The sequence below is a fragment of the Scardinius erythrophthalmus genome (genome assembly GCF_964197995.2).
Source record: "Scardinius erythrophthalmus genome assembly, chromosome: 11".
Taxonomy (NCBI): domain Eukaryota; kingdom Metazoa; phylum Chordata; class Actinopteri; order Cypriniformes; family Leuciscidae; genus Scardinius; species Scardinius erythrophthalmus.
Genome location: NC_138231.1, coordinates 12,261,569 through 12,505,361, shown reverse-complemented (window position 1 = coordinate 12,505,361; position 243,793 = coordinate 12,261,569). Strand labels below are relative to the sequence as shown.

The following is a 243,793-nucleotide window of genomic DNA, read 5'->3' as shown; positions in this document are numbered from 1 at the left end:
TGCCTTATAATAAAATTGTGTTACTGACTTAAGTTTTGTAACATCTAGGTAAAAGTAGCCTATATGCACAGTGAAACATTAATAATTTTCAAACTGAACACTACGCAACACATATCTGATATACTTATTTTTATGATTATGATATATGATTAATTTTTACAGTATTATAACACTTTTTTAAATCATTTAAATTAAGTTGACAAAAACAGGTAGGTAAGGCAAACTTTGTTTCGCTAATTTAGTAAAGAGTTGTTAACACGAATTCAAAAAGCTGCTTTGTTTGAAAATTGACCTCTCTGCGACATCGCTAGACTACATTATTGACAATCAGAGAAAGCGTATTTTTTTGCCCGCGAAATTTCGCAAATGTGACCGCGCCTTTACATTACAATTGACAGGCTTATTGGCCTAATACGAATTGGTCTAGTTGACATTTGTGTATTCTTGTGATCATCATTTTTAAAAACGGACCCCACTGAAAGCCATTAGTCACACATAGCATAATTAACACATGCTAAATATAAACCACAAGGAATGTGTGGATGTCGAAGACTTTGACATTTACTAACTTGCTAATGCCATTTTCAATCATTGTTCTATTCGAGTTCGGTCAGAATTTACACCACACACACACACACACACACACACACACACACACCACAGAGCAGTGGACAAACACGAGATGGGTTGGTGTGGTGATGAACACAGACCGACGCTGGCTGACTCTGAGTCTGAGCTCTATTGTATCTCTGTAGCGTAGCGTCACATCACCTCGAGCGCTGCGCGTGGACTGTCCTCGCTGCAGTAATCGCTGCGCCTCTCCTTTCACCCCAAAGAAACCTCACCGCAGCTGTCAGCAGATTAGTGAGCACTTCCATCGCGTTTACCTTTTACAGTCGCCCGAAGCAGGAATCGTCAGACCTTCTTTGGCTCTCCTTTTCGGTAAGCCCAGCTATGACTATTGTTTTCGCCGGAATAAGCAACCTTTAGAAAGTCGTTATGGATTGACGTGACGATTGTTGAGCTGGCTCATTAAGGCTATCTGCAGCATTGCAATGCATTGATTCATCACAGAGGATGTAATGTGCATGATTAAGATATTTCAGAACACTTTTGCATAACTCCTCACCCTGGTAAACCACTTTCTTATATGTTATAGGCTATAGCAAAATGTATATGCATCAGTGTCTGTTGATTTTACAAATGCCATGAGTTAAAACAACTAAAGGGGATCCAGAGGACACAGTAGTAAAGTTGAGGTAAAAAATGTAAGCTTGCTATGTCAAATAAAATGGAAACTGGTTGACAATGGCCCCAGGTGTACATGTCTGAGACAGCTGTGTGTCATAGCTACACTGTCATACTAGGGCTCTGTGAGAAATGTATTTGTCTGCACAGGTTGGTGAATATCATTTGTTTTGCATGCATTTTGACAGATTATCATCAGAACTCTGCCTGTATTGCATAAAATGTTTCTTCTGGACAGTTAAAGAAAACCCCAAAGCCAACCAAGCATTACAATTCTGAAAATTAATTTTAAATAAATGTTTGATGTCATATGGGGCAGTTTATCCTTTTGGTAATCATACTTGTCCTATACTTGTCCTATACTATTTGTTCTACAATATCTAGTTTTTTTTTTAATGATGGATTCACATGGACATGACTTAGATTTAATTCCAAATTTTGATAATGAAATTCCAACAAGATTACTTTAGAATTTTAGGACTAGGGGGATATCATAATACTGTGTTGTTGCTTTTTTTATACATCAGATAAAAAAAAAAAAAAACGAATAAAAAAAACTAATACAGTTTCTTATACACGGCAGGATCAATGCAGCTATAATGTACAAGGCCGATAAGAGCACAGTGACATTTTAAGCATGTATTTCCTATAATCGGCTACCCACAATCTTACAGCCTCAAGGTGATGCTGTGAAATAATGAAATAAAGTAAATACTTGTTATATAATGTGTCTTTCCAAATAAGCTGGATGTGCCAAATCACTTGGCTAGCTAAATTCACATGTGACATAATCTGTCAGGCTTGTGTGGATGTGAACACTGTTGTGATGAGTCGACTCAGGGTTTAAAACGCCTTTTGATCTCTGGACAGGGCTCAGTTTGCATAGTCATCATAATGCCTGCTAGTCAGTTCTTAGGTGACACGAATGCTTGTACAACATAACACAGCATCGTTGTGTTGATCATTCATAAAACAGCCTTTTCTGTGGTACAAACATAAGATGAGCTCAACATAGCACTATTTTAAATCAGAATATGGCGTGTGTTCTACCTTGTTGCTACTACTTTGAATACACCACTGCTAGTCCGTGTGTACTCCAAAGATCAGTTTAATCTATCTGCATTACAGCAGTGTCGCGTGAAAAGGCAAAATCATTTTAAAAGATTGATTCAACCTGTGCGTTGTAGTCACAGGGGACAGAGTATTCTCTCTGGTCTCCTGTTGCAGCAGAAATAGCACTGATGCAGCCTAAATGGAAAATGGAGTGGACTATTGCTTTGTAGATAGACAGGCTCTTCGGTTCCTTTTATAGCCTGCAGTGGCCAATTCTTTTCAACAGCATCAGTAGGTAGATCAGTGCTTCATGTACAGATGGACCTTATTGTTCAGACTTACACTTCCCTTTTTTAATTCACATAGAATGATGCAACAAGTAGCAATATCTCATTTTTGTATGATCTTATCATTTATACTGGGCAAATGAAATGCTAAAAGTTCAACATAGGTCTTTAAAGCTTCTGGAACTGAAACGAGTCTTAGTTTTGACACTGCACAAGGACAATTTCTACAACCCTGAAGACAAAAGATTCTCATGCATGCTCATAAAACATTCGTTAGAGCGCTCTTAAAACGATTTAACAGTAGGAATTGGAAATTATTACTGCATTTGCAATTTCTAGCTATTTTTGATCATTGTGCCACATGGAAACACCCCTCTGGAGAGTTTATGGGAAGTAACCTCCAATTTGGACACCTTTGACTGGTGGGTGTCTAAATTTAAAGGATAGTTCACTTCACCCATGAAGAATATTCATTTAGTCACCCTCATGTTGTTCCAGACCTGTATCACTTTCTTTCTTTGGTGTAGAAGATATTTAAAAGAATGTTAGTAATCAAACAGTTCCATTGTATGGTCAAAAAACACACAAAATATCGTCTTAAATGTTCCACAGCAAAGAGAGAAAGTTATAGGGTTGGAACGACATGAGGTTGAGTAAATGATGACAGAATTGTGGTGACCAGCGGCTGTAAAACTCCAAAAAGGACAAACCCAAATGATAGATTTGTGTGCGACTGAAATTACAGAAGAAAGTCATATGGTGTTCACATGACATCAGGGTGAGTAAATGATGATTGAATTTTCATTTGCAAGCAAGCTATTCCATACTTAATTGGCAGAAATATTGTAAATCTTTGAATTGAGGAGAACAAATGTTTTTTTTGCCATTCCTATTGACCAATTACTGGATCCTTTGAACCTTCAATTTTGCGGCTTGACAGAAATCATGTAAATCTTTGACAATGATGGGATCATCTCGAGGAGGATTCAATTAGGAACGATGCTGATCATCTAATTAGTTTGAAATCATAAATCACACTCACAAAGAGGGAACGAGCGATACGACGATGCATTATCGCTGATTCATAGTCAGTTTTGATGCAGCTGTTTTTAGCACTCTTGAATCTGCTATGCTGTGCTTTTTCTCATGGGTGGATCCCTCATTAAGAATGGTATTCCCCAAGGAAACAGGGCTTCAAATGCACTCTGCAGATCAGGGAGGGTTACGCTCCTGCCATTAAAAGCTAACGACTCACAATCTGATGCTGTGCATGGGTTGGTGGCCTCGTTTTCACCATGGATAAAATGTAGTTTTGTAGTATTTTCTACATCCATGTCTTTAGAGAACAATCAAGATTTATGTCCTTTACTCAGCCATTTGCTTGAAAATAAAATGCTGTTGTGTGGGAAACTAAATTAGCGCTCATTATCGTCAGCATCGCTGCTCGTTTGTCAGTCTCAGACTGAAAATTAATTTTAATGAACTTTGAAGTGCAATGTTCTCATCTAGTATTGACGTGAGCCTCGATGAGTGTGATGAGAGCTCATCTCTATGATTTAGTAGTGGTGAACAAATTAAAAAGCGTCAGAATTACTCTGAATTTCATGCTGCCCTGCTTCTGTCTATCTCCGTCTCCTCTCTGTGTTTTCGTCGTATCCAATATTAATGTAGCAGAAGGAATCGGCTTTTTAGATTTGCAAAAAAAAAAAAAAAAAAGTAAATGTCACATTGAAGCTTAGGAAGTGATGACCTTTTGGTAATTATGCGATTGATGCTTTGTTTAATTATCTCATTTCCCTGACAGTTACGCACACATCTAGCCATCTAGGGTGAAAAGGGCTATACGGGCTGCTCTTACAAGCAAATGTGGGCAGAATAAAACACTATACATCCTCTAAAGGCACAGACAAATTGATAAAAATTATAATTATAAGCTGAAATAAGGGATTTCGGTAACACTTTAGTTTAGGGTCCAATTCTCAATATTTAGTTGCTTATTAGCATGCATATTACTAGGATATTGGCTGTTTATTAGAACTTATAAAGCACATATTAATGCCTTATTCTGCATGACCATATTATACATTCCTTAATCCTGCCCAATACCTAAACTGAACAACAACCTTACTAACTATTAATAAGCAGTAATTATGAGTTTATTGAGGCAAAAGTTGTAGTTAATTAGTTAACAGTGAGATTTTGACCCTAATCTAAAGTGTGACTGGGATTTCTCTCGGTCACACTTTAGATGCTCTCATCCTTAGTGTGATATTATGCACTGACACAGTCTATTCTGGAACGTTTTCTAGGTTCTTTCTCACTTTCCCTAATTTGTTTAGAGTATGGACACCTTCACATTATGGGACGTCATCACCATGTTTTGACAAGATCTTTCAAGGAAAAAAATCTGTAACAAGCATTTTCACTGGTGGTCTCAGACGTTTGGTCAGAGTGTGTTTGTCCCATTGATCTAAGCCTACTTTAAATGTATTCAGCCAGCATGAAATTATATAATCCACAATGAATCACTCAAGCCATCATATTTATTCAACTGCACGGCTTGCTTAGTCTTATTTTAGCCATGATATTAATTATGAAATGAGTATTTCCACCCATGTACATTTAGTATATTAGTGTGTGTGCGCTTAGCAAAATGACTTAATATCCCATTCAATTTGTATAGTCTCTCTCATCTACCATTCCAGCCGTATCCGACTCTATTCCATGCCATGCGCGAGAGACCATGAATTTTCTTGGCAATGTGTTTTCCGGGGTAGGTTGCCAGGTCTTTCCCCAACTCTCCCCATTACATGGCTTTGGATTCACACACATGCATTCACACCTACGGCAATTTTGGCATGTCCAATCCAACCAGATCACCCGGAGGAAACCCACGCAGAAAGGGCTTGAACCGGGGACCTTCTTGCTGTGACCCAGTGAGCCACCGTGCCGCCCTAGTTTGTACTTATATATATTGTTCCAAAGCAGTTTTTTTTAATGAATTGTGCTTTACCCCAGTGAGCAAGCCAAAGGCAACAATGGCAAGGAAAGACCCCATATGTTTGAAATGAAGAAGAAACCTTGGGAAGATCCAGACTCCTCTAGAAAATGCCACCTCCTTGAGCTGGCACTTATTTAAACAATTTTATGTTCCATTCTATAGACGTGCCTTTTAGGTTAGATTTTAATGGGGATTATGAATATGATATTTTGTAAGGTTTTAAACATTCTGTCTTTCTATTTCAAATAAACGCTGTTATTTTGCAATATATATTCATCACAGAATCCTGAAAACAGTACCACTGTACTACACAAAAATATTAAGCAGCACAACTGTTTTCAACATTGATAATAATAAGAAATGTTTCTTGAGCACCAAATCAGCATATTAGAATGATTTCTGAAGGATCATGTGACACTGAAAATGCAGCTTTGCCATAACAGGAATAAATTACATTATAAAATATATTAAATTAGAAAAAAATGATAATAGTATCTACCAGTATTACTGTTTTATTTGATGAAATAAATGCAGCTTTGAAGAGACTCCTTTCATTTTACCAATCCCAACATTTTGAACGATAGTATATGTGAGGGACGTAAATGGCCTATAGTTTATGCAGTTAAAATGAATTACAGCACAAAGTGAGATCACAGCTGTTTTATTTTTCTGTTCATTGCAGACGCCATGGGGAAACAGAACAGCAAGCTGACCCCTGAGGTAATGGAGGACCTGGTGAAGAACACAGAATTTAATGAACACGAACTCAAACAGTGGTACAAAGGCTTCCTGAAGGATTGCCCAACTGGCCGACTCAACCTGGATGAGTTCCAGCAGCTGTATGTTAAGGTAGAGACCCTAGTTGCTCTGTGATACATTTCTCTATGTGCCAGCTTTTTGTTGGTCTTGCTCCAGACTGAAGAGTCATTGAGAAGTGCATCAGATGCGCCATGTGATTTACAAGCGAGTGGAAGAGCCCTCTGAGTCATTCAGTTGGATAGTCTGATGTATAACTGGCACCAAACTCAATTCAGATCTCTTGGGCTATGCTAGCTGGCTATTCATATGGCTGGCTTCTTTATGGCGTGTCAAGCACAAATAGTTGTTGTTGTGGCATGTTTTAGTAGTTTAGTCATTTAGATTTATGAGGTTATATATTTCAGTTTTGACTTTTTCAAGGAAACATTTTGCTGCACATAACACAATGTCTGCTGAGTTTACCTACTGTACAACCTTGCTACTCCAATTATAACATGACACTCCCTGCTGCTTAATATGAATATGAATATGAATTATGTAAAGACATTATGCAAGATCATTTACATCATTTACTAACAACCAGAGTAAATAACCTCAGGTCTCACGGCTCTGCTCAGAAACCACAATGCTTTGAATGGCTTGAAATGAAAAGAAAGAATGGAAACCTGCTGTAGGCCAAGCCTTTTAGTGATCAGGGATAGCGGTTTTCCGCAAAAGGATATCAATAAGGTTCAGGTTTTATTAAAATCCGAGGGAGAGGAAATGGATGACCTCGCTTTAGCAGGGCGCTGAGTTCCTGCGGACTGAGTGATTGTGTGTGTGTGTGTGTGTGTGGTAGGTTCAGGTATACCCTAAGTTATGGGGCACAATGTCCCCACTAAGATGGCATATCCGAAATCCTTGTCCTTGTGGGGCCATTTTTTGGTCCCCATGAGGAAAACAGCTTATAAATCATACAAAAATCTTTTTATTTAAAATAATTGCTGTTCTTTTCTACTCACCAAAAAAATCCTGAAAAAAGTATCACAAAAATATTAAGCAGCACAGCTGTTTTCAACACTGATGATAATAAGAAATGTTTCTTGAGCATAAGAGACTTCTTTCATCAGAATTTTTTAATCATTACATTTCTATACTGTATTACCATCAATTCAATTATGATAAAGAACAATAACATGATATATATATATATATATATATATATATATATATATATATATACTGTATATATATATATATATATATATATATATATATGTATATGTATACATACATGTATGTATATGTTGCTTATTGTTGTGAATATGAATTTCTTAAAGTATAATATAACTGTTTTTTATGTACATGGATTTATATGGATTACCAGCATGAACCTATAACTGTGCGTGCTAGGCGAATGTTTTCAGATATTTTATTTAGAATGAATACTACTTTCTGACAAGAGTTTTTCCTTACCACTCATTAGGTTTAAGCTATTTAAATTTTCTCTCTCTGTACTAATATCATTTTTCTATAGATGTAGAGGCAATAATCTGAGCTCCTCGATATGGTATAGAGCCAATAATATATGTCCAGAAATGAGCATGCTATGTGTAGACCAAGCTTAGGAGGTTGCTGGCATTTTCTTCTGTTCAGTTTTTGTGGAAGCCATATGGTTGCTAAATTTAGCATCTTTTTTCAATGATTCATGCTTTTTCAATAATAAAATTGTTGCCAGACTAGACTGGGGATGAGATGAGTCCTACGGAAAAACTAACCATTCTCTGAACTCACTCTGTTATCTGCAGACATTTGATACAGTTTTTAATATTCTTTGGGGTTAGATGGAGTAGATTGCGTAAGTCCAACTATTGTTAACTAGTGCAGCCTAAACAAATAGACGTGCAAGACTGATTATGAACTGGAATAAAATGATGTGGTCATATCTATTGCTACGGGTGAAAGTATAGAAAACCACCCACCAGTTGCTGGTAAAACAACCATCAAAGGTTGTCCCGATATAGGAGTGACACGATATATGAACATCATCTACTAAACAAACTTTATCATTGTGCCTTTTGTGTTTATAAGACTCTCTGGAGTACTTGATTCTGATTGGACAATAGTTGTATTGAGTGGTAAGAAGGAAGAACCAGTATGAGACACAAAGAGCTGAATGAGAGGAAGCTCAATTGCAAATAATAATAATAATATATACACTAAAAAATACACATTAAAAAGTTTGGGGTCAGTAAAAATATTTGTACTATTTAAAATAACTGTTTTTATTATAATTTAATAATTATAATTTAGATGCAGCAGACCTATTTTGATTTCAGAGATTGTATGATAATTATAGATAATTTATGTATTTATAATTATAAATATTTTCATGTTAACACATCATTATTTCATATCCATATATTTACTTATTCAGTAAGTACCTATGAAATAATGGGATAGTGAGTCAGCCAGTCATTATTGCAAAATAATCAATTTAAGGGTGATTTTAAGACCCCTCCAACTTGCTTCAGGGTTTATCGGTTGACTACACAGTTCTACTGGGTTTGTACATTATTCCTTAAGTGTAACAACCTAAATAATGGAATGAACATGGAGTCAGGAAAATGGCTGGCTGGCTATTTAAAGAGACAATATGCGGCAAAGTTCCCATTTCTATTTATAGCATTTTACTCAATACCTCTGTGGATATCTTTTCATACTAGTGCCACACTAACTACAGTACATGGGAAATGATTAACCTTGCGGCTAAACGTTGTGCAACGCCTCTGTGATTAATCTGCCAATAGTATCCAGAGGTGATGGCATGGTGTCAGTAGTGATCCCTTTGTTTCCTGGGGTTTGATTGTTTGCTGCGGTTTCAGATGTTAATACTATGACAACAGTGATGAGGTGCAGTGTAATGGACTTTAGGTTTGTTTCGTGCTAAATGAAGCACTTGAAATGGCGCGTGTTCAGATCTAATTGGCAGTTGAAAAGATGAGATACGGAGTGATGTGGTGGTTGGTTGGATACCAAAAATTTGACAGTAAATCTTTTGAATAGATGGGGGATGGGGGCGCAAGGGACATTAGCTGTTCCAGAGGATTCCAACGTGCTCCTTTTTGACACCAGTTTGTTACATCACCCTAAGCAGACAGCTCAGACCTCAATTGTGTGGCCAAACGGAGGGCTGAGGTGGATCGAACATCGGCCTAGATCTGATCTCACAGCACATGAATGTGGAATGACAGGATGACGTCTGGTTTGCGGCCCTGGTGTGGCATGCATAAACAATAATGTGGCTAGACATCTTAACGTTAAAAACTGGGCAAACATGAAGATTTCTTTCTTTTATTTGATGGATGAAAATGTGAAGGTTTTTCATCACATGAATGTGTTCATCTTTTTTTTGTTACTTTTAATTCAAACTTTTACAGTTAACAATGGTTAACATGAACTAACAATGAAAAATACTTCTAAAGCACAGTTAATAGTTAATATGTACATTTCAACATTGAATCAAAATTGGATTTTTTTTAATGGACCATGAACTAACAGTGAACAGTTGTATTTTCTATTAGCTAACAGTAACAAAGATTGTTGCATTAACAAATGGTGCCTTATTGTAAAGTGTTCCCAGATTTTTTTTCTTCTTAAAGAAGTGGGTTGAATTTATTGATTTATTTAAATTCATTTTAATTATTATTGTAATTAATTTTAAAATGCTAACAATTATTACTTAAAATTAATTGTAATTAGTTTAACAACAACAAAACTGCTCGTTATGACATTTTATGGGGATTTTTAAGTTGCTTTATGGTTGTCTGTCATTGTCCCTTTCCATAGATCGAACACATGAAAACAAACACCGTCTGAGACAAGCAGGCACATCACTGAAGTTGACTCCAGTTGTAGTCACTACCAGCAGATTTTCTAAAATTAGTGAATGATCGTATACACTTTCATTTTCCCATGCTGAGCATGAAAAACATGCATAGGCTGTCTGAACCTGTTTTTCTTTGCAGTTGTTTTATATGTACAAAGAGACCAGAAAGATCAAAGCTGGCGTCGGGAGTTTCTAGTGTTTAATTTATAAGACAATGAAGACATCACTTTAAATAGGATGTTACTTTAACTGTGTCATGGGAATTTTCTATTCCTTCTTGTGATTAATTAGATTATCTGTCAAATATAGACACATACTGAGTACAGATAATTCATTCATGAGATCGAGGCTAACACACCAGAACCAAGAGGAAATTTGGCTTTTTTTATCATGGCATCATGCATCATGTGGACTGATTCATTGTTTTTGCTTCAAAAATCAGATTGCATACAGAAACAAATTGAAACCATCCAAAAGGATCCTATATGTCACAGTTGAGATTTGGCAGGTGAGGCTGAACAGCAGGTCATGTGTGTTTAAGTACAGTAGCAGACGGGTTGAATCGTCCCTTGTGTCGAGATGCAGTAATGAATGACCTACGTTCTCTGGATTTATTGAAGTATCCATTTTGTCTAATGATAGCTTTGTGGAGAAGATGGAGGATCTTGGTGTCACACAAGGTTGTCTTTGTGAAGGAGACAAATTGCCTCCCTGCGATCAATAGGACGCCATCTTATTCCCCATCCACTGATCTTGTAAGATGACCTATCAGAGATAACAAGCCTTTTAGTATAAAATTCCATTTTTAATATTTCTAGAATCATTATAAGAAATCCTTGTTTTTGATAAGACATTTCATTCAGTCTATCAGTTCATTTGCATTTATTCACATTTATGCATTTAATAATGATAATAATCATAATAATGCCTTTTTTAAAAACTATTTAAGTGTTTTGGAATTACACTATCAAACGAATATTTGATAGTCTCACAAAGCAGTGCATGACTCACACATGAAAAAGCAATTGTAAGCTTTAATATTAGTGGATTGGTTTAGCTTTGTTTTAGATAATGACAGTGTACCTAATTCAATATAAATGGTCTCAATGATGCTCTTGACTCATTGGCTGCGTCCGAAAACTTAGGCAACTGACTTGTTGCCTCACTGCCCTATCGTCTACACACAAAGGTTCCTCAAGATTTTGGACAGACTTCTGAGGCAGCGTAACGGTGTAATGATCGACACTACAGCAAAACAGAACAAGCTTAAGTGATAACTAAGCAAATATTCCATTATTTCAATAGTAATTTCTCATTAGAAATGACATGAGAAGTGGAAAACATTGGTCAAAAACATACATTTACACACAAACTGACCACCAATCGCAACTTTCAGACGGCATCTTTTTTTTTTTAGTTACAGAATGGGAAGCACAGGATTGTGAGATATCGAAGGCAGCAAAGGATCCATGCTGCCTTCAAAAATCCATCAGATGAAGGTATCTCCGGAGACAGGAAGGGAAGTGAAGCTAACATTGGATTTGGATGTCAGGATGCTAAAACCAACAATGTTTTGATGGCTCCACAGTGTAAACAGCTTCGTTTAGGAGTCTTCTAGTTTGGTTGTGTTGTGTCAATCATTTTCATTGTGCAGCCTGAGGTGTACTATGTAAAAAATCAAATGTATGACCTATTATGGGAATTTAAATTAATTTAATTTTTATTTAGTTTAATTTAATTTAATTTTATTTATTTATTTATTTTTTCGGGGGGGGGGGGGGCAGGGGCTGGGACAAACAAACACACATTGTATCTATTGGAGGAACTGAAAGGCTAGCATATGTGTTTGTGTGTACCGCAGCCTTGCCCCATGTGACTTCCTGTGACGTGCGAGGGCTGGGTGGAAAATGCTCTGATGGGTCTCTTGATTAGCTCTGGGTCACTACACCAGCCCGGTGTTTCACTTCCCAATGTCACCTCAAGGTCTCCCGCCAGCAGAGAACTGTGCTTGCCTGTGGTTTATGGTCAATCGGGACGGGTATGCGTTATACATCATTCAGAGGAGGGCTTTTGATTAGCCGGACACTTGAAGGGGGCTTGTACCACCCTGTTTATCTGCATGATTCCTATTTTATTTTATCCGACATATTCACCTGGGGTTAAGTGCCTTGCTTAGGGGCACAGTGGCTCTCTCCAGTTCAAAGGTCACTCCCACTGGGGTCAGAACGTACAACCTTTGGATTACCAGCCCAGACCTTTAACCACTCCACTGCAACCACTCTGTAAAGAGCAGAGTTAAATAGGTGTGCAACAGAATATAGAAAAAATATAGTGACAATATGTATCATGTATAGTTCACCAAAAAATGAAAGTTTAAAGTTCAAATTTTGCATCAGATATGGTAGTGGCATGTCAAATATGATAAACCCAGAAGGTCACACATTTGAGCTTCCATATTTGTTAATTATTATAAATAATTTAAAAATAAAATCGATTTTTAAATAATATAAAGTATTTAAAACTTTTTTTTAAATATATGTGCATGCATATTTGTCTAACATTATTCTGTATTTTTAGCTAAGGAAATTATTAATTATTTCTGTTCTGGCGTCACCATTGTTCTGTGCTTAGGGGAGAAGGAGCCAAACCTATTCAAGTCCATTCCTGATGCAGTACCAAATTTAGCATTTTAATGAATGGTACTTTTTGTTAACTGTTTATCATATGTCTTTGATTCTATTTTGGCTTGGTTTAAAGTAACGTGAGATTAATATCGTGTATTGAACCGAATCATGGCACTATTGTTACACCCCTAATAAATAGTCAACACAATGTAAGGAAGCAACAACTCAAATAGTATTAGCAGTATGAATTAGCTTGATTGTTTTCTTGATTTTATTTGTGAATGTTCACTAAAGCCCAACTGTTATGGGCTATGTGGGCCATTGATTCAACTCTCATTACAAATGCCAACCTAATCGAGTCCTCAGTTTTAAATTAAGTTTGATTGCACTGAAAAGAAAAGCAGTTCTCTGAAATGTCAGCAAATCTGTCATTTGCAGAAAATTAAGGAAATTGCATTGCTGCTGCACTGCATCCTTATGAAAATAAATAAATGGTTTGTTTTTTCTTTCCATTCAGAATCTGATTCGAAGTGAACGGTTAGGAATAAAAAGTGTTTACATAATGCTATTGGGGGCTGTTGTAGTAATGGAAGGGTTGTGATAGCCAAGCTCAATTATCCCTTGGGCACATTGCCCATATAATTCAATCAGTAGTGCAGAGGGGAGAGTGATTATCCATGACCCGTGTTAGTGAAGTCAGCTCTGTTTGTGGCGCTAACCCTCCTTCTTAGGACATTACCTTAACCTAGTCCTGCTCCTTTGAGACCTTATTATCTTGTTGAAATGCATTGCACTTCAGAGGCCTAAGAGCTATCTGTAGCCGGTTTGATACACTGTATCATACAAATGGGAAGAATGTATTAGACTGAGAGGTTTGTTTGGACTGGCTACAGCAAGCAGCTAATGTATATAATCAAATGTTGTAGCTTGCAAAACTCACTTATAATGATGGAATTTGTTGTGCTTTTTGAATCTTTTGCATCCTGAAAGTAAAGCAAAACCGCTGAGGTGAATTTTTTTTTCTACAACTGTTTTGTCATTTGGTGCATTTTCTTTCTGTACTCTTAATACTATAAAAAAAGGTTAGGGGAAAATCAGTGACATTTTTCAGCAAGGACACCTTAAATTGATCAAAATTGACACTGTATAATGTTACAAAATTTCAAATAAATGCTGTTCTTTTGATCTATTCATCGAAGAAGCCTCTAAAATAAGTATCCGAGTTTCCACATACATTTTAAGCAGCACAGCTGTTTTAAAGATTGATAATAATAAGAAATCTTTCTCGAGCACCAAATCAGCATATTAGAATGATTCATTGCACTCTCTCTAACTGGCAGCCTAATTATGCAGGGTTTCCTTAAGACTTAATAGTCGACTAGTCGTTCAGGCAACCCTATATTGTTTCTTTGGAGTTGACAGTGGATCTTTTGGCCAATTCTCATAGTTGCACCACTTGCACACATCAAGCACACTAATCACATCAAGCATTACAGTGCAGCTGCAACAAACTGAGAAAATCCAGATCTGTAATATGAGATGGCATGACATGACATTGCAACCTCCTCAGGCAATTCAAACATTGCTTTGAGAACCAAATGGAAAACTTTATAGACTGCAAAGAAAAAAAAGATAAGTCCTTTTAGGAGAAATGCAAACTGTTTATTTGATCATTTGCATGAAATATCCCTATGTAACTTATGTGCATTATTTCCTGGAAATGGCTAATTAGACATTTATTGCCAAAGCATGTCATTACTACTCAATCATTCATAGTGATTAGCAATTCAATAGGTATACAGTTGATCTGAAGAGCTTGAATTTGATTTGTTTTTATAGCTCCAACTCAAGTGTAAAAGCTGCCCAAACCCAGAACAACATGCCACCATCAGTTTACATAATGCATATCTGAGCTTAGCGATGCTCATTATCATGCTAATTTCACTGTCTTTTGCTGAATCAGAGAGTTCTTTAATTTCACTGATTTTCTCCACAGGAGGATGACATCATGTCGTTGTGGCATTCACCTTCTGAACGCTTTCCTTGGCCTGTCATGAAGTAACTTGTGTATGTTGGGAGGAAAGGCAAGGTTGCATAAATTATAGGACATTGTTTATTCATGATTCATGCGCTTGAAGAGAAGCACTTTGAAGAAAAAGGCTTTTAAAATGTTCTCGTATAGAGGAGTGGATGAGAACCAGTGATGTGTAATTCATTTTTTCTTGGTACATTTTTGTGTTGTGAAGTACAATATTCTGTGACAAAGTGGATCATTTTTAATCTTAAAAGGATAAGTGGGTTATTTTCTGTTAAAAAGGTAAGTTTTTGTTTTTGTTCTTTCATATTTTCAGTGATGATACTTGAAAAAGGATACATTTAGAGACAAAACTTAGAGTATTTGCTGACAGCATGCTGTTTTTAGTGTGCTGTTATCACAGTAATGTTTTATGATTTTTTTCTATTTAATTTGTGTAATTACTGACAACAATAAATAAGCCATTCTTAAGCTGACTTTGTCCTGAAGAAAACACTGTGGTGCTTTCAAAACGTTACGTCCTGACATCAACCAACGACGTGATGACATGACAAGTGACAATGACTTGAGTTTGGGCCTGGACTACCAGTCAATTCAACCCAAGACAGGCGGGACAATTCGACAGGAGGTAGTAGATGTGTTTTTGAAAAGCATTATTTTTACAGTACCTTTATTTGCACAGAAATTACATACTTCACCTGTAAAGACTAGATCATACTGACAACACAATGCCAACAAACCTCTGTTAATATTGTTAACTAAAACTATTAACAAATGTTTTTGTTGATTGAAAAAGCAGAAATAAACTAAGATATGAATATTATATGAAAAACCTAAACTTGAAAAACTGAAAAATTAGAAATTTTACCTTGACAACTAACTAAAGTAAAATAAGTTTAAAGTCCCCATGAAATCAAAATTGACCCTATTTACTTTGTTAGCGCATATTACTAGTCTTGTGGTGAACAATTAATCCGTGTAAGTAATTTTTTTTTTACCATGGTAATCTTTAATCAAAAACTGAAAAGTTACTTCCGGGTCTGGAATGGCGTCTTTTTCTGATGACGTAGGTTTGACGGCTTGGTTTGAAAACGCTTAACCACTCCCCTCAAACCGTTAGTCTGCTATGAGCAGAGATGGAGAGGAGGAGTTAAGTAAAACCCTGCCCTCTGTTCAATATTCCGTTTCACTTGGAAATACGTCATTACACTGGAGAAAAGTCGTTTGCAGCTTCCGGTTCACAGGGACTTTAAGTGCTAAAATGACTAAAATAATAAAAATGACAAAAGCACATAAAACTGAACAAAAATGAAAACTGAACAAATAAAAACTTTATAAATAATAATATAATTATCACAGTGTGGTTATCTCAGGCACAGACTGAAGACTCCGATTAAAGATGCAAACTCAAACTTTCATAATAACTCTCTGGAACAAGCTGACGGGCAGGGAAAACACACATTAAGGAAACGGAGACTGGACAGAGCAAGGGTGCATCCTAAATAGCAAACAGAAACGAGATAATTAATCAGACACAGCTGGGACAAATGAACTCATAATGACAGTAACCATAGAAACAAAGGAGTGGCGGTAAACAGAACAAATGAACACAGAAACTTATCAAAGATACAAACAGAAAGTTCAAACATGGACTGAAACATGACAATAATAGTATAAATGAATAATACTAACATTAGGGCCAGATTTACTAAACAGGGCAAATTAGTGTGAGAGCGCAAAATCTAAAAAATCCACCAAGAGCAGCGTAAATTAGCGTCTGGTTTTTTGGGCGGTAAATAATGTCGCAAATACCAGTAAATTGACGAGCACAAACCTCAGTCAATCACCTTGCGTGATTCAGTTAAATGCATATGCAATAAGTTCAGCCGCAAAAACAACCCTGTCTACGCATTTTTAGCACGATTTTTTCCACTGCTTGTCTTGGTAAATCCTGACAGTAGTTTTTATATGCCAAAAGAGGGTTTGCGCTGGCGCAAGCTGTTAGTAAATCTGGCCCATAGTGTTTTTTGTATTTAAAGGGTTAAGTTTTGTTTTTTATCATGGCACTGTTACCCTCTGCTGGTAAATGCCTTAATTACACCACTTGGGAAAAAGGCATTTCAAAATTAGATTAGCATTCTGATTAAATACAATTTTTACAAGCAGTATAATCAATATTTCATTATAATATAGTAGATGTTTTACCAGTGTCTAATTCCTTTTTATAGGGCTCTTATAACTGATTTATAGTGACCATCTCAGGATAGTCACTAGTAAAGGGTTTGAGACAGTGCACATTGCAGGTATGTATAAAAGGAATTCTGATGAAGAATTAATCAGTTTAAATAAATAGAAGAACTCATTGGTTATCATGACGTACTCAAAATGAGTGCTGCCACTATCTTACAGCTTTTTCTTATAGTAGGCGTCTGATTATGTTGACCCGTGTTTAGGTACTGTATGTACTGTATGTGTGTTTTGTTGATAGATATGGCAGTCTTCCAGCAGAGGCATTACCATCCACCCAGTTAGTATTATCACCACTGAGGTCAGACCTGCTGTAGAAGCCACTTCATTTGAACTGCACGCTGAGCCCTCAACAGCTGTCTCTCCTTTGCTCACTGTGGAGGTTTATATGTGTGATGACAGTGATGGCAGCTGCCATGGTGACTTAGATGATGTAGGAATGTGCTTTTTGTGCATGTCTGATGGCAAGTATGAGAATCTGAATCTGTATTTCTTGCCGAGAACATTTATACCCTGTAGTGCTGTCTTCTGGTCCTGTAACTCAACTGTGTAGCAATGCCACGCTCGCGGGGAACACACTGATAAAGTCAAGAGAAGAGTCATGATAGTTGAAGTAGTCAGTTAGTGAGGTTGATCAGTCAAAGATATTAAAATAGAAGAAAATGGCCAATACCGATAAGTCATCAATTTTTTTTTTTTATGACTAACAATCAATAAATGGTAGGTAATAAAATTGATACAATTATGTTTAAAAAATTTATACAATTTTGTATAAAAAAAAATTCATCTAAAGAAAAAAAACTATGTATATCTCTGTGTGTGTGTGTATATATATATATATATATATATATATATTGTATATATAATTATACAGTAATTATACAATAAAAATATAGTTAAAAAGACTAATTCAGTATCATTGAATATAATCTTTATGGGATTTCTTTAGATTAGTCAAAAAGTTTAAACAGATTTTGATAACAATATTGAATTATTACTGTTTTTAAAAATGAAAAAAATGAAAAACTCCTGAATGTTTTATAAAAGCATCTGTCAAATGAAGTTTATTAGACAAAAGAAACATGGTAAATAATGCTTTATTCATTCCACTGTTGTTTTCACCATCCTGGATGTTCAGGCATTCAATTCCTCTGTGCACATTTAATAGGTTCAGGTACTCCGATATGCTGCCCCTCGAGGAAATATCCATGACTTTCGCACCGTTAAATGGCCTGCATTAGGAGCAGCGTGACAGGGATGGTGTAGACTGTCTCAGACGTGGCTAAGGTTGGCATCAGTTTGTGCTCTGATTACACAGGCTTTTAGTGGCTGGACTCTGCAGGGGTTTCTGTGGTCGTGCAGTTCGCCTCACACCCTTCATCAGTTTAATTCAACAGCTGTGTAAAGGCAGACTGTCTCTCTCACCCTTGTATTCTCACCAGGAGTCTTTCTCACCTTCTCACTCATTTGCATTTATTTAGTTAGCAGATCCATTTATCCAAAGCGACTAACACAATTTCTTTTCTACAAAGACAGTCAACCTTGAGAAGTTTGGGGTTAATTGTCTTACTCAAGATTTGCTTAGTTGGGGACACTTAATATTCAACAATATTATTGATCTGACTGTACCTTGACACTGTTGTATGAGAACTGTATTTTTTTGCAGAACTGCTTAATAGATAAATTAACTCTTTTGATAATTCATGATCTTTACAACGGAACTGAATCAACACTGAACTGACAACTGCCGAAATGCATCATTTTCCTGTTATCGCTGTAAAGCTGCTTTGAAACAATCTGTATTGTATAAAGCGCTTTATAAATAAAGGTGACTTGACTTGACTTATGGATACAGTGGTGGTAGCTAATGAATCATTTCAAACCCACAATGTTTTAGTTACCAGCCCAGATCTTTAACCACTAAGACACCCTTCTCCTCTGCAGTTTTGAAAGTTTATTCTCCTACCGTTGTTGTTATTATAAAAAGGTCCTTCAGAGTTTTAAATTATGCATATGTATCCATACATTAGAGGGATAGTTCTCCCAAATATGAAGATTTGATCATCAATTACTCCTCATGTCATTCTAGCCCCATAATTAATTATTTCTTCTGTGAAACACAGAAGGAGATGTTAGGAACATTTCTGAGCTGCTATGTTCTGGACAGCAAAAGTAGATGGATATTAATACTGTCATGCTCAAAGTGTTCACTAACGTTCCTATGTTTGGGTTGGTAAGATTTTCTGATGTTTTTGAAAGAGGTCTCCTATGCTCACCAAAGCAGCATTTATGTGATCAAAAATACAGTAAAAATTGTGAAATATCACAATTTAAAATAACTTATTCATATATTTTACAATGTAATGTGCAATGTAACTCCTGTGCAAAGCTGAATTTTTACCAGCTATTAGTCTAGTCTTAAATCATTTTAATATTTTGATCTGGTGCTCAAGGAACATTTCCTAATATTAACAATACAAATGGTCAAACGGCTGAGCTGCTTAATTTATTTTTGGATTATTTGAGTTTAAAATAAATAAATAAAAATATTTAAAATAATCTTTTGTAACATTATAACCTTCTTTACTGACACTTTTTATCAACTTAAAGCACCCTTGCTGAATAAAAATATAAATTTCTTACAAAAAAAAAGTCTTACTGCCCTCAAACTTTTAAATAGTACGTGTATATTACACACAAATTGTATTTTCTTTTCTTTTATGGTCCATTTTGCAACTTGGCAACTAGATTACCATCCACTTTCCTTATATGGAAAAAAAAAAAAGCAGATCGGACAGCCTGTTGAAAATTTCCTTTTGTTTCACAGAAGAAATAAAATAATACAGCCAAGGACATTAGAGCGAGTAAATAATGGCAGAATTGTCATTTTAGTTTCCTTTAACACAACCAATCTACTGTAAAAAGACATTATAAAAACACAAATAAGCTGGTATATTATTCTGCATTGTCTTGCATATGGCAAATAATCTCCTTTATGTACTCATCAGAGAATACTTGGAACCTGATCAGGTGACATTCTCATGTGATAACAACACATCCCCTGACAGATCTTATATACATGTGGAGATCTATTTCTACATTCGGATTGTGCTTGGATCCAAAACTAAGTGAAAAGAAGAATATTAATGTGATGTGAAATTCGAGACTTTCACACAGCCTTGCCCTAGATAGTTATTAAAAAAACTCTCTTTACATAACAAAACATTTCATAACCTGCCAGATTCGCACGGAAAAACGTATGTAGGGGGTCGCGCAGCCCAGCAGCAGCTCTCCAGTTCTTCATGACTTGCACTTTGTTTGTTTTCTTTTGCTCTCCTCTACTTTGGTGAAGGGCAAGGCCATATGGAGCAGAAGGGCCAGCCCCATGAGAGAATCATTTTGCATGTGTGCAGGGTACATCACAGTGTGCATTACTTCCTGTCTCAGCTCTCTCTTCTCCACCCAGTGCCAGTCTGGCAGGGGCTTATGACCAGACCTGTACTTTCCCAGAGGCCTTCTGCTTTCTGGAGGAGTTTGACTCTGTAAACTCTTTGATATATGTGAGCATGCTGTGTTGGATCACTTGATTTTTCTTTCTTTCTGATGAAATCAAAGACCACTGCGGTTTGTGTGTTGGTGTCTTGTGTTCATGTATATGTGCAGTGCAAAGTGTATTAGGACTGTCACTTTTTATTCGATATTCGAATATGCATTCGAACATGACGTGAAATATCCGTAATCGAACAATTCGGTTTTTAAAGTTTTTTATTTTACTGTTTGCCATCTCATCCAGTAGTAGGCCCATGACCAAATCAAGCGAATAATAGCCGCCCTGTTTTGAAAATGGAAGATAACGCACAGAACGGCCAGCCTGAGAGGACAATTACGACCCCAACTCACCTAAAAAGTAGTGTCTGGAAATATTTTTGGTTCTACACCGTAGATGGTAAAGTAACCGTTAAAGATAGGTAAGGGTAGATAGGTAGATAAGGTAGATAAAGATAAAATAGTTCTTGTCAGTGCTTAAATATTTGGGTCAGTGTTTTTTATTAAAAAAATTATTATTTATATTTTAAAGACATTATTTTGTGTATTTATTAAGCCTCATGAGGACCATTGGCTGCTCCCCACAATATAGGCAATTTCAAGTTTTGCTGTTGCGGTCACATTTGGTACACAATCACACACTCTTTTCTCCCATTTGGTGCAAACTATGAGAATCTCATTTCCCAGTCTTTGAGCATGGCATCTGTTCCTAAGTGCTCAGAATTTATTATTAGCTTAGTTCAGCCCTGCCATCACACTCCAGTGATTCCATCGTTTAATATTTAGCAGGCAAATAACTCAAATGTGAGGTTAGGTAACATTTAAAAACATTTACACTGGCTTCTCAAATATGGAGTGATACACTTGCAATTCTCAGCTATTGCATTTGCTCAAAAAAGACCTTAATGTATTTGCATTTCCCTTTCGGGTTAGAAAACATCATATATTTGTTGTCAGTGGAGCCTATAAATCTTCACTTTATATGAGTGTCTTCATCTTGGCGCCAGCATGAAAACCCTTTATCTCCCCCTGTTGCTCATTAGATTGCAAATCAGTGGTGTTTTGGGCACTATAGGTGACAAATAGTGCTTTGGCTGGGACTGCATTGGGAACGCGTGAATGTAATTTCTGCCCTCAGTCACTGAGAGGGTAACAATATTAGAAGGGGAATGATGCCCTTCTTCAAAGAGAAGATGTGTGCTGCTCTTGTACCGACTGCACAGCTCACTTCCGCATTGCAGCCCTCTTCTGCAATGAGGCAGGCACTGCGCTGGGTGTTGATGTTAACACACATACTGTACACATACACTCACCCACCTACCACTAAGATCTCCTGCGTACATAGTGCTATCTGTGAAGTTCCTATTGTTTCAGCTTGATGCAACAAAATTACAGTTTAAGTCCCGCAGCACTAAAATGAAGCAGTTTTTTAATAGAAAATATAAAGATGAGCATTTCTGACCAACAGAAATAACAGTATTGTGGTCATTCCTGTGATTCAGTACCTTTTTCAACTGCTTTTTAAAAAATGAAATTACTTCTGTAATTAAAGGATGTACGCTACCATTAATAAATGTGTGGTCGGAAGGATCTTTTAATGTTTTTGAAAGAAGTATCTTATGCTCACCAAGGCTGCATTTATTTGGTCGAAAATACAGAAAAAGATTTTGTAAAATTGTATTCAGTTTAAAATATCTGTTTTCTATTTGAATATATTTTTAAAAATGTAATTTTTTTCAGTCATGACAGCTTAATTTTTGCATGATTCTTCAGAAATCATTCTAATATGCTGATTTGGTGCTCAAGAAACATTTCTTATTATATTACCAATGTTGCAGTTGTGCTGCTTAATATTTTTGTGGAAACCATGATACATGGTTTTTTTTTTTCAGGATTCTTTGATGAATAAAAAAACTGCATTCATTTTTATAGCATTGTAAATGTCCTTACTGTCACTTCAGATCAATTTAATGTGGTCTTGCTGCATAAAAAAATTCAATAAAAATAACCAATCCCAAATAAGACTTTCAGGAATATGCTTTTGATTTTAATCTTTTGTCTTTAATGATCAGGCTTTTGTTATTTTAAAGGCATTTTTCAAAAGACTATCAAGATAGAAAATTAATTTTAGGACAGATAAAAACAAACAAACAAACTTAGATTACCAATTAAAACAGTATTGATTAGAAATTGATTCATTGTATTGTCTTTCCTCTTTTGCAGTTTTTTCCTTATGGTGATGCCTCAAAGTTTGCTCAGCACGCTTTCAGAACCTTCGACAAGAATGGAGACGGCACCATCGACTTCAGAGAGTTCATCTGTGCCCTGTCCATCACATCACGAGGCAGCTTCGAACAGAAACTCAACTGGGCCTTTAACATGTACGACCTGGATGGAGACGGCAAAATTACACGAGTTGAGATGCTTGAGATCATTGAGGTACTCGATTCAGTCTGTTCTTCTGTTTACTTGCGTAAAGCAATGAAAGTTAATCAAAACTAAATTAAAATTAAAGCCACATAAGAAAAGCTGTTTTATTTTATATCAGTGATTGTGAACCCCAAGGCCACAACTCTCCAGAACATTTTTTAAAGGCCCACTGACTTTTACAATTTTCATGCTTTACTGAATAACATAAATATGTTTTACTCACAATTTCTATCGAATAAAATATTTTAGAGCTTGGCATAACTAGAAAAATTCATGTATTATAAAAGATATTTATAAAAATGTATTAAAACATTTAGATAATTTACATGATTTTTCCAAGTCTAGAAATGGACCATGAGAATGGATTTCACACTTTTAAAATTAGGCTACCTCATATTATCCAGGTTTTTCAAGACTGTGGGAACTTTGGTTACTCAAAGAACATTTGTTGAGGGGGTGAATTAAAATAAATGTCTTGATTTTAAATTGTTTCGGTATATTTTAATGCTAATATTTTTTCTTAGAAACCATTGTTCTGTCTATTAATTCCAAGCTCTGAAATATTTTAGGGATGCATGATATATCGGCCACCATATCGGTAGCGGCTGATATATGTTCATTTTTAATGTTATCGATATCTGCCCGATAAGAAAATATGGCTAATATATTAAAGCTGATAAATAATGGATTATGTCCATCAGCTGAGACACTTCAGATGTGCACTGTTCACCATGATGGTTTTAAATTGCTTGAAATATGACTGGAATCACTTCAAAAAAGGAAATACAGTTAAGTGCAACATGTGCAACACAAGTATGTAATATAGACTACATATAATTGTAATGAGAACATTTGAATTGTGTGCTTGGGACATGGCTTTTAATGGTGGTGATACTTTTGTATTTGTAATCAGGTTTCTCGGCCAATATATTGGTTATCGGCTTTCAAATATAAAGAATTATTGGGCAAAAAGTTTATATCGGTGCATCCCTAAAAAAGTTTTTAGGGAAGAAATTGTTGGTAAAAATATTTCTTAAATTCTTATCCTTAATCCTTATCCAGAGAATCATAAACAACTGGAAAATACATGGGGCTTTCAAATATTGTTGTGGACAATGGGCTAGGAGTCAAAACGTTTGAGGACCACTGTTCTATGTGGAGTGAGTCGCCCCCTCATGGTCAGAGAGAGAGAGTGGACAGGAAATGGAGGGGGATTGACTGACTTTCCAAAAGATTTGAATCTAAATTGTTCTGCTTTTCTCATTTCAAGGCAATCTACAAGATGGTGGGGACTGTTATCATGATGAAGATGAACGAGGACGGCCTGACGCCCGAGCAACGGGTCGACAAAATCTTCAGTAAGATGGATAAGAACAACGACGACCAGATCTCATTGGAAGAGTTTAAAGAAGCAGCAAAGGGTGACCCCTCCATTGTATTACTGCTGCAGTGTGACCTGCAAAAATGAGCGTCTCGGAAAAGAGCCAGGGACTGCACAAATGATTAATGTTCCATTCAGTTTGCAGCTATTTCCACTGATAAAAAAAGTTGCTTGGACTACCTTTCAATGAATCCGCTTCCTGTGTTTGAAACACTTGTGTGCATGAGAATGTTCTTTGCTAACGAATTTCACATACGCACCCACACAAACACCTTTGCTCACACACATACAGAACATGCCATGCATACACACATACATGCACAAATAGAATTATATGAATATTAATACACATACATATTAAGTTGTCAAAATTAACTGCCAATATGTGAAGAGTGTGCAAAGTACCTTCTGAATCCACTGGAGCTTGCGCATCATTGATGTGCTGTGTTAAATCGAGCTACTATTTATTGTACTGATGCTAGCTATGTGTACCATATACTGCGTAATGTCAACCAAACTGATTCTTATGGTAATCGTAACTATTCCGGATTTACCCACTCGTCTGGATGGACAAAAAGATAAGCTCATGTCCATCGAACTTTTCCTCTCAAATGTGCTTGTACTGTTGGTGAATATAAATGTAGTTTCTTTGCATGCCATTAGGTTTGCCTTAAGAATACTTCCCTCATTTGCATCCTGCATAAAGAATGATAACAAGCCTTATTTAAAAGAAAAAACAGCTATTGACATTTGAGTTGTGCAATAGAATTAGATGGATAATTCATTGGTTTTGCAAAGATCTTCAAATGTGGTGCACTAGATGGGAAAATGCTAGTACACTACACCTTCTATGTCTAGCATGTACATCACATATGAGGGGGTTAAATGGGACCGAATGTAATCAGTGAGAACAATTCCACCTCTGAGACCATGCATTCATTCTCATGGTCGAAATATTATGCCATTAAAAAATATCCCCATATTAAACTTACAAGCCGTGCATTTTCAGAATGCACTTCAGAATGTGATCAAATGAAATAAATTGCATATCAGTGTGCAGATTAATGTGGGGCCCAGGCATGGAATGAATTTGTGAAGATCATTTTGAGTTGTGTCATTAGTTTTAAAGATGATTTTGCCTCAAACATGTATCTGTTGGAACTCCCAACTCGTTCTTGACAGCTGAAACCGTCCAAGACTGTATTTAATCATACTTTTTACACGCTGCTCTTAAAGGAGAACTCTAACTGAGGGGTTTAAAGGTCAACCCTAATGTTATTACTTTTTAAATCCAGGCATTTGCACCAACTGCACAATTTGAGCACTGACTCGATTTCTAAATACGCACATTTCTGTGCTCCATTTGAAAGTACATTCTGCCAGTGTCAAGAGCTTTACACAAGCATAACCTTTGTCATTGTAATGTTTACCTACGTAGGCACCGCACCAAATTCATGCAATGGCAAACTTTTCCAATTTAAAAGTTATTTTGTACATGTAGCATGTATTGTGCCCCTGACGCCATGGCTGCACTAACTCCTTGTGTTGTGGTTTAAACTAATAAAAGAGTATATGGGATATTTTCTCAATGTCTGGGTTTGATTTGAAAGGAGTTTGGTTGTCAATATGTAGATACTGAAATGTATTACCTCACCTGCACTCACCATATAATTTGTTAAAGGAATAGATTGTTGAGGGATAGATTAGATCCTCAAGTTGTTCCAAACCTGTATGACTTTCTGTCTTTTGCTGAAAACAAAAGAATATATTTTGAAGAATGTTGGGAACTAAACAAGCCCAGGGGTCCCATTGACTTCCATAGTATGGAGAAAAATAATTCAATGGAAGGGGCCGTAAATGGGGCCATCAACTATTTGGTTACCAACCATCTTCAAAATATCTTCTTGTTTGTGTGTTCAGCAGAAGAAAGAACTTAGCACAGGTTTGGAACAACTTGAGGGTGAGTAAATAACTGTGAACTATCCCTTTAATCAGCACAAATCGGGACAGATTTGGAGTCACTTTTGAATACACTTGTGCTGTAATTTAAAGGAAAACATCCATGAAACGCTATCATTTTAATTAGAGAAAGTACAAAATCAAGAAACACCTGGGATAGTTGTCAGTTTTTCATGTCAGAAGTTCCTGTGGAGTGTGGACATAGCATCAATCACAACCAATAAGTGAAATTATTATTTTGATATAAGAAAAAATGAATTCAATTTCAAGAAGTTTATTATTTCACCCATTACATGATGGGGGCATGGAAATTCCTGCATAACAGAAATGGCCCAAAGCATTCTGGACCGCAAATCCAGTAAACTGTGATAACAGAAGAGGCCCGTTAGATGGCAGCAGAGTCTTGAATTCTAAATAGTATAGGCAAACAAAAGGTATAGGCTATAGCCTATGTAAATAATGAATAATTGCAAATATATACTTAAATGAAACTATTACTTAAAACAGGCCAAGGCTATAACTAAATAAGATAAAATAGATAACAAAAAATAAAGTAAAATATTACACCTCGACAAAATATACTGCATTCTTTAACAAAATAAATGAATTTATGAAGATTTAATAGCTTGGATATATAGCCTATTGCTCAATATCTTTTTCAAAGACAGTTAAAGGGCTTTTGATGACTGAATTTACTACAATGAATGTGATTAGTTAAGGAACAATAAACGATAATTAAGTAGCCTAGTAGTTTATGTTTTGTTTTGTTTTGTTCACGTTATAGAAACCAAACCAAACAAATAGACCAAAATATGTGTAATAGATAAAAAAGTGCCGTTTCACAAAACGAGGAACTGGTATCTAATAATATTATAATAAAGTTATAATATAAAGTTATATTATAATTAAGTAGAATCGCAGTTTGACGTCACCTCAAAGGAACCTGGCCGCAGCCTTCCCGGAAGAACGTCATCACACTGCGCGATCAAGCTAACATAGCAAAGTGCGCAGCTACTTAGCTTGTGCTAGCTGTTACAGATTATAGAATAGTTGAGGCTTTTTCTCGCAAAGTTTGAGTTTTTGTTTCCTTTAAACAGACCCAACCATGGCGATGCAAGCAGCTAAACGAGCGAATGTAAGTCCAGCTTTGGTTCAGATGATCGTTATGTTGATAGGTTGGCCCTCAAATGGCCAATCCGCACTTTTAAGATGGATGTTTATTGTTGTTTTCCTGGTATAAAAATGATCAGTTACCTCTAAGACAAACAAGTAAGCGCTATTGCTAGTGGTATGATACAATATATATTCCCTGCTTTTGTATTTATACATGTGGACATATTATTTAGGACTCGAATTCCCTCTTAAATGTGGTTAAAATATGTATCATGTTACGTCCATGTGGGAATTCATAAATTCAGTTTCACACTTAAATGTCATTCCAAGCACTTGAGGGTGTTCAAGTTCTTTAAATGGTGGCGTGGTTTGTGTTTTAATGATAAGAAACAATTATTTTCAATTTATGTATATCTCAATCTTCCTCTTTGCTGCTATGTTTCAGATTCGTTTACCTCCAGAGGTGAACAGGATATTGTATATACGTAACCTTCCGTACAAGATCACTGCAGAGGAGATGTATGACATCTTTGGAAAGTACGGGCCAATTCGTCAAATCAGAGTGTGAGTATCATTTTATTTCTTACATTAGCATACCAATATGCTTGACAGACACCTACTTACAACTACTGATTGTGTTTCATTAATCACGTTTATATTTGTAAGTGCATCAAGAAACTGATTGTTCTTTTGTTCTTTCAGTGGGAACACACCAGAAACGAGAGGAACAGCCTATGTTGTATATGAAGATATCTTTGATGCCAAAAATGCCTGTGATCACCTTTCTGGATTCAACGTCTGCAACAGATACTTAGTTGTATTGTACTATAATGCAAACAGGGTGAGTTTAACTGTTTTTGTCTTTGATTCAATCACAGTGCTGGGTAGATTACTTACAAATTGTATTCCATTACTGAATACAAATGACATGATATAAATTGTAGTTAGTCACGAAATTTACATGTAAATTACATTTCAATTTTTTTTAGGTAATATATTCTTGATTACTTTTGACCTATCTTGTTTATGACAATTCAAATAGTATAACCTTGTAGCCTATTGGTAATTTCAAAGGCAAAGATAAATTATTCTATTTTGTTGATTTCAACAATATGAAGTGCATTACACATTACGACAGGGTTTCCCTAACTAGCATTTCATTTGAGAAGGAACTGCAGGGCATTCATAAATTTATGAAAAGCTTAATTAAATCATAAAAAATATGAATTATAAGAAATTATCTAAAGAAAACAATTCAAATAAAATACTAACTAAAAACTAGGGCTGTAATCAGCCAAAGAAAATCTTGGCCGACTAAAGTCCTGAAATTTTCGACTAAAAATGACGTTAGGAAAAAAAAACGTTACATTAATTAGCTGCGCACTGTGCACAGTACTTGGTAGCCTTGTTGTCCGCCTAAATGAATTATAAATAAACATAAAAAACTAGTAGGCTATTTGCAGTATATTAAATCGTTTTTGACCTAATTATTTTGCACTGAAATGAGTCTGACACACGAGTCTGTCGGCTCTGACAGCGTTGCATCACGTGCATCTGCGCGCAATATCAGAGCCTATGATTTCCGAAAATAGTACTATGTTGTCAACTAGTGATATCATCATCACAAGTACTTTTGAGGAATATGCAACATAATTTAGACAATTGTTTTTGTCATATGTATTATAATAACTGACAGACACTATAATTTCATTGCAGCTCGCACAGAGCGAGGCTGAACATAGGAGCTCAGCTTCGCGGCTTAGACACGAATAGACTATTAACTTAAAGCTTTTACTCTTAAACACAAAAGGCACGTCTACTATAATAAAAAAAGAATGTTTCTTAAACAAACCAGACCAAGTAATAATATTCAGTAAACCTTCTAGTAGCCTACTTTCTTCAATCTGTCTCTCTTCTCCAGTGGGTTGGGCTAATCCAAAAGAAGTGAAAACAAGGGGGGTGTTCTGAAGACAGACTGTTATCTGTGTAACAGGGGTGCTCTGAAAACACCCCCATTAGTACTTAGTGCTTTCCACATGATGAAATGAACGCGGCAAAACCATAGACTGTAAAAAAAATAGGTAAAAACTGATGAAATAAACGTGGCAAAACTAATGAAATGAACGCGGCAAAAAAATCGGCCAATCAGAATTTTGGTCGAGCAAGAACGTATCGACCAAATAATCGACTAATCGACTGGGAGATTACAGCCCTACGAAAAAAAAAAAAAAAACCATTGTATTATTTTATGCTGTGCGGCCTCTCAATTTTCCAATTAATACGTATTATAATCTAATTTGATTTTTGGAATCTGATTACATAATCTAGAAGATTACATATAATCAGTTACTACCCAACTCTTATACACAACTTGATGGTGTGAATTTCAAAAAGGTTTTCATGTTTCAATAATTGTTAAATTAGTTGTTCACCAATGAGGATACATAAATGACAATTAAGATCGTCGTTTCTGTTTCAAACACTGTTATCTTTCTTCTGGGGAACACAACACAAAGATGGATATTATGCAGAATGTTCTTTCCATAAGATTAACTATTGTCCAACGATTCATTTTTGGATGAACCTTTGACATAGCAATGAGAATGTGGTGATAAGTTGTTACCTTTGTTTCCCCTCCCCCCAAGGCTTTCCAAAAAATGGACACAAAGAAAAAGGAGGAGCAGCTGAAACTTCTCAAAGAGAAGTACGGGATAAACACAGACCCGCCGAAATAGTCAACATAGTTTTTTTTTTTCCTGTTATTGTTGGTTTTCCCACCTTGCATCCATCTCCTTCTCCCTTCACCCCATTAAGTTTTTTTAATGTCAGTTGAACAGTGTTCATTACTTGGCCTGTAGTCTTGTTATATATATTGACCCCATTTCTTTTTCTGTGAGTTATGATAATATCGAATAAATTGGCATTTATTCATCAGCATTTGTTTTATTAAATGACTGATTTCCTTTTTTAATAACTGTCTGGTGTCTTATTTGCACATTTTTATTAAACTAGTTTCACAGTTCCAGAGTTTAAAATCTAGTGTTTACAAATTAAAATGAATATAATGACTTGATTGATGAACTCTTGAATTCACATTTCTCTGATTAATAATAAAATATTGCATATAACAACATGTATATTACTTTTATTTGAAGATAATGCTTGTCATTGATATAAATAAATATTCAAATAATATAATTGCATATATGGCATTGGTTATGCAGTAACAAAGTTGCTTTAGAGATGAGATTGAGTAAAAAAAAAAAAACATTTTTGCTGCCTTAATGCAGCCCCCTATTTTTTGTCTTAAAATATTTTGTATACTATATTGTAATGTGTCTGAAATTAACCAATCTATCTTTTTAGTGATCCAGTATTATTATTCAATATATTGCGTTGGATTATTATTGGACTATTTTTGCTTCCGTTTTTAATGCACTTCCGTCTGACCATAAATGAGCCAATCAGCTGAACGCGCGATAACGAGGCGCGAAAGCGACAGTCGTGTCTAGTTACGTATCCTAATTTCTCCGTTTGAACATCGTTTGTAGAAATAGTACGCTTACCCTGATTTTTGTAGAACTGATTCTTAGTTGTTCGCTATAACTAATATAAGTTACACGTGGTGAAAATCAATTTTTCGGTTTGTGTGCCTTGACAATTGAATCCGCCTCGACGGTTGACAAGAAGCCAAGATGTCGTCGGTCATCGGTGAAGTAAAAGCGGAATCTACCCTAAAGTGGTGAGTGTTCGTAATAAGTGTTCGTTTTGTGTTGGCTATATCTATTAAATGTTTGCTAATCAAAATGAGCGACATTTGTCGAGATTGTTTTGTCGCATTTTAGTCATTCGCACAACGTTGGGGAAAATCATAACTCTGGATGGGTTAAACTTATTGAGTTTATTTAATCTAACTTTAATTCACTTGTGGTGGGAGAGAGTTAAGTAAGTCATACATTTGAATGTAAAAGTCTTGCTTTTTATTATGCTAGATGCGGAATCCAGTTACTCGTTTGCCAGTTGAAAAAAAAAAAAAAATTCACGTTCTCTCTTGCAGACCCGACGCTTTATTGACGCTACCGTATCTATAGCGATTAAAAGTAATGATTATCAATTGATTAATGATCCTATATAGAATGCCAGTTCGTTTTGTTTTAGCAGCTAACTTGTTTATTTCTTGTGTTGGTAATCAGAGGCTGCACCTGTTACAATCTCTCAGATCTCACCTGTGAGAGGTCAGCTGATATAGACTCCTTCCAAAAGCACATTTTCTAATTTCCTCGTGTTACTTTACTTTTATACTGTTAATGTCAAATTGTTGTAGTTTCCAGCTGGTGTCTTGAGCTAAACTGAGGGGTTAATGCGGAAGGTTATGCATTGTCTCATTTGTCAAGTGTGTTCCGTAAAAAAAAAAAATACAGTATGAAGTGTTCTTAAGATTAAACATCAGCTAAAGGCTTCTTCCAACCTTGTATTTTAATATCACACTGTCTTGTGCCCTGTCCCCCCACAGCTGTAATTTTATATAACCTTGAGAATCAGTTATCAAAAACCTTTACCTAGTAAACTGCTTGGCCTATTCTATGAACAGAAATTAAACGGCCAATTTGAATTACTGTGCTGCTGCCAGACTAAACCATTGTAAAATGTACAGTGTTCAGATGGCCTCATATCAACTAGGCTAAATGTAACGGTCCTATTCAGGGCTCCAGTCCAGACTAACATTTGAGAGCAGTGGCAACAGCGCTTTTAAAGGGACAATAAGTAACTTTTTAGGTATTTTATTATCTAAAATCAATATTTTTATTCATAAATATGTCCTCAATGGTGTCCAAATACCTCTGCCAATGATCTGACTTATCCTCGTAAACGAAGAATTTATTATCTTTATATACATGGGACGGGTAGGTCCACGGAGGCTTCCATGTAGTTCCGCCATCTTGAAAAACTATAATAGCAGAGAGGGACAAAAAGTACTAGGCCAACGCGTTTCCACAACGCGTTTTCGTTCAGAGCCCCCGTCAAGTGACTGAAACCAGCAGAAACGGAGCAGAGCAGTGAGAGGCGCTTTTGTCACTGCCCCGGCAAGTTTAAAAGGCTGCACTTCACGATTAAGTCAAAGGATAACGAGTCCTCTTAGTCGAAAAACTCCACAATAAGACCGTAAAGGGAAACGTGATCGGAGATTACAAAAACAAGGGTTATTAGCTATAATGTCGGGATAGCTAATGCAGGAGAAAGCTTTCAAAAGAGACGCTGAAGTTGCCTGCTTTCTTCTCGACAGGTAAGTCAATGTTAAGGTCTTAATTACAGGCTTTTTATTTTTTTATTAGCCTATATAGACCAGCGTTTCCCAGCGGGAAACTGTGTAAAAAAAAAAAAAAAATCTTTACCATCAATCTCGGATCGTCGGAAGTCTCTAATAACAACAAATAATGCGCACAAATTTATAATACAAATGCAAATCATAAGTTTTTGGCGTTGAATTGCGGAGGTTGCGCTTGCATGTGATTTTATTCCCGTGCCTCATTCCCAGTGCGTCCACATAAAGCTGCCTATTTTTCATTGATGCGCTTACAGTCAAATACACACGAATTGTCACAACGTCCGTCTTGCCGCGTATTCACATAAACACATCGGTTGTGCTGCTGTCAACGCAACGCGTGCGATTAATATTTTTCAGTTTAACACGTTAAAAATATTTAACGCAATTAAAGCAGCATTTTTTTCTGTCATCCTTTGGCTAGTGTTACATTATATAATCACGTTCTTCTTCATGCAAATGCTTCTAACCATGCAAGCGAGAAAATACAAAAGAGAATGCGCTGTCCTGTGATGCTGACACGACGCGCGCCAGACTCGACTTCTCTTTCGAGCTTTCGCTTTGAGTATCCTCATGAGAGCAGTCTTAAATTAGTTAAATAAAGTCTTAAATGAACGTTAAGAGTTGTGAGAAAATGGGACGCGTGTGGGATCCACATGTGACAGTGCAGCAGTGACATCAGAATCAAATAACACTTCATTCATAAAAAGATGCCATTAAACAATTATTTGAAATATACTGTCTTTATGATGTTTCTACATTAATTTGGAGATTTACTGTGAAATTATTAGGCTACATAAAATATAGTAAAAACAAGCTATCTTGTGCAATTATAACAAAATTATATATTATATAAAATTAAAAATGTTTAATTCATTCATTCATTTGTAACATGCATGAACGAAGAAAAAAAAAGGAACAGGAAGAAGAAAATCTTATGGTACTGGTAGCCTACCTGTCATTTATTTGTGCACATCAAAAATAATAATAAAAAACAAAACCAGCACATTTCAAAGTATAGTATCAAAGTAGTATCGTGACAACACTAGTGTGGGGTGCCACACATTTTTTTTAAATTTCAAAGGGTGCCTTGACTGAAAAAAGGTTGGGAAACACTGATATAGACAGTAGAACATAGTTAAAAGTTAAACAGGCTCTTTGATGAATAGCAGCTATTGAGTAAAGTAGAGAAGGTCCTATAAACAAGGTTGTAAGTTTTGTTTGTTCAAAACTGTAACATTCGTTTGTTCGTTGTGTCAAGTTGTAGTTTGTTTGAAATAACAAACCAGTTCACCAGAAGGAAAACTCGACGAGGTGCTATTAGAAGACATCCTGTCAAAGCTTTTTGGTACATATCGCTTACCGTAGATGCAACGCGCATTTGAAAACGCGAGGCGCTGGAGAGCAAAATTAGTTTGATTGCAAAATACAAATTCACCACTAGATGGGAGTAATTCTTACTTACTGCCCCTTTAAGTTCTACAGATGGTGGCACCAGCACCTGATTTGTTGGCGTTGAAGGGAACATTTATCTTAGTTAATTTAATCATACAATTGCTATTGTTTTGCGTTGTTTTAAAAAGTGCAGTTACTAATAATAATACATGTTTGTTTATTGGAAATTTAACAGTGAAGCACTGAGCTTGATTTGATATGCAGATAAAATTAACTTTTATTAACATCAATAATGCAAAAACCTAATTTTATAGGGAACATTTTTAATATTCTACTCTTTTATAGTATCATACTGAACTGACTGACAGCTTCAGTGATTTATAAAAGGAGCACACCGTACTTGCTTACTGTGTAATTCAGTCAATTTGAAGAAGTTTTTGCTTTTCATGAGCATTTCTATGGCTCAAAGTGAATACGTGCTCCTCTGCCACCATCTACTGGTTATTATAGTGGTAATTTCATGTTGTTGTTTTTTTAAATAAAAGTGCTTGTTTGCCACAAAATGGCCTACACTAGGAATGAATCAGCCGTTTGAACGAATCAATTGAATTTATTCAGTCATAAAGGCGGTGGCTGAATCCGAAATCGCCCCCTATACCCTCAAATAGGGTTTTATTTGAGGGGACCGCAGTTTGTATTTGTTTCCGAAACCATAGTGGACGTTATTGAGTGCACTTATTTAATCCCACATTGCACTACAATAACGACTTTACAACCGATGTATGCTCAACGGCTGTCCGAATTCACTCACTCCTTTTCGTTCACTCCTTCAAGTGAACAGTATTAGTGGACTAACGTGAGTTTAAAGGGTAACTAAACCGTAAACCAACTTTTTTTAGTTAATGATCTGTAAGAATGGGGTTTTATTAGTGCTGTTCATTGATTCAAGTAACTTTTTTCACATTTGGGTATAAAGTGTTTTAATTCTACAATATATGGTGTAAAAACGTCTGTGTGCTGCCCTCTTCAGGTTGAACGGTGGCTACTGCAGTTGAACTTTCCTATTGGATGTTTGCAGTACTACGTGACGTAAGCAGGCTCACCACGCCCTCCCTTGGTACGAGCTCACCACGCCCTCCCTTGGTACGAGCTCACCACGCCCTCCCTTGGTACGAGCTCACCACGCATAGTATTGCATCAGTTAGGATAGCTTCAAGTTAGCGTAGATTTATCTGTATTTAGTACAGTGATCGGGAGGGTATGTAGGTGTAATGTTGCTGGTTGCAACAGCACTGCTGGACTGCATAGCTTTCCAGCAGACTTGGAAATTAGGCACCAGTGGAGCTAAAGTGTGCAACCTGCATTTTACGCGGGATTGCTTCTCCAATGCAATAGACAGTCCCTTCAGTTTTTCGCGATTCCGCGATAGGGATGGCTCGATACCATAATTTTGGTTTCGGTACGGTACCAGAACCTAATACCTCGGTATCGATACTAAATCGATACCACAGGTGACAAATAACCAGCCTCAAAATTTAAGTGAATTGAAACAATTTTATTAAAAAACACTGCTTGAAACTCTGCAGTACTGAATGTGCAAACAAAAAGTATCAAAATGTTTAAATAAATAAATAAAAAACAGTCAGGGAACTTACAGTAGATTAAATTTTGATTTTGAAAAAAAAGAAAGAAAGAAACTGAAATGATACAATTAAAATAGGTTAATATCTATAATAATTGATTAATATAGAATAATAGTAGAATAATGAAATGACTCATTTTTAGCTGTCATGCATTAACAGAGAATTATCAACATTTATAGCATTTATTCATCTTGGTTTGATTACTGTTTGGTTTGTGTTTGGGTTCATATTAGTTTAATGCATTGCATATAACGTAATGTTAACATGCTAAACATGTATTAGTATATTTAAATAATAATTACTGATTGATCTAGATTAATAAATGCTATAATACGGTTAGGTCAGGTTACCTAATGAATGTTGACAAAATAGCTTAAATGTAAAGTGTTACTCTAACATTCATATTAGTAATATCCATATTACTACTATTACTCTAGATTCCTTAGATTCCTCTAGGGGTCGCATTCGCCACAGCAGCAGTGATATGCCATTCATTTTACTATCACTAATACTAAAATTAATATCACTAATCTCTTTATTCATTCAAATTCAATTAATATATGATTGTTTGAAAGTGCAAAAATTATGAGACCTAAACTTCATTGGTTCTAGCGTGTCATGCAAGCACATTTGAGCTTTCGTGTTTACCGTGTCATATTTAATTGATAAGCTTTTATGTATGTGCGCTATGAATAAAAGTCTAAATTAAAACAGTTGAATGATGGACTCACTTGTCGATCTCTGAACTCTTTGAACAAGTCAGGATGATCAAGTAACAAGTGCTCAACGTTAGCCAGATTTGATGTGTTGCCTCCCGTCGCAAATTTAAAGCAGTGTTTGTAGAGTGGTGCATTGAGGTCTGTTGCTTCACCTTTCTCATTACTTTTGTAGGCAAAGTAATGCTATATTTCACTCCTACTGCTCTCTTTTTTTTATTAATTTCGGGCGTGTAGAATGAGCTTCATCTGTTTGATCCATCGTGTTCCTCCGTTGTCACCGTTTGCCGGTTGTGCGTGACCCGCGTCAGTTTGGGTAGCGCACTGCCGCCTAGCGGTGAACTTCGAAACAGCAGCGCATTAAATACCGAATTGAGCAAAATTATGATATTGTACCGTTTGAAATATAATATATACCGGTATTTTTGCAGTACCGGTATACCGCGCATCCCTATTCCGCGATCGCTGAATACAACGCAAAATCAACAAAATGTCGCATTTTTTTGCAATCCTGCATAATTCCTAAATTAACCGCAAAATAATCATAAAAATGAAAAAGACCTCACAAAACATTAAATTATAATCACCCAGTTGAAATATCTCTAGTTTAATTAAAGTTTCAATGCATTTTTAAGTGGAGATGTTGCGGGAAAAGGGGAAACTCCTTTTCCTCGATTTGCTGAAGCCTATAATGTAAAACGCATTTTGCAGCTGCACAGCTAGCACAGTGAGTGTCTGGCTCACTCATTGGCTGTGCTGCGGCAACTGCACATCCAATGGCGCAGGCGCCTCTGACGTGTGCGCCAATGATCTAGCATCACGCCATTACACGTCAGAGCCCGCCAAGGGGGCGAGGCCTAGCCTATATTAGTCCAAAAACGCCGTTTTAGCAAGTTTAATGACTGAAGCGACAACTTGCCAGGTTAGTGCGGCGGCGGCCAGCTACGCAATACTCTTTCCCTACTCTCAGGGAACCGAGGTTACGATAGTAACCGAGTAGTTCCCTTTCGAACGGTCACTTCGTATTGCGTAGCTATACGCAGTGGGGACGCCATGCAAAACGCCGTACTATAAGTAACTGGTTGCCTTCTGCAGCTCAGGACCCCTCAACTCAGGATTTACACACAGTTCTACAGTATAAATTACTACTCCTGCTGTTAATATTTACATAGGTCAGGTAGAAAAATTGCCCATAGGTTGTTTTAAAAGTTAATTTGATGAGAATTTGATTAGACCAAAATAAACAAGCTTTATGCATTTTGTTTGTGATTTGTGTCATGTATGACTATTGTGCATCTGACATAATACTATCATGGTAAATGTGATGTCCTAATTATAAAATATAAAAATCGCATTCTGGGGCCGTATTCACAAAGAATTTTAAGGCTAAAAGTAGCTCCTAACTGGCGAATTTAGGAGCAACTCCTAAAAATAATGGGCGTGTCACTCGTAACTTTAGGACTCCTAATTTTTTTCACTAAGAGTAATTCACGAAGCATTTTAGCCCTAAAAGTAGCACCTAAGTCTGGGACAGCTTAAAAGAAGTCGAGAGGACTCCTAACTCACTAAGACCTATTCACAAACCGCTTTTTGTGGCATTTCACGTTGCGATGTTTTGAAATGCGTAGCGGCGGCTACAGGAGCGTCCAATCACGAGGGAAAAATTCTGCATTGTAGGCATAACTAGGGATGCAATAACGCCACCAACAACAACCAAAACTAGGCTACTCATTGCATGTAAACTAATTGTAACGTTTCATTGTGAATCAAATTAAAATGTTCTTCTCTTTGCAAACGTAGGCAGAGACATATAGTGACAGATTAATTCAATAATGTTGCAAAGATATTGCATCAATCCATATGTTTCATTAGGCTACTAGGCTATTTGTTTTGCCTTACTCTTTATTCATTTAGGCTATTTATTCAGTTATTCATCATCTTCCGTCCTTCGCACTACTTGTGTAGCGCACGCATTCTCAGACCTGTCACCTGTCACTCATCATCGTAGGGGAGGTGTTTGGAATCATTCCCGCGTTACAATCATCAGCCAATCAAGGTGGTCACTTCAGTCAGGCTCGTGCATGAGTAATGACGTCATCCATAGCAACGAAGACTCACTCTTAGTTTAGGAGTTGTCATTTTTCTTTACTAAGAGTAGGTCTGAAAGGCGTTGTGAATAACTTTTAAGAGAAAACTCCTAGCTAAAATCTTTTAGTGCGATTTAGGAGTACTCCTAGTGGTAAGATAAAATGCTTTGTGAATACGGCCCCTGATCGCTAGTCATTTTGATCGCAAAAATCGCACAAAAAAATCGCAAAATCCTGGAGGGACTGAATGGAGGTGGAAATGGGCTTCTCCACACAGCTCGCGCTGTAAAGCGACGCAGTGCCAAACGCTGCTCCTCCTGCATGGACTCCACCACCGCAGCGGTGTCTTGATGTGAGTGATCATATATATTTTAATCACAATTTATGGTTAGGCTTAAGTTAATCCTCTGGGGTCGACAAACGCGTCGGCGCATTTTGCTGATTTTTTTTTTTCACATAGCGGCAAAATATGAATATGCCACATCTACTGCAGTCAGATTCACCCGTGTTCACTCTGAAGGAATCACTAACATGGCTGGGCACTTGTAATGACACATCAAGGATGTTAAGAGGCTAAAAGCAGGTTTAAAACTTGCCCCATTGAAGTCAACAGGGTGCAAATTTTAAAAAGAGGATAACACGGTGTAGGCAACACCGATTTTTGTCGTTGTTCTCTGTACTGACAGCACTCCAAATTTACAAAAAAAATGAGCTCAATGTTATAATTGACCGGAGTTCTCCTTTAAGACCGCAGTTTGAGCCAGCGGCTCGAATTGATATGGCTCTGGCCCTGTGTCTACAAACAATTCACCCTCCTCCACTTCAGTTGAAGGTGGGGGAGAAAAGTCTGCGAGTTCAAATGACAGCTCTGTTGCAAATAGGGCTGCACGATTTATCGAAAAAAAATCACGATCTCGATTCAGACATAAATGCGATCTCATTTCTTAATGATGGCGATTCACTTCCGGGTATTTCCCTGCATTCAGATCACGCTGCATTCACGCGTTATTGGTCACTCACACAATAACAAAATAGGGTTGTGATGGCTGACCGACGATTCGTGTACACTAACGTTAGTGGTTGGGAACGGAACCTATGGCTCGCGAGCCATACCTGGCTCTTTGGCAAAAAACATGTGGCTCGCACGCTCTCTCACCCTTTACCAACAAACTAAAAAAAATAAATTAAGACACATCAACAAAGATCGGCTCTCTGCAGAAAAAGCAGCCAATTACAATTCCCTTGTTGTACAGCCTACCGAAGTTAATGAAAAGTGTATGATAATAATAATAATATTCAAGTTGTAGGCCTACCGGCAAAAGTGCGTGTTCAGTGCTGTTCGCGAGTGTCACGAGTCACCACAGCAATCAACTAACCGTTTGCGTTTCTGTGGTAAATTGTAAGCTTGGTTAGGGTAACGGCGAAAACCATTTTAGAACAGCAGCGAAAATGTAAAAGTAGGCTATAAACTTTAATATATCCTTATTGAAACGGGTGCTTTGCTGTGCTTTTACTTTCACTTTTGCCGCAGAGACTCTTATGTCCTATAAATGTGTCGTATTTTGATAATCCGCGCAGATTTCAGTTGATGATCCTGTTTAAAGTTATTAAAAACAAAACGTGAATGAATGAGAAAGAAAAGAGCAGGGTGTGCTTTATATTGAAATGAAATATTAAAAGCGCGATAAGTCGCGAAAGAGAACTGGATGCTGTGCGCGCGCTCCGAGCGCAACACGGACAAGCAGTCTCTGGTTGCGCGCCTAAACGGCCAAATAAACAGAAATATTTCAAAATGCCAAGTCGAGTATTCCCGTAAACACAGTAGATGTAAGTACTAGGGCTGACTTCTAATAGTCGAGGATTCGACGATTCGATTCGGAGAGGTCTGATTCGACTATGAACCTCATAGTCGAATACATGGGCGTCAGTTTGGTTTGAAATGTGCTGGGGACAGAGACGCATTCGCATTTTCAGAAGGGCTGGGTACCATTTTTATTTTATTTTTTCAGGTCATGTTTTGAAAGACGATGTCCTGTAGCTTACTAATGTAAATAGATAAAAATGTATTCAAAAATCTACTTCACATTTTCAGCAGGGCTGCGGAGCGGCTGTGAGTTGACTCCACACGGTTCTCATGTGCGTTAAAAGCTTTACATGGTTTAATGTACCTAAACAATGATTACCAAATTCCCCTCTCATGTTGCTCCACATAACCACTTAAAATGATAAAAAAAATCGAACCCAGAGTCCAATTATTATGGACGTTATCTGATATTAAGCGTTTCGGCTTCACATTTTCAGCAGGGCTGCGGAGCGGCTGTGAGTTGACTCCACACGGTTCTCATGTGCGTTAAAAAGCTGACTCCACACGGTTCTCATGTGCGTTAAAAAGCTTTACGATGTTTAATGTACCTTAACAACGATTACCAAATTTCCCTCTCATATTGCTCCTCATAACCACTGAAAATGGTCAAAAAAATCGAACCCAGAGTCCAGTTATTATGGACGTTATCTGATATTAAGCGTTTCTGCTTCACATTTTCAGCAGGGCAGCGGAGCGGCTGTGAGTTGACTCCACGCGGTTCTCATGGGCGTGAAAAAGCTTTACGTGGTTTAATGTACCTAAACAACCATCACCAAATTTCTCTCTCATATTGCTCCTCATGTTTATGAAATGTTATGATATATGTGTGATATATATGTGTTTTTTAGCTCTTTTGTTTGAAATGGAAAAAATCGAGCTGCTATCTAAAAAAAAAAAGAAAAAAAAAGGTTCAACTATCAGTCGACTACGGCAAAATCTAACGAATCAGATTCGACTATGAAAATCCTTAGTCGAAAACAGCCCTAGTAAGTACTATGTACATTCTGTGCCAAATGGAGCAAAATTCACAGGTTCTATTTAGTTATTTTTATTTATTATTGTATGTTAATGTTCTCTTATGTTCAACAACATAAAGCTTAAATTATTCACTTTAAGGGGTCTAAAATAAAGAAAAGAGACAATTTTTTGTTACTCCTGCACTTTATTATACTGAATGTCCTGTTTTTTTTTGTTGTTGTTGTTGTTTTGTACTTAAGTGCAATACATTTTGGTTGAAAAAATGAGAATCGTGCAAGAGAATCGTGATCTCAATTCCCATGGAGAAAAATCGTGATTCACATTTTAGCAAGAATCGTGCAGCCCTAGTTGCAAAGCTACTTGCGTCACTCCATTTTAGAGTCTGACAGCAGCTGTCAGTCAATTCGTCACTGCGGGTCTCAGGTGCAACTTTTTGTTGCCAAAATATTTTTTAGTAATTTTGTGAATTACACTGCGCAAACCAAAAGTAATAGTACCCACCGAATGAAGAAGGGTTGGCTCTCCACAGAACATAAAATATTCATTTTATGTTATTTTTCGTTTTCACATTTATGAGGAAAAAACAATGTTACGGACGTGACAGTTCTCCGTTACGGACGTGACCGCTCTGAAAGTGGCACTAAAATACTGCTTTAAAACGTTCACAGTAGAGATGCACCGATTACAATTTTCTGGGCCGATTCCGATTTCCGTTTTTTTACATTAAGTTTGACCTGCCGATACCGATTTTAGCCGATTCCGATTTCATTTTTTCTAACCACTTTACAGCACACACAAATATTTATTTTATATCATTTCTATAATAAAACATTTTACAATTTGCATAGTTCACACACATCTAAAGTGCAGTGTTGTGGAAGAACCATTTCCTTTTCACATTCAATATCCAATAATTTTATATATATGTATTTAGCAAACGAAACGTCTGTATGAAAACAGGGAATGGCAATAAAATAATATATAAATAAAAAACAAAATAAATATAGCCTTGCAGTATTAAGATATTTCTCAAAGCACACACACACACACAGGCCCATTGCAATCACTTGTACAAACTGAATAATAAAACAAGTTTAAATGGGTACATTTTCTATAAATATTAGTCTTTGTTTTCTTTTCTGACATAGCCTACTCCAGTTCTTGTTAAAACACGCAAATTCTGTGCATTTTGGGCACTTTTTTTGTGAAACCCTATAAGGCTATTTTCCATCAAAAGTGTGCTTTCCCTTTAATTGAGCGCGAGCAGTGCAGCAAATAGACTCGGCGCCGAAACACGCGCTTCACTGCTCGCGACACTCCTGCTTGAGACGCTCACGCAGTGCTCCCGCTCCCGTTGTGAATGCACTCAATGATTAACATGCACGGCGAAAACGGCACTTGCGGTCTGAACGGACGTAATTCACGAGGTTTTCTACATGTGCTCCATGTGCACGTGTGATGCTGATGTTGCGCGATGTTAATCATGCGGCGCCCGAGTGCATTTGACCGGCATAAAATCGGCATTTGTCAGACTGACTGACCGGCCGGTCGCCGGTTACGGCCGATCACGTGAAAATCAGCCAATTCCGGTCACCAGCCGATCAATCGGTGCATCTCTAGTTCACAGAGACCTCAAACAGGCATTTAAAACACCAAATATTAAGGATTGGCATTATAAGCAAAAATATTCGATGTTTGTTCGAAAATCGTACCTCTCCCCCAACATGCTCACCGGTAGAACGCCGTTCACCCAAATCCCGCTCCAACATTACATTTGAGTAGACATTTAGTCTCATATTAATGTTTAAATAAAATAATTGTATTGTTTTATTTCATATGTTGATTATATGAAAGGATAACAGCATGAGTAAGATCATAAGATGCGCAATATATCGGATACAGTATATCAGTGGGCAGACATGATTTTGACCAATTCTTTCGTTTTTTTTTTGTTTTGTTTTTTTTTTGTAGAAAGAAAGCCTTTCTTTAATGTGAAATTCGTTAATTAATAATTTCGTTACAATTATAAATTGTATCTTAATTTTAATCAATGTTTCATCAACCAATTGCCTGGATGGATTTAATAAATAAGAAGCAAATAGGCTATAGCAGACAATATTATCAGGACACAGAGGCGCCGTCGCGTGAAGTGGAGCACGCCTCATAAATGAACCGAAACTCCGCGTATAAGGTAGGCTACTTGCCTCACATCAGGGCCTGAATTTCATTTTGGAAAATGGGGGGGAAATCCCCCCTTAGGTGATTCTTATGGGGGGGAATTTTTAATTTGAGGGGGGAGTTTAGACTTTTTTTTAAATTACATTTATCTCGCCTAAATGTATGCTTAGCCTACTCATTGCATTTTTACAATGGGGTCATTTTGTTCTTAAGAATTTACACAACTCAAGGAAGCTTGATTTCAATCTTTGAATTAAATTGAAAAAAGTAGCACAAATAAATACAATAGAATAAAGATATCAATAAAGAGAAATAAAGAGAAAAGTTTTTGCTTAGGTCTAAAACTAGTAGGCTATTCAGAAATACTACAGAGACTGAATAAAGTAGCCTAATCAAATGTAAAATAACACTGGGTAGTATTTTAGTCCTGACTAAATTAAATTCATAGGCTATTAATCCTGATTCCTTAAAATGAAAGCTATGTTTTGTTGTTTTGACAAACAAATTAATGACAGACACATATGGCTGCTGTCCCTTTAAGAGCTAGTGCACGGATCCTGTTTTCATTATACGGTCACGTGCGATTTATGCTTATTTAAGACATAACCGACTGTGTTTAGATTAGAGGATACTCTCCAAGACCGAAATTGACATCATTTTCTTATGTTTTTGACTGTTAAAGCGATTTATAATCCACGAAAAATAACTTTTGTTACCCGCGAGCTGTTTGTGAGGCTGCTTTACTCTATGTATGTGTGCAGAGAAAAAAGCATCTCTCAGACAGCGCGCAAGTACCGAAGAGTTTAAAATCGCGTGACTGTTTAAACTGGTGAGACTTGAAAAGACGTGCAAATGGTAAACTTTAGTTACTCGTGATGCAATGCTGGCCCGATCGACTCCCGAAACGCGAGAGTGTATTTCCGCCGCCTGCTGCGCGCTTAACGATTGCATTGTGCAACCCATTTTGAGAGACGCGAGATAGAAGACGCAGCGCCGCTGAATCACTCACGCTGTTTGTGAAATTGCGTCTCGCAGACAGTTTTAAAATGACTGATTTGATTTTCCATCTGCGTGGATTAATTTACTAATACAACCTGAACCTACATGCTAAAGTGAATCAATGTTTGCGGGAATTTCCCGCATTATAAATGGGAGACCTGCGGGAATGATAAAAAATATGCGCAATACCCGCAATCCCGCACCGAAATTCAAGCCCTGCACATACCTGAGAAATATATCTATAGGACGTCTGAAATGTCTACTTTTAAACTACTTTTAAGTTGTGAGTCAAAATGATTGCAATATCACTATTATTTTGTCAGCTTGATCGCGGGATTATGATGAATTCACGTTTTAACCAAGAGGGAAAAACGCGACATCCCGAAGGAAGTGTCATATGGCTATAAGACACATGCTCTTCTTTAAGTTGTACTGTATCATATAATACCTTCTGATATTCATATTTCGTCCTGTAACTGGCAGAGGAAGAGAAGATCCGTTCATGTGCGCTTTATCCGCCGCGCACTGAGGCGCTATATACAGTAATATACCACGCCGTATTAAAGAGCGGCCTCTATTTTTTACATTTTGTTATAAAATAGGGATGCCCTGATCCGATATTCAGTATCGGTATCGACTCCAATACTGCCATTTTGGCCGGATCGGGTATCGATCAGTTGAAGCCGATCCAAATCCGATATTGTGCGTATTACTATTCTGTCATTGTTAGGCCCCACAAAAGGCACAAATGTATAATAAAGCACTATAAAGTTCTCGTGCACTATATTAGAAGTGTTCAGAAGCCATTTAATAGTCTAATATGAGATAGAAATGAATATTTAAGTCGTTAAATTCAAGTTCACGTAAACTCTTTCCTCCGCTGCAGCTGTCAATCATTCTCCAGCATTCAAACAGCGCGTTCGGTTACATCAGTCTACGCGATGAAACTCTCAACAAGATGATTCAATGTTAATATTATTGTACTTGATCTGTAGATAAAGTTCTATGGTTTCACATAAAATGACTTTATCTTGCTGGTCTGTATTGCTGTACCTTAATCATGTTACTTTCTACCGGGTGTCTGTTGGATCTCAATGGAGTAGACTAGAGCACTATGACTGTTCTTCACGCGCACAGTAACTGAAATTTAAAACTGTTAAAAGAAAAGGCTGAATAAACTATTGCAAAGATAGATACTGTATAATACACTACGCATCAATATGTATTTCCTCAGTGGTGCTTTGAACTGTGTTTAATGTGGACTCTGCGCGCTGTGACTCGTGTTGCTTCGAGCGCATCATTCTGCACACGGGTTGTGCATAAGCGCTTTGTGCCGCACTGTATTGGAGCCTTTCGTATTATAATACTTTTGCGCAATGAAAGATTATTAATAGACTTTCTTGTTCTGCCCTATCCTTTATGTTGCTGCTTCAGCTGCGCTATAAAAAAAATAATTCTTAATTTTATAGTAGGCTAGCCTACATTTTTAAAATCTTTTTGATCTTGTTTTTCATGAATGTATTTTACAACAATACAAATTGCAATGTCTAAAAGTTTACCAGATTTATTACTACACTTGTGATTTTTCTAGAATAAATTTTACTGATGAATTATCCACTAATCTAGTTTATAATAGCATGTTTGTCATAGATTATGATCATACATTTTTATTTGTTTTTCTTTATAACTAAGTTGTCTAGTCTGTATTAAGTAGATTGTGTTTAACACAAAATAGTGATTATCAGTTCAACACACAGTTACAGAAATTCTACTTGATTTAAAAAAAAAACTGCACTGGTATCGGATCGGTATTGGTATCGGTCGATACTCATAATTTTTGGTATCGGATCGGATCGGTTCTGAAAAAACTGGTACCGGAGCATCCCTATTATAAAATAGACTGAATTTGAAAGTTGAGACATTTTTTCATATTAAAACTAACAAAGCACAAATGTTATTGCGATTATTGGATATGCACTGAATATATGGTAAGCCTGAAACCGATCACAATTGCATATGATTTGATGTGAAGCGTCCGTAACGGTCACGTCCGTAACGCATTATTATGGTTGTTCAGAGCAAAGTAGTGTAAACATAGTTTAGCTTTGCATATAAAGTTTCAAGTTATTTGCATTTATAATTGTTATATTATATAAACTTAATCTTTAAAACGTTACGGACGTGACAGAGCACTGAAGCGTCGAGACCTCTTTATTAAAGCCCTTACAAATTCAACAGGCAGTGCTGTTATGACCAAATTAGTATATTTATTTCTCAGGCATGCCTCCATCTTTCAGCAGTATGCTTTATGTTCAAATTAAGTTTTTAAAAGAGGGGTCTTTGATACCTCTTTTGAAAGCATGAAATATGGCTGGTTGAAATTAAAATTTTAGCATTGTTGCTCACCTCATATGTGGTGGAAAAACAAGGCAATTTTCTTAAAATTTCTGATACAGCACATTAATACAGTATATTACAGACCTAAAAGGACAACTTAAAAGGGGTTTTGATCTTTCGGTAAAAACTTTATTTTTTCATGGTAAGGTTGACCTTTGCGTGGAATTGCCCTAGATTTTCTTTACATTTTTTTTATAAATACGCTACAGTGGCTTCTGGAGTCGTTTTTGTGAGAATTTTACTACCGCATCTGAAAATGGGCGTGACGTAGCACGAGGGAGAGCGGTCGATTCAAACAACAGGGAAAAATGGATCGCAATGACATTTCGGACGCTGAGGAAATTGTTGGCGCACCACAGCCATACAATTATGAGCCTGCTAGGCTGCCAAGAGAGCAGGGACAGGCCAGGATTAATGTTAGACAGAACATATTGGAACTTACAATAACAGAAACTAAGCTTTGATCAGGCGTTTGTCATTAGGGCTGGGTAAAAAATATCGATTTCTCGATTTTAATCGATTCTCATTTTTATGAAACAATATCGATTCTTAAATCCCAAGAATCGATTAGTCATCCTGTTTTCAGTTGATGAATGAATGGATCATTGTTGCGCACATCCCATCCAATAAATCGCAATAATCTTTGTGCTTTGTTATTATTGATATGAAACAAAGTCTCAGATTTCAAATTACGTCCATTTTCTTACGAAATTCAAAAACATAATTACCGTTTTGGCGCTGTGGCGTGAGATCGCTCCGACGCAGCTCAGCTCAAGAGAAGCAACGGAAGTAACTCTTCCGCCTTAATAATACCAGTTACAGCGCGAAATAAACATGAATGAGCATCTGAAAGTGTGTTAAAAGATAGAGTACAACTTATCGAAGTCCGTATCATGTCTCATGGAATCGCTCAATCAGTGTTTCAACCGTGCAAAGACGTTAGTAAACAATGTCATGTAACGTCACATTTACCTCAGAAAATACATCCAGTGACCATAAACTCGTTAGTCAGCTAGAAAAGTTAACTCTAGAGAGGACTGAGGAGCATTTGGTTAAATATATGCACCATATTATATATTCATTATAATTTAATGTTCTTCAATATTTAATGCATGTTTGAATAAATCTGGAAAGTTTTTTATGACAGCCATCATTTAAAATTTTATAGAATTTCATATAACTTTATTATTATAAAAATAAATAAGTGTATTTTAAGTGTTTGTATACATCAGTTAATTTTTACCTTCAATATTATAGTAGGCTAATGAAGCCTATAGGCTACAACTGACTCCCATGGTTTACAGCATTAAGAGATTTGTTTTCCTTGAGAAAATTTGCAATGTATTGTACCTGATATCCAAAATAATCGATATTGAATCGAATCGAATCGTAATCGAATTGCAAGCTTGTGAATCGAAATCGAATCGAATTGTGAAATTTGTGCCAATACCCAGCCCTATTTGTCATGCTCATTAATATCCGCCTAGACTAACGTTACGTGATATAACTTAGCGGTTTCTCATCGAGAGACAGAGAGATATTTATTCCTGATAAATTTTTCGTTCCATAGGTGCTTGTGTGGGAAATGCGAGGCAATGTTTACAGCTGAGGAAAGTCAGTGTTGCAGGGAGGTGGATGCATACTGGGCCTTAGTGGAAAATGCCAAACTTCCATGGTTGCAGTTAGTGTTACTACAGTAAAGCCATGATGAATGTTGCAGATCTGTGGACACTGGATAGTTTGTTCATTCATTGCACAATGTTTATTCCTGGTTTCCACGTCAGCGCTGTTCGATCCGTTAATAACGTAGAAATGTGAATATTTCTCACTAGATCTCGCAGCGATGTTATTACTTCAGTGGCGAATTCAAATGCTTTATTTACTGGATCTCGCAGTTACAGCGTTGCTTGATCAGGCTCGCGCTGCACTGGTCCAAACTGATAAACGGTCCACACAAACACAATAACGAGTAGCTCAGAAATCCCGTCTCTTCACCTGCACAAACCGCACCCAGGCACGAAAGATAGCACCGTCCTTTTTCTTGTTAGGAAACCGGTGGACTCGATGTCCTGATAGGCTGGAGTTTTTGCAAGCTCCACAAACACAAAAATTTACCATGGCGATGATAAATTGAAATACAAAAACTACTGAAAACTGACTCACGACCGCTCTTACTGAATACCAACCTACTCTGCACTGAGCTGCGGCAGAGCACAGCACACATCTCCCTCTTGTGACGTAAAATGACGCGATGTTGAAAAAAAGCGGTTTGTATGAGCAGTCAAAGAAACGCTCACTTTATCTACTAAATTGGTGTCTTTATGTCGTTTTAAAACATTTTAAATCCTGAATAAGATCAATAAAGGGCTCGACATTAAGGCTTGTCCGCTTGTCCGGGACAAGTGGATTTTTTTGTAGGACAAGAGGAAGAGAAAATTAGTTGTCCCACTGGACAAGTTAAATTTCAAACAAAATAAAATGCCATGCTACTTCACGTTATGTGCCACTCATTACGTCTATAATTTTACAGATTTAATTTTACCGATTTGAGACGTCGCATAACTGCCAGATTCAAACTGTGCTTTCGCGCGTTGGCTGGCGCTGAGCCAGAGTAGGACGCGTTCAGTGCTGTCATATATCACAACTAAGCAGTGTTTTTAACCTCATAATGTTTATTTTAGGTTTCAGATATTTAAATACACATAAGCACGAGGAAAACAATACATTTGGAGTTTGTAAAATACACACTGATGACTGTGGAAGCAGCAATAACAATCTATTCAAACATAATTTGCCGACATGTGTTATTCATATCAGACAAACATAGTGGAAGTAACTATAAAGTTTACTCTATTCTTCTCAGTTCACTGGCCACGTTCTTGCATTTATTTTGGGAGAAACTGATGAATTCACGTGCTGTAAATCCGACTGACAGGACAACATTGTGGCGCCCATCTCATGTTATAGATCAAGATTATTTATAAAGGTTTTTAAACAACCAAACACACTCACTTACACGTATTTGAGAATCGGAATATCAGATAGGCTGATTGATGACATGGTAAGCAAGTTTGTGAATATTTTGAATAAAAAGGAAAAGCGAAATAAAAGCGACACATCTGTCATACAGTATTATTGTGGCTGCGGTGTATCGCGTGACGCGTCGCCAGTGAAACATTAAAGGGAACGTTCGCCTTGGAAAAACTCACTCTGGGGGGTGGGGGTGTCAGTTATAATATTTTAAACTTACGTGTGAAAGGGTTAAAGAAAAGATCAAAAATAAATATTTGTGTGTGCTGTAAAGTGGTGAGAAAAAAAAATCGGAATCGGCAGGTCAAACTCAATGAAAAACCGGAATCGGCCTAGAAAATTGTAATCGGTGCATCTCTATGTCTACAAAATTATTTTAGATATAGTATACAGTAAGTCTAGCTAGCTTGTCTAGCTAGCTTGCAAATACTGAGGATACCTACAAGAGTCACCACTTCCTCTGGTGATACACTGCACACCAGCGAGGAAAGTATTACTTTGTATTATGGAGTCTGGAGATCTGGAGTCTGGAGATCCTGATTTCTTGTTGAAGGGGAACTCTGTTCTTGGGACACGTTCCTTTCTACTGTTTCAACTGAATTTTATTAATATTGATAGTGTTTGGATGCTTTCAATGGTTTGTTCGAATTCTGCATTAGCAAAACACACACACACAAAAAAAATCTTTACCCGGACAAGTGACTTTTGTGCATGGACAAGTAAAACATAAATTTACTTGTCCGAAGGACAAGTGCCTCAAAAAGTTAAAGGGGGGGTGAAATGCTCATTTTCACTCAATCTCCTGTTAATCTTGAGTACCTATAGAGTAATATTGCATCCTTCACAGGGCTTGACATTCGGTACCGAGTTCGATACTTTTTAGGTACCGACCGAATTGCCTCGATACTATCGAGTATCGAAAAATGACTTGTTTTTCGGTACCAGATTTCGATACCTAAGGGGTTAACTTGTCAACGTCAGTGCTCAAACAAATACATATGAAATGCACAACGACATGCCTAAAGTCGCTCACACACATACACGCAAACTCTACACACACGAGACGCGCGGAACTCTCCGCACACATAGCCTACTCATATGAGGCGCGCACACACAAACTGTCCACGCACATTCTCATATGAGACGCGAGCACACACACACACACACACACACACACACACACACACACACACACACACACACACACACACACACAAACTCGCGCACATACTCAATGAGACGCGAGCACACACACTCACAATACCCTAAAGATGTGGAAAAGTCGATCAAAAGTGTGGCTACATTTCTCCAGGCTCGATGCCAACAGCGCGCGATGCAGTATTTGCGGTAAAATAATTGCTGCAAAGACCGGTACCGCGACAGATATGATGAAGACCTTGACAGAGCACGGAGTAAACATAAGAGCAGAAAGTTGCTCCGTCTTTGACTGGTAAATGAAGAGATACCTTGTTGATCACTCTGACAGTGCTTATATAGCAATTTAGGCTACTGAATGTACAATGCCGTTCAAAAATGTGTTGGTCAGATTTTTTTTCAGTAAGGATGCATTAAAGTGATCAAAAATGACCTTAAAACGTGTAATGTTACAAAAGATTTCTATTTCAAATAAATGCTGTTCTTTTGAAATTTTTATTCATCAAAGAATCATGAAAAAATGTATCATAATTTCCAAAAACTGTTTTCATATTTCTGAAGGATCATGTGACACTGAAGTAATGATTTTGAAAATTCAAAGTTGACAACACATGAATAAATTACATTTTGAAATATATTCAAATAAGATTTTAAATTGGAATACTATTCCACAATATTACGAGTTTTACTGTATTTTTGATCAAACAAATTCAGCTTTGGTGAGCATGAGCTCTTTATAAAACAATATTTTGTTCCTTATGTACATGTATAAGGAATATTTTGTTCCTTTGTGCTTTTTTTTGTTCCTTTGTGCACTGACTAAGGAGCATGAGTCAAACTGAAAAAAATAAAACCAAAGTTTTTCTGAGGTAATGTGTTATGTAATCTTGTTAAAATGGATTTCATAAAATTGGTATCGAAAAAAGTATCGTTCAGGAACCGGTATCAAAATCAAGGTATCGGTATTGGTATCGAAATTTTTTTAACGATACCCAGCCCTACTTGACATTAACTTTTTGAGGCACTTGTCCTTCGGACAAGTAAATTTATATTTTACTTGTCTATGCACAAAAGTCACTTGTCCGGGTAAAGATTTATAATTTTATCATTTTTTTTTTTTTTTTTTGTGTTTTGCTAATGCAGAATTCGAACAAACCATTGAAAGCATCCAAACACTACCAATATTAATAAAATTCAGTTGAAACAGTAGAAAGGAACGTGTCCCAAGAACAAAGTTCCCCTTCAACAATAAGTAAGGATCCCCAGACTCCAGATCTCCAGACTCCATAATACAAAGTAATACTTTGCACGCTGGTGTGCAGTGTATCACCAGAGGAAGTGGTGACTCTTGTAGGTATCCTCAGTATTTGCAAGCTAGCTAGACTTACTGTATACTATATCTAAAATAATTTTGTTGACATAAGAGATAGAGATGCACCGATTACAATTTTCTAGGCCGATTCTGATTTTTCATTGAGTTTGACCTGCCGATTCCGATTTTTTTCTAACCACTTTACAGCACACACAAATATTTATTTTTGATCTTTTTTTTAACCCTTTCACGCATAAGTTTAAAATATTCTAGCTGACACCCCCACCCCCAGAGTGAGTTTTTTCAAGGCGAACGTTCCCTTTAATGTTTCCATGATGACGCGTCACGCGATACACCGCAGCCACAATAATACTGTATGACAGATGTGTCACTTTTATTTCGCTTTTTCTTTTTTATTCAAAATATTCACAAACTTGCTTACCATGTAATCAACATGCCTGTCTGATATTCCGATTCTCAAATACGTGTGAGTGTGTTTGGTCGTTTAAAAACCTTTATAAATAATCTTGATCTATATGAGATGGGCGCCGCAATGTTGTCCTGTCAGTCGGATTTACAGCACGTGAATTCATCAGTTTCTCCCAAAATAAATGCAAGAACGTGGCCAGTGAACTGAGAAGAATAGAGTAAACTTTATAGTTACTTCCACTATGTTTGTCTGATATGAATAACACATGTCGGCAAATTATATTTGAATAGATTATTGCTGCTTCCACAGACATCAGTGTGTATTTTACAAACTCCAAATGTATTGTTTTACTCGTGCTTATGTGTATTTAAATATCTGAAACCAAAAATAAACATGAGGTTGAAAACACTGCGTAGTTGTGATATATGACAGCGCTGAACGCGTCCGACTCTGGCTCAGCGCCAGCCAACACGCGAAAGCACAGTTTGAATCTGGCAGTTCTGCGACGTCTCAAATCGGTAAAATTAAATCGGTAAAATTATAGACGTAATGAGTGGCACATAACGTGAAGTAACATGGCATTTTATTTTGTTTGAAATTTAACTTGTCCAGTGGGACAACTAATTTTCTCTTCCACTTGTCCTACAAAAAAATCCACTTGTCCCGGACAAGCGGACAAGCCTTAATGTCGAGCCCTGCTTCATATCTCCAAAAAGTCTTTTGTTTTATTATATTTTTAATTGAAAGATAGGCTGTACCGAGTCTTTCCGGAAAAAACCGAGCGGCTGGCGGCGGGCCGTGTGGGCGAAGCTTAGCTGTGCTTACCCGCCTAGCTAACAACACACAGAGACATTTGTTCAACAGTTTTACTCACCGTCCGGTTCCAACGCACGACCGCGAACCTTTATCATTGCGACTGCTCGATCCTTAAGCATTAGACGATCTGCAAATCCGTCGATCTGGGCTTTGTTTATAAAACAATCATCGTCGAAATGCAGGGAACAACAGTCTTACACAACTCCGTTTATGCTCAGGAAAACAAACTCCATCCACGGGTTCCTTAACGCTGGGTTCTTTGGGAATCTGTGCAGGGTTGTCTTGCCCTGGCAACCAAAAACACACTTCTTTGGTGACATTGACTTCCCAAAAGCCGGGCAGGGTGCTTTGATGGGCGAACTGCTTTCACTCTCTTGCTCTGGTTTATGAGTGCGCGCGCGCCCGCGATCTTACCGGAGAAGTGCCCTTAGGACCCATATAAGGAAATTCCGCTCTATCTTACGTAAGACAGAGCCATACTCGAAAAAAACTTTCCGAAACTTGTGACAAACCGGAAGGAGTATTTTTGGAACAAAAATACTCCTTCAAACGTACAACTTAGTTTTTGAAACTTTGTCCATGTTTAGCATGGGAATCCAACTCTTTACCAGTGTAAAAAACTCAGTATGCATGAAATAGCATTTCACCCCCCCTTTAATGTCAAGCCCTGTGTACATATTGTGAATGAATTTAATTAACTTAGTTAGGCTACCTCGCTTTCCTAGTAAGGGTCTGAGAAAATGATTCATAAATCAACCTGTCAGTTGACCCTGTTTACTTTCTTGACTGACAGACAAAAATGAAAAGCCTATATCAGTCAAAGCTCAGGGGAGCTTTAGGAGGGGCAAAAAAACAGACTGTCTGGTCTTTAGACAGAGCAAGAGAAAAACAGAGAAAATGAGTGTGATGCTGATGAGGAGAGAAAAATAATCAGCTGCGTGACATTGTTTTAAAGCTATTGTTATCCAAATTTTTTTTTGGCCTTCAAAACATCTTAAAATGCACATATGTAGATCAGAGAAATCAAAATTGTCTCGGGGGTGCTCCCGAACCCCTCTAACTAGCCTACATCACATTCGGGACCTCAGTGTAGGGATGCGCGGTATACCGGTACTGCAAAAATACCGGTATATATTATATTTCAAACGGTACAATATCATAATTTTGCTCAATTCGGTATTTAATGCGCTGCTGTTTCGAAGTTCACCGCTAGGCGGCAGTGCGCTACCCAAACTGACGCGGGTCACGCACAACCGGCAAACGGTGACAACGGAGGAACACGATGGATCAAACAGATGAAGCTCATTCTACACGCCCGAAATTAATAAAAAAAAGAGAGCAGTAGGAGTGAAATATAGCATTACTTTGCCTACAAAAGTAATGAGAAAGGTGAAGCAACAGACCTCAATGCACCGCTCTACAAACACTGCTTTAAATTTGCGACGGGAGGCAACACATCAAATCTGGCTAACGTTGAGCACTTGTTACTTGATCATCCTGACTTGTTCAAAGAGTTCAGAGATCGACAAGTGAGTCCATCATTCAACTGTTTTAATTTAGACTTTTATTCATAGCGCACATACATAAAAGCTTATCAATTAAATATGACACGGTAAACACGAAAGCTCAAATGTGCTTGCATGACACGCTAGAACCAATGAAGTTTAGGTCTCATAATTTTTGCACTTTCAAACAATCATATATTAATTGAATTTGAATGAATAAAGAGATTAGTGATATTAATTTTAGTATTAGTGATAGTAAAATGAATGGCATATCACTGCTGCTGTGGCGAATGCGACCCCTAGAGGAATCTAAGGAATCTAGAGTAATAGTAGTAATATGGATATTACTAATATGAATGTTAGAGTAACACTTTACATTTAAGCTATTTTGTCAACATTCATTAGGTAACCTGACCTAACCGTATTATAGCATTTATTAATCTAGATCAATCAGTAATTATTATTTAAATATACTAATACATGTTTAGCATGTTAACATTACGTTATATGCAATGCATTAAACTAATATGAACCCAAACACAAACCAAACAGTAATCAAACCAAGATGAATAAATGCTATAAATGTTGATAATTCTCTGTTAATGCATGACAGCTAAAAATGAGTCATTTCATTATTCTATTATTATTCTATATTAATCAATTATTATAGATATTAACCTATTTTAATTGTATCTTTTCAGGTTTCTTTCTTTCTTTTTTTTCAAAATCAAAATTTAATCTACTGTAAGTTCCCTGACTGTTTTTTATTTATTTATTTATTTTAACATTTTGATACTTTTTGTTTGCACATTCAGTACTGCAGAGTTTCAAGCAGTGTTTTTTAATAAAATTGTTTCAATTCACTTAAATTTTGAGGCTGGTTATTTGTCACCTGTGGTATCGATTTAGTATCGATACCGAGGTATTAGGTTCTGGTACCGTACCGAAACCAAAATTATGGTATCGAGCCATCCCTACCTCAGTGATGATAAAACCCTGCCATCTGCATGTTAATGAAACTAGTTAATAGTGAATTTGTGTTTTGAAAAAGTTTTTGATTAATGTTTTGACTCCTAACCAATTTTCTACATTAAAAATTGTCTTTTTATTTGGGCTAGTAAAATTCATTTCGGGCTACCAAAATCTGAAAAGTGCCTGCCCGATGGGTTACCAGTAGGCATGTGCCGGTATCAAATTTTCATGCTGCGATTAATTGATTGAGCTTTTATCACGGTATACGGTATTATCACGATATTTTAATTGCTCAAGAGAAACAGATGGATTGGGGGGGATGTAGAAAAAAAAACAACTTGCATCACAATAGGTGTAATTGTGATTGTCAAAACATTTGCTAACTGAACAGAATTTTACACAATTTTCACGATTTCAATTTAATTCTTGGGATTTGATTTCAATCTTGATTCAATATTGACTCTTTGGATAAATATTAGGTAGGCTACAGTAGATAGCCTACATGTTAATTTTTCTCAAGAAAAAAATATATCTCACATAATGCTGTAAACATACAGAGATCCCTATCAGCTGGTATTATTAAAGGTTAAAAATCAACAAATTAAATTAAATATAATTTGGTTTTCATTATAATAACAATTATGACACAAGAAAAAATATAATACAAATGTAATATCAGGGTTTTTCCTGGCTGAAAATGAGGCGGAGGTGGCAAAATCCGATAGCTCGGTACCTCTAGGGGGGTCCGGGGGCATGCCCCCCCGTAAGAAAATTTTGTACATTTTAAAGATAAATGCATTAATCTGGTGCACTTTGAGTCTGGTTACTAACCTGACTTAAATAATGCAAAAATTAAGAAATCTTTTCAAAACTTAACAGCTAACTAAGAAAATTACCTTTCATGTAGTGTGCCTTTTTATGTATAATGACCACTAGAAGGTGCAAAAAAACCCCCACTTTTTACAAGCATGTATTTCTTTCTTTTTTTTGGTATTTTAATAATCAGATAATTCGATTTTATTTACAGTTCATAGGGGGCCATATTAACAACATTGTGGTTGAATAACAATCATTTGCTTTCATTTACACATTTTCACAACCAGAAAAATGTGTCTCTTTCAGGTTTTTCAAACATTGCATTATCAACTACACAGTGCACAACCAGAAGCAGAACATTTCAGCCTCCGATTTTTCATTTTATAAAACCTCTTCATGCATTCTTTGTAGTCCAAGGCCTCCTGATCTGGTCCATCAATGGCAACTTTGCAACACACATCCAAGTGCCTCTTCTTTAGTCTGTTGCGCAATGGTGTCTTAACCTTAAGAAAAAAAAATATTAGAACATTAAGAAACTTAGCATTTAGATTGAGACAGGATTTGTGATTTGTCATACATAGCATTTTGTGAGACTGTTTGGTGGACGTTATCAAATTGTTTTACATCTTAAGATGCATTTATTAATCTGGTGCATTTTGAGAGAGTTCAAAATTAAGAGCCCCATCCCATGTTCAGTGTGCAAATTAAACAAAGAAAAGTGCATTGACTTGTACCTGAACTTTAAAGGAAACTAAACACTCTTTTTAGTTATGATTTAGTGCTTTAGTCTACATTACCTTCACACTGGTGTTTTAGGAAGCTAAACAAATAGAAAATAATAATACTAATTGAATATTATTATTCCTATGACAATAATAGCCACATTTCCATTCCTGTGAATAGATAGACATTCTGAAACCATGGAGTCACAGATTATATCAGTGTTTATATATTACAATTTTGAGTGCAGAAAATAGCCTCTCCACGTCCGCAGTCTGGACAGGGGCTGTGAGGGCAATTGCAGCTGCAAGGCTCAGGGTGGGATACAGCTCAGAGGATTCTGGAGATACAAGCCACAGAAGCACCTCCTCCAGGGATTTGGTCTGTAGTAGAGCAAAGTAAGAAAAAAAATACAATTATTCTTTAAAACTGTTTTGGTGTTGGTGGTGCAGTTAGCAATTAGTATAGTACCTTCAGATCAGGACTTCTCACTCTCAGTCTGTAGGAGTCCCACTCAGACATAAGATCAGACTCCCTCAGTCTTGGGAACTGCTCTGCCATTGTCCTCATCTCAACATCCCCATAGTCTGCAGAGTTTGTCAAAATCTGTCTGGGAGAGAACACACTGAATGCAGACAAACTGCTGGTGTTTGGGAATCGGCTCTCAATGTTCTCAACCAGTGCAGTCAAAAATGGCTCCATCACCTGTAGAAGATTTGAACAAATATCAATAAAACAGTTCTTGAGTACACATACATTAATTCGTACAGTATGTCATACACTATAATACTTACAGTGTTTTTGAATCTCTCCCATACATCATCTTTGAAATATGCTGGGATCTCATCCTGCAGAGGCTTCAGACCAGCATCTGATTGGAGCCATGCCTGCCAGCGGTCCTTGACTGTGCTGGTCTCTTTCAGCTGTGTCAGGGATGTCTTCAGCACTGTGACCTAAGGTCAAACATGACAGCTTAGCTAGGAACACCATGCAATTGTCTAAAAAGGCCAGAAAAGACTGGTATTGATTGCATACCTCCTCCCCCACCTGGGAGAAAAAAAGGTTTCTCTTTTGGAAAACCAAAAACTGCCGGTGGATCTTCTCATGGACAAGTTGCATTAGGCAAAGAGCAGGGGGAAAGAATGCATCCTTTACGAAGGAATACAATCCTTGCGCTGTTGGCTCATTTCGGGCTTGGAGCGAGAGGTCTGCAATGAGAGCAGGGAGAATCCGACGCATGACGTCTGTTGCTTCCTTATTTGACTCCCACCTGGTAGTGTTTCCTCCCTACAAAATTCATTGATGAGCTTAATAAATGACAGAAAAGCAAATCTGTGAATAATCTAATACTGAATACTGCTAACCTGCAGTTTGATTTGTGGGAGTTCAAAAAGCCTCTCCATTTCCTTAAGACTGCTGATCCTGTTGCTGGAGGCCTGGTAGAACCAGAAGATCGTTCCAACAGTCCTAGCATATTTGACGAGGTATGGGTGTCCCCTCTGTCCCTTAATGCAGTCTGACACAGCCAGATTCAGGCGATGTGCCACACAGTGCACAGTTATCAGGCCAGGGAAAGAGTCCTGTAGCCTTTTACCGACTCCAGTTTTTTTCCCTAAAAGAATAAAAAATTATCAATTTAACAATCTCATCAAATACCTAAATTAAAGGTAAAAGCAAAAGAGACAACTCACCAATCATTACTGCAGCTCCGTCACTGGCGAAAGAGGCTAACTTGTTGGTTGGCAGCACCTTGTCATCTCTGATGACTCTTACTATAGTGTCATACAAAGCTGCAGCATCCCTGGAAGACACTTCAACCAAATGCAGAACTTTGGTTTTAACTACAGTGTTTCCCACTTTGTCCGGTCCCAAAAAACTATATGAAAAATATATTTTCAGTCCAAGTAATTTTAATTAGAATATACACATCAGTTTTATTTAATTGTATGAAGTAATCTCACCTCACAACAAGACCCAATTGTTTAGTGACAGAGATGTCAGTGGTCTCATCAACCATTAATCCCCACACTGGAGATTTGGACAACTCTGCCACCAGCTGTTCATCTAAAATCTGGCCGATGATTTCCACCATTTCGTCAATTATATGGCTGCTCGTATATTTGGTGTTGGAACTGACCTAGGAAAAGAAAAGTAATAAAGCTGATCTACTTGGTAGTGCGATTATGCGGAAATGTTCAATTTACAATCATAAGTAAATGGCTGCAATATTTACATTCAAACCATCAAAATAAGCACAGCCCAATCGCTTGCACAAGGAAATAATGGGCTCATAACTGGTGTGGTGAGGCCACTTTTGCTTGAGGCATTCATATACTATTTTGAAGCAGCCTTCAAGAGCCCTGTGGTCCATGTCCATTTGTGCAGCTATGGCACGCTGCAGTGTTTTCCCTAAAGACAAAATATATATATTTTTAAAAACAACTTTTATATATGAATTTTTGTAATTAAAGGCTTTTGTAAAAGTGTTACCTTCTTTAATGCATTTTTCTTTTTCTTCTGCTGCTTTATGGATAGCTGTAATCTCATGTCGTTTTAATGTATCCAGCCTGTAGTTTGTAGAAGGCTGTCTCACAAAGCCAGTAGCAAGCTGCATCGTGGGGGCACAATGCTTTTGACATAGATAGCATGTCATGCCCTCCTTACTATGTCTCAGCCAGGTAAAATTGTTAAGCCACTGAGAGTCAAAGCCACTGGCTCTGTGTTTTTTTGAAAATCTGAGATGGTAAAAAGTCATGTCAAACGTCAATTTTACGTTAATGCACTCCTTATGACCTGATAACTGAATACCCTCTCCTTACTTGTGTAGTGCACTCTGACACTGATCCTCTCCCTCGCTGGTCATTTTCACTACTTGAGGTTGTGCATTACTTTCAGACCTGATAAATGTACTGCATTTCATCAGTAACATGAGTTATTACTTTGTAACTGCTTGTAATTCTCAGATTGTGTCTGCACTTTCACCTGCACTCATTGTTATCCTCCTCGCGAACTCGCTTAAAGTAATCACTGATTCTACCAGAAGCCATATCTGCAAAGCTGAAAACATTAAACTAATGGGTTGTAGCATTAATTTAGGGAACCTTTTTTAAGAAATTTAACATACTTGGATGGAAATTAAACAATTTACCTGAATGTTCCCCAATTCATAAAAAGACAATGCTCTTTAACATTCACTATTTATTTTTTATTTTTTGTAAACTGCCTCTACTATCAGTAACTGTAATGTGATTACTGATGAAATTATACTATAATTTTTAAATGTTCATTGATGAAATAAAGCAAAAATAGTCTAAATTGACTATTGTGCCTAAAAATTCCACAAAAGTGGGTCTCGGAGTGTGCAGTCAAAGAAACAACAACAAATTCTGTTTTGCTGACACGAGACTTTTATTTTGAAAGATGTGCGTAAAAAAGCGGTTAACTTTTCTGTCAGAGGCAACTCTTTTGGAGTCGACTCCCCAGAGAAAAAACACTTAACTTTACCTGATTCATCTACTGTCAGATGAGATGTGGTCAGGCTATGTCAGTGTCATTATTCTAATGTTATTTTCGTAACTTATTTCGAAATAAAGTTTCTTCACCTCAGAAAAATGAACTTGAACCTGTCCTGTCAGATGTTAACGTTACTGGGCTGGTAACATCTGACAAGTCCTGTAGCCTAAATCACTTGAATGTAAATATAATTGTAAAAACTACGATTACACAACTGAAATTAGTAAGCCATGAAATTACAAAACAGTACTAGTAAATTACGTGACTGCTACTTCAAAAGTTAGGCTGCTTGTGATAGCTTATTTTATAAAAACGGCAGAAGAATTTCGGGCTATTGCCTAAGTCAGGCTGGCTCTATCTATGGATATATTTTAAGTAACCTAACTAAGTGGTTTAAGAGCTTAACAAAAACACTATCGGTACCTGGCTGTGAAAGTGAAGGCACTTCGATGCTGCAGAGAAGGTGCTTCTTGACTTTCGTGCGTCTGTGGTTGTGATAACTGACAGGTGATGTTGAAAAGGGGGAGGGGCAGGGGCTCGTGCGCTTTCGCAGAAATGTACATTGCTCCGTTTGAGACAAGCACGTTTAAGTGCTTAAAGCCCTGCATTTCAGCCCGAGCCCGACGGGCCCCGACTTATTTACGCCCCTAGGGCTGGGCTTCGGGCCAATTTTCACGTCATAATTCACATGCGGGCCGGGCCTCGGGCTTTTTTGGGTTATCCTTCTTTTTATATTTTTAGACATTAACTAAAAAAAAAATATGAGAAGTTGACGACGACGATAGAAAAACAAACATAGAAAGACATTTCATAACCTCATAACTTTCATAATCTTATAATTACACAGTGACATATATGACTGACATGACAGTCTCATGCACGCACGCACACACAGAAGGTTTCCCGTCAGCGCGACCCACGATTCAACTCATGTCATGTGCAAATAATGGAGAATATTAAGAGAAAAATCGCCGACGGCCAACTTAAAACGCAGCGGGAAGAGTGATAGAAGAGAGGAGGACTGGGTTAAAACCTTACACTGTGGATGCTATTCTTTTTCTCCACGATGCTCTGTAAGAGACTGCTCTAACTTTTCGTTTGATTGGACTTTATTTTCGTTTAACTGTTGGAAACTACTGATGCTTTTCGTTTGATTGGACTTTATTTTCGTTTAACTGTTGGGAACCACTGGAAAAAAGAATGGCCATGTTCTGTGGTGCATTTTTGAGGTAAGATAACCTGCAAGTTAGTTTTTAATTTATTTAATTTAATTTGTTTAGATAGGCTATTGCTCCTTTCGTTTGCGAGCGCTGGTTCGAACAGCCTGAGCCTGCCTCAGTATTACAAAAAACGTTGTTTTACTCACTGTGGTTTAATAAATAATCATTTGTTAAATTAACTGTCTGTGTGATATGCTTGAAGTGTTTTATAGCCTATCTATGGATTATAGCCAAGTAAAGTAGCCTATTAGCGTTGATTTGAGAGGCTAAATTGATCAAACATGTTTTAGGCTACTCGCTGTCGGTTCGGCTGCTTGGTCGTCATTTAAAAAAAAAAAATGCTCCAAACATTTGTCTAAATTAACTTGATAAAGAAATGAAAAGACACATAACTAACAAAACTGGCCTATTTTAATGCCTGCAAATAGGGAAGGCTGCCGCTGTGTAATAATAATTTAAAAAAACGGACTCGAGTCGGACTCGGGCTGATAGCCTATTCTGATGAGCTGTCGGACACGCGTCGGGCTTGTGCCTGAGCGTCTCGGGCCAGGGCCGGGCTCGTGCTTATTCTGATGCAGTCGAAATGCGCAGAACGGTTTGAGAATGGACACCGGCCGTGAACCCGCTGCGGAACCGTGTCGGTGGAAAAGAGGTATCTAATCATGTGATTCCGTCTTGAGTTTTTGCCGACAGACGGAGGCGGCACGCAATTTGACGGAGGCGGCCGCCTCATAATTCTCTATGCAGGAAAAACCCTGAATATAGTGCACATATTTAGCAAAATACTCCTCTCTATAGCTATTTTTTCTAGTCAACTAACGTGTTGGTCATTAAATGGCTTTCCTGAGGTAAATGTAACGTTCTGTGACATAATTGTTCACCTGCAGTTTTATTGACCTCTTTCCGTGGTTGAAAAACACTGATTGATCGATATTATGTATGAGGCATAAATACCTTTTAAGTATTTAAGTTAAGGTAAGTTGTACTGTATCTTTAAATAAAAAGTAACAGATGATCGGTTTACTTCATAGACGTTTGTTTGAACTGAGGCGCTACAGCGATCGGTCACGTCACATTTACAAGCGCCAAAACGGTATTTATTGTCTGAATTTTGTAATGAAATGGACAGAACATGAGAGCTGAGAATTGTTTTGATATCAAAAGTAACCTGCTCTGTCTAGTCTGTCGGGTGTCAGTGTCCTCTTTGCTCCGCGATGTTTCTCTGCGTGAGAAAATGGATGTGTGGCGCGAGAGCGTGTGAAAAGTGACGATTGCGTGAGTCTCACGCTGAAGAGTAGAGTTGAAAGCTCTGCTTTTAGAAGGGATAAATCGACGGCAGCGTTCCTCCTTCCGCCATGCTTCTTCTCCATGTGAGGATTGTTTACATTAGACTAGAGTGCGCACTGCACCGCATGCACACAGTGCTTCTACATGTGGGGATTGTTTACATCAGAGTGCGCACGTGTTTCGCGCAGCATATACGCAGTGTTTGTTTAAGCGGTTGATGGAAAATAAGCTAATGCGCGTTCTATAAATCTAAATTCTGATCTATTATTTTTTACGGTATTTTGAAAAGCCCGCGATAACAATATCGTGCATATTTATTACCGCGATTTATCGCATTACCGAATACCGGCACATGTCTAGTTACCAGTGATTTTGAAATTTTGCGAGCCCTGCATTGTGCAAGTTTACTACAACAATAGAGAAAAATGCGATATGCGATAAAATGCAACTCTAGCCATTTCTTCGCTGATTTTCACTTTTGTTGTTGCGTGTTTTCTCAACGAGCTCCCCCTACAGCTGTGGGCCGTATATTTCACAACACTGTAGTAAAAAAATCTCACTTGCGGCACCCTCCTCCCCCATTCTAGCGCTGCTCATGCAGGGTTTTTCCTGCATAGAGAATTATGAGGCGGCCGCCTCCGTCAAATTTCGTGCTGCCTTCGGCTCTCGACAAAACTCGGACAGACAGTCAGGGTCAGATACACTTTTTCCACCGTGACAGTTCTGTTGCGGTTTGTGTCCATTCTCAAACCGCATAGTGCTGCGCGGATCGCGGATAATCCGCGGGTCGGGCGGGCCAAGTAATAAAAACATTCCGTTCCAATTAATCGAGGGTGGATGACAGATAAATCATTATACTGAGTTGAGTTTAATGAAGACACGGAAATCTCATCACGGTAAAACGCAATGAACGTGTGTCACGCTTTTATTTTCGTTTTCAACAATGTAATTCTCTTCAGGGAAAACCAATCAAGGAAAACATATCAGGACTCGACAATGACGCTTGTCCGGGACACGTGTTTTTTTTTTGTTTTTGTTTTTTTTTTGAAGGGAAAAGTGAGAGAGAATTGTAACCCATCCGGACAAATGCCCTGATTAAAATAATTTTTAATATAAAAATAAAAAATAACTAGGGAATCACCGAATACGTGAGGATTATTCTGTTTTATTGGTGATTGATAGCCTATAGCTGATAATAATATAGGCCTACCTAATGTATTGACGGTAACAAAGTTGCGCTGTTGAGGCTCGCGCAGTTATTTATAACATATTATAGTTAAGAAACAATATAGCCTAGGCCACACACGACCAGAGTGATGTTTTCCTGAATGCCATCAAGATTGAAACTGAGACTGATTTCATAAGTTCAATAAACAAATAGTTAAAGTTAAGTCACTTACATTTTAGACGCAATGACTGTTTTTGTTCTGTTTCAGCAGCGAAAATAGTTCCAAACAAAGATCACCACAGAATCATCGCATCTCAGAGCAACACTCAGCCGTGTTTTCAAACAGTGATGTAATGAAACATTGACAATTTAAGTTTGAAGGGAGTAAAGCCTCTGTTTAGGCTATTAAGGAAATGTAATTTTGCCAAAAGAAGAACTTTTATTTTAAATAAATGTTAATTTTTAATCAGCCAACTTCAGTGTGATATGTTACCATATTATCATGCTTAACACTGAGAATTTGAATAATTGTAATGTGATGATCAGATGCAGATATATAAATCAAAGAATATGGGCGAATATGGGTTAATATTTTTAACAGTGGATTCGGGTGACTCAAAGTGCACCAGATTAATGAATTTATCTTTAAAATGTACAAAATTTTCTGACGGGGGTGGATGCCCCCGGACCCCCCTAGAGGTACCAGGGTCCACCCACTACAATAATATGGGAAACACATTAGGCTACATGATGATCTATGAAAAATACAAATTTAATTACCTTATTATTAGAATACATTATTAGGATTTTACCACCTCCGCCTCATTTTGAGCCAGGAAAAACCCTGTCATGTGCATTTGTTATTATGGGAGCTGGCCAACTTTATCGTGTGGAGCTATGTCTACCGAGGTTGGTAATACATCATACTAGTGTTGTCACGGTATCAAATTTTCAGTATTCGGTACCAATACCAGTGAAAATCCACGGTTCTCGGTACCAATTTTGGTACCAAAGCTTAATTTAGATTAAATTTACATAATTATATTAAAAGTGTATATCACAGTTACAAAGATGGAAACTGTAGTATTAAAAACACTTTACAATAAGATTCCATTTGTTAGATAACATTAGATAAAATGACCTAACAATAAACAATAGTTATATACTGGACGGACTGATATTAATGACGGCTTTTTATTTCTCATCTCCATAAATATATCTAGTAGTAAAGCTAATGCAAGGGCTAGAAATCAATTAATTCTTTGCTAATACTTCCTTGTCGTCATGTAGAGCACAGTTCGCACAAACGTTTGTTCTCCCGTGGCGTCTGTCGTTGCTATGCATCCATGAACGCCCATGGAAAAACGAGCGCACCGCTTCTATTATGAGCGCGCTCGCCGTGCGCCATTTGAAATAACGTATCTGCACGCGCAAAAACATCAGCACCACATCAGCAGCACCGCCGATCGCCATCAGCGCTTTTATGAAGAGGACGCAACTGCACGCGCTTCTGGCATGCACGCGCATCAAGTACCGGGTTTGAGAAAACCTGGTACCGTGACGTTTAAAAAAAATTTAGTACCGAAGTACCGGGTCTTTTGACAACACTACATCATACATAGTATCATATGGCGTGTGTGTTTGTTGAATTGCCGTAAAGCAGTTTGTGTTTCTCGCTCGTTCTCGCTTCTCACGAGACTTCCTATTTCCAACTTACCGGGACGTTAGTCCCCATGTTGCAAGGTTGGTTTTCCGCCGGGGAACGCTTGGGGGTGCGGGGAAAGTCACCATTCTCACCAGAACAGGTTATTTAACCATCCAAATGATTTCTAAACGGATTTAAGTTGAAATAGTTGCCAAGTTCCCCTTTAAATAATGCAATATTCGATATGCGATACGATAATGCTTAAAGTGTGTAAAAGGAACTTAAATTATCTTTAAAATATATTTAAGATTATGTAACCTACATATGTGTTTCACATTCTTTTTGTGACAAGAAAACATCCCTAAAACTTCTGAAAGTGAACAGCAGTGTTTTGCTGTAGCATAAGAAGTAAGAGTTATTTTAACATCAGTGTAAACCACGGGGTTTAGGGTTTCAGGTGGGGGGCCTACATTAGGTTTATTTAACAACAGAAACTGAATAATCAAATGTAAAAATAAAACACTGCTTAGTTTTCACTGTATGAATGAATTAAATTTAAAACTGTACCGGTGCCTGAACCGATACTTTATAAGTATCGTTTTGGCACCAGTATTGAAATAAAACCAAACGATACCCAACCCTAGTTAGGAGTGGGGTTAAAGTTAAGACTTAAGTTAGGATTTCTTTGTCAAGTTAGAATGCTTCTGTAATACCCTTTTCCTATCCGTAGTTAAGATGAGATTATGCATTTAAGAAATGTCATTCTGTAATAGCCTTTCTCCTAAATGAAGTCCTAACTGAAATGGCCATGGTTACCAAACAGATAAGAAAGGATTCTAAAGTTAGGATCTTTCTGTAATACGCCCCCAGAATTTCACCTCTGATGGGATGTCTTTTTGTTTTGTTTTTTTGTTAAGTATGAGCCTTGGTTATGGACTAGTAATACATTTCACTTTTCCCCTCTCTTTCTAGATACACCTAAATACCAGAGTGAGTGAGTCACGAAGGAAATCACAATGTGTTCTATACCGGGGCTCCCATCAACAGGTTCAAATGTACCTGTACTTATTACCAGAGTTAATCTGAATCCATCATGTGTTCTTGTAGAGTTTTGGGGAAATTTTGACCAAGACCGGAAATTTGCTTATCAGCAGCTGAAAAAGGAGATACAATACCCCAGAGAGAGTTTCTGTGAATCAGATGGAAACCCTGGTGACTTGTGCCTTGTACAAGTGTATGAAACATGGTATAGAGCCCGTATAGTTTCCAGAGACACTGAAGAGTACAGCGTGTTTTTAATCGATGAAGGCAGAACACTATGTGCCACTGTTAACACTCTTGCATGGGGAAAAAGTGACTTTTTCTATCTTCCCCCTGAAGTTGAATTCTGTGTTCTTGCCAATGTGTTACCACTGTCTCCTGAAAATAAATGGTCAGCGATGGCCTTCGAGTTCATGAAGACCTTCTGTGGTCGAAGAGTCAATGCTTCGGTTCAAGATGTTCTTGTGCCTCATCGAACATTCCTACTTGACATTCCTTGTCTGTCCAGACAGATGTTTGAAATGGGCTTTGCAAAGAAATTGTACAGTGATCGGTTCAAGGAGTTTGTTGCAAGATCTTTACAGACCAACAATGGAACTGGAGAACCTCAGAGAATTTCTTCCATTAGGCCAAAACCAGTTGAGAGTATTGAGCAAATGGAGAAGCAGCAGGCCTACATGTACCCAGAGCTACAAACTGATACTGTTGAGACTGTCATGGTCACAGAAGTAACAAGTCCATTTCGAATATTCTGTCAGCTTAAGGTTTTCTCTCAGGAGCTGAAAAAGTTAACCGAACAGATAACTCAGCATTATGAGGGAAGAGTTGGCAGAAATTTTGCTAGACCTGAAAATTTGGGCAGCCCGTGTGCATCAAGAGGAAGTGACGGCAAGTGGTATCGTTCAGTGCTGCAGCAGGTCATGTCTGCCAACAATGTGGTTGAGGTTTTGCAGGTGGATTATGGCAAGAAACAATTTGTACAAGTTGAGAATGTCAGGCATCTTGCCTCTGAATTCTTCAGGATGCCTGTCGTAACGTACGTGTGCTCCCTTCATGGAATAGTCGATAGAGGTGTTGGTTGGACAGCTTCACAAATTGATTATCTGAAATCGCTCCTGCTCAACCGCACAGTGATTGCCAAGTTTCAGTATCAAAGCCTTTCTGAAGGTGTTCACTATGTCTCGCTTTATGGAGAGGAGAACACAAACATCAACAAATTGTTTGAACTGAAACAGAAATGTTCACTGGACTCTGAAATGACTCTTGCAGATTTTGCTGTTCAGAAAAGCCCATCATCTCAAAAGCGCAAGATTTTGGAGACAACAGAGATCTCACACATTGACGAAACCTACTCTGACCTTAAAGGGAACAAACCAGTCTTTTTCACAGAAAGTCTCACACCTAACACTTCACATCTGGCTGTTGTGCAGCACGTTGACAACCCTGGAAAGTTTTGGGTTCAAACTCAGAGTCACGCTGATGAATTCGACCAGTTAATGAATGACCTTGGAAATCTGTACATTAATCCAACAAGCGCTGAAGGATTGATAAGAAAGCCTGTTGTTGGTCTCCTCTGTGCAGCTAAAGCCCAAGATGGTGTGTTCTATAGAGCAGCTGTCTATAAGGTAATTGACAAGAAAGCAGAAGTTTACTTCCTTGACTATGGCAACACAGAACTTGTTGATTGTTTCAACCTCCGACAGTTGCCTCTGAGATTCCAGCAGCTGCCAGCTGTGGCGGTAAAGTGCTCCCTCTATGGCATTAAATCGAGACTGAAACACTGGGATGAGAGAGCTACGTTGTTCTTTTCAAAACTTGTCGAAGACAAAAAACTTGATTTGCACGTACAAGACAAGCATCAAGACACTCACTTGGTTCAATTAGTGGACCCGAGTTTAGATGGAGAAAATGATGTGAATAAATTGTTGTGCAATGCAAATTTTGCAGAAAGTGAAAAGAGCATTGTGGATAATTCTGTTGTAAGATCTTGTGGTTTAAAAACCACACACACCTCTGGCATATTCTTGACAGGCACTCGACCTCAGACGCCTTCCAGTTCTTCTGCCGTGGCGGAAAGTGCATCGGTTTTCAAGGAATACTTGTTTCCAATTGGAAGTTCACTGGAGGTAGCCGTATCCTACATTGAGAGTCCAAATGACTTCTGGTGCCAAAAAGCCCGAAATGCTGCATGCTTAGAAGTGCTAATGCAAGATATTCAGCGTTTCTATGCTCACAGTGAATTTCAGCCACCTTTGGAAGCAGCTTGTGTTGCTCGTCATCCTGAAACTGGGATATGGTACAGAGCCTTGGTCATTCAAAAACACCAAACGCCTCATGTTGAGGTCTTGTTCGTTGACTATGGGCAGACAAAGAAAGTTGCTATTGAAGATCTTCGAAAGATCAGTCCAGCATTTTTGAAGATGAAAGGACAAGCCTTTCGATGTAGTTTATATAATTTGATCCACCCCGTTTCCCACTCAGCTATAGACTGGAGCCCTGAAGCCACATTACAGTTTCGAGAGTTTGTTGATACTGCAGCATCCATGAACGTGCCTTTGAAATGCACCATTTTTGCTGTAATGTATGATTCCCAGAAAGTTGTGTTCAATGTGGTGGACTTGGAGACCCCATTCCAAAGCATTTGCAATCTCCTTGTCCAGAGGCGCCTAGCTGATCGTGCACCCTCTAAGAGAGTGCCTCTCCCACCCTTTCGCCTGGACACCTACTATTATTCCACACACGGAGTCAAGACTGGATGTGAAGAGGAAGTGAGTGTCACCTGTGTGAAAAGTGTCACTCAGTTCTTTTGCCATCTCGCCAGGAATTCAGATGAGATTGAGAAACTTGCAGACAAGGTCAATTACCTATGCCGTCAGCTAGAGGTAACCAAGTGTCCTCAGACTTTTGGAACTGTTTGCTTTGCAAAATACACAGATGGACTTTGGTACAGAGGCCAGATAAAGTCTTCAAAACCGTCAGTGGTGGTCAATTTTGTGGATTATGGCGACACATTGGAAGTTGATAAATCAGACTTGCTGCCAGTTCCAATTGAAGCAGGAGAGATTATGTCCGTCCCAGTGCAAGCAATTGAATGTGGGCTGTCAGATATGCCAGAAAATGTGCCATGTGCAGTGGAAAATTGGTTTCAGAATTTTGCGGACAGTCATTGTTTCACTGCTTTGATTGTGGCAAAAGAACCTGGAGGAAAGCTTATGGTGGAACTTTATGAGGGAAAAACTCAAGTGAATGCTCTGATCAGACAGAAGTTTCACAATGAAATCCATAGAGTTGAACCAAGCCCACTTAAAGGATATAGTTCAAAGAACCAAAGTGCACAAGTTCAGGCAGAGAGCCTTGGAAAGGAAAGTTCCAGAGGTCTTAAGAGAGATACCACAGATCAAGTTCAACAATCCCGGGAAAGTCACGCAGCGCAACGAGGAAACGTTGAATCAAAACAGCCACGAAGCAAGTGGGGATTCCATACAGATGGTAGACCGGATCCAACAAGAGATTTTGGGACAATCCATAATTCTCAGAAGCAAAATGAACCACAAAGAAAGTCCAATGGTAGAAGTGATGTACGTCACCCATGTACATCTGACAAAACTGATGGTGTTAAACCAAAGTCCCAGGCTCTTCTCAGAGAATCGGCGCTCCCAGTGAAAATAATAAAACCTGGTCTAGAAGCTGAGGTATTCATCTCTCATTGCAATAGCCCTTGTAGCTTCTTTGTTCAGTTTGCAGCAGATGAGGATGACATTTACTCACTTGTAGAGAAGTTGAATGCTGACCAGTCAAGGAGCGCAAACATTGAATCTAATGAGATTCGTGAGGGAAACATGGTCTGTGCAATGTTTCCAGATGATAACTCTTGGTACCGTGCAGCAGTACGAAAAAACATTGATGACAAAATTGACGTTGAATTTGTCGACTTTGGAAACACGGCTGTGATTTCTGCCTCAAAAATATGTCGTCTTGATCAATCATTTGCTTCGTTTCCTAGGTACAGCATCCACTGTTCTGTACATAAACTAAATGTTGACAGCGTGGACCAAGAAATTGCACCCAACTTCAAACAAGTAATTGATCAGAACATTGAAAAGGTCATGTGCACGTTCGTTAAAATGTCAGGGACCGTGTGGGAAGTGAAACTCAATGTTAATGGTGTAGTGCTGGGATCCACCTGCAGGCATGAAGTTGCACCAGCAGCTGAGCTTTTGACTACAGGTGTCAAGCATCAGATGTCTGATATCAAGGTCTGTACCCTTTATAAGGACCCTGACATATCAGCTGGTCAAATGATCAATGGATACCCCTCATTTATCAAGGGTCCTCAGCTCTTCTGGTGCCAATATGTGGAAATGGACAAACTTCAAGAGATTTCAGATGCTTTACAGATTGCTGGTAATGCATCAGATACAACTTTGAGTGAGGACTCTGTGCCAGCTGGAAGTGCTTGCATTGCTCTTTTCAATGAAGACAATTTGTGGTATCGAGCTAAAGTGACATCTAGGGACCTTGACACACTCTCCATTACCTTCGTAGACTATGGAAATGAATCAAAAGTCAACATGGGTGATGTCAAAGCACTTCCACCCGAGCTATCAGATGTGCCCCCTCAGGCATTTAACTGCCAGCTTGAAGGTTTTGATCTTTCCAAGGGTTTCTGGGATAAGGCGGCAGAAGATGCTTTTTTTGATCTAGTTAATGACAAGCTTTTAAATATCACTGTTGAGAAAATGGGGGACTCTGAAACGCCACACTTCGTCAAGCTGGATTGTAGTGGTGTTTTCATCAATGATGCTATGAGAAGCTATTGGAAAAGTCAAAGTCCTGAAACTCCATCAGATGAACTCTTAAGTGGAGCAGAACTGGTGTCTGCCAGTGACTCTGTGGCTGCTGAAGTTAATATTGACTCTGAAGTTACCCTTGATGCAGACACTGAGCTTGTTGACGACAAAACGTGCACTTCAGTTCTTGAAATGCAACTTTCTGAACAAGAGCAGCTTGATTTACTGAGAAATACAGAAGCTGGAAATGAAGCTCAAGATGGCCCACTTGAGATGACTGCTGAAAATGTTGCCTCATCTGATACTTGCAGTATAGTGCCCTCTGAAACACAAAGCATCCTGGATACCACATGCATCACAGAAGATGAACCAGTTTCAGGTTTCACAAGTCCATCTGACACAACAAACCAGCATGCCTTTGCTAAAGAGACAGATGTTGACCCAACACCTTTTCCTGTAGTTTTGCCACAGCAATCTGAGGGAGCAACATCTAGTATTTCCTCAGAGAATATAGAAAGCTTCTTGATGAATAACACTGATTCTCAATTATGCATTGTTGAGGAACCAGATTCACCATCATATGAGATCATTCAGTCAGGTAAGTCTGCATTTGACACATTTTGTAATACAACTTTTAAAGATAGTGTTCACGTTATACAATGAGTTCTTCCTCCTTTAATTCTTTATTTTATTTAAATATAGGCCTAATTATAATAATATATATATATATTTTTTTAAGACTTGGGCTATTTGAGGCGATCGACAGAGAAGAAGCCTGTTGGGTCAGATTGTGTGATCTGGTCTCATGTAAGGAGGAATTGGTGCACAGCACGAATTTTAAAGGTTTCTGAAGATGCTGCATTAGTGAGTGTATCTTTCTCTTGGAATTCACAAATGTTTGTTTAAAGAGCTGCCCTTGTTATTTTTCTGGTAAAGAAACTTGTACTTTTTGTCTTGTCTGACTTCAAATTCATCTTCAGGTTATTTTTTTCTGTGTATTTTTCAGGTTTTGCTTGTGGAGCATGATTCTGAGGTGGTCGTAGATCCACTCAACATCTTTGAAATTCTGCCAGAGAAGCCATTGCAGGTGTGGAACGCTAGAATCTACTTGTGCATTTGTGTGTAAAAAATTAGAAAGCATTATTTACTCATCCAGTGTTTTAATTGCAGACTTCAAGCATTGAAGCTGCAGTTCCAAGTGGTATGTATTATATCTATATCTATTATGTATTATATATTTTAACGGAAAAAATTAGAGGGCACAATACTCATTGTTCTCCACCAATGCCGTAAAAGGTGACAGCATTTTTTCCCTCTCTCTATCTCTTCATTTGAATTAAATAGTAACTATTCAAGATGTAACCAAGGGAACATGTACCTCATTGAAGAACAGTGCTTCAAAGGTAAATATACGTTTAATCGTGGTAAGTAGAATGTTTACAGCGGTTGGGAATAGCTTACATGTAGAAACCAATTGTTTCTCTGTATACATCAGGACGAAGATGCAGAATATGGAACTACAGTCGCTTTGGAGTCTGAAGAACCAAATGGTATGAGTTTATATACCTATTTAAAGAATTATTGCATCACATACCACTAAGGAAATGAAGAAAGCGCTATATACTTGCATTACTATTTTATACTATGGTGTAAATCATAAATGCAAAATTAAGTTCAAAATAGCATTTTTAATTATGTCCAGATGAAGAGGAAACGCTCATTGACCAAATGGATCCAGGCGATGAACTTGCAGACCAGGTACAGTGTGGTGCTGTTTTACCAATCAAATGCAATTGAGTGACAGTAATCAGATAGCTTGAAGAGTCTCAACATGTTCATGTAAATAAATGCAGCCTCAAGACAAGGGGTGTGTGTCCTGCTCCATTGTTTCGGTTGAAGATTCTGAGGGTAAGTGAGCTTGCTTGATAGGCCTATTTATTAAAGTATTGGTACTTCAGTTATTACATAGTGCATAGTACACTTATTCTATGAATGTTCTATAGTTTGTATAATGTCTGTATGCATAAAATAATTCTTAAAGGGTTTGTTCACCCAAATATGAAAATTGTCATTTACTCACCCACATGTTGTTCCAAACCCATAAGACTTTTGTCCGTCTTCAGAACACAAATGAAGATATTTTGAATGAAATCTGAGAGATTTCTGTTCTCTCCATTGACAGCTACCCAACTACCACTTTGACGCTTCAAAAAGTTCATAAAGCGATCATAAAACTAATCCATATGAACTGAGCAGTTTAGCCCAACTTTTCTGCAGAGATGATCACTTTATATGATGAACATAATGAATTTAGGCTTTTATCCACTGAAGGCCAACCAGGCTCAAACTTGCTGCGAAACACGAGAATGAGCCTCGTTAGTTCCGTTTATCATAACTGATGTGTGCGTTGATTGTTCATTTGTGAATAAATGCCTAAATTGAAACTGTTCATCATATGATGCTATCGTGTCACTTCAGAAAATTTGGACAAACTGCTCAATTTGTATGAATTAGTTTTATGATCTCTTTGAACTTTTTGATGTGTCAAAGTGGTAGTTGCGTAGCTGTTAATGGAGAGAAAGAAAGCTCTCAGATTTCATCATTAAGATCTTCATTTGTGTTCCAAAGATGAACGAGATCTTATGGGTTTGGAACGACATGAGGGTGAGTAAATGATGACAGAATTTTTGGGTGAACTATCCCTTTAAATCTATTAAATCTGCATTTGAATAAAAATGAATATCTTTATATTGTAAGACAATGAAATATGAAGTCATTGTGAAAAGTTTTGATGTGAGTATCTTAGATCTGAATGCATTTAAAGGCTGAATTTCTTGTTTGTGTTTAGTTGAAGATGCATTGGGGGAAGGTGCACTTGTTCAAGTACTGAGTGTAAGTACACATACTAAGAACACATTCTGTCATTAATTACTCACCCTCATGTCGTTCCAAACCCCGTAAGACCTTCGTTCATCTTTGTAAAACAAATTAAGATCTTATTGATGAAATCCAAGAGGTTTCTGAACGTTCTGAGGTTTCATAGACCGCAACGGGATTGCAAATTTCAAGGCCCAGAAAGGTAGTAAAGAAATTGTTAAAAATAGTCCATGTGACTACATGGATTCATTTTGTGCACAAAAATAACGACTTTATTTAACAGTTTCTTCTCTTCTGTGTCAGATCTCATATGCTATTTGTGGTGTAACTGCAGTGTGACATGCGTCTGATGCTGATGCTGGCCAATAGTGAGCCGGCGTTCTGACGTAGAACCCGGAAGCGCTGTACTGTTTAATACGCAAATAGCATAGGAGATCTGACACCGCCGAGAAGAAATTGTTGAATCAATTCATTATTTTTGTTTGTTTTTTTGCACTCAAGTATTCTCGTCGCTCCATAATATTAGGGTTGAACCCCTTTAGTCACATGGACTATTTTAACGATGTCTTTACTAATATGCAATGACGTTGCTGTCTATGGAGGATATCAAAAATATCTTCATTTGTGTTACGAAGATGAACGAAGGTCTTGTGGGTTTGGACCGACATGAGGGTGAGTAATAAATGACAGAATTTTCATTTTTGTTCTGTTAATGTTCTGTTAATTTACTCGCCCTCAGGCCTTCCAAGATGTAGGTGACATTTTTTCTTTCAGTATAACAGTAAAGATTTTTACCTGAAACCGTGGTCCTTCATATAATATAAAAGTCGACGGCTACCATCACTTTGATAGTGAAAAAAACAAAAACAAAACATATATACCAGCAAAACAAAATTATTGCTGGTGGCTCCTGACAATACATTTAGGTCTTATGAAGAGAAACGATTGGTCTGTGCAAGAAACTGAAAATTATTTACAACATTATTACCTGTAATCCACAGCTTCGGCAAACCTTCTTGAGCGTGTTTACGGCAGTCTGGAGCCTGAGCTTCCTGTCACATAATGACAATCTGTCTATACAACATGCGTCAACAATGATTTTGCTCTCATGCCTACGTCATTATGCGGCCTCGTTTACACTGTCAGTGAAATGTGACCCAATTCCGATTTTTTGCTCATATGTGACACAGATCTGATGTGTTCTATGACAGTGTAAACAGGAAAAAAAACCGCATGCATTCGGATATTTCGAGATCGGTTTCAGGCCTCATTCATATGTGGAAATAAATCGGATATGTGCCAATGCGATTTTCTGAGGCATTAGGCAACGTCTCCGCGGCTTAATGAGAAGAGAAACCCCAACGTGCATCTGCAAAGGAACGGATGGCCCGACGAAACGTTGTGTTGTCGTAGGAGAGGAATGTGGACAAACATTGACACTACATATTGTACACAACAAAATTTCAGACCGACCGCTCCTTGTTAAAGGGATACTCCACTTTTTTTGGAAATAGGCTCATTTTACAACTCCCCCAGAGTTAAACAGTTGAGTTTTACCGTTTTTGAATCCATTCAGCCGATCTCCGGTTCTGGCGGTACCACTTTTAGCATAGCTTAGCATACATCATTGAAGTGGACAAGACCATTAGCATTTCTCTCAAAAAAATGACCAAAGAGTTTTGATATTTTTCCTATTTAAAACTTGACTCTTCTGTAGTTACATCGTGCACTAAAGACTGACGGAAAATGAAAAGTTGTGATTTTCTAGGCTGATATGGCTAGGAACTATACTCTCATTCCTGCGTAATAATCAAGAAACTTTACTGCCGTACCATGAGTGCAGCAGGCGTAATATGACATGACACAGCGCCTGAAAATAGGCTACCTTCCGTCAACATTACCAACGTGACAACCTGCTTGCACAGGGAGCGTTGGAAGTTACCTAGCTGGGGACTATTTTCAGGCGTCACAGTTGAAAGAACGTGTAAATGGATGGTCAGAAAAATCGGATAAATGTAACAAATCAGAATTGGGCATCAAGACCTGCAGTGTAAACGAGGCCTATGCGACAGGTATCTTACGATCCAAACTGGATTACAGATAATGTTGTAAATGTTCAGTTTCTTGCACAGACCGATCGTTTTGCTTCATAAAACCATAATTTATCAGCAGGAGCCACGGGTATTTTCTTTTGCGTGTATAGGTTTTTTTGGACTATCAAAGTGACGGTAGCCATTGACTTGCATTATATGAATCACTAAGGACCACGGTTTCAGGTAAAAAATCTTCTTTACTGGTCTACTGAAGAAAAAGTCACCTACATCTGGGATGGCCTGAGGGTGAGTAAATTAACAGCAAATGTTAATTTTTTTTTGGTGTTTTATCCCTTTAAATATATTTGTACTCCAGCTTGAACTGGATCGCTCCCAAGATGACTTGAATACTTCAGCTGGAGAGCAAAGAGGTTACCCTTCATACTTCATATAAAACATACTTTAGTTTTATGTTTTGGTGTTTATAAATCTGCATGGAAGAGTAGTTGACTGTTCCATTTTTTTTAATGTGACTTTAGAAGACTGTGCCAAGATGAGTACCGGAGTGGATTTACTGATGGATTTTCTTGATGTTGCTCCCCATGATAAGGTGTTTTGCTTTTTCTCACGTTTGTCTTTTTAAAGACCTACACCACTCAGTGGCTGAAAGTATTTTCCTCTCATATCATGTTTTTGCAGGTACAGGATGCATGCGAGACTGAGCATGAAACAAATACCTTACCTGAGGCGTTTAATGGTATGTCATGTTGGAATTCCATATTCAATTAAAAATAGTTTAATGTAAAGCGCTTCTATTTTAACAATAGAATGGATGTGTAGCATTCTAACAGAAACCATGGATTTTATTTTTTAGTAGATGTTACTGGAGATCTTATTGTTCTGACCAGTGATGATGGAGCAGAATCTGACACAGCATCTGATGGCACGGTATTATAAGCTTACAGTTAATTCTTGAGCCACAAACATATGTTTTATTTTTTTATTTTATTAATATCTCCTTTACTTTGAATACTGCAGCTTCAGGGAGATGTGATGGTCACGGAAATCGATCCTGATGCTGAAGAATCTTCATGTTAGTAATTTAAGTATACATTTAAATGGAAGTGTCCTAAATAGTCCTAATGCTTTTCTTTGAAGTAATGAGACTGAACCGGTTGAACTGAACTGATGGTCGTTTGCTTCACAGGCTTACAAGAGAAGTCAAATACATCTGATTGCACCAACTCAGAGGATCCACAAGTCACTCATCTGACCCTGAGAGTTGAGGACGCATCTGACGATGATGTCATTTTTGTTGGTGTTTTGCAAGAATCCCATGCAGAAGTATGTGAGCCGGAGAGTGAAAAAGAAAAACGTGACTAATGTAAACTTTGATGTCCCTAAAAATAGTTGATTTTGTTTGTGCATGGTTTTTCCATTTTGTTTATTACATTTAAATTTGTATTAAGTGGGGTTGTCTACTTGTTACCATAAACCGTATAGTAGCAACAGTAAGCACTGCTGCTTGTTCATAGAGTTGAGCTGGAGTTTTCACCTTCCAGTACTGTTCACCGATTTCACTTTGCAGATATGAAGGCTGTTTTGTTTTTCCATTTATTACACAGCCTTTCATTGTGTTCCTTAATGGATTTCTAAAACTGTTTCTAAATTATACTTTGTACAAGGATTTTGTTATTTGTTCAGATGCTCTTAAAAGTTTACACTTGTGGTGAAAAAGCAATTTGCTGCATTTTGTGGTAACTGGTTGAAATTTTCTTTAATAAATATACTCCCTTTGTGTGCAGCACTAATACGAACATATCTTAACAGTTATTATTCAGACTTTTTGTATAAAAAAAAAAAAATTGACATGCCAAAGGTAAGATATGTTTAATAAACAAAATCACAAATATATAAGAAAAAATTGTGCAATTTTTTTGTGGCTGTACTGGAATCCAGCGAGAAATATTGAAATCTTACATAATAGCTTTTAAAAAATGTCAGAGTACCAGAGAGTAGTGTAAAAATTGATTTCAATAATTTACAAATCAGGAAATCACAGGTTTGTTACAGATCCAGAGATGATTGTAGACTCTCTAATAAGGTTATTTTCTACAGTGTTAAAATTGTTCTCAATATAGGGCAACGTATAAACACTATGCTGAATACATTTCACAGTATGGTATTTATATTTGTAAATGGTTGTCTGCTAATGGCCTCCTTGTAATGTCAGAATCCACTGAAAAACATTTAATTGATATAAAAACCTCTGCTCTACATGGCTGTAAGAACAATAAGGCACGTAACAGAATGGTGTTAAAAAATCTATTGCACTGTTTTGCAATGTAGCTGGTAGAAATCCTGTAATTTGTAGGTTTACCGTTTAAAAAAATACTAAATGTAATTTACATAAGATCACTGTCTAATCCATAGTGCAAATTCAATCGTACACCGCATTCAATATTAAAGTCTCTTATGAAATTTCCAAAATAGATAGGCCCTTTCTCATGTAACCTTCTGACTCAGTTTCATGTGAATTTGCATTTACATTTGCATTGCACATTACAAAATCATTGTACTGATTAAACATTTCATGTTACTCGATTACATAGATGATTGTGGTATAACAATATTGGTTCCTTGAATCAAGTTGTCATCTTTTCCATCAATTAAAGGATCCCACTTATTGAAGTCTCTGTCCAGATCTGGAAAATAAAGTTAAAAATTAAATATTGCAAACAAGTTCACAGTATTCTGTACACTAAGCATGGGGCGAAAAATGCTCAAAAAGGCTGAAATGATTTGATCAAAAATAGTCATTATGAAATACTATTGAAAAAAATTAATTACCTTTTTCAAATAGTGTAAAATGTTATTTATACCTGCGACGTCTTTTTAATGACAATTTAATCCATCCATACATTTTTTTTTTTTTAATCTTACCCCAAACTTCTAAACGGTAGTGTATTACAAACGATTTAACGGAATAGCAAGAGCTGAAACACTCTGAACCATTCATACTAAAAAAGGTAAATTAACTCACTTAAGTGCCTCTGAAGAAAAGCCAAAGTTGCTTTGTTGGAAAGATCCATGGCTATATATGGATCAATCTCTCCTTTCAGCTTCAGGAGCCTTCCAATCCAGTTCCCAGTAAGAAATGTGAAATCTGGGAAGCTCTGATGGACTGTCCCCCTGCCAAAACATTGTAAAGCACAATTAAACGAAGCAAAAAAATATTTTGTGGAGGGGAATGAAAAAAAGAATTACTGACTTGATGGTTATCATTTTTCTGGGAATCATGGCAGAGTCCAGCTTCTTCATACGAATGATATTCCCAATCCACTGGAATTTTTCAGAGTTGATAAAAAAGATTGGCTGCTTCACTCCTGGGAAGATCTCCTCATCCAAGGGAAACATCCAGGAGTCCAGTGCCACGCCACACCTAAGAAGCAACATTGATGCAAGGATGAACATTTTGTTTTTCAATCTCTCTTCACAAGCTACTAGCACTATTAACATGTTCCTATAATTAGATGTTTAGCAAGTAAATATGTCTTTCATGGCTAATAAGTGTAATTTCTTCCTGAAAAATCACCTCTGTATTTAATGCAAATAATGTTTTCATTAACTTTTTTTGGTACATGATTCTCTCTATAAGGCTATTTAGAGTGATAACAAGGTTTCAAGTAGTGGGGGAGGCTTTTTTTCTAAAAAAAAAAAAACAGGAAACTTGCAGAAGTTTTCAAACATCAGAGTGGAGGATAAAATAAAGGCCAACCGCACTGACTGAAAGCATCGTTTCTCAAACAGTCTGCTAAATATGCTAATAATCTACCCACAAGATCTTGTAACACAAATTATGTCACGATACGTATTGGACATGCTAGACAGCACAAACCGTACTTGAATTTGACATCCTTGCACAAACATTCGATCACCGTCGCGCCTCCGAAGGAATGCCCCATAACTGCTATTCTACACAAGTCCATGGAATTCTGTAATGCAGAAAAGCTCATTACCACCAGCTCTCCATCACTTATTTACAGTACAATAATAAATAAAGTCTTACGGAATATGATCAAGCAGTTTATTTTTTCTTTGTTCTCACAAGTTTAAACTCATTGTAATATTCACCTCCAATGTTGACAAATCAAAGTTGGACTGTAAGATGTTCTCGACAGACTTTCCTGAATTGATGTCAAAGAGAATATTTAAGGCTTTGATGCATTCATCTGCTCTTTGCTTTACCTGAAACATAAAGGACATTTGATTAATTTACATGGAACACAGACAGTTTCATCAATTGTGCACTAGCCAGGACCACAATACATTTCAGTAATTATTTACAAACAAGTACAATTGTCACTAATACTACTATTATTGATGGGTTTTCAGTGCAAAACAACACAAAAATCGAATATTTTGAGAAAGGCGGCAGCAAATTCAGTCATTTACGGCTACAAATATCAGACTAGGACTGATTAGAATAGGAAGAATATGTTTGAGATATCTGATGAGTATTGAGATTTTCCTCACTTGCTTGTTTCTTAGAGGAAACTCATGCTCCCCTGGTTTCAACGGCCTGTAGTACATCCAAACCTCCTCCAGATTATCAGACACAGGCTTGGCAATGTCACATGACGGATGCCTTTTTGTTCCCGGCTCAGCGTGTTCTCTGAAGTAAAATGATGCAGAGGCAGATTCATCCCTGAAATTGAAAAGATATTTTAGTGAAAGTAAAACACACCAGGACAAAGACAACACATGATAAAATGGTCTGTCACTAGCTCATTTTCAGTCTTTTCAGGCTTCATTTAATAAAATATTAATTTTATAACCATAAGTAGCAAAATCTAATTTCTAGTTAATAGTGAGGCTCAACACACTTCATACTCTTTATAGATAAATGTTTCCTAAAACTGCAATACTACAAAGCATTTCCATTGTTCCATTTTGACTTAATAGTTTACACTACTTTTACACTAGTTTAAATTCCGATCCCAGTTCCATAACCTGAAAGGTCGTGTGACCGTCGCTGCTGTTAGTCCTGTGTTATGTGTCAGTCCACCAGTAAACACTGTTAAAAATGTGATGACCTAGTTTATACTATTGTTTGCACACTCCTCACACACTTTGACTATAACAACATACAAAACCTTTCAGGGCAAGGAACATTTCTGAACCATAATTGTGACCATGTCAGTTTGTGGTTAGCGGATATCTCTTATCTCAACATACTGGTCCGATGGAAAGCAAAAAAGCTTTTACAGCTAATAACTGAAAGCAAGCACCTGTGCTCCACGGCTGCAACAATGAAGCCCTGCGACGCCAGTTCAACACATATGGCTGAATACAATGTCCTGAACATACAACACACAAAAACACAGTGGGAATGTAAAATACTGCATCATTGTTCAGGTTTTTGTGCCTAAATTGTCAAACCAACCAAACCTGAAAGCTCCCAGTCCATGAGAAAAGATAATGACGGGATATTTCCCATCCGGTTTAAATGATGCACTCCAGGCTGCTGGGATTTTACAAGACCCTAATGTGAACAAACATACATAAATGGCCATAGCATGACAACAGTGGCAACCAATGTTTTAACCACATATCAAAGTGCCAGGAAGTGGCATGGTGAGCTGCCAGTGTGTCACGACACAAACTACATTTTCAAAAGCCCCAGCACCGAATAGCCCACACAAAAAAAATTTTTTTACCAAAGAGGTAGTTGAAAATTCTTTCACTCAGTGCTCTGTTTATCTTCATAAAGTCTGCGAGGCCGTTGAAATACTCTCTGCACGGGACCCAGTCTGGCAGCTGAGGATTCTCGGATGCTTGGCACGGATAGTAGAGTCTCAAGAACGTATCCTTGAAAAAATATATAGGCTATGTATTAATCTGATAATGACACACATACAATCATGAACACACAATTCAAGTACACACTTACATGTACTGTGTGGCCCACCATCAGGTCTGTGCATCCCACTTGGTGGGGTCCTTTTCCTGGCGGGATACTCATAGTATTGTTGTGGCAATTTGAATTACCCATTGCGAAAACAAGCAACCAGTTCACCTTTGGCATAAACTTTAAACCTGAAAAACAAGAACCACATGTCACAAGTTTTCATGTCACAAGTTTTCAAACAAGCTTACTGACTCACTCAGGTCACACTGTTCTTGGTTCTTTTAGCTAACTCAGTGCTTGTTGTGAATAACCACTTTTTGGTTTATTAGTCACATGGATACTGTCTTTTAGAGAAGTAACTTTACTCTTAGATCATGCGAGTTCACTGTGGTTGTCAGTGTAATAGTTACTACCCGCAGTCCCGCACAATAGCAGCTTACAGAAATAAAAAGAAAAGCAGTTAAAGCAATGGTCTGACTATTAAAGAAATATGTTTTTTTATATATATATCAGTGACGCAATAGGAAGTGGCTGTAAAAACAGCGAAACCAGTGACACAACCAGCTTGTTTACAGTTAGCATACTAGCCATTGCGAAGTGCCGAACCACTTTTAAATCTCATTTGTAATGACTTACCCGCCGTTGACTTTGACCATTCATATATCTTCTTGGCCAGAGTCAGTTGAACAAGTCTGCCGACAAAATACATCGACATTAGCAGGGCTAACTTACATTAAGCGTCAGCTGAAGACCAACAGGCGAAGCCTCATCCTGACCGCGACTCGACACGTCTGTAAATTGAGTCACAGATCAGGCTGTTTTTGGATCAGTTTGTGAAAGTGTTTTTGAACAAATCTGTTCAGTGAATGATTCGTCGAGAAAACGATTCGCACTAAAAATGAAATGCCTGCGTGTCTGCCCTCAAAGACGGACTATCGCGTAAGCCAATAGCATTCGAGTGCGGGTTGTGACGCAGCATATCATTGGTTGGACTTATTAAACGAACACGCCCCCTTCACTGAACAAATCTGTTCAGTTCAGAAATTAAGAATCTTTCAGAGTCTGAACAAGATTCGGACCGGCGAAACAGCTGGTTTGAAAAAAAAAAAAAAAACGCAATAAACTGGGAAATCCAGTCAATAAACAAATGAGTCACTTTTCCAGGAATGGGGATCTGTTGGGACTGGCAGAGTCAGACTGAACCAAAGCAAGCATGTTCGTTCAGTTCAGCATGCGAGTCAGTTTCATGTTAAACGATGAAAGAAATTAAGCCGAAGATTTATGAATGTGTACATGCTGTTAGTAGATTTGTAGACAAATAAAAATAATAATAAAGGACTTGTTTTAGTTGTTAACGACTCGGTGTTTTGGAATTAATTAGTTCAGTGAGCTGAACTGGCACGGAGCGAGCGGAGTGGAGAGCGTTGAGCTTCACGCTCGCGCAGTGCATTTTGGGATTGACAGCGGACCGGAGAAGGCGTTTAGAGCGTCAAAAGGTTGGGCAGTTCACTATGGAATTCCAAAGCTGCCAATATTAAAAATAAATAAATATACAAATAAATGTAAAAAAGAATAAATAAATATATAAATAAATATAGAAAAGCAAAAAAACGAAAATAAATAATTATTTATACATTTATTTCCTTATTTATGTATATATTAATTTTTTTCCATGTTTATTTATTTATTCTTTTATTTATTTATACATTTATTCATTTCTACATTTATTTATTTTTACATTTATTTATTTCTACATTTATTTATTTATTCATTTATTTCTTCCAACATTTCTTCCTGCGTAGGGTAATGAGGAGGGCGTGGCTTACCTCAGACATAGCAATCGAGCTCAGAGTAAGCGAAGGCAAAGGGTTGAGGCCACAGTGACACCCTGTGGCGAAATACAATAGCTCACTGAAATTAGACAGGCTCTGTTGACATTGAAGGGGTTCTCCGGCCATGTCCGGAATAAAGAGTAGCCTATCCATATCACACAATAAGATTTAGGATTTTGACCATATACCTCGCAGTCACAGACCGTATCAATGTCAGTGAGCTATACTTATTGTATTTCGCCACAGGGTGTCACTGTGGCCTCAACCCTTCGCCTTCGCTTACTCTGAGCTCGATTGCTATGTCTGAGGTAAACCACGCCCTCCTCATTACCCTACGCAGGAAGAAATGTAGGAAGAAATAAATGAATAAATAAATAAATGTAGAAATACATAAATGTATAAATAAATAAATGTAAAAAATAAATAAATGTATAAATAAATACATGTATAAATGAATACATGTATAAATAAATAAAAGAATAAATGAATAAATATGGAAAAAAATAAATATATACATAAATAAGGAAATAAATGTATAAATAATTATTTATTTTCGTTTTTTTGCTTTTCTATGTATATTTATTTATATATTTATTTATTTATTTATTCTTTTTTACATTTATTTGTATATTTATTTATGTATTTATTTATTTTTAATATTGGCAGCTTTGGAATTCCATAGTTTATGCAAACTTTATGCAAATAACAAGCGAAAAACGCAGTCGGCAGCCAATTGCTGTGGTGTTCGGGATGTGACGTGTGATGTGATGTGATCTTGAGAGCTTAAAATATGCAAATTGTGCTGGAGTTTACGCTGGATTTATTACGTAAATAATTTTGTTTACAAAATAGTTGTTATACATATGTTAAATATTTCAGTTGTGGTGTGTTCATGGTGATTAGGCTATATACTGGCTGCATGGGTTTATAAAAGTTTGTAAAATTGGCAGGATATCTTTGCTTGGGGCATTTGAAAAAAAAAAATCTTGTCTATTTCCGAATGTAATCGCGTGCATCTCTGATGATTATACTGTGTGTGTTAAAAAACAACAACAAAAAAAAAAAAACGATTAAACACTCGCAACAGACACCCCAAAGCGTTATAGCGTGCCGCTGTAGTGGACACGCAGACTTTGAATCCAAGTTCTTCATACTCCATGTATGAAACTAATTAGTCTGTACATCACATTTTTCTTAAATTAATTTAAATACTCCTATTTTGCTTTTAACTGTGTTGTCTTGCCAACGTTTAACACAGGTTTAGCATTGATTTCCACCTTGAGTCATATTCTGCACTTTATAAATAGCCCAGTTGTTTTTTGTTTTCATTCAGTGCATATTAATTAAAACATTTACTAGGATAAGGATTGTTTTGTGCAGTTATTAAACATGTTGGGCTTTATGGGAGACACGTGTCCTTTGGGTTATCACAAATCTACTGTCAGTAATGAGACTTCAAATCCATTGTTCCAATAAACATGGTCAAAGGCTAAAGTTCTCTTTATATAATTTAAGCGATGGCAATATCTCCTACCTCACATACTGTCAGTAAGAATGCTTTTACAGGGGCTGCTCATCTTTACAGTGCTGGCTGTAGCACTTCATGCTGTGAGTGATTTTCTGTATTTATAATTTACACTTTATAATATTATACTTTAACAGGCTTTGGTCCCTATTGCATATGCACTTATCTGGACATCTACAGTGATTGCTATCTCTAAATGCATTGGGATTAACCATATTCCTGCCATGACTTTCAGATTCCAGTTTCGACTCGTATTCATGGTAAGATTAATGATTTTAATTAATTACTGTAAGTTCTAATTTTTTTTTTATTTCATTCATCTAAATAAATGTATAACACTATATTTATTACAGAGGTTGAAGATGAACCAAATTTCAACCCTTTCATCAACCTTGGTAAATTGTTTTATGCATTCTATTACAAAACACTGAGGCAACAAAGTTCCTTTTAATGCTACTGTATATTCAAAGAAATACTTTGAGTTTGATTCCTTTGCAAAATATTACTAAACAATTTTTTTAACTTGTTTGTCAGGAGCAAAAACCCGACTGATTGAGGGAGACATAGCCCTACCTGTAAGAGCGCAACCATGTCATAATTCAGTTTTGTTGCACTGCTGAAATCTTCTTAATAATATCTATCACTATGTATTGTTGATTTAAAAAACTGTCTATTAAAACCCACATCCCTTCACAGCCTGGTCGAGTTGGTCTTATTAACACAACATACAGATGGAAGTTCCCTATTCCATACATTCTATCTGACAGCCTGGGTAAGTGATATTTACTTGTTTTCCAAATCGTTCAAAAACAAAAAATGACTTATTTGTGTTTTTATAATACTGATTTTCTTCATGGATAAATTCTCCCCATTTTACACAGACCTTAATGCAAAAGGTGCGGTCCATCAGGCATTTGAAATGTACCGTCTAAAGTCATGTGTTGATTTCAAACCCTATGAGGGAGAGAAGACGTTTATCAAATTTGAGAAAAGAGATGGGTATGTGTGCAGCCAAACATTTTTCTGTTATAACATCAGCATATTTATGTTGAGCACATCCACACAGAATTTTACCACAAATTCAGTTAATCTGGGCCTGATAAGAAGTGTGTATATGATAATAATAAGCTCTGCTAAATAAACAAATTATCAAACCATTGTAGCATTCTAATGATGGTGTTTAGCAAATGGGATTCCACCATGAGACAACGCTTATCGTATATTATAAAACAAAGGAAATTACACTAACAGGACTTGTAATTGCGGTAGGTGCTGGTCCTATGTTGGAGATCTACAGAACGGGCAGGTGCTTTCTCTGGGGTCGGGCTGTGACCATAAGGCTGTGATTGAGCATGAACTTCTGCATGCCCTGGGCTTTTACCATACGCAGTCTCGCCAGGATCGAGATGACTATGTGAAGATCTGGCTAGATCAGGTCACTGAAGGTTAGTTCATTTGTTTTGCATGTAGTAGTTCCTGTGTAGTTCAATATTCATTATTTACTCTTACAATTTTGCATGTGGCTTTTATTTATAATAACATAATGTTTTTGTTTCTAGGCATGGAGCATAATTTCAACAAATATGATGACAGTTTTGTCACAGATCTAAATACACCATATGACTACGAGTCTGTCATGCATTATCGTCCATTTGCTTTCAACAAAGACCCCAGTATTCCTACCATCACAACCAACATCCCAGAGTTCTTCAACATCATAGGGCAATACCTGGACTTTAGTGAGATGGATGTTGTCAGACTGAATCGAATGTACAACTGCTGTAGGTTATTATAAATAATATAGAAGCATTTATGCATATATCCATATCTATCTAAATATATATACTGTATATATAATTTTTTTTTCAGCCTCTTCTCTTACCCTCCTGGACCAGTGCGCTTTTGAAAACATAAACATTTGTGGGATGGTACAGAGTTTGACTGACGATGCTGATTGGGTCCATCTTAAGAGTTCTCCTGGCTCCGAGGATCATACTCTCAGTGGACTATGCAGAGGTTACAAATCTCCATTTTCTGAAATATACATTTTCCATTTTGGCTGCCGTTTGGCCAATTTAAATAACGTTTTATATTTATTTTTAGATTTAGGATATACTATGCACTTTGACACCTCGACTGGAAATGAAGAACAATCCGCTCTCCTTGAGTCCCGCATCCTATATCCTAAGAGGAAGCTGCAGTGCCTGCAGTTTTTCTACAAAATGACAGGGAGTGTAAAGGACAGGCTAGTGATTTGGGCCAAGATGGATGATGGAACAGGAACCGTGCGAAAATTAAAGAAACTGCATACAATCTGGGGTAATTGTTTTCCTTTTTGAACTACTAGTAGCTTAGACTCTTAAAAATAAAGTAAGAACCACTGGAAACATTCCATTCCACAAAAGAGCACTTAGAAAAAATGGTTCTTTTAAGAACTGTTCACTGAAAGACTTGTAGGTGTAAATTGCAGGAAAGCTTTAAAGGGTAAGTTCGGTATTTTACACTTAAAGCCCTGTTTAAAGATCGTTTCTGATGAAATAGAACGGTTAAGATTAAAATTTGGACACATGCTGCTGTCCCGAGAATTTTAGGTTTCTTTCGCTTTCCCCAAAACCTCTAGAATGGGTGTATAGGTGCACTGGAACAATACTTCATAAAACGCATTAAACTTTCGTTTACAAAGACCTGAAACTCACCGAGTGGTTAGGGGTGTTCACTGATATGCTCACACAAAAATCGCTGCAAAAGATGCTTTCCTCCAACAGGTGTTTTACCATTCGTTGTAAAACTGTGGACCTATTTTTCCAAACGTCTCACACCCGTAGATTCTTCCATTGAGAGCTTGAATAATAGACACTCCAGCCCAGTTGGTGGCGATAATGCACCTTTGCCAATTGCAAGCAAACCACTGGCATTTCATTGAGTACACAGAAGAAGCAGAAGAAGAAGCGGCGGAGTAATACTCTGGTAATACCGTACCTCACACAGCACATTCAATACAAGTCAATGGAGTTGGACAAAAACTATGATAAAACCTGTTGGAAAGCATCTTTTGCAGCGATTTTTGTGTGAGCATATCAGTGAACACCCCTGACCACTCGGTGAGTTTCAGGTCTTTGTAAACGAAAGTTTAATGCGTTTTATGAAGGATTGTTCCAGTGCACCTATACACCCATTCTAGAGGTTTTGGGGAAAGCGAAATAAACCTAAAATTCTCGGGACAGCAGCATGTTTCCAAATCTTAATCTTAACCGTTCTATTTAATCAGAAACGATCTGTAAACAGGGCTTTAAGTGTAAAATACCGAACTTGTCCTTTAAGATATTATACATGATTGTAAAATAATTTTAAATCAACATTTCATGTCCACATATTCATGTATTAATTTAGTGAGTGACTGTATAATAATCAGAATAATGTACGTAATCATTATCCCTTAAATGATCCCTTATGTAATCCTTTATCATAAAATGAATGTGGCGTTAACAAAAGGCTTGTCTTACCCAGCTGACGAAGACGAAACATGGAAGATTGCTCATGTGCCATTGCAGATAGGAGCAAAATTCCGCTATGCATTCCAGGCAGTGAGAGGAGACCCTGCCAGTGCCAGCTCTGGAGGAGGCATATTCATCGATGACATCAGCCTGACTGAGACGCACTGCCCAGCCGCTGTCTGGCGCATCCAGAACTTCTCGAGCATCCTGAAAACAGCCGACTACAACACCGTGCTGAACAGCCCTCGTTTCTACAGTCCTGAGGGTTACGGTTATGGGATTCAAGTACGCCCAATCTCTAGCTACTCCGATTACACAGGCAACTACACTGGTTTGTACTTCCATCTGGCCAGTGGTGACAATGACATTGTGATGCAGTGGCCTGCTGTGAACCGCCAGGCCACCATAGTGGTGATGGACCAGGATCCAGACATTAAGCTGAGGATGTCCTCTGCTCGTAGCCTCACCACTGACCTGGCCACAGGTATGTGGTGATGGCTTCTTTTGTGATATATATATATGTGAATATATATGTGATATAACATGTTCTTTTTGTTTTGCTGTTCTTTAGTCAATGGAAACCAACTGATATGGGACAATCCAAGAAAGTTTGGGACCTTTGACCCAAACTGCCAGTGTTATCGAGGAGAGTCAGTGGGATGGAGGACTTTCATAAAACACTACGACTTGCGCAGACGGAATTACCTGAAAAATGATGACCTCATCATCTTTGTTGACTTTGAGGGTACATTTACACTGAGTAACACATTCTGTCTTAGAAATTAATTGTGTTACTGTCTAATAGTTTGGTTTTGTGTGTCTCTTTACAGACTTAACAAGCCTGATAAATAGTGAAGTTCCGGTTGCACCAAAGGTTTGAGGCTGATAAGTGTGTAAGTGAGCTCAGTTACCATAAATACAGCAGTTCTATTCTTTCAGAACAAAAGGACTTGCAATAAGCTTTAGTTTACACTTTATTTCGATAGCCCTCTTTATAACTTCTACTAACTATAAATAACTTTGCAACTACATGTCAACTAACTCTCATTAATTTGCAACTATACGTCAACACCAACAACAACAAAAATGAATTAGAGTAAAGTAGACTTTTAGGTCATGGTTAGTAGAAAAGGTTGAAATGTACTTGCAAAGTAACTTATAGTCAGTAGAATGTCTGTTGGGAGAGCATCAAAATAAAGTGTATTCAGCCGATATTAAGCAGACAATCTGTTAATACTCTAATAACTAGTTGACATGTAGTTGCAATGTATTATTCAGTAAAATAATGTGGACTATCGAAATAAAGTGTTACCACTCAAGTGTTATTGGTTTAACTACCTCTGCTTTTGATCTACCAATAACTAATTAATAAATAATCAGTTGTTTGATAAATGACATACAGTATGATATGTTTGTGAAATTGTATGAGATAATTTACTTTTTTATCTCTTTGAAACAGGTGCCTGTCTGAAGAGGGAAAGCTGTGTGCATTGTGGAGAATGTCATCTAACACATCTTAAAACGGAATTTGATTACTACAAAAAATGTGTTTGATATACTCACTCTGTACTCTAACTTTTTAAACATTCCCAATAAAGTTTGAAATGAAACTCTTTTACCAAACGTCATATTAATGGAGTCAATAATTGTGAATATTTTACACATTGCACTGGCATCTGAAGTGATACACCTGCATGCAGTTGAAACCTTGTTAGTTTTCTGTGTGCACTTTACTGTTAAAATGTAATATCTTTATCTTATCTGAAATCTGATATGACTATGTTGCAGTGCCGAGGTTATACTCATCTCCATATCTTGGCCTGCAGTAAACCTTTAACTCTATTCGTCTTATCTTTTGTTTTGCGTTTGCAGATCAGATATCAAAAAGTCCTTTTACAAATAAGCTTTTGTACTTTAAAGTCACCAATGAAATCAAAATAGTCAATTCTTCTTTTTTAATGGAATGTTACAGTATTTATTATAAATGATTCATCCGTGCACACTATTATTATTTTTAAATTCAAGTGCCCTCGTAATCTTTAATAAAAACTTCCCCTCCCACTTGCAATGACTTCTCTTCTCTTCTCTTCTCTTCTCTTCTCTTCTCTTCTCTTCTCTTCTCTTCTCTTCTCTTCTCTTCTCTTCTCTTCTCTTCTCTTCTCTTCTCTTCTCTTCTCTTCTCTGATGATGTGTTTAATGGAGCCAGGACAACCTATCACTCACATGATCAAACAACAACAATAGCAAACCACAATGTTCCAATTCACTCAGATATACATCGCAATAGAGAAGAAAAGCCTATCACAACTTCTGTTCCTTGCTGACTTTTTTATGCAAAAAAATGGGTTACCAAATATTAATTTAAATTCAGGAACATGTTGTTATGGCTTTAGTTACTTAGTTGTATGATTTTCTACTACATTTCAAGCATAATCAATCCGTGTTTTTAAGATTTCAGTTTTTAGTTTAGCCCATTAATTACAACATTGCTGCTAAAAAATAATCGAAATAAGTCTGAATCACATTTTTCTTTGCTCATCAGATGTTATGAGCGACACAATGTAAATATATCTATTTTGACAGATTTAATTCCTGATACTGTTATCATAAAGAAGGATAAAGATAAAAAAAGATAAAAAAGATAAAGAAGAAAGAGATAAAGATAGATATAGAAGAGCTGATGCATGCAGTAAACAGACACTCCACAGTACACATGACAGGCCACTAACTAACTGGTCCATCCACGTGTGTTACTTCACCTGGTAATTGTCTGTGCTTCTCAGATCAAAGTTCTACTCCAACTCTGACTTTATTGGTATATTTGTAAGTGCGCTAAACCCTGTTGTCGTCTCCTGGAGTTAACATGGACTCTGTGTGGAGAATCATTCTCTTCATAGTACTTCTCATGTTCAAGGTATTTTAAACTTTATTATTATTCATTTTTAAATGTAAAAACCTCTTGACATTTTTAGTTATTGTAAAGCAAACACATCCAATGAAAATGTATTAATCTAATCTATAATCAATCTATCTTGCAGGTGCATGCTATTCCAACACAATATGGTACAGTATTTTAAACATTTTAAAGATCATGTTCAATTTGAATTTTTATCTTCATAGAGCTTCTTACACGTTTGTATGCTTTATTAAATATTAGGCAAGGATGCAGATGCAGGTGAATTACGGGAGGACATTCTTGAAATCAATTTAGGTCAGTAAAAATTAATTTGTAGAAAAGCAAACAGTTTGCCATACAAGTATAAGTGTTTTACATGCAATACAATCTTATTATACATATATTTGTCAGTTTGTCAAGAGAATGTTTTTTTTCTTAAAGGATCTGAATTTATCCATTTAATTGAAACATTTCAGATTCCCAGAGAGATTTGTTTGAAGGAGATATTGCTGGAGATGTAAGTCAAACCAAACCAAATGTCCTTTGTCCAAATCTCTACTGCCTTCTGTTTTTATTTTTTTCATATTTTCTATTCAATATTTTAATTCCTAAAATGAACTCTTATCTTAGCCACGAAGAAATGCAATATTGGATGAAAAAGCAAGATGGGAGTTCCCCATTCCATACATACTCACAGATAGTTTGGGTGAGGTTATTTATTATTTTAAAATGCAAAATCAACAAACTGATTCCAGGATGAGAATATTCATATAGCTTCACTTGTTTAGATCTTAATGCAAAAGGAGTGATCCTTCAAGCATTTGAAATGTATCGTCTTAAGTCTTGCGTGGACTTTAAGCCCTATGAAGGAGAGAGCACCTATATTTCTTTCACAAAGCTGGATGGGTATGTAAAAATCAACCTGGTCTGCTTTTCCCAAAAGCATCGTAAGCCTGCTTATGCAGTTTTGTTTTTGTCATTGTTACAGATGTTGGTCATTTGTGGGAGATTTAAAGACAGGGCAGAACGTCTCCATAGGGGACAGATGTGACACCAAGGCCATTGTAGAGCATGAAATTCTCCATGCATTGGGTTTCTACCACGAACAGTCTCGCTCTGACAGAGATGACAGAGCCGGATTAACGCAAAGGCAAACTAGGCACGTGCCTAGGGCCCGATTGGCGGGATGGGGCCCAGACAGAGGGACAAAAAAAAAAAAATAATAATAATAAAAAAAAATAAATAAATGTACAAATGTCCTATCTACAATTTATTTCAAAATTTATTAATTAACTAAAAATAGTGACGATGTTTATCTTAACCATAGACTGTTACATTACGTCACATTAACGCCAGCCCATGACTGTACAAAAGTCTACATAGGCACGCAAAGAAGCACAGCTCGTAATGCAGGTCATCGATTTTGGAGTGATTGCAATGTATTTTAAATATAAACGTGTGGGCTACTGTAGATCAGCGTCATTTCTGGAAAAATCATTCACCGCTTTGTTAGTCTACGAGTTTAAAAGAGCGCGAGCGTCATTAACGTGCCCAGACGCGACGCTTTGAATTTGCGCGTACAATGAATAACATCGCGTTGGGAGCTGACTAGTAAAAAAGCTACAAAAGTAAAAGATAAGACGTTTGTATTCAAAGTTAAAAAACCAACACACTGCAACATTTTTAAATGTTTCAAATAAAGGATCTCATATCTATGGGTCTATCTTCTATATTCTGCTGATGATTAGATAATACCCTGACATCATAGCCTATACGAATATTAGTTTAGATTTTTTTCCCTGCTCAGTAGCGATCGTATCTTTCTCTTCCACTTGATTTGTGTATAGCATATTTAAGGTAGCAATGCAATATCTGCCCATAACGCAGCTATGAAAACAATTATAAAAGCACGTTTATGTTCATCTACTGAAGTGGTATTCTGGAACTGTGAATAAACTGAATACACCAGCAAAATAACAACAAGAACAATAACATCTTCATTAAACAAAAAAGAGATTACCTTAGATAAAGTTTGATGTAGTAGGCTACCAGTAAAAAGTCTGGACCCATTACTATTTTTATTGTTTTTGAAAGAAGTTTCTTATTATGCTCTACAACCCAGCAAACATTGGTCCGACGGCAACGTCGTGTCCCTGGCCAAAAATAGTCGCGGTAGGACGGCATAAATCGGTAAAAATATGTAACACAGAACATTTCCTAAAAATGCATTCAGATACATGTGTGCATGTCTACAGTTATCTGAGGTTGCATGTATAATTGTTATTTTGACTTTTAGCTACGTGTAGTTCAATATATACCATGTTGTGTTTCGGGTGAGAGAGGACGTCACCATGGCGACGTCTTTTACACGTGCATTTATAGTCCATCATGACCCTCTATGAAATCAATTGTGATAAAGCTGTGCTTAATCCTTGCGTGGTTAATACTGCAATAATTAATTAAATTTTTTATTAAATTAAAGTTTTAATAAGTTGTGTGAATACGTCCACTGACGTCCTTTACACGTCTATAGTATCGGGTGAGAGGACGTCACCTGGCGACGTCTTTTACACGTGCATTTATAGTCCATCATGACCCTCATGGAATCCTTGTGAAATATGCAAAAGCTGTGCTTAATCCTTGCATGGTTAATACTGCAAAAATTCATTTAATTGCCCAAGTAGTTTTTAAGAGGTTGTGAAGACGTCCACTGACGTCCTTTACACGTCAAGGCTGTGAATACACGTCCACTGACGTCCTTTACACATCTAGTCAAGCAAGACAGAAAAAAAAACCCCAGGAATATCTTTATGAAATACACGAATTGAATACAAAGTAAATATATTTACTTTATCTTGTTTAAATAAATTATAATCACACAGTTCCCAGTGTGGTTAAGTGAATGCAAAGCCTCTGCATTTTAGTCATTATTTCAACCTGTAGCCTACCTGATACGTTGTGTGTTTTTTTTTTTTTATGGAATGTATGCATGTAAAACAGAAATATATCTGGTCACCATTTATGTCTGAGTTGGATGTAATTGCCAAAACTGTGCTGCCAAGATGTAACAAAAGATCTCCCGACATTACCAAATCCCGCGATAGGTTAGATTATCTCACGAGATGTTAACGCGTTTTCCCCATAGACTCACTCCGGAACACTGAAGTTTGAACAACCACGAAGAGAGGAGGAATTGAGGCCCATATTATTAAAAATCTACTGTTGGGTACGTACATTTTGTATTATTAGATTCACGTGCTAGAGTTTTACTTGTTTGACATGAATGAACCGAAAGAAATGATGCCCCACATTGTCAACTGAAATTGGCTAACTGAGTTTGGCTAAAATTAGCTAGTAGGCTAAAAGTTGCTTTGAACTTATACAACGGTATACCATAGTATAAAGTATGTTTAATGATACAGTCAAAGTTATTACTGTAAATTATTAATGTAGCCTTTTGAGAGTTTCTTTCAGAAAGTAAATTATCTGAAGTAGAATGAAATGTTTAGCTGGATGTATGTTTTCAGTAACTGCTTTAAAAATTTTGTAATTTTAGAATTGCTAAACATGTCTATTCAGGGGACATCACAGCCCACCTGTCTTTACCAGAAATGTCCTGTTCACTTTCTCACTGTTACACACCTAGTTAAGGGTCTTTCTCAAGGGCACCACAGTGGTATTGAAGAGGCAGGGGACAAATGCTGTTTTGAATTTAGCTGAAGACCATACAAATATTTTGAAAATAAGTGCATGTCATTTACCTCAAATTTTTAATTTTCATTTATTTTAAAAAAGAAATATATTTTCTTCCCTTAGATGCTGTGAAGAGGTGGAGCCCACATGCTACAGACACTGAAATTGATGCAGCAATGGCAGAACACCTGAAACACGCTCCAGGAAGAGCTGGGGGTGGTGGATACAAAAAATGAGCCAAACAATGTGTTTAAGGGATAGTTCACCCAAAAATGAAAATTGTCATCATTTACTCAACCTCATGTTTCAAACCTGTATACCTTTCTATGCTAAACACAAAGATGTTTAAAAGAATGTTTGTAACCAAGCAGATGTCGCTTCCCATTAATAATCATTTTTTCTCCAACAATGGTAGTCAGTGGATGCTCTATTTGCTTGGTTACAAACATTCTTCAAAATATCTTCTTTTGTGTTCAGCAGAAGAAAGAAACTCATACAGGTTTGGAATTTGGTGAGTAAATTACATAATTTTCATTTTTGGGTGAACTATCTTTATATAATAATTCAGTATTTTGCAATTGGTATTTTAGTTTGGTTAACAAATCGAGAGCTTAGAATTATAAGGTTCTATCTCCGTTTATTGTAGTTTATTGAGCATCAAAGTTTTTAAACTCGGTTTATGTTTTGTGAGATGGAACCTTTTATTTTATTAATAACTACTAACAATTTTTTTTTTTTTTTACAAAAATAACACCACACAGGCATTAATAAACACCTAATGGATCAGATTGTCAAAAACTCAATTTCAACCAAAAGTGGAGATAGAACCTTAAAATTCTAAGCTCACGAAATGTTAAACATTGAAAAAAATAAAGAGAAATTTTGGCTGTTCAATATCAATAAAATGTTGTGCTTAATCAGAACATGCTTCTTTTTTGCTTATGTCCACAAATAATGTGTTATTATTTTTGATGTACACGTGATTAAAACGTTTTATTGACGTTCAGGTCTGACTGGACCAATTTTGGACCTTTTTAGAACCTTTGTCAAGATGTGTAGGCTAAACCTCAAGACTTGATTGTCTTTCACGATGTTACACAATAGGTGTGTGATTATTTTATATGCAGGCTTATATATACACTTAAATTATGCAGCAACACATTTAAACACATATGACGACGCATTTAGACGTCCAGGGACGCGCAGAAGAGACGTGGAATTCACGGCCAGAAAAGACGTCGGTTCAACTTCCATTTTGGAACTATTTCTCAACCATGACGGGACGTCTCGGACGGACGTCTTTTCAACGGTCATTAAACGTCCAAATGTTTGCTGGGAAGCCTGCATTTATTTGATCAAAAATACAGAAAAAAAAACAGGAATATTCAGCGAGGATGTGTTAAATATATAAAAGTGATAGTGAAGACTTTTTTAAAACAACTTTTTAATAATCAAAAAATCCTGAAAAAAAGTATCACATGTTATAAAATAAATATTAAGCACCATTTCTAACATTTGATAATAAATCAGAATATTATAAAGTTTTCTGGAGGATCACGTGACACTAAATTCAGCTTTGCATCACAGAAATATATTTTAAAGTATAGTAAAATAGAAAACCATTATTTTAAATTGTAATAATATTTCACTATATTATTTTTCTGTATTTTTGATAAAATAAAATCCAGGCTTGATGAGCATAAGAGACTTCTTTCAAAAACATTAAAAATAGTAATTTGTCCAAACTTATGTACTGTGTAAGTAAAAATATACTAAATTTAAAATGAAATGTTGTATAAATAAAAAAGTTAGGAATCATATTTGTTTCAAGTGTTTTTTATTGGGGGTGGGGGGCCTCCAACATGAATTTTGCCTAGGGCCTCCAAATGTCTAGAACCGGCCCTGGGTGGGATCAAATCATTCCAGGTTATTTGCATTTATTTTTATTATAAAAGTGCATCATGAATCTCTCTTTTAGTTTCGTGCAAATTTGTGTTTTGCATTGCAAAAATGGGGAAGGAAGGGACAAATGTAATGCCTCTTTCCTTTTGTCATCCACATTTGTGCAGGAAAGGAGCACAATTTCAATAAGTATGAGGATGATTTTATAACCGATTTGAACACGCCCTATGATTATGAGTCCATCATGCACTACAGGCCTCTGTCTTTCAACAACAACCCTGATATTCCCACCATAACCACTACCATCCCTGCCTTCAATAACGTAATAGGACAGCGCTTAGATTTCAGTGCTCTTGATCTGGAAAGACTGAATCGCATGTATGAATGCAGTAAGTTCTGATATTCAACAACTACCTCAGGTTCTTACAAACAATGCTTGACATATTTTGTGCTTGAAAAAAACATTCCATACTTGCAGTGTTGCCATATCAACTTGGTTTCTTTCAGCTGCAACCCACACTCTCCTGGATCAATGTGCCTTTGAGCAGATCAACATTTGTGGAATGATTCAGTATGATGAAGATGATGCTGATTGGGTCCAGACTTTGAGCTCTACAGATGTAAAGGACCACACACTTGCAGGAAACTGCAGAGGTAATTTCAGCTGAACACTTTTGTTTATAGAATAAAGCATCGTCAGGGCTCAACAATAATTTAATATATATACAGTATATATATATAAAAAAACCTTACATGATGCGAAATCGAACTTTTTGAAATAATTTTCTTAACATTTAAAGTGAGATGATGTGAAGGTCAAGTATGGTAATCCATACTCTGAATTTAACCCTTCCAAGTTAGTATACACACATTAGGAGCAGGGAGCTCCTAATGCGGTGCCCAGGGAGCAATTGGGGGTTAGGTGCCTTGCTCAAGGGAACCTCACTCATTTTCTGCCGGTATGAAGAATCAAACCCACAACCTTTGGGTTACCAGTCTGACTCTCTATCCATTAGGCCATGACTGCCCCAAATTTAATGTAATTTTGTCATTTTAATAAATTCTCTTCTATATTCGTAACCTAGTTAGAATTTCCTTATTTGACAACAATATTCAATATATTATATATAGCCATTGAATGCCATTTTGCATATGTTTTATTTTTATAAGATGCAGGCTATTTTATGAAGTTTGACACCGCTAACAAGGCTATGGGACACAGTGCTTTGTTGGAGTCACGGATTCTTTACCCCAAGAGAAACCAGCAGTGCCTTGAGTTCTTCTACAAGATGACTGGAAACTCTGGTGACCAGCTCATCATTTGGGTCAAAAGGGATGATGGAACTGGCACTGTTCACAAAGTCAAAAAAGTTCACACAATCACAGGTCAGTTACGGCCAAATGTTACTGTATATGCAATATATATATATATATATATATATAACACTTTTGTTTTTGCCCCCATTTTTTTTGCTGCACATTTTAGAGTGGCCTTTTATTGTGGCCAGTCTAAGGCACACCTGTGCAATAAACATACTGTCTAATCAACATCTTGATATGCCACACCTGTGAGGTGGATGGATTATCTCGGCAAAGGAGAAGTGCTCACTAACACAGATTTAGACAGATTTGTGAACAAATATTTGAGAGAAATAGGCCTTTTGTGTACATAGAAAAAGTCTTAGATCTTTTTGAGTTCAGCTCATGAAAATTGGGGGCAAAAACAAAAGTGTTGCATTTATAATTTCGTTCAGTATATATATAGCAAATCTCAACTGTCTGATTAATTTTTTATTTAGGAGCAAAATATAACTATATTAATGCCCAGCTCTAAACTGCTAAAAGCAACCGTAGAGCATGAAGATATTAAGATATTATAAACATTGACATCATGTTTTTCTATAAAGCTGCTTTGTGCAAACAACTGAACTCAGTTGACTCAAATTGACTGACAATTATCTCTTCTGATAGCCTACTATGATTATGTATTAGATGAACTGAATACTGTGCACATCTTTGATTTCTTTAGGGGATGGGGATGAGTCATGGAAGATTGCACACGTCACTCTAAATGTTGAGGAAAAGTTCCGGTACTTCTTCCAGGGTATTGTTGGCTCCGACAAAACATCAGGAGGGATCTTTATAGATGACATTACTCTGACTGAGACATCATGCCCAAATGCTATCTGGAGGATTCAGAACTTCACCAGCCTCCTTAATACTATCCCACAGGGTGACAGAGTTCAGAGTGTTCGTTTTTACAACTCTGAGGGTTACGCTTATGGAATTAATGTGTATCCAAATGGCAGGAATAACTCTGCTGAAGAGTTTGTTGGGATCACTTTTCACCTCTTCGCTGGTGAGAATGATGCAGTATTAGAATGGCCTGCAGCGAATCGGCAGGTCACTATTACGGCTATGGATCAAAATCCAGACACACGACTTCAAATGTCTAACAGCAGAAGCTTCACCACTGGTGCGTCTGTCTGTCTATAGACAGGATCTATCTATCTATCTATCTATCTATCTATCTATTGACCCCCATTAATCACTCACTTAGATGCTGACATGCGGTGGAGTAAACCATCTACGTCTGGAGAATGGGACGAAAACTGTTTTTGTTTCAGAGGTCCAGAGTTTGGTTGGGCCACTTTCATCTCACACGATCAGCTCCGTAGGCGGGACTTCCTCAAGAACGATGACCTGATCATCACTGTTAATTTCGATGGTAATTTTGATCATGCAGAGCTGTTCCACCCATCACTATAATTAGTGTGTTTACAGCTATTGGGATAATTATGTTAATTGTTAAAAGTGTGTTTTACTTTAACAACCAGATTTGGCACATCTTGTAAAATCTGAAGTTCCAACCAAGCTCCAACTCTCAAGCAACCCCCAGCCTGCAGAAGAAAGCTCTGAGAGCCTGAAAGTCCGGGTGCAACGAGCGATCAGCGACCCGTGTCAGCCAAACCCCTGCCGTAATGGAGGAGCTTGTGTCATACATCAGGGGAGAGCAACATGCAGGTTAGTGAACCTCAGCGTTTTTAATTATAAAACCACAGTTTGTTGTTTGAGACTGAAAAAATGATTGTGTTTGCGTGGCTTATATGGTGACAGACAGTTATATGTCTTCTGCAGGTGTGTCTCTGGACAAGCCATTGCGTACACAGGAGACACTTGTGAGAAACAGCACTTTGATGGAGGAATTCTGGGAGTTTTGATCGGTGGTGCTGCAGGAACTGTAGCTCTTACTGTTGCCATTATAGCGGTGATCTACAGGCAGAACTAAACCTATTTCATCATATATTTGACATCTGAATAACCACTCTGTGATAAGCAAAGTATTTTATTGATGAACCATCTTACAATAGTATGCCCAAGATCTTTTATTCATAATAAAACTTGTGTTATTAACAATCTCATCTCTCTTTTTTTCCATATCCCTTTACATGAAAAAAGTAAATCGGTCTAACAAGAGAAAAACCAAAAAGCTCAAGAAGAGTGCATAGATGTGTTCAATTATCATTGGTTCATCAGATATTTTGTCAAAATTACTAAATAGCAGAAAATTATGTCATAGTTCCATATATTTGGCAAAATAGAAGCAGAGCTAAAACTAATTAGATTACAACCAAGGTAAGTGACCACATTTTACATTGCATTTAAAGAGATAGACATTTTCATAGGACGATTGTTCATAAAGACAACAACAATCTGGGTATCACTACATATATACAGCAGCACTTTATATTGTTCTTTAAAAAACACAAACACAAACATCTATTATATTTTTTGATAATTCTCTTGGTTTGTTCCTAAGTTTATGCAGTAAGTAAAAAGAGACGACCACAGCCTATACTTTGTTTCAAAGATGTTAAGTCTTTACAAAAAGTCCTTTTAGGTCTTCACCAAACAGTTGTGCTTCTGCTCCTCTTTTTGTTTCTGCTGTGGGTTCAGAGGTGGATCAATGTCCTATAATGTTTTACATGCTCCTTCTGCAATACAAATCAGAAACAGAAATTTTATTAAATAAAATTTTGTCTTCAAGTCATTTAGCTGCCTTTGAATTGATGAACGTATTGTTATTTTCCTATAAAGCTGTTTTAAAACAATCTGTATAAAAAGCTACCTATATAAATAAAAGCGATTTGACTTAAATCTTTCTCACATAATAATTCCTGGTTGTCAATCAAACAAGGGAATTAAGCTGTATCAAAAACTTACCTTGTGTGCATTTTTTGAATGGATCATTTATTTTGCGACAGATGTTGCTGTTCCTTGTTCTTTTCCAGATTTCTGGGGGTGGAGGGGGGGGGGGGGGTGTTATAATGTTATATTTCATAATGTTATTTAAATATTATTTAATATTTAATAATTGAATCATATTTAAAATAGTATTATTTTATTTTAACATTACATTTTGCACTTATTATTTGTATTATAATTTTTCACTCAAATTTATTTTTTCTCCTAACTTTGCTGTGGCATGGCATTGCATGGGTTCCCCAGAACTTACCCCCAGAACTATTTTTAATATTTCATCTCGGACCTGTAGAAAAAAAAGAAAAACAGGTAAGTGTCCTGTGGTCCTAACTGTACTAAATATCTTCAATGTCAATAAAATGCATACCCTTTTTTCTGCAAAACATCCTGTCAACAAGATGAAGAAGCCCTAGAAGGTATAAATGACACAGAGGCATAAGGTATAAATGATTCAATATATATGTCATACTATTTAAAGTGTTATAATTTCCGTTTTAGAGATGGGAATACCTGCAGGGAGTTGACTATGGTGAACGAGTAATGCACTACGTATGTAATAAACTGTGTAAAGTCATCCATCAGAAACACAAAAAGCCCCAGAATCCAAGTCCCACCAAAAATAGGTGTGAGAAAGATAATCACTTTGATTATGCTTTTTGCTGCATCTTTGTCCCCCTTTTTGTTGGTCTCGGCTCCAGACGGCTTTAAAACCGTCACAATGACCACCACCATGGAAGCCATGTTCACCAGCACGATGGTCCCAACTGGAAAGAGAAATGCGTGGATGGATCCTTGCATGGCTGACTGATAGGTAAGCCAGCATGTTTTCGAGCTGTAATACGGGATGTCAGTTGCTTGATCGTAGTACACGTATGTAACCGCCACAGTCACTGTTGGACAAACATAGCCAATGGTGAATCCGAGGATCATATACATCTTTTTCCCAATGTGGCTGAAGACGAAAATGAGCTGGTGGACCAACATAACACTCAGACACAGCATCCAAAAGAACATCGCCAGGAAGAAGTAATGCTTCATCACCACCGAAACAAGGCACAAGGTTTCATTTAGGATTGATGGGAAAGAGGAAGCTAAGAAGCTACAGTCGGCCAAAAGCAGACACAGTGCGATGTTGAGGAGAGAAGTGTGCCGGAAGTGAGAGAGACTGGATTTAACAACGGCGCTCCAGACCAAACACTCGATGATGATATAGACGATGAGAGAGCATATGGAGATTCCCAGTCCGATGTACGTGAGCTGATCTAGAAAAGGCATGCTTACTGCATGCTTGGACATGAGCATGGAGAAGGAGGTGAGATGGTTGCATTCACAGTAGGCGGTGTTCCCGGGACCTTGAACATAATTGCAACCTTCGTCTGACCATCTCTCCTCCGAGACGTTCCAAAACACGCATTGCATCGTGGCACTGCTGCCCTCATCATTTGGAAAAGCCAGTCTGATGTTCACCGAAGGCTGAGTGTTGTTCTCAACTGTGCTGGATACGACTATGCTAGGAAACAATGAGTCCTCATAACCCAATTTTGGCAAGCGGTTGGCCAAGCTCTGTAATCCTACTGTTTTCACCATATCTGCTGTTGCGTTCAACTCAACTTCCACGTTGAAAACGGTTTTGTTGCAAGTGGTGCCGCTTCGGCAGATCTGAAGCTGGATGTTTGAGGAGTTGTAGCCCTCACTGGCGTTTATTCTGATACTTTTTACAAGGCCTTCAACGGATGACAGATATTGTGAGGCCAGTGAACTGCTCTCTTCCTCTTCTCCCCCATTCCAGGTTACGTTCAACAAGCTGCTGGCTGATTCAATGAAATCCTACAAAGAGAACAAATTTTCTACTGAAACAGCAAATTTCTCAAAGCAACACATTTTCACTCCCAGCCTGTCACACATTGACGCTTGGTCAGGACCCTTCAGCGTAATTTTTTAACGCACAGGGTAGCCCTTTAGCGTAATTTTTTGACGTGCAGGGTAACGTTATTCCATTGCTTTCAATGAGTAATCTTTGGCATCATACACAGATGCGTTGGGCATGGAATGTTAGTGTCATGATGAATTGGGTTATAATTTTGCCATTATGACATGTTGGAGTGTGATTCTCAATTTAATCAGCCAGCATAATTTATTTACATTTATTTATTTATTTTATTTACACTATTTAGACAAGTTTGAACACGTAACCAAACCAAACCCCACACCTAAACCTACTCATTTGTATATTATATGATATAAAACACAGGCAGATACGACAATAGGCACAATTTATTCAAAAAGTACAAATATTCCAAGTGTTCCGAGGGCAAACGATTGATTTGTGTGATGAAAAGACTCAAAAGCGATCACCGTCTCCATCCCCCGTAGATCATGCCATAGATTTTACAAATGCAAAGAACTATGTGTCTTGATCTGACGCATAAGGCAAACATAAGGGTTGTGATCCCTGTGCATTAAAAAGTTATGCAGAGGGGTTCTGACCAAGCATCAATATGTGACGAAGTGGGTGTGAGAACGTGTTATTCAAAGTACACAAACATTTTGATAATGTTACAGTCTGAGTTACATTTCAGACTTTAACGTGATCAGAACCTGAAGATGTAGCTCTCAATATGGGTACCTCAAATTTTCTAAATGTTATATTATACTGAATATATGTAATGAAGAATTCAAGTAATATTTTTTTAAAAAAAGATCTAATTTGTTATATTTATTTTTTATATTCATTGATAATTAAGTAGGCTAAGCAATAAAAAGACACGAGAGGCTGTGCTGTATCGTTCGCGGAGTGCCTGCAACCCTTTCAGCCCTAACTTATTCACGATACAGCACTAGCCTTGAGTACCTTATTGCTTTATAAAATGGTTACCACACAATGCAAATATTAAAGGCAAAAAATATGTATCAATGCAACTTTCAGGAAGTAAAATCACTAAAAGCCTTCCTTCCGCTGGAAAAAATAGTCCCAGTGATCCCAGTGATACAATAGTCCTAGTGATACATAGAAACATTGGGTGAAGCGGTCATAGCCGTGTTTTATCATTTATCAGAATCAAGGACTGGAACTAACTGTTTTATAATAACTAATAATTTGTATTATTTGAATTAATTATATAATACAATTATTTAATATGTGAGCTGTCAAAAGGGAGTGAAATAGTTGAAATGCTTACTCCAAGAAGGTTATCGCCTAGTGGCATGTTTACTGATGCCTGTTTCATAGTTTGGAAAACAGTAACTGCAGTTTTGACATCACCAAAACTGTTCTCGTCATCTTCGGATGTGTTGTTTTTCAAACTCTGAAAGATTAAATGAGCGCCCTCTTGTGTTGCTCCAAGTCCCTTTTCAAAATCCTGGAGTGACATAAAAATTAGACATTTTCACATTAAAGACATACTTCACATGCCATAGTTGTGTCAGGTCACTCAGAATCAGTCAGGTCTATATATTTGCATACCTTTGCTTGCAAAGCTACATTATTCAGGACTGCTTTAACACAGAGAGAGACTTCTTCACCCCATTGTTTCCCATTGCATTTGCGTTTCATTGTGCCCTGTCTCCCTGATGCAATACAGTCTATAACAGCTGTTTCATTATTCTTTGTTTTTGGCCATGTTCTCTCTTCAATTGTTTCCTCTGCACAAAACAGGTCACTGGCTACAAAAACAAACAAACAGACAAAAATAAATAAATACAAACATTAGTTTTTTTTTTGTTTTTTTTTTACATTACCAGTCTTTTGTAGAATGGCATAATTTTGCATTAGAATATGACTTTCAGTACTTACGGTAAATGATTGGTACTTTTATTGAGCGATTTCGCAGCTGATTCAAAGTGTTCTCAAAAGTGCAAGAGGCCTCAAGTGAACTTGGTTTGCCTTCTGCCAGACAATTAACAGTGAAGTCTGCTGTATACTTGATTATACCACTGAGCGCTGTAAAACATGGGTAACATTTTTTACATGTGTTCGCAGGTTATGGATAATTTAAATTAACAGTGAACAAATGTATGTGGACACGCCCAAGTTTATGGCATGCCCAACTCAGGAACTTGGGTATCAAAATGATCCCTGATCTTCCCAGTGGTAAATACGACTCGAGAGGGTGTTGTCCAATTTTTATCTAGGAAACTCGTATTTGCGATAACTCTGATAACACGTGAAGGAAGCATAAAACCATATCTAGTGGCGAATCATCTGAATTTGGAAATGTTTTGAAACCAACGTTTGAACAGTATGATATAGTGAATCCTCATTGGCGGAAATCACGTGACTTGGCGAGTTCGACACAAGCTCCGAACTAAAGAAAATTTTTGTAAATGTTTTGAAGCTTCGAGCAGTAGTGTTTTGAAAGCGCCCATCACTAATAATATTGACACAATATTCGTGTTGTTGCTTTGATGATTATTTTGTCCATTGGAGGCCTAGTGGACGATTTTATTCATAGGGGAAATTTTAAGATAGCATAGGTAGAATTATGTAGGCCTGTGTGGACACACTCCATAATTTATGGAATTCATTCAATTTGATGATTGTAAATGTAGTTCACATTTGATTGTTCAAGTTTGACAACCATAAAGTGTCCAAATCCTAGTTTTTTTTTGGTAAAGTAGCCTATATTTTTTATATTATATCATTTGAAACCAATGTCTTTTTGATATGTTTTTCTAGAAAAAATATGCTTGTGCTGTCATGTTTTATAATAAATAAATGTAAATATCCCTTAGTTTAATATTTTGTCATCTAATGCAAAGACATTCATTTATTTAAAAGCATTTCACGAGTTCACACTTAAATATAATTAAATAGACTAAAAAGGTTATGCGTATTTGGTGTGTTGTCCAAGGGGACAACACGCCAAAGAGCTCCGAGCTCGATATTTGGCCTGAACCCAGAGTACTCCCCATCCCAGGTTGGGATAGGATTTTAGAAGTGAGGAGATGGGCTGGTGGAGGGATGCTGGAAAACTGTCGTAGAACAAAGGTATGTCTGTTGTATATATATATATACAGTATGTATATATACACATGTATCTACCTCCTGATGGTAATTGAGTGGACTGGATGAGCTCCTCCTATGTTAATTAGGTTAATTATCTGAAAGTGCTCCTCCCGAACTTTGTTAATAAAACATCATTATACATACGTCTAAATACAGGGCCACTGCAAGCCAGATTTTGATCGCTTGCACTTCACAAATGATGAGCTAAGACACATTTCAACAAAGCTTGACCTGGAACATGTTTACATTTGTGCTACTTGGTAAATTGCTTGATTTTAAAACCTGTCAAATATATTTTATAGAATAACTATAAACTTTATGTGATTTGAAGCTTCAGTTGATTATTTGCTCTATGAAAGATAAAAGTCAGCTTCATGTGCCATCAAACAGAAGATTTATATATAATATATTACAAATTGATCATTTATTTACAGCTTTACCTTGTTTATTTGGTGCACTTTTTTCAATACTTCCGAGTTTTACCCGGGATATGTAGGTTTCAGTACTGCTGTCGATGGAACATGAGATGGTCACTTTGGCGGATGATGCTTCAGAGCAATCTGCAGTTTGTGGATTGCTTGTCACATTAATGTTTTCTGGCAGCAGTGCAATTTGAATAGGTGCCATGGCCATGTGAGCTATGTTACCACTGACAAAAAGGCAGCTGTATGTTCCTGGAATATCAAAAAATGACAAAAGTCACAATAATGTAAATTGTTGTCCCTGTTTCACTCATGATTGCATTGAACAACACACCTGACCAGAATTCACTTGTCTTCAGAAGTGTGACTGATGATGTTTCTGTACATGTATCTGACAGCATTATTTCACTCCCTGGTCCCAGAGTCAATGGCACTTCTTCACCTCTTGACATCTGCCACACACAGTTGCTCATAGCCTCTATACTGGTACAGTTCAGCTGTTGTCTTGAATCATAACACACTTTTCCTGTAGGTGCCTCTATGAATACCATTCCTGTAAATTATAATCAAATACTGTGATGGTGAAAAGATTGGTAGGAATGCATAGATAGAACAAGCGATGAAAATATTGGTGTGGTTGCAGTGTTTTACCTAGAGACTTAACATTGAGACTGTACATGGTTGGATCCGTCAATATTGTATCAATTATGCTTTGAACTTTGGAGGTGACAAACACAGAGCTGAGAGACACTGTGAAATTGTGAGCGTATGTAAATGACCCTGTGAGACTGTGACAAAAGAGCGGAAACAGTTTCTTGGTTACAAAAACTATTGCAAGCTAGTTGTTATCAAATGAAGAAATGAAAATAACAGAGTATTTCAAGTGGTTATTATTACTTGATTTACTTCAAATAATAAAATAAAAATGTAACATTAAATACAAATTATGAGAAAAATATCTCACAGGCTGCCTTGCATGGTCAACGAGTTGAAGGCATTTAGCACATTAAACGCATTCAGCAGCTGAAAAGCAAATGGGTTAGAATGATGAGCAAGAGATTTGTCATAATTGAATAAATAGCTACTCTGCATTCGGGTTTCAAAATCTTTTCAGTAAAGACATATACAAGAGATATATTGCTTTAGCTCTCTGGAATATTTGATTCTGTCAAGTTCATGGCGCCATCCAGCGGTAGATACTTCCAAATACTCGTCCGTGCCAACGCTCTATAGCAGTCAGCTCATCACTAGCTACGTTTACATGGACACAATCGGAATGAAATCAATCCGATTGATGAATCCGAACAAGGTGTTTACATGAATGATAAATAAAGTAATCGGGTTGATGTGCGCGTTTATATGTCACAAGTTTCAAATCGGATCTGATGTTTTGACATGCGCACACTGCACGAATATACAGACTTTCCCGCAAAAATATTCTCATTTATTGGTTCTTTATTTGTTTTAAACAGCAGACGTAATATTAATTCGTCTCTGGTCATAATTTAGAGCATATTAACCGTTTTGCCGTGCTGCTTATTGATCATGCAGTAAAAATGCCCCTCCCCGCAGCCAAAACCAGTCGTCTGTGGATGAGAATCCAAAACAAGCACTGGTGGGACGTTGTCCTGCTTCACTTCACAGACGCGCGAGTGAAATTAGGATTTTAGAATGACGGGAAACTTATTAATATGACACTTTATTCAACAGGAAGAACAGCTCGTTCCGCGCGTCATACGTCATTACGCTATTTAACGTCATCGCACATGCGCAGTCCTTTTAGTTTCGGTTTTCAATCCGATCAAGTGTTTACATGTTCTCTCGATCGGATTACAAAAGGGATAAACCACCCCTTTCAATCGGATCGAAATTTCATTCGGATCGAGCTCAATCGGATCGATTAAGGTGTTTACATGAGGTTTTTTTAGTCCGATTGAGCCATCAGTCCGATTATAAGTGTCCATGTAAACGCAGCTAATGAAACCCGCCCTACTCCTGCTCTGTTTCATTCAAATTCTGTCTGGTGCTTCCCTGTGTCTCGGTAATCGACTGTATTGTAAATGCCATCAGAAAACGTCAGTTAATAAGTTATAATATTTGGTGACTGGAGAAACGAAGCGTTCCAAACTCTGAATTAAAAGCGCTTAAATATCTTCCGTTTTTAATTGAAAATAGTGTCGTGTAAACAGTTAGCCTAGAAATCGAGACGCACTCTAGCAGCAGCAAATGTAATTTGCAGCCAAGGTCGTCTAGCAACTCTATGTTGGTTTGCGAGCTGGAAAAAACAAACTCTAGTTATGCCAATCACATCGAGTTGGTGGGCGGGCTTAACATAATGACGGCAGAGTTGCGACGGTTCCGCGTGAATTCCCTGCTACTTGAAAACAAAGAAGATGGGTCTTTCGAATCGGCTTTGGCTGCGACTCTGGAAGACTTGGAGTTAAGTTTTTCTTTGAGAAAAGAACAAAGAACGGCACTGAAGTCATTCTTAAAAAAGGAAGATGTGTTCGGAGTTTTGCCGACCGGATACGGCAAAAGTTAAATCTATCAACTAGCTCTGCTGGTGGGAAAACGCTCTGGTTGGTTGTTGCGCTATCCTATAGCATGCAGATGGAATTTGATAGACAACCGTTTATCTCGCCCCTTGGATTGAGCCCTCCCAATGTGTTCCCAGACCTGTTCGACTTCATGCAGCTCTGCGCAGACCGATCGGTGGCTGACTTGAAGCAGTGCATGCCGATTAGAAATTTTGTCCGACTTGATCCAGCGCCGACGCCACGTGACTGTGACGTATGCCATCAAAGTACCGTGAGAGCGATTCGAGAGTAGCCGGAGAACTCAGCCAACGAAGCTTCTCAAGAGCGGCTGCACGAGCTCTGATGATGACACAGCTGTTCCACGATTGGCCGGATTCACAGCATGACAACGATCACGTGTGTTTCGTGTTTATTCGAACACCTTTAGTTCCTCTAAAGCTCACAAATCTGTTTTTTTTTTTATAACAGTAAACACTCTTTTCATGTAGTTGCAGTGTTATATTGTCATGTTTATCAAATTAAAATGATTAAAAAATGTAGACTCCACTTCATTGATAGTAGCTTATTTATACTTATAACAGACGCCGTATGAAGCAGTACATAAAGTATTGAATGAAAATGTCTCTGAAACATCTGTTATTATTTGGCAAATATTGCATCTATTTTACTTCAGCTGTGGTAAAGTATGCAAACACCACGTGAGCGACCAGAAAGTGTCCGACTTTAGGTCTCCGTTTTCAGCTCCTCCCCGCCTGCACACGGCTACTCTCGCCGATCGGATACATCCTTGATGTGGGTCTGGCGGCTTGTAAGGCTAGTAAACAGCCCCTAGTGTACTAATTGAATCAAAATGAATCACTCAAAACAACACATGCTGGCACATGCACCTGATGTTCAAAACTGTGTACAAATGCAACGAAAACTCAGGCCAAACATGTATAATGGCATCTTTCACAAACCAACTGCAAATGTTGTCATGAATAAGTGTCTGAAATGTAACCTACAAATAAAAATGCTGCATTTATGCCATGTGAATAAAGAAGCTTTCGATTCGCTCTCTCGCGATACATTGATGTCATGCACCGATTTGAACGACGGGAGCTGCTGCGTGCAGGCGGGGAGGAGCTGAAAAAAGTCGGACACTTTCTGCTTCTCGTAGTGACGATGTTTGCACAGCTGAAGTGAAATAAATGCAATATTTATTATTTGCCAAATACACTGATGTTTCAGAGACATTTTCATTCAATACTTTGTACTGTTTAATACAGTGTCTGTTTATACAAGAATAAAGTTCATCATATAGCCTACTACTACCAATGAAATGAGGTCTATGTTATTTTTTTCTCCGTTTTATTTTGATAAGCATGACACAATATAAAATCGCGACTAGCCTACATGAAAAGAGATTAGCCTACTGTTATAAAAAACAGATTTGTGAGCATTACTGGAACTGAGGCCCTGTTTACACCTGGTATATGCGTTTTGGTCGATCGGATCACAAGTAGGCCTAGACAAAGGAGACATTCCCGTTTACACCTGGTGTTTTAATCAGTCTCATTTTTCCACTTTCAAACACTTCTGTCCTGATTTCTTCGAGGGGATTGTCTATGGGTGGGTAAATGTATGGATTTCTTCCGAATTTTTAGCGCAATTTTCCACCGGACAAAATTGCGATTGTTAACTCATGATTTCTGTTCTGTCTGTGCGCACCAATCTTGCACAGCACTTCTATATACTCCTCAACCAGACCACCTAGAGACTTCGGGTTTTCGGCATTATGTTAAGGAAGGTCTAATCTCGGGAACGCACAAAAAAAAAATCCAGGAAAAGATTTACTATCTCTTAGTGTTGTGATCCCATGACGTGAGAAAATTGCGCTAAAACACTCACTGAGTTTTTATTACTTGTTTGATCTAATGGACAAAATAAGCGTGCGCAATTTGCATATGAACTTTCCCAGAGACGACTAAAAAACATCCTGAGAGCAGCATCTTTGTTTCTGCCTAACAAGCCTACCATCTGCAGAGGTCAGGTGTTACAATGGCTACGTGGTACAAGTCGTAGCTCTCAGAAAATTACGAGGTTACACTTTGTAGTTGCAAGTTATACAAGCACATGAAGGCTTTTTACAGTTCAGAATTGTTACGGTCGGTATTTTCGACATGGCATAAACTCACCTAAATACCATTTAAAATGATGTTTCTGAAAAATCTGAATTTTTTTTGTGCAAACAAAATTTTTAACAAAATAGTTAAATTAGAAGCAATTAAATATTATTCTCCTTTTTGTAATGTTCATGCATAAGTTAAATCGTTAAAATTCATAAAGTTAGTTAAAAAGGAACCTACAAGAACAGTTAAAACCATTAATGTCTGTTTCTTTGGGCCGCTATATGTAAGCAGACCGCCATATTGCAATGGTCAAAGCCAGTTTTTGACCGTTCAAAATCTAGTTGACTTAGTTTAACCGTATTTACGCATGTATGAATAGACTACAATAGACTTCAGCAGATGATTTTCATAGGATTTAATTGATCATTAATGTTAGATTATTCTGCATTTGCTAAAAATATTGGTTACCATAGTTTAAAAACCCTGTAAAATTTGGGTTAATAGAAATAAAACACAAACTAACACATTCTCATCTGTGAAAGGTTATCCCATTTCTTCAGGAATTTAAATCTCTGCGTTTTTTACAAGCAGAGTCTGCGTAATGTTGTGGCATCTTTGAAAACGCATTGATTTTTTACTGCGAATAATGACAGGATCTGAAATGTTGACCGTTCCAAGATGGCGGACGTGTCAACGTGTCTGGAGCGGTCGAATGTGGAACCTACTTTAATGCTGCTTTCATGTCCTATCGAAAATGGTCCCCTCCACCATGTTTAAAGTTTATGGCACGCCCAACTAAGGAACTTGGGTATCAAAATGATCCCAGAGCTTCCCAGTGGTAAATAGGATTTGAGAGATTGTTCATGTCCAATTTTTATCTAGAAAACTCATATTTATGATAACTCTGATAGCACGTGAAGGAAGCATAAAACCATATATAGTGGCGAATCAACCGAATTTGGAAATGTTTTGAAACCAACGTTCGAACAGTATGATATAAGCCTCATTTGCTGAAATCACGTGACTTGGCGAGTTCGATACAAGCTCCGAACCAAAGAAAAGATTTGTAAACGTTTCGAAGCTTCAATTAGTGTTTGAAAGCGCCCATCACTAATAATATTGACACAATATTCATGTTGTTGTACTCGTTACGTTTTATTTTATTCATAGCGGTAGAATTATAACCTAAAACAATTTCACTAATTTCATCTCAAACCAACATTAGAGTAGCCATGTAATCACAGTCAGTGGATCGGACATTACCGCAAAATAAATCCAAATACGTTGGCGTCCTGATCGCCCTGTGGGGCTCTATAAGGACTGTCTGTTCGTTATCCTTTACATATTTAATATAATACTATTAATTTCTGCAGCTGCTTACATATGCTTTTCAGAAAAAGTAATCAATTATTAAATGAGCAGATGGATACGTACCATGGTTTGGACTGTTGAGGAGCTACCAGTGAGCATGCCAATGAGTGAAACTATAAGGATCACAGCAGTGACACAATCATAAATGTTGTTCGGAGGTGCAGTCGTGCAAATTATGAATGGTCTAACTGACTTTAACTCAAATGACAACTTACCATTCACTTTGGGCAGACACAGAGGCGTGACGTATGATATATTTGCCTCACATTTATCCACGTTGCAGCATTTATTTACAGAGTCACACACAAAATTGCTCCAAACATAGTCTGGTCCACACCAGCATGTTGTATTTTGGCCAATTATCTCACACTCTACAACACATTATCACATAATGACTTTACAGCGTATTTATTCTGTTTTTAAATGTAATCTGGCAGGCTGGTTTAATGATACTGAACATTTCACATAGACTTTATTAAAACTGAATACAATCAACATCAGAAAAAGAAAAAAAAACCTGGTACATTCTCTTACCTGCTGCAATTTCAGCATTTGTGATAGTTACCCCTGTTGTATCTAGAGAGGTTCCTATAAGTCCAGGCAGATGGTCTGCAACATTTAAGGTTTTATTGCCCTCAATCATGACTTCTGCCCAATGGGTCACATCTATGGACCCTGAAAACATAAAATGCAAAATTATAAATTTGCTACATATTTTATTTGTGTTTGATGTAACTTTATAGTTTGTGGATTTTAAAACAACTTTTTAAATTATTATTAATGTGGAAAGGGCTGTGTCTGGTGAAATTAAAACTTACCCACATGTGAAGTCTGTTGGGTAACAGAAGAAGAAGATAGTCAGTAATTTTGTTCTGCTTCTGCTTTTTTTTAGTAAACAAATTATCATGATGCGTGATGACAAGAACGGGATTCTTATGTGTTAGAAAATATTATATAGCATAGACAATTTATTTAAATAAATTAGCAGTTTGTAGATGATGACTACAAAATTAATTTAATGCCATGATCATCAGTCAGTTTAACGGAAATATGAATGTCGAGGGTGGTTATACAGTATGTGGCATTCAGGCGATTACTATTTGTTTTACTTAGGATAAAATCTGTTATCTTGTATATTTCCTTTATGAATTTACCTGGCTAAAAATGAACAGTGCAGCAAAAAGCAGCATTCCTGCACCAGACAGTGTCTTGATCCTATTAGGGAGATTGCATTGAATTCTTTAATGACAGTCAAAATGTATGCCTACCTCTAAAAGAAACTTAAGTGAAAACTTTCCCTGAAATTGTTTGCACAAATATCTATTATTCAAATTCTAACTATATATAGCACTATAAACTGTCCAAGTCATCTCTCACTTAATAAACATCATCAAAACAACAAAACTGCAAAAAACCTCAACAAAGCTATTTGCTGCCTTTCAGAACACCAGCCAAATACATTCACAAGTGACATTTCCTTTCAATAATTGTCACAGAAGCTGAACAATGAAGATAAAAAACACACAAGGATTAAAATTATTTGGTGAACTGATTATTCTATGAACATCGAAATTATAGTTTATATGGTAAGATGAGAGTATGTATATTGTGAGATAGATTTTTTTTTTTACACCATACCTTTAATAATTGTATTTAGATGCTGTACCTTTATAATAGACAAAATAATATATGGACATACAAACCAAAAATAAATAAATACTGACCTTACAGTCTGCATTTTCAAAAAGAGAGGATCAGCAAGTTTTAAGCAATGCTATCTGTCTTAATAACATGTTCCCTGTGAAGAACCAGTTTCTTGAGTGAAATGGGGTGCTGAATGAGAATTAGGGAAAGTTGACAAATGCAGTGGGTGTGGTGAAAACTAATTTACAAAGCTCTCTCTCACATTTGCATTTTACATTCTCCAAGTCCATAGGCCACCTGGATAAGTTAGCACACCATAGTCATAGACTTTCCATTGAGATTTGGCTAACAAATGTAGCTCAGAACTGCATGCCTGCCTTGTCCTACAATGTTTGGTTAGATTGTCATTTGTGGCTGATTTAGATAAATCATTTTCATGTTTAAACCTGCAGTACTTTTAGAAATAAGATGTTTAGAAAGAAAGTCTGCTGTTTCTGAATGTTGAATACCAGGTGGGAGGTGTATACAATTGTTCCATTTCAGGCTTTCAAATTGTGTGGAACATATAGACACAATTCAAATGAACTTTTTTGTTTATTGGAAATATACTAAAAAGTGCCCACTTCGGCACATTGTAAGTAAAAGTAAAACCCTGAATTTTGATAAATTCCAATCTGAAAAATTATCTTTGCACTCAGCTTAAAGGGAAATTGTATATTATCATATGTTAACACTAATATAAAAATATTGTGTATTTTATCTTATTTGTTGTTTGAAACCCCGTGATATGGTTATGTTTCCCCGTTATTCTGACCAGTATCACATCCAGCTCATATAACCCACACATGACTATGGTAATATGTGGTAACACACAGTGACCATGTTTATTTAGCCTGAGGTGAAATCATTGAGCCTCATCATTTGGCTGTTGTGGAGAACATGAATCTGGACTGTTGTGTAATGTTATGAAAGGCAATTAAAAATTATTATAAGTGAATTAAAAGCATAATAATAAACATGTACCACTATTAATGTGTAAATTTTCAACACAACTATATAAATTTAGTTAAAAATGTAATAAAAGTTGAGGTTTTAATAGATTTATTGTTAGGGAACACACTTGCAAATTAGTGTCTTGTTTTCTTCATAAGTATTTGCTTGTTAAATAAGCATCCATGGAAATGTATCTGTTTTGCATGCTCATTCAAAATGAGGAAACAAGCAGGTTTAATTCCATTGAAGAAACCAGGTAAAATCATTCATATTTTCCCTTTAATTTTCTATTCCTGTTCTATTTATAATGTTGAAAGGCAATGTAGCATTCTATTTTAAAGTCGCAACAGTCTAAGGTGACAAAGCTAAATGAGAATATCTGCTTATATGAACACTTCATTTATTCATTTTTAACACAAGTCTCTTTTCTGTTTTAACTCTCAGCTTTTACCATAGTAATAGCTTGTACCTTAAAGAATAAGAACAATGCTTGTACAGAAGTCAACTTTAGCTCTCAGCTTATGAGGGGGAGTGTTTTGAAAAGAAGTCATTAGGTGCATCACAGCCACAGTATAAACGAACTGGCAGCACCACAATTTACATCCTTACAAGTGTATTAAGACCACATGCTGAAACCTACATTGAAGTCAAACCAGAGGCTAATCCAGCAATGATCATCTTCTAAATGTGTTAACACATACATGAAAGGCACATAGCAGACATATGCAATGTGTCTATTGAATATGAATATGTGTGGCCATATTCAAATTAAAATCTGCTGTGGATTGGTGCTTATTACAACAGAGATTGTCAAGGAAGTAGACTAATTAACCAATAGTAACGCCTAGGTTACGACTGTAACCTCGGTTCCCTGAAGAGGGAACGAGCGTTGCGTCGAGATTGACGCTATGGGGAACGCTTTGCGTGATGATGTCTTGAAGCATGTAAAATCAGTCCAATGGTGTGGCGGAACATCAGATGCGGGTGACGTCACGAACCAGGAAGCTATAAAGCCTGCTCATAAACAGAGAGCGTCAGCTTCGTACAGTCTGAAGTAGTCGCTGACAGGCATGAAGGAGATATGGCAAGGTGACCCAATGCTCGTTCCCTCTTCAGGGAACCGAGGTTACAGTCGTAACCTAGGCGTTCCCTTTCAAGGGAACTCGCGTTGCATTGAGATTGACACTATGGGGAACGTCTATACCAACGCCACCATAGCTACAAATGTCTGTCCAGTGTGAAATCGAGCGAGCAGCACTAGGACGACAGCACCTGAGACCCTGGTGTAGAGTCCAAGTCCAGAGAGTAAAATCTGATGAAAGTGTGCGGTGAGGACCAGCCTGCCGTATCACAGACGTCTTAAAGGGAAACTCCTGATATAAGGGCCTTGGAGGCCGCCAATCTCCTTGTAGAGTGAGACCGGACAGCCATAGGGGAAGGCTGTCCGGCCGACTCATAAGCAAGTGAAATAGCCTCAACCACCCACTTGCTCATTCTTTGCTTAGATGCAGGGGACTCCTTATTTGGGGACCCAAAACACACAAACAGTTGACCTTAAGGATATAGCCTGGTTTAGGATGAAGGAATGCTTTAACCATTCCAGGTGCAAACTCCAAGCACGAGGGAGCAACCGACAATGCTTGTAGATCCCCTATTCTCTTGAGAGAAGAAATGGCGATGAGGAAAAGACCCTTTAAAGTCAGGAATTTGATAGGAACCTCCTCTATCAGCTCGAAAGGGCATCTCGATGCCGAACCGCCAACTGATGCGACTGAGCTAGAATCAACCAACCGTCGATGTAGTTGATGTAGTATAATGCGAATACCCTGAAGGCGCAGGGGGCGCCAGAGCTGCATCCACACATTTGGTGAAAGTGTGGGGTGATAAAGCTAGGCCGAATGGAAGAACTCGATATTGGTAAGCTTTGCCCCCGAAAGCAAACCTCAGGAACTTCCTGTGACATGGACGGATGGAAATATGGAAATATACGTCCTTGAGATCTATCGTGACAAACCAGTCCTCGGACCTGATCTGTGGCACGATCTGTCTCAATGTTAACATTTTGAACTTGAGTTGCATGACGGACTCGTTTAGAACTCGAAGATCTAGAATGGGACGCAATCCCCCGTCCTTTTTTGGAACTATGAAGTACCGGCTGTAAAACCTGGTTTCCCTGTTGGAGGGAGGTACATATTCTATGGCCCCTTTCTCTTACAGAGTGTTTACTTCTTGTTCCATAACCAGAACCTGCTCGGGGTCCACCTGTCACAGTGTCTGGTTTGTTCCCTGGGTAACCACTAGAGGTCCTTTTCCCCCATGGTGTCATTCACTCATAACTACATTTCCCATCATCCTGTTCTGTCACTCATTGATCATTGCACACAGCTGTTTCCTGTCACCTTATTAGTATCTGTGTGTGTATATATACCCTGTCTGTTCAGTCTTTGTCATGGAGTCCTTGTTTAATGTCACTACACTTCTGGAAGTCTGTTTTGGCCCGTTTCTTGTTTGTTTCTTGTTTTTCGGATTGACTTGTTTGGATTTTGACCCTTGCCTGGACTGGATTGTGAGAATAGATTACCCTATTAAATACTGCTTTTGGATCTACCCGTTGGTGTGTGTGTATCGTGACACCACCACTGTGGGTAGGACCCCCATAAACCGAGGTGGGCGAGATCCAAACTGTATTTGATACCCTTTTTCTACGGTCTGCAGGACCCAATGAGAAACATTTGGCAGTAGCTTCCACGCTCTCGAGACTGGTTTCTGGATTTTGTTGTTGTTGAGTAGTCGGTCCGTCGCCCTGTAACGGTAGACCGGCAGGGAATGACTGAACGGACTGCTCTGGAACCCTCCTCAGAGGGGACAGGCATCCCGAGGCCAGTACGTTTCCGGGTGGTTCTTGAGATATGTGCTCGCCGGAGACCGCTGCGCCCTGAAGCACCGGAGGTGGCAGGGTTGGCAGAACGGTCCCCTGAGGGCACCGTAAAAAGAGGTGTTGACCGCTCTGCTTCGGGGGGGACTGCCCTCACTGTCCTGAGCCCTCGGGCGTCAGGACATTTTCCCCACAGCCTCCTTGACAATAATAACGGTCCTCAGATCCGTTTTACACCTCGAAGGCTGTGGTTGAGAGCGCCCTCTGTGTCCCCCTGATTTCTGTGGGGGAACACGGGAAGAAACGCTCTGCTTCTGAGTGGCACAGTGCGAAGAGCTAATTTTTGAGGTTTGAGGCTGTTCCCGCTCAACAGCCTCGGGATGAGAGCGACGGGGAAGGAGTTTTTGAAAGGCAACTGCTTGTTTAGATGCCTCTTGAAATTTCTCAACGGCAGAATTAACGGCGTTGCCGAAGAGGCCAGTGGTAGAAATAGGGGCATCCATAAGAAAATTCTTCTCCTTTTCTTTGATATTGCTGAGGTTGAGCCACAGATGCCTCTCAGTGGCCACCAGGGCTGCCATAGAACGGCCGGTGGATTTTGCCATCTCCTTGGTGGCCCTGAGAGACAGGTCTGTGGCTCTACGTAGTTCGCACACTACCTCAGGTCCAATATCCCCGCCCTCATCTAAATCTCCCAGCAATTCTGCCTAGTAAGCCTGCAGTATGTAAACATGCTGCAGCCTGGCCAGCGGCAGAATAAGCTTTGCCCACCAGAGATGACATAACTCTACCAGAACCTTTAGGGAAGATGCCGTCGCTAGAGAGAGATAGCTTGCAAGCGTCTCCCCATCTCCCCATAACCGTGCTCTCTATAGTTCGATATAGATGAGTAGTTTGATGTTTGAGAACTAAACACTCTATACAAAACTGGTTTCTCCCACGATCTCGACACCTCGGTGTGGAGATCGGGGAAAAATGGTAGGCTCCGCCGTTGAGGCTGTGATCTAGACGGCAGGAAGCGTTCGTCGAGCTTGCTTTTCGAATGAACATCCTACTTATCAGCTGGCCACTCAATGCTTAGTCTTTCGACTGCTCTAGTCACTACCTCTAAGAGCTCTTCAAAAGCATGAGACTGAGGTGGCAAATCCTCAGTTTCAGCATTAATACTGACCTCAGAACTGGATAGTTGCAATATTGGTGCCTCCATTGGGGCGGAAGGAACCGCAGCGATTTGCGAACTCCAAGTCTGCGATCGGCGCTGTGCTTCGGCAGCAGCGGGACCAGAGCCCTGGGGAATGCGAGCCTGAGCGCCCTCGCGAAAGAACGCCAGGCGGGATCGGAGCGTACGCAATGGAAACACGTCACAATGCTGACAGCCAACACCCTCGAGTGCTGACTGGGCATGCTCCTCACCCAAACTAGCAACACAAAGAATGTGAGTGTCCCCACCCGCTATATAACGCGGGCAGGGGTGCACACACAATCTAAACTGCTGCTTGCTCGCCATAATGCTTTATATATATATATAGATATGATATAAAGACAAACAACACCAAATAATGGGACAGTTTCACAGAGAGCGCTACTGAAGACACAGAAGCTGACGCTCTCTGTTTTTGAGCAGGCTTTATAGCTTCCTGGTTCGTGACGTCACCCGCATCTGACGTTCCGCCACACCATTGGACTGATTTTACATGTGCTTCAAGACATCATCACGCAAAGCGTTCCCCATAGCGTCAATCTCGACGCAACGCGAGTTCCCTTGAAAGGGAACCAATATAAGCACTTATTCACAATTCTGTATTCTAAATTTTTATAATTTCATGGAATTCCTCACTCTAGGAAAAGTATATATTGAATTTTCACAGGTGCTTTACCGGTATCTTTTCCAGTTTTTTTTCTTTTTCTTACAGTGTTTGACCTTCTGGACCTTCCTATGATCCACAGGTACAATAAAAATATTTCTTACACCTTGTCTACACCAAGCCTGTCCACCACTGCTTAAAGCTGTCTAGTTAAAGGACCTTCACATTTTGTTTCACAAAATAAATTGTGCACAGTTGACAAATTGTTGTCCATTGTAGTCCCAATATATTTGTCTGTACTTCCATGATTGTGTAACTGTTCTATTATGATAATGAGGTTGATCTTTAGCAGTAGGAAAGAGGTTGTACAGGCCCAAATGTTAAACTCAAATGACTGTAAAAATGAATAAGAAGACATAGTGACATACTAAGAGGATGCAAAATAAAATAAATTTGGAAAAATATCTATTTTTACCAAGAATTCTGCAGCTATGAATTTGAATAAAAGTCATTATTTCAAGACTATTAAATGGGGAAATCACATCATCACACCATTAATTGATATCCTTCCTCCATTATGCTCATATACAGTACCCTACCCTGCCTGCCTTTGAGGGGCACCTCAAGCCTATGAGGGGAAAAGGCTGTAGCTTGTCCAATGTTGCCACCCTGCGTGCATATCCTTACTGCCAGGCTTAAGAAAACAACTACAAAGTAAATGTTAAATAAATTGGCATTTCATTATTGGTGAAGCTGTAAAATGCAAAGGTTTATTAATAAATGCAATGACATCAACTGTAGAGCAAATCTCTAGAGTCTAGACCCATCCAATCACACCATTATAATAAATATCAAATCTGTACATTTCTTCAATGCAGTCTACCTATATATTTTATACTAGTTTTCAAGCGTTTTTGGAAAAGCTGTTTCATGGTTAATAAAGTAGACTATAGTTAATAGTTGATTATGCATTCATAAAAGTATTTTATAAAACGGATAGTTCCGAGTCTTTGATTCTGATTGGTTGAGTCGTGTTCGAAGCCGTTGTAAATGGCTCAACAAACATAAACCTGTGACCGCATTACATTTGTATTACTGCACAACTGCCATTTGTGATTCTTTGTTGCTGCATATGTTGCTTGGCAACCTCTTTGGAACTACATTGCTTGGCGGAGGAATAAATGTGTTATAACGTTATATTTTTTGTTGCTGGTATTTATTTTATGAATAAAATAAATATTAAAATGAATTTTTTTATGGAGTAACCGTTTTATGGAGTAACTAACATCGTGCCTAACAACGCCTAATAACGCCCCTTAGTTGTTCTAAATTCACTGTAAATCACGGCTTCGCGGGGCTTATTGCTCATGAGTTCTGGGCAAAAATGCATCGTTGAGGTATTTTTTCACTTCCACTGTGGCATCAGCTGTAGCATTGTGTATCATCTGGGTTTCATGGATACGATTATCAAAAAGTTCCCATAAACTGTCCTGTGTTTCTACTGGTGTTGATGTTGATGATGATGATGGGCCTGATGTTGACATTTGTTAGCCTGACTACGTCAGACTTCGTTCCGCTCAATTTCCTTTCGCTTCTGTACTCAGTCTGAGATAGCGACCGTTTTCCCCGTTTTCCTCCGGCCTGAAAACAGCCGGCCAATCAACGAACAGAGGGCGGGCTGAGAGCCGTGACGTAGACGCTGATTGTACCGTGGATGCATAGATTTACTTCACATAATCTGCAAAAGTCGTTCACAGCCATGTTCACTCCGGTATTTCGCTCGATGGTTTGTTTTCGCATCATACATGTGTTTACAGTGGAAGTTAGATGCGGCTGAGCATGCGCATAACACACGCCATAACCAAAAGTTATGTGATAGGCTTACGGGTAACCAATGATTTTAAACTTCAGACAAGTTGTTCAGGACACATTTCTAGCATAGCCCTCCTCTGAGAAAACCTAGTGATACGTTTTTTTCAATTTCATCTGAAATGAGCAGTGTTGGGGGTAACACATTACAAGTAACATGCATAACGCATTCAGATTACTTTTTTGATGTTACAAGTAAAGTAATGTGTTACAAGTAACATGCATTATTTAATCAGATTTTTTTAATGCTACGAATAATGTATTACAAGTAACATGCATTACCTAATCAGATTACTTTTGATCTAACAAATAATTAATTACAAGTAATGTGCATTACGTAATGAGATTACTTTTTGATCTAACAAGTAATTAATTACAAATAATGTGCATTACGTAATCAGATTACTTTTTGATGTTACGAGTAAAGAAACACATTACAAGTAACATGCATTACGTAATCAGATTTTTTAAAATGTTACAAGTAATGTATTACAAGTAACATGCATTACACAGTCAATTACTTTTTGATCTAACAAGTAAAGTAATTAATTACAAGTAATGTGCATTACGTAATCAGATTACTTTTTGATGTTACAAGTAAAGAAACGCATTACAAGTAACATGCATTACACAATCAGATTACTTTTTGATCTAACAAGTAAAGTAATTAATTACAATAACGTGCATTACGAAATCAGATTACTTTTTGATCTAACAAGTAATGCATTACAAGTCACATACATTATGTAATCATAACTTTTTTTGATGTCAATGTAAATTACATTTATTTACAGTCAAAAAAGTCACTGCCGATTAAGTATTTTCAAAAACAATATTCACAGTATAAGTATGAATTGTAGCCACTATAGTGGACAGATGATTAATCAGATTTTTCTCCCAATCTAAAATTAAAACTTGGAAAATTTAACTGTGATAGGACTCATTAGATATTGCTTGATGCTGCAATATTTTTTTTTTACCGTCTCCTAGGATAGAAGGAATGGGTGGATATTCCGGAGCAATTTGGCATTTCTGATAGCCTGGATGCCAGCTGAACTTATGTTCAGCGTAATGAGGAGCTTACGGGGACGTGAACGGCACCTTTTACTGCCAGAAACCGTTCCGGTGGCTCCTCCTCCCTCACCACCCTTGATGGCGGGGCAGCTAAGGGATACACGCGTATCCCGCCAGTGGAACGGGCCGTTGCCATACAACTGTGCCCTAACTCCACTTGGCGTGGAGAACCGTGTCTTCCTTCCCGGGCCTGTAAGTACTCGTTGTATCTAACCGGCAAGGCTTACAAGGCCTGTGGGGAAGCTGCCTCTGCCGTGCACGCCATGGCGTTGCTGCAGGTTCATCAGGCCAAGGCACTGAAGAACCTGCACGAGGGTGGTCACGATCCCCAATTTTCTTCAGGAACTTCGCATCGCGACGGACCTCGCGCTTCGTGCGACAAAGGTGACCGCGCGGTCGGTGGTTCGTGCGATGACCACCTTGGTGGTCCAGGAACGCCATCTCTGGCTGTGTCTAGCCGACATGAGGGAGACCGACGAGCTCCGGTTCCTTAACTCCCCCGTGTCCCAGACCGGCCTCTTCGGCGACACGGTGCAGAACTTCGCCCAGCAGTTCTCGGCTGTACAAAAGCAGACTGATGCCATCAGACATATCCTGCCGCGGTGGCCAGCTGCTGCCCCCACCCCACCACCTGCGGCTCCTCAGTCTGCTCGTCGCCGAGGGCAGCCTCCTGCCTCTGCCACTGCTCCCGCGCCGCAGCAGCAGCCTCCATCTAAACGGCGCCGTGGAGCCAGTCGCAGGCGGGCCGCCCCAGAGATGGCAGGGACTGCTCTCCAGGAGACGATGACTGCATCGCTCCATCCCCCGGAAGAGGGCCGGGTGGAAAATCCTTGTTTTCCTTTTGTTTTTGTTCCGCCGCTGGTACCCAAATTTTCAATAAAAGAGCAGTTTCTCCCTCTTCGGACCCAGAAAGCAGTAGGAGGAGAGAATCCTCACCACTCTCATCCGCCTCTTCTATCGCCAGCAGGCAGCAGTGTGCAGTTCGAGAACGCAACCAAGCCGCCTCCTGCACCTCCGGCCTTGTGGAACCAGGTAAGTGTTGCACTCCGCTACGGGCCGCCTCCCAGAGAGAGCCTCCCGAGCCGAGCCCCTGTGTTCCACCTCGCTGCCCCACTCCGGGTATGCCTACGGTCCCCTTGGTCCCGCTTGTACGGTCTCTGCGAGCCTGGCTAGCGCTCCCCAGTCCGTCTCGCTGGTTCATTCGGACCATCAGGCTCATCATAGGTACTAAACCTATGCGCGTGAACTCGGCAATCGACTACTTTGGACTTCAACCGAAAAACAGGATGTAAACAGGTATTTGCGCTGGCTTAAATAACATCATTTTTATACATTTCTTTCACATCTACTGCAGTCAGATTCACTCGTGTTCACTCTGAAGGAATCACTCACATTTTCTGTGCACTTGTAATGACACATCAAGGATGTTAAGAGGCTAAAAGCAGGTTTAGTACTTGCCCCACTGAAGTCAACAGGGTGCAAATTTTAAAAATAGAATAACTCGGTGTAGGCAACACCGATTTTTGTCGTTGTTCTCTGTAATGACAGCACTCCAAATATACAAAAAAATGAGCTCAATGTTAAAATTGACCGGAGTTCTCCTTTAACCGGAAGTTCTATTGTGCACGTAGGGTATTATTGTCATCCAACATTTGCCTTGCATTTCAGGATGAAAAGACAAACATTTCAGGTGAAAGATAACCCAGCAAACACATTTACGTTGTGGCAACGTCTCTGGCACGTTGTATTTCTGCTATGGCAACGTCGCTGTCTACGTGCTCGCAACATTGTAACAACGTAGAATTGTAAGACGTGACAGGGCTGTAGCAACGTTGCTGCGCGACATTCAGCAACTGAGAGACGACATTCTGACAATATTTTTATATGGTGTATTTTGTTAGATAATTATACTTTTTATCGTTTATTGTTTATCTATATTATTATTTAATGGGGCTATCAACACCTGCAAGTGTAGCCTACACTTTGAAGAGTAAAAATGACAGAAGGTTTCGTTAATTCAACTTTATTAAAACTGCATATAATCAAATTGCACTTCCAAAAGTCATACATTTGTGAAAAAAAAAAGAAATAAAGGAATATACAAATTTATTTTAAGTATAATAAATAAAACATAAAAAGAAAAGGCAGATCAGAACATTTAAAGAACAAAACCGGGTCTGTATGGCGGACAGTAGCCGAAAGCAGGTGTCACCGGGGAAACATCCACAAATTCAGAGGAGCAAAGTAACGAATGAGACTACATAGCGGAAAAATCAAACGAAAAACTAAACAGTGCGAGCGATGCTACATTAATCACATTATAATTAAAGTTGTAGGTTGTGTTTGATAGCTGAGGTAGGATAAACGCAATACTCACGTATCCTTGCTCGATGATGAATGAGAACACAATGAGCCCAACAACAGGTGGTTGGAATTTAAAAGGCTGATTTTCGCGCTTCAGGGCAGTGACGAGTAGGGGAGAGCGGGGCACAAAGTAACGCTTTTTGACTTTCTCAGTTTGTGTAAATCTACTTATAGTTCAGAGTATTTATTTTTTCCCACATTCATTTCCCACATGTCTACTACAATTATGTGTTTTTGTTTTATCAATACAGTGTATACTTTTTTCTTGATATACCCCGAAAGAATGGAAGTGAAATGTGACAACATGCCCCATAGGTGGGGTACATTGTAACATGTGCAGGGGCACATTGTAACATGACCATATGACAGCTTAAAATGTTATCTGATCTAATAAAAAAATATACAAAACAATCTAAAATATTTTCTAAATAAAATACAATTAAAAAAAATTTTCATAAAAAATAATGGCAATTTTTAATAATTAAATATAAACTCATTTTTGAGTTTTGACTACGAACACATGAAAACACAGCTATACAACATAGTTCAAAACAAATAAATAATTAGTAATTTCTGAACATTGACTCTCAGTCTTTATTCACCTTTTTCTCACGTTTTCTCAATAAAATTAATAAAAGTATAGAATATAATAGCATATTTCTAATAGGGGCACATTGTAACGCAGTGTTACAACATGTCCCCGCCTGCACAACTGGGATTTAAACCCTGCTAGTGTCTTCTGCTAGTTAGCGGAGCATTAAATAACTATCTCAACTGTTAAATAACATCTTGGAGATTAAAATAATATCAGATTTGTCTTATTTAAAATAAACACAAAAAATAGAGATGAAAAATTAACTTAAGTGAGAAATTTACTTTTGCTATGGTTTAATAAATGTCTATGAATATCTTCCAAAATAGAAATAATTTTGGCGGATTTTTTTTTTCTATGTAGTGTTGATATGGCAACTAGTAAATACACAAAGTTCCGTCATCCAAGCATGTGCGGAAGTATTTAAAACAAGCGTGTTACAACTAACCCCGCGTTAGGTTGTGCCCCGCGCTCCCCTACATTATGTAGTCCAGTGGTTGTCAAGACAGCGTTGGTACAACCTTAAGCAATGGCCCTGAACGGTGGTTTAATACCAACATTGTGACAACGCTGTAACAACCTTCACCACACAACGTAGTTATAGCAACCTTTTGGCCATGTTGTTAAAACGTTGTTAGAAGGTTGGCTACGTTGTGCCAACGTTCTGTGTTTGCTGGGAATCCACTTCTTACCTCAGAGACTGTGTTATGATCTATATGACCTTATTATTTTTATTGTGAGTATTAGGCCTCTTATTATTGCTGATCACTGTTGATCTGCTATATTTTTACTATAAAACTCTTACGACAAACATGTCTTCTAATATCTTCAATTATTGTGTATACCAAGCTGCAGCGGACACATTTGTAAAGGACTTTACTTGGACCCATTGTGCGAGCTGTCTCTTTAATACCGCATGGCTTACATGTTGCTGCTGATTGGGCTGACATTTTTGTCACACCCACCAAACAAAAGAAAACTAAAACTCTGTTGCACACCGTTTCCAGGAAACATGTCGTTCAACCCAGAAACCGAAGCAAACATTGCGCACCGGTTTGAGCTTGAAAGTGCCCCAGTTCTTTGTCAGTTCAACATTGCATTTAGTTCGTTGTTCGGTTCATGTTCCCGAGATTCTGTTTTGTGAAGTTGAGTTTGTTTTTGAATAAAGCTGCTGCACTTAGATCCTGTTTCGTCTCTGCCGTAACCACCTTGTAACAATATTAGTGCTGTCAATCAATTAAAAATGTACTTGATTAATCACAAATTCTTTCTGTGATTTAATCACGATTTAAAACACTTAAGTTTTTAATATGTTTTATAATGTTGTAAATTCACAGTTAATCTTTAATGGCACATTTTCATGAATGAAGGCCAGTATCATTGATACTAATACAGCCACTGATTATTGAGAGCTCAAGAGCTCAAATTGAACTGGAATACTCTAGTGAAAAAAAGCATACTTTATTGTACTTGAAATATATTCCCTTTTTCAATAGTACATTGCAAATACACTTAGCATATTTTTTTTTTCACCAGGGTATCTTGTTCTTCACAGTATTTTTGGAATGTTTTATATAAAATTTTATTTAATTAACTTTAAGTAAGTATAAACAATCAATACATTTTATAAACAAAATATGAAACACTCACCACTGACTGAATTTGTGTAGCATAGCATTTGTACTTATAATTGAGGTCTTTGAGACTGGTAAAATGTTTCCTCTATTGTCATTGACATTTTAACAGTAAACAAGTTTAAACAAGACAAAAGAAAAATCCACCTTTACAGATCGCAATTGGTAGCTAGCACTTCAAAGTTAATACCAAATCAAAACTAGTTAGGACATTATTTGTAATTGAAATGGTTTAATGACAATATATTGTTATGGTTACACTTAAAATAGTTACAAAATAGATATATGAGATGATAAAAACTTTTAAAATACCATTAATTGTAACCATGCAGCATATGTGTAAAATGTTACCAGAGAGAGAGAGAGAGAGAGACAAAGAAAAGAGGAGGAAAAGTAAGAGTCCCCCAAGAAAGGGACCCAGAGGAATAGAAGAGACTGGAGAATCAAAAGAGACAGAGCAACAGTTCCTTCCTTGACCATGTGACTGTAACCCAAATGTGAGACGTTCAAACTGACCAATCAGATATTTACAACTTCCCCCATGGACATTTCTTAGATCAGATGTACTTTTGGACTACAGGCCTTGAGCACTATCAGCACCTCTGCCTTTAGGAATCCAAATGGTAAAAAATAGGGGGGTTGAAACAGTAAAAGCAAATGCCTTTGTTCATTTTCAAATATCTTTGATTATTTTCAATCTTACATAGTCCATCACAAAATCTTTGATTCTTTTATTGAACATAATGCAAAACATTTATTAACACACTTTGATGGTGATGATGGACATTCAACTCGTGGCTCCGTGTGTGTAGCTAAAAACTGAATGCTTTCCCTTCACCTGTTTAAAAACCCTCTGTGCACATACTGTCCCCACCTGGTGACAGCCCGAAATACATTTACATTAACACTGGCTCCTACACACAGGCCCCATAATTGTTGGTGTGTAACTATAATTATCTCTTAAATTATTCAAAGGAGCCAGAAAGGGTGCATGTGCATTTCTTCTTTTAAGATCATTCCTTTGTGTCTTTAAACAACGGGCAGATTTAGGAAATAGGTCTATTCAGTAATCCTGTTTTTGTCTTCAATCTTACAGATCGAACAATTCCCTTTTGTCAGGATATGTCTGAGTGTTTTTGCCTAATGACCCTAGTAGGGATAGCTGCAGGCTGGAGCAATGGGCTTGCCATAAGGTAGGAAAGGGATGGGGCGTGCCAAAAGGGATGGGGCGTGCCAAAAGGGATGGGGTGTGCCATAAGGTCTTTACAATTGGATGCGAAAGCTTCCTGTTCCGCATAAAAGCGAGACATAAACTTAATCACCTTTGGCCAACAAATAATTCTATAAGACCAAATACTTTTCTTTCACTGTAAAAATAGCGATAATGATATTGAGAATATTACATTCAGAAGTACGTTACCTTCGAAACTTCTGTATGGTGCGGGTTACATGACGTCATCACCACCGCAACTTTTTTTTTAGGGCTTATAATGGATCAATCATTAAAATCAATAATTAAAAAACGAATTAAACTAGATGTACCGCATGGCGGTACAAAATATGACCGCCGCTCAGGCCTGCACTGGCTTTCCACAAAAATAAATGACGTGGAGCAATTTGGCTGTATTGCATGTTTATGTATATACCTAAAAAAAGTAGTAGTATGTGCATGTCTGTCTGTGTGTGTGTGTATGTGTGTGTGTTTGTGTATGTCTGTGTGTGTGTATGTATGCGTGCGTACATGTGTGTGCGCGTGTGTTTTTGTGTGTGTGTGTCTGTGCATGTGGATTTGTATGTGTGTGTATGGGTGTGTGTCTGTGCCTGTGGATGTCAGTGTGTGTGCATGCTTGCGTTTGTTTGTATTCCTGCATGTGTGTGTGTGACAGTTAGGGTTGCCAACTTCAGAAAAGGAAAATGCGGGACAATCGTGGTTATTTATAGGAAAATGAGGGACACTCAAAATATTTGTACTGTATCACACAGTGTACGTCATTTCAGTGTCTGCAGTTAAGTTTGTGTTTAAAAGGTTATCAGACATAAACACATTTGTATTGCTTAACCTATTTATGTATTTAATTCTAAAAATAATTTTAATGTCATACATGAAAAAAGTCACATTACAAACAAACCATAGTTCAAAATAACAGCATTTATCTAAAATAGAAAGCTTTTTTAACATTATACACTAGGCTTACAGTTCAAAAGTTTGGGGTTAGTAAGATTATTTTTTGGGAAAAAAATAAAGAAAGTAATTGCCTACTTTTATTCAGCAAGGATGCATTACATTAATCAAAAGTGACAGTTAAAGTAATGTTACAAAAGCTTTCTATGTACTTTCTAAAAGCTTTAAAACATTAATAATAATCAGAAATGTTTTTTGAGCATATTATTCCCTCAGGTAGATTACATGTTTTCTTGCGTGGCTGGATGTTAGACTCATGAACAATAATCACGTTGTTTGCATTCGCCAAAATTGATTAGCCGAAAATCAAAACGTGGACAGTGAAAGGAAATTACCGTTAGCGTGAGACGAGTCCGGCTTGAAGCGGAAGCGACCAGACGGCAGAGGATGTTCGCAAATCAAACAATGATTTGTCTCAAAACAGTGATTAAAAAAAGCTGTGATTGGATGATGACAGGTGTCGGTGATCATTCTCAAGTGTCGTGGTCAGCACTGCTGCTGTTGCTGTTGTATCAGTCAGTGGTTTATCAGCTTGTCAAAAAACGGGACACGGGAGGTCACGCACGGGACAAATAAATTAGGCCCAAAATACGGGACGTCTAATTCGGGACAGTTGGCAACCATAGTGACAGTATCATCCTAAACCAGCAACCCTTCGCTCAACACCACCATCTACAGGCCGATGAGTGTACAGTCACTAAATGTGCACATAAATGAATTTATTTTATACCCCCCCATGGATGAAATTCTACGAAACTTGGGGGAGTGGCCCCCGGGGACCAAATGAAATTTTTCCGTAAAAGTCTAGTGGGGCTACATGCCCACCAAATTTCATGTTCCCCGGTGTTTCGGTGTCCCTGGTATCGTTGACGAAAAAATTCAGTAGATGACGAAAAAAAAAAAAAAAAAAAAAAAAAAAACTTTGACAATCGATTATGGGCTAGGTTGATGTGGGCCCTTAAGACCAACACACCATAAAAATTTCTTCATCCTTGGTGCCACGGTTCAGGTAGTTATTTAGGAAAAAATGATTTTTTTGGGTTTGGGGGGGCCCAGCGCGAGGGGGGAGTGGCCCCCGGGGACCAAACGAAATTTTTCCGTAGAAGTCTAGTGGGGCTACATGCCCACCAAATTTCATGTTCCCCGGTGTTTCGGTGTCCCTGGTATCGTTGACAAAAAATTCACGGGGGCCCCAGCGTGGGGGGAAAGTGGCCCCCGGGGACCAAACGAAATTTTTCCGTAAAAGTCTAGTAGACCAACATACCATAAAAAATTCTTCATCCTCGGTGCCACGGTTCAGGTAGTTATTTAGGAAAAACTGCATTTTTTGGGGTTTGGGGGGGCCCAGCGCGGGGGGGGAGTGGCCCCCGGGGACCAAACAAAATTTTTCCTTAGAAGTCTAGTGGGGCTACATGCCCACCAAATTTCATGTTCCCCGGTGCTTCGGTGTCCCTGGTATCGTTGACGAAAAATTTACGGGGGCCCCAGCGCGGGGGGGGGGGGGGGAAGTGGCCCCCGGGGACCAAACGAAATTTTTCCGTAAAAGTCTAGTAGACCAACATACCATAAAAATTTCTTCATCCTCGGTGCCACGGTTCAGGTAGTTATTTAGGAAAAACTGCATTTTTTTGGGTTTGGGGGGGCCCAGCGCGGGGGGGGGAGTGGCCCCCGGGGACCAAACAAAATTTTTCCTTAGAAGTCTAGTGGGGCTACATGCCCACCAAATTTCATGTTCCCCGGTGCTTCGGTGTCCCTGGTATCGTTGACGAAAAATTCAGTAAGGTGACGGGAAAAAAAAAAAAAACTTTGACAATCCCTATATGACCGCTTTCGCTAGCTACGCTAGCGGCGGTCATAATTATAAAAAGGTATCCTGACACTATTAGAGTCACACTAGTTTTGTACTTTCATTTAAAGTGCATACAAACTAAAAAACAATGTTTTGCTGGATAAAGACAAAAATATATGTTTGATAAAACACTCACCACATAATTATAAAACAGGAGTCAAACTAATAACCTTCTTTTAAGTGACATTAACCAGTTTAGCAAAACAGACACCATTTAATCCAAAAAACATTTATTCAGTTTTCAGTTGTCATTTTGCAACAATAAATTTTTTGAAATTTCAAGTGAATTTCTGTCATCAAAGGCTTGTGTTCAAAGTCAAAACACAAAGAAAACGTACTCGGTTACTAACGTAACCTCGGTTCTCTCTAGAGAGGGAACGAGTACTTGCGTAATATCTTACGCTAGGGGAAAACCTCTTTTCCTCGAGATATTGAAGCCAAAAATTATCCTAAATTTTGCAATAATGTAAAACGCATTGCAGCAGCATGCAGACATGGGCGAGACAGCTCGCGCGCCCATTGGCTGCTCTGCGGCAACTGCATCAGCCTATCGAGAGAGGCCCCTCATGACGTCAGAACCAATGAGGGTGCTTCGCGCCCAATACGTCATGTCCCGCCGAAAGCGGGTGGGGCTGGGCTATAAATACGGCCCCGAGAGGCTGGTTTGGTCAGTTTTTCATCGCCGAAGCGAATCAGAACATGACGCATGCACGGCAAGATACGCAAGTACTCGTTCCCTCTCTAGAGAGAACCGAGGTTACGTTAGTAACCGAGTACGTTCTCTTACGAGAGGTTCTCTCGTACTTGCGTAATATCTTACGCTAGGGGAACACAGTGTAAAACGCCGTGCGTGCTTGAGATATAACACTAAAGTCCCAAGGGCATGTGCCCGGGGCTCATATAGTGCCTAATCACAATGGACTCACAGAGAATCCGGGAAGAGGGGCTAGAATAGCATCATTCCTGTAATATAGAGCTCTAATAAGAGCAGATTATATCAAGTGTTCCACACAGCCAGGGCGAACTCGGCCTGGACTGATAAACATTGGGGGACTTACACACTGCCCACAGAAGTATACAGACGATCGGTGATCGACGCTCCAGCAGTTTCAGCATCCTGAGCCGATAGCATCGGGCAGAAATTACTGAAAAATTAGACCGCGAGCAACTTAGCTTGCAAAGTGGGGACCTCTAGGTTATAAAACCTTATAAATGTAGACGGGGAGGCCCAGCCTGCCGCCATACATATATCTTGCAAGGCAATCCCATTTGACCAGGCCCACGATGAAGCCATGCTTCTCGTGGAGTGCGCTCTGACACCCAACGGGCACTGCATGCCATTGGAAGTGTACGCCAGCGCAATGGCGTCATCTATCTATCTGGATAAGCTCTGTTTCGTCACGGCTAGTCCCTCGGAACGTCCGCTGAACGAAACAAAGAGCTGCTCCGTCTGTCTGAAGACAGATGAGCGAGACACATAAGCTCTTAATGCCCTGACTGGGGAAAGGAAGCTCGCATCTCCTTCCTCGTCAGAGACTGGTAGGGCTGACAGGGAAATGACCTGCGCCCTAAAACGGTGTGTTGAGGGATTTTGGAACATAACCGTGCCTAGGTTTGAGTATAACTCTTGAGTCATTAGGCCCAAACTCCATGCATGTCGCTCTTACTGAGAGCGCATGTTAGTCCCCTATGCGCTTCACTGAAGCGAGAGCCAGAAGAAACACTGTCTTGAAAGACAGGTGTTTAAGATCAATCGTCTGTAAAGGCTCGAATGGGTCACCTTTCATGGCTTCCAGCACCGTAGAAAGGTCCCATACAGGGACTGAGGGAGGTCTGGGAGGATTCAGTTTCTTAGCTCCTCTAAGGAAGTTGATGACTAAATCGTTCCTTCATATTGACTGACCAAGCGTTGTTTTTGAGAACACTGCTATGGCCGCCACATAAACTTTGAGCGTGGAAGGGGTCCTGCCCTTATCCAACAGCTCCTGTAGGAAGGAGAGTACCTCCGTCACCCCACAGTCTGGGTGTGACACGCCACGAGCTGTGCACCAGCTGGAGAACACTGACCATTTCGAGGAGTAGAGCCGTTGCGTAGACGGGGCTCTAGCCTGCGTGATCATGTTTAACACTCCCTCTGGGAGGTCAGCGGGTACCCGTTGATGGCCCAAACATGAAGGGACCACAGCTCTGGGCGAGGATGCCAAATTGAGCCCTTGGCCTGAGAGAGGAGGTCCCTCCTCACTGGCAGTGGCCATGGGGCAGTGCTCACTAGCTGCATCAGAACTGGGAACCAGGGTTGGTTTTTCCAGAACGGCGCTACGCGTAGCACTGAGCATCCTTCTTCCTTGATCCGTTCTATCACCTGAGGCAGGAGAGAGACGGGAGGAAAGGCATAGAGCAGGCGGCGGGGCCATACATGAGCCGGCGCGTCCCTGCTCTTGGAGAAAAATTCCAGACAGTGAGCGTTTTCTTGAGACGCAAACAGGTCTACTTCCGCTCTGCCGAATTTATTCCACAGCAGCTGGACTGTCTGTGGGTGTAGAGACCACTCGCCTGTCGGAACATTGTTCCTGGACAGTCTGTCTGGTCCTACGTTTAGGAGTACTGGCACGTGCGCTGCTCTCAGCGAGAGCAGGTTGCACTGAGCCCACACCAGGAGGCGTTTTGTCAGCCTGTGCAGGTTTCAGGACCTGAGGCCGCCCTGGTGATTTATGTAGGACACCACAGACATGTTGTCCGAGCGGACCAGGACGTGGTGTCCTGTTATTTGGGGACAAAAACGCGTTGTCTACTGCCAACATACCGAGGCAGTTTATGTGCAGAAGCTTCTCCCGTTCTGACCATTGGCCGAAGAACACTCTGCCCTCGAGCAGCGCTCCCCATCCCGAGGTAGATGCGTCCGTAGACACCACCCTCACACTCGAGGAAGTCCCCAGGCTTACACCTGATCGGTACCAGTCGTTTGCTTTCCAAGGTTTCAGAGCTGCGATGTATTTCTGATTGACCTTGAGACGAAGCAGACTGGAAGCCCACGCTCGGCACGGTACTCGCGCTTTCAGCCAGAACTGTAGCCGGCGCATGTGAAGCAGGCCCAGCTGAAGTACTGATGATGCTGAGGCCATGAGACCTAGCATCCTCTGAAATTTCCTGAGCGGGACCGATGCGCCGCAGCGCAATCATCCAATCATCAAGAGCTCGCTGCGCGCTGAATGTCCAGTACGCGCTGTGGTGACAGTCACGCTATCATAGACAGCGAGTCCAGTTCTGTGCCCAGAAAAAAATATTATCTGTCTGGGGGACAGAGAACTCTTCACCCAATTGACTCTGAGACCCAGATTCTCGAGGTGGTCGAGTAAAATGGTCCTGTGCTCTATGAGCTTTGAGTGAGATTGAGCTAGAATCAGCCAATCGTCCAAGTAGTTCAATACTCGCATGCCCTGTAGTCTGAGGGGTGCGAGCGCTGCGTCCATGCACATCGTAAATGTACGGGGTGCTAGGGACAAGCCAAAAGGTAGGACTGTGTACTGATATGCCTGGCCCTCAAAGGCGAATCTCAAATATCGCCTGTGGCGTGACGCTATCTGTATTTGAAAATACGCGCCTTTCAGATCTATTGACACAAACCAATCTCCTCAGCGAATCTGCGCGGGGATTTTTCTGGTTGTGAGCATTCTGAACTGTCGCTTCGCAAGCACTCTGTTCAGTTGCCTTAGATCTAGTATGGGTAAGGGGTTGAATGCGGAGCGCGCTCTGGTCGCTCAGCTACAGAGGGGCTTCGGTGTGCTGCAACATAAGCGTCGCGCTTATGGCATTTGAGGCAGGGGGCGCGCTGATAACAGCGGGCAGATTGCCCGCGCTCGACTCCTCTGCGGTGGTCAACCGATAGGGGGAGGGCTGGGCGAGTCCCGTAGGACCTGTCATGTCCATGTGTGAATGTGGGCGCGGGATAGCGGGCACATTTACAACACTGAGAGTATTGTCCGCCTGAGCAGAGCGAATGCACGTTGGTTTCGTTTTTACAGAAACCTTGAGACATGCAGAACGTAGTGTTTGTGGGCACTGGGCAGTGGGCACATTTACCACGTTTAATGCGCAATCGATCTGGGTGGATTTCATGTGTGCGAGCCCTGTGTGACGGGCTGTGTTTGTGTGTAGGAATGAGCACTGGGCAGTGGGCATTTTGTCTACACTCATAACGCCATCAGCCGTGGCCGGGACACCAGAAAATACACTCTCATGGGATTTATCTGGGTAGCCGTAAAAGCGGCGTTTGTGTGCAGGCAAGCGGGCTGTGTCGACGACTTGTTTACTGCAGAATACACTGGAACAGTCACATTTACTGGAACTGAACGAGCGAGAAGTTGCCATAGAAACAGAGAGCGTCAACATGCTGGCGTTTGTTTGCAGTCGTGCGTGTATTAGTACAGGCTCGTTCACTGCAATATTGACATTTCCAGTCGCCTGACGCATGGAAACCATAGAAACGGTGTTTGGGTGCAGGCGAGCGAGTTGTACAACGCGCTCGTTGGCTGCAAAATACACATCTGCAGTCGCCTTTTCAGGGAACTGACGGCATAATTTTATTTGCCGGTAGACCCGGGATCGAACACACGTCTCTCGCGCGATAGCCTGAGAATCTGCCACTGGGCCACAGGGGAAGACACATAAGCATTTAGTCAGCGCGAATATTATCAGAGAGCGTCAACATGCTGGCGTTTGTTTGCAGACGTGCGTGTAGTACAATAGGCTTGCTCACTGCAATATTGACATTTCCAGTCGCCTGAACTTCAGAGGGGAATGAGAAATGTGTGAGAAAATGGACGTCGGCCCGGCCGCAGCGGGACTAACACAGTCTTTTCTCGTTTTGCCAGTGACGCACGGGAACCATAGAAACGGTGTTTGGGTGCAGGCGAGCGGGTTGTAGAACGTGCTCGTTGGCTGCAAAATGCACATCTGCAGTCGCCATTTTAGGGAACTGACAGAGCGAGCATTGACGGCATAATTTCATTTGCCGGTAGACCCGGGATCGAACACGGGCCTCTCTCGCGAAAGCCTGAGAATCTGCCACTGGGCCACAGGGGAAGCCACATAGGTTTTCAGTTAGCGCGAATATTATCAGAGAGCGTCAACATGCTGGCGTTTGTTTTGCAGATGTGCGTGTATTACAACAGGCTCGCTCACTGCAATATTGACATTTCCAGTCGCCTGAACTTCAGAGGGGAATGAGAAATGTGTGAGAAAATGGACGTCGGCCCGGCCGCAGCGGGACTAACAGTCTTTTCTCGTTTCACCAGTGACGCACGGGAACCATAGAAACGGTGTTTGGGTGCAGGTGAGCGGGTTTTACTACACGCTCGTTGGCTGCAAAATGCACATCTGCAGTCGCCTTGCAGGGAACTGACAGAGCGAAGCATTGGCGGTATAATTTATCTGCCGTTAGACCAGGATTCGAACACCGGTCTCTCGCGTGAAAAACCTAAGATTCCACTACTGAGCCACAGGGAGGAACACAAAGGCTTTCAGATGCGTCAACATGTTTTCTTCGGGGTTTGCTTGCAGGCGTGCGTGTATATAACAGGCTCGTTTGCTGCAATATTGATATTTCCAGTCGCCTGATCAGGGAACTGAGAAATGTGTGAGAAATTGATGTCAGTTCGGTCTCTAACCCCGACCGTCCGCTTCCAACGTCCCTTGTGAACGGCGCAGTTTGCGCGGCTCAAACAGAAGGAGAGAGAAAGCTAGCCCCGTGACCGTCCACTCCTGACATCCCCTGTGAACGGCGCGGTTTGCACGGCTCGAACAGAGGGAGAGCGGGTATCATCCCCTAAGCAGGCAAAGCAAGCGGGCGCACCGGCGAGCTTTGCGGGTTGGGGGGGGAATTGGGCGTCTTGAAAAAGACACCCGGCTCTTTTAGTGAAATGAGAGTGTGTGTCGCGGCGGCGAGCACACACACATACACAAAACACAGTAGCAGAGAAAAAGGATATATAACGCCGGAAAGCGTTAGCAGGAACGGCGACTGAAGGCGGCGAGTTGTCGACCAGCAGCTTCAGATCTAGCACTAATCCCGCTGAGTGCTTGAATCAGACGGCGCGGCTTCCTCTCTAGGATCCAGCGATGCGTGGGCTTCGCTGAAGAGATGAAAAACTGACCAAACCAGCCTCTCGGGGCCGTATTTATAGCCCAGCCCCACCCGCTTTCGGCGGGACATGACGTATTGGGCGCGAAGCACCCTCATTGGTTCTGACGTCATGAGGGGCCTCTCTCGATAGGCTGATGCAGTTGCCGCAGAGCAGCCAATGGGCGCGCGAGCTGCCTCGCCCATGTCTGCATGCTGCTGCAATGCGTTTTACATTATTGCAAAATTTAGGATAATTTTTGGCTTCAATATCTCGAGGAAAAGAGGTTTTCCCCTAGCGTAAGATATTACGCAAGTACGAGAGAACCTCTCGTAAGAGAACTCATTCCTTCACTCATTCATACTGTAGTAGCAGTCCATAGAACAGAAGCCATCAAACTCTTTGTCTGAATAGAACGCAGTCTTCTTTCCATTGCCGCAATATCCAGTGGTGTTTTTGTAGATGAATCCACAGGCATCACACCTGGTGAGCTTAAACTCCACCCTGTATTATTTCCTCACATCTGGACTGACAGACTTCCAGTCAACGATACCTAAAAGGTGAAAAAAAAAACCCTGAATTAATGCAAAAAACTGAATTAAATATATTAGCTTAACTTGTTCATTTCATAAAAGTAATACATATACATACTGTCCAGCCAGGCAAAGTGAGCTTTTTTTTTTTTAGAAAACCTGGATGGTTGATGATTTCATTGAACTTTCTGCACATTAGTGACCATAGACAGTAAAAAAAATGGACACAGCGACCCCATAGACTTCAACGGAGAAAAGTGAAGTCAATTAGAAGCACTCACTTCCTGATGGCTGAGCGTACTGCGCAGACTCAAACTGAGCTTGACGACATAGATGTGACGTGAGCAAACTGTCTGTCTTCTAGTAGCTGTGCCAAGAGAAATCTGAATCATTCCCTTCCGAATCTTGCAGAGATGGAGAGCGTGAGTAGGAGCTGTCCATGAGCTAGGAGCAGAAGCAACTTTATGACTCTCTATGGGCTTCCCCCTTGACTTTATTGGACTTTATGCCTCCACGTCCCCCCGATTGCCCGCAAGCTTCTCCTCCTGTCTCTACGGTAATTTCTCTACTGACGCAATCGTTAGCCTATTTTTACAAAAACTGCTTCTACGAGGCCATAACGTAAGATACAAGGTAATGGAACCTTTTATACATTGTCGTGTTTCTTTAGAAATAAACAATGGATAAATAGAGTCTTTAAAAGCCTCAGATGTAAAGTTATTCGCTGTCAAAGTGACGCCAAAATGAATGGGAGTCAATGGAATGCTAACAGCAGGTGATGGCTTGCTAACCAATGGCGGCCCCCGGGGAAGGTACGCGTTCCGGGTGCTGGATTACCCCCTTGCTAGTGACAAAGTGTGAAATGCTTTGTCTCCTTCTTCATAAACAACATCTAGAAGAATGTGACTGAGCACCTCTGGTTGTAGCTGAAAAAAAAAAATATGGAAAAACTATTTTAAAATATTACATTTCTCCAAAAATAGTTAAAAAAACAACAACTTAATATTCAACCATCAGCAAGGCTGAAAATGTTTTCAACCATTCAGTCCATGGCTGAAACAAACAAACAAGTTTTTATATGTGCATTAAAAAACGTTTATACATGTGATCAAAGTAACATTTCATTTCATTCCAAGAATCTGCTGATTTGATTTCTTTTTCAATCATTATAGTCATTTAAGCTCTAATGTTTTTTCATTCTCATAATTTTCACTGGCCATGTTTTTAATTTATTTTTTACGTTTTATATTTTAAACTGTTTAACATATCAGATTTGACTTCACACAGGCCTTCAACCTGAGCATTTTTTCTGTGCCTTTTCCGATCTGTAGGAGACCTAGAGAGAGAGTGCGCGCGCGCGCGAGAGAGAGAGAGAGAGAGAGAGAGAGAGAGAGAGAGAGAGAGAGAGAGAGAGAGAGAGAGAGAGAGAGATTTGCAAAGTGCTAAATGTCATTACTTTAAATTTCTATTAGAATTAGAAATTACCCTGAGCCTTCAAGCAGCAGTACACACCACACCACCACTTCCTTATTCTTGACATATTAGCCTTGGAAGAAAGCAGCCATTACTACAATGTTATAAATTCTGTTTTTATACTGGCTTGCAAAACAAATGTGTTGAACAAAGATCTGAAGACTCACCTCTGAAAAGTCAAAAGCCACCCCCAGAGCACCCCCTGAAATTCAAAGGCTACTTGTTTAGACCTTTTTTTATTTGGTTTCTAAATGAAACGTCTCGGTTACGTATGTAACCCTCGTTCCCTGAGTAGGGAACAGAGACGTTACGTCGGATGACGACGAATGGGGTTTCGCTTAGAAATCCTATCACCTTCGAGTATATAAAACGAGCCAATGGCAAAGAAATGCCATGGGTCTGCGGAATTTGCATAGCGTAACTCCGCCCCACCCTGGGAGTATATAAGGAAGTACACTGGCAACATGCAGATATGTCTTCGCTGAGGAGCCGAGACTGAACTCAGGCGTTCCAGCGGTACAGCGGAAGTGGCAGGGAGACGTAACGTCTCCGTTCCCTACTCAGGGAACGAGGGTTACATACGTAACCGAGACGTTCCCTTTCGTTGTCACTCCGAGTTACGTCGGATGACGACGAATGGGGTTCCCAGTGAAATCACGCCACCTCTCGACTGTCTTCCAGTGCCCTGCGTAAGTCTGAGCTCCCTGTCGTGAGACTAGCACGGACGAAGGAGTCCTACCTAACACAGGAATACCAAGGTACACTGGGAAGCATATCCAGTGGAAATATGCAATCATGCCCAACCCGAAGGGGGGGACTTGGAATACACATATGACCCCGAAGGGCTGCATACAGAGTAACACTGGGGTGTCCAGCCGCAGGTGGAATATTTCAACCCCAGGGGTGGCAAGGTGGCTTGCCAAGGGAAAGACACATGCTCAAAGAGGCTTACAGTGGAATACACATGTGGGGGTCACCCGGAGGGGAACCATGCACATGGAGGCACCTAGCCAAGCGCGGAAGCTGCCGGTGGCATAACTCTGGCGTTGACGTTGTCAGTGCTGGAGGAGACTCAGGGCTTATTAGGCTCACCTGAGGAGAATATCGCACGTATCCCGTCCGTGGAGAGGAATGGCGAGCAAGCGAAGACACCTGAGCAGAATCTCTTACCGGCTAGTTGAAGCGAGTACATGAGAAGAAACTGGCTCCACTCGGAGATTATAGAATCTCGCAATTTGTTAGCCAGCCTGCAGCTCTGCAGATGTCTGTTAGCGAGGCGCCATGCGCTAGAGCCCAAGAGGATGCCACACTCCGGGTGGAGTGGCCCGTCACACCAAGGGGGCATGGTCGACCTTGCTGCTGGCATGCCAAAGCAATGGCGTCCACTATCCAGTGAGACAACCTTTGCTTGGAGAGAGCCTTTCCCTTCAGCTTCCCACCATGACAGACAAAGAGCTGGTCTGAGGTCCTGAAACACTGCGTCCTGTCAACGTAAGCGCGGAGAGCGCGTGCTGGACAGAGCAGTGCCAAGGCTGGGTCTGCCTCCTCCAAAGGCAGCGCTTGCAGGTTCACCACCTGATCTCGAAAGGGTGTGGTGGGAACCTTGGGCACATATCCAGGCCGGGGTCTCAGGATCACGTGAGAGTTAGCCGGCCCGAATTCCAGGCACGCTTCGTCAACCGAAAATGCCTGCAGGTCCCCTACCCTCTTGATGGAGGCCAATGCAACCAGGAGCGCTGTCTTCATTGACAGGAACTTAAGCTCCACTGATTGCAGAGGCTCAAAGGGAGCACTCTGCAGGGCAGTTAAAACCACTGAGAGGTCCCAAGAGGGTACGAGGGGAGGACGAGGAGGATTCAGTTTCCTGGCTCCCCTCAGGAACCTGACGATCAGGTCGTGCTTTCCTAAGGACTTACCATCGACTGCGTCGTGATGTGCGGCAATGGCGGCAACATACACTTTCAGGGTGGAGGGAGACAGCCTTCGCTCCAACCCTTCTTGCAGGTAGGAAAGCACGACACTGATGGGGTATTTCGTGGGTTCTAGATTTTTAGAAGAACACCAGTTGACGAAGAGGTTCCACTTCAACGCATAGGCATGTCTCGTGGACGATGCTCTAGCGGAAGTGATGGTAGCCACCACCGCTGGTGGTAGGGTACTCAAACCTACCTCGTCCCGTCCAGGAGCCACACGTGGAGGTTCCAAAGATCTGGACGAGGGTGCCATAAGGTGCCCCGTCCCTGAGAAAGCAAGTCCTTCCTCAGAGGAATTGGCCAGGGAGGTGCTGTCGCGAGGAGTACTAGTTCTGAGAACCAGGTGCGGTTGGGCCAATACGGGGCAACCAAAATGACCTGCTCCTCGTCCTCCCTGATCTTGCGCAAGGTCTGCGCAAGAAGGCTCACTGGGGGAAACGCATACTTGTGGAGGCCCCGCGGCCAGCTGTGCGCCAGTGCATCCGTGCCGAGCGTGCCCTCGGTCAGGGAATAATACAGGTCGCAGTGGGACGAGTCGTGGGAGGCAAACAGGTCTACCTGTGCGTCCCCGAACTGATCCCAAATCAGCTGAACCGACTGGGGATGAAGTCGCCAATCTCCAGCGAGAGGCCGATGCCGAGACAGCTTGTCGGCCGACCTGGTTCAGGTCTCCCGGGATATAAATGGCACGAAACGACCTCAGATGCTTCTGACTCCATATGAGGAGGTGGCGGGCGAGTTGTGACATACGGCGGGAGCGCAGACCACCTTGACGGTTGATGTACGCTACAGTCGCGGTATTGTCCGAACGGACTAGTACGTGTTGACCCCTGAGCAACGCATGGAAGCGGTGCAGGGCAAGACGTACAGCCAACAACTCGAGGCAATTGACATGCCAAAGGCGCTGGGGTCCTGTCCAGGAGCCCGCGGCAGCATGTCCATTGCACATGGCGCCCCAGCCCGTGGTGGAGGCATCTGTTGATACAACAACATGCCTGGACACTCGTTCCAAGGGCACTCCAGCCCGAAGAAACCTGAGGTTCGACCACGGGGTGAAGGTCTGACGGCAGGTCGGAGTCACTGGAACTCGGAGCGTGCCGTGGTGCCATGCCCACCTCGGGACTCGATCGCGAAGCCAAAACTGAAGTGGTCTCATATGAAGCAACCCGAGCGGCGTGACTGCGGCTGCGGATGCCATATGCCCAAGGAGCCTCTGAAATAGTTTCAGTGGGACCACATTCTTGCCCTCGAACTGACGAAGGCAAGTCAGCAGTGACTGCGCACGCTCGCTCGTAAGCTGCGCGCACATGGCGACCGAGTCGATCTCCATACCGAGAAAAGTGATCCTCTGCACTGGGCAGAGTTTGCTCTTCTCCCAGTTGACCCGAAGGCCCAGACGAGCTAGGTGCCGGAGCACTAGGTCCCTGTGTTCACAAACCTGATCTCGAGAGTGAGCTAGAATCAGCCAGTCGTCGAGATAGTTCAGGATGCGAACCCCGTGTTCCCGGAGGGGAACAAGGGCTGCCTCGACGACCTTCGTGAAGACGCGAGGAGACAGGGCTAGCCCGAAAGGGAGAACCGCGTACTGGTATGCCTGCCCCTCGAAAGCAAACCGTAGAAACGGTCTGTGTCGAGGAAGAATGGAGACATGGAAGTAGGCGTCCTTCAGGTCGATCGCTGCAAACCAATCCTGCGGCCGTATGCACTCGACAATGCGTTTGGCCGTGAGCATCTTGAACGGCATCCTGTGAAGGGAGCGGTTCAAGACACGCAAGTCGAGGATTGGCCGTAACCCACCGGATTTCTTCGGTACAATGAAGTAGGGGCTGTAAAAGCCGGACCTCATTTCGGCTGGAGGGACAGTCTCGATCGCACCCTTCGCCAGTAAGGTAGCAACCTCCGCTCTCATAACCGGGGCATTGCCACCGACCAAAGTGAAGCGGACTACCCTGAAGCGGGGAGGAGACCGCGCGAACTGAATCGCGTAGCCGAGCCTGATGGTCCTCGCGACCCAGCGGGACAGCCTGGGAAGCTCTAACCAGGCTTCCAGGAACTGTACCAGCGGGGTCATATGGACCACAGACGTACCCTCGGTGGTGCAGCGAGGCGGAATGACCGGCCCAGGCATGGGTGGTATAGCGGCCCGGTGCGGGGGCACGGTCATTAGCCGCGTCCTGCCAGAGGAAGCCAGGGGAGGACCAGCATCCCACTGGGGCGTGCTCTGGCAGGGGACTGGCGACAGAGGGGGACGAGAGTGGCGAGGCTCGTGAGCGGCGCGCACTGTCATCCGGACACTCTGTGTGCTCAGAGATGGGGGAGTGAGTTCTTTCTTTAACCACATTAGGGTGCTGCTCGTCATGGACAGGGTGGGAAAAACCAAGGATTCTCCCCCGGCCCTCCACCGGGGGAAGGAGCGGCCTGCTACCGTCTCCTGGGAAGAACTCAACGCCATCTCTGAGCAGCCCGTCTCAAGAGCGCCGCTTGGCCTGGCGTTTAGCGGGGCGCGGGGCGGGAGACAGGGCGGTGCCACCCTCCTCGTGCTCTGGGCCAGTGAAGGCTCGAGGGGAGGAATCGCAGAGGGGCGGTGTTGGCGGGAAGCAGGCTAAGGAGACCGCACGGACAGATGACCGTCGGTGCAGAAAGTCCTCAGCCTGCTTATAGAGTGATCGAAGACTGTTGGGCGCAATCCTCACCCACACCACCGACCAGGCTGCCCGTCTCAAGAGTGCTGCTTAGGCTGGCGTGGCAGACTAAGGGGCGGAGACGGGCAGGACCGCCCTCCTGCGACTTGCTCCTGCTCAGGGCCGGTGAAGACCCGAGGGGAGTAGCCGCATGGAGGGGCCTTGGCGGGAAGCAGACTAAGGAGACCGCACGGATGGATGACCATCGGTGCAGGACCCGAGTCTACTTCAGGTGGTCGAAGCCACACCGCCAAAGAGCCCAGCCCGGGACATGGGGGAGCTTAGAAATGAACTCTAAGACACCCCTCATCAACCTGGCTAAGCCCATGTCTGGACCACACTAGTGGACATCACCTGACCCAGGATGACGCAGATACTGATGTCGCCTGAGCGAGGTCAGCAGTGTGCGTGGCGGAACAACCAGGCCGGGCATGGGAGGCATAGCGTCCCAGCATAGGGGCGTGGTTAGAGTTTCCACGTTCTGCCAGGGTTGGCCAGGGAAGGACTAGCGTTCCACTGCGGCCGGTTCGGACAGAACTCCCGGGACAGCACTGCATCGAAGGCGCAGGCGACACACAGCACTGCATGACCGTGCCACGATAGTGACAGGGAACATACAGACCATGATCGCCGTGCGATCGAAAGCAGCGAAGGCGGAGGACACCTGCGGGCCGCGAAAGTCACGTGGACTCTCACGGAGCGCAGGCGTCCTGATGCACGTCCGGGAGAAGCTTACAGCGCTCGGTGGGAGGGCGGGGCCACTCCAGCCGATGCTTTCAGCTGCCCGGGAAAGCATGGCTGACAGCTCTGGATCGGTCCCGGCAACGATGGCACTCCCGTGGGAGGCAACGCAGTCGAAACTTCATTTCCAGAGGAATCAAGCCCGCCTTGTGATGCTGTGAGTGCATGACACCATCCGCCAGAGCCCCGAATGAAACACTGGGTCCCCGAAAGAAACCAGGCACACACGGAAGCTCCACGGTTTGCGATGTGGAGGGGGGTGTGGCCCGAGGAATTGACTTGTCGGTTGTTGTGCCACACCGAACCCTCAGATCACCCTGGCCACCAGCCAAAGTATCCCTTCTCGAGGAAGAGATAAATTGGGGTGTGGCAGAGGGGACTCTACTCACATGGAGATCATTGAGTCTCGATCTATAAACATCGCGATGGTCATGTTCCCGCAATGAAAACATGACTCATCAACGAGCGCTGCCGAGCGTGATTAAGCCCACACGCAAAACAGCGCTCGCGACCGTTAGGCAGATGAATCACGCACACACATCTAGGAAATAGAAAATACACGGGCGAACCGTCTTGAAAAAGACGTGCCGCATGCAGCTCTTTTAGAGAGTGGAAAAGCTCAGCAGAGTGCTGAAGCGCCCAGGGAGAAACACACTCACTGTCGGCAGATTACTGCACAAATCAGCAGCAGGAAATGCGATCTCGCTGGAAAGCGCCGTCACACCAACACACTGAAGAGCCGCTCGTCTCGAAGAGATTTGAGATGACACTCAGAAGGCTTGTGGAGTGAAGTACTGAACTTGGCTCCGAAGCGAAAACATATCTGCATGTTGCCAGCGTACTTCCTTATATACTCCCAGGGTGGGGCGGAGTTACGCTATGCAAATTCCGCAGACCCATGGCATTTCTTTGCCATTGGCTCGTTTTATATGATGTTTTATTAACAAGGTTCGGGAGGAGCACGTTCAGATAATTAACACAAGTGGAAAGCACTCAGCAATCAATGGTGAGAGGTATAAATACCCAGCAGTCTCACCTCATTCCATTGACAGTTTTTTCAGCATCCCTCCACCACCCCTTCTCCACACTTCTAGTACTAAACACTTACATACGGGGGGAGTACTCTGGGTTCGGGCTAAACTCCGAGCTCGGAGCCCTCCCTCCGGACAGCACGCCATATACGCATTAAACTTACCCATTCAAATTATATGTAAGTGTGAACTCGTGAAATACTCGAAGGTGATAGGATTTCTAAGCGAAACCCCATTCGTCGTCATCCGACGTAACTCGGAGTGACAACGAAAGGGAAATGAAAGCGTAAGCGAAAGTTCTACTAGAAAGACTCTACTGTCACGTCATTAATTCACAATTACACGCTACCAATCACAGCCTGACATCAAATATATAAGACTGTTCTTACCGCCCCATTTTGTTGCCTGCAGGTGTCGTAGTAAAGTTTCAGCTGCCAATTACGCTTCCATTCAATTCGCAGAAACAGACGTTCACTTACTCGCGTTTCGATTCCAATCATAACAACACAAGTCATATCGTTGATTTGATCTCAGCTCTCAGCAACTTTCGCGGTGCGCGAGTGCGACACGCTTGTGTAGGAAACAAGGACGTGGCGGCTGAAATTTCACGAGAGACGATCTCTTCACAGGGTAGTTCAAGGCTTTTACGTTGGTAGGCGCTTCCAGCGGCCACTGTTTACATGTTCCCATTACTATGATTAAACTTCATTCAGGTAAGTATAAACTTGCTCTTCTGCTCCCTTCATCAGTGGTAAAGATCAAATGGTGACTATGGTGAAGTGGTAGTTTTCTTAAACTGCCGATACATGTAGGCTACAGCAGTCTGCAACGCAACATACTCACTATAACGCTTTAAAAAGTAGGGCTGGATAGCTCGCTGAATGGGTTGTAGTAAGTGTAAACAAAGATTCACGTAACTGATTTCCTCAGCGAGCGCAGAGGTAATCTGTTTTTAGCGTTGTCGATTCCACCCACTCACGGGTAGTTGCAAAATTCTAACAACTGGGTTGCTGAATAGATTTAAATTAAGCTTAAGAGCAACTAAGTTATTAAATCGGCTTTATGTATGCCATATTCACAGTCCGCGCTCCTCATCTGCTCATTCACCACGTGAGAGTGCCTTCTATCTTAAAGGAGCGGTAACTGTTTTACGCCCTTCTCTGATTTGGTATTGCTTCGGCATTTATGAGATGTTTTAGCCAAATCACTTCCCGACCGCCGGGAAAGTTATTATTTAAAAAGGGTTGTAAAAATTTGAAAATGAAACATATAAATATGTCCATATCATAAAGAGAAGCTGAACTTTAAAGCAAGTTGGTCATTGGATATTATGCGTATGCCGTTGTAGACATGGTTATGAAGGGTAGGAGTTATATGTTGCAGGAGTATTTAATACATTGGAAGTAAGTGATACATTTACGGTGCTCTACAACTGTTCTACTGTTTTCTTTTCATATCAAGATCTTTTAATACTTATATTTAAATTATTCACTTACATAAATATGGTGCAATCGCTGTAATACAAATTTTCTCGGTGTCTACTTAATCCACCGATATGTGTCATAGAAATATACATTTATAGGTAGTTGATATTAAATGTACAAAGGCAGACTAGGATTCTCAGGTCAAATGTCACAGACTAAAACGTGCTTAACACCGTAGAACTATCCGTTACAAGTTTAGACCATACAATTCAAACCAATAGCCAGACAAATCACAGTCAAGAAGACTCGAGTGACATTATATTTACTCATCTGTATGATTTAAATGTTCACTTATTTTTCTGTTCAAGGGACTCCCTTGGTTGCCATGGCCAGTGATCTCTCGGCTGTGAATAAAACTTCACTCATACAAGAGCAACTAGAGAGTAATGTCAGGCGTGCGCTGCACAGCTGAGAAATACATTCTACGCTTTAAGTCAACAACAGAATATCTAGAGTGATTGAGGTTGTATTTTATCGGTATGTATCACCTTACTTCAGGTAAGTATCGAACTAATATTAATAAGAATACGATTTAATGGTTATTTAAAATGAGTGAAAAAAAAAACAAAACAAACAAACATGTATCTCTTCAAGGCAGGCTCATCTCTCATCTGTTATCACTGGCACTCAGTACTAATTAAGCGATCCGATCAGTCGCTTTGCTTAATCCAGCTAGACCGTATATATCAGAAGATTCCCTTATTTCCCATCCTGATCAGGGCCAGTTGTTCCAGTTGTTGCTCTACAACTACAAAATCGATGTGTGGTGGGTACTTCAGTGTCCCCAGGGTGCGTGTGAGGGGTTTTGCTTGGAATGCCCCAAAGATATTTTAATATACTGTTCTGGAATTGTCATTGCATTCTGTTTTGATATGCTATAGATCATATTCCGGGAGCTGGATTTATGTGACTTCGGGGTTTGTGATGCCACTAATCCAGAGGGAGTGCCGCTCAGTCTCTCTTAGCGTTGTTGCAGCCCTTTAAAATCATCCTCTTTAAATTAAGTCTTCCATGCTTGAAGTTTGAGCGTTGTAACTTTTCAGATGTTGTTTATGCTTTAACAGCAACATTACAGAAAAGTGAAATTCATTTAACCCCTCTTTTATTACTTCCCATCCGTTATGGTCTCTTCTCTTCCTATTTTCATATTCAGATTGTAGCCTACTAAATGCTCAACAAGCCCTCTCAACCCAAAATCGAGGTTAATTTCTTCGCTAGCTACTGGTGGTGGTTAACGATCCATACATTTATCATACTTCCGCTTTTCGCTGCTAATTCTGTTTAGTTATACACGCAGTCAATTTCTTTATCTCGTTCTTTACCGTCATCTCAGCCCATAATTGATTAATGAGTATAGCTTTGTAAAAATACCATAATAACAACACTCCAAGGTTATTCGTATCCCTGCTTGCTTATGTCTATCATGACTTTCTTTTGCTTGCTTTCTTCTTTGGCTTTCTTTGGCTTGCTTTCTTTCTTTGGCTTTGGCAAGCCTTTGGCTTGCTCAGTTAGGGATATTTTGGGGATATTTAATTAGAATTTTATCAGTCAATAAATTTCACTAGAAACAAACCTTGTTGTATTATTTTAATTTAATACCATGAAGCTGCTTTGATACAGTCTGTATTTGAAAAGCGCTATACAAATATATTTGACTTGACTTTCGTTTCTGATATCTGCAATAATTCTAAGTCTATCGCGGCTTCTGAAATTCTACGATTACTGTTTTTTTATGGCCAATCGTGGCCTATTTCATTAATGCTATCGAAGCTTTCGACTTAATTTTGTTCTCGACGCATGAACTCTGCCTATCGAGGCATCACTAGTATGAGCTTTCATGATTGTACTCTAAAGGCAAATATTTCATGGTCGATCGCGACCTTAGTTCATAAACGCATATCGTAGCTTTCCTGATTGTAATCATCTTAATGTCATATCTCTGCCTATCGTGGCTCCTCCGAAAAGTCGCCCTGGCTTCAGCCTTTATCATTATAAATGTAAGGTCAATTATGGACCTATTTTCCGATCACTGGTTTTGTTTCATGGCTAAACGTAGCCTATTACATTAATGTTATCAAAGCTTTCGACTAATCTTGGTTCTGATGTATGAACTCGGCCTATCGGGGCATCGGCCTATCGGGGCATCGGCCTATCGGGGCATCGGCCTATCGGGGCATCGGCCTATCGAGGCATCGGCCTATCGAGGCATCACTATTGAACAAGCTTTTATGATTGTACTCCAAAGCCAAATATTTCATGGTCGATCGCGACCTTAGTTCATAAACGCATATCGTAGCTTTCCTGATTGTAATCATCTTAATGTCATGTCTTTGCCTATCGTGGCTCCTCGAAAAAAGTCGCCCTGGCTTCAGCCTTTATCATTATAAATGTAAGGTCAATCATGGGCCTATTTTTCGATCACTGGTTTTGTTTCATGGCTAAACGTAGCCTATTACATTAATGTTATCAAAGCTTTCGACTAATCTTGGTTCTGATGTATGAACTCGGCCTATCGAGGCATCGGCCTATCGAGGCATCGGCCTATCGGGGCATCGGCCTATCGGGGCATCGGCCTATCGGGGCATCGGCCTATCGGGGCATCGGCCTATCGGGGCATCGGCCTATCGGGGCATCGGCCTATCGAGGCATCGGCCTATCGAGGCATCACTATTGAACAAGCTTTTATGATTGTACTCCAAAGCCAAATATTTCATGGTCGATCGCGACCTTATTTCATAAACGCATATCGTAGCTTTCCTGATTGTAATCATCTTAATGTCATATCTTTGCCTATCGTGGCTCCTCGGAAAAGTCGCCCTGGCTTCAGCCTTTATCATTATAAATGTAAGGTTAATCATGGGCCTATTTTACGATCACTGGTATTGTTTCATGGCTAAACGTAGCCTATTATATTAATGCTATCGAAGCTTTCGACTAATCTCGGTTCTGATGCATGTACTCAGCCTGTTGAGGCATCAGCCGTCGAGGCATCACTATTGAACAAGCTTTCATGATTGTACCCTAAAGCCAAATATTTCATGCTGATCGCGGCCTTCATTCATAAACGCAAATTGTAGCTTTCCTGGATGTTATCATCTCAACGTCTTATATCTGCCTCTCGTGGCTCCTCGGAAAGTCGCCCAGGCAACAGCCCTCATCATTTATAGATATGGTCAATTACGAACCTATTTTATGATCACTGTCATTGTTTCATGGCTAAACGTAGCCTATTATGTTAATGCTATCGAAGCTTTCAACTAATCTCGGTTCTGATGCATGAACTCAGCCTATCGAGGCATCACTATTGAACAAGCTTTCATGATCATCGCAGTCAATCATGGCTTCTTGCTTTATTTCGATCTTTACGTCAACTCAGCCCATAGCTGATTAATGTAGAATAGCTTTGATGAAAATACCATATTTAACGCTTCAAGGATATTCGTATTCCTGCTCGCTTATCTTTATCTTGACTTTAATTTTGATAGCTGCAATATGTCTAAGCCTATCGCGGCTTTTGAAACTCTACAATCATTTATTTATTTATTTATTTATTTATTACGGCCAATCGCGGCCTAATTCATTAATGCAAATTACATTTAATCTCGGTTCCGACGTATAAACCCAGCCTATCGAGGTATTTGCCTATCGAGGCACTGACCTATCGAGGCTTCAGCCTATCGAGGCACTAACCTATCGAGGCTTCAGCCTATCGAGGCACTAGCCTATCGAGGTACTAGCCTATCGAGGTACTAGCCTATCGAGGTACTAGCCTATCGAGGTACTAGCCTATCGAGGCACTATCTTATCGAGGCACTAGCCTATCGAGGCACTTGCCTATCGAGGTACTTGCCTATCGAGGCACTTGCCTATCGAGGTACTATCTTATCGAGGCACTTGCCTATCGAGGCACTAACCTATCGAGGTATTAGCCGATCGAGGCATTTGCCTATCGAGGCTCTAATCTATCGAGGCATTAGCCTATCGAGGCATCACTTTTAACGAGTTTACGATCGCATTTCAGTCAAATATTCATGGCCAATCACGGCTTTACATTAACGCACATCGTAGCTTCCGTGATTGCATCATCCCAATACGTTATCTCGGCCTATCGTGGCTACTCTTAAAGGACAGCATTATCATTTATTAAGGTAAGGTCAATTGTGGTCCTAATTTTAAGTAAGATGGGACTAATGCATATGCTATTGAAATTTGTTCTCATTTATATTTTATTTCTCTCTTGCTTCATACCTCGGATGTAGGCTATATGCATCTTAAAATCTCAGCCTATCAAGGCTTCATTTAAAATCTCCACCACAAGTTTCGCGGCCAGACGTGGCTTTTGTTCTTGGTTTAAAGATGATTAGCTTAGTTCACATATAGTGTCATTTCCACACTCGATCTTGGTTAAGTTACTAATCAATCATCTTTATCTCAGTGTATCTCGTAGTTATAATTTCTCACATATAGATATTAACATTAAATAAGCATTAAAGAAGTTGTCTAATTGTCTTTCCTATTTTATTAATTCTCCTGCATGCTTTTCAGAATCCTCATAGGTACGTACGGAATTCATCTCATATTTCTTTTTTTGGGGGGTAGGCTCCGCCCCTGCCTCTATCATCAGGCAGGACCTACAAGCTAACTTTCAGACCCGGACGGAGGACGGGGCCTACGCCAAAGAACTGAGACGGAGCTTGTCGTGCATCTATTTTATTTTGTCTGTAAAACCTTTCATAAAATAAATTCTATCTCATTCGAGAATCCTCCTGAGTCTTTTTGGTAGAAATGAAAGCGTAAGCGAAAGTTCTACTAGAAAGACTCTACTGTCACGTCATTAATTCACAATTACACGCTACCAATCACAGCCTGACATCAAATATATAAGACTGTTCTTACCGCCCCATTTTGTTGCCTGCAGGTGTCGTAGTAAAGTTTCCCCCCATCCTCCCCACCACCACCAGAATGGCTCCCGTCCACTCGTCAGGGGGTAGGCTCCGCCCCTGCCTCTATCATCAGGCAGGACCTACAAGCTAACTTTCAGACCCGGACGGAGGACGGGGCCTACGCCAAAGAACTGAGACGGAGCTTGTCGTGCATCTATTTTATTTTGTCTGTAAAACCTTTCATAAAATAAATTCTATCTCATTCGAGAATCCTCCTGAGTCTTTTTGGTAGAACTGATGTTACTATCATATAAAAACTCACCATGAGCACAAAGACTCCACAATTATTGGAGGAATGCTGCATTGGAATCTCCTGGGTAAGGTTTGCAAGCAAAGAAAGAAATGGAGTAAGGAAAAAAAGCAAATAAGCAAGAAAGTAATTAACTGAATTGTGTGCTAGAAGAATAAGTGATGATTCAAAAACTTACTGGAAGATCCTTACAGGAGATCTCAGTCCAATGGCCAGGAATGACAGTCTGAGCAACCCTCCTATTAAAATATACCCAAATAAGCGACCATAAAATTATGCTTATAATTCACATTGTTTAAATTCACATTTAAAGATGCAGTAAGTGATTTCCGAGAAATTATGTTGAAATTCTAGATCAACAAAACACACCTCTACTTAAAAGGTATCTCACCCCTATCTTTATAGCTCTGCTGTCAAACTCATGAACAGACTATACAACACAGTCCCCCATTTTGATTGTGTACGCCCCTTACTGTTTATTGGTTTTAAGTGTTTGGGTGCTTTCAACTTTAATAAACTTAAATTACCTAATATATTTTAATACACATCAGACATCATTCCCACAAGAAAAAAGAAGAAGAAAAAAAAATGCTGAATGGTTTAGAACTGAACCACACAGCAGCTGAGAACATTTGAACAAGAACTGTTCAACTGGAACTTCTGAACATGAACTACTGAGCTATGTAAAAGACCTGTACACTTGACTTTATCTTCCATCACTTAGACCACTCATGCAGAGTGAATCAAGAAAAAAACACCTGTTTCAGCTTTGGACACAAAATCTGAAAATGGTTGTTAAAAACACAAAATATAGAAATCAATTTGACATGCATCAAAATGTCTTGATGACTTACTGTACACAAAGCATCCAGTGTGACACGATGGAAATAGAATGCAGTCTTTTGCAGAAGCATCAACCTATCACAAATAAATATAATACAAAATGGTGCATAATGTTAATTATGCTCTGTGAAATCTTTTTGGCTGCTTTGAAAGAATGCTTACAACATCTTGCAACATATAAAATGTCAACAGCAATAATACATCGAAACAGTCAATGAAATCCAAAGTATGTATGATAAACAACATACACGTTTCTTCATAAAAGCCTTTTGCATTTTTTTTTTACGCTACACGCAAAGATATTTTACCTGCAAGGTTTGCTGAGGTCTTCAATTTTCTTGAAACAACAATTCAGAATCTGTTAAGATACCACAGCTTCACTTAAAAACAGGAAAAATTTTGAAAAGTAAATTTGATCAAAGAAAATTAAGATGATCCCAACTGTTGCCTCCACATTGCGTTGCAATCCCAAGGTCTGAAAAATCTTTTCGCATCAGGGTTGTAGACTAAACACGTGCCACATGTTCACTCCCATTTTGCTCTGGATCTAAAACACGTGTGAGCTATTTAGAAAAAAAAAACATTATGAACATTCATTACAAAATGTTTGAGGCTGCTCATTCCTCAGCTTATAAGATTTCAACCTTCATAGAGCAATCACCTTTTCTTCGCTGAAAGGTTGCTCCCAGCTGGTCTTGTTGGGCATTACATCCTTCAGCCATGTCACAGACGCCTTGTTTGTACTTGGCTCATCATCCATTTCAACTGTGCTTTTACTTAAAGTCCCTAGCAATAAAGCGTGTCATCTAACACCAGTGTCAAATAACATTTCTGGAAAAGCCAATAAATGTGATAATGACATTAAATTGCATTATGAAAAAACAAGTTTATCTGCAACTGCTTGTCCAGGGCACCCTGAGTGCAAGCAACAGCCTTGGTAAGCTGTTTAGCAAACCTAGTGTTTATTGCAACATTGCAGTGGTGCAACAGGTTTCGCATAAGGAACACGTGGTTTGTTGGCTTCATAACATTTAGGAAGTAATTGTTTTTTCTCATTTGAGAAAACAACTGCTCAGCACACTGATAATTAACTCTTCCAGCCAACTTAGTCACAAGCTGTATTTTATGAAGTTTATCATGGGGATCCTTTGTGTTGTTTTCATGGAATCTGTCAGAAAGTAGTGATCAGATGAGCCAGTTAATGGATGCCCATTCACATCAGCAGGCGTTTCCCTCTCTTTGAGCCATTTCAATGAAATTTTAAGTCTTCCCTCTTCTGCTGCAGCAATATTGGTATAATTTGGCTCCAAAAGCCGACCGTCATGTGGGCTAAAGGGAATCATGTTTGGATTATGGAGATTTGCATGAGAGGAAAGTCCTCTTGCAGAGTCATAAATGGTTATGTTGGGAAGGTGTTTCCAGGACAGCAAAATGTCAGTGAAGTCCCTTGGACAGTGGTGGCCCTCACCAGGACTTTAATGCTGGTAACGACACCGCAGGGACACATAACAACTGCCCAGCCACCTAAGTGATAGATTGTTTAACATTATTATTTTTTACTTTAAGTGCTGTAATCATTAAAGAAATAAAGAAATCTATGTTCATGTTTTCTATTATAAATTAAGATATATCAGTGCACACAAACCTGATGCACCCCAAACCTTTTGAAAAATGTTGTCATATGATGATCTTCTTTGCATTTCACTCCTCAGTCTCATTATGGGGTCCATCTTTGAACCCTTGGTATCTAACCCACTAGATGCACAAAACCGTCGGACAGCAGCCACCTATGAATTAAAAACAACAACAACAACAAAACATTCCCAATTTATTAGAAATAAACAAAGACAATAGAATACTGTTATTAAAAGGTAAACAAGACAACACCTCACCTTCATGACTTGAGGCTACATGCTGCGTTTCGGCGCCACCTACTGGTCCGGAGATACGAAAATCGCTATTTTTGCTTATAACTTCTGAGAGCTTTCTCCAAAAATCATAAAAGTGGTCTCGCTAGATTCAGGGCATCATGCCGAGTCGACTGATATCCAATTTTTACATATCAACCATTTTATCAACCATTTTAGGCCTCGTCCATTTTTAATTTTGTACCAAAATGCTGTATGTTATGAACGCATGAGCATATTGTTACGAAACTCGGTTTGGGTCATCATGCCCTGAAGGAGCCTGAGAAGTTTCAAACCAGCGCGACCTAGATTTAAAATTAAATTTTATTTTCAAATTTTCAAATGCTTATAAATCTGGGTGTGGTTGACTTATTTTCACGGGAGTCATCTCCTTAGATTTCTGAATCCTTGCCAAGTCCAATGATACCAAATATGCTAGGTTTTGCCTTACAGTTTGTGTAGCATTGTGATTTAGCACTTAAAAAACATTTGCCAATATCTTCAAAACCGTTTTGAAGTTTGGAAACAGGTCGTTGGCTGCACACAAATGTCAAAATATTAATAGTAAGTGGTAAGAAAATGCAAACAAAGTCAGTTGTGGGTCATTTTTTACGAGTTTATATATATAAATGTCTATAACTCCAAAGCGAAATGAGATATTTTCTCCAAATTGACACACACACATGTATGGGCTCACTCTGAGGACACATAATACCAGTTGTGGGATTGTGCCTCTTGTTGGAGCTATAATATAACAAAACATGAAATTTTACATTTTATTAAATGCTGTATATGCAGCCCCTGAATTGGGACACAGCTACTGTGTCAGTGTGTAAATCCAAAATTAGATGTGCACGATGTGGTGGGGAGCATGAGTTTGGGAAATGTGAGGAAGGAGTAGGATTGAAATGTTGTAATTGCAGAGGTGGTCATAATGCGGCATACAGGGGTTGTGAGGCGAGAAAAAGGCTGTGGAAGTACAAGAGGAAAATATAAAAATTTAAATAACGTATGTTGAAGCAGTAGATACTAGAAATAAGCAGAGTAGAAAAGAAAGAATGGAGCATGGTAAAGGGATTGAAGGAACAGGAAGAGTATCCTAATTGGTGAGGGTAGAGTGTGATGGATCTGAATCATAACAAAAAAATTTGTCCATCGCCCTAAAACAGGGAGCAAAGCGGTCTTCAAATTGTGAGTCTTTACTGAATCTTGCTTACACAAGAAAAAAAAAAGTGATCAAGCCTCATTAGAGAGGAAAAGGGCAAAAATTGTAACAGTTAAAAAAAATCATATTCCATTCTAGCCTAGAAATATAGATGCACCTTAGCGGCAACTAGGGGCTAGAGTCTAGCAACTCTCCGTTGGCTTGTGAGCTGGAAAAAACAAACTCTAGTCAGGCCAATCACATCGTGTATAGAGGCGGTGGGTGGGCTTAACATAATGACGGCAGAGTTGTGATGGTTCCGCTTGAATTTCGACTTGAAAACAAAGAAGATAGGTCTTTTGAATCGGCTTTGGCCGCGACTCTGGAAGATTTAGAGTTAAGCTTTTCTTTGAGAAAAGAACAAAGAACGGCACTGAAGTCATTCTTAAAAAAGGAAGATGTGTTCGGAGTTTTGCCGACCGGATACGGCAAAAGTTAAATCTATCAACTAGCTCTGCTGGTGGGAACACGCTCTGGTTGGTTGTAGCGCTATCCTATTACGTGCAGAGGGAATTTGAAAGACAACCGTTTATCCCGCCTCTCGGATTGAGCCCTGCCAATGGTGTGTTCCCAGACCCAACATCTTGATGTGGGTCTGGCTTGTCAGGCTAATTCCATCCAGGTTACATCACAGGAAATAGCCAGTATTTAAAAAGGACACAATCGTGCTTGAGCCTCTAAAATTGACAGAGGACCAAAATCAGCAGCACTTTTCCAGGGTACAAACAAGCTGTGTCCCAATTCAGGGTCTGCATCCTTTGAAGGCCGCATCCTTCGAAGTGCGTGGCCAACGCGGCCTTCGGAGGACGCACCAAGACTTGTTTAAAGGGGAAAGTATATCCGATTGCGTCATAGCGGCACGATGAAGGCAGTCCCAATTCAAAGATCCTTCGAAGACTCCTTCAAAATGCGTCCTGCAAATGCGTCCTTCTTTTCCGTGAATGCAGGATACATCAGAAGGATCCTTCGCAGCCTTGCTTACCCCCAGAATTCATAGCGCGCTGGAGACGAAATTGCCAGATTACACTTTTGAATGTAAGTATTAGGTTTCAATTTAATCGAGTAATTAGATGTATCTAATGATAAAAATGAATGTTACCAGTATGTGATTTGATATAGAGGGTTTTCACAACATGTCATCAATCCGGAAGTCGGACATATTGGAAGCACTGAACGTAAACAATGCCACTGAACTGAATGGACTCGCAAATTTGGCTTATTATTGCTGCTGAAAAATGGTCGTGTTTTGGTCTGTACTAATCGGTCGCACTGGGAAAAACATTTGGAGTTCTATAGACTCTCAAAAGTTAAAGAGAAGAGTGCAAAAACTGATGAAAGGACTACTGCGTTTTGAGCCTGCTGCAGAACTCTAGGAGGCTGGTATGCACAGCTTTTTTTTCGTGCTCTTGTCTCCACCGGTTTCAAAATTCAAAAATAATAATTTTCTACTCGTCCGGCACTTTGCAACAACACAGCCTTGTTTCGGGAGTGACTTTCAGCATGTTTCCTATAACAACGTCCGACGTTCACATTTTACGTGGCGTGAGAAAGTCACATAAACCACACGAAATCCGATCAGAGCGTTCAGACTGAAGCGGATTTCCTGATATGTGATTTGAATAGGATTTCAAACCACATATGGATGTAGCTTGAAACGGATTTCACGTGATTTTTTTTGCTGTTCACGTTAGCTAATTCTGATCAGATTTCAATTGGATATGAACAAAAATCGGATTTGGACTGACAGTCTGAACGTAGCCTATATCGGCAAAAAAACAGAAGGAAGAATTGTCGGGTCGTCAGTCCATGACTAAGAAGCTAGCTCGTTCAGATCTTTACCATATATTTACTGGAGTTTGTAAAAATTTTGCGCTCTTTCCTGCTTACTAAGTCCTTCTTCTAGCAGCTTCCATGTGTTTTTTCCGTGGTTTAGATGTCATAAGTTTGTGTAACAATGTGTTCAGTAGTACATAAACATCCGTTTAAACATCCGTTTATACATAAACATCCGTTTAAACATCCGTTTTTAGTAGGCCTACATTTACATCCGAGTATCTCCAAAATGGCCGCGCATCCGGGTAACTGACCAAACCGTGATGTAGGCTTATATTGGGTGTTTCTCAAAACCAAGAATGCAAAGAACGGACTTGTGTTCTTGAGGAGAACGCTCTTGCTAGTTGTTCTTGGAAGAATGAACTCACAAGGTGACGAGCACACAGAACGCCGCTGACAGTTTGAGACGATGTGTTCTTGCTGGTATTGCGCAATAACACCCCCGCACAGACGCCGTCTGCATACCCAAACACAACGAGAATTATTGACGGTAACAGCCAGGCTTTAACGCCCAAGCCTACCCCACAGCTCAAGGGATTACTCTACAACTGTACACTATGTGATGTATATTCATAACAATAAAGCTACCTATGCTGGAGATTCTCACTTCCGAAAACTTTTGAGCGCATTTTCGAAAAATGCCAATATTTGAAATCTACACAGTTGATTTCTCGCATCAAATGTTCTCAGAAGTGAATTTAGTGATGAAATAGCGTACGAAATTGTAGAAAAACGACTTACTGTATTGACCTCTCCTTCCTCGAATGCCGAAATGAATGCTGGGATATTTCTGCCGTCAAGTTCACACAAGTTACCAACCTATGCATCCTCAGTAAAATGGGCGTGTCAAGAACACTTCCGGGATTTTTAACCGTTCTTGCCAAAATGCAAACTTGTGTATTGGGACGGTACTTGGGCAGCGACTGATGACGTTTCACAAGTCCACAAGAACGCAAGTACAGACAAGAACGCATATTGAGAAACGGCTATACTGTCTATGGATGTAGGTGCAAACACTCTATAGGTCAGTTGATACTCTTTACATTCTAGAACATTTCAACCCCGTTTTGTTTTTAGGCAGTTATAACTATATATATATATAACTATATAAAGTTTTATAAATAAAGTCCAGTACAAATGTTACTGCCGCTCGTCACAACGCTGTCACGAGTTGCTAGGTGACAAAACCAGACCGTCCCATTGCATTGAACAACTCCCGGGACACAGCTAGCAACAATTTGTTAATGTGACAATACATTTTGTTAGTTTCATTTTCTAATAACCAGTGGTAAAATGTAACAACATAAATTTACTCTGGATTAAAGTATACCCAGCAAACATTGGTCCGACGGCAACGTCGTGTCCCTGGCCAAAAATAGTCGCGGTAGGACGGCATAAATCGGTAAAAATATGTAACACAGAACATTTCCTAAAAATGCATTCAGATACATGTGTGCATGTCTACAGTTATCTGAGGTTGCATGTATAATTGTTATTTTGACTTTTAGCTACGTGTAGTTCAATATATACCATGTTGTGTTTCGGGTGAGAGAGGACGTCACCATGGCGACGTCTTTTACACGTGCATTTATAGTCCATCATGACCCTCTATGAAATCAATTGTGATAAAGCTGTGCTTAATCCTTGCGTGGTTAATACTGCAATAATTAATTAAATTTTTTATTAAATTAAAGTTTTAATAAGTTGTGTGAATACGTCCACTGACGTCCTTTACACGTCTATAGTATCGGGTGAGAGGACGTCACCTGGCGACGTCTTTTACACGTGCATTTATAGTCCATCATGACCCTCATGGAATCCTTGTGAAATATGCAAAAGCTGTGCTTAATCCTTGCATGGTTAATACTGCAAAAATTCATTTAATTGCCCAAGTAGTTTTTAAGAGGTTGTGAAGACGTCCACTGACGTCCTTTACACGTCAAGGCTGTGAATACACGTCCACTGACGTCCTTTACACATCTAGTCAAGCAAGACAGAAAAAAAACCCCCAGGAATATCTTTATGAAATACACGAATTGAATACAAAGTAAATATATTTACTTTATCTTGTTTAAATAAATTATAATCACACAGTTCCCAGTGTGGTTAAGTGAATGCAAAGCCTCTGCATTTTAGTCATTATTTCAACCTGTAGCCTACCTGATACGTTGTGTGTTTTTTTTTTTTTATGGAATGTATGCATGTAAAACAGAAATATATCTGGTCACCATTTATGTCTGAGTTGGATGTAATTGCCAAAACTGTGCTGCCAAGATGTAACAAAAGATCTCCCGACATTACCAAATCCCGCGATAGGTTAGATTATCTCACGAGATGTTAACGCGTTTTCCCCATAGACTCACTCCGGAACACTGAAGTTTGAACAACCACGAAGAGAGGAGGAATTGAGGCCCATATTATTAAAAATCTACTGTTGGGTACGTACATTTTGTATTATTAGATTCACGTGCTAGAGTTTTACTTGTTTGACATGAATGAACCGAAAGAAATGATGCCCCACATTGTCAACTGAAATTGGCTAACTGAGTTTGGCTAAAATTAGCTAGTAGGCTAAAAGTTGCTTTGAACTTATACAACGGTATACCATAGTATAAAGTATGTTTAATGATACAGTCAAAGTTATTACTGTAAATTATTAATGTAGCCTTTTGAGAGTTTCTTTCAGAAAGTAAATTATCTGAAGTAGAATGAAATGTTTAGCTGGATGTATGTTTTCAGTAACTGCTTTAAAAATTTTGTAATTTTAGAATTGCTAAACATGTCTATTCAGGGGACATCACAGCCCACCTGTCTTTACCAGAAATGTCCTGTTCACTTTCTCACTGTTACACACCTAGTTAAGGGTCTTTCTCAAGGGCACCACAGTGGTATTGAAGAGGCAGGGGACAAATGCTGTTTTGAATTTAGCTGAAGACCATACAAATATTTTGAAAATAAGTGCATGTCATTTACCTCAAATTTTTAATTTTCATTTATTTTAAAAAAGAAATATATTTTCTTCCCTTAGATGCTGTGAAGAGGTGGAGCCCACATGCTACAGACACTGAAATTGATGCAGCAATGGCAGAACACCTGAAACACGCTCCAGGAAGAGCTGGGGGTGGTGGATACAAAAAATGAGCCAAACAATGTGTTTAAGGGATAGTTCACCCAAAAATGAAAATTGTCATCATTTACTCAACCTCATGTTTCAAACCTGTATACCTTTCTATGCTAAACACAAAGATGTTTAAAAGAATGTTTGTAACCAAGCAGATGTCGCTTCCCATTAATAATCATTTTTTCTCCAACAATGGTAGTCAGTGGATGCTCTATTTGCTTGGTTACAAACATTCTTCAAAATATCTTCTTTTGTGTTCAGCAGAAGAAAGAAACTCATACAGGTTTGGAATTTGGTGAGTAAATTACATAATTTTCATTTTTGGGTGAACTATCTTTATATAATAATTCAGTATTTTGCAATTGGTATTTTAGTTTGGTTAACAAATCGAGAGCTTAGAATTATAAGGTTCTATCTCCGTTTATTGTAGTTTATTGAGCATCAAAGTTTTTAAACTCGGTTTATGTTTTGTGAGATGGAACCTTTTATTTTATTAATAACTACTAACAATTTTTTTTTTTTTTTACAAAAATAACACCACACAGGCATTAATAAACACCTAATGGATCAGATTGTCAAAAACTCAATTTCAACCAAAAGTGGAGATAGAACCTTAAAATTCTAAGCTCACGAAATGTTAAACATTGAAAAAAATAAAGAGAAATTTTGGCTGTTCAATATCAATAAAATGTTGTGCTTAATCAGAACATGCTTCTTTTTTGCTTATGTCCACAAATAATGTGTTATTATTTTTGATGTACACGTGATTAAAACGTTTTATTGACGTTCAGGTCTGACTGGACCAATTTTGGACCTTTTTAGAACCTTTGTCAAGATGTGTAGGCTAAACCTCAAGACTTGATTGTCTTTCACGATGTTACACAATAGGTGTGTGATTATTTTATATGCAGGCTTATATATACACTTAAATTATGCAGCAACACATTTAAACACATATGACGACGCATTTAGACGTCCAGGGACGCGCAGAAGAGACGTGGAATTCACGGCCAGAAAAGACGTCGGTTCAACTTCCATTTTGGAACTATTTCTCAACCATGACGGGACGTCTCGGACGGACGTCTTTTCAACGGTCATTAAACGTCCAAATGTTTGCTGGGTATATTTGAAGTACTTTAGATTGTTATTCAACTCCACTTAATCTCAGAGGCAAATACTGTACTTTTTATGAAAAACTGACTTTTTAACACATATTAAATAGATTTTGATATTAGATATTGTTTAAAAAAATATGAACAGTATATAATAGAAACACTAAAAATATGTGTAGTAATTTGGAAATGTGATATTCCAAAGGAATTGTTATTTTTGTTTTAGTTAAATAATAACCCAACGAAATGTTTAAGTAGTTAATGTTCCTATGCTCAGGGGTGACTTAAAAAAAAGAGGTCCTCCGTGACTTACGTAAAATATACCGTTTACACCAATGGTAAAAGAGAGTAAAAAAAATTAAAGCTTGCTGTGTTGTGTTTAATCAGCCATAACGTCCCTAGCCTGTTTGTTGTTCGATTGGCAAGTTATTATAATTTGTCTTTTAGATCAGGGATAGGCAACGTTTGGTCCCGGAGGGCTCTCCTGCAGAGTTTCGCTCATAGTACGGATTTGCATATTTTATGGTTTGATTTTTGAGTATGTGAGTTACTTATTCTTAATTTTTCTTCCCTCTTTCTGAGAACGGTCTTTTACGGCCCTGACGAGAACGTCGGTCTCCGCCGAGATCCGCCAAAGTTACTTGCGTTTCGCGTTTGATATTTGCGTTTCAGATCGTTAAAATATGGCCCATTATGCGTAAGCATGAAGCTGCAGTTTCATTACATGCATTTCACTTAATAACAGTAAAATGCTGCAAATATTTTTTTCTTACACTTGAAAGGCGATTTACAACTTTACAAATCTTCTCTTGCGCATGCAAACTTTATTTAAACTTGCAATCTTGTACACTTTCACAAATCTTACCCTGCACATGTGATTCTTAATGACATCATATTACCTTCATAAAGATACCTTTGCAAAAATAAACAACTCGTAAGAAAGGTAATTTTCAAAAATCCTTAATAGGGGCACTTTAAAAGGGACTGTATGTAGCTTTTTAGGTATTTTATTATCTAAAATCAATATTTTTATTAATAAATATGCCCTCAATGATGTACAAATACCTATGCCAATGATCAGACTAATCCTCGTAAACGAAGAATTTATTATCTTTATATACATGGGACGGGTAAGTCCCATAGACAGTAAAAGAAATGAGATGGTCCTCAATGCAGAGCATAAAATCCAGGGGGAGGAGTTGGATAAAATCCAACTCCTCCCACCTTACATATACCTAAACCTACCCGTCTCCACCCCCTGATCCCCCTACCAATCTCCACCCCTTATATAAGATCCGACTCCTCCCCTCGGATCTTGTGTACTGCATTGAGGTGCTACTGAAAGAAATGGACACAGCAACGTTTTTGTGTGGGCGGAGCTTAGGTGGTGGCAGAACGAGCCCTCTGGCCGCTTCACTAACGTTGGTTTGCAAGTTTTGTTAGCTTGTTTTTTTAATAATGACTGGAGAAAATCCGATTTTATCTTAATGTGCAAGGTTATTCACTGTCCAGGACCGCGATTGTTATTTGCAAAAGTTAATTTTAACAGACATCCCAGATTGGCTGACCATACACGCAGTCAATGAATGGACGATCTGACAGGATTAACATTAACGTTAGTCTCCGGTTGAGTGGACTGACTTCTACACCTACTACCCGATAGAGAAACTGAGTGTAAACAGAAACTGAGGGCATATAAATCTTTAGATGCCTATAACTGTAATGGCCACGTACAAGACTTGTGTGGTAGCCTATTCGCTAGTTGCATATATAGAACGTTGCCGACATCCGGTTTGTTTCCGGTAAGCTGTCCCACTTCCGCTCGCCTCATTCCTTAAGATGGAGCTGTTTTACACGAGAAGCCTGCAGAATCTACCTAAGTTTACCATCAATGATCTGCACCGGATCATTAACTCCTTTTCATCTGCTCCCAGGAGTAAGAGAGAGAAGGGGTTTAAAATGTATATTTCACAATTCATCGACAACTATGAAGGTAACGTTACGTTACATTTTTTTTTTACTGCGTCATATATTCACGGTGACAGCAGAGTTAGCAAACTAACGTTACCGCTGACTAGAACTAGGGCTAGCAGTAGCTTGATGTTAAGTTACCTCAGCTAACTAAATCACCTATGGGAATTAACGTTACAGGCCATATCTCTCATTATTATAGTAAGTTTGATAGTTTTACCCAGTGACTTTATTTTACATACACCTCTTCCTTTTAGTCTGATTGAAAGTTAATCTGTTCACAAGATCTTAGCGTAACTAATTTCCTGCTTGATTGGAATAGCGTATCAAATAGATGTGTACATACACATACTATCTCTATCAATCTGGTTAAGAAATGGATGTTTGATCGGACCCCATCATAATTGGTTTTAAAATAAAAAGGTGTCATGTAAACGGGGCTATTCTGTAAAAAAAAAAAAAAAAAAAAAACTTCTGCATTAAAAAGCCATTTTGCCTGTCACGTGCATAGCTGTAAGTGGCTTTACTATAGCAAATCTTGCCATATCACTTTTGAGTGATTGTACTATGTAATTATTCCTAAAAGATCTTGATGTGTTACTTAAATGATAATCAATGTGATGTTATCCCTAACTCAGTATCAAACAAAGTGTCAGGCACAGGGAGAGTCAGTGTGGGAGCTATGTGCCACAGGTCCCTGAGGAAAAAGGAGAGACCTCACAACTTGAGAGTAGGATATAGTTCACATCACATTTTACTGCACTGGCTAGGATTAATGTTTGTTATGTGTGTGTAGAAACTTTTTCTTCTGTTTTCTTCCTAGATTGTCCTCGAAGACTCCTCCCCAGTGCAGCTGTTTGAGACGGTGTGCTCGTGTGCTGCTGGCAAAGCACTTTGCAACCATACCGTGGCTCTCCTTTTTCAGACTGCGACCTACTCTCAGCTCCGCCTCCTTGCTGTACCCCCAGTCCTTAGCTGCACCGAGACAGAGCAACGCTGGCACAAGCCAAGGACTATGGTATTTTTCAGAGCATTATTATTATCAGTAGCCACATATGCCAGGTATAGTTTGTCTGTGCATAAAACATTTTCCACACGTTACATTTAACCACCTCTGAGATGTCATTTCTTTTTACTTTTATCATTGATTGATAGGGTGTAAAACCAGGCCGGGTCAGTGATATGGTTGTGTTGTCTGCCAAGCCCACACAAAGGACAGTAACCAGTGGTGTCAGGTAGGTTATGTCTTGTAATTAAAAAAATTATCATGCAAATGTGGTTATCTGTCACACAGGTATGTATACTAATTTAAATTGTGATAGAAAATTCTACATAGAAGCACTCTCTACAAGGCGATGCGGGGGGATATGCCTGATCCTGATGTATTGAAAGTGACAGAAGCATATGAAGGCTTTTCACCTGACATGTCACCCCTTATTACTATGTCCATCAGTGCTGATGTCCCACTGGTCGAGTCAGCTTTGGGCAAAGTTCAGGAGGGCAGCCTGATCTCTTATCAGCAGCCAGTGTCAGTCAGCCGCATCATATCACTCCACACTGGAGCTCCTCCACCCCCACCTTTGCCCTTGGATGGCTACAGATTGAAGCCCACTTGTTGCCAGTTTGTCTGCAGTCTCCACCAGCAACTGCATCTGCAATCTCTACAGACCAACTTGGAAATGGCAAGGGGAATAGAAGTGGCAACAAGGGACCAGAGTATGTCTGTGGTGTGGCATCAGGTCAGAAAGATGAGAGTAACATCATCTCACTTTAGGGAGGTTTGTCATGTTCGTGGTCAGACATCAGCAGAACATCTCGCTGAAAGAATGCTCAGGGGTGTGACCCAAACATCGGTCATGAAAAGAGGTCTGGCATTGGAGCCACAGGCTATTCAAGAGTACTGTAAAGTGAAGAACAACAGCTACTGGCCTTGTGGCTTTGTCATACACCCTGATGCCCCCTGGTTAGGATCTTCTCCTGATGGTGGTGTTTTTGACCCCACAGACCACCCACCCTTTGGCCTGTTGGAGGTAAAATGTTGACTGCAAATACCTGAAGCTCCACAATGATTCAATGAAGCTGAAAAAGCAGCACAGCTACTACTGGCAGGTCCAAGGGCAACTCCTGCTGACAGGTATGGACTGGTGTGACTTTGTTGTTTTTGCAGAGGAGGACATGGTCATTCAAAGGATCTACAAGGACCCAGAGGTGGCTGCAGTCATCAGGGAGAAGGGGGATTTTTTCTTTTTCTACTTTTACTTGTTATGTTCCTTGAAAACTTGAATCACCCCATTCTCCCTAGGTTCGTGTTTGTGTAAAATTTTATCTCATAGTTCTCATTACAAAGTACACATGCACGTGTCTGTAAATAGTTTCATGTTTATTAGGTTATTACAAACCTATACAAGGTGCCTTTGTTTATGTACATATTTATCTTTACAAACCTATACAAGGTGCCTTTGTTTATGTACATATTTATCTTTACAAACCTATACAAGGTGCCTTTGTTTATTTATATATTTATCTTTACAAACCTATACAAGGTGCTTTTGTTTATGTACATATTTATCTTTACAAACCTATACAAGGCGTCTTTGTGTATGTACATATTTATCTTTACAAACCTATACAAGGTGTCTTTATGTACATATTTATCTTTACAAACCTATACAAGGTGTCTTTATGTACATATTTATCTTTACAAATCTATACAAGGTGCCTTTGTTTATGTACATATTTATCTTTACAAACCTATACAAGGTGCCTTTGTTTATGTACACATTTATATTTACAAACCTATACAAGGCGTCTTTGTTTATGTACATATTTATCTTTACAAACCTATACAAGGTGTCTTTATGTACATATTTATCTTTACAAATCTATACAAGGTGCCTTTGTTTATGTACACATTTATATTTACAAACCTATACAAGGCGTCTTTGTTTATGTACATATTTATCTTTACAAACCTATACAAGGTGTCTTATGTACATATTTATCTTTACAAACCTATACAAGGTGTCTTTATGTACATATTTATCTTTACAAGCCTATACAAGGTGCCTTTGTTTATGTACATATTTATCTTTACAAACCTATACAAGGTGCCTTTGTTTATGTACATATTTATCTTTACAAACCTATACAAGGCGTCTTTGTTTATGTACATATTTATCTTTACAAACCTATACAAGGCGTCTTTGTTTATGTACATATTTATCTTTACAAACCTATACAAGGCGTCTTTGTTTATGTACATATTTATCTTTACAAACCTATACAAGGTGCCTTTGTTTATGTACATATTTATCTTTACAAACCTATACAAGGTGCCTTTGTTTATGTACATATTTATCTTTACAAACCTATACAAGGCGTCTTTGTTTATGTACATATTTATCTTTACAAACCTATACAAGGTGCTTTTGTTATTGTTATGTGTTCAGCTCAAACAGATGCTGCTATTTTCTATTTCAATGATTTGTGAAGTTAAATGTCAACTGTTCTCTACAAACCCATGATGTTCATCTAGTACTGATATACAGTTGTTTATGTACAAACATAACTAAAATATACATGACTGTAGCATACTTGTGAATATATTTATCAGTACAACCCCATATATGGTGTCTTATGTTACTGTTGTATGTTTAGCTCATTTACAAATGCAACTATTTATTTATAAAAATGATGACTGATGTATTTGTGCTTTTTGATTTTTTTTATTTATGTATAACTTATGTAATTTATGTATAATTTATGTAATTTATTTATGTAATTTCTGTATTTGCCCAGCCATTGTATAAGAGCCAATAAAATTAAAGGTAAACATCAAGTAAACGTCTGATTATTTTTTTAAAGGTATATCACAGGTTACATAACAGTACAAATTACAATTAATACAGTGTGTCAAGGCACAAAAAGAAAAGTCCAAACAGATGTGCCAGTCTGAATAGAGACGCATCACTGTTGGGTTGCCCATGCCTTGACAAGGGGCCCATACTGGTAATTTACCAAGAGGCAAGCAACTGAAAACAGCTGGTCAATAGACCCAGACATGGACAGAGGTATGACCTTTCCAAACAGTTTGTTCTCCTTGACCCTCCTGATGCATCTTTCAACAGGGACTCTGAGGCGGGCAATGGACTGAGTGCGCTGGACATCCTCTTTGGACATCTGGGTGTTCTTTACCAGGAAGGCAGGTCGGTAAACCTTTCCAGCGACAAGGTTGTCCACTAGAAAGCCTTTGTCCACCATAATGGCCATTTCTGGTGTGAGGCATTTGGTTATCCCAGACAATTTAAAAATTTCTCTGTCACTCATTGAGCCTGCGTACAGCGGGGAAACAAAGGTGATGGGACCATGGGGTGCGATGCCAATCATAGCTTTGAAGGTAGTATGAGATTTATATGAAGAATAAACCTCGCTTTGCTGAAGGAGAGAGGAGGGGGTCTGACAAAATATCTCTGTGCAGTCCAGGATCACTTGAGTGTCAGGAAATTCAGCAAATTCTGGTGGGAGGTATGCTTTGATACCCTCTGGTGGTATCCACAGGCGAATGGAACCCAGCAGATGATACAAAAAGTGAGTCCATGATGTTATTATCCTGCTGACGGTGGTCTGGTGAATCGAAAAGCGATTGGCCAGATCCCTCAGAGGCAGACCCAGAGAAAGATGCATTAGAAATAGCAGCAATTTATCGATGAGTAGCAGTTTTTTAGCTCGGTGTGGGGTGATACCTGAGGCAGCATTGGCAGAGGCAGCATTTGCTGAGGAGATTCTGACAAATTTTGTGTTTGCAGCTGGCTCCACTTGTTTCCAAAAGGCCAGGAAAGATTTGTAAGATGCAAATCTGAAATAAAAGTGAATAACAACAAGACCTTAACACATTTGGGTTATAATAAACAATGATAATAATAAACAGAAGTTAACATTAACAGATCTGTGGAAACACACACACAAGGGGCAATCAGTATAATAAACATACCTCGTATAAAAGCGAATATCCTCGTCGGATCCGGCGATGCGTTGGATTCCAAAAGTAGACCGCAGCTCCATAGAGTCTAGCTGGTGTTCAAGCTCCTCAACCCTCCCCTTGAGTTTTTCGTTTTCCCTCATCAGCTCATAAATTACCACGGAGGTGTTGGGAGTGACACAGTAATCATGGTCGGCAACGGTGACTTCCATAGGCTGAACGCTGTCCTCTTCTTCAGACATGTCCGCCGGCAGTAACTCTGGGGTCGGAGGTCTCGGGCGACGTTGCCAGACATTGAGCCTGGGTGCCGGAAGAGAAAAACTGTTCCAGGAGAACAGACATGGGAGTGCACCCTTCTTTAAACGTCTCGGCCCCTCAAAATCCCCAGGTAGAAAATAAACACTACAAACTCGAGTACCGTCAGTCGGGGAGAAGTTCTCCCGCCGAATCTTTGCTTTCCACAGAGTTCACCTCCTCATCCGCAGGGAAACGATGGAAACTCAGGACGGAATTATACCGCGATGAATTATTACATAGCGGTACACAGCAGTGAAGAGACGTCTTTTTTACTTGGTGCTGAAGTTTCAAACGTTTACCGGCTTTAATACCAAAAATACTCATGTTTTGTTTTTACACTACGCTGGACGGTCGGTAAAGTAAGCGAGCGCCATTGACGGAAGCAGTGGCCGGAAGTGGTCTAGCTCACCGCAGATAACCCGGAAATTCTATTTCCGTTGTTATGCAACTAGCGAATCCGATCCGCAGTTCTGCCTGGCCAGCGCCATGGCCACCAGACACAAAGACGACAATGTAAGTGACATTACGGTGCAATTTTAACGAATGTGATTAAATAAAAATTCCAGATACAGCATATTCATTTTTTAACTATGTATTTGATTACCCTTTTTTACCAGGTTCTTCAAAAAGTATAGTCACAATCAATCAAAACTATGTATAAAATCATAGATGATTCACAAATAATCACAATCATTTAGAAAACATTATGCGATAAAATCTCAAATTGGAGCCTGTACTCCGTTGATTCTTGTACCCAACAGCACAACAAGATGACATTTAATAACAATAATAATAATTTAAGCTCCTTATAATGAGCCGAATATGTGCTTGTTTGTATTGGCCGCCCTTCCTTTTGCCACCAACTAACGCCGTGACGTAACTGTGACGTCGGCTTGAAATTGGTCTATTGGATTCAACGGAGACAAAGTGAAGCCAATTAGAAAATCTTACTTTCTGGGGGTCCAGCGTACTGCGCAGACTCAAACTGAGCTCGACGACGTAGATGTGACGTGAGCAAACCGTCTGTCTTCTAGTAGCTGTGCCAAGATCAATCTGAATCATTACCTTCCGAAACTCGCAGAGACGGAGAGCGTGAGTAGGAGCTGTCCATGATCTTGGAGCAGGAGAAACTTTTTGCAGGTGTTCTGATTAATTACTTTGTCATTTTGCCTCGACGTCCTCCTGATTGCCCGCGAGCTTCTCCTCCTGTCCATACGGTAATTCTCTACTGTGCGACAGAGAGTCGCGTGGCTGTGACGCAATCGTTAGCCTACTTTTACAAAAACTGCTTCTACAGGGCCATAACGTAAGATACAAGGTAATGGAGCCTTTCATACATTTTCGTGTTTCTTTAGAAATAAATAATGGACAAATGGAGTCTTTAAACGCCTCAGATGTGAAGTTATTCACTGTCAAAGTGACGCCAAAATGAATGGGAGTCAATGGGATGCTAACTGCAGGTGGGGTTCCGCTAGCCAATGGCGGCGCCCGGGGGTACCTTCAAAATAATACAAATCCCTGCCCCCCTGGTAAGTCCACGGAGGCTTCCATATAGTTCCGCCATCTTGAAAAACTATAATAGCAGAGAGAGACAAAAAGTACTAGACCAACGCGTTTTCGTTCAGAGCCAGGCGTCACGTGACTGAAGTCAGCAGAAGCGGAGAAGCAGAGCAGAGCGAGGCGCTTGTCACTGCCGCGGCAAGTTTAAAAGGCTGCACTGCACGGCTATTTATACACCGTATACACCTGACAGGATAAGGAGTCCTCGTCGTCGAAAAAGTCCAAAATAGACCGTAAAAGGAAACGTGACCGGAGATTACAAAGACAAGTGTTAATGTTGGGATAGCTAATGCAGGAGAAAGCTTTCAAAAGAGACGCTGAAGTTGCCTGCTTTCTTCTCGACAGGTAAGTCAATGTTACGGTCTTAATTACAAGCTTTTTTTTTTCATTGCTTGGTTGTGTACTTTATTATATAGACAGAAGAACATTTATAGTAAAAGTTAAACAGGCTCTTTGATGAATAGCAGCTATTGAGTAAAGTAACATTAGAGAAGTTTTTTATTATATAGACAGGAAAATAATAATATAATATTTATATAATAAAACACTATATAAGTTTTTTATTATATAGAGAATTACTTTATTATATAGACAGGAGAACATTTATAGTAAAAGTTAAACAGGCTCTTTGATGTAAAGCAGCTATTGAGTAAAGTAACATTAGAGAAGGCTCTGATGATGATGATATCTAACAGTGCACGTAGCCTACTTCAAAAAATATAACGAGTAAAGAAGGCTTTATTACTACCTTAGTTAATGTTTTTCACAGTCAGTAATTCATACTGTAACATTCTTTTTTCGTTGTTTCAAGTTTCAGTTTGTTTTAAATAACAAACCTGTTCACCCGAAGAAAAACTTGAAGTGCTATTATAAGACAGCCTGTCATAGCTTTTTGGTACATAACGGCTACCGTAGATGCAACGCGCATTTGAAAAAGTGAGGCGCTGGAGAGCATTATTCGTTTGAATGCAAAATACAATTTCACCACTAGATGGGAGAAATTCCTACTTACAGTCCCTTTAAAGGTCCTGTTCTTCGTGATCCCATTTTTCAAACTTTAGTTAGTGTGTAATGTTGCTATTAGAGCATAAATAATACCTGTAAAATTATAAAGCTCAAAGTTCAATGCCAAGCGAGATATTTTATTTAACAGAAGTCCCCTTTCTGCTTTAATGACGTCATTAGAACAGTTTTTTGACTAACCTCCGCCCACAGGAATACACAAAAAAGGGGGCGTGGTCTTGTTGCGCTCCCACGGAGAAGAGGAAGAGTTGCGTTTGTAGAGTGTGTTTGTCGCCATGTCGTCGAGACGCTGTTATTTTCATCCCAGAGTGATAAGGTAATATTAAAGACATGTTTATAATAACACTGAGCGCATGCATCTCCACGTTATGGTAAGAGGCGTGACCTTTCCGGGCAACGTGCGCTAAGCTGCTGTCGAATCACAACACAGGAACCGCTGGCACAATCAGAACTCGTTACGTTTTTCTGAAGGAGGGACTTCATAGAACAAGAAAGTCATCAGCCCGTTTTTAGGATAGTGAAAACAGCGGTATACAGATAAGTAAATTGTGTGAAAAATACTGTGTTTTTTCACACGCGATACATGAACACATGTTAAAAACACACGAAAAACGGGACCTTTAAGATTTGAAGTACACAAAAAGTATGCTTTCAATACAATTAAGCACAGTTCTTTTTCACAAGGGTTCTATAACCATCTAGTGGCTAAAATGATAATTTTTTACTTTAAAACTACATTTTCCAAAATATGGGCAAAATTTTTACACTAAACCATGTAAAATTATTCATGCTATCCCTATAAATGCAATTTAGAAATTTGGGTCTTTTATAAAGTGAATTTACATAAAAAGCTGTTTTTGTATAAAAACCTATTTAAAAAAAACCATTTTTTAATTTATTTATATAAATGTGGAGTAAAAACATTAATAAACAGAGTAAAATTACATTTGTTAAAAAAAAAAAAATTATACTGTTACAAAATTACATGTTATTGTCTGGGGTCTCTGGGGACCCCAAAGAACACGAGTGTGGACACAAACGAAGACCATCAGATGGTTATATTTGCTCATCAAATTTGATCAAAAGTGTTAGTTTTGCTTTAGGGAAACAATGGTTGCTGAATACGTACAGTACAGGAACCGAAAGAGATGCAAAGGATTCAGAATCAAATTCCTTGTATAATATATAGGCTAATATTACACAGGTGAGGTTGACCAAGCTCAAAGAATTGTTGAAATGAATAAGAAACTGTAACCTTAATACTGTGATGGCTTAAAATAATAATCAATTATTTGGAAACATGATCTATTTCATCATTATTGCCAAATGCAATGAAAAATAAGAGAGCTACAAAGCCATGATTATCAACTCCAAAATAAATGTAAAATAAAGAGGCATTTAATTTCTGGTGTAGCTAACAATACAAATTTTATTATCATTATTTTTTAATAATCCATACAGTGTAGAACAGCATGATATATGAAATGACACCAACTGGACAAGAAAACTGATGATTTAAAATGACAAAGAATAAAATACATCAAATACACCAGAAAACACAAATAAAGCTATTTCTCTTGATCTATATTATTGATATAATTTTTCTGTTATAAATGAAAGTGCATCCAATCATGCAAATCACAGACTTATAATAAAATGTATCCTTAATTAAACATTAGATCTGTAGATTATTGGCCATCTTTATTAATACTTCAGAACATAGAAAAACTTCTTCCCAGAAATCAGTAACAGATAGTGCAGTTTACATATACTTGCAGTGTTAAAAATGTGTTTGGAAAAGGCTGTTTAATATAAAGCAAACTAATCCCTAATGAAGTAGCTGATTATGCATTCATAAAGGTTTCTGAGCCACTGGACATGTTTGAAGATGTTGCTGCTTCAGATACGTTGTACATATCTGTAAATAGTTATTTTTATTTTTATGTTACTTAAAATATTCTTGTCATGTCATATGATATACTGTATATATATATAGGCCTGGTTTCACAGACATAGCTTAGACTAAACCAGGCCTTAGTTCAATTAAGACATTTAAGAAGCTTTTATAAATGTGCCTTAGAATAAAATTACATTACTGTTTTTTATTTTTATTTTGAAAAAACATTACCCCCCCACCCCCCCGTCTCATCTTGAGACAAAACAATTGCACTGTCATATTTTAAAATATGTCAGTGGAAGTTGCTTTCAGTTCAGACAGCTGGGTCTGGGACTAGGCTTAAGCCTGGTTTGTGAAACTGGCCAATAATGTATACATTTTAATAGCATTACTTACTTCTTCTCCTACGCATCCTTTGAAAGAAACCCAGCCCGCTTGAAGATGATGGTCCTGCACTAGTACTCTGTAATACAGAGATTTAAGATATAGCTGTAAACTGAGTACATCTATCATTAGGAAGAACCCATGGATCAGATGCATTGAGTTGGTATTTACCCTGGTACGGTTAGAGCTGGTAAGGTTCCTTAGTGACAGCCTTCCTGCCAGGGCCTCACGGATCTGTAACCATATGTGACAAAATGAGTTAAAGCACAGCAGTAGAACTGAATGCCTCTAAGATCATTTTAACAAATTGTCAACTTGCAAAGTGACACAAATCAATTCATACCTTGCTGTCTAAAAGCGTTCCGAACACCAAAATAAAGAATCCCTGCAGAAGTGATACAAATATATGAGGAAAATGGTATGAGTAAATAATACTTATTATAATGCTGTTAATTTCATATTCATAACATTGAAAATAACTTATTTTGCATTATTTTATGGTGTTGTGAGGCTTTATAATGAATTGTTAGAAGTATAGATTATAATTATTAAATTATTTGCATTACAATTATTGTTTTAATGTTTGCATTTAAATCAAGCACACAAAATATAACTTTAATATAAAGTCAAAATACAAAGACAGAAAGTGATACCTGTAGTGAATTGAGGAGTGCAAACACCACATGAATGCCTAATTTACGGGACACCATGGTTCCAATTCCAAATCCCCATGTTAGACCAAAGATAGGAGTCAATATGGCCACACATCGGGCAATGACCACCAGGGCATGTTTCTCATCCGGTTGAGTTGTGGCACCAACTCCTCTCCTCAACATCTTGCACAGAACCACAATCAGAACCACAAGGTTTATGGCTACAATAGTGAGAGCTGGAATCACAAATGCCAGCAGTGCCTTAGATTCATCCCAGTTCAGCCAGCATGCTAATTGTTTCGTGATATAATTCTGTGGTCCAGCTGTCGACGCAACAGTAATGACCGCTATGAGCAAAGGTGCACCATAACCGACTATGAATGCAATGGCCATCATTTTGGCCCTTGACATTTGGGACAAGACCATGACTGTACGGTAAAAGAGCAGCAGTGCTGAAATTAACATCCAGAAGAAAAGAGCCAGGTAAAAAAAGTGCATGAAGAAAACCGCTGGACTGCAGCGACCCACTGATGTTGGTTGCTTTTGTTCTGCGACTGCGGCTCCAATGATAAAACAGATGTTTGCGATCAGCAGGGACACGGCAATGTTGACTATGGACACATGTCGTATGTAGGATGTGTCATTTCTTGTCATTGACTTCCATACGATAGTCTCAATAATGAGGCATATTACCAAGCTGGCCATTGAAATAGCTACACCAATGTAAGTTATGTAAGCTAAGACATCACTTATAATAGAAAACGGAGACATCAGGATTGAAAAAGAGGTTGTGTGGTTGCATTCACATGTGATCTTGCCAGTTTCGTTCCCTGAGGGTTTTACTTCACATCCAGTGGAATCCCATGCGTCAAGACTGAAGTTCCAAAAGACACACTGAGGATTTCCCAAAGACTTATTAGTTATGTCAAATGCAAAAGAAATGTTGTTAATCGTATGGTTCACCTTAACAACAACCACATCTCCATTGATGCGCACATTATTAGTAGTGTCATTTTTATTACTAGCATTACGAGTAGGTAGGACATTATCAAGAGATGTGAAGATTATGATGGTTATGGGGGTGGATACAGGAATCTGTGGTATCAGAATCTCAGTAGTTGAGTTTTGCAGACTTGATTTTCTACTATATGATGAGCTGTTTGTTACAATTTTATTCAACTCAATAGATCTTTCAGTTATTGTAAAATTGCTATCTGTGAGACGGTCACTTATATTCTCAATAGCGCTCAGAAGTGCAACGCTGGCATTTGATGTGTTGTTGTTATTCAGATTTGTCCATGATGAACTGCTTTCATCTAAAACAAGGACATTCACTGTCTTAAGGAAATCCTGGAAATTAAATTGAAAATAATGTTTAGTAGAAATAATTTTTCATCAGATGGGATATCGAAGATAATGTACAAATATTATATTGTGATAAAAAAAGTTGGTAACACTTTCTATAAAGACCATGCTTATAATGAATTATAGCTCCATGTATACTTATTTATAAGTAAGTATTACTATTTTATAAATGTATTTATAAAGACTAATTTGGACCCATACTGCATTATAAGAACAGTTATAGTTACATTTATATTATTTTTATAATTATAAGTCATGCATTACTTTTTAAATGTGCATGCTCATAATCAATTATACACTGATTTATAAGTTATTTATTTATTAATTAGTCAGTCGTTTGGTTCCATGAATGTATTTATAAAGATGCAACCCGCATTGCTATCATGTTCTATATTACAGTTACAAATGTCAAATAAGTGATGAATATTTTGTTATTAATAGCCGTGTTGTGTTCTTATAAATACTTATTGTGAGTGATAATACAGTTACTAACCTCTATAAATGCATCATTGATGGCTTTAAGTAAAGTGAAAACATTTGAGGAGATATAGATTTTAACAAATCAAAATTACCATTCATGATCTCTAATGCAAACATTAGGCATTAAAGACATAATTGATAACTAATTGGTACAGCAAACAAGGGTCTCTGGAACTCTTTTATATTTGATCATTTATAAATCTATAAATTTCTAAATGCACATTGAAAAAGCAAATGCAAGACTCAAGTAATTAAAAATAATATAAATGTAACTATTACTGTTCTTATAATGCAGTATAGGTCTTAATGAGTCTTTATAAATATATTTATAGAAGAGTAATACTTAAGTATAAATGCATATATATATATATAATTCATTAATAAGCACGGTCTTCATAGAAAGTGTTACCAAAAAGTTTTTTTTAAAAAGTTAAAGTTACAGTGACTAGTCACAGTTTGACGGATGTCTTTCATGCATACATACCTTCATCACAGGCTCATTGATGATAATGGATTGTGAGATATCAGCAATTTTTACAAGTATGTCAACAATTTTTTGGACAGTCGTGGAAGACTGTGTTATCTCTTGTGTATTTTCAACTGTAGCAGCACTAAGCTGATTAATAACCACGGGTATGTCCTGTGGAGCCAAAATCTAAATAAAGAAAAGAAGAAATGTAAATATCAGAAATATTTTAAATGGACAGTTGATTTATTTTTTCACTAATACATAGATGTTGAAGATTACCTCAACTTTCTTTTCAATGTCTATGATAACTTGAAGTATACAGTTCCTTTCAGTCTCCTCCCATCCAGCTGATTTACATTCATAAGTTATAGTGCCGTCTTTGCCTTTTTCACAGGGTCCTGTCAATTTGTCACCTTTTTTTCCATCTCCAAGTGTTTTATTCTTACAGGCAAATTCTGGAGAAAATATTTGATTTTCAGTTTCAGAAAAACAATTATTTCTTTTAGACAGCTGAACATATAAAAGAACATTCTGCTGCATGAAATTATGAAAAACTGAAGGTTTACCATCATTGACTTTCTGAATTTTGACTTTGCTCTGGCCATAAGAGAGGACTTGAAGTTCCGTCATCTTGAGTCGGCATGTCAATTCTTCACTACTACAATCTGTGCTCTTGATTTGATGTTGTAGTGTGAAGCATCCATCTAATTCCATAAAAGGTAAATAGAATCGTTAAAAAAAAAAAAAAAAAGAAAAAAGAAAAGGACTAAAACATACATTCACCATGGTGAATTCAATAAAACTTGTCACTGCAACTGAAATGAGTAACTTTTGTAAGAATATTTTGTAAGTACAACCTTGAGATGTCACTTGATCACCAGGAGTACTCGGGGTCCACTCAACGTCATAATTTAATTCAGTAGATTTTGAGCAGCATGTCAGTTCCACAATCTGATCCTTACACTGAAACTGTCTTTCGTTTTTACCCACTTTGATATTGGGAGGTGGATTAATAACTATATCTTGCCACAGAATGTAATTTATTTCCCTTTTAATGATACAAGCGTATCTACCTGCAAGTAAAAATAAATAAATAAATAATGAATTATTGCAGAAACATGTTCCTAGTTGCTATAGTAGACACACAGCCAATGAAAATAATGTGTTCTAAAATTAGCTAAAAATATCAAACATGTTCGATATCCTCTGACTGGATGATCAAAAGTCTGAAGCTAAAAGCGCTGATTTTTGACAATAGATTCCTCCAGACCACAAATCAGTCTGGATATGTATATATTTATACATATTTCCCTCTGCCTAAGAAACCTAATCTTGAACCATCTATCCTTAGCAATTTCAGACCAATCTACAAATTACTTTTATTTCAAAGCTCTTAGAAAGAGTTGTGTACTGTCAGTTGAATTCCTGTATCAGTATGTCCAATATTTTAAATACTTTTCAGTCGGGTTTTAGATAAATGCACAGTACGGAATACACAATTTTATCTACCAGCTAAAACTGACATTAGTTATGTTTTGGATGCGCTTCCGCCCTCTTCATCTGCAATCAGTTGCGAAATTAAAACAGTTTCAACTCCCGAAAGATTTGGAGACTGTAAGCCACGCTCTCATAACATCACGCCTGGACTACAGTAATCTCCTATATCGTGGCCTGCCTCAAACTGCAATCTCCTCTGCAAAATGTCCAAAATGTTGCAGCGAGACTTCTTACCGGAACAAAAAAGAGGGATCACATTTCTCCCATTTTAGCGATTTTACATTGGCTTCCTGTAAAGTTTAGACTTGATTTTTTTATTTATTTCTGTGTACAAGGCTTTATCTGGTGTCGCACCAAAATACATAAGTGACATTCTGATTTTTACTCTCCCCAAAGAGCACGTAGGTCTAGTAATCAGCTTCTCTTAAAGGAGAACTCCGGTCATTTTTAACATTGAGCTCATTTTAACATTGAGCTCAGTACAGAGAACAACGACAAAAATCGGTGTTGCCTACACCGTGTTATCCTCTTTTTAAAATTTGCACCCTGTTGACTTCAATGGGGCAAGTTTTAAACCTGCTTTTAGCCTCTGTGTACCTGTATTTTCTTCCTGTTTTCGGTCGAAGTCCACAGTAGTCGATTGTCGAGTTTACGCGCGTGATCATTGGTACTAAACCTATGCGTGTGAACTCGACAATCGACTACTGTGGACTTCGACCGAAAACAGGATGTAAATACAGGTATGTGGGCTGGCTGAAATAACATCATTTTTATTAATATCTTTCACATCTACTGCAGTCAGATTCACCCGTGTTCACTCCGAAGGAATCACTCACATTGGCTGTGCACTTGTAATGACACATCAAGGATGTTAAGGTTTAAAACTTGCCCCATTGAAGTCAACAGGGTGCAAATTTTAAAAAGAGGATAACACGGTGTAGGCAACACAGATTTTTGTCGTTGTTCTTTGTACTGACAGCACTCCAAATTTACCAAAAAATGAGCTCAATGTTAAAATTGACCGGAGTTCTCCTTTAAAGGTGCTCTAAGCGATGTCATGCGTTTTTTAGGCCAAAACATTTTTTGTCACATACAGCAAACATCTCCTCACTATCCGCTAGCTGCCTGTCCCCTGAACACACTGTAAAAAAAACACGGTCTCTGTAGACACCCCAGGCTCCACAATCAGCAACAAAAACAGACTGGGCTAACCCGCACCACGAAACATAACAAACTGTTCCAGCCAATAAACGACAAGAATGATTTGGGGGTGGGGTTTGGGGGGTTACAGAGTATTTTGTTTGACAATACTTCGAACGTCAATAAGAAGTGACGTCACCCAACATCCCATAGAGTCTAGAACCTTTAACTGTCCCATGTTGTCGCTGTAAAACTAAGGATGGCCAGACCTTCTCTGCTGCAGAACCTAAACTTTGGAACAGTTTGCCTGTAAATGTGAGGTTTGCTCCTTCACTAGCCAGTTTTAAATCAGCTCTTAAATCTTATTTGTTCTCTCTGGCTTTTGATTAAGATTAGTTTAAGGGTTCCCTTTCGAAATTGGTAACTCAACATAGCTTAGCAACAATAAATTAAAAGTCGAAGTCATTGTAATATTCCAATAAATTTACTTGTTTGCAACGCGGATTGACATTGTTAGATTTTTTAATCAATGAATCAAATGCCCTGCTGATGTTCACCATTGTGAACAAAGATTTATACTTTAGATAGCAATTTTCTGATTCTGCTATGAAGTATTTTAAACATAATTAAAACAACATAAATTAAAAAAAAAAACTAAAAAAAAAAAACTAACCAATACTGGATAATATGGTAAGTATTTGCACATATAGGGATAGCATTTTATCAGATAAAGATGAAGTAATGCTAACTATACTGGCTGATGCTGAAAAAAAAAAAAAAAAAAAGCCAAATATCGGTAGACAACTACAATATTTGACACCACAATGTGACATTGTCAGGATTGAAGAGTCTATGATACTTTTGTGTGTCTTTTTCTTTAGTAATTTTGTAGTCTGATAGCCCAGATCCCTGGTCACTTGTACTGTATGGAAAAGAGCAGCCAATTATTTCTTATTTCGTGCTTCATGGAAGGAAGTAACTTTAAATTTTTTAATAAATACAAAGTGCAGAGTTGATCATGATTCACAAGCCAAAGCAAACAAATACTGCATGTCTCAAGCTTTGACTTACATCAAGTGGAAGCAGACCTAATAAATAAAGGTTGACTGTTCCACAGCTTTAGGCCAGATTACACATACGCACAATTGCCACATAGCTTTAATCTTGACCTACGAACAGTCAACATGTAAGATATTATTGATAGGAAAAAGATACATGTGACTCACCTTTGTCTGTCTCTTCAACATTTTGTACAGTGAGAATGCTACCATTTTTTGAAATGGAGTATTTTCCGTTCTCTTTTATAACTTCACCATTCACTGTCCAACTCATTGCACCATTAACAGAAACTGGGGGTTTACATTCCAGCATCATATTTTGCTCCGGATACCATTGTTTTTTAGGGGAAAAGTCTGTGTTTTCTGAAAGTAAAATCCATAAACTTTTTTTTTTTCATCTTTCTCATTTTTATTAAAGGTTAGTAGCAATAATCATGCTTATAAAAAATATACAAATGGTAGAACTTAAAAAAATCTTTTTTTCTTTTCTTCAGATTAGATATTGACTACCTTACCACTTTCAGCAAAAGCATCTTTAGCTACAGGATATCCAATGGATCTGAGTGTATCGGCAACCTTATTGTTTGCTTCTACAAAATCTGCTGGGTTGTTGATTGTTGAAGATATTTTATAGTCTGCTATAATGCTACCAGGCCTTTGGAGCAACACACAAATCACAACGAGTATATTAACACAAGCAATAAAAACCTAAATGGAAATTTTGAGTCAAAGTTTAGATTTTAGACCTTACCTGAAGCCAGTGACAACTACTGGACTTTTGAAGGTAGACACATCTTTGTAATTATCTTCAATCTGTGCAAAGTAAGAGTAACCACTGTACATAAGGAAGTGTACCTACTGTAGCTCTGATAAAATTGAAATGAAAGTATGCAGTCTAAGATGAACTCTTACTCTGTGGCAAGAACCAGAGATATATAGACTAAACCCAGGGCCGTTTGAAGGAATTTGGGGGCCCCAAGCAAAATGGACATGGAGCCCCCCCCCCCCCCCCCAAAAAAAAACACATCATAATATGTAACCATATTCCGTCCGTTCGAAAAAAAGAGTTGCACTAGCCTAACTGTTTGTTACAAGCAGCATTTGCCGTCAGGCAGGTAGCTAACATAAACATATTTTTTCTAGCCTACTTGCTGCAAAATTACACTATTTGTACAAGACAAGTGGAGCTATTTTATCCAGTGGAATTTATCACTTACCACTATCTTTAGGGGTGGAACAAAATTCACAGTTCGGTTCAATACGATACTCATGTGTTACGGTTTGGTATGTTTTCGATACAGCAAAAAAAAAAAGAAATGCCAATTTCCTTGATTTATTTATTTTTCTTCTTTTTTTTAATTAAAACTAGCATCATAAAATATGATTTATTTTTACTTTGAGCAATTCTGGAGCTATAATTGACTCTTCTTAGGAGCATATAAAACAAAACAGCTCCTTGGAAAAAATTAAATGTAATTGTATTTATGTATTGTAGTAGTTATAAACAAATGTTTATTTTAGTTAAGATTAAAATTTGCATTGTATTCATAATGTCAAAATAAAACCGACGTAATGTTACTTGAAGGCATTATAGTCTACTATTCCTGCCAAACTATGAGAATGTTTCTCACTAGATCTCGCAGCGATGTTATTACTTCTGTGGCGAATTCAAATGCTTTCTTTACTGGATCTCTTATTAGCGCTGTGTAGTAACATAGTAACAGTGTCGCATGATCATGATTGGCTCGCGCTGCACTGGTCCAAACTGATAAACAACGGTCCTTCAACCACACAATAACGAGCAGTTTCGTTCCGCTTACATTACGTTTGCCATTTGATGTTGGGCAATGTTGTGGTCGCGCCGGCGTCTCTACATTATGAGCGCGCTTGCCACGCGCCTACATTTGAAATAACGAAATTTTGGTCGGCAGGAAAAATGATCCAAGTCCAACGAACCGTTCGGTTTGAAAACGCGTACCGAACACCGAACCGAAAGCCTCGTACCGAACGGTTCAATACGAATACGTGTATCGTTACACCCCTACTTACCACTATCTTGTTTTTTCTTATCCTCTTATTCCTTTATCTTCATTATTTTCTGGCTTCCTGAAGCATAATTCCGCTTCATGATGACTGCCGAGGAGTTTTTGTATTTTGCCGGCAGCAGAGATCGCGTGATTGGCTGGCTGCTGTCAGCGACTACTGAGGGGGGCCCCCTTGAGGGGGATCCCGATAACAGTGTCATTGCACTTTACTGCATTGACTATCAAAGGGGCGCTCACACAGTTTGTCGTTGCATTTTATTCTTAACCAGTCGTTGTCTTGGGGCCCCAGGCCAGCTCGGGGCCCCAAGCAATTGCTTGGTTTGCCTGTCTTGTCGCGACGGGCCTGACTAAACCTGACCATACAGAAAATGACCATTCTTTGGGCTGCTCTCCTGTCATTAGATAGATATCTTTATGTCATCTGGATAGTTATTTATGTATCTTATGTGTTACGTCATGTGACGCATTTTTTTTTTTTTTTTTTTTTATGTGTTTTTGCGTTCTGGTGTTTGCTTGTTTTTGTCTGTGCAGATTGCTGACAACTCTTGCTGATTACCAGGCGCTTTGAGTTATCTGATTGACTCATAGTGGAGGAGCGTCAATAAATAGCAGTGGATAGACTATGAAGGTAAAAGAGTAGCAAAAGTCGAGAGCATGTAGATGTGAATTTGAGAACTTGTACAATAAATATTCGTACTTGTAAGAGTACGAGATGGTAAAAGAGATGGTATTCATCCCTCCTGGGATGGTGCTGCTCTTCTCTCTAGTAATATGGCTCATAGTCTTAGAGCTCAAACATGACAATCTGGGGCCCAGGTCAGGAAGCAGACAGACTGGCTAAACCGACCGTCTGCTAGCGGCCTCGCGTCACCCAGGTCAGATAAATCCCATCACATAGAGCCTCTTTCACCTAGCTATCATCATATAGAGACTGTGTCTGTTCCCCGAATTTGGAAATCCAAAAAACGTTTAAACCCATCTAAGGTTAAAAATTGAATTGATGTTCAACAAATAAAAAACAGCTATATTACAGATGAGCAAATGCTAAAGCTTGGGTTGCTGAATATTCGATCGCTTACTTCTAAAGCGCTCGTTGTTAACGATATGATTTCAGATAATAACCTAGATGTGCTGTGTTTGAGAGAAACCTGGCTAAAACCAAACGATTACATTGCTTTAAATGAATCAACGCCGCAATAATGAGCCTCGTGTGAAACGCAAAGGGGGTGGTGTTGCTGTAATTTATAGTAATAGTTTTAAAACCACTAAGAAATCAAGTTTTAAATATAATTCTTTTGAAGAATTGGTGCTTAATGTAAAAATATATAGTGTAAACGATAAATCACGTTTGAGATTTATGCTGGCTACTGTATACAGGCCACCAGGGCACCATACAGACTTTATCAAAGAATTTGCGGACTTTCTATCAGAATTAATATTGACTGCAGATAAAGTACTAATTGTTGGTGATTTTAATATACACATCAATAAAGAAAAAGATGCATTGGGATTGGCATTTAAAGACATTGTAAATTCAATTGGAGTTAGACAACACGTGTCAGGACCTACTCATCGTCGTAATCATACTCTAGATCTAATATTATCACACGGAATAGATGTTGATGCCGTTGAAATTCTGCAGCAGAGCGATGACATCTCAGATCATTACCTAGTCTCGTGTAATTTGCATTTAAGGCTGCAAAGCCGACTCCGTGTTTCAAATATGTGAGACCTATCACTTCTGCCACTAAAGATTGCTTTATTAATAATCTTCCTGATCAGTTTCGTCATCTCAGCATCCCAGATAGCTTAGAAGAACTAGATATTGCAACAGAAACTTTTAACTCTCTCTTTTCCAGCACTTTAGACACAGTTGCTCCGTTGCGCTTAAAGAAGATTAAAGAAAATAGTCCAACGCCGTGGTACAATGAGCACACTCGGGCCCTTAAGAGAGCAGCTAGAAAAATGGAGCGCAACTGGAAGAAAACTAAACTAGAGGTATTTCGCATTTCATGGAAGGAGAGCTCAATTACTTACAGAGAGGCTTTAAAAGCTGCTAGATCTGCTTATTTTTCAACCCTATTAGAAGAAAATAAACATAATCCTAGGTATTTATTTGAAACGGTGGCTAAACTAACGAAAAATAAAGCTTCAAGCACCGAAGTTTCCAAGCAACACAGCAGTAATGATTTTATGAATTTCTTCACTTATAAGATTGATAATATCAGTGACAAAATTATAACTATGCAACCGTCTACTACAGTATCGCATCAGGCAGTGCATTGTAGTCTCCCTGAGGAAAAATTTGATTCATTCGTTGCTATAGGAGAGGAAGAATTTACTAAACTCGTTAAATCATCTAAATCTACAACATGTATGTTAGACCCTATACCAACTAAGCTACTGAAAGAGATGCTTCCAGAGGTCCTAGATCCTCTTCTTAATATCATTAATTCATCTTTGTCTCTAGGATACGTACCAAAAACCTTTAAGCTGGCTATGATTAAACCGCTTGTTAAAAAAACGCAACTTGATCCTACAGAATTAGTCAATTACAGGCCGATCTCGAATCTACCTTTTCTGTCAAAGATATTAGAAAAGGCAGTATCCTCACAACTGTGTTCCTTTCTTGAAAGAAATGATATCTGCGAGGATTTCCAGTCCGGATTTAGACCGTACCATAGTACTGAGACAGCTCTCGTTAGAGTCACAAATGATTTGCTCTTATCATCCGATCGTGGTTGTGTCTCGCTATTAGTGTTACTCGATCTTAGTGCTGCATTTGACACCATTGACCACAACGTTCTTTTAAATAGATTAGAACATTATGTTGGCATTACGGGAAATGCACTAGCATGGTTTAAATCATACTTATCTGACCGTTATCAGTTTGTAGCAGTAAATGATGAGATGCAGGGGCGATTCTAGGATTTTTTCAACTGGGGGGCACAAGAGGGGCCACAATTACTAAAGAGGGGCCAATCTTGTGTTGTTTGAACTGTATATCCAAATCATTTCAAGAGTTCAGTAACCTTTAAAATCAGTAATAAACCGTGATACCCTATTATATTTTAATAGCAGTTATTCACTACTCTAAATAAAAACAATCGAATACAATTTGTATTAACTTTTCACTTTACAACAGTGAAAGAAAAACTGTAATAAATAAAATAATCCAATGTATGAATAGTGTACAACTCACAAATAATAATAATAGAACAGCCTTATTTATATAAATGCAGAATTATATTAATAATTCATATAATACACAATTAATGAATTAATAACTGTAATAAAAAATAATATAATAAATTGTTTTTGTTTATTATCCACATCCCATTCAATTTGCATAGCAGCAGTTGCAGTACATTTGCATTGATGAATAAACAAAATCTACTTACACTGTTAGACCTTACCGGTTTTTTTTTTACAGTAAAATACTGGCAACACTGTTGCCAGTACTTTACTGTTAATTGTGCAGTTCTTTACTGTAATCTACAGTATGTTACTGTAAAATGCACTAAAACTCGAGTTAACTAATTTCACTTGCAGAAACCTTAAATTGACCAACTGTCATTTAAATGTATTAAACTAAAATGTATAATGCATTAATAATAACGTGAGCAAAGTATTACTGTGAACTTATTTCATTCGAAACCACAACAAAACTTTTGTAAATAAAGAGATTTCCACTGGACCAACAACTACACAGTCACCGCCTGTTAAATAAAGCAACATGCAGCAAATCATCAATGTTTGTAGATCTTCTCCTGGACTGAAGCACAGGCTCTACTCTTCTGCACAATGGTGACCCAAAAAACGAAATTTTACAGTAAACTACTGGCAACAGTGTTGCCAGTATAAACCTGTTTTATAACTTACAGTTTATTACTGTTAAAATACATTTTGTGGGTGTGTCTTTTTATCCTACACTGTTAACCCTTTCAACCCCACAGGGAAATCCACACTACAAAGAGTAAAAGTAACATTGAGACAGTGTTGCAGTGAGATAATTAAGGGAATATGTAAGTGATTGTTGAGCATTAGTGATGAACACCTGCTGTTAGAACAGAAAATAGAGAAACACAAGACCTACAACTGACTTCCAGCCATTACACATTATTACACTTATTATTAACCAGTATGACTTTATTTCTGTCATACAGAAATTGTTATTGAAAATGTTTGTTTGAAGTTACCATTATAGAGATCAGTGTTTGCTTTAGTTGGGATGCTGATGCTAAAGCATTCATCTTTCTTTTGCTGCTTGAGCTGTGTTTTTGCAAGTCACACTTGTGCACACACACAGTTTATGAATGATTGCGGTTGTAATGCTTATGATGACAAAATCATCATATTGCCTGTTCATTCACTAAGGAATTAATTCTTATTCATTCAGAGTTTAATCCTCAGTCAAAAGTGTTACATTAGCACTCCTGTTAAACTACAGCAATAAATTACTATGACTCATTTTTTTTTAAACCCATCATGCATAAACCAAAAAAAAAAAAAAAAACAGAGCTACAGTGTGCTTTAGAAACACAGAGATATCACAATTTAGCACATTAATCTCAACAATGGTGGCAATATTTTTTATTTTTTTTTTATTCATGCAGCAGTGCATGCTGGGAGTTTTATATTATCCTGGAACCCAGCATGCATTGCGACATGAAACTTTTCACCATTGTTGAGATTCATGTGCTGATTGTTGATGTCTGTGTGTGTCTGAACCAAGCAGGAGTAAAATAAAATTGAATGCACTATATGATTGTTATTTTTCAGAAGACCTGATTACAGAAATATTGATTTCATTTTGTAGATACACAGATTTATGCTAAATATGACATACCCATAATTTCAGTGAATATATACAGGACAAATCTGAAAATCAGATAGTCCAAGATGATTGTGACATCATCACAAAAGAATAAAAGCACCTGATCATCTTCCTCTTGACTTTTTCTTGCCATATCAAATGTGTTTTATAAACTCACTGTTACAGCAGCCTGAGAGAGATGAAAATAAGTAGTCAAGGGACAAGAGACCAACTAAAGCAAATACTGATCTCAATCATGGTGACAACTAATTTATTATTAACTAAATCTCTGTTAATTCTCAACAAGAACTTTTGTACATGTATGAAAGAAATAATCGTAAACTGGTTTGTAAACTGGTTTCACACTCAGTGTTACTGGAAGTCAGTTGTAGTTCTTGTGTTTTTTCTTTTTTCTGTTCTTGTTTCTCTGTCCTTCAGTGATTCTGCTTATCAGGTGTTCATCAGTGTCTCAATTCACTCTCTTCTTTTCATTCACTTTGTCAAGGGGACTATATTAGTGAACTAATGTAGGGAATAGTGAATGAGGGTATAGGGTGTGATTGGGAAAACAGCCTCTGAGTGTCGATTTTGAGCACTGTTCATTTACAGTATATTCCTGTAGGCTATTTTTGTTTTCTAAGGTATATTACTGTTTTAATGGAAAATGGTATGATACTGTCTGAATTACGGCTTTTTTTACAGCAAGGGTTAACAGTGTAGGCTATGTCAAGACTAATTAGTCTTGAGAATATTGTTTTAAAAATATCATATTTCCATACTTTGTTAGATAGCTATTTGTTCAAAAAGCTTTAGTTAAATGTGTAAAATATGTGGATCCTATAGAAACAGTTTAGAATAGCTTAATGAGTCCAGTGTTATTTTAGTATTAGTTATTTATTTTGCTATTTAATCATGCATTTATATTTATGTATGATTTTTTTATTTGAGAATGTTTCTGGGTGTCATCAAATGACGTTTTGTCAATAACTTCTGTGAAAACACAGTACACGCCGAATTTGAGATTCATTTTATTTACTTTGACACAAAATTCAAGAAAACTTCATATAAAATGTTTTACAAGTTTTTGAATTTTGTATGTCTAATTATGCAAATTAGGCATTATCTCATTAAATATGCACAATTTTGGCATATATTTTCGGTAGATACTGTAGATTCTGAACATTTGATAAAGCCAGGCGCAGAATTCTTTTTTTCATTTTGATTACATACAAGATGAAAAAATATGTTCAGAGGGATTTCAGGATATGCTTCCATTACCTAGGAAATCAAACTATAGCCCATAGCCTTAAAAAAATCAATTTTCGCCATTTAAAAAAAAAAAAAAAAAATTAAAATGTCCCATTAATCAGGACAGGAATGATTTATTAACAAATCCCTCAGAAAATATCTTCATAATACTGCTATGTGTATAACAGGAAGGTTTGGTGCACATAGGCTAAGATGTCCGAACTATTTTTTAGTGGAAATAACTATTTACAGACACAATATCTTGTCAAATCCTCAGCAATCAACAAAACAAACCAACTAAAACACATCAAAACTTATAACTCAGCATTTAAGGCTTTCAACTGAACAGAAAAACTGTCAAAAACACTGTGGAAATGTCAGAGCACGTCACGTGATGCGTCTGAACGAATCACGTTGTCAGAAATTGGCATCAGCCAATGAGATTCGCTTTTAGAGTTAAATGCCCCATTGTACTTTCACGATTGGTTGCTGATGAAAAGGAAATGACCTTATTTGGATCCGACAACATTGTGTGAGAGAGGGAAAGAGCTAGTGAGCTTTCCAACGGATGACAGGTGACAGCGATCGCGGAGCACCATGGTGATTTACAACGCCAACTTTTGTTGAATTTAAGAGAAATCTACAGACGCAAATAGACTAATAAAGGTGTAGTAAAATAAATATTTTACATTTTAAACATTTTACAAACAAATAAAGACCTATATGTGTATTTTGGACATTTTTTTTTACCACAAGTCTGAAAAAAGACATGTTATTGAAGACAAACAGCCCCAAATCTCAAAATTGGCCAAAAAAAAAAAAAAAAAAAAAATTGTTTTTTGCCTTAAGTGTCTCACCTTAAGAGCGTTAGATAAACATCATACGATTTGTTTCGTCACCTCGCTTGCAATATCACTTGCGTTATTGCGTATATTGGCCAAAAATAAGTAAAATGTAACGCAGTAAACCCCTGTTACATTCAGCATCAGAGGAGCATAGTAAATATAATGATTAACGACGTTAACATTATCATTGGTCTGCTCTAGGAGATAACATCGTCATCAGGGCTGGACTGGGACAAAAATTCGGCCCTGGCATTTTGGCCCAGACTGGCCCACTACATATGATCATAGACACCACCCATCTTTGCACGCCCTTGAATATGTTTTTGTTCAACTCCTATTCCTTAAAACCACTAATGCCATGTAATGAGTGAGTAGGAATGAGTGAGAGTTAAAATTGTAATTTATTAACACAATTGAACTATTCTCCACAGTGATCAATCAAAAAAAAAAAAAAAGCTATAAGCTGCATTGACATAGCAATAGAGAGCCTAAGTCCCGCCCCTCCGCTTCCGGCTCATGGGACCTTACTTCGGAAAAAATATGTATGGAAGTCAATGGCGAGAGATAACTTATCTTTTTATTCCGTCTGAACTGTGCCCTGAATTACACATATGATGTTTGTCAATTTAAAAGGTAATTATGAAAGTCAAGAAAGTCGCAGTTTGTCATAAAACAGAAGAGTAACGTTTAGTTTTATGTGAAAATCGCTCAATGAACTACATCTCTCGTCTCGCACTATGTACGTCACAAGATCCGTTGCTCGTATGTGTGTATTCTGGCTCAAAACACTCAGGCATGACGGCGTTGCGTTACGATTATAAGGTAAGACTATAGAAAAAATGACAGACGTTAGCTTCAGTAAAGTTAGCTTCATTCATTGAGAGAAAAGGTATGACGTCGCATGCGCGCCTTCTGGGTTTGTAGTCTTTCTAATTACGTATTTTCACAGTCTTATACCTCAGCAGTTTTACATCAAGCTGCGACTTTCTTGACTTTAAAATGTATCTTTTAAATTGATAAACATCATATGTGTAAATCAGGGCACAATTCAAACGAGATCAAAATATTTGTTGTCTCTCGCCATTGACTACCATACAATATTTTTCCGAAATAAGGTCCCATGGTGGTCGACCGGAAGGGGAGGGACTTAGGCTCTCTATACCAGTGTTTCTCACAGGATTTTTGGTAAAGCTGTGGTGAGTGTGCCTCTAGGGGGGTTTGGGGACATGCCCCCCCATAAGAAAATTTTGTGCATTTTAATGTTAAATTCATCAATCTGGTGCACTTTGAGAGTTCAAAATTAAAAGCTTCAACCACTGATCTATATATAGATCAGTGGCTTCAACCCATATTCAGTGTGCAAATTAAGCAAAGAAAAATTTCCTTTATTTTTCAGTGCATTTGTTTTACAATTTATGGCTATTATATCATTGGATTAATATTTAACTTATTATGTAGTAGTGTAATCTAGACAGAAACTGTAACTAAAAGAGGTTTGAATTTTACCTCTTTTAGTTACAGTTTCTGTCTAGATTACACTACTACATAATAAGTTAAATATTAATCCAATGATATAATAGCCATAAATTGTAAAACAAATGCACTGAAAAATAAAGGAACCTTTCATGATTAGTTTTTGTACTAATTTCATGTTTCACTAATTTCAATTTACATGATGTTTTATTTTGACGGAAATTGTACAGTTATTTTGGCGGAAAACATGATTTACAAACGAGTCTCATTAAATTTCTAGTAAATTGCAGTAGCCTATTGGTAATCGTCAACTATGCAGATGTGGAAATAATGCGTAACTGGGTAATGGGTTCCACACTCATGACATATCCAAGTGTTTTGAAAGTAGTTCTGCTTACCGCAGGCTCTACACTTTCTCTCTCTCTCCTGATCCTCCACTATCATCATCAGCCACTGGAGCTGATTAAGGTCCTGTTGCTGCAGAAAACATATTTTGACTAGGGGTGTAACGGTTCACAAAATTCAAGGTTCGATACGATACAATACGATACACTTTTGTCACGGTTCGGTTCGATACGATACACTTGTGTCACGGTTCGGTTCGATATGATACACATGTCACGGTTCGGTTCGGTACGTTTTTGATACAGCAAAAAGATGTAATTTTTTTTATTCTTTTATTTTTTTTATTAAAACTAACATCATAAAGTACAATATTTTTTTTTTTTACTTTGAGCAATTCTGGAGCTATAATTGACTCTTCTTAGGAGCATATAAAACAAAACAGCTCCTTGGAAAAAATTAAATGCAATATTGTAGTAGTTATAAATAAAGGTTTATTTTAGTTCAGATTAACATTTGAGGGCAGCAATTGTATTCATAATGTCAAAATAAAACCGACGCAATGTTACTTGAGGCATTATAGCCTACTATTCAAACCAAACTTCCATGCATGGTTGCAGTTAGTGTTACTACAGTAAATTCATGGTGAATGTTGCTGATCTGTGGACAACACTGGATAGTTCATTCATGGCACAATGTTTCTTCCTGGTTTCCACGTCAGCGCTGTTTGTTCCATTAATAACGGAGAAATGTGAATGTTTCTCACTAGATCTCGCAGCGATGTTATTACTTCTGTGGCGAATTCAAATGCTATCTTTACTGGATCTCTTATTAGCGCTGTGTAGTAACAGTGTCGCATGATCACGATCGGCTCGCGCTGCATTGGTCCAAACTGATTAACGGTCCTTCAACCACACAATAACGAGCAGTTTCGTTCCGCTTGCATTACTTTTGCCATGATGTTGGGCAATGTTGTGGTCGCGCCGGCGTCTCTTACGCCACGCATCCAGTGTGTCACCGGCTTGCCACGCGCAACGCGCCTACATTTGAAATAACTAAATTTTGGTCGGCAGGAAAAATGGTCCAACGTTCGTTCGGTTTGAAAATGCGTACCGAACGGTTCAATACGAATACGTGTATCGTTACACCCCTAATTTTGACACATTTTACAGCGTTCTGTATCTATTTTTTACGCAATTTCTCTGCACATTCCTTGTGTTTTTTCTCCATCTCTCAGACTATATTTTGACAGATAGATACACACTGACACAGACCCAAAGGAGGCGTTTAAAGATGTGATTGGCCCAGCTCAGTGTCAATCAAGAAAAGAACCAATGGGCCTACGTGTTCCATGGGCCGGTGTGTCCGAAAAAAAACTAACGCTGCCTTTTTTTGACCAATGCATTACACCGGCAACCAGCGCCGCCAATTAAGCGAAACAAAACAAAACGAATGGGCCGCCGATGTACTAGTTTTATGGGCCATTAAGTAGCCAAAACAAACAAACAAACAATTTTTTTTTATATAGCCTACATATGAGATGCATCGGCCCAAAAAGCACGTCGGCCCACCGGGAATCTCCCGGTAGTCCCGATGGCCAGTACATGCCTGATCGTCATCGAACATGGTCTGTCCTAACACCGAAAGACGGTAACGTTAGTACCAAACTCTTCTTGCACTGCAACAACTCGCTAATCGAAAAACATAAGCAATAGATCAAATACCCTGTGCTTTTTTTCATTGGAAAACAGCAGCTCGCTATTCTTGGTCCTCGTTGAGAAGCATCGCGACGCAATCATGAGTTAAGGCTGATTTATACTTCTGCGTCGGACCTACGCCGGAGCCTCTACGCTGTAGGCAACGCGTTGGTTTTCATTTATACTTCTACGTCGTTGTCCGAGTTCACGCGTGCAGAGGGAGCATGTGAAACCCGAGGGAGCGGTCCTAGCAGACCAATCACAGCGCTTGCGTCCGCGTAGAGTTGACGCGTTGTTACATTTTTGGAGAGGTGCACGTCAGGGTACGCCGAAGGGTACGCGCGCTACACACAGCCTACGACGTAGCTACGGCGTAAGTTCGACGCAGAAGTATAAATTAGGCTTGATTTACTACAAACTGTGAGTGACAGACAATTAGAAGGGTGGGGGCACACTGGGGGGCCAATCAGTTTTCAGGAGGGGCCAGTGCCCCCATGGCCCCTCCCCTGGCTACGCCACTGATGAGATGTCTCATCGATCACAAGTTCAGTATGGCGTACCACAAGGCTCAGTACTAGGACCGCTGCTGTTCACTCTGTACATGCTACCATTAGGAGATATCATAGGAAACATGGCATTAGCTTTCACTGTTATGCCGATGATACTCAGCTCTATATTTCTTCAAAACCTAACGAAACTTATCAATTCACAAAATTAACGGAATGCATAGCTGATATAAAAAATTGGATGACTCGTAATTTCCTACTTCTAAATTCTGAAAAAACAGAGTTTCTAATTATTGGACAAAAAACTTCCTCAAGTAATAACCTAGAATACTGTCTAACACTTGATGGCTGCTCTGTTAAGTCTTCGTCGTCGGTTAGGAACCTGGGTGTGCTCTTTGATACCAATCTTTCATTTGAAAGTCACGTGTCTAGTATCTGTAAAACTGCATTTTTCCATCTTAAAAATATATCTAAATTACGCCATATGCTCTCATTGACAAATGCGGAACAATTAGTTCATGCGTTCATGACCTCAAGGCTAGATTATTGTAATGCCCTACTGGGTGGTTGCCCTGCACGCTTAATAAACAAACTACAGCTAGTCCAAAACGCAGCAGCTCGAGTTCTTACCAGAACCAGGAAGTATGACCATATTAGCTCAGTTCTGTCAAAACTGCATTGGCTCCCTATTAAACATTGCATAAATTTTAAAATATTGCTGATCACTTACAAAGCACTAAATGGTTTAGCGCCGCAGTACTTGAGCGAGCTCTTAACGCATTATAGTCCGTCACGTCTATTGCGATCTCAAAATTCCGGCCAGTTACTAATACCGAGAATATCAAAATCGACTGCTGGCGGTAGATCCTTTTCCTATTTAGCACCAAAACTCTGGAACAGTCTTCCTACCATTGTCCGGGAAGCAGACACACTCTGTCAGTTCAAAGCCAGATTAAAGACACATCTCTTTGACCTAGCTTTCACATAATACATTATAGACTTCTATAATTTAATGTTAGGCTGCATATATTAGGTCAGCCGGAACCGGGAACACTTCCCAAAAATCCTGATGTACTCGTTACATCATGAGAAGAATGGCATCTACGCCAGTGATGCGTGGGTCAATGTATAAACAAACCGCACCCGACCGACGTTTTCAACTAACCCGCCCGCAACTCGGACCGCAAAAAACGAAAAAGAAAATATTGTACCCGACCCGCTTCCTGACCCGCATTTTTTTTTTAAAGTAGCTATAATGCTCATCGTAGCGTCGTAATATAACTTAATATTATAATTTTGTCAAGAATTATAAAAAATCGTCAATATAAGCTCATAATTTGTACTAAAATAGTCTAAATGTTTAGTTTTAAAAACAATTTTAAAAAGCTGGCTATGTCTATTTTGATGTTTCTGCGCAAGTTCAGCAGACAGTGAGGTTCGGGTTTGTTCCGATCAGAGCTCGTGAGCGGAGAGCACATTTCTGAATATTCCGCTCCGCTCACGGTCGCTTGCCCAACACAGAATGGCCTGCTGGTTCGAAAATATGTGGAATAAGGGCTGCCTCCGTCTAATTTTTTTTCTAGTCGACTAGTTGTTAATTTAAGCCATTCGTGGACAAATCGCCCCTTTATATTAAATTACTTAAATAGGCTAGCCTACAGGAATAAGCGTAATGACCGCACGCATAAAGCTTGCCACAAAGAACCGGTTAAAGTAATGATTATGAATGTGTCTAAATTAGCAAGGAGACATTTAATTGTTTAGTAATAAACTGGTGTTTTCTGTGTCGCTGCAAAGATGAAGTTGACAATGCGGAGATTGCGGACTCGCCCTGAACGCCAGAGAGAAATGCACATTTCATATGGATTAGCCTACATAATCAGAGAGTATAGCCTATTTATTTTGGTTTGAATATTTTCGTTTAAAAGTAGACACTTCAAGCTTTCTGTAATATATAGCCTATATTTATCAAATCTGTGAGGCACAAGCTGAGTTTCGGCGCCCTCCAGTTCACATGCAGTGAACGCGTACCGGCGCCTTATTTTGTCTGCTATATAGCCTATTTGCTTCTTATTTAATAAATACGGGCAATTGATTGATAAAACATTGATCAAAATTAAGATACAATTTATACAAAACGAAAATCTTTTAAAAAGAGTTTTCTATAAAACAAAACTTAATGAAGTCGTCAAAATCATGTTTTACCAAAAACAGCGCCGTTGCTAGGAGGGCGCCAGCGCCTCTGCCTCTCAGCGCCTCTGCCTCACGAGTGGATGATAGCCCTGAAGACGCCTAACAATGATATACCTTTAGTGGTACCTTTAGTTAAGTTATCGCAGCGCGCTAAGAGACAATGTTATCGGAAAATGCAGCCCAGGTATATGCATAATGGAGATTCCAAAGCTCTCTTCTTTGGTCAGAAGCATGGAGAGCGATCGCGGATTTACTTTTACAATGCAACACAATATTCAAAGAGCATCAAGCTATTAAAATCTATACTATGTATACGCACAGATAATATAACAGCAGGCTATATTAGTCAATATTTTTTTATTAGGTTAAGCAGTGATTGGATAACGTTTTTTTATTGTTTTTTTTTATTTAACGTTTTTAATTTAAGGCCCACCGAGACTGGGTTGATTGGTCTGGCTTATCCAAAACTGGAATCCTGGCGCCGTGCCTGGTTGGTCGTGCCAGGTTTGTGGTTATCAAATGTGTAAATAGCATCGCAAGAAGTAGCCTACACATGACAAAGCCAGCACTTTGGTCATCATCTTTCATTATTTCGGCAAATGTCTCCCACACTTTGCTCTTTCTATTTGTGTATTTGCGGAGCTTCCACTCCCCAGTGGAACCACTCCCCACCTTTTCTCTTGCCGCCTCCATCTCTACCTGCAGACTGAGCTCGCCTCGTGCGTCATCTTCGCGCCAGTTTTCAGCCAATAAAGTGTAAATTAAATTTAAAACGTATTCATAGAAAATTGTGTCTAGAACTATATAAATTACAAAGGTTTAATTGGCATCTTTATTTCAAACGACCCGACCGACCGCGACCCGAATATCATTAAAAATATTTTTGGATGACTCGTAACCGCGGGTGACCGCAGGCACCCGCTCATTTCGGATCAACCCGCGCATCACTGATCTACGCTAATTTTAGTGTCTGTGTTTATCCCGAGGTTTTCCTGCAGCCTGCCGGATCCAGGCCGTATCCAGATCTGACGAAGGACCTTCGCCTGGACCGATGACAACACAGTGCCAACTAGTCTCTCCCTATGGAGGATCCCACTACCACTCTACAGATAAGGCGTTGTCGGGAAAATTCGTTTCGCGTTCCTACCCCCAAAGCATCAAAATAAAATAAAATTCTTTATCAAAATTTATAAGGAAAGACAAGTATTTTGTTTAGGCTTGGCTTGTAGGGAATTCCAAACCTGCGTATATTCAAACGCACATAACTATAGAACCCATTCTAAATGCGCATGTGAACGCCATCAGCGTTTCTCACAGGTTCGCGTTTAAAGTCTGTGTAGAGGGAATGGTGTCGTCTTAGCGGCCCCTAATTTAATAACAAATGATCGTTGCGACGGAAGCAAATCAATCAAAACTAACTTTAGATGGAAATAACTTAACTCTGCTATAAAGCCAAAACAATCTCTGTTACCTTAAATTATACGCTTATCTCTGTAAAGCTGCTTTGAAGCAATCTACATTGTTAAAAGCGCTATATAAATGAAGATGACTTGACTTGACTTGACTTGTACATGAACATTTACACCCACAGCTCCAATGTGAAAACCTGTAAAATAAAAGTTGAATGTTGAAATTTTCACTCGCAGACAAGTCACAAACCTGTATTCTGAATTTGAAGCTGCAGACAAGTAGTCACAAATGTGTAAAATGCCATTCACAGAAATACAATGACAGACACAAACTTGTAAAATATATATTTTTCATGTCAAATTTCACGCCTTGACTTTTGCTACTCTTTTCGCGATATATTAGGTGCAAAAATAACTTGTGCACTTGCAACTCAGAGGCGGGGCGGTGCGAGAGAAAGGGGGGCGGGAGCAGGGGTGTTCAAAGGAGCCGTTTTATTGGTTGGCGTCTAGCCAATGAAATGGGACTTCTATTGTACGCGATGATGTCACAAAACCCACGTGCACTGAAATGCTAACATGGCTTAATGCATTAGACTGATATTAAAAGAAATAAACGATATTATCAAACTCAGTAAACACCATAGGCTACTAATAATGCATACTACAGAAAAGCAATTGACCACAGAATATGAACGCAACGCGTTTAATTGTACGTTAAGCAATTTCCACCCATAGAAAACCAAGAAAAAGCTTAATGAGGCTTAAATGGACCAATAGTTATAAAACAAAAAAACAAAAAAACAAACAAAAAAAACACAATACATTTTCTACACAAAATATGAAACACTCACCACTGACTTAATTTGACGAGCATAGCGCTTGTACTTCACATCATCGGGGTTGTTGAGACTGATATCAAAAGGTTCATCTAATGTCATTGACATTTTAACTGTAAACAAGACTAAACAAGACAAAAAAGTGCATTTATTTATCTTTTTCTGTCACTTTTTCCATTCACCCACCGCCTTTATGACCATCAGCAGGATAAAGTAATGGTGGTGGATTCAAAAACACATGAGCAAAGAACCAAGCATCTCTGTATACCTCTGGCCTGGTATGGATAAAATCAATTGATTATTAGCATCTCTGTTCATGTGTTTTTGTATTCACTGTCATTATTTTGCCCTGTTGATGTTCAAAAATATGGCGAATGAACGAAAAAAGTCACATGAATGAAACAGATTAATACAATTGTTGTATAAATAGCTTTATGGAACAATTAACAAAATTACAGTAATAATAATAATATCATTTCAAATATTAGTTTTTTTTCCAGGCAGTCTCATTTTGCTGTACATACCTTCTGGTGCTGTCATCAGTTTAGAATAATTCAGCAAAATAAAACAAACAAAAAATAATTATAACCCTCATATTACATATTTTCTATGATTTTCTAAATTCACATAAAAAATATAACAGCATGCTCATAAAGTAGAGTGAGAAGCTACACACACACACACACACACACAAAACACACACAGACACACACACACACACACACACACACTGTAACGGTCACCAGCTTTAGTGCCCTTGAGAGCCACCAGAGGGCACTCCACATAAGACTATTATCACTCACAAACTACATTTCCCATAACTCACTGCCCGGACTCATCATCACTTATCACTGATCACATTCACCTGTACCTCATTCACTGATTGCATTCACCTGTGTCTCATCATCCTGTTAGTCTCAGTCTATTTATACCATGTTCATTCATTCACTCACCGTGAAGTCTTGTTTAAGTGTTACACTGCATTTCTGAGCATTCTCCTGGTTTTCTTGTTTCTTGGTTTTGGATATCTTGCCCTGTTCCCTGGATTACTCTCTTGCCTCTGGTCCCTGGATTACTCTCTTGCCTCTGGTCCCTGCCTGTTTTGTTTGTTTGTTTTGACTGCCTGTCTGTGTATGACCCTTGCCTGTACATTGGATTACGCCTCTGGATTGCCCCATGCAATAAAGCTGCATTTGGATCCTCTACCCTTGTGTCTCAGAGCAGTTCATAACAGAAGACTTCTCTGCACCCAGATCCAGCAGCTATGACCTCCAGGAATCCAGCAGTACGGATCTCGCCTGATCTTCCCAGCATGAGCCGGGAGTTCGCTGGACAGATCGCGGCCTTGGCCCTGGATAGCCTCGATCTGTTCCAGTACACCTGGGAGTTTGTTCCTCTCGCTGCCTCTTGCTCTCTGGGTGACGAGGCAATTAAGTTGTGTTACCGGCTAGGGGCTAAGGAGGTCGACCCGAGGGAGCTCCCCGATCTCTCCGGTCTAGATTGGAGAGAGGCACTCTCCAGATGTCTGGAGAGCTTCTTTCCGTGGCATGCCATGTCACCATCTGCACTTCACGCCAGTCCAGCCGAGCCTGCAATTCACGCCAGTCCAGCCGAGCCCGCACTTCATGGCAGATCTGCCGAAGCCAAGGCAGTATGCGTCATGCCCGCCGCCCCTGAGACTGAGAGCGCCATGCCCGCCGCGCCTGAGACAGCAAGCGACATGCCCGCCAAGCTAGAGCCTTCACCGCTGGTCCCGTCCAGCACAGAGCCCTCTTCACCGCTGGTCCCATCCAGCACAGAGCCCTCTTCACCGCTGGTCCCGTCCAGCACAGAGCCCTCTTCGAGAATGGTCCTGCCCAGCTCAGAGCCCTCTTCGCCGCTGGTTCCGTCCAGTTCAGAGCCCTCTTCGCCGCTGGTCCTACCCAGCTCAAAGCCCTCGCCGCTGCTGGTCCCATCAAGCTCAGAGCGCGCTGATCCTGATCCAGAGACTGTTCACGTCACTTCTGCCGACCCAGAGACTGAGCTTCACGTCACTTCTGCCGACCCAGAGACTGAGCTTCACGTCACTTCTGCCGACCCAGAGACTGAGCTTCACAGCCTGCTCCGCCCTGGTCGCCTGCACTGCCTGCTCCGCCCTGGTCGCCTGCACTGCCTGCTCCGCCCTGGTCGCCTGCACTGCCTGCTCCGCCCTGGTCGCCTGCACTGCCTGCTCCGTCCTGGCCTCCCGTATTACCGCAGTCTCAAGGTCCTCTTCCGCTCCACGGACCTGGCCCTCCATCCCGCCCCCGGATCCGCCTCCGGGCCACCTCCCACCTGGACAGTTTTGGAGCGTCTGGAAGCCGCTCTTTGGGGAGGGGCTATGTAACGGTCACCAGCTGGAGTGCCCTTGAGAGCCACCAGAGGGCACTCGACATAAGACTATTATCACTCACAAACTACATTTCCCATAACTCACTGCCCGGACTCATCATCACTGATCACATTCACCTGTACCTCATTCACTAATTGCATTCACCTGTGTCTCATCATCCTGTTAGTCTCAGTCTATTTATACCATGTTCATTCACTCACCGCAAAGTCTTGTTTAAGTGTTACACTGCATTTCTGAGCATTCTCCTGGTTTTCTTGTTTCTTGTCTCTTGGTTTTGGATATCTTGCCCTGTTCCCTGGATTACTCTCTTGCCTCTGGTCCCTGCCTGTTTTGTTTGTTTGGTGTTTTGTTTTGACTGCCTGTCTGTGTATGACCCTTGCCTGTACATTGGATTACGCCTCTGGATTGCCCCATACAATAAAGCTGCGTTTGGATCCTCTACCTTCGTGTCTCGGAGCAGTTCATAACACACACACAGTCTTGGTTGTGTCTACAATTTGTTTTCCTGAACAGATAAAAATTACATTAATTTTGTCATTCTTCTTTTCAGAACATACCTGTGGCTGGGATCGTAGTTATAGAAGTTGTAGTTGTAATGGGTGCTGTAGTTGTAGTAGTTGTGGTAGGGATCGTAGTTATGGAAGTTGTAGTTGTAGTGGGTGCTGTAGTTGTAGTAGTTGAGGTAGGGATCGTAGTTATAGAAGTTGTAGTGCGTGCTGTAGTTGAAGTAGGGTTTGTAGTTAAATTAATAATGCATTAATCATTTCTCTTTATTTTACACAAAATAAAATAGAAAATACATAATTGTACAATGTAATTTATTTCTTGAAAATATGACACCAACAATCAAATTTTACAAATTATAGAGCTAAAGGTGCACTAAGGAATTAAATGTTTATCTTTGGCTCCCTAGATTTTGTCTTCCTAAACAACAAATACTTGATTAGGGAGCATGTGAAACATAATAACAACAATAATAATTATTATCATTATTATTTTATTTTATTTTTAGATTACAATACTAACATTTATTGTTATCTTAATTTCTTTGCTTTCGAATGTTAAACCATTGAGCTTTTATTTTGGCGGAAAACCGCAGGGAGACCTTAACCTTGTTTTGGTTGACAATAGATTTATAAAAGACTCTCGTTATGAATTTGGGAAGCACGTTGTGTTCCCAAATGTAAATTATAAGCGACTCAAACTCACAGCACTTGCAGAGTAGCATTTACTGTTAATCAAAACTGAAAATGAACACAATGCTGTTACAGTGCTCTGAAACATGCATTGCATCAGATTTATAAAATTTCATCACAACCACTGCGATTTGATGAACGCACTGAGCCATATCACATTATTACAATCATGTATTGTCAAAATTCTTTAAAAAAAGTTACTAACCAACTGGCGAGTTACAGTTTCAAGTAAATTTTACGTGCATTTGGCGATATAAACCTTGGGTAAAATGCTAAGGGTGTCCAGCAGATGCCGCCGTGAGCTCATTCAGCGCTGTCAGACTCAGAAGCTGTTTAAGGCCATTTCGCAATTTCAATCATCTTACAGGGATCAGCCCTCCCTCTCTCGCAACCAACCAACCACCGGATTTATGCAGTTCACAAGGGTGAATTGCACGGTTAAAATATTAACCATGGCTAGAGTAAACAAATATTAATATTAAACGTACCTGTACATGTGTTATTGATGCTGATGGTGAGATTTGAGTTTGTTACAGTGAATCCATCCAAACATGAGCAATTGTAACTTCCTATTTCATTTGTACAGTTGGAATCTGGACCACATACAGACGGACTGAACTGACATTCATCTATATCTAGAGTGGAAAAAACAAAACAAATTTATTGTATAACACACAGATATAAAACATGAAAGACATCTGTATTCTATACAAGGTTAACAAGAACTGAGAAAGAATTGTAAAATAATTCTGGCTTCTGTATGTCTAAAACACTTGCATAACTCCAGCGTGATGAAAATAATAACATGCACTGAGATGAAAATAATTATTGGGGAAACGTGGGAACTGTGAGTGTTTTTGTGAATCTTCACACAACACTCCTCCACAATAAAACAGTAATTAGTTTTAAGCAACATCTCAGATTTTGTTTTAGAATACATAGACATTGATGATAAATGACTCTTGCGCCCGATGCAAATCTAAAATGGGTTGGTCTGAAGTAGCTACATTACTCATAAGTGTGGTTTGGGCGTAACGTGAAATAAACCAATCAGAGCGACATCTCACATTCCCTTTAAGAGCAGGTGCGTTTGTTCCATGGCGGATTGCTATTATAATGGCGGATTTGCCAGGCGTACGCCAGGAGCGGTTCACAGCCGAGGAGACTGACATTCTCGTCAGGGCCGTAAAAGACAGAGGAGTGACATTGTATGGGGATGGGAGAAACACACCCAAATTAGCTTCGGTTAAACAGGTGTATAATAATTTGGGTAAATGTGTAAGCTAGATTTATGGCTATTTTTTCACACCTTCATGGACACAACAATGATTTCCCTCGTGTGTTAATATTTTTCCTTGTAATAATGTATGTTTTTTTAAAAATGAGAACTGCTGCATCTGTGTGTAGATGAGATAAGCAAAGTGTATGCGTTGTGCACATGCTACATTGATTATGGCCAAGCATGCGCCCTTAAAATAGCATATGAATAACATGCGCAACGCACCATTGACTTTAGACTAGGTTTTTCCTGGTCAGTGGCGGAATTGTTTTCTAAACCTGCAAAATAGCACCAGGGAACGTTTGCGCCGGAACACGCCTCCTCTTTGCGCTGAACTGCCCCCGGGAGCGCATGTTCATTTCCTAATTTCCCGACGTGCATCTGTGGAGGGAAAAGTCCGCTGTGCGTGGGTGCAAAATAGGAATGATACATGCGTTGATGTACAAAGTCAATTGCGCTGGGTGCAAGATAGGGCCCAATAAGAGTGTATGCATAAGTCTCAAAGCTTGTCTACTCTTTTGCTACACACTCAAAAGTATGTACTTTTTCTTCACAAACAAGTACATACTTTTAGGGCGTAGTATAAGTAGGTGAATTGGGTTGATGTTATTTTGTTACTGCTGTTTGGCGAGTTTTATGTTTCTGTTCATGTTCAAGTTAAATCAAGTTCAAGTCATTGTTTATTTTGTTCAAGTTTTGTTAATAAAAGATGCAGATGGGTTCTCAATTCAACTCGCCTTCAGTGGATTTCCGTGACAATGGAATACAAAGATCTGAAAATCGAATTTACCTCTACATGTGTTATTGATGCTGATGGTGAGACTTGAGTTTGTTGCAGTGAATCCATCTAAACATGAGCAATTGTAACTTCCTATTTCATTTGTACAGTTGGAATCTGGACCACATACAGATGGAATGACCAGACATTCATTTATATCTAGAGGGGAAAATAATTTAAATTTGTATTAATACATACAATTATAAACACACAAAACATGAAAGACAAATGGTATCTCACAACATAATACATTAACATAATAACTATACAAGAAGAATACAGATTGAGAAAGTATATCAACATTTACAAACGACTACAAAATTAAGATTTTGAAAAGCAGCATGTATAACAGAAACAAACTAACAATTATACACCTCCCAAAACTCATTTTCTTTATCATGAATTTGTAATATAAGCTTTTTCCTGTCAATATACCTCTGCATGTGTTATTGCTGTTTATAGGGAGGTTTGGGTCTGTTACATTATATCCACTCTTGCACGAGCAATTGTGACTCCCAACAGTGTTGTTGCAGATTGAGTTTGAACCACAGACCTCTGATCTCTCAAAACATTCATCCACATCTTTAGGATAATAAAGTTATGGTAAAAAGAACAGTTTGGATAAGTTTAAAATCATTGTAACAACAAAATGCTTCACTTGCAAAATGCAAAGTAAAAATTATACAGGTAAACTCTAGACAATTATGCAAGGTTATAATAAACTCAAATCTGAACACAAAACAACAACAACAACATTTTTAAAACTAAGATTTCTTTGTGCTTCTTTAAACAAGACCTCCACAATAGAACAGATACAGTAAGTTAAGCAACATCTCAGATTTTGTTTTTAAATAAATACATATTGGTGATGTTACTGTAAAAACTTTATTTGGATTTTTTGTGTGTGTTATAAGCCAATGCTTATTTTCTGTTATAAATTTGCACTAAGAGTTTTTTTTCTGTCATTCATACCTCTGCATCTGTAATTGCTGTTTATATGGAGGTTTGGGTCTGTTACATTATATCCACTCTTGCATGAGCAATTGTAACCAAAGTAAAAATCACATGGATAAACTCTAACTAATTATTCAAGGTTACAGTAAACAAATCTGAATATAAAAATGTACCTCTACATGTATTATTGATGCTGATGGTGAGATTTGAGTTTGTTGCAGTGAATCCATCTAAACATGAGCAATTGTAACTTCCTATTTCATTTGTACAGTTGGAATCTGGACCACATACAGAAGGACTGAATACACATTCATCTATATCTAGAGGGGGAAATAATTTAAATTTGTTTTAATAAATACAAATATAAACACATAAAACTTGAAAGACAAATGATATCACATCTTTAGTAAAAGAAAGTTATGGAAAAAAGAACAGTTTGGGTCACTCATTCACACCTGAATGTCAACATTATTATCAAATAATCAAAGTTTAACCTGATAAAAAATATTATATTTAATTTGCAATAACAAATGAGGATTTTTATGATGATCCGTTTGGCTTTTAACTTTTAAATGCACCATTATTATGCATTAACATAAGAAGAGTGTACGCATGAAAGACCAACGACTGCAGATTAACGTGCTTCTACATTTGTCTCCGATATGGTAGGGAATTAAATTAAATGTGGAGGATTTTAACTGTGACAACATGACTGACAGGCCAGTTTACAGTGACAGGATACAACAGAGAGCAACCATTAAAAGACACAATTGTATGACGTGATAGTAAGTCTCAAAGCTTGTCTACTCTTTTGCTACACACTCAAAAGTATGTACTTTTTCTTCACAAACAAGTACATACTTTTAAGGCATAGTATAAGTAGGCGAAATGGGTTGATGTTATTTTGTTACTGCTGTTTGGTGAGTTTTATGTTTCTGTTCATGTTCAAGTTAAATCAAGTTCAAGTCATCGTTTATTTTGTTAAAGTTTTGTTAATAAAAGATGCAGATGGGTTCTCAATTCAACTCGCCTTCAGTGGATTTCCGTGACAATGGAATACAAAGATCTGAAAATTGAATTTACCTCTACATGTGTTATTGATGCTGATGGAAAGACTTGAATTTGTTGCAGTGAATCCATCCACACATGAGCAATTGTAACCTCCAATAACATTTGTACAGTTGGAATATGGACCACATACAGATAGACTGTCCAGACATTCATTTATATCTATGAAAAAAAAACATTAACGTGACAATTGAAAACGTACTTGGTTCTCTCTAGAAGAGGGAACGAGTACTGCGTAATATCTTACGCTAGGGGAAAATCTCTTTTCCGCGAGATATTGAAGCCAAAAATTATCCTTAATTTTGAAATAATGTAAAACGCGTTGCGGCAGCATGCAGACATAGGCAAGACGGCTTGCGCGCCTAATGGCTGCCCTGCGGCAACTGCAGCAGCCTATCGAGAGAGGCCCTTCGTGACGTCAGACCCAATGAGGGCGCTTTGCGCCCACTGCGTCACATCCCGCCAAAACGTGCGTGGCTTGGTCCTATAAATACAGCTCGACAGGCTGATAGAATCTGGTTTTTCATTGCTGAAGCGAACCAGAGCGTGTTGCAGGCACGGCAAAGATACGCAGTACTCGTTCCCTCTTCTAGAGAGAACCGAGGTTACATTAGTAACCGAGTACATTCTCTTACGAGAGGTCTCTCGTACTGCGTAATATCTTACGCTAGGGGAACACAGTGTAAAACGCTGTGCGTGCTGAGATCCAAAACCAAAGTCCCAAGGGCAGGTGCCCGGGGCTCATATAGTGCATGATCACCAGGGACTCGCAGAGAGTCAGGGAAAGGGGGGCTAGAACAGCATCATTCCCATAATAAGTAGCAAATTATATCAATAGTGTTCCACACATTCAGGGCGAAAACTCGGCCTGGACTGATGAATATTGTGGGTCTTACACACTGCCCATAGAGTTATTTAATCGATCAGCGAGCGACGCTCAAGCAGTTTCAGTATTCTGAGCCGATAGCATCAGGGCAGATAATACTGATTTATTAGACCGAAAGCACCTTAGCCTGCAAGGCGGGAACCTATAGGTTATAAAACCTTATAAATGTAAACGGGGATGTCCAGCCTGTCGCCATACAGATATCTTGCAAGGCAATCCCACTAGACCAAGCCCACGACGAGGCCATGCCTCTTGTGGAGTGCGCTCTGACACCCAACGGGCACTGCCGGCCCTAAGAAATGTAAGCTAGCGCTATAGCATCAACTATCCACCTGGATAGACTTTGTGTCGACGCAGCTAGTCCCTTAGAACGTCCGCTGAACGAAACAAAGAGCTGCTCCGTCTGTCTGAAGACAGTCGAGCGAGACACATAAGCCCTTAATGCCCTGACCGGGCAAAGGAAGCCCGCGTCTTCCTCCTCATTAGAGACTGGCAGAGCCGACAGGGAAATCACCTGTGCCCTAAACGGTGTGTTAAGGGATTTAGGAACATACCCGTGCCTTGGTTTGAGTATGACTCTCGAGTCATTTGGCCCAAACTCCATACACGTCGCGCTCACTGAGAGCGCTTGCAAGTCCCCTACACGCTTTACCGAAGCGAGAGCCAGAAAAAACACTGTCTTGAAAGACAAATGTTTGATATTTATTGATTGGATTGGCTCGAATGGGGCACCTTTCATGGCTTCCAAAACCGTAGAAAGGTCCCACATGGGGACTGAGGGAGGTCTGGGAGGATTCAGCCTCTTAGCTCCTTTAAGGAAGTGGATAACCAGATCGTTCCTTCCAAGTGACTGGCCAAGCGCCGGTTTAGTAAACACTGCTATGGCCGCCACGTAAACCTTGAGCGTGGATGGGGTTCTGCCCTTATCCAGTAGCTCTTGCAGGAAGGAGAGAACCTCCGTCACCCCACCGTCTGAGGGTGATATGCCACGGGCTGTGCACCAGCTAGAGAACACAGACCACTTCGAGGAATAGAGCCGTCTAGCAGACGGAGCCCTAGCCTGCGTGATCGTGTTTAACACTCCCACCGGGAGGTTAGCGGGTACCCGTTGATGGCCCACGCATGTAGGGACCAAAGCTTTGGGCGAGGATGCCAGATCGAGCCCTTGGCCTGAGAGAGGAGGTCCCTCCTCACTGGTATCGGCCATGGGGCAGTGCTTGTCAGCTGCATCAGAACTGGGAACCAAGCCTGGTTTTTCCAGAACGGAGCCACAAGTAGCACTGAATCTCAAAAATCGCCTGTGACGTGACGCTATTTGTATTTGGAAATACGCGTCCTTCAGATCTATTGACATAAACCAGTCCCCTTGGCGAATTTGCGTGAGGATTTTCCTGGTTGTGAGCATTCTGAACTGGCGTTTCGAAAGCACTTTGTTCAGCTGTCTTAGATCTAGAATGGGTCTGAGACCCCCGTCTTTTTTCGGTACCAGAAAATATCTGCTGTATAGACCCCCTTCGCTCTGAGCTTGAGATAAAGGCTCTATGGCCCCTTTGCTCAACAGTTTCGCTATTTCGGCTCGAAGTAGATGTGCTACTTTCTTTTCTACCGTAGTTTCGATTCGCGCCGCGCAACGGCAGGGACATCGAGCGAACTGTAGCGAATAGCCTCTCTTTATAATGTTCAGCACCCATTCTGATACCCCGGGAAGCTTTGCCCATGCACTTGCATGAATAGCTAGGGGTTGAATGAGATCTGGGCTCTGGCCGCGAGGTGGTGGCGACTGGAGAGCACCGGTATGCTGTAACATAGACGCCGTGCTTGCAGCGTTCGAGGCGGGGGGTGCGCTGATCACAGCTGCGTATCTTTGCCGTGCCTGCAACACGCTCTGGTTCGCTTCAGCGATGAAAAACCAGATTCTATCAGCCTGTCGAGCTGTACTTATAGGACCAAGCCACGCCCGTTTTGGCGGGACGTGACGCAGTGGGTGCTCAGCTCTCTTATGGCGGCTTGCTGAGAGAGAGCGAGCGGGGCGAGCCCCGTGGGGCTTGTCATGTCTGTGAGTGAATGTGGGCGCGGGACAGCGGGCACATTTACACTGAAAACTCCGTCGACTAGAGCTGACTGTATGTGTGTTGGTTTTGTTTTTACAGAAACCGTGAGACATGCAGTGTGTAGTGTTTGTGGGCACTGTGTCGTGGGCACATTCACTACATTTAATGCACAATCAACATGAGTCGATTTTATGTGTGCGAGCCCTGTGTGGCGGGCTGTGCTTGTGTGTAGGAATGAGCACTGGGCCGTGGGCATTTTTACTACACTTATAACACCGTCGGCCATGGCCGGAATACCAGAAATTACACTCTTTATGAGATTCATCTGGGTCGCCATAAAAACGGCGTTTGTGTGCAGGCAAACGGGCTGTGGTACCAGCCTGTTTTCTGCAAAATACACTGGAACAGTCACATTTTCTGAAACTGAACGAGCGAGAAGTTTTGGTGGAAGTCTGACAGCAGCGGGACTCGAACACCGTTGTTTTCCTAGGCGGGCTAGGAAGACTTTGAGGCCTCAGGCTTTATCTCGACCTTAGGCCGGGGCCCACGCGGAGGGGGGCGGCGGCCGACAGAGCGAGAACGTGGTCTCGGGTCCCGGGCCTGTCGACGCTTCTGCGGAGCGGTGGCGGGCTGCAACTGTGGCTGGGAGCTTCGAGCAGACGGCTGTTTTGAGCGGCCTGTTGCGGAGCTGGAGCGCTTTGGCAGAAAATGTTTCATGGCCTGTGATGTTTTCTGCACCTCAGCGAATCTATCCGCAAAATCCTTGACGGTTGATCCAAAGAGGCCGGCAGAAGAGATGGGGGCGTCGAGGAACGCGGTGCGCTCTGAGTCCGACATCTCTGAGAGCATCAACCATAAATGTCTCTCCGCTACGGTGGGAGAGGCCATGCTCCGCCCTATGGCCTGTGCAGCGGACTTAGTGGCGCGAAGAGCCAGGTCCGTGGCGCTTCTTAAGTCCGGCACGCTGATCGCTCCCGGTCCTTCCTCATCCAGTTTACGGAGAAGGTCGGCCTGGAAGATGGCCATTGAGTGCAATGCAGATGCAGCCTGTCCAGCGGCGGTGTAAGCGCGGCTGTGCATGGCTGAGGTTGTGCGGCAAGCTTTAGATGGTAGCGCTATCTTAGCACGCCGTCCAGCGGAGGGCTGGCAAAGATGGGCCGCTATGGCTTCTTCCACAGGAGGAAGAGAATGGTAACCCCTGGCCTTAGCACCGTCCACCACGGAGAATGCTGCCGAGACAGATGTACGCATTCTGGCTGAGAAGAGGGCGTTCCAAGACTTCGCAACTTCTTCATGAAGCTCAGGAAGAAAGGACGCGGGTCTAGAAGACGGCGGAACGCGGCCCCCTTGCAGGAAAAATCCATCCAGCCGGTTGAGTGCGGGCTCCACGGGCGCCGACCACTCGAGGCCGAGGCTTGCTACGGCCTGCGTGAGCAGACGCATCAGCTCTGCTTCGATGCTGGCCCTTTTCCCAGACGGCTGGCGAGCAGAGGGGGCGAGATCCACAGAGCTCGACCAGTTCTCACTGCCCGACGCCAGGATAGAGAAGCTGTCATCTTCCACAGATGCGGCTTCCTCGTCATCATCCATGACAGAAGCGGCGGCAGACGGCGGCCGCTGTCCGGCGGTGAGAGACTCAGGCGAAGCAGGCAGTGAAGCTAGCGGGCGAACCGGCGAGCTTTCACAGGCTGGAGGAGGTTCCGGGACCCACTAAGTACGGCGCGGCACTGCAGCGGGCGGGGGAGCAGTCTCGGCGAAAGATGCCAGGCGAGTCCTCAGAGTCACCATTGGCATCAGCTCGCAGTGAGGGCAGCCGCCGTCAGCGAGCGCGAGAGCTGCATGTTCCTCACCCAGGCAGGAAACGCAGATGACATGGCGGTCCCCGTCGCTGAGTGGGGCTCGACACGAGCACAGAAGGTGCGAGGCATCTTGACAAAGACGCTCGGCTCTTTTAGAAAAGAGAGTGTGAGTCGCGGCGGTGAACACACACTTAGCAGAGAAAAGGATATAACACGCCGGACAGCGTAGCAGGAACGGCGACTGAAGGCGGCGAGTTGTCGGCCAGCGGCTTCAGATATAAACAGCTCGTCCCGCAGAAGGCTATATCAGACGGCGCGGCTTCTTCCTCTGGATCCAGCGATGCGAGCGCTTCGCTGAAGAGATGAAAAATCTGATTCTATCAGCCTGTCGAGCTGTATTTATAGGCCCAAGCCACGCCCGTTTTTTCGCGCCCTCATTTGATCTGACGTCACGAAGGGCCTCTCTCGATAGGCTGCTGCAGTTGCCGCAGGGCAGCCAATAGGCGCGCGAGCCGTCTTGCCTATGTCTGCATGCTGCCACAACGCGTTTTACATTATTTCAAAATTAAGGATAATTTTTGGCTTCAACATCTCACGGAAAAGAGATTTTCCCCAAGCGTAAGATATTACGCAGTACGAGAGACCTCTCGTAAGAGAACAGTTTTCTTTAACACAAACACAAAGACATGAAAAACATTTATCATCTCTTGGCATTCATCTGTCTATATAAAAGGAAAATATAAATCAAGAAGGCAGAACTTGGAATATTTAAAGCACAAAAGGCCAGAGCAAATGGAAACTTATCTCCCAAAGAATAAATGCTGGATACAAATTTTATTTAAGCACTAAACGAATAAGTCCAAACTGCATGTGCAAAAAAAAAATAAAAAAAAATAATAATAAATGATCACAGAAGTTTGAGTATATATAATTTTTTTTAGGAGAATGATTTTTTCCCCTAAAAAAAAAAAATATAAACAAACAATGATTATTGACATACTTGATAAAGACATATTTCAAATGATGTAGCAATCAAAATATGACATTGTTTTGAACAGTTTCCAATAAACAATACCTCGAAAACATGACAGAAAATATGACAAAGCAAACTTACCGATGCATGGGTTACTTTTGGTATTCACCTTATTCCCATCTGAGACGTTATATCCTTCCCAACAAAAGCATGAGAAGCTTCCATTGTAATTGTAACAGTGAGAGTTCGGCCCACACACTGATACTGAGTCAAGACATTCATAAATATCTGAAAAAATAATTGGTACAGGGAAAGGTTTCATGTGACGGAAGATTTAGGCACTGCAAATATTAGCTGTTCAGAGCTTCAGATGTCAACCATACCTCTGCATGGGTTATTGCTGTTTATAGGGAGGTTTGGGTCTGTTACATTATATCCACCCATGCACGAGCAATTGTGACTCCCAACAGTGTTGTTGCAGATTGAATTTGGACCGCAGACCTCTGATCTCTCAACACATTCATTCACATCTTTAGGAAAAGAAAAACGAGAAAAATAACTATTTGTGTCACTCATTCATATGTAAATATTAAATCATTCTTTGAGTTCCTATCTTAACAATCTAATGCCACATTTACAAAATTATCTCTAAAAATGAATCCCCAAAATGTTATGGTGTTGTATGATGCATAGGTGTTTCAAGTGGCTGTTACTATGTAGTGTATTTCAGCATGACTGAACACTGTATTGACCAATAAGAAGTCAAGACTAGAACTACCCGTTTAATACAGACAATTATTTGTAACATTTGTTTTTGGTTAAAGTTTATGTTTTCATGTCTTTTATCTTGTAATTCTCACTGTCATGCTTCCTGTTTGTCATGTGCATCCCTTGTCATTGTGTCAGGGTCTGATTGGTTGTTCTGGTCATGTGTCCTGTGTCCCCACTTGTTAATTTTTTTTTATTATTCTCAGGTGTTCCTTGTTAGTCATTAGACTCTCTGTATAAATAACCTGTTCTCATTGTTCCCTATCTAGCTTTGATGCTGTTTTGTTACTGCTCTTTGTCCAAGTCCATGTCATTGTTTATTTTGTTCAAGTTTTGTTAATAAAAGATGCACACGGGTTCTCAATTCAACTTACCTTTAGTGGACTTCTGTGACATTAGATCTGAAAATGGAATTTACCTCTACATGTGTTATTGATGCTGATAGAAAGACTTGGATTTGTTGCAGTGAATCCATCCACACATGAGCAATTGTAACCTCCAATAAAATTTGTACAGTTGGAACCTGGACCACATACAGATGGACTGTCCAGACATTCATTTATATCTATGGAGAAAAAAAATAATGTTATAATTGAAAACAGTTTTCTTTAACACAAACACATAAAGACACAAAAAACATTTATCATCTCATGGCATTCATATGTCTGTATAAAAGGAAATTATAAATTAAGAAGACAGAACTTGGAATATTTAAAGCACAAAATGCCAGAACAAATAGAAACTTATCTCCCAAAGAATAAATGCTGGATAAAAAGAGTATTTAAACCCTAAATGAATAAATTCAAACTGCATGTGCAAAAAAAAGAAAAAAAAGAAAGAAAAAAAAGTATAATTCACAAAGAGGAAAATAAGGAAAATTAAAAATATTTTTTTTCCTAAAAATATATATAAACAAACAATGATTATTGACATACTTGATAAAAGACATATTTGAAATTATGTAGCAATCTTAAGATTACATATTTTTGAGCAGTTTCCAATAAAAAATACCTCAAAAACCATGACAGAGAATATGACAGAGCAAACTAACCGAGGCATGGGTTACTTTTGGTAATCGCCTTATTCCCATCTGAGACGTTATATCCTTCCCAACAAAAGCATGAGAAGCTTCCATTGTAATTGTAACAGTGAGAGTTCGGCCCACACACTGATACTGAGTCAAGACATTCATAAATATCTGAAAAAATAATTGGTAAAGGGAAAGGTTTCATGTGACAAAAGATTTAGGCACTGCAAATATTAGCTGTTCAGAGCTTCAGCTGTCAATCATACCTCTGCATGGGTTATTGCTGTTTATAGGGAGGTTTGGGTCTGTTACATTATATCCACTCATGCATGAGCAATTGTAACTCCCAACAGTGTTGTTGCAGATTGAGTTTGGACCACAGACCTCTGATCTCTCAACACATTCATTCACATCTTTAGTCAAAGAAAATGTGAGAAAAATAACTATATGTGTCACTCATTCATATGTAAAGAATAAATCATTCCTTGAGTTCCTATCTTTTTAATCTAATGCAACATTTACAAAATTATCTCTAAAAATGAATCCTCAAAACATTATGGTGTTGTATGATGAACAGGTGTTTCAAGTAGCTGTCATAAAGTGGACTTCAGCATGAGAAGTCAAGAATAGAACTACCCATTTAATACAAACAGTTAGTTGTTACATTTGGTTTTGGTTCAAATTCTCACTGTCAGCTTCCTGTTTGCCATGCGCTTCCCTTGTCATTAGGCTTGTTCGACTTCATGCAGCTCTGCGCAGACCGATCGGTGGCTGACTTGAAGCAGTGCATGCCGGTTAGAAATCTTGTCCGACTTGAGACAGCGCCGACTCCACGTGATTGTGACGTATGCCATCAAAGTACCGCAAGAGCGATTCGAGAGCAGCCTGGATGACTCAGCCAGTGCAGCTTCTTAAGAGCGGCTGCACAAGCTCTGATGACGACACAGCTGTTTCACAATTGGCTGGATTCACGCATGACAACGGTCCTAATGGTTCACAAATCTGTTTTTTATAACAGCACTTTTCATGTAGTCGCGATGTTATATTGTCATGTTAATCAAAATAAAACTGATAAAAACGTAGACCAAACTTCATTGGTATTTAAATAGTATGCTTATGTTGAACTTTATTCTTGTACAAAGAGACGCTGAATGAAGCAGTACATAAAGTATTAAATAGAAAAGTATCTGAAACGTCTGTATTTTTGACAAATATTGCATTTATTTCACTTCAGCTGTCATAAAGTATGCAACCACAGCGTGACTGTCACTACGGGAAGCAGAAAGTGTCCTCCCCGCCTACACGCGCCAACTCTCGCCAATCGGTTACAGCAGCCGCAGCCGATGACGAATAAACCTATTGTGTCATGGTCTGAACATGGTTGTTCTAGTCATGTGTCCGGTGTTCTCATTAGTTCACTGTTTGATTGTTCTCAGGTGTTTATTGTTAGTCATTAGTCTCTCTGTATAAATAGCCCTCATGTTCCCATTGTTCCCTGTTTAGCTTTGATGTTTTGTTACTGCTGTTTGGTGAGTTTTATGTTTCTGTTCAAATTAAATCAAATTAAATTCAAGTCATTGTTTATTTTGTTCAAGTTTTGTTAGTAAAAGCTGCACATGGATTCTCAAATCACCTTGCCTTTAGTGGACTTCCGCTTAGTATAGCCAGATCTGAAAATAGAATTTACCTCTACATGTGTTATTGATGCTGATGGAAAGACTTGAATTTGTTGCAGTGAATCCATCCACACATGTGCAATTGTAACCTCCAATAACATTTGTACAGTTGGAATCTGGACCACATACAGATAGACTGTCCAGACATTCATTTATATCTATGGAAAAAGGAAAAAAATATTAAAGTGATAATTGAAAACTTCTCGGTTACGTATGGTAACCCTCGTTCCCTCGTACCCTCGGAATCTTCGCAGAAAGACCAATTTACTTCGAAAGAAACTAATCACCAGTTGGACCTCGATCTCTGCCTGTAAGACAGGAGCACCACTGGCCAGCACAGAGGTGAACCGGATGCCCCTGAACTTGGCGCCAGGCGAACTGAATCACATAGCCAAGTCTGATAGTGTGGATGAGCCAGTGGGACGGTCTGGGGAGCGCCAGCCAGGCCCCTAGAGACCGCACCTGCGGGACCAATGGAACCACAGACGTACCCGCGGCGGGCAGCAAGTTGGAGGGCAGGGACCTGACTCAAGAGGCTATGAGGCGGCCCGAAGTGGGGTCTGGGTGTGCGGTGCAGAGGATGCGTGAGAAAGCTGAACTGCGTTCTCAAACCGCATGCTGCTGTCCACTAGCGACTGAAGAGGGGATAAGAGTGGCGAGGTTTCGTAACAGGGCACACTATCAACCTCGCCTTCTTGTGAAGAGGGAAACGAGAGCTGCAAGGCATAGCGTTGCAAGCTGCCATTCAGGTCCTCTTGGGGAGAGGGGAACAAGAGCGGTGAGGCATGGCAGTGCACACTGTCGTCTTCACCCTGGTGGCACCCAGAGATTTCAGAAACTGCTCTTTTATTGAAGGTGTGGGTACCGCTGGGTGTTGGGCCAGCGGCGGAACAGATTTTTTTTTTGCTAAAAAAAAAGATTCTCCGCCCGCCCCTCCTCCGGGGAAAGAGCAGCTTAATCCCTGTCCAGGTCACCCGTCTCAGAAGTAATATTTCACTGATCGCTTAGTGGTTGAGGTGGGTAGCGTTGTCTTCCTACAAGGCTCAACGTCACAGTAAATCTGGCTGTGGCGGAGTCCCCTTTATTTCTTTTTTTGCAGGGGAACAAAGCCCTTCGCAACGAGCAGACTGAGGGGCAGCCCACAAGTGCTCTTGTAGCACAATGGGGCACGCTCTTGTTTGCCTCAGCCTGCTTCTGAACTGTGGAAAACTGCTGGGCCCAGTCCTCAACAGTGTCGCCGAAAAGGCCACCTTGTGAGATGAGAGCATCGAGAAAGCACACTTTGGCGATATCTCGCACCTCTGCAAGGTTTAGCTAGGGGGTGCTTCTGGACCACCAGAGTGGACATCGTCTGGCCGAGGGCCAACACTGTGACTAAATCTCAGTCAATATGCGCAGCTCAACCCCGGCTCAGAACTACCCTCCTGCATTAAGAGTGTTTTGGCCTTCAATAGTTTCAGGGTGACCATCACATGCAGGGTAGAGGTGGCCTGCCTGTAGCACTGCCACCCCACCACCGAGGGTAGTGAGAGAGGAAAAACTTTTTCTGCAGATTTAGGCATATTTGGCTTGCCATATTGGCGCCAACATGCTTCCATACTGCCAAAGTTCTTCACGCACATCTGGGAAAAAGGCACGGGGGCGGGCAAGGCAATTTATGCGTCATGCTGCACCCCTGAGCCGCCCGGGAAAGCATGGCTGTCAACTCTGACGCCTGTTTCACACTGCACGCATTAGCAGAGCGTTTTTTTTTCGACGGCCATGTTAACAGATTAGAGCATTCAAACTGCACGCAGAGACGGCGCGGCAACGTGTACCTGGAGCAGAGCAGAAGCAGCAGTGCCGCGATCGTTTCAGCAACGAGTCTATTTTTGCTGCGCCGCTCACACTGAATTAAAGTGACAATGTATTGATCATGGCCAAAATACACAGCAGTTTTACCCCAAAAGCGCATTGATGATATCTATTGTGTTTTAAACAGTCAATCAAATGACCTTCAGCAATTTAAAAAGAAAACCAATGTCCAAAAACAAACACAAACTTTTTGCCCGAACTACAAAAACAAGTTTAAACAATTTATACTGCCAGTTTAGCTTAAGTTACAGATTAATTTAATTATGTGTGTGTGTATATATATATATATATATATATATATATATATATATATATATATACACATATACACACATATATATATATAATTATTATTCTTATAATATATATATATATATATATATATATATATATATATATATATATATATATATATATATATATATTAGGGCTGTCAATCGATTAAAAATTTTAATCGATTAATCGCATGATTGTCATGACATAGCCTTCACCATACCTAGAGATTGGCATGGAGTACTTTCCATAAGATCATCTCTCAATTCAAATCAAGCCAGCTATTAGGCTAACTGAAATAAAACCATGCCAATCTCTATGGTGAAGACTATGTGATGATATGGGGCTATTTTAATTCCAAAGGCCAAGGGAACTTTATCAGGATGCATAGTATCCTGGATCCATGAAGTAACTGGCCTTTAAAAATAAAAATCTGCCTGCCTCTATGGGAATTTAACATAGGGGTGTCCAAACTTATGCACCCTGTATTTTAAGGAAGAACATTTATTTATTTACGATACATTATTCATTCACAAAGAAAACTGGTGTCCTTAAAGGTTGGATTCCTCATTTTTTTAATTAAGGCATTAAGTTCAATTTCCAAAAGATGATTTTTTATTCCTCTTTTTAGTCAACTTTAGCATGGGTGTCTAAACTTATGCATAGCACTGTATATATATATATATATAGGCATAAGAACATCATGCTGACAATCATAAACAAAAGCACATGGTATCACAGGCGGTGGTCTTCAGAGTGCACCTGAAAAGACGACAATAATGGATGACACTCGTCTCATCGTAGAGGTTGAGAAGCATAAAGTTATTTATGATCCACATAATGTGCTTTATAAAGACTTGCAGGCAAAGGAAAAAGCATGGGATGTAGTTGCAGTGGCTCTTGGTGCCGATGGTAAGTCATTTAAAAGTGTTTTTGACAACCTTTCCCTGGCCCACGAGCGAACAACTCAACTCAATATAGAAAGGTAAATAGAATAGACAGATTAATATAGCACACATACAGTATAGACATCTATGGTGTGCATGACTGTTTTGAATCTTTGACTTTTTTTTCGAGAATTTGCTCATTTACTATATGTCTCTATTAAGAACTTTGCTGTTTGTTATTACAGACATTTATGAATTAGGCTATCTTTAAGATGTTTATAATGGGTAATGTTTGTAAATTAGATGTGCATCAGATATTTCAACAATCTAAATGATTTCGTAAAGTTTTTCTCTTTTGCAGAACGCTTTTCATAGAGATGAGTGCTAATATGTAATAAATATGCAGATAATATAATAATAAATATAATTCAGGTATCAATTACCTAGTTGACCACAACCTCAAAAACCTGTACAGAAGCCACGGTTCGGCTGCGCGTGACAAACGCTGCCAGTGTGAAAGCAAAACGGGCGTGTGCTGCTCCCGCTCACCATACAAACTGCTTCTGTGCTGCCTCCGCTCTGCTAACGCGTGCAGTGTGAAACCGGCATGAATCTGACTCAGCATGAGCACACACACAACTATAATGGGAAGCTCAGCATCCTCTTCATTTCCAAAGAATAACAGCCCTCTCTCCGATGCAACGATCGACATTTGATCCTCCGCTGGAGCCCCGAATGAAACGCTAAGTCCCCCATGAGAAGGACCAGCAATCCCATTCGTAAGCTGCCAGACATGTGAGACAGTGTACATGTCCGCCAAACTCGACGGCACATGGCGCGCTGAATGCTCAAGCCCTTACTAGAAAGGCAGGACTAACAATGCACCAATGTGGTCATGTTCTCATGAGAGAACATGAACCACCCACGAACACAGTCTCAACATGCTTGCGATGCGCTAGAGGAGTGAGGGGCCCGAGGAGGTGGTCTCGTTGGGGAATGCTCACTGGAATCCTCAGATCACCACTGCTATTAGCCAAAGTAGCCCTTTTCTGGTGGCCACCAGAAGAGGAACTAGATCGGGGAATAGGCAAAGGGACTCCACCTTTTGTGAGGTACCCGAGTCTCGACCGCACATCTAGAGCACCGCACGACGCGCTGGGTTTCCGTGACACCCCACGCAATCAGCCGGCAGCTCGGCAGCACACGCACTCAAACCCTTGCGAGAAAGGCAAGACGAACAACGTGCCGACGTGGTCATGCTCTCACTCTTAAAGAACATGAACCACCCAAGAACACAGTCTCAGCATGCTTAAGCCCAGGCATACAGTATGAGAGAGGGATCGTGGCCATCACTTGAGGATAGGAAACGACCACTTGCAGAACGCATGAGTGGACTCGTGTAAGCTCTTTTAGGAAAATATGCTCTCTCTAGTGCTGAAGCACACAGGGGATGTCCGCGGCCAACAACAGGAATAGTGCAGCCCACTGAGGCACTCAAACCGAAACCAAACGATTTGGTCACACCAGAGCTCTGAAAACAGCTGTTTTTGCTCTGAAAGCTATCTCCGTGACAGCGCGCCGTGGCACGTTGAGAGGCTTCTTCCCAGAAAGAACGCTCAAAGTCTTTACTCTAAAGAAAACTGCAAAGGCAGAACATCAGTGTGCTCGGCTCTGAAATGTAAAGATGCGTTGCACCTGCTGCTCATTATATACCCGCGCTGCGTGATAGAAGCAGCTGGCGCAAATTATCGCATGCCAATGTGCATTGGCTCGTTTAGTTCCTCTCAAAGTAGAATGGTCTCTCTGCGAAGATCCCATTTCTGTCGGGTCTCTCCGACGAACGTAGGAGTGACCGACTGAAAGGGAACAGTTTTCTTTAACACAAACACAAAGACATGAAAAATGTTTATCATCTCATGGCATTCATCTGTCTATATAAAAGGAAAATATAAACCAAGAAGGCAGAACTTGGAATATTTAAAGTACAAAAGGCCAGAATAAATGGAAACTTATATCCAAAAGAATAAATGCTGGATAAAAAATAGTATTTCAGCCCTAAACGAATAAGTCCAAACTGCATGTGCAAAAAACAAATAACAAAAAAACAACTAGTATGAATCACAAAGAGATTTGAGTATGTATCATTTTTTAGGAGAATGAAAAATATTTTTTTTCCTAAAAATATACAAATAAAGAAACAGTGATTATTGACATACTTGATAAAAGACATATTTGAAATGATGAAATCTTTAGTAAAAGAAAGTTCAGAGGAAAAGAACAGTTTGGGTCACTCACATGTGAATATCTACATATTCTTTGGCATCTTTACAACAGACTGCTTCACTTACAAAAATAATATCCAAAGTAAAAATCACATGGATAAATTTGAGCTAATTATTCAAGGTTACAGTACATAAATCTGAATATAGAATGTACCTCTACATGTGTTATTGTTGCTGATGGTGAGATTTGAGTTTGTTGCAGTGAATCCATCGACACATGAGCAATTGTAACTTCCTATTTCATTTGTACAGTTGGAATCTGGACCACATACAGATGGACTGACCAGACATTCATTTATATCTAGAGGGGGAAAATAATTTAAGTTTGTTTTAATAAATACAAATATAAATACATAAAACATGAAAGACAAATGGTGTCTCACAACATAATACACTAACTTAATAACTGTACAAAGAGAATACAGATTGAGAAAGTATATCATCAACATTTTTAAACACAAACGACCACAAAATTAAGATTTGGAAAACAGCATGTACAACAGAAACAAACTAGCAAAAAAAATAATTATACACCAACCAATACTCTTTTTTTTTTTTTTTTTTTTTTTATGAATTTCTAATATAAGCTTTTGCTGTCAATCATACCTCTGCATGGGTAACTTCTGTTTATAGGGAGGTTTGGATCTGTTACATTATATCCACTCTTGCACGAGCAATTGTAACTCCCAACAGTGTTGTTGCAGATTGAGTTTGGACCACAGACCTCTGATCTCTCAACACATTCATCCACATCTTTATTAAAAGAAAGTTATTGGAAAAAGAACAGTTTGGGTCACTCATTCATACCTGAATGTCAATGTATTCTTTGGCATCTTTACAACAGAATGCTTTATTTACAAAAACATTATATCCATAGAAAAAGAATTACATGGATAAACTCATGCTAATTATTCAAGGTAAACAAATATATAAATATAAAATGTACCTCTACATGTGTTATTGTTGCTGATGGTGAGATTTGAGTTTGTTGCAGTGAATCCATCGACACATGAGCAATTGTAACTTCCTATTTCATTTGTACAGTTGGAGTCTGGACCACATACAGATGGACTGAAAACACATTCATCTATATCTAGAGGGGGAAAATAATTTAAATTTGTTTTAATAAATACAAATATAAACACATAAAACATGTAAAACAAATGGTGTCTCACAACATAACACACTAACATAATAATTATATAAGAAGAATACAGATTGAAAAAGTATATCATCAACTTTTTAAACACAAACGACAACAAAATTAAGATTTTGAAAAGCATCATGCACAACAGAAACAAACTAACAAAATTGTATTATATGCATCCCAAAACTAATTTTCTTTGTCATGAATTTGTAATATAAGTTTATTTTCTGTCAGTCATACCTTTGCATGTGTTATTGCCGTTTATAGGGATGTTTGGGTCTGTTACATTATATCCACTCTTGCACGAGCAATTGTAACTCCCAACAGTGTTGTTGCAGAATGAGTTTGGACCGCAGACCTCTGATCTCTCAACACATTCATCCACATCTTAATTTAAAAAAAGTTATGGAAAAAAGAACAGTTTGGGTCACTCAATCATACCTGAATGTCAATATATTTGGCATCTTTACAACAGAATGCTTTATTTACAAAAACATTATATCCAAAGAAAAATAATTACATGGATAAACTCATGCTAATTATTCAAGGTTAGAGTAAACAAAAATATAAATATAAAATGTACCTCTACATGTATTATTTTTGCTGATGGTGAGATTTGAGTTTGTTACAGTGAATCCATCCAAACATGAGCAATTGTAACTTCCTATTTCATTTGTACAGTTGGAGTTTGGACCACATACAGATGGACTGACCAGACATTCATTTATATCTAGAGGGGAAAATAATTTAAATTTGTATTAATACATACAATTATAAACATATAAAACATGAAAGCCAAATGGTATCTCACAACATAATACATTAACATAATAACTATACAAGAAGAATACAGATTGAGAAAGTATATCAACATTTACAAACGACTACAAAATTAAGATTTTGAAAAGCAGCATGTATAACAGAAACAAACTAACAATTATACACCTCCCAAAACTCATTTTCTTTATCATGAATTTGTAATATAAGCTTTTTCCTGTCAATCATACCTCTGCATGTGTTATTGCTGTTTATAGGGAGGTTTGGGTCTGTTACATTATATCCACTCTTGCACGAGCAATTGTAACTCCCAACAGTGTTGTTGCAGATTGAGTTTGAACCACAGACCTCTGATCTCTCAACACATTCATCCACATCTTTAGAAAAATAAAGTTATGGTAAAAAGAACAGTTTGGATAAGTTTAATATCATTGTAACAACAAAATGCTTCACTTGCAAAATGCAAAGTAAAAATTATACAGGTAAACTCTAGACAATTATGCAAGGTTATAATAAACTCAAATCTGAACACAAAACAACATCAACATTTTTAAAACTAAGATTTTTTTGTGCTTCTTTAAACAACAGAACTCCACAATAGAACAGATACAGTTTTAAGCAACATCTCAGATTTTGTTTTTACATAAATACATATTGGTGATGTTACTGTAAAAACTTTATTTGGATTTTTTGTGTGTGTTATAAGCCAATGCTTATTTTCTGTTATAAATTTGCACTAAGAGTTTTTTTCTGTCAGTCATACCTCTGCATGTGTTATTGCTGTTTATATGGAGGTTTGGGTCTGTTACATTATATCCACTCTTGCATGAGCAATTGTAACTTCCTATTTCATTTGTACAGTTGGAGTCTGGACCACATACAGATGGACTGAATACACATTCATCTATATCTAGAGGGGGAAAATAATTTAAATTTGTTTTAATGAATACAAATATAAACACATAAAACATGAAAGACAAATTGTGTCTCACAACACAATACACTAACATAATAATTATACAAGAAGAATACAGATTGAAAAAGTATAATGTCAACTTTTTAAACACAAACGACCACAAAATTAAGATTTTGAAAAGCATCATGTGCAACAGAAACAAACTAACAAAAATGTATTATATGCATCCCAAAACTAATTTTCTTTGTCATGAATTTGTAATATGAGTTTATTTTCTGTCAATCATACCTCTGCATGTGTTATTGCTGTTTATAGGGAGGTTTGGGTCTGTTACATTATATCCACTCTTGCACAAGCAATTGTAACTCCCAACAGTGTTGTTGCAGATTGAGTTTGGACCACAGACCTCTGATCTCTCAACACATTCATCCACATCTTTATTAAAAGAAAGTTATGGAAAAAAGAACAGTTTGGGTCACTCATTCATACCTGAATGTCAATCTATTCTTTGGCATCTTTACAATAGAATGCTTTATTTACAAAAACATTATATCCAAAGAAAAAGAATTACATGGATAAACTCTTGCTAAGGTTCGAGTAAAAAAATATATAAATATAAAATGTACCTCTACATGTATTATTGTTGCTGATGGTGAGATTTGAGTTTGTTGCAGTGAATCCATCCACACATGAGCAATTGTAACTTCCTATTTCATTTGTACAGTTGGAATCTGGACCACATACAGACGGACTGAAAACACATTCATCTATATCTAGAGGGGGAAAATAATTAAAATTTGTTTTAATAAATACAAATATAAACACATAAAACTTGAAAGACAAATGATATCACATCTTTAGTAAAAGAAAGTTATGGAAAAAAGAACAGTTTGGGTCACTCATTCACACCTGAATGTCAACATTATTATCAAATAATCAAAGTTTAACCTGATAAAAAATATTATATTATATTTAATTTGCAATAACAAATGAGGATTTTTATGAAGATCCGTTTGGCTATTAACTTTTAAATGCACCATTATTATGCATTAACATAAGAAGAGTGTACGCATGAAAGACCAACGACTGCAGATTAACGTGCTTCTACATTTGTCTCCGATATGGTAGGGAATTAAATTAAATGTGGAGGATTTTAACTGTGACAACATGACTGACAGGCCAGTTTACAGTGACAGGATACAACAGAGAGCAACCATTAAAAGACACAATTGTATGACGTGATAGTAAGTCTCAAAGCTTGTCTACTCTTTTGCTACACAATAAAAAGTATGTACTTTTTCTTCACAAACAAGTACATACTTTTAAGGCGTAGTATAAGTAGGCGAAATGGGTTGATGTTATTTTGTTACTGCTGTTTGGCGAGTTTTATGTTTCTGTTCATGTTCAAGTTAAATCAAGTTCAAGTCATTGTTTATTTTGTTCAAGTTTTGTTAATAAAAGATGCAGATGGGTTCTCAATTCAACTTGCCTTCAGTGGATTTCCGTGACAATGGAATACAAAGATCTGAAAATTGAATTTACCTCTACATGTGTTATTGATGCTGATGGAAAGACTTGAATTTGTTGCAGTGAATCCATCCACACATGAGCAATTGTAACCTCCAATAACATTTGTACAGTTGGAATATGGACCACATACAGATAGACTGTCCAGACATTCATTTATATCTATGAAAAAAAAAAAAAACATTAAAGTGACAATTGTAAACGTACTCGGTTACTAACGTAACCTCGGTTCTCTCTAGAAGAGGGAACGAGTACTGCGTAATATCTTACGCTAGGGGAAAATCTCTTTTCCGCGGGATATTGAAGCCAAAAATTATCCTTAATTTTGAAATAATGTAAAACGCTTTGCGGCAGCATGCAGACATAGGCAAGACGGCTCGCGCGCCTATTGGCTGCCCTGCGGCAACTGCAGCAGCCTATCGAGAGAGGCCCTTCGTGACGTCAGATCCAATGAGGGCGCTTTGCCTTATATTAAAACCTTATAAATGTAGACGGGGATGCCCAGCCTGCCGCCATACAGATATCTTGCAAGGCAATCCCACTAGACCAAGCCCACGACGAGGCCATGCCTCTTGTGGGGTGCGCTCTGACACCCAACGGGCACTGCAGGCCCTTAGAAGTGTAAGCCAGCGCTATAGCATCAACGATCCACCTGGATAGACTTTGTTTCGACGCAGCTAGTCCCTTAGAACGTCCGCTGAACGAAACAAAGAGCTGCTCCGTCTGTCTGAAGACAGTCGAGCGAGACACATAAGCCCTTAATGCCCTGACCGGGCAAAGGAAGCCCGCGTCTTCCTCCTCATTAGAGACTGGCAGAGCCGACAGGGAAATCACCTGTGCCCTAAACGGTGTGTTGAGGGATTTAGGAACATACCCGTGCCTTGGTTTGAGTATGACTCTCGAGTCATTTGGCCCAAACTCCATACACGTCGCGCTCACTGAGAGCGCTTGCAAGTCCCCTACACGCTTTACCGAAGCAAGAGCCAGAAAAAACACTGTCTTGAAAGACAAATGTTTGATATTTATTGATTGGATTGGCTCGAATGGGGCACCTTTCATGGCTTCCAAAACCGTAGAAAGGTCCCACATGGGGACTGAGGGAGGTCTGGGAGGATTCAGCCTCTTAGCTCCTTTAACCCTCTGGGGTCTGAGCTGTTTTTGGGGCCCTTGAGATGTTCTGACATGCCCTGACATTTGTGCTTTTTTCAGTTGCTTATAAACATATTAATGGCAAAGGTGTAAATTCACTCTATAAAGCACAAACAGGGCTACCATAATATGTGAGCCACGTGTATGTACATGTTTTCATTTTTGAGAGATTAATGTTTATGCATGGTTATTGAAAAAACTAAAAACTAAAATTTCTGAAATAAGGCCACAAAACACATAGTAAATATGTGTCAATAAGACTTTTGAATAATGGATGTCCTCGCCTAGTGTTTTTTCTTAAAAATTATGTGAAAATAGTCTTGCTTTATCGTTCACATAAAACCATACATTGATTTAAATTGATGTAAAACAGGTTTTGCTTGGAAAGCCAATATGCGAGGAGGCGTGAACGAGGAGTGGTTTACAACAATGCCCCACCCACTCTGCATAATGACTCTGCATAATTAGCCATTCATTCAGGTGTGACACTGACTGAGCCACAATGCAAAAACAAAAGATATATTTAGAAGAAGACTTATATTGACCATTTAAGATTTTGCTTACATCTATCTTGTAAATATGTTTTGCCATTTTATTAAAAAGGTTACAATTACAACAATATTACAATTTCAACAATATTTCAAGTGTACTCTTTCTTTGTAAAAAAAAAAATGATTATAGGCCTACATTTTATCTATGTATTCATTACTTTCATATTTCGCCTGACTGTAACGTTGTTTTCATGAAATATTAGGGCATATTGTTAATTTGCAGTTTAATACGTTGCTTATACAAATAGCCTACATTTTATTTCAACATATTTCAGTCGATTTTTACTCATCTCAGTATAGCAATACAGCTTGCTGAAACATCATCATTCATTCACACACGCGATTTAAATTTAAACTGTCTTTGCCAGCTGTGGTAAACAGCGCGCATCTCTGCCGTTCATTCATTCATAAACAGAAACCCACGTGAAGAAATTCACGTGAGAAGGAAAAAAACTTACTAGTATTCCTCAGCTCGCTCCTCGATATACCCGCACTTCTGGGGGACATTTTCCATTATTATTCCTCACAGCTGCAAGACGGTGTAAACAAGTAATGATCTGAATAAACTTGTGTTTTCTCGCGCTGATATGGGGGCGTTCACAGGATTGCGCGGATTGCCTCAGCCATTTGCGTTTGAATAGCGCGCGCTCTCCGTGGGCGGAGTCACATTACATTTGAATTAGATGTAATTAGCTCGACTGGAATCGCTCTCTTTTAATACAGATTTCACAAGATGAGAATATTTGTTTTTTATATAAATTACTTCATTAAAAAGAAGAGAATTCAAGCTTCATGCCTGTGTGACTGTATGCCTGTTTGACTGAGTATTCGCTGAGTTATTGTTCATTTTCGGACGCGTTTCAGAATGGACTACACTGACAGAGAGAAGGCAGAACTCGCTTCGTGTTTATTTTTCTTTATTTGGCAAAAAGCACAGCACTTTGTTTTTATTGTGAGTATACACAAAAATAATACACATTTAACAGAATCGATTGATGTATGAAACTTGTTTTGTAAAATCAAAGTCAAAAGAGTATTTCGGGTCTCAATTCAACTCATAAGGAAAAAAGCGAGCAGATCAAGCCGGCGTGATCTCCGACCTCTGAGGGTTAAGGAAGCGGATAACCAGATCGTTCCTTCCAAGTGACTGGCCAAGCGCCGGTTTAGTAAACACTGCTATGGCCGCCACGTAAACCTTGAGCGTGGATGGGGTTCTCCCCTTATCCAGTAGCTCTTGCAGGAAGGAGAGAACCTCCGTCACCCCACCGTCTGAGGGTGATATGCCACGGGCTGTGCACCAGCTAGAGAACACAGACCACTTCGAGGAATAGAGCCGTCTAGCAGACGGAGCCCTAGCCTGCGTGATCGTGTTTAACACTCCCACCGGGAGGTTAGTGGGTACCCGTTGATGGCCCACGCATGTAGGGACCAAAGCTCTGGGCGAGGATGCCAGATCGAGCCCTTGGCCTGAGAGAGAAGGTCCCTCCTCACTGGTATCGGCCATGGGGCAGTGCTTGTCAGCTGCATCAGAACTGGGAACCAAGCCTGGTTTTTCCAGAATGGAGCCACAAGTAGCACTGAGCATCCGTTTTCCCTGATTCGCTCTAATACCTGAGGCAGGAGCGTGACGGGGGGAAAAGCATAGAGCGGGCAGCGGGGCCAGACGTGGGCCAGCGCATCCCTGCTCTTGGAGGAAAACTCCGGACAGTGAGCGTTTTCCTGAGACGCAAACAGGTCTACCTTCGCTCTGCCGAATGTCTTCCACAGCAGTTGGACTGTCTGCGGGTGTAGAGACCACTCCCCTGCCGGAACTTTGTTCCTGGACAGTCTGTCTGGTCACACATTCAGGTGGCCTGGCACGTGCGCTGCTCTCAACGAGCGCAGATTGTGCTGAGCCCAGACCAGGAGGCGCTCCGTCAGCCTGTACAGGTTTCAGTGAACTCTTCGCCCAATTGACTTTGAGACCTAGATTCTCGAGTAGATGTTCGAGTAATATGGTCCTGTGTTCTATGAGCTCTGAGTGTGATCGAGCTAGAATCAGCCAATCGTCCAAGTAGTTCAAAACTCGCATGCCCCGGAGTTTCAGGGGTGCAAGCACCGCGTCCATGCACATCGTGAATGTACGGGGTGCTAGGGACAAGCCGAACGGCAGGACTGTGTATTGATATGCCTGGCCCTCGAAAGGCGAATCTCAAAAATCGCCTGTGACGTGACACTATTTGTATTTGGAAATACCCGTCCTTCAGATCTATTGACATAAACCAGTCCCCTTGGCGAATTTGCGTGAGGATTTTCCTGGTTGTGAGCATTCTGAACTGGCGTTTCGAAAGCACTTTGTTCAGCTGTCTTAGATCTAGAATGGGTCTGAGACCCCCGTCTTTTTTCGGTACCAGAAAATATCTGCTGTATAGACCTCCTTCGCTCTGAGCTTGAGATAAAGGCTCTATGGCCCCTTTGCTCAACAGATTTGCTATTTCGGCTCGAAGTAGATGTGCTCGAAGTAGGTGGGCATTTTTACTACACTCATAACACCGTTGGCCGTGGCCGGAATACCAGAAATTACACTCTTTATGAGATTCATCTGGGTCGCCATAAAAACGGCGTTTGTGTGCAGGCAAACGGGCTGTGGTACCAGCTTGTTTTCTGCAAAATACCCTGGAACAGTCGCATTTTCTGGAACTGAACGAGCGAGAAGTTTTGGTGGAAGTCCGGCGGCAGCGGGACTCGAACACCGTCGTTTTCCTAGGCGGGCTAGGAAGACTTTGAGGCCTCAGGCTTTATCTCGACCTTAGGCCGGGGCCCACGCGGAGGGGGGCGGCGGCCGACAGAGCGAGAGCGTGGTCTCGGGTCCCGGGCCTGTCGACGCTTCTGCGGAGCGGTGGCGGGCTGCGGCTGCGGCTGGGAGCTTCGGGCAGACGGCTGTTTTGAGCGGCCTGTTGCGGAGCTGGAGCGCTTTGGCAGAAAATGTTTCATGGCCTGTGATGTTTTCTGCACCTCAGCGAATCTATCCGCAAAATCCTTGACGGATAATCCAAAGAGGCCGGCAGAAGAGATGGGGGCGTCGAGGAACGCGGTGCGCTCTAAGTCCGACATCTCTGAGAGCGTCAACCATAAATGTCTCTCCACTACGGTGGGAGAGGCCATGCTCCGCCCTATGGCCTGTGCAGCAGACTTAGTGGCGCGAAGAGCCAGGTCCGTGGCGCTTCTTAAGTCCGGCACGCTGATCGCTCCCGGTCCTTCCTCATCCAGTTTACGGAGAAGGTCGGCCTGTAAGATTTGCAGGATGGCCATTGAGTGCAATGCAGATGCAGCCTGTTCAGCGGCGGTGTAAGCGCGGCTGTGCATGGCTGAGGTCGTGCGGCAAGCTTTAGATGGTAGCGCTATCTTAGCACGCCGTCCAGCGGAGGGCTGGCAAAGATGGGCCGCTACGGCTTCTTCCACAGGAGGAATAGAATGGTAACCCCTGGCCTTAGCACCGTCCACCACGGAGAATGCTGCCGAGACAGATGTACGCATTCTGGCTGAGAAGGGGGCGTTCCAAGACTTCGCGACTTCTTCATGAAGCTCAGGAAGAAAGGACGCGGGTCTAGAAGACGGCGGAACGCGGTCCCCTTGCAGGAAAAATCCATCCAGCCGGTTGAGTGCGGGCTCCACGGGCGCCGACCACTCGAGGCCGAGGCTTGCTACGGCCTGCGTGAGCAGACGCATCAGCTCTGCTTCGATGCTGGCCCTTTTCCCAGACGGCTGGGGAGCAGAGGGGGCGAGATCCACAGAGCTCGACCAGTCCTCACTGTCCTCACTCAGGCGAAGCAGGCGGTGAAGCTGGCGGGCGAACCAGCGAGCTTTCACAGGCTGGAGGAGGTTCCGGGACTCAGTGAGAACGGCGCTTTTTTATGGCGCGGCACCGCAGCGGGCAGGGGAGCAGTCTCGGCGAAAGATGCCAGGCGAGTCCTAAAGTCACCATTGGCATCAGCTCGCAGTGAGGGCAGCCGTCGTCAGCGAACGCGAGAGCTGCATGTTCCTCACCCAGGCAGGAAACGCAGATGACATGGCGGTCCCCGTCGCTGAGTGGGGCTCGACACGAGGCTCTTTTAGAAAAGAGAGTGTGAGTCGCGGCGGTGAACACACACTTAGCAGAGAAAAGTATATAACACGCCGGACAGTGTAGCAGGAACGGCGACTGAAGGTGGCGAGTTGTCGGCCAGCGGCTTCAGATGTAAACAGCTCGTCCCGCAGAAGGCTATATCAGACGGCGCGGCTTCTTCCTCTGGATCCAGCGATGCGAGCGCTTCGCTGAAGAGATGAAAAATCTGATTCTATCAGCCTGTCGAGCTGTATTTATAGGCCCAAGCCACGCCCGTTTTTTCGCGCCCTCATTGGATCTGACGTCACGAAGGGCCTCTCTTGATAGGCTGCTGCAGTTGCCGCAGGGCAGCCAATAGGCGCGCGAGCCGTCTTGCCTATGTCTGCATGCTGCCACAACGCGTTTTACATTATTTCAAAATTAAGGATAATTTTTGGCTTCAATATCTCGAGGAAAAGAGATTTTCCCCTAGCGTAAGATATTATGCAGTACGAGAGACCTCTCGTAAGAGAACAGTTTTCTTTAACACAAACACAAAGACATGAAAAACATTTATCATCTCTTGGCATTCATCTGTCTATATAAAAGGAAAATATAAATCAAGAAGGCAGAACTTGGAATATTTAAAGCACAAAAGGCCAGAGCAAATGGAAACTTATCTCCCAAAGAATAAATGCTGGATACAAACTTTATTTAAGCACTAAACGAATAAGTCCAAACTGCATGTGCAAAAAAAATAAAAAAAATAATAATAAATGATCACAGAAGTTTGAGTATATATATTTTTTTTAGGAGAATGATTTTTTCCCCTAAAAAATAATAAAAATAAACAAACAATGATTATTGACATACTTGATAAAGACATATTTCAAATTATGTAGCAATCAAAATATGACATTGTTTTGAACAGTTTCCAATAAACAATACCTCGAAAACATGACAGAAAATATGACAAAGCAAACTTACCGATGCATGGGTTACTTTTGGTATTCACCTTATTCCCATCTGAGACGTTATATCCTTCCCAACAAAAGCATGAGAAGCTTCCATTGTAATTGTAACAGTGAGAGTTCGGCCCACACACTGATACTGAGTCAAGACATTCATAAATATCTGAAAAAATAATTGGTACAGGGAAAGGTTTCATGTGACGGAAGATTTAGGCACTGCAAATATTAGCTGTTCAGAGCTTCAGATGTCAACCATACCTCTGCATGGGTTATTGCTGTTTATAGGGAGGTTTGGGTCTGTTACATTATATCCACCCATGCACGAGCAATTGTGACTCCCAACAGTGTTGTTGCAGATTGAATTTGGACCGCAGACCTCTGATCTCTCAACACATTCATTCACATCTTTAGGAAAAGAAAAACGAGAAAAATAACTATTTGTGTCACTCATTCATATGTAAATATTAAATCATTCTTTGAGTTCCTATCTTAACAATCTAATGCCACATTTACAAAATTATCTCTAAAAATGAATCCCCAAAATGTTATGGTGTTGTATGATGCATAGGTGTTTCAAGTGGCTGTTACTATGTAGTGTATTTCAGCATGACTGAACACTGTATTGACCAATAAGAAGTCAAGACTAGAACTACCCGTTTAATACAGACAATTATTTGTAACATTTGTTTTTGGTTAAAGTTTATGTTTTCATGTCTTTTATCTTGTAATTCTCACTGTCATGCTTCCTGTTTGTCATGTGCATCCCTTGTCATTGTGTCAGGGTCTGATTGGTTGTTCTGGTCATGTGTCCTGTGTCCCCACTTGTTAATTTTTTTTTATTATTCTCAGGTGTTCCTTGTTAGTCATTAGACTCTCTGTATAAATAACCTGTTCTCATTGTTCCCTATCTAGCTTTGATGCTGTTTTGTTACTGCTCTTTGTCCAAGTCCATGTCATTGTTTATTTTGTTCAAGTTTTGTTAATAAAAGATGCACACGGGTTCTCAATTCAACTTACCTTTAGTGGACTTCTGTGACATTAGATCTGAAAATGGAATTTACCTCTACATGTGTTATTGATGCTGATAGAAAGACTTGGATTTGTTGCAGTGAATCCATCCACACATGAGCAATTGTAACCTCCAATAAAATTTGTACAGTTGGAACCTGGACCACATACAGATGGACTGTCCAGACATTCATTTATATCTATGGAGAAAAAAAATAATGTTATAATTGAAAACAGTTTTCTTTAACACAAACACATAAAGACACAAAAAACATTTATCATCTCATGGCATTCATATGTCTGTATAAAAGGAAATTATAAATTAAGAAGACAGAACTTGGAATATTTAAAGCACAAAATGCCAGAACAAATAGAAACTTATCTCCCAAAGAATAAATGCTGGATAAAAAGAGTATTTAAACCCTAAATGAATAAATTCAAACTGCATGTGCAAAAAAAAGAAAAAAAGAAAAAGAAAAAAAAGTATAATTCACAAAGAGGAAAATAAGGAAAATTAAAAATATTTTTTTTCCTAAAAATATATATAAACAAACAATGATTATTGACATACTTGATAAAAGACATATTTGAAATTATGTAGCAATCTTAAGATTACATATTTTTGAGCAGTTTCCAATAAAAAATACCTCAAAAACCATGACAGAGAATATGACAGAGCAAACTAACCGAGGCATGGGTTACTTTTGGTAATCGCCTTATTCCCATCTGAGACGTTATATCCTTCCCAACAAAAGCATGAGAAGCTTCCATTGTAATTGTAACAGTGAGAGTTCGGCCCACACACTGATACTGAGTCAAGACATTCATAAATATCTGAAAAAATAATTGGTAAAGGGAAAGGTTTCATGTGACAAAAGATTTAGGCACTGCAAATATTAGCTGTTCAGAGCTTCAGCTGTCAATCATACCTCTGCATGGGTTATTGCTGTTTATAGGGAGGTTTGGGTCTGTTACATTATATCCACTCATGCATGAGCAATTGTAACTCCCAACAGTGTTGTTGCAGATTGAGTTTGGACCACAGACCTCTGATCTCTCAACACATTCATTCACATCTTTAGTCAAAGAAAATGTGAGAAAAATAACTATATGTGTCACTCATTCATATGTAAAGAATAAATCATTCCTTGAGTTCCTATCTTTTTAATCTAATGCAACATTTACAAAATTATCTCTAAAAATGAATCCTCAAAACATTATGGTGTTGTATGATGAACAGGTGTTTCAAGTAGCTGTCATAAAGTGGACTTCAGCATGAGAAGTCAAGAATAGAACTACCCATTTAATACAAACAGTTAGTTGTTACATTTGGTTTTGGTTCAAATTCTCACTGTCAGCTTCCTGTTTGCCATGCGCTTCCCTTGTCATTAGGCTTGTTCGACTTCATGCAGCTCTGCGCAGACCGATCGGTGGCTGACTTGAAGCAGTGCATGCCGGTTAGAAATCTTGTCCGACTTGAGACAGCGCCGACTCCACGTGATTGTGACGTATGCCATCAAAGTACCGCAAGAGCGATTCGAGAGCAGCCTGGATGACTCAGCCAGTGCAGCTTCTTAAGAGCGGCTGCACAAGCTCTGATGACGACACAGCTGTTTCACAATTGGCTGGATTCACGCATGACAACGGTCCTAATGGTTCACAAATCTGTTTTTTATAACAGCACTTTTCATGTAGTCGCGATGTTATATTGTCATGTTAATCAAAATAAAACTGATAAAAACGTAGACCAAACTTCATTGGTATTTAAATAGTATGCTTATGTTGAACTTTATTCTTGTACAAAGAGACGCTGAATGAAGCAGTACATAAAGTATTAAATAGAAAAGTATCTGAAACGTCTGTATTTTTGACAAATATTGCATTTATTTCACTTCAGCTGTCATAAAGTATGCAACCACAGCGTGACTGTCACTACGGGAAGCAGAAAGTGTCCTCCCCGCCTACACGCGCCAACTCTCGCCAATCGGTTACAGCAGCCGCAGCCGATGACGAATAAACCTATTGTGTCATGGTCTGAACATGGTTGTTCTAGTCATGTGTCCGGTGTTCTCATTAGTTCACTGTTTGATTGTTCTCAGGTGTTTATTGTTAGTCATTAGTCTCTCTGTATAAATAGCCCTCATGTTCCCATTGTTCCCTGTTTAGCTTTGATGTTTTGTTACTGCTGTTTGGTGAGTTTTATGTTTCTGTTCAAATTAAATCAAATTAAATTCAAGTCATTGTTTATTTTGTTCAAGTTTTGTTAGTAAAAGCTGCACATGGATTCTCAAATCACCTTGCCTTTAGTGGACTTCCGCTTAGTATAGCCAGATCTGAAAATAGAATTTACCTCTACATGTGTTATTGATGCTGATGGAAAGACTTGAATTTGTTGCAGTGAATCCATCCACACATGTGCAATTGTAACCTCCAATAACATTTGTACAGTTGGAATCTGGACCACATACAGATAGACTGTCCAGACATTCATTTATATCTATGGAAAAAGGAAAAAAATATTAAAGTGATAATTGAAAACTTCTCGGTTACGTATGGTAACCCTCGTTCCCTCGTACCCTCGGAATCTTCGCAGAAAGACCAATTTACTTCGAAAGAAACTAATCACCAGTTGGACCTCGATCTCTGCCTGTAAGACAGGAGCACCACTGGCCAGCACAGAGGTGAACCGGATGCCCCTGAACTTGGCGCCAGGCGAACTGAATCACATAGCCAAGTCTGATAGTGTGGATGAGCCAGTGGGACGGTCTGGGGAGCGCCAGCCAGGCCCCTAGAGACCGCACCTGCGGGACCAATGGAACCACAGACGTACCCGCGGCAGGCAGCAAGGTGGAGGGCAGGGACCTGACTCAAGAGGCTATGAGGCGGCCCGAAGTGGGGTCTGGGTGTGCGGTGCAGAGGATGCGTGAGAAAGCTGAACTGCGTTCTCAAACCGCATTCTGCTGTCCACTGGCGACTGAAGAGGGGATAAGAGTGGCGAGGTTTCGTAACAGGGCACACTATCAACCTCGCCTTCTTGTGAAGAGGGAAACGAGAGCTGCAAGGCATAGCGTTGCAAGCTGCCATTCAGGTCCTCTTGGGGAGAGGGAAACAAGAGCGGTGAGGCATGGCAGTGCACACTGTCGTCTCCACCCTGGTGGCACCCAGAGATTTCAGAAACTGCTCTTTTATTGAAGGTGTGGGTACCGCTGGGTGTTGGGCCAGCGGCGGAACAGATTTTTTTTTGTTAAAAAAAAAAGATTCTCCACCCGCCCCTCCTCCGGGGAAAGAGCAGCTTAATCCCTGTCCAGGTCACCCGTCTCAGAGGTAATATTTCACTGACCGCTTAGCGGTTGAGATGGGTAGCGTTGTCTTCCTACAAGGCTCAACGTCACAGTAAATCTGGCTGTGGCGGAGTCCCCTTTTTTTCTTTTTTTGCAGGGGAACAAAGCCCTTTGCGACGAGCAGACTGAGGTGCTCTTGTAGCACAATGGGGCACGCTCTTGTTTGCCTCAGCCTGCTTCTAAACTGTGGAAAACTGATGGGCCCAGTTCTCAACAGTGTCGGCGAAAAGGCCACCTTGTGAGATGAGAGCATCGAGAAAGCACACTTTGGCGATATCTCGCACCTCTGCAAGGTTTAGCTAGGGGGTGCTTCTGGACCACCAAAGTGGACATCGTCTGGCCGAGGGCCAACACTGTGACTAAATCTCAGTCAATATGCGCGGCTCAACCCCGGCTCAGAACTACCCTCCTGCATTATGAGTGTTTTGGCCTTCAATAGTTTCAGGGTGACCATCACATGCAGGGTAGAGGTGGCCTGCCTGTAGCACTGCCACCCCACCACTGAGGGTAGTGAGAGAGGAAAAACTTTTTCTGCAGATTTAGGCATATTTGGATTGCCATATTGGCGCCAACATGCTTCCATACTGCCAAAGTTCTTCACGCACATCCGGGAAAAAGGCACGGGGGCGATTGTATGCAATGACGGTGCGGCAACGTGTACCTGGAGCAGAGCAGAAGCAGCAGTGCCGTGATCGTTTCAGCGACGAGTCTATTTTTGCTGCGCCGCTCACGCTGAATTAAAGTGACAATGTATTGATCATGGCCAAAATACACAGCAGTTTTACCCCAAAAGCGCATAGGTGATGTCTATTGTGTTTTAAACAGTCAATCAAATGACCTTCAGCAATTTAAAAAGAAAACCAATGTCCAAAAACAAACTTTTTGCCCAAACTACAAAAACAAGTTTAAACAATTTATACTGCCAGTTTAGCTTAAGTTACAGATTAATTTAATTATGTGTGTATACATTTATATATATATATATATATATATATATATATATATATATATATATATATATATATAATTATTATTCTTATTATATATATATATATATATATATATATATATATATATATATATATATATATATATATAGGCATAAGAACATCATGCTGACAATCATAAACAAAAGCACATGGTATCACAGGCGGTGGTCTTCAGAGTGCACCTGAAAAGACGACAATAATGGATGACACTTGTCTCATCGTAAAGGTTGAGAAGCATAAAGTTATTTATGATCCACATAATGTGCTTTATAAAGACTTGCAGGCAAATAAAAAGCATGGGATGTAGTTGCAGTGGCTCTTGGTGCCGATGGTAAGTCATTTAAAAGTGTTTTTGACAACCTTTCCCTGGCCCACGAGTGAACAACTCAACTCAATATAGAAAGTTAAATAGAATAGACAGATTAATATAGCACACATACAGTATAGACATCTATGGTGTGCATGATTGTTTTGAATTTTTTACTTTTTTTTTCGAGAATTTGCTCATTTACTATATTAAATCTCTATTAAGAACTTTGCTGTTTGTTATTACAGACATTTATGAATTAGGCTGAGTATGGGTAATGTTTGTAAATTAGATGTGCATCAGATATTTCAACATATTTCATCTAAATGATTTCATAAAGTTTTTCTCTTTTGCAGAACGCTTTTCATAGAGATGAGTGCTAATATGTAATAAATATGCAGATAATATAATAATAAATGTAATTCAGGTATCAATTACCTATCAATATTTATTTATTCAAAAAAATATACAAAATCTGTCAAAGTAGTTAGTTGACCACAACCTCAAAAACCTGTACACAAGCCGCGGTTCAGCTCCGCGTGACAAACGCTGCCAGTGTGAAAGCAAAACGGGCGTGTGCTGCTCCCGCTCACCATACAAACTGCTTCTGTGCTGCCTCCGCTCTGCTAACGCGTGCAGTGTGAAACCGGCATGAATCTTACTCAGCATGAGCACACACACCACTATAATGGGAAGCTCAGCATCCTCTTAATTTCCAAAGTATAACAGCCCTCTCTCCGATGCAACGATCGACATTTGATCCTCCGCTGGAGCCCCGAATGAAACGCTAAGTCCCCCAGCAATCCCATTCGTAAGATGCCAGGCATGTGAGACAGTGAACGTGGCTGCCAAACTCGAAGCTACCAGACATGTGAGACAGTGAACATGTCCGCCAAACTCGAAGCTACCAGACATGTGAGACAGTGAACAAAATCACCGCGCGCTGAATGCTCAAGCCCTTACTAGAAAGGCAGGACTAACAATGCACCAATGTGGTCATGTTCTCATGAGAGAACATGAACCACCCACAAACACAGTCTCAACATGCTTGCGATGCGCTAGAGGAGTGAGGGGCCCGAGGAGGTGGTCTCGTTGGGGAATGCTCACTGGAATCCTCAGATCACCAGTGCTATTAGCCAAAGTAGCCCTTTTCTGGTGGCCACCAGAAGAGGAACTAGATCGGGGAATAGGCAAAGGGACTCCACCTTTTGTGAGGTACCCGAGTCTCGACCGCACATCTAGAGAACCGCAAGACGCGCTAGGTTGCCGTGACACCCCACGCAATCAGCCGGCAGCTCGGCAGCACACGCCGCGTTGAGCACTCAAACCCTTGCGAGAAAGGCAAGACGAACAACGTGCCGACTCGTGTAAGCTCTTTTAGGAAAATATGCTCTCTCTAGTGCTGAAGCACACAGGGGATGTCCGCGGCCAACAACAGGAATAGTGCAGCCCGCTGAGGCACTCAAACCGAAACCAAACGATTTGGTCACACCAGAGCTCTGAAAACAGCTGTTTTTGCTCTGAAAGCTATCTCCGTGACAGCGCGCCGTGGCACGTTGAGAGGCTTCTTCCCAGAAAGAACGCTTGAAAAGTCTTTACTCTAAAGAAAATTGCAAGAGCAGAACATCAGTGTGCTCGGCTCTGAAATGTAGATGCGTTGCACCTGCTGCTCATTATATACCCGCGCTGCGTGATAGAAGCAGCTGGCGCAAATTATCGCATATCAATGTGCATTGGCTCGTTTAGTTCCTCTCAAAGTAGAATGGTCTCTCTACGAAGATCCCATTTCTGTCGGGTCTCTCCGACGAACGTAGGAGTGACCGACTGAAAGGGAACAGTTTTCTTTAACACAAACACAAAGACATGAAAAACGTTTATCATCTCATGGCATTCATCTGTCTATATAAAAGGAAAATATAAACCAAGAAGGCAGAACTTGGAATATTTAAAGTACAAAAGGCCAGAATAAATGGAAACTTATATCCAAAAGAATAAATGCTGGATAAAAATTAGTATTTCAGCCCTAAACGAATAAGTCCAAACTGCATGTGCAAAAAACAAATAACAAAAAAACAACTAGTATGAATCACAAAGAGATTTGAGTACTGTATGTATCATTTTTTAGGAGAATGAAAAATTTTTTTTTTCCTAAAATTATACAAATAAAAAAACAGTGATTATTGAAATACTTGATAAAATACATATTTGAAATGATGAAATCTTTAGTAAAAGAAAGTTCAGAGGAAAAGAACAGTTTGGGTCATTCATATGTGAATGTCTACATATTCTTTGGCATCTTTACAACAGACTGCTTCACTTACAAAAATAATATCCAAAGTAAAAATCACATGGATAAATTTTAGCTAATTATTCAAGGTTACAGTACATAAATCTGAATATAGAATGTACCTCTACATGTGTTATTGTTGCTGATGGTGAGATTTGAGTTTGTTGCAGTGAATCCATCCACACATGAGCAATTGTAACTTCCTATTTCATTTGTACAGTTGGAATCTGGACCACATACAGGTGGACTGAAAACACATTCATCTATATCTAGAGGGGGAAAATAATTTAAGTTTGTTTTAATAAACACAAATATAAATACATAAAACATGAAAGACAAATGGCATCTCACAACATAATATACTAACTTAATAACTGTACAAAGAGAATACAGATTGAGAAAGTATATCATCAACATTTTTAAACACAAACGACCACAAAATTAAGATTTGGAAAACAGCATGTACAACAGAAACAAACTAGCAAAAAAAATAATTATACACCAACCAATACTCTTTTTTAAATTTTTTTTTTAATGAATTTCTAATATAAGCTTTTGCTGTCAATCATACCTCTGCATGGGTTACTTCTGTTTATAGGAAGGTTTGGGTCTGTTACATTATATCCACTCTTGCACGAGCAATTGTAACTCCCAACAGTGTTGTTGCAGATTGAGTTTGGACCACAGACCTCTGATCTCTCAACACATTCATCCACATCTTTATTAAAAGAAAGTTATTGGAAAAAGAACAGTTTGGGTCACTCATTCATACCTGAATGTCAATATATTATTTGGCATCTTTACAGCAGAATGCTTTATTTACAAAAACATTATATCCAAAGAAAAAGAATTATATGGATAAAATCATGCTAATTATTCAAGGTAAACAAATATATAAATATAAAATGTCTGTATAAAACGAAAATAAAAATCAAGAAGGCAGAACTTGGAATATTTAAAGCACAAAAGGCCAGAATAAATGGAAACTTATATCCGAAAGAATAAATGCTGGATAAAAATAGTATTTCAGCCCTAAACAAATAAGTCCAAACTGCATGTGCAAAAAACAAATAACAAAAAAATAACTAGTATGAATCACAAAGAGTTTTGAGTATGTATAATTTTTTAAGAGAATGAAAAATATTTTTTTCCTAAAAATATACAAATAAAGAAACAGTGCTATTGACATACTAGATAAAACACATATTTGAAATGATGTAGCAATCTAAAGATGACATCTTTTTGAGCAGTTTCCAATAAACAATACCTCAAAAAACATGACAGAAAATATGACAAAGCAAACTTACCGAGGCATGGGTTACTTTTGGTAATCGCCTTATTCCCATCTGAGACGTTATATCCTTCCCAACAAAAGCATGAGAAGCTTCCATTGTAATTATAACAGTGAGAGTTCGGCCCACACACTGATACTGAGTCAAGACATTCATCAATATCTGAAAAAATAATTGGTACAGGGAAAGGTTTCATGTGACAAAAGATTTAAGCACAACAAATGTTAGCTGTTCAGGGGTGCGTTTCCCGAAAGCATCGTTGGCCAACTATGGTCGCAAGTTCCGTCGTTACCAATAGAGTTCAATGGACATTGCGATGAACTTGCGACCATAGTTGGCCAACGATGCTTTCGGGAAACGCACCCCAGAGCTTTAGCTGTCAATCATACCTCTGCATGGGTTATTGCTGTTTATAGGGAGGTTTGGGTCTGTTACATTATATCCACTCTTGCACGAGCAATTGTGACTCCCAACAGTGTTGTTGCAGATTGAGTTTGGACCGCAGACCTCTGATCTCTCAACACATTCATCCACATCTTAATTTAAAAAAAAGTTATGGAAAAAAGAACAGTTTGGGTCACTCATTCATACCTGAATGTCAATATATTCTTT

The 243,793-nt window shown here is 39.4% G+C and overlaps 8 protein-coding genes and 1 long non-coding RNA gene across 11 annotated transcripts; 5 read left to right on the top strand and 4 right to left on the bottom strand.

The window, feature by feature from the left end:
• Positions 1-644: 644 nt before the first annotated feature.
• vsnl1a (visinin-like 1a) lies at positions 645-26,062 on the top strand. Its single transcript, XM_081378584.1, has 4 exons — positions 645-942; positions 6,272-6,438; positions 22,892-23,107; positions 24,369-26,062. The coding sequence occupies exons 2-4, from the start codon at positions 6,277-6,279 to the stop codon at positions 24,564-24,566; spliced, it is 576 nt and encodes a 191-aa protein (XP_081234710.1). The 5' UTR covers positions 645-942; positions 6,272-6,276; the 3' UTR covers positions 24,567-26,062.
• A 1,306-nt stretch (positions 26,063-27,368) lies between these two features.
• On the top strand, positions 27,369-30,525 carry sf3b6 (splicing factor 3b, subunit 6). The gene is made up of 4 exons (XM_081378170.1): positions 27,369-27,573; positions 27,997-28,115; positions 28,254-28,392; positions 30,197-30,525. Exons 1-4 carry the CDS (start codon positions 27,544-27,546, stop codon positions 30,284-30,286), a joined length of 378 nt encoding a protein of 125 aa, XP_081234296.1. The 5' UTR covers positions 27,369-27,543; the 3' UTR covers positions 30,287-30,525.
• Positions 30,526-31,008: 483 nt separating this feature from the next.
• On the top strand, positions 31,009-79,371 carry tdrd6a (tudor domain containing 6a). 2 transcript variants are annotated; one of them, XM_081378167.1, is made up of 16 exons: positions 31,009-31,293; positions 67,693-73,149; positions 73,291-73,415; positions 73,558-73,638; positions 73,722-73,752; positions 73,896-73,954; positions 74,047-74,101; positions 74,254-74,309; positions 74,405-74,459; positions 75,400-75,443; positions 77,838-77,892; positions 78,001-78,071; positions 78,161-78,218; positions 78,336-78,409; positions 78,500-78,554; positions 78,669-79,371. In XM_081378167.1, exons 2-16 carry the CDS (start codon positions 67,737-67,739, stop codon positions 78,842-78,844), a joined length of 6,408 nt encoding a protein of 2,135 aa, XP_081234293.1. In that variant the 5' UTR covers positions 31,009-31,293; positions 67,693-67,736; the 3' UTR covers positions 78,845-79,371. The 2 variants fall into 2 exon arrangements, with proteins under 2 accessions (XP_081234293.1, XP_081234292.1); XM_081378166.1 differs by having other exon boundaries at positions 31,033-31,293; positions 78,339-78,409; positions 78,669-79,353.
• pla2g7 (phospholipase A2, group VII (platelet-activating factor acetylhydrolase, plasma)) lies at positions 79,336-84,820 on the bottom strand. 2 transcript variants are annotated; one of them, XM_081378168.1, is made up of 11 exons: positions 84,009-84,820; positions 83,415-83,560; positions 83,182-83,332; positions 82,913-83,006; positions 82,753-82,821; positions 81,998-82,169; positions 81,596-81,709; positions 81,365-81,456; positions 80,733-80,903; positions 80,505-80,653; positions 79,336-80,166 (listed from the first exon to the last, which is right to left on the bottom strand). In XM_081378168.1, exons 1-11 carry the CDS (start codon positions 84,085-84,087, stop codon positions 80,066-80,068), a joined length of 1,338 nt encoding a protein of 445 aa, XP_081234294.1. In that variant the 5' UTR covers positions 84,088-84,820; the 3' UTR covers positions 79,336-80,065. The 2 variants fall into 2 exon arrangements, with proteins under 2 accessions (XP_081234294.1, XP_081234295.1); XM_081378169.1 differs by having other exon boundaries at positions 84,105-84,334.
• A 2,237-nt stretch (positions 84,821-87,057) lies between these two features.
• Positions 87,058-91,850, top strand: mep1a.1 (meprin A, alpha (PABA peptide hydrolase), tandem duplicate 1; the record flags this gene model as incomplete). The annotated part of the gene is made up of 12 exons (XM_081378958.1): positions 87,058-87,124; positions 87,264-87,304; positions 87,426-87,501; positions 87,611-87,728; positions 87,999-88,174; positions 88,289-88,510; positions 88,599-88,745; positions 88,833-89,048; positions 90,237-90,707; positions 90,795-90,968; positions 91,054-91,116; positions 91,683-91,850. 11 exons carry the CDS (start codon positions 87,058-87,060, stop codon positions 91,101-91,103), a joined length of 1,758 nt encoding a protein of 585 aa, XP_081235084.1. The 3' UTR covers positions 91,104-91,116; positions 91,683-91,850.
• Positions 91,851-93,086: 1,236 nt separating this feature from the next.
• mep1a.2 (meprin A, alpha (PABA peptide hydrolase), tandem duplicate 2) lies at positions 93,087-102,003 on the top strand (the record flags this gene model as incomplete). Its single annotated transcript, XM_081378954.1, is given in 15 exon segments — positions 93,087-93,137; positions 93,262-93,286; positions 93,381-93,434; positions 93,596-93,636; positions 93,750-93,825; positions 93,908-94,025; positions 94,108-94,274; positions 94,277-94,282; positions 98,882-99,103; positions 99,222-99,368; positions 99,885-100,100; positions 100,744-101,190; positions 101,275-101,442; positions 101,552-101,738; positions 101,853-102,003. Coding segments are annotated over 15 exon segments (2,076 nt in total).
• A 608-nt stretch (positions 102,004-102,611) lies between these two features.
• adgrf3b (adhesion G protein-coupled receptor F3b) lies at positions 102,612-116,170 on the bottom strand (the record flags this gene model as incomplete). The annotated part of the gene is made up of 17 exons (XM_081378953.1): positions 116,148-116,170; positions 115,578-115,638; positions 115,242-115,254; positions 114,958-115,098; positions 114,639-114,794; positions 114,487-114,536; positions 109,369-109,427; positions 109,056-109,192; positions 108,739-108,957; positions 108,423-108,656; positions 106,771-106,917; positions 106,441-106,640; positions 106,157-106,336; positions 103,488-104,804; positions 103,345-103,386; positions 103,231-103,263; positions 102,612-102,686 (listed from the first exon to the last, which is right to left on the bottom strand). Exons 1-17 carry the CDS (start codon positions 116,159-116,161, stop codon positions 102,612-102,614), a joined length of 3,078 nt encoding a protein of 1,025 aa, XP_081235079.1. The 5' UTR covers positions 116,162-116,170.
• Positions 116,171-139,722: 23,552 nt separating this feature from the next.
• LOC308698076 lies at positions 139,723-155,819 on the bottom strand. Its single transcript, XR_014031026.1, has 5 exons — positions 155,684-155,819; positions 155,387-155,450; positions 154,711-154,771; positions 154,545-154,595; positions 139,723-139,976 (listed from the first exon to the last, which is right to left on the bottom strand). It is a non-coding gene; the product is annotated as an uncharacterized lncRNA (long non-coding RNA).
• A 19,967-nt stretch (positions 155,820-175,786) lies between these two features.
• LOC308698235 (adhesion G protein-coupled receptor F5-like) lies at positions 175,787-216,034 on the bottom strand. Its single transcript, XM_081378151.1, has 21 exons — positions 215,909-216,034; positions 215,276-215,422; positions 214,473-214,619; positions 214,231-214,377; positions 208,396-208,542; positions 206,371-206,517; positions 204,790-204,936; positions 203,663-203,821; positions 200,750-200,859; positions 184,076-184,137; positions 183,840-183,979; positions 183,493-183,687; positions 180,487-180,702; positions 180,196-180,333; positions 179,909-180,084; positions 179,645-179,815; positions 177,316-178,665; positions 177,006-177,047; positions 176,834-176,896; positions 176,675-176,741; positions 175,787-176,299 (listed from the first exon to the last, which is right to left on the bottom strand). Exons 3-21 carry the CDS (start codon positions 214,531-214,533, stop codon positions 176,226-176,228), a joined length of 3,612 nt encoding a protein of 1,203 aa, XP_081234277.1. The 5' UTR covers positions 214,534-214,619; positions 215,276-215,422; positions 215,909-216,034; the 3' UTR covers positions 175,787-176,225.
• Positions 216,035-243,793: the final 27,759 nt, after the last annotated feature.

Excerpts from the sequence above, each read along its gene's own strand:
- vsnl1a (XM_081378584.1), top strand. The coding sequence starts at position 6,277 with ATGGGGAAACAGAACAGCAAGCTGACCCCTGAGGTAATGGAGGACCTG. Across the intron at positions 6,439-22,891 it reads TCCAGCAGCTGTATGTTAAG|TTTTTTCCTTATGGTGATGC; the intron begins GTAGAGACCCTA and ends CCTCTTTTGCAG. Across the intron at positions 23,108-24,368 it reads AGATGCTTGAGATCATTGAG|GCAATCTACAAGATGGTGGG; the intron begins GTACTCGATTCA and ends TCTCATTTCAAG.
- sf3b6 (XM_081378170.1), top strand. The coding sequence starts at position 27,544 with ATGGCGATGCAAGCAGCTAAACGAGCGAAT. Across the intron at positions 28,116-28,253 it reads CCAATTCGTCAAATCAGAGT|TGGGAACACACCAGAAACGA; the intron begins GTGAGTATCATT and ends TTGTTCTTTCAG. Across the intron at positions 28,393-30,196 it reads TGTACTATAATGCAAACAGG|GCTTTCCAAAAAATGGACAC; the intron begins GTGAGTTTAACT and ends CCTCCCCCCAAG.
- tdrd6a (XM_081378167.1), top strand. The coding sequence starts at position 67,737 with ATGTGTTCTATACCGGGGCTCCCATCAACAGGTTCAAATGTACCTGTA. Across the intron at positions 73,416-73,557 it reads TTTCTGAAGATGCTGCATTA|GTTTTGCTTGTGGAGCATGA; the intron begins GTGAGTGTATCT and ends TGTATTTTTCAG. Across the intron at positions 75,444-77,837 it reads CACTTGTTCAAGTACTGAGT|CTTGAACTGGATCGCTCCCA; the intron begins GTAAGTACACAT and ends TTTGTACTCCAG.
- pla2g7 (XM_081378168.1), bottom strand. The coding sequence starts at position 84,087 with ATGTCGATGTATTTTGTCGGCAGACTTGTTCAACTGACTCTGGCCAAG. Across the intron at positions 80,904-81,364 it reads TGCAAGGATGTCAAATTCAA|GTGTGGCGTGGCACTGGACT; the intron begins GTACGGTTTGTG and ends GTTGCTTCTTAG. Across the intron at positions 80,654-80,732 it reads AGAAAAATGATAACCATCAA|GGGGACAGTCCATCAGAGCT; the intron begins GTCAGTAATTCT and ends ATGTTTTGGCAG.
- LOC308698235 (XM_081378151.1), bottom strand. The coding sequence starts at position 214,533 with ATGGGTGGATATAATGTAACAGACCCAAACCTCCCTATAAACAGCAAT. Across the intron at positions 203,822-204,789 it reads CATCAATAACACATGTACAG|CACGCACTACAACTTCTATA; the intron begins GTACGTTTAATA and ends CTTCAACTACAG. Across the intron at positions 183,980-184,075 it reads GTAGTTGTCACTGGCTTCAG|GCCTGGTAGCATTATAGCAG; the intron begins GTAAGGTCTAAA and ends GTTGCTCCAAAG.